This window comes from Vulpes vulpes, chromosome 8, assembly GCF_048418805.1.
Source record: "Vulpes vulpes isolate BD-2025 chromosome 8, VulVul3, whole genome shotgun sequence".
Taxonomy (NCBI): Eukaryota; Metazoa; Chordata; class Mammalia; order Carnivora; family Canidae; genus Vulpes; species Vulpes vulpes.
Window position 1 is genome coordinate 89,075,834 of NC_132787.1, and position 288,358 is coordinate 89,364,191.

The 288,358-nt window shown below is 46.1% G+C and overlaps 2 protein-coding genes and 2 long non-coding RNA genes across 10 annotated transcripts in view; 2 read left to right on the forward strand and 2 right to left on the reverse strand.

Moving 5' to 3' along the window:
* Positions 1 to 93,442: 93,442 nt before the first annotated feature.
* PLB1 (phospholipase B1) lies at positions 93,443 to 230,582 on the reverse strand. Of its 6 annotated transcripts, none has more exons than XM_072767412.1 (59): positions 229,817 to 230,582; positions 209,684 to 209,890; positions 193,486 to 193,547; positions 192,129 to 192,201; positions 190,953 to 191,011; positions 187,316 to 187,356; positions 186,715 to 186,758; positions 183,680 to 183,770; positions 183,289 to 183,340; positions 181,472 to 181,558; positions 178,607 to 178,669; positions 177,770 to 177,849; positions 177,399 to 177,474; positions 176,371 to 176,466; positions 175,215 to 175,271; positions 170,861 to 170,932; positions 169,995 to 170,069; positions 167,933 to 167,996; positions 160,638 to 160,696; positions 158,788 to 158,861; positions 157,237 to 157,280; positions 150,859 to 150,967; positions 148,107 to 148,158; positions 147,707 to 147,787; positions 144,787 to 144,852; positions 144,370 to 144,470; positions 142,283 to 142,364; positions 139,761 to 139,865; positions 139,543 to 139,638; positions 139,271 to 139,342; positions 138,306 to 138,344; positions 137,739 to 137,799; positions 136,815 to 136,873; positions 135,833 to 135,906; positions 131,649 to 131,692; positions 130,979 to 131,087; positions 129,511 to 129,562; positions 129,041 to 129,121; positions 128,434 to 128,499; positions 127,510 to 127,610; positions 126,379 to 126,460; positions 125,605 to 125,709; positions 124,444 to 124,539; positions 123,872 to 123,943; positions 117,934 to 117,999; positions 114,530 to 114,590; positions 113,934 to 113,992; positions 112,205 to 112,272; positions 111,918 to 111,961; positions 111,623 to 111,722; positions 107,827 to 107,878; positions 106,831 to 106,911; positions 105,397 to 105,462; positions 104,778 to 104,872; positions 103,419 to 103,500; positions 102,341 to 102,445; positions 101,766 to 101,861; positions 95,273 to 95,347; positions 93,443 to 93,857 (listed from the first exon to the last, which is right to left on the reverse strand). In XM_072767412.1, exons 2-59 carry the CDS (start codon positions 209,775 to 209,777, stop codon positions 93,654 to 93,656), a joined length of 4,422 nt encoding a protein of 1,473 aa, XP_072623513.1. In that variant the 5' UTR covers positions 209,778 to 209,890; positions 229,817 to 230,582; the 3' UTR covers positions 93,443 to 93,653. The 6 variants fall into 6 exon arrangements, with proteins under 6 accessions (XP_072623513.1, XP_072623515.1, XP_072623519.1 ...); XM_072767414.1 differs by lacking the exons at positions 209,684 to 209,890; positions 229,817 to 230,582 and adding exons at positions 193,637 to 193,740; positions 194,502 to 194,607; XM_072767418.1 differs by lacking the exons at positions 209,684 to 209,890; positions 229,817 to 230,582 and adding exons at positions 193,637 to 193,740; positions 194,502 to 194,605 and having other exon boundaries at positions 178,607 to 178,666.
* Positions 93,852 to 102,221, forward strand: LOC112933008 (uncharacterized). Its single transcript, XR_003237594.2, has 3 exons — positions 93,852 to 95,575; positions 96,167 to 96,348; positions 101,474 to 102,221. It is a non-coding gene; the product is annotated as an uncharacterized lncRNA (long non-coding RNA).
* LOC140600015 (uncharacterized) lies at positions 111,611 to 135,666 on the forward strand. The gene is made up of 4 exons (XR_012003196.1): positions 111,611 to 111,750; positions 121,343 to 124,672; positions 125,575 to 125,726; positions 132,395 to 135,666. It is a non-coding gene; the product is annotated as an uncharacterized lncRNA (long non-coding RNA).
* A 53,842-nt stretch (positions 230,583 to 284,424) lies between the features above and the next one.
* Positions 284,425 to 288,358, reverse strand: part of FOSL2 (FOS like 2, AP-1 transcription factor subunit) — a 24,221-nt gene continuing 20,287 nt past the window's right edge. For both annotated transcript variants that reach the window (XM_026016048.2, XM_072767419.1), the window contains one exon: positions 284,425 to 288,358. This exon is cut by the window's right edge and continues 1,445 nt beyond it. The gene's annotated coding sequence lies outside the window, so the exon portion shown is untranslated.

The following is a 288,358-nucleotide window of genomic DNA, read 5'->3' on the forward strand; positions in this document are numbered from 1 at the left end:
TCATAAATAAATAAATAAAATATTTTAAATAAATAAATAAGATACAAAAAACAGGGATCCCTGTTGGCGCAGGGTGGCGCAGCGGTTTGGCGCCTGCCTTTGGCCCAGGGCGCGATCCTGGAGACCCGGGATCGAATCCCACGTCAGGCTCCCGGTGCATGGAGCCTGCTTCTCCCTCTGCCTGTGTCTCTGCCTCTCTCTCTCTCTCTGTATAACTATCATAAATAATAAAAAAAAAAAAGAAACCATTTTTCAAAAAAAAAAAAAGATACAAAAAACATTAACCATAAAAGGAAAGATCAATTAAGCTGCACTTTATCAAAATTAAAAAGTTTTGTGAAAGAGTAAGTCATAGACTCAGAAGATATATATATTATATTATATTATATTATATTATATTATATTATATTATATTATATATTATATATAATATAATATATAAGCATATGCAATATATAAATTATATATGTGTCCAACAAAGAACTAGAATTCTACAAACCAATAAGAAAAAGACAAACAACCCAACTTAAAAATGGGCAAAAGACTTGAACAGGCATTTCATGGAGGAGGATGTCCCATAACATCTGAAAAAGCACTCAACATCATTAAACATCAGAGAAATGTAAATAAAATCCACAATAAGATATCAACGCATACTCTTTAGAATTAAAATTAAAAAGACTAAGAATATCAGGTGTTGGGGAGAATAAATATTAGAACTCTCCCACATTGGTGATAGGGACTGTAAAATGGTACAACCAGTTTGGAAAACTGGCACATCTACGAAAGCCAGATCTGAATACCTTATGACTTAGCAATTCCACTCCTAGGTGTATTCCCAACAGAAGTGAGTGCACATGATCACTAAAAAGATGGAGAAAATGTTCATGGCAGTTTTATTTTTAATAGTAAAAATTTAGAAACAAGCTAAATATCTTTCAACAGGAGAACGGATTAATAAATTGCAGAATATTAACATATTGGAATTTTAGACAGCAAAAATGAACAAAAAGCCAACCCAGTGCTACATGTAACAATATGGATGAACATCACAGACATCCTAATGAATGAAAAAAGGAAGACGTGAAAAGTACTTACTGTATTATTCCATTTATATGAAATTCAAAAACAGATAAAACTAATCAAGAGTAATACAAGTCAATATGGAATTTATTTGTGGGGTACAGGGATACTGACTGGGAAGTGGCAAGTAAGAATTTTCTGGAGGGTTCTTTATGATGTCTAGATGGTGGTTAAACAAGATTATACTTAAATAAAAGTGTATCAATATGTATATATAAGATTAGTACACCTCATTCTCTCTTTCTCTGTATATTACACTTCAATGAAGAGTATTACAGGACATTTTCACTTTTTTCTTTTTGCTATGTGTTCTAAATGTTCTCACCTTTTCCTCAGCTATATTTTCCAAAAAATCTAAAATGAAGACATGATAAATTTTAACAAGTGAAAAATAGAAGTTATTTTTAAAAGCTAGAAGTGAATCTCGGCTACCTATCCAGATTTAGTGCCTCAAGCCCTGGACCCAGCTAAAAATAGCTCAGGGCCTCGCCAGCCTGTGACCCGCTAGCTAGCCAATGTTTAGCAGTCGCAGCACGCCAGTGAAAGGGAGTGGGGCCAGGCGGAGCCTCCTGGGTCTGCAAGCGTGGCTCTCAGCAGGCTGTTTAGGTCATACCTTCCATCATTTAACTACAGCTGCTTCTTCTACTGAAGACCAACAGCGTAGGCTCCCAGTTTACTGCAAAGCGGAGAGGAGAGGGAGGAACAAGAATCCATGCTAATTAGAAGGGGAAAAAGGTCCAGCGCTGTAAGCAGATTGGACATAAAGGAAGTCAGGGTAGCTAACCCAAGATATACCGGCCTTGGCTCTTCCCCAGGTTAGACTTTTAACTTTTGTTTTTGCAAACATGTGTTCATTTTTCTATGACTTGGTTTTAAATGTTATGCTTGAGTTTGAGGAAATTAATTGCAGAACTATTTAGATTGCTATGATGAGAGAAGCTCATCAGTGGTTTTGCTGCTGAATCAGCTTAACCTGAAGAATTGATTCCATTTAACCCCTTCCTTCACTGTGCCCATTTCAAATGCAGGAACAACTAGTAATTATCTGTTTCACAGGGATATTTTGAGGATTAATTAGTGTTTATAACCCGCTTTCAAGTATTCAGATGAAGAGAGAGTTGATAGGAATGGTGCTGTTCTAAGTTCCATTTACAAACTCTGACAAGTTGCAAAAGTGGTGTATGATACTGTGCTTCCAAGTGTGCCAGTGTGGTGTCTCCAAGATCCCACCTTGTGTAATGAGAATCCCTATCACTCGGCCCATATGATTCCGGAGGACTTTATTTCTTTAATTCATAACAAGTGACAACATTTAGGGAAATGACTTTAAACAAGTTGGTATGTTGCTGTTGTCAGTAGACAGAAATTTAAGCCCCAAAGTAAAATGCAATCGAACTTTCAAGACAGGGCTAGGATGTACCAAACTCTGAGATCACATAGAAGTTTTAAGTCAAACACTGTAGATACCATTAGAAGCCTTCCCCCAAATAAATCCATCCTGCTGCATGATTTGAAATGACTTAAGGTGCTATCTTTTTCATTCTTAAAAAGCAGAAACCCTGATCCTGGGATTGAGCCCCATGTTCGGTTCCCTGCTCAGTGGAGAATCTGCTTCTCCCTCTCCCTGCTGCTCTGCCTGTTTGTGCTCTCTCTCTCTCTTCAAATAAATAAATAAACTCTTTAAAATTTTTTTTAAAAAGAAGCAGAAACCCTGAAATCTCATCAATGAAAAACCGTTTTGGAGAGGCTAATAAGAGTCTGTCAAGAGCACACTGTTCCTTATGACAGTAGTCAGTAAACTTGGCTTTGCTTGATAAAAAAAAAAAAAAAAAAATTAGGGGATCCCTGGGTGGCGCAGCGGTTTAGCGCCTGCCTTTGGCCCAGGGCGCAATCCTGGAGACCGGGGATCGAATCCCACGTCGGGCTCCCAGTGCATGGAGCCTGCTTCTCCCTCTGCCTGTGTCTCTGCCTCTCTCTGTGTGTGACTATCATAAATAAATAAAAATTAAAGAAAAAAATTTAAATTTGTGATCAACCAGGAATGTAGTGGGCTGAATAAAGACAGTGAAGATGGGAACAATAATGTTGGTGGTAATAATAACAGCAAATATGTGTTGAGGGCTTACCAGGTGCCAGACACTGTTCTAAAACCTTTGCGTGTCTAAACTCACTTGATCCTGGCAATAATGCTAGAAGATAAGACCTATTATCATCCCTGTTTTACAGACAAACTGAGGCTTGGAGAAGTTAAGTAACTAATTTAACCTGAATTGTATAGCTGAATTATATAGCAAAAAGCAGTGTTTTTAAATTATCAGTGTGCTTATGGTTTCCCAGAAAACTAGTTAAAATTAATGTTCCTAGCCCAAAACCAGAGACCAGAGATTTTGATTCAGAAGTGTGGGATGGGACCTAGAAAAATGCATTTCTTTTTTTAAAAAAGATTTTATTTATTTATTCATGAGGGACATAGAGAAAGAGGTAGAGACATAGGCAAAGGAAGAGGCAGGCTCCCCGAGTGGAGCCCCGTGTGGGACTCGATCCTGGGACTCCAGGATGAAGCCCTGAGCTGAAGGCAGAAGCTCAACTGCTGAGCCACCCAGGTGTCTAATGAACACCCAAGGCAAATTTACTGAAGGTGGCCTTTTGACTAACCTTTGAGAAACAGTGGCCCAGACTTAGAGAAATGAGACACTGGGAGTCAAACTTTGCCAGTGCTGGAGAAACACTGTCCAGCTGAATAGTAGATCATTTGCCCAGCTGGGACTGTGTGTCCTCATAGTGAAAAAAGGCTATGTTAGGCTGCCATTCAAAACATCCAACTTGATTTGTTCAGCTTCCATATTTAACATTTAACCTTCTGACTTTAATTTGATTTCTTAATAGATTTTCCTACTGGGAAGAGTATGTACCAACCAACAGACATGAATTTCAGCTGATGGTTCTAGCTCTTACAGGTAATGAATAAATGGCATTGTGCTTTATTAATCAATCTATTATAACTGGTTAATGTGAATCAATTCCTGAATGAGCCAAGAACAATGAGTTTATGAACCTGCAAACCTCAGAGCCAACATACATTTTGAGGCCTGATTTATCCTTTCCTTAGCACACACACACATCACTAAGCTGGAAGGTACATTTTGAGACTGAGAATGTTGATACCAACATCTCCCCAAAAGGGTAAGTTTATCAAGTTGAATAAAACAATTCATAAAAACTCATTCCCATGGTTTTTGTTTTGCAATTCATCAAAAATCATTCACATATCCTTCTATACTTGGCTTTTAAACATCTGACCACTGAGATATTGAAGGCACGTGATGATGAATGTTCTACATCCTTGCCCTTTTGCTCTTCTCAAATGTCATTTGTCTGATTTGTAACAAGTATCACCTGGTAAATCTGGAAAAGACACACAAATGAGAATCAACCTGTATCACACCCACTTTTCCTTCTGATATATTTTAAAAATAGAGCAAAAACATGAGGCAGTGTAAAGCAGTTATAGTTTCCATGGTCGCTCTCCATGAGGAAATTATCAAGGTATTTGCCACACATTCCACATCCTATACTCTGGATAAGATGGTATTCCACTCTCCTCCTTGCTGGCCACGCTCCAGCTGCACTACCCTTTCCTTCCCGCACTCACCAAACCTGCTCCACCCCTTTGTCCCAGGCCTCTTTAACCTGTAATGTTCTTTACCCATATCTTGCTGTGATTGGCTCCTCAGTCTCTGAGGTCTCAGCTTAAACGTTACCCTTCAGAGAGGCCTTCAGTGATGCCCCATCTAAAGTAGTCACTATTACATTATTCAGTCTTATTCTCTGTATAGCACTTAGTGGTTGCTAATATTTTTCATTTATTTATTTTATTTATTTTTATAGTCTGTCTCCAACTAAAATGTAAGCCTCATTGGGTCAAGGATCTTCTGTAGGGGCACTGGGGTGGCTCAGTCCATTAAACATCCAACTCTTGATTTCAGCTCAGGTCAGGGTCATGAGATGAAGCCCTGGGTCAGGCTCTGAGCTCAGTGCAGAGTCTGCTTCTCCTCTTGTTCTCTTTCTCTCCTTCTGCTTCTCCTCTTGTTCTCTTTCTGCTTCTGCTTCTCCTCTTGTTCTCTTTCTCTCTCTTAAATAAATGAATACAATCTTAAAAAAAAAAAAAGAATCTTCTATTAGATATTTTCACTCTTACATCTACAGTGCCCCAAACCATGCCTAACACGGGAAAAATATTTGGGGAGGAAAAAAAGGAAGATGGTGGGGAAAGTCATTTCTGATCTGAGGCTGATTCTGATTGTCAGAGACATCCAATTGGCTCTTTCTTTGTAAAATATTTTTATCCACCTCCTTTGGAAACAAATTAGAGATCTTAAAAATGTATTGACTTCATTGTGTAAGACTGTTTAACAAAAGTTTAAAAACCATGAGTTATGTTGAGAATCTTTGCTAGATATTTGTCATCATTAGCTCCATCTCAATAGTTATTAAAATATGAAATAAGGCAAAACTGTTTAGGTGCTTGAATTCAGGTAGTTAAGAGTCAAGACATAATAAAAACCGTTATAAGGCTTTCTATAAGGCTTTCTTTCCAAAGAGCTCAAAGATACCTTGTTGGCAATCAATGGGATAATAGTAAAGTATCTTCCCCTAGAAATAGGAAATGAGAGTGCATCTAAGAGTTAAATCAGTAAGACACACACACACACTCACATACACTCACACAGATTATGAGTCTGAAGGAGTAAACTGATAGGCAACCTGTGTATAACTGAAGACTTTGGAAACACCTATAACTTCAGCCAAGGTGACCTGAGGTTAATTTTAGGATGGCAAGTACCAGAATGTGACTAATTTAATTTAAAAAGTGTGAAATTAATCAATTGTTTGGAGAAAGCCCGGATGAATAGATGTGGTGGGCCAAGGTGCTGTCAGCCTAACATGGAAAACCTAAGCCTGAGAAGCCAGAAGCTGAGAGCACCTTCCCAAATACTATTTAGGGGAGAGGGGACCTTGGCCCAAGGACTTGAGCTCTCAGGTCTCTGTGGCAAATAATAAGCCATCCATCTACCTCTCCTCACTCAGATTTCATGCTCTAAGTACAGAATTTAAATCATTTTGTTCCCTGTCTATAGGGAGAAAATGCTCCCCTCCATCCCAGTCTGCTGATATGAGGATCCATCTTTTTTTTTTTTTTTTTTTAAGATTTTATTGAGACACCTGGGTGGTTCCATGGTTGAGTGTCTGCCTTCGGCTCAGGGTACGACCATGGGGTTTGGGATTGGATCCCGCATCTGGCTCTTTGCGGGGAGCCTGCTTTTGCCTATGTTTCTGCCTCTTTCTCTCTTTCTGTCTCTCATGAATAAATAAACAAAATCTTAAAAAAAAAAGAAAGATTGATTCTCTCTCTCTCTCTCCCTCTCTCTTCCCTTCCCCGCTTCACACACATGCTCTCTGTCTAAAAAAAAGTAAATAAACACAATTAAAAATATTTTATTTATTTATTCATGAGAGACAGAGAGAGAGAGAGAGGCAGAGACACAGGCAGAGGGAGAAGCAGGCTCCCTGCAGGGAGCCCAATGCAGGACTCGATCCCAGGACCCTGGGATCATGACTTGAGCCAAAGGCAGATGCTCAACCACTGAGCCACCCAGGCACCCCCTATGAGGATCCATCTGCTAGCTAGTTGCATTTATCATTAAAATGGAATACATTTTTATTTATTTATTATTATTTTTTAAGTAAGCACTAGGCCCAATGCAGAACTAGAACTCACAACCTTGAGATCAAGGGTCCTATGCTCTACCAACTAAGCTGGCCAGGCACCCCCAAAATGGAAATTTCTTTGGCTATACAGAATTTTCTGTGAGCTTGGGTTAGTGTGAAGTTACTCCTGAGATAGGGTTTGAGAGCAAAGTGACTTGTGTTGGCTCCATGCTGCATGGCAGAGAGTGAACCAGAATTTATATTGCCTGTGACAGGCTGGCTCTGAGGAGACGAGGGCTGACCTAAGCTCAGTTCCTTCTCTCAAATTCACCAATCCTATACTTCACATGACTTCCTGAAGAGACACTGAGTGAGGGAAAGATGAGAGGCCAGGAGTATATTCCAGCTGGAGCATCCTCAAGAACTGCAAGTTCTCAATGGAGGAGCTACAAGTACTTTAGTCTATTGGGTCACAAACTTTTTCTGAAAAGGACCAGATAATGGACACATTGGGCTTTCCTCCTTGAGGAGACAGATGAGTCCAGAAAGGAAATACAGACTGGAGGGGCTGGACAAGAGGTATTGCCTAGAGTATTCAGGAGAACTGGGGTTATCAGAACTAAAGTTGGGGGTTGGGCAGGGCAAGACTAGGCTTTCTAGAGAATGCTGAAGAGAGAATACCCTTGGCCAGAATGAGATGAGCTCAGGAAGTTAATTGGTGGAAAGTATCAAATCCAAGGGATCTTTGAGACTTCTCATAGAGATCTCCAAAGCTACCCACTCACCCTGCTATGGGTCTGTAACTGATTGGTTCTGCTGGGTTGTCAGGTCTCTACCATTTATCTGGGGAAAGGGATCTTCCCCCAAAGCTTGGATAACACACCTAAAATGCACCCCAATGAATAGATGGACCTCATTTTGAAACAGGAGCCTCCAGCTACAAATGACTATCTGTTTCCTTGAGGGGGGAGCCAAGACTTAATTAACCAGCTTTGCTGTTTGGGTAAGTATAGAGACAGCCTAAATATATTTTTTTCCATGATAGCTTTTTCATTATATATTTTATTCTTTGGAATTTAAAGCATTTTTTTGAAAAAAGTTCTCTATGCTGTACTTTCTATCCCTGTGACTTATTCATTCCATAACTGGAAGCCTGAACCTCCCACTCCCCTTCACCCATTTTGCCCACTTCCCTACCCACCTCCCCTCTGGAATCTATAAATAAATTCTGCATTTAGAGCATGAAATCTGAGTAAGAAGAGGTAGGTAGATGATTTATCAAATTCAAAATATGCAGCTGAACGTATAAGCATAATTGACCAGAGGGGAAACTGGGATCATAGAGCAATTGGGGAGTTGATGGCAGAAATGTAAATGGAGCCTGGGTTCCAGCTTCTAATCTTCTCTTGTCACTCTGCTACAGTGATTCTCAGATACTGCAGTGGACAAGGATGGGTGGAAGCAGTTTTTCAAGCTGTGTAGTTTGAAAAAGCTCTTATGCCTCTTTACCCACAGTTGACATTCACTGATCTACAATTCATCTTATGTTGCTTTGGATCTTCTTGAAACCTCTTCAAATAAAATTTAAAAAGCCAAACCAAAACAAAACAAACATGAGTTTTATAACTTGAGCTGGAGAATGGTTCTCCTTATTTAGAAGCAGCCAACAGAAGAGCTATAAAGAACAAAATGATTCCTGAATCAGCAAACCCCACAAGTTTGGATGATGCAAAACCAAGAGACTGTGGCTGGGATCAGTCTCATTCACTGGCAAGAAGCCACTCAATAGATCACAAGATAGAACCATTTTAAGGCCTCTCTATTCTAAAATAGAAGAGGGGAGTGTGTCAGACTTGTATTTATTCCGAAAGGAATAAAGACAAGTAAATTCTTTTAGAATTTCAATCTGTGGCAAGTAAGTCACTCGAGTAAGATGACGAAACCATTCTTCACCAGGTGAGGATAAACTGAAGGTGTACCGCACCTGCAAAACACACCCATATCAACACCCCTCCCGCCAAGTGTCAGAGGTAACTGTGGGGCTTTAGGTACGGTAGTAACATCAGCAAAACGTTAAGAGGAGCCTGGAGTAGACTAAGACTGATCCTGGCATCAGCAGTATATAAATATTGTGGCTGCATTGGTGTAGCTATCAAACACCTTATCTGAAATAATAGGAAACCTAGAGTGGTCAAGTAGAATCCTGTACATTTTGAGTTTGAATGGACCCTAGAGAAGTTGTCCAGATGGAGAAACTGAGTCCTTCCTCTAAACTCAAAGTATTCCCATTGAGTAGCCCCATTGTTTGAATCCTCTAGACAGGGCTCCTAGACCACAGGGACTATATTTTTTAGTCTTTGAATTCCTAATGCCTAGCACAGTGTCTAGCACTTCCTAAGTGTCCAATTAATGTTTGTTAAACCGATCAGAAGAAGCAAAAGTGTAAATTCTCAGGCAACAGGAAACAAAAATATAGAGGAAAATTGCTTCTCTGATCTCCTAGAGCAGAATCACCCAAAAAAGCAAAAAATAAGCTTGACCTCAATGTATCTTTTTTTAGGTGAACACCTCAAGTCACACGAGCATTTGCTAGACCACCCAGAGCTATCACTTCTATCATTGCTACTAACAACATGGCTTACTTGTCTTATTTGAGTATCAAAATGAGTTCATTCACAATGAGGTGCCCTGCTTTTATTATGTCAGAAATAAAAATTGGGCAGACAGGTGATTTCCATTCAAGGATCCCAGAAATGTTTCACTTTTGGAACTGAAATATTAAGGGAACATCAAAACAGCATTGTTTGAAGTTAAAAGTACAGGTTACCTCCTCATGGAAACAAGATTAAGTGTAATTCTATCTGCCTTATGATTATAATCATTCATCAGATTTAGTAACTGTTGGGAAACAATCATATCTTTTCTGTATCTAAATTATTTGGTTCTTTTCTCTGAAAAGACTGAAAACACTATGAACCCTTAATTTCACTAGCACAAAGAATTGCATATTTGTAAGTCAGCCACAGAACAAAGGGAAGCCATAAAGAATTAAACATTACATACTCTTTAAGAAATACTTTTTTCAGTATTATATAAATATCTTTGCACTTTCCCATTTTCTCTTTGAAACCAAGTAACCCTTTGACATTTCAAACTGAAATAACTACACATGCAATTTTTATATAGAAGCTAGGATGACTTTTTTTAGAACCAAGTGTAATTAACCACACACAGCATATTATTCATTGTCCTATGACCTTTGTTATTTAATTTCATATTCTGAAAATGTTTGTTTCTAAATTTAGTCAGGAAGATGAGGGACTGTCATGGTTGCTTTGTCGGCTGTACATTACAGTGGATTATACATAGAATTTTCAAATGTGGATGTTTAGAAAATACGTATCGTTTGCCTGCTTTGTCATGTGAAAGGTTTAATAAAACCTGGTAATTTGGATTTACAAGGGGACTCCTCATCCAAGGTCCAAAACAATTCTAAGTAACTGTAAAGGACAGTGCCTGGTAAGGTCAAGGAGAGGAGGAGCAAGTCTGTTGCCATAGGGGCCAAGAGCCAGTGGCTCTTAATGTCCTTGAAAAGCACCATGGCAGCCCTCATGGTTTCTCTTCTCCCATTGCCTCCAGAGATCATGATGTGGCTGGTCCAGATCTAGAGTTCAAAAAAAAATTTTTTTTAAAGTTGTACAATCCCTTCTTCTTCTTCTTCTTCTTCTTCTTCTTCTTCTTCTTCTTCTTCTTCTTCTTCTTCTTCTTAAGATTTTATTTATTTATTCATGAGAAGCACAGAGAGAGAGAAAGGCAGAGACAGAGGCAGAGGGAGAAGCAGTCTCCATGCAGGGAGCCCAACGTGGGACTTGATCCCAGGTTTCCAGGATCACGCCCTGGGCTGAAGGCAGCGCTAAATCGCTGGGCCACTGGGGCTGCCCAGTGTACAATCCCTTCTTTCAAACAAAAACAAAGCTAAGAACACAATCTACACTCCACAACAGGTGATGGGGAGCTACTGTGGCTAACCTGTGGTTTTGGGGTGGGAGTCAGACACACTTCAGTGGAACCCAAGGGTGCACGGATTGGAATTTTGGGATCACTGCTCCAGTGTGCCGCCACCAGAAGTCAGGTCACCTTTCCTGCTCTAGGGTGGGGGCCTCTGTCCAGGCCAGAGCCGTATGAATGGTGGGACAAGTTGTGCCCTGTGCTTGGTGCCAGGACAAGGGGGCTGCTGACGGCTATGATCTAGCCCTGGCTCCTCTTGCCACATCCAGTTCCCTGGCTCAGAGCTGCTTTGACAGGCAGGAAAGGGTACCTTTCCTGTTTCATTTGCCTGAAGGGAATTATGGTTTTCTTCCTAGCACAAGAGTCTTAGGAGTTAGCAAGGCCTTAGCCCATGGCTGAGATTTTTCTTGTGAGACCTTCTGACCTATTCCTGTCCTGATCTTTCTGGCCTGGCTGTCCTTGGGGCTGTAGTTCTCCCATTAGGGTGAGGAGCTCCCAGATCAGCACCAAAGAGCAGTATCTCCTTGGCTGTCAAGCCCTGAGCAGGAGATTGTCTCTCAGCTCAGCAGCTTGGCCTCTGGGGCCCTGGGAAGTGGGATGGGAGGCTCTAAATTGGCCTTGCCACCAGCATTGGGAAGTGTGAGTGCCTGGGGTGCTTTCCTGCTTTGGGTTTTTTCCTGCTTCTCCTCTCCCTCCTTTTGGATTTCGTCTGCTTAAATCCAGCAGATTTAAGCTGCTTCTTCATTCTAAAGGAATGCTTTAGAATTCTTCTCTGCTCTCCTCTTTGCTCTTCATTCTAAAGGAAAAGACTCCCTTTCCCATCTCTAAGGGTGTGGGGCATGGTTCATTTTTCCTTTTAGGTGAATTTTAAGTGTGCTCAGAGAATTACAACCATGCAGAGGAATTCCTGAAATTTTTATTTTTGGAGAGAAAGGCATAGATTTGGGCCATTCCTCAAATTCCCCAGCTCATCCCTTATATTTGCTTGGATAACCCACTCAGGAGACAGGCCCAGCAAGGGCACAGACTAAGACCCACATACCCTATATCCACACATTGAAAAGTTGTACAGAAACCTAAAAGATGTGGGCAGCCCGGGTGGCTCAGCGGTTTAGCGCCACCTTCGGCCCAGGGCATGATCCTGGAGACCCGGGGTCGAATCCCACATCGGGCTCCCTGCGTGGAACCTGCTTCTCCCTCTGCCTGTGTCTCTGCTTCTCTCTCTGTGTCTCTCATGAATAAATAAATAAAATCTTTAAAAAAAAAAAAGAAAGCTAAACGATGTTAATTAAAATGTGTCATATCTTTCTGTCTTGACAAATCAATGACGAAATCCACAAACATTTACAAAGCTATGGTCTTTATATGCTGAAAGTTGGCAATATGAGTTGTACCAAAGATGAGTACATTTAGTTATTTTGCATATGTCTGAATGAGCTAGCAATGTATTGTATGAGTAACAAAAGACAATTCACAATCATTCACTTATTGTACAACATCTATTTTATTTTCTTCACTTCAGCAAAACGGCTAAATGTGTTGTTACATAAAGATTTTCATGTAATTAGTATTCAAATGATAGCGATAACAGATTACAAGTAAAGTGTAATTGTTTAGAAAACATTTAAAAATTGAGTATATTTTTATTAAAATGTAAACTCAGGTCAATGGCATTTTCAAAATTATAGTTACTTTGTATATTTTCAAAAGTTACTATTTAAAAATATTTATATTATCTATTACAATTAAAAGACAAACTAAAAAAAGAATACATGAATGCACCAACATTTTTTTTTGCACCAACATTTTAAGTAAAAATTATTTAAATATGGCTGAACTTTTAAATCGAACTCTGAATATTGGGTGAAATCTTATTTATATACAAATTAAATTATCTCCATCCTAGTGTTTAACATCCATCTAGTTGTCAATATAAAGAATCAGCCTTATGGTTCATGTGGGCTACAGGTACATTTATGTATTTATATTTGAAGAGTAATATGAATTGTTTGCTATTGCAAAATATCCTCAGTCACTGCGTACAACTGTTGTGAATATCATCTCATTCTCTAGTACCTGCAGGACTCTGAGATGGAATACAAAGAGAAGCAAGAACAGGGTGCTCAGCACTCTCAGATAATGATACTTCACTATGCAAGGGTATATTGCATTCATACTCTTTGAGACAAAGGATTTGATAACTTAATTAATTTGTCTTTTCTTACCTAGGAGCTTCCACCACTCAAATTTTTCTAAAGCGGTTTTTATTTCTAATATCATCAGCAACACAGCCCATGAACCTTCTTTCATTTTGAAGACATAGGGCAAGAGAGGTCAGCAGTGTTTCTGAGTCCTGGACGGTGTTATCTCAAGAAGACACGTTTAGGGTCATGAAGTGCACTGGGTCAGTGCAGGGCAAGAGTCTCTGTGGTCTGCATATCGGAGTGGTACTATTGAGAGGTTTAGGAGAAATCATCTTAAAAACCCCTCCAGGGTCAAAATTCAGAAGCAGATATACTTACATGGTACAAATCCTGCCATCACAAGCAAAATATAGGGGTCCCTGGGTGGCTCAGTCGGTTAAGCGTCTGACTCTTGGTTTCTGCTCAGGTCATAATGCCAGGGTTGTGAGTTCCAGCCCCACTGTGGGCTCCACACTGGGCATGCAGCCTGTTTAAGATTCTCTCTCTCCTCTTTCTCTGCCCCTTCCCTCCCCTCACTTTGCTTGTGTGCTCTCTCTCTCTCAAAAAAAAAAAAAAAAAAACAAATTAAAGATAACAGTTATACTACAATTTTACTTCCCATTTTGCTGTGACAGTAGTTCTTTTCTTCTTTTTATTTTCCTTTCCTTTTCTTTTTTAATCTTCTCTTCCCTTCTGTTCTTTCTTTCCTTCTCTATCTTCCCTCGATACATGGCTTCCTGTGAGCATGTATTGCCAGCACAAATCTAAACTCCTCTGGGATCTATCAATCAATTTGCATTCTGACCTTGGTACCAGATTCCTTCCTTCCTTCCTTCTTTCCTTCCTTCCTTCCTTCCTTCCTTCCTTCCTTCCTTCCTTCCTTCCTTCCTTTTTTCTTTTTGGTTAATAGTCTTATTGAGATATAATTCACATATTATACACTTTATACATCTCAAATATACACATCAGTTTTTTTGTATGTTCACTGAATTGTGCAACCATCATCACAATCAACTTTAGAACATTTTCATCATCCCAAAAGAATGATAGTCATAGCAATTACTAGACATTCTCTCTTTCCCCTTGAATGCCTCCCTGCTCTTTCCCCTCCCCTCCTTGATCCCAGGTAATCACTAAGCTACTTTTGTTTTTATATATTTGGCTATTATGGACATTTCATATCATTGGCATCCTCCAATATGTGGTCTTTTGTGACTGGCTTCTTTCACTTATAATGTTTCCAAAGTTTACCCATGTTACAGCAGGTGTCAGGACTCAATTCCTTTTTGTTGCTGAATAATAATCCACTGTGTGGATAGACCACATTTTACTTATCCATTTATTCATCAGTTGATGGATATCTGAATTGTATCTACTTTTGGGCTCTTATGATTAATGCTGCTATGAACACTCATGTGTAAGTTTTGGTGTAGACATACATTTTTATTTTTCTTGGGTGAATACCTAGAAGTAGAATTGCTAGGTAATATGATAACTCTGTGTTGAAATCTTGAGGAATTGCCAGACTGTTTTCCAGAGAGGCTGTGCCATTTTACATCCTTACCGGCAATGTATGAAGGTTCTAATTTCTCTGTATCCTTGTAAACACTTGTTATTGTCTGTCTTTTTTATTTTAGCCATCCTTGTTGGTGGAAAGTGTATCTTACTGTGAGTTTGATTTATATTTCTCTAAAGGCTAATGACATTGATAGTTCTTTTTAAGTGGCTATTCCTGATGAGAAAGAATAAAAGTCTTTGTGAATGCCCTCACTCGGTGCCTTGCTTGTGGTGTTTAGAAATAAATCACCTCATAGGACAAACGTATTGGAGGGGACCTGGGACCCAGGGCAGGTTCCTGCTTTATAACCCAGCTCACTTGCAGTGCTGGGTGTTTGCTACTTCCATTGTCAGAAAGTCCAGATCTTTCGTGAGAACTGCTTTTTTTTTTTTTTTTTTTTTTTTTTAAATCTGAAACTTTAAGTCACTGGGTCTCTAGCTTTGTTCTCTCAAGCAATACAAACTTTCTCTTCACCCTAGCACCCTTCTCCTTCACTTGACTAAATCCATCTACATATTTGTAAAGACAAGTGTTGGCAGTTCACTAAGTTGTTAACTTTTTCCTTTCCCTTTTGAGTTAATAAATGCAGCCGAGGGTGGTATGCAAATGTGACCACACTGCTAGGCTATAGCCACTCCATAGGGGTTCTCAAGGAAAGTCTTGCAAGACAGAGGGTCGAGACCAAATGGGAGGAAGGAGTGAGTAGAAGTCACTTGAAGAAACATCCTGAAATCACCTTGCTGTGTTTTTAGTTACTATATTGATTTTGAAATTCCAAATAACTTTACAAGAGGGCATGTGGATTTTGTGTTTACTGAAAGGGAACAAATGTGAAGAAGGTGCTAGAATGACCAAATGGGAGGAAGGAGTGAGTAGAAGTCACTTGAAGAAACATCCTGAAATCACCTTGCTGTGTTTTTAGTTACTATATTGATTTTGAAATTCCAAATAACTTTACAAGGGGGCATGTGGATTTTGTGTTTACTGAAAGGGAACAAATGTGAAGAAGGTGCTAGAATGCAGTCTATAAAAACAGGCTTGGCCATCCTGTTTCCTGGATTAAAAAGGACATGGTTAGCTCATTTCCCTCAACCTGGCACACTTTGAAAAGGCAGCCACTGTGGCTGTGCTAGTGCCTGTGTATGTGAGTGAGGGCCAGCCCACCCATCTCTTCCACTCCTCCATAAACCTGATGCTCGTGCTCTACGTCCTGTCCAGTTCTTCCTTCTCTCTCCTCAGACATCTCACAAGGATTCTCTCTCCTGTTTCTCCTCAAACTCTGGAACTCTGTGGGCAAAATACCCTAATTTCTCCTGTTTCAGATTTCCAAACCCCTGTACTTCCTCACCTAAACTAATGATGTTCACTTAAGGACACTGTGTCCCATTCCCCTTTCTTAGAGAGACCCCATCCTGGAATCACAGGCCCTCCCTCCCCACAGAATTAGGGGTACTTCTTTTTTTTTTAAGTTTTAATTTATTTATTCATGAGAGATGAGGCAGAGACATGGGCAGTTCCCTCCCTGCAGGGAACCTGATATAGGACTCCAACACAGGACCTGGGATCAGGCCCTGAGCCAAAGGCAGACACTCAACCACTGAGCCACCCAGGTGTCCCTTGCAGGTACTACTTGTTTTGGTTCTAGCCCAGCGACCTAGCAACTTCAAGTGGCCTTCAATGTGTAAGTGACTAGATCCTAGCAAAGGCTCACAAAATTCCTTTCTTTTCCTGGAATGCACAAAGCTAATGCTCCTCTGATAGCCTTTGCACTGGGCTGTTCCCTCTGGCTGGAACACCCTTCCAGGTGTTTTCCCCTGGGCTCACTCCTTCCATTACTCAGATTTCGGCTCAGGAAACAATTCCTCTGGACTTCTTCCCTGACGGCCCTCAAGTGTAACTCAGCGACAGAGGGATTTCTGTCTGCTTTGTTCACGGCCGTACTCCTAGCACCTACAACAGTGCTGGCACATGGGAGGCACTTGATAAATACCTACTGAGTTATTAGAACAAAGCAGCTTCTACAGAAAGTATTGGGTTGCGTAAGTTCTGCCATTCTGTGGGCAAGACAAGGACTGAGGAATGAACAGAGAAGGGAGGAGCAAAGAAGAGAAGAGAGGGTAGGAGCTCTTGCAGTGCAGAGGACAAACATGGATAGCTGGAGACAAAACAGGGCACTGGTTTTGAGACGCAGTCTCCACTTTCTCTGATGTGGAAAATAACCCCTGTTGTGATTAAATCCAAGTCCAGGTTTCGCTTGCAGACAAGGACATTTCTGAAGATATCTGAAAAGGAGACAATCTCTCCTCCCATCCCTCCAGCCTCTCCTCCTCAGTTACCAGGTTTTATCACCAAAATAAAAAAAAGGGGGGGGGCAGATGAGTGTCGATTCCCACTGCATCTTAGGTGAATCCCTAGCTAAAAATGTTAGTAAAAATGGGATCTGCATTCAAAGTATGCACATTGTCTAAATGGTCTGAAATTTTAAAAAGCAGCTCCTTCTAAAGTGCATATTATTTTGTAAGACTCTTTAGCCACCCGCTAAAAAACATCACAGTGTTTTTTTGATCACACCTGAGCAAGTTACCTGTCATGGTAGAAACTGACAGTAAATAAAGGACGCTCCCAACCCAGAACCCTATTGTGCAATTATGCTTGATCTTTTTTTGTCAAACTGGATCTTCTGCTTCCTTTGCCAGCTGAAATCAAATGGATGCATTAGGTCATGGCATTAATATGAACATTTTCACACTTGTTTTTCTTTCTCCTTTCTTATCCACTTTTTATTACGTGGCACAAGTCACATTGTAATTATGAAAGTGAGGAACTCCAGCAGCTTGCTAGCACACAGAGACTGAGCAATGTGGCCCATCTTGTTTCCACCTCTCTTGGTGAGAGCCTAAGGGTGTTAGTCATGTGGCTGTTTAGGATGTGCAACCAACCAAGCCTCAAATGACATCACCAGAATGAATTACTCTGGGATTTTGCAAATCTACAATGCAGGATTTGCCAGAGAAAATGAAACCATCAGCTCTTTTTACTCCTCCCATCCCAATCCCCCAAATCCCCAAGCATGTATGTAGCTTTCTTTTTCTAGTGGCTTTGCTTTTATGCCAAAGAGGAACTGGGTCCGTTTTTTCTTTCTGGTACATGAGAAGTCTTATAGAAACTAAGGCTTCATAGATGTGCCATCATTGCCACTTCAAATGCTTTACTTTTGTTTCTCAATGTATTTATCCAGTGCTTTAGACATCTGTATGTGTGATGTATTCCTATGTCTCTGGATTTGGGTGTGTGATGCTTCCTCTGTCTGTCATGACCTTCTCCCTGGCTTTCATTTCAAATGACTCTTGCTACATGAATTTTGTTTATTTATTTATTTGGTTTTATTTTTAAGTATTCTCTACACCCAACATTGGGCTTGAACTCACAACCCTGAGATCAAGAGTTCCACACTCTTGGCTGACTGGGCCAGCCAGGTGCCCCTCCTCCTATGTGACTTTAAATACATATATTTAGAGTTGTCACATTATCTCTGATGAATTAAAACCCTCATCAAATTAAAAAAAAAACCCTCATCAAAATGTAATGACTCACTTTATCTCTAACAGTGCTTTTTTGTCTTAAACTCATTTGTCTGATATTAATAGTAACCACATTAGCTTTTCTTTTCTTTTTTTTTTTTTTTTTGATGTTTGCCAGCTCTGTCTTTTTACATTACTTCTGTTTTCTGCCTTTTGCATCCTTAGAGTTCAGTAAATCTCTTATAAAAAAGGACACCTGGATTTGTAATGTTTTTTAATTTAATATTTTCTGTATTTTTAATAGACCAGTTTTTCCCATTTACATTTATTGTAATTACCGATAATTGATTATTTGGACTTATTGCTATAATCTCTTATTTGTACTGCTTTTTCTCTGTTTCCTTCTCTCCCACTTTTTCTAATGTAATAAATTTCAAATTGTGATTTTTTTCATTTTTGTAAACAAGTTGGATGTGCTACTCATATGGGATGATTGAACTGGCAGGTTTGTCTTCTTGTTTCTTAGAATTTCTCCTTTGAACTAGGAAAATAAGAAAATTCTAGAAGATATTTATGACTACTCATTGTATTATCAGGAAAGAAGAATAGCTAAGACCTGGAGAAAAACTTTATCTCTTAACAATTCTCACTGGGGACTAAAGCAGTTTAACAGCCAGGTTGCTGGTTCTCAAAATGAGGAGTCAACATGGTATGTAATGCTGTATATAGAAAGATGGAATCCATGTAATGTGTCTGCTTCCAATGTGAGGATGGTACCTAGGGGCAATCCTTGAGAGTTTGGCATGCCTGTACTATCTGCTGTGTGACTGCATGAAGAAACAATTCTCCCATAATTTGTCTCTGTTGAATCTACTGCAAAACCCTCATTTATTCAGTATGCCATAATGGTATTTGGTCTTCTCTTGGCTAGAAATGCATCATAAACAAACAGAAAAGGGAGCCATTAAATTGTGACAGGAGCCATTAAATTGTGTTATAACTGAATTGCTTAATGATCCGCGATATGCTTACATCGCTTTTTAAGATTATCATTTAAATATGAGTACATATTTTTAACATACTTATGGCAAACTTTGCTTTATGGTTTTTTTTTTCTGGAAAAACAAATATATCATAGCAATTTAGTAGCCTGGAGCCTAGGGTTGGTTTTTCTTTTTTTCTTTTTTTAAAAATATTTTATTTAAATTCAATTTGCCTGGAGTCTGGGGTTTTATCCTGATTCTTCCACAGACTAGCTATATGATCTAAGGCAAGTTACTTGACCATGCTAAACCTCATTGTTCTTATATTCCCTGTGAAGTTAATAATGAAGCTACACATAGGATTGTTATGAGAATTTGATAAATTAAAACATAATAAATTATGAGGCCTTTGGCATAAAGTTAGTACTATAAATAGTAGCCATTATGATTTTTTTAAATAAATAAGGAACTTCTTGGAATCACTTCTTCTTCAAACCCCTGTCCCTCAGCATGAAATAATATATTTTGGGTTGAAGCTGGAACTGGGAGATGATTGATCTCTTTCCTTCAGGGATTTACTAGGCCGAGTATGGTGGAAATCTCTTTGAAGTTTAAGATGCTCTGAAGGAGGTCAATAGTGTGACTTATACCCTCATGTGTGCTATCCTGAGCCAACAAATATCAGGGGTGTTGGTAAACTCTATTTCAGCAGATGTGTTCTCTTTGATAAGGCTGGCATGACCTTATGCCCTCAATTCTTGATTTCCTCTCCAAGTCCACTTAGAAAGCTATAAGGTACCACATTGCCACCAACCTTCTCATTCTCAGGAATCCCTATTTCAAGGGCTAGAGGGAGTCCTGTCCTAGAATACTGACGTAGAATTAGGAATTCATTTTCCCATTGCATGTGATTATTTGCAGGTGATGTGTGCTATCAGACTCAGTACTATTAATAATGCGTAGAAAAAGACCTTTAGGACCTACCTGACATTCTAACCTCCTTAAATAACATGTTTCCCGATAGCAAATGTGTTTTCAGTTCCAAATAACAGATTTACAAATAAAATATTGAAACATAGCCATTAGGAAAATGGGGCCACAATCCTGTACATCTTTTTTTTAAAGATTTTATTTATTTATTTATTTATTTATTTATTCATGAGATAGCATGCATGAGTGGGGGAGGGGCAGGGGGAGAAAGAGAAGCAGAGTCCTTTACTGAGTAGGGAACCTGATGTAGGGCTTGATCCCAAGACCCTGGGATCATGACCTGAGCCAAAGGTAGGTGCTCAAATGACTGAGTCCCCCAGGTGCCCCAGTGCTACACATCTTTAGTGCAGGAAAAGGAAGGAAAATTCTGCCAATAATATGAAGTATAGGAGCACTGTGCATTTTTCTAAACTATAATTTAGACAGGATAGCAGATGAGAAGTTTGTTGCAAAGAGCAACACTGGCTCCCTGGTGACTACCAATGATGAGGACATTGAATTAGGTTTCGTCCCATAGCCAATCCTGTTGTGCCCCTGGTATATCTGAATGCCTTATTATTCCTTGGAGAATCTTCCTTGGAGGAGAGAAGGCCTCTCTCCTTCCCAAGGTTTTCTGGAAGTTTGAATATTGTCTATAGGGAGCCTCTGTGTTTATACTCCTTTACCCAAAATTGCCCTAGCTCTAAGCAGCTCCCTAAACTGTTTTTGCAAGATCATTCTGTATCTTTCTGTCACTCTTATCTCTGGTGTTTGACTGCCCTGGGCATGGATCTCTCACCAGTCAGTTAGCAGGTAGATGCCAAGAGTCCCCTAGTGCTCAGGATTCCTCTAGGCTCTGTGAAAGTACAGAAAGAAAGACAAGATCTCTGCTCTTAAGGAACTCATGAACTAATTCAGAAAGTAGAATATCCTAAATCTTAAAACACAGGCTTCAAATCAGGCAGCCCTGATCTGAGTCCCAGGTCTACCATTTCTTAGCTGTGCACTTAGGGTCTCAATTTTTTTTTCACCTGTACAATGAGGATGGTAAAAGTAGCTCTCCCACAGTATTGTCATGAGGACTGTGCTGCAAGATAAAGCACTTAGGGATGCCTGCGTAAAGGAAGAACTCAATGAACAATGTCATCATCATTGTTATTATCATTTAGAAAGTCTGAGATGGGGCATAGACTAGTCTGAGCTATGTAGAAACTTAATAACATTTTCCTTAGTGCCCTCCTTAGTCTTCCCACACCTGGGGGAGGAAATACTGCTTTGTGGCTTACAGAAATGGACAGAGATGGATTGGTGGGAGAGGGGCCTTGGGGACACAGTGAGGACTGCTGTTGACTTCCTGGCAAAGGTGATCTGCCTGTCTTGGCTCAGTTCTGCTCTGGGCATCTTGTTGGGCTTGGAAACTAAACAGGTGGAACTTCTTCTGCCTTTGAAGAATTTGCCAGCCAGGTGGGGATTCAAGATGTACATGCAAGATGCATATTTAGCATAATAATGAAGCAGCACCTTAATTAACAAGATATAATAGTTTTGATAAATGTTTAAGGCAAGAAGGCTTATTGGTGAGTCTAAATTCTGGACATCTGGGTAAAATTTTCTGAACATGCTAATACCACCCATAGCTCTGTGGCAAGCACAGCAGAGATACCCTTTTCTTCCTGTCCCCTCCCTCCAGAACCTTGCCTCTTTGTCCCCTGTGTTTGTGTTTCTCTCCCCAAACTATGATCTGGACCAGCTGTGAAACACAATTCTGAATCTTGCCCCCAGCTTTTGGTGTTTTTGGATGAAAGGCTGGCATGATATGATAGGGCCCACCCTCATGTCTGCTTTCATTTTGACAGCAGGGACTGGAAGAGTAATGAACAATTAAAGCTCTCCCTTTCAAGGAGTATCGTTGACTTTAGATGACTGCTAACTCTAGCCTTTGCAGAGGATAATGTTTGCTCTGCAGACTTAAGGACAGGGCTGGCTTTCTGGGAGTGATACAATGAAGAGATTCAGACAGAGGCCTCTGTGGACCTCCTCCCTAGCAAAGCGGCTCCAGCCGGCACAGTGAGGGTAGTTCCACTGAGTTTAGGGTTTGGGTGTGAGACAGAGCCCTTTCTGAAGGTTTTTAGCCAAATGTCTGTGTGGTTTCGCTTTCTGGAGAGATGAGTGTGTTCAGAAGGAACCGTATCTCCTGGACTCATTCTCTTAGTGTTTATGAGATGGTGAGAAGAAAACAAAAATAAAATGAAAAACACAATTGTGATTCTCTAGTGATTAACAATATCCTTTTGAAATTTGAAGGCACCACAGAAATCATCTGCAGACAGGAAGAACTGAAGCCCAGAGAAGGGAAGTGTCTTCTTCAAAGTCACACAGCGAATGGATCAAGAGCAAACCCTGAAACCCAGGTTTTTGGCCCCTGATTCTGTTCTCTTTTTATTATTCTACTTCTGTTGACAACCATGGAGAGTTTGTTCTTCCTTTTGTTGGACTCTTCCTTCCCAAACCCCAAAAAGAGCCAAGATGGTCCAGGAAATCCTAACTCACTTCCAAAGGCACTTTACTGTCTGTTGGCCATGCTGTATGGCTTGCTGTTTCAATTAAGGTTTTCGACATTTCATAGGAAAGTATGCAAATTACCACTGACTCTAAATAAATCAGGGTTTATTCAGGGTTTATAAATACGGACAATCTCGCTTTCCTCTCATTCTCTCCTTTTCCTTGGCTTTATTCCCTCAACTCGCCTCCGTTAAGATACTTTCCTTTTTTAAGGTTTTTTAGTTGGGATACATATTTGGTGTAATCCTTAACTTTTCCCTTCCAACCCATCTTTATACAACCATCATTAATAATGACCAATGTTATAATAATACATATTTTGCAGAATGTTTTAGTGCAACTGTTTGCAGTGTAACTCTCAACTTTTCTAATGAGGAGGAGGGTGTAGATAGGACTAGGTAGAGAGACTTTTGAAAATGTGGGCAGGGTGTTTGTGAATGTCTGGGCAGTGGAATATTTTTGTGGCATGGTGGGTGTTTTGAACTCTCTGGAAACTAACAAGCAAGCTCCACACATACACTTGATGGAAATCCTCCAGGCTTTGGATAACACGGGAGCCTTTCAGAAGTCTGAATTGAGTCCAAGTCAAATTACAGCCCAGTGTGCTTGTGAAAATGGGAGGCAGAGTCGATCAGAGGAAATGACACTGGTCCAGGACCCCCAGGAGCCCGGTGCTGGTTCTACCACCAACTCTAGTTTCCCTGTCTATAAAAAAGGATAATAATAGCTCTTAACCTCATGGAGTTCCTTTGACAATAAAAATATAATAATGTATATAAAGTGCTGAGCACAATGCCTGGCATGTAATAAGCATTTGTTACTTGTATGAGGTGCCAATGGGCTTCTGGGGAACTGACAGTCATCTAGAGAAGGCCCCCATTTAGGTGGGAGGCGCCAGGGCTGCGGCCAAAGGCTTTGAAGTTCCACAGCTGGGTTTAGATCTCAGCTCCAGCATTTTCCAGCTGTGCCATTCAGGACAAGTTACCTAACTTCTTTGGGCCTCACTACCCATCTCATTGTATTATTGGATGGATTAGTGACACAGGCCACATGAAGCTCTTGGCTTAGCGCCTTGCACGTAGTAGATGCCGAATAAATGGTGGTTATTGTTCCAGGTCCTTAGAGAAAGGGGCCAAGAGAAACTGAAGGCATGAGGCAAATAAGACAGTTGTCAAACTGGGAAGGGGGCAGTGTTAAAAGGAACCAGGAGAGCAAGATCAACTTCTTGGGGCCTCTATTAATCTTCCTGGCTGCCGCAACAGATTGCCACAAACTTGGTGGCTTGAAACAATAGAAGTGGATTCCCTCCCAGTTCTGAAGACCAGAAGTCCGAAATCCATGTCCCTGGGCTGAAACCAAGGTGTTGGCTCCAGAGGCTCTAGGGGAGAATCCTTCCTTGCGTCTTCCAGCTTCTGGTGACTGTTGACATTGCTCGGTCTGTGGCTACATTGCTCCAGCCTTTGCCTCTGGCTTCACACGGCTGTCTCTCCCTCTCTCTGTGTGAAATCTCTCTCTGATTCTCCTCACAGGGACCCTACAGTAGCATTTAGGGCCCACTTGGAGAATCTGGGATAACCTCTCCACTTCTAGATCATTAATTTAATCACACCTGCAAAGACTCCCCCCCTTTTTTTCTTAGAAAGTAACATTAAGTTCTAGGGACGAGGACCTGATATCTGTGGGGAGCCATTATTCTGCCTCCACAGAGCCCAAAGCACCAGTGGCTAGGCAAGGATTCCAGCTTGCCTTTCCCTGGAGTGATGTAGCAGGGACTGGAGTGTGATGGGGAGGGGAGGAGAACTGTCACCAGGGCAGAGGCAAGATGAAACAGGGCAGAACAGAGACATGGGAGAGGCTGGTGGGGATCACATGGCCACAGGCAGGCTGACATCAGCCAAGCCATGGGGCAGAGTGGAGCTCAGCACCAGCATCTGTGCAGGGGCATGTTAATAGCCTCCAGGAAAAGGCATGAGTCACTTGGACACCCGGCCAAGGGAAGGAGGAGGCCAAGGCCTGCCTGATTGCACGGGTGAGCTCAGGGCCATGGTGGACTGCACTGGAAGTCGGGGGTCCTTGCCCAACCTCCCTCAACTGGACCCAGCTGGACCACATTGACCAAGACACAGTCCCTGTCTTTGACAAGCTCGCATCCTAGTGGGGGAGGCAGGCATATCTCCATTTTCATAGGGCTCTACAGGCCTTCCCTTTGTGTTTTCTCTCCCTTCTTCCATGTGAATCTCTTTTATGGACATTTCTTGGATTTAGAGCCCACTCAAATAATCCAGGATGATCTCATCTCTGGATCCTTGACTTGATTACATTTGCAGAGACTCTTTTTTCCAAATAAGTTATATTCATAGGTTCCGGATGTTGGCATATCTTTTAGAGGTCATCATTTGATCCACTACACTTACCCCGTCAAAATTTACCTGCCCTCTGCTTCATTCCTTCAGGTTCCAGGGAAATGTTAAATATTTTGAGCAACAATGTTAATGACTTCATTTGTTACCTCTTTGCCTTATCAGAGAACTCGTGGAGACTTAATGCCTTTGTCAGGAGAATGGCTTTCTAGGAGCTGGAATATCAGGTTCCATTTGAGCCTCTGAAAAAGATGGCTCTGGGAAAAGCCTCATGTATCACCTACCTTCCCTGGGACAACTCACTGGATTTGCCCCTCTGCCCCAATCACAAGAAATCATGGGAGAGTGGGAAGCATGGTATCACCATCCCCTCTCCAACTGGCTTTTCTTTCTTTCTTTTCTTTCTTTCTTTCTTTCTTTCTTTCTTTCTTTCTTTCTTTCTTTCTTTCTTTCTTTCTTTCCTTTTTTTCTTTCTTTCTTTTTCTTTCTTCTTTCTTTCTTTCTTTCTTTCTTTCTTTCTTTCTTTCTTTCTTTCTTTCTTTCTTTTTTTCTTTTTCCAACTGGTTTTCTAAAAACATTTGCTTCTTTCTGTTCCTAATCCTTCCCATCAGCCCAGTTAATAGTAGCCCTGCACTGTCCTGCATAATTTGCAAGTATCTTTTTTGGGTTCTCTTATTTATTTATTTGAGAGAGAGAGAGTAAATGTGCACGCACAAGCCAGGGTGTGGGGTAAGTAGGGTGGGAGCAGAGGGAGAGAGAGTATCTTAAGCAGGCTCCACATTCAGTGTGAAGCCCAATGCAGGGCTCAATCTCACAACCCTGTGTGACCTGAGCCGAAATCAAGAATCAGACGCTTAACCAACTGAGCCACCCTGATGCCCTCAATTTATAAGTATCTTATTTATTCCTTACAACATTCCTGTGAGTGTCCCTATGAGTATCAGTATTGCACTTTGCGGAAGAAGACACTGAGGCTTTGAGGTTTAATGGATGAGCCAAGACTTAAACCCAGGCTCTAAATTCCATGCTCTTAGCTTCTCCCCTGAGGAAGTTCCTGCAGCTCTTTTAATGGTGCTGCTTTTGAAATTGGGCTGTCAGAAGCATGATGGCATGGTCAAGGGAACTATGGTAGAGGGTAATGGCCCTGCCTCCAAGAAGTCAGGGTGCCAGACTGTGATAGTTGATGCTTGAGGTGTTAATACCACCATGACTGAGAGACCCCCTGCTTTTTAGGAGGGAGCAGTCCCAAATCAGCAAAATCGAGAGGGACAAATGTGTGAAAGGACCACGCAGGATCCTCCCTAGTGGTTTCCTGTGAGCATGGATGAAGGCAAGAATGGGGAAGAAAATACAACTGAGAAAACAAGTCTGAGTTCATGGTAAGGTAGGATGCCTTCAATGCCCATCAAGATATTCAGTAACCCCACTGTCCCAGCCCAAGCAGGAAGAGCATTTGCCCCAGTAATGGTCTACTGGGCTTAACTACTTTACCTCTCAGGAGGGAAGGAAACTACATTTATTTGATTTTCAGACTATTTCTCTTGCATTATTTCACTTAATCCTGAAATGATCCCCTGAGGAAGATGTTACTGCCCTCATCTTATAGGTAGTGCAACAGGCCTCAGAGGTTATTTGTGGTTTGCCCAAGTCACTTGATGAGTCAATGGCAAAACCACAATTTGAGCTTATGTCTTCTCACTCTAATTCCAGAATTCTGTTTTATATTTCGGCTTCACAGTGATTATAAAACCTTGGCAATGCTTGATTGCCTGTTTAGATGTGAGGAAGGAACCACTTGTTTATAGGAAGGTGAAATCAGAAAACACACAAAGTCATGATTGGCTTCCCCCGCTGCCATGTGCTTCTTATCTCCCCACTGGACTTTGTCCACCTCTGCCTAGGAGACTCCTTCTGGAACTTTCAGTCTCATCTCTTTGAAACTTTCTAAATTTACCACTCTTTGGCCCCAAGTAGAATAACTGTTCTTTTTATATGCATTCTCTCAGACCCATATAGATATGTGTGCATTACTAATAGGCACTTTTTATATGCCTGCCTCCCCCACTAGGATGCGAGCTTATCAAAGACAGGGACTGTGTCTTGGTCAACATAGTCCAGCTGGGTCCAGTTGAGGGAGGTTGGGCAAGGGCCCCCGACTCCCAGTGCAGTCCACCATGGCCCTGAGCTCACCCGTGCAATCAGGCAGGCCTTGGCCTCCTCCTTCCCTTGGCCGGGTGTCCAAGTGACTCATGCCTTTTCCTGGAGGCTATTAACATGCCCCCGCCCAGATGCTGGTGCTGAGCTCCACTCTGCCCCATGGCTTGGCTGATGTCAGCCTGCCTGTGGCCATGTGATCCCCACCAGCCTCTCCCATGTCTCTGTTCTGCCCTGTTTCATCTTGCCTCTGCCCTGGTGACAGCTCTCCTCCCCTCCCCATCACACTCCAGTCCCTGCTACATCACTCCAGGGAAAGGCAAGCTGGAATCCTTGCCTAGCCACTGGTGCTTTGGACTCTGTGGAGGCAGAATAATGGCTCCCCACAGATATCAGGTCCTCATCCCTAGAACTTAATGTTGCTTTCTAAGAAAAAAAGGGGGTGGGGAGTCTTTGCAGGTGTGAGTAAATTAATGATCCCAGATTCTCCAAGTGGGCCCTAAATGCTACTGTAGGGTCCCTGTGAGGAGAATCAGAGAGAGATTTCACACAGAGAGAGGGAGAGACAGCCGTGTGAAGCCAGAGGCAAAGGCTGGAGCAATGTAGCCACAGACCGAGCAATGTCAACAGTCACCAGAAGCTGGAAGACGCAAGGAAGGATTCTCCCCTAGAGCCTCTGGAGCCAACACCTTGGTTTCAGCCCAGGGACATGGTTTTTGGACTTCTGGTCTCCAGAACTGGGAGAGAATAAATTTCAACTGTTATAAGCTTCCAAATATGTCATAATTCCTTATGGCGACTGCAGGAAACTAGGCCAGGACAAGGCTTAGGGAAAACACAGGGAGGCACAGAGGGAAGGTCTGAGGCATATCCAGCTACAGGTTTTGAGCACCAGCTCCTGGAGATGGAGACAGGTGCCCCTGGAGAAAGGCCCTCTTTCAGATGCTGTAGCCTCAATTTATTCCATCTCTGGGTGTTCTCACCTGGTTCATTCATGAGCTTCTGCTAATTTTGGCAATGGCAAGGACAAGTAGTATTTATGTAGTTCTTACTGGGGCCTTGCCAAAGGCTCTGAGCTCAAGGCCATGAACCAGGCAGGCGGGACCCCTGCTCTCACAGCATTCCCAGTCTGGTAGAAGTGCACCAGCGCCGGGCACGAGTCTTGGACTCTGTTCTTGCTGTGGCTCACACTTGGATTTGGCACTGGGGTTGCAGACATCGAGTTCTGACCTTAACCTGTTACTCTACTTGTTTTCAGCTTCTGCTATTTCCTGGTCCCTGCTCCTCCTCCACCGGCTCCTTTTCCTTTCCAGGATTGGCACTGGGCTCCTGCAGTATGCCTGGCCTAGCCTGGCACTTCCAGATCAGATGGCACTGACCGCTCCAGCCAGCCAGCACCCTATCCTGGACCCATCCACAGTTTGTGATTCTGTTTTCTGGCCTCATCTCCTAACTTCTTACTTCGCCTTCTGAATTTAACTTCATAGTCAGTCTTTGGATTAAGTCACCACTCTTGCTCTACTGATTCTGACCCTGAATTAAAAGGGTGTTAGTCATTTGTAGTTATTGACCTGCCTCACCTCCCCAGATCTAGGATGGTGGGGCACCCACCACAGTTAAAAGAAGGTCAAAACGAACTGAACAAGATTTTTATGTTATTGTGATTGTCACAGTTAAATTGTCAGGGTGCTTCCCAAGGAAGGAACACTCGACTATTTCTTCCTTGTGCATCACAGCTTAGCTCAGGTTAATAGCTTCACTTTGTAGATAATGATCTCCTTGTTCAAGGCAATCTGTTTATTTTGGTGCGTCTAACACAATGACCAGCACATATAGCTCTTTCCAACTTTCTCTTCAGTTCATGCTTTACTCTTTCTTCTCTCTGTTTTTTTAATTTACTTTTATTATTTATTTATTTATTTATTCATGAGAGACACACACAGAGAGAGAGAGAGAGGCAGAGACACAGGCAGAAGGAGAAGCAGGCTGCCTGTGGGGAACCCGATGCAGGACTCAGTAACAGGGCCCCGGGATCATGACTTGAGCCAAAGACAGATGCACAACCACTGAGCCATTCAGGCATCCCCCTCTTTCTCCTTTTTAAAGATTTATCTATTTGAAAGAGAGAGAGAGAGAATATCTCAAACAGACTCTCTCATGACCCTGAGATCACGACTCTGAGATCACAACTCAGATCATGACCTGAGCCGCAACCGAGAATCAGGAGCCCCTCTTTCTTCTTTTTCTTAGCAAAGGGCAAGAAAGGGTGAAGGTGAACTTGTGAAGTCTTAAACAAAGCAATGTGGGTCTGGGGTTTTTAATAATCAAACTCTACCTCTTTTTAGAACACATGGATCTGAATGTGTCCTTCTGTTTATTTTTCTGCAGCCTCTGTGGCAAAGGATTGGGAATGTGGGGAGGGACAGAGTGGGGAACTGACTCTTACTAGCACCTGTAAGTACCAGGCGCCTAGGTAGTTACTTTCTAGATATTATCTGACTGAAGGCTCACAATAATCTCCAGAGATAGGCACTATCATCTCATTTTATAGAGAAGGAAATTGAGGCAGAAAGCTCCCAAGACTTGCTGAAAAGGTCATGAGCTGGGATTGGGAGCTGGAACTTTAACTCATACACTGATGCAGTTGCCTTAACACAACAAGAGTCATGATAGCAAAATGATTTTGAGTAATCAGCTGGGAACATAACTAAAACTGTAGTCCAAAACACTCGGGACATGATACCTCTTTGCTGTAAGGAGGGCTGACATGGGTTTCAGAAACCTTGAATTCTTTCTTAATGGAGGCTTTTAAGTATAAAAGGAACTGCAGTTGTAGCTGGAGGTTGCCGCCTGCAAGTCTGCTTTTTTAGACTGTGTCTTGCATTAATTAACATTCCCAGAGCTCTTTGAGATATACAGATAAGAGACATCATAGACATGACAAGCATGACTACAATACTGCCCTCAAAGCGAGGAAACATTCCAGAGACATTGCCAGGGCCTGGCCTATGTGTAGGTGGGTCCCACTGGCTTGCACAAATGGGGGAAGGCCCGTGCTTGGAATCAAACATCTTCTCTTTGGAGGTGCACGAAAGGAAAATTCTGCAGGGAGAATTTCAGTGCTTTGGCAGTGGCTTCTGACCCTCGTTAAAATATAAATGCTCTTTGTCAGGTATTAGTGCTTATCTGTTACTTTCATTTGAGTGGGAAGGAATTTCGGATTCTGTCCAGACATCAGGTTAGGTGAGAAGGAGAGAAAAGCCAAGGACTTCATGCTGGGGCTGGGCAGAGGAAGGCTCTAGCAGGCTGAAAAGACACAACACAACGAAGTGGAAGACTAGCTGTACCCAATCCTGTATTTTGCTCTGGGTTGGTCCTTGGAGGGAGGCAGTTGAGGGCCTGCATGCAGGCACAGATTGACGCACTAACTGCAAATAAAGGTTAGAAACTCAGAAGTAGTTGGAAACTTCCAGAGAAGGAAAATAGAAGCAGAGAGAATGAGTGAAGGGCAGAAAGGTATTTCAGAAGTTGTGGTTGGAATGATTTCCCTGGGGGCGCAGGAGGTCAAGACAGGGGGTCAAAGCAATGAAAGACCCACATGTGGTGGGAAGAAGGTTTAGAAACATCTAACATTTCTTGTCTATGACAAGACACAGAAAATGCTCCTTATTGGTGCGTTCACCATGGTAGCTTTACCCTCCTGACAACACCCCTCAGGGACAGTACTGTTATCCATTTCACCTGGGGAAACTGAGATCCAGAGAGGGAAAGCAACATGTCCCAGGTCACCCAGGTAGCGCGTAGGACCCTGGATCCAGGTGTTCTGTCTCCCTAGCTGTGCCCTTCCCACCAGGCTGCTTCTCAGCCCCACTTCCCACATAGGTCATTAACAAAGTTGGGAGGAACCAAGAGACATGAATGGACACAGTGGAAAGAACCTGAGCTGTGCAGCCAGCACACCTGAGTCTGTACCTTGACTCTAACGCTCATTTGTTGCATGGCCTTAGCAAGCATTTGACCTCTGCCTTCTTTTCCCTAGTTGCTGAATGGGCCAGGAGCTCCTGCCTCCTCCATTTTTGGTGCCCTGTTCCTCTCACGCTGAAAATACAAAGCAGATGATGATAAAAAGCATAGTAGTTCACATGCATTGAGTAGTTACCATGTGCCAGCCACTGTAGTAAGCACGATCCATATAGTAACTGTTTTAACTCTTCCCATAACTCTGTGTGATCGAGATTACCTTTGTCCCCATTTTGCAGGTGAGGAAACTGACGCACGCTGAAGTTACTTTGCAGAACGCCCCATTGGAGTAAGTGCAAACAGATAAACCTCTGAGACCAGGCATAGAGGGATCTGTGAGGACCAGGGAAGTGATGGCCTTGTGCCACTGGGGCCCCTCCAGCCTTTGCTCAAGTGGGAGCTCAGCGGGTCATGCCATCAGTGATCCATTTCTTCTGCCAGATGCTCCCTGCCCTCATCATTTCCTCCAGCCTATTTCTACTCCATGCCGTTTGTCATCTGCAGACCTCGTGACTCAGTTTACCTCTCCTGTTAGGCTTTCTTTCCTCAACTGAGTCTTGACTCCATCATCCCTCAACAATCCCCACCCCCACAAGACTCCCAGTTTCCTGTCTTTTGCTCCTGTGGTGTCTCTAGTTCCATGCACTCCATCACTTCCCTACCCTGGCTGCTTAGAGTCTGATCCTGGGAGGCAGCTTACACTGGCTTCTGCTCCCTGAACTTTGACCTCCAGGAGAACCACCTCCCTTTCCCCTCCTTCCCCCCAGTAGAGGCTCTAGGGACATCTGTATGCTAGAGTAGAAGAGGGAGGTTGGATGTGATTGACCTTGACCTTTCAGAGAATTCTGCCAACAGGCAACTATTATTACCAAGGAACCCAGAGTTGGCATGTGCTGTTCCTGGCACAAGGAAGCAGAGTCCAAGGGATGAGTCCCTGGAGCTCCTGGTCACACGCAGCCCCCAGACCCAATAAGCTATGTGGCTTCAAGGTTGAATTCCAGGGGCAAAGCCGTCAATCTAAGGCCATACAAGGTAAACAGCCCTTATTGTTGGCTGTCTTGTTCCAATGCAGCTCTCTCCACTCCACACCAAGCCCCATCTCAGAATTGGTTTAAGAAGCTGCAGGTGGTGGGCACCTGGGTGGCTCAGTGGTTGAGCGTCTGCCTTCGGCTCAGGGCATGATCCTGGGGTCCTGGGATGAAGTCCCACACTGGGCTTCCCGTAGGGAGCCTGCTTCTCCCTCTGCCTAGGTCTCTGCCCCTCTCTGTCTCATCAATCAAAAAATAAAATCTTTAAAAAAAGAAAAAAGAAGCTACAGGTGGTGGAAGTCAAGTCATTGGATGAAGTTAACAAAAAAAGCCATTTCAGTTACGCGGGACAAACCTAGAAAAGCAGAGATCCAGAAAGGCCACATGCCAGGGCCTTAGGACAAGATGAAAGAGTGACAGGAGCTCGGGGCACTGCCAATGTAGCGCGGCGCTTCCAGGCCCGGGAGCGCGGTCCCAGGCGCCAGCGCGCAGCCACCGTGAGTGAGGACAGGTGCACGGCCAGCTCCCCCTCGGAAGGGGCCCAGGCCCTGAAGCCTCCCCTCCCTGCTGTGCTGCAGCCCTCGGACCCCCGGGGGCTTCCTGGAGGCGGAGGAGCGCTCCTCCCGGAGCCGCGGGGCAGGGCGGCCGAGGCTCGGTGCTCTGGGCGGGAGGGGGTAGCGACCTGCCTGGTCACGCCCACCTCCCCCAAAGCTCCTTTTAGCGCGGGCTGTTCCACTTTCCCTGTAGCTTAGCAACCTGAGCCTCTGACAGCTGATTTACTGGCAAACAGCTTGACTTTCTCGGAGCAGGCTCCCTTCCCTTCCCTTCCCTTCCCTTCCCTTCCCTTCCCTTCCCTTCCCTTCCCTTCCCTTCCCTTCCCTTCCCTTCCCTTCCCTTCCCTTCCCTTCCCTCCCCTCCCCTCCCCTCCCGTCCCCTCCGGTCCCCTCCCTCTTCTTTCCTTCCTTGGTTCTTTTTTACGATAATCAAAACCTTGATTATAACAAGGTCCTTGTGAATTCCTCCCAGTGATGCTGACTTCGTTTACTTACTTACTTACTTACTTACTTACTTACTTACTTACTTACTTACTTACAGGCGTGGATTCCTGCATGGACACCAGCTTTCTCCCTGGCCTTCCAACCTCAAGTCCCACTGGAGTCCCTTCTCCACACTGCAGCCAGATTGATCTTTCTCCAGCTCAGTTCTGACAGGCTTCCTCTTTTACTTAAAAGCTTTCGATAGCTCCCAGGAGAGACATTCTTGTGTGGCCCTCCAGCAGCCAGCCCTGTCTATCTATTTGATGCAACCCGATCATCTCACTGTCATACCCTCCGCCCCACCAGATTATAATTCTCTTTCTTGCCTCCATGTCTTTGCATATGCTGTTCCCTCTTACTGGAAAGCCCTATGTGGGCTTACTTAGCTGTGAGATGTTCTTTAAGATTCATCTTGAACATGGGCTCCTCTGTGAGCCTTTCCTGACCACCCCCCACGGCAGCATGACCATCCCTTCCTCCACTTTAGTGGGTTACATATGGACCTGCACTACAATTGTCTTTCTCTCTCTCTCTCTTTTTATGGAATTGTCACTAGACTATTAGCTCCTGGATGTTAGGGAGTAATTCTCATTGTCCAATATGTCCCCAGTGCCCAGCACAGGGCCTGACATATAGCCAGTTATTCATACATGATCAGATGAGTGAGTGAGGAAGGAAGGAGAGAAGGACGAAAAGAAGGAAAGAAGGAAGGATGGAGGAAGGACTGTATGGTAGAAACAAATGGCTGAGAATCCAGAAACACCGTCCAAGGGGTTGGAAGAATGAAGCCCGGAATGGCATCTGGCCACTAGAATGAAGAAGCTGCTAGGTGGCTTCTCTTTGATTCCCAGGCCCCAGCCTTGTGGATCAAAGGCAAAGCAAAGTGGGCTTCTGGGGGCCTGGCTCAGGTAAATGGTAGGAGAAAATGAAAGGCCAAACCAGCCCGTTTGCTCCCAGATCTGTTCCTTGCCTGTCTCTTGCTCTGAATCACAGGGAGCCTGACCACAGGAGGCTGCATGTCAGTGGCTTCTGGCTCTGCCTGACCACTGGACAGGTCGTTGGGTAACTAAAGGGTGAGAGGGGGGGAAGTGAGGGGATTCTGATACTCTTTCAGCCTCGTAGCATTTCTTGCAGCAACTTTTTGAGTCTCTGGTTCCTTCCTCTTTTTGTCCTTTGGGTCCTCAGGGATGGGAGTCACTTCCAGCTGCTAGGGGATGCTTCATCATCCTTTGGCAGATCCTCAGCTCCTCTGTCATTCAGGTAACTAAGTCCTCTCATTAAACACTCTTGAAAATATTCAGTGGTTTCTCTTGTTTGGACCCTAATATACCAGTTTTGTTTAGTGACCACTGTAGGGAGTTAGGTCACTGATATTACCTTGGAGGAGGTGGTATATTTACTTTTGTCTTTTTCTAGTCGATTATGAAATAAGGTTGTATGGTGTATATTTGGTTGTTGTTTTTTTTTTAAGATTTTATTTATCTATTCATGAGAGACACACACACACAGAGGCAGAAACATAGGCCGAGGGAGAAGCAGGAACTTGATCCCAGGACCCCAGGACCCCAGGATCATGCCCTGAGCCAAAGGCAGACGCTCAATCACTGAGCCACCCAGGTGCCCCTATGGTATATATGTTTAAAGCAGATGAGGGGAGCTCAGTACATTTATTTGGTCTGCCAGACCACATGCTGCTCAGTTTGAGGCTGAGAGGGCCCCTGAAGAAGTTCTGTATAGGTAACGGGCCCTTGGGCTTCAGTGACTCTGCGAGGGCCCTGCCCCCAGTCCCCTGCCCCTGGGGAGAAGATGGGTGTGGGGCCTCAGCTCCTGAGTTCCCTTTGGAATGGATCATAAATAGGATGTCAGGGAAGCAAGGAGCTGGTGAAAAAATGAGAGATTAGGAGAGGGAGGAAAGGAAAGGAAAAGATGGGGAAGAGAGAGTAGAACAGGTGGATTTGTGTTTAGCATATGTCTGTACATAGCAGGACTCAAATGATGTTTGTTGAACGAAGGAAAGAATATAGAAGTGGAAGAACAAGTGGAGAGTGTGGGTAGTATTGGCAAAGATCTTTGGACCTTTATCTCCATTCCCACTGTCCCCTTGCTTCAGGGCTTCCAAATAGCTCCCCTATGACAACAGCCTCCCAACTGGTTTCCTGGCCTCCAGTCTTCCTGACCACTGCTTCAGGGGACTTTTCCAAAATCACAATCATCGTTGCCTGAGCCAAAATGCATTAGTGGCGTTTTAGTCAGGTAGTGATGAAATTCTGTTGAATATTTCCAAGCCTCACCTTCTAGTACCTGCTTTCAGCCCGGACTCTTCACACATTCCCTACCCCTAGAACATGTGGGAGCCCATTTACTTATAAGGGATGATCCTTATCCTCAGTCCTATTCCTTAAACCTGCTTCCTCAGTTTCTGTTTTTGTTCCCCACCCCCTTTTTAAAAAATATTTTACTTACTTATTCATGAGAGAGAGAGAGAGAGAGAGAAAGAGAGAGAGAGAGAGAGAGAGAGAGAGAGGCAGAGGGAGAAGCAGGCTCCATGCAGGGAGCCCGACGGGGGACTTGATCCTGGGTCTCCAGGATCAGGCCCTGGGTCAAAGGTGGCACTAAACCACTGAGCCACCCAGGCTACCCGCCCCCCCCCCCCCCCACTTTTTTTTTTAAAAATATTTATTTATTCATTTGAGAGAGAGAGAGAGAGAGAGAGAGAAGCCCCATGCGAGGTCATTCTCAGGACTCATAAGACCATAACCTGAGCCAAAACCAAGAGTCAGATGTTCAACCAACTGAGCCACCCAGGTGTCCCACTATCTTTGTCCTTTTAAGGCCTGGGATCTAACTATGATTTGAGAAAGGGTTGGAGAAAATTGGAGAAAGGCAAGTTGGGTAACTGGGCTCAGATCTGGCCCTTGACTCTACTTCCTGCTCTTCCTCCTTCTGTAAATTCTTTTTGGCTCTTGAAAAGTCTGGAATGGTAGACCCAAGCCATCAGCCTGGAGGTCACTCACAGTGGTTCCTACTCTCTGGGCTCCTGAGGGAGAGTGTTTGGGGAGCTTGCTTCTTAGTGCACAAAAGGGCCAAACATCCTACACCTCTAACCAGCCCCCTCCCACCCCAGCAGGCTTTGTTCATGCTCAGAGTGGTTTCAGGATGCCTACTGCCAAGCTGGGTGTGTCAGAGCAGATGTGATGTCTGGCTCTGGGCAAGTGAAGAGAAGACAAATGAGCTCCACGTGCTTCCCTGCTACCAGGTGGGGTAGCTTGTGACTGTGCGGGAGGCCACGTTGGGACTTGAAGATCCTTTTGCTGACTTTGCTGGGAGAGCTAGAAGATACCTAACTCAGCCATACCACTCAAATTCAATCCAGTTAAGATTTTCCAGTGCGTGTAGTGTGGCATGGGGGTTTTCCTACACACAGGCCTGGGAGTGAATCTCTGTTCTCCTACTGACCAGCTATGCAGACAAATTATTGAATCCCTCATTTTCTTCATTTGTGAAATAGAATGATAAATACCCACCTTACAGAGTTCTGAGTATTTTGCATCTGCTAGGGCTTCAATAAAAGGACACTACTACTATATGTGCTATTTATTAGTTTATTAATTATATAGGACCTTTTGGGGCTGGACTCTGGGCTTGGCCTCAGGGCTTCAAGTGTAGGCTCAGAGGTAAATAAAATCTTGTCAGTACTTTAGGAAGCTGACAGTATGGAGCAGGGATGGGCATACTATGGCCTGTGGGTCAATTCTATTCTCATGTCTGTTTTTGTAAATAGTTTTATTAGAACACAGCCATGCCCATTCATTTGCATATTGTCTATGACTGCTTTCATGCTACGAGAGCAGAATCAAGTAGTTGCAATAGAGACCATATGACCCACAAAGTCTAAAGTAGTTATTTAAAACATTTTTTTATTTGAGGGACGTCTGGGTGTCTCAGTGATTGTCTGCCTTTGGCTCGGGGCATGATCCCATGGTCCTGGGATTGAGTCCCACATTGGGCTTTTTAAATAGAGCCTGCTTCTCTCCCTCTGCCTATGTCTCTGCCTCTCTCTGTGTCTCTTGTGAATAAATAAATAAAATCTTAAAAAAAAAGTATATAAAATTTTTTTTATTTGAGAGAGTGTAAAAAAAAAAATAAAAATAAAAATAAAAAAAAAGAGAGAGTGTGCATGTGCATGAGTAGGGGGAGGGGCAGAGGGAGAGGGAGAGAATCCCAAGCTGACTCAGCTCTAAGCACAGAGCCCAAGGCAGGACTCAATCTCATGACACTGAGATCATGAGCCAAAACCAAGAGTTGGCTGCTCAACTGACTGAGCCACCCAGGCACCCCCAAAATCATTATTATCTGGACCTTTTATAGAAAAAGTTTGCTGACCTTTGGTCTGGAGGAGAAGACAGATATATAATCAGAAAGAAGCCAGTTGCAGGTAAGGCGTGAATCATCTAAACTGAAGGCCCAAAAAAAGAAAGCATTCATTCTACTTGTGTAGGCATCAGGATTCTTAAGCCAGGCTCAGAGCCTTGGAGTGGGGAGGGGTGGGAAAGTATGTCAAGTTGGACCACGGAAATTTTACGGGAAGAGCATGCATATGACAATGGAAGAGACTAGAAATTAAATGACTAGTCCAAAGTCATACAACTTTGAAGTCAGGGCCTGAACCCAGTTCAGGGCCTTGGAGAGTTTATATTACCTTATATTTAGATAGAATTTCTTAAAATACAAAATGCATTTACTCATATTGTCTTATTAATTCTCACACACCCCATTAAGAGTAGGTATTACTAGTTGGGTTTTTCAGATGAAGGATGCTTAAAGGGATTAAGAATCACTCAGCCAGGGATCTCTGGGTGGCGCAGCGGTTTGGCGCCTGCCTTTGGCCCAGGGCGCGATCCTGGAGACCCGGGATTGAATCCCACGTCGGGCTCCCAGTGCATGGAGCCTGCTTCTCCCTCTGCCTGTGTCTCTGCCTTTCTCTCTCTCTGTGTGTGACTATCATAAATAAATACAAGTTTAAAAAAAAAAAAAAAAGAATCACTCAGCCAAGAAGTGGCATTGCTTGGCCTTTGTTTTGTTTTTTAAAGATTTTATTTATTTATGAGAAATGCAGAGAGAGAGGCAGAGACATAGACAGAGGGAGAAGCAGGCTCCCTGAGGCGAGCCTGATGTGGGACTCGACCCTAGGACTCTGGGATCACAACCTGAGCCAAAGGTAGCTCAACCACTGAGCTAGCCAGGTGCCCCTGCTTGGCCTACGGGGTCTATGACTGTAGCAAGGGTACAAAGCTCACGCAGGCTGGAACTCTGTCACAGGAATGTATCCTGGTTCGGTGTATGCTATAAAGATTGACCTAAAAATACAGAGAAGGTAACCTTAGCCCCTGCACACCCTGTAGGTTATTAAAAATTCAGTGTCTTTATTAAAGATCTCTTATGTTTATGTAGAGAACTAGATGCTGAGAGAGAAACCCAGAGATGTAGGATACAAGACCATACTGGCCTCCAGGAGTTGTGGGTTTAGTTGAGGACACAACTCTCAAAATCCTGCAATATCATGAGGCTGCATATGCCAGGTGACCAATGTGTGGTGCAAATAAGGGCACTGAAGTTAGAGGGTATATCAGGAAGGCTCCATAAAGGGTGTGGGGCTGAAGTGGAGCCAAAGGATGTTTGACTGATCCTATGCCATGGGTCTACTCAGGTAGCCATCTTCTCACATCACAGAATCCTCATAAAACCACAGAGCTTCAGAGCTGGAAGGGACCCCAGTTCTATCAATTTACAGATGGAAAAACTGAGTCCCCAAGAAAGGATTGAGTTGCCTGAATCAGTACTGAGATGGAATTCAAATTCAGATTTCCCTTGGAAGTTCAGGGCTCTTTCTCAGCATTGTTTTGCCTTTTGCTTCTCCATCAACCCCATAGACTTGGGTTTTCCCTTTCAAATTTAAACTATAGGATGCTTGTAGAGGAACACTCCAACTTCCTGTGGGTCCATGACACCCTTCTTTCTCTCCACTTCCTGCCCGCCCATTTTTAATATCTCCATGCTTCGTCAGGATAAAGACCTAGTCTTATCATCCCAAGAGGCTATTGAAGATAACAGATAAGAGTGAGATCTCTGGCCTCAAATGCTTTGGGTTTGAACTCCTGCTCTACCTCTTAATCACTATGTGACCCTGGCAAGTAATATGACCATTCTGTGCCTTTGTTTCCTCATCTGTATAATGGGTATCATCACAGAAATTACCTCAGAAGGTAGTAAGGAATAAATGAGATAATTTGGGAACAAAACAGATTAGTATCTAGTAGTTACTCAATAAAAGTTAGCTAAATTATTGTTATCAGCCTGTATTTATCCGCCTCTGCAGTTGGACTCCAGCCCATTTCTCTGTCCTGGCTTCCCCAAACAGGTCTACTTACTGTCTTTTATTAGCCTTGTGCCGTTTTGCCTCCTCAACTGTCCTCTCTGTTCCCCTTCTCTTCTCTGCATTAACCTCATACTCTTTCTACCTACTGTTTTATTGGATGCCTTTGAAGCCCCAGTCTCTGGTCATCTCTTCTCTCTTAGAAGTCCTACAGCCCTCAGTCTGAAGCTCTCCCTTGGTGTCCTGCTGCTGTTACCCATCTTGTAGGTCCATATTCAGCCATTTTAAGAGGACAGATGTTCTGGGTTCACCTGGTACTTCACTTCTGACTTAGCACACGGCTGGTGGGCAGGCAGCCATTTAGTATGTCTTCATTAACTGAGCACTTATCGTATGAAAAGACATTGCAGAACACTCGGGACACAAGACTGATGAGTCCCATCTCCAGCCTCACAGTGTGGAGGGAGATACAGACTCAAGGTTAAGTGCTCAGTGCTGGAATGGAAGTGGGAGCACAGCTCAGGGGAGCCTGTGGAGGGAGGAAATAATCATGGGATGGATGTTTGAGGCTGATAATGAACAAGGGTGCTACAACTGAAGAGGGAGATGCCAGAGTCATTGTACCAGAAGAGAGATTGGGTTGGACCCTGAGGGGCAGGGAGGGGTTACAGCTGGTACAGGGCTTTCCAGTTAGGAACACTGATGGTGTCAGTCTGAGATGTACCCGAGCCTGGCCAGGGGTGCTGTGAGTGGTGAGCAGTGTGAGGACCTAGGACCCGGCTGAAGGGCAGTCTGTTACTCCATTGTCAGCCTACAGACATATTTGGAAAAGGAGGGAACCCATGCCTTGCTGGGACACAGGAAGAAGTTGGACAGGCAGGGAAGGGGTGCATCTGTGCATGGTGCTGGGGAAGGTGGCCCGAAGAAGAGGGAGGAGTGGCAGCAGCCAGGCCAGAGGGGAAACAGGCACAGTCAGGTGAAAGGGTGGCTCAGGAGTGGATTTGGAGAGTGCTCACTTCTGAGAGCACTCTGAGCACTTGAGGACAGGGGTGGGGTTTCCAGGGCCCACTCACACTGGAAAACAAGAAAATATAGGAGGAGGAGGAGAAAGAGTTCAGTTTGGATTGGGGTATTTGGGGCAACAGCATGCTGAGTCTGCGATGCTATCTGCATGTACCAGCACCAATGCCGGAAGGCTGTTGGGAGATAGGAACTTGAGTTTTGGAGGTTTTGAGGACCACAACCTGGAAGAGATGGCCAACGCTGAAGGAATGGGTCCATCCTCGGAGGGAGAACTGTCAGGAAGGGAAGAGGGCTGAGGATCAAGGGGACTTGAAGGCTGGAGGGAGAGGGCCCTGGAGAGAAGTCGGAGTGGTAGGATGAGAACCAGAGGAGTTGTCTGGGAAGGAAAGCTGGGGTAAGACACAGCTTCCTTGGTTCAGGAGTGGGCCGAAGTCCTGTGGAAGTTCTGAGCCAGAAGTCAACACGGGAGGAATGCCTGGCCAGTCCCTAATCAATTCACCTTATACCAAATGATAAACCAAGCTATTCAAGGTGAGGAGAGGTAGGAGGGGCCCATTAGGACTTGATAGCATTTTCATTCTATGCAAAGGTCAAAGTTGACCCACAGCAACATCACCAATAAAGAATCTCCCCAGTCTTTCAGTGGCCTTGACCCCTTGCTTTGTGAGAGGGAACAGGTGTGGATGGTGGCAGGGACATGGATAGCAAGAAACTCGGCAATAAAAGCACCTTTACTGCCTGCGGATCTGGGCCACAGAGAGAGAGAACTGGCCTCAGGGAGCTTCCAAAGAGTGGAGTAAGTAAGGGAGGCCCCATACCAGGTGGAGTGGGACAAGTGACACCAGACAGGTATAAAATATCAGGTCATTTCAGGAGGTGGGGGAAGGGGGCGAGAGGGGGGGAGGGGTGGGCCAGGGAAGCCCCTTGGGGCATTTGAGACTGGCTCTGGGAGTGAGGGTAGGATTTCAACAGGTGCAGCCAGGGGAGGATGTTATAGGCAGGGGACCAGCCTGAGTGAGGGGTGAAGCTGGAAAGGTAAACTTCAGTCACATGGTAAAAGGCACTAGATGTAGGGCTGAGGAGTTCAAATAGGAGCTTGGCAATGGGAAGCAGCCACTAAAGGTTCAGAGCAGGGGACACACTGACAATGACATGATTCAAATTGGCTTTTAGAATTCAGAATGGAAGTCCTATCTACTGTGGATTGAGGTAGGGAATGCCTGGCACCACGGAGGCCTTCTAGAAGGCTGTTGCTACAGCCTAGTGATAGCCTGAACTTTAACATTTTCCTGAAAAGGACCTGGAGCCAGCTTGCTACCCTCCTTGCTGTGCTGACCCTCACTTGCTGTGCCAGACAGGGCTCCTGATAAGGTGGCCGGGTTATACAGGTGGGTCGGCAGCCACAGTGATGGGGAGGATGTGGCATAGATAAGCAGGATCCTTTCTCGTGCCCTGACCTTATCCAGTCACTTTGGGGGGGGGGGGGGAGCATCAAATAGCCACACTTGGCTTGTCCCTTTCCAGTTAGCCCTCTGCTTCAAAACTCAGGCTTTTTATGAGTGCCTGATGAAAAGGGGGTCACCTTCCTTTCACATTACTTGTTCCTTTTTCCTAAAGCCCATGATGTTCACGAAGTGACTTGTTCCTTTTTATTCACCAGGATTTGTTTACTTTCTTGTATTAGGAATTCTTGAAGTCAAGAATTTCATCTTTTCCAACCTTGTATACCTCACACCATGCTTTGTACATAGCAGGCATGCAACACTAAACCCAGTTAAACTCTCTTTTACTCCCCTCCCACCCCCCAGATTATTCAGTCCTGTCCCTAAGTACTCAGACAGATCCTCGCTTTGGGTAGCTCACACTACAGGATCTCATCAAGAGGAGATGGAATGATAATCAAATAAAAAATGTTCTCTTGGCATCAGCACTTTTTGAGGATAGTGGAGAAATTGTTCTCCCTTTGTGGGGTTTTGTAAAGGTATGTAAAGAGTTAATGGAATCTCTCCCCTGGGACCTGGCCATATAAAGGCATTCCACCCAGAAGGAATGTGGGAGTCATGCTGGGAAGCAGGTTTCTCTCCAGGCTCTGGGGCCTGGAGTACTTGAGCCAAGGTTAATGTCTGGGGCCCTGGGCTGCAGACAGGGAGACTTCAGGCCCCTGGGGGCCACTGAGAGTGAGGTGGTGTGCCTGGCTTCCTCTGCCTGGCCTCTGCCTACAGCAGGGGTGTCCCTGTGACCCCAAACTGTGATGTGGCTCCTGAGTAGGGAAGATTCAAAATCGGAATAATCATTATAGCAGCTGCTGTCTGCGGAGCACTCACTGTGAGCTGGCACGCTGCCAGGAGATTTTCGTCTGTGACCCCATGGCTACCCATCACTCTGGGGGCTAGTGGCTTTGAGGACATATGGCCATGACATCCACCTGGAATGCTGGCCCTGTTGGCCTGTCACCAGTCCTGGGCCTGCTCCACATCTTCTTTCTTTTCTTTTCTTTTTTTTTTTTAGATTTTATTTATTTATTCATGAGAGACACAGAGAGAGAGGCAGAGACACAGGCAGAGGGAGAAGCAGGCTCCATGCAGGGAGCCCAACGTGGGACTGGATCCTAGGACCCTGGGATCACACCCTGAGCCAAAGGCAGATGCTCAGCCACTGAGCCACCCAGGTGCCCCTGCTGCACATCTTCTGTGTTATGTCATTCTCAACTGCATCCCCAGGACCAGGCCCATAGCAGGTACTTGTGAATGACAAATGTTCGGAGTCTTGTCTTGGCTCTGATTTGAGCATATAGGATAAAATCCCTTCAATTTCTCTGGCTCTGTGAGGACTGGTACACCTTGGCTTGCCAGGGAGAAATATTTGTCTTTCTTCTCCTCTCTGTTGATGGATGCTTAGTTGCTATACTACTGCCCTTAAAAACATTTATTCTGTGAAGCATTCCGAAGTTCACTCTCTCAGATCTCCCTCACTATGTTTTTTTTTTTTTTTTTTGTATCACTCAAAGTTTTCTGTTTTTGTTTTTCTGCTCTCCAATCATTTCCATCTCCTGCTATAACCCCCACACCACCCCCAAGCAGCCTGGCCTTTCTGAACCTCTCACCCCAGGGAGGGATGTACATGGCAGGGCAAAAGAAGACAAAGGCATCTTCTTGTTTTGGGACAGGATAAACTTTAGGATACCAGGGGGGACTCTGGGCACAGCCAGAAGGTCAGGAGGAAACATCTATGTGAGTACAAGAGAACTGAGACGGGGTGGTAGAGAGGGCTGCTGAGAGCAGCAGGCCCAGAGAAAAGGAACCCCAGGCAGGTGGCAAGGCCCCCTAGGGGACAATTTTGTGGTAAATCATTCAAGGCCTCACAGAACTTCCTTGGGCCTGCATGGCACAGAATAGGGAAATGAGTCCCCTGCCCCAAGCACGGAACACTCTGAAGGGGGACAGGAGCAGAGACCAGCTGGGGCACTTGCATGAGACACGTGGATTGTGGTCTAGATGTGTCAGTGAACCCCAGACCAACCCGAGCATGAGATGCCCCTTGGCGCTTTGCAAGCCCCCCAGACCTTCTAGACACCTCAGAGAAAGGCAAGAGGAATCACAAATTGACAGAACTTAGGTTTCTGCTCCTCAAGGAGGGGGACTCGGTGGAGAAATTAAGTCCTTATGGGGGAAGAGAAGGGTGGTTAAGTACTGAGCCTCTGGAGCCAGACCGTGTGGGTTCAAATCCCGGCTGGCTGTGTGACCTCGGGCAAGCCATTCCACTTCATTTCTCTGCCCGTTGTTTTTATTTTTTAATCTCTAAAATGGCCAGCTCTAAAATGGTGGTTCATATAATTGGTAAGACAGACATGGGTTCACATCCTGACTCAGCCACTAACTAGCTGTGGGACTCGGGGGTAGTCACTTAACTACTCTGTGACCACTCTTTCCCTACCATGATCCCTACTGAACTCATAGGCTTGTCATGAAGATCACATGAGAGGTATGATATTCCTTTGCCGGTGCCCTGTTGGGGAGTTAATGTCTAAACTCTAATATATTTTATAAATAAACGCTGATTATGATGATGATTCGTGTGACTTGTAAGTAGATTATAAATAACTCGAGGGCCAGACTGATTTTCAGCTGTGCTAAGAAATGGATGTGCCACTCCTGTGTCCCATCCTGCCCCAGTCTACCTCAGGGCCCCATCACAGGGCGGTTCAGTAAATGCCTATTATTAATGGGGATTCTTAATAAATAGATGTCATTTCATTTACAAAGAAGCTGAACACCAGGTTTGGTTCTGAGGGTCAGAAGAGGGGATCTGGTCAGGGATTGCTTGGTGCGGGCCAATAGAACTTAACAGTTTTGACTTTGCTCTGTGCTGTGGCTAGTTTTCTAAGTGGGCCCGACCCTAGGGATTTCTCCCCTCTCTCAGTTCCCATATCCTGAGTGGTGTTTGCAGAAGCACATGGATTTTAGATGCAGATCTAAATCTCAACTCCACCCTGGAAAAATGTGATCTTGGTTGAGCTGCCTACTTAATCCCCTTCTATCTCAGTGCCTTCATCTATAAACTGTAGCCAGGACCACCTACTTTATAGGGTTCCTGTGGGAAATTGAATCTGATCGTGCATGCCTGGCCCTTTGTCAGGTGCTGGGCACAGAGGAGGTGCTTCCAACATTACTTTTCATCTCCTCATCCCTTCCTGGGGAGCTGGGTTAGCCGAAAAACCTAAAAGCAGCAGTGGAGCTTTCATCCTGCCCTGAAAGGGATGGCACACATGATGTTTGCCGCTGATGATTTACTAGATTGGCAGCCACTTAAGGGATTTAAAAAGCTCTCACCCTCCTCTGGGGTCAGAGAAGGTCAGGCTTCTGTTTGAGAAGCAGCGTATTGTGTTCAGAAGACCTGATACACTGCGTCAATATTTGATGAAGCCTCAGGATGTGCTGTGTGCTTGGCTGGCTGATGGCTGTGTGACTACAAGCTGTCCTGTGCCTGACATGACATGCCCAAGACCTATGTCCTACAGGAAGGGGTGGCCCATTTGTCCTCTAGGGAAGACAGCAAGGATGATTGGTCTCCATAGAGGCTGCCTCTCATTTTCTTGCTCCCATTTGAGAGGAAAATAATAGTAATACCTACCAATTACTGACCACTTCTGTGTCAGGCACTAACAGGTCTTCTCTAGTCATCAGAAAGCTCATTTTACAGTTGAGAAAACTGAGGGCTGAACAAGTAAGAAACTTGCTCAAGGTCAAATAGCCATGATCCGAGGAGGGCAAGCTAACCAAGGAGAAATGGAGTATGGGTCAACTTGCCCTCAAGAACAGAGGCCTTCCGGGGCACCTGGGTGGCTCAGTCAGTTAAGCATCTGACTTCGGTTCAGGTCATGATTCTGGGGTCTTGGGCTTCAGTCCTGCATCAGGCTCCCTGCTCCTTGGGAAGCCTGTTTCTCCCTCTGTCTGCCACTCACCTTGTGCTCTCTCTCTCTCTTTGTCAAATAAATAAGTAAAATCTTAAAAAAAAAAAAAAAAAAAAAAAAAGAACAGGGGCCTTTCAAAGAGATGTTTTCACGTGCTTGTGGCTGTGAGGAGCTAGAGAAGCTGCAAAAAACAGAAAAAGGGTGGAGAAGCCTTGTTCCAAACACATGTAGGCCTGCCTCAGTCTTCCCACAAGGATCATGGGATTGACCTTTATGCCTCCTTCAGTTTTAGCTTCCTTTTCCCCACTACTACTCTTGGCCTGGCCCAGATCTTTACCTTCGGGAGCTAATATGACACAGGAATTTTTGATTGTTTTTGGTGAGCTTGGAATTGTGTCTGAACTGCAGCCCTGAGCAGCTGCTCCCCACCTGTAGCCTGGCCTGGAGGCACTCACTGTCCCCTGGGGCTCTTAGGAAGTGTTTGCCTCTCTGCCCTGCCCCTTGGGACTGCTGCAGGTGGACTGTATGTCTGCTCGCATTGTGGATGTTCCCTGGTGAGGCCCATACACTTAGCGTGGCATCGTGTTTAGTCTGGCCATCTGTGGGATCTCTAGTCTGGGCAGAGCACTGGCCTGGCTGGGAAGGGAGCTATGGAGTGATGGAATCATGTATGAAACAGGATCACGGGTGCAGGAGCACTCACCAGTGCCTGGCCTATGGCAGGTCCTCCATCCACGTTATTGGAACTCACTTTAGAATGGAAGCATAGGATTTTGGTTCTGTAAAGGAACTTAAAACTTCTTGACTTGAAACCCACATTTTACAGATGAAGAAATTGGGCCCCAGAGGGTTGAGGCAGCATGCCCAAAGTCAGGGGGTGACTGGGTGAGCACCCTGGGTTCCCTAGATTAAGAAGGCTTTACATAACAATAATGTCCTCCTTTTTAATTTGAGGTATAATCAACATACATTATATTCATTTCAGGTGTATAACATAATGATGAGATATTTGCATGTAGTCCTAATGATTACCACAATAACTCTAGTTACATCATCTGTCACCATCCATAATTATAGAATCTTTTTTTCTTATGAGAACTTTTAAGATTTATTCTCTTAGTGACTTTCAGATATGCAATGCGGTGTTACTTAGAATAGTCACTGTGCCGTACGTTACATCCCCATGACTTATTTATTTCATGACTGGAAGTTTGCAGCCTTCTGACTCCCTTGTCCCATTTCACCCACCTCAATCCCCACCATCAATCTGTTCTCTGTGTTGCTGTCTTTTTTCAGATTCCACATAGACATGAGATCATAGGGTATTAGACTTTCTCTGACTTATCTCACTTAGCATAACGCCCTCAAAGACCATCCAAGTTGTCGCAAATGGCAAGATTTCCTTCTGTATTATTGCTGAGTAATATCCCATTGTGTATACATATGTGTGTGTGATACCTTTATCCATTCATCTGTTGATAGACACTAAAGTTATTTCCATGTCTTAGCCATTGTAAATAATGATGTAATGAACAAGGGGGTATAGATATCTTTTTGAGCTAATAATTTCACTTTCTTCAGATAAATACCCAGAAATAGAAGGATTGCTGGATCATATGGTAGTTCTATTTTTATATTCTTGAAGAACCTCCATATTGTTTCCTGCAGTGGCTACACCAATTTACATTCCTACTAACAGTGCACAAGGGTTCTCTTTCCTCCACATTCTCACCAATACTTATTATTTCTTGTCTTTTGGTGAATAGCCATTCTGACAGGTGTGGGGTGATATCTCATTGTGGTTTTGATTTGCATCTTTCTGATGATTAGTGATATTTTCATGTTCCTGGTGGGCATTTGTATGCCTTCTCTGGTAAAAGATCTATTTAGATCCTCTGCCCATTTTTAAATTGGATTTTTTTTTTTTGCTATTGCTTGTATGAGTTTACATAGTTTGATTATTAACCTCTTATATACCAGAATCTTATTAGTTTGATATAACCCCACCTGTTGATTTTTGCTTTTGTTACCTTTGCTTTTGATGTCAAATCTAAAAAATCATCACCACGACCTGTGTCAAGGAGCTTACTGCCTATGTTTTCTTCTAGGAGTTTCATGGTTTCAGGTCTTGTGCTCAAGTCTTTAATCCATTATGAGTTAATTCTTATATATGGTGTAAGAAAGTGGTCCAGCTTCATTCTTTTGCATGTAGCTGCCTGGTTTTCCCAACACCATTTATTGAAGAGACTATCGTTTCCCCAATGTGTATTCTTGGCTCCTTTGTCATAAGATAATTGACCATATATGTATGGGTTTACTTCAGGGCTCTCTATTCTGTTCCATTTATCTATGTGTCTGTTTTTATGCCCATACCATACTGTTTCGTTTTGTTTTTAGAAAGAAAGAGAGAGCATGAGTGGGGTGGGGGTGGGGAGAACAGCACTGAGAGAGGGAAGGAGAGAATCTTAATACTGGGCTCAATATCACACCCTGAGATCATGACCTGAGCTGAAAACAAGAGTCAGATTCTTAACCAACTGAACCACCGAGGTGCCCCAACACTATTCTATTTTAATTACTATAGCTTTGTAATACAATTTGAAATCAGGGAACATAGTGCCTACTGCTTTGTTCTTCTTTCTCAAGATTGCTTTGGCTCTTTGGTGTTGTTTTGTTTTGTTGGTGGTTTCTTACTAATTTAAAATCAATTTTCCTATTTCTGTGAAAAATGCCATTGGAATTTTTATAGGGATTGCATGGAATCTGTAGATTGCTTTTGGTAGTATGGGCATTTTAACAATGCAGTAATGCCCTTAGATTCCCCTCTCCTACCCTTGGCTCTAGAATTTAGAGGACTCCCACTACAACCCTCCTTCAACCATGCTTCTCTTTATGAGTAAGGAGTTCACAGGGCCAAGAAAATATGACTAACTAGAGTCCATGCCCCTCTTTGAGAACATTCTCTAGATTCCTAGGGAATCTTTAGGGAACCTAGAATTCCCTGCCCAAATGGCCTCAAACCCACTTCCAGTCTTTTTCAGGCTTCTTTTCCATGTCTATTGCACTGAAGGCAGAGATCAAAGCCAGTATGACTAGTCTATGCACCCCTAGGGTCAAAGAGTGGCAAACTGGATGGCTATTAGTGGAGTGTGTTGATGGAGCTTGGACATGTGGTTTGGGACATGGGCAAGGGGAGTCGGGATAAGAAAAGGAGTTCATGAGCCCAGGGCTGAGCATTTGGGGACAGGCTCTCTCTGTATAGTAGGATTCCAAGAAGAAGAAGAGTTCTACATTTGAACTCTAAGTCATTGTGAATATGTATTTGTCAGGATAGGATGGTATAATGTATTTTGTTTGTTAGCTTGATCTATAAGTTTTAAATATTAGACCTATGTGTATGGGCCTCCATTTGCACTCTTGTCCTGGGCCCCATAAATATTAGAGAGTGGCCTGCATCATGGATGTGTTTTGAGAGCCTCAAGGGGAACCCTGATTAAAAAGTCAGAGAATCACTAAATGAGATGACTGGGAGAACACGGCTCAGTGTTTCTTTTTCCTAATACCCTGTGGATGTTCAAACTTATCAAAAAGCACAGATACTAGTATGAGAAATGTGAACAGACTGTTAGTAGGACTAGAAGAATCATCTGTACTGTTGTGTTAACATAATATCTGTTCTTAAAAAGATCTGGTCTTCAGATCAATTTTGCTTTAAATTTTTTAAATTTCTTTTTTAAATTTGAGATTGAAAGAGAGAGAGCCCACAGTTCGGGGGAGAGACAGAGAGTGGGGAGAGAATCCCACACAGGCTTCACACTCCCACGCAGAGACTGATGAGGGGCACAATCTCATGACCATGAGATCATGACCTGAGCTAAAATCAAGAGTCAGATGCTTAACTGACTGAGCTACCCAGGCTCCCCAAGGTAAATTTTGCTCTAAGATTGAGGGAACCTTTGAAAATGCTGTAAAGGTTTCACTTCCAGGCCTTCATCCAGACCAACAAGGCCTCTTATAATAAATAGCCCTTTATTCCCCATTCCTCAAAACCAGGGGTTCAGGGAGGATGTGCAGGTTGCTCTATGCATGTCTTCTTCCTTAGCCTTCTCTCCATGGATAAGTTTATCAGACTCTAAAGGTGAGGGGATGGACACACAGGGCAGGGTGAGGTTAGAGCCTTCATTCAACTAAATGAAAGCCCTTTCCTTGTCCTGTCAGCTTGTCTAGAAAGTGGAGAAGCTGCCTGGCCAAAGATCTGCCCTCTTGCTATGAGGTGAGTGTGCCCTTGGCTGCGAGGCTGTACTGCCAAGGTTTATAGGAAGCTACGTCCTGGGCTATTGTGCTGCCATCACTGAAGGAAAGCCTCCTTCCCTCCCCTGGTGGTGTGTTCACTGTCTCTGTTTATTGCCCAGAGTCCAGTTCCCAGAACTCCCTGGAGGATTCACAAGCCTCAGACAATGAGGTGTCTCATCTGGAGAGAAAGGAGGGGCACGGAAGTCACCGGAGTCCACGTGGACACTCTGACCTTGGAGTGGCTGTAGCTCCTTATTCTTGTTCACTGAAGCTCCCTAGTGCTCAGGGTCTGACCCTGTTACCAAAAAAACAGTGCAGGAAGTGCTTAAGAAGTACTTTGGGGGAAGGCTAAGGGCTCATCTCAGAGGTCAGCTCCTTATCAAACACTGTAGATTTTCCCCCATAGCCTGAGCCAGAAGGACTGAACTTCAGCAAGAGTATGAGGTCAGGCAAGATGGTGGTGGTCATGCTATCCTTTACTGCTTCCTCCCTGCAGAACACAGATGAGGACCTTGCTACTCTGGTCTGTCGTCCAGCATTTGCCCATGACTTTCAGCAACCAGGGCTAATGTTGGGCTTCCTGCCTGGGTCCCATTGTACTACTCTCTCTTGGATTGTATGGTTTCAATTCCTTGAGAGCTAAGGTTTGTACGTGATGCAGACAAGATTCCCTGGTCAAAATTTTCTCTTCCCAAAGCTCTAGTTACTAATGGGAGGCAGGGGAAGAGCTACCCTCCCATTCCGGGGAACAGTTGCTCATTTAAACCCTGTTCTCTTGTTCCCTAACTTCCAGGTAACATATATGCTGGTCCATATGGCAGGCTGTCTGTGACAGTTCGATAATATTCCAGGTAGGAACAGGCTCTGCTGGTTGGAGTTGAGATGGGATTCCAGCCCTTCCTTGGCCCTTGCCTGGACACCATTGTGCTCTGGGCTGTCTCTTAACTGAATGCAACCCACAGGAGTAATTCTAATGGGAAGGATTCAGACCCGGGAGGAGAGGAAAGTTTTAGGCACAGATAAAGCCTTAGAATTGTCCACAGATCTTATGAAGGCATCTATTTCACCTCCTCTGGTGCTGAAGGCTGGATGTGTCTCACTGGCTCAGCCCCTGTTAAGTACCCAACATTTGCAGAAGCGCGGATGCCCAGTATATGCGCACCTTTACAGTGGGCCACATTTTTAGGAACATAACCTTATTTGAGCAGTGACAACTTTGGGAAGTAGTAAGGGCAAGGATATTATACCTATATTTTTTAAAGATTCTATTTATTTATTCATGAGAGACACAGAGAGAGGCAGAGACATAGGCAGAGGAAGAAGCAGGCTCCCCGTGGGGAGCTCAATGTGGGACTCGATCTGGGACCCCAGGATCACACCCCGAGCCAAAGGCAGATGCCCAACTACGAGTCACCCAGGCGTCTCTTATACCTATTTTATAGATGAGAAAACTGAGACTCAAGGGAGGTGAAGTGATATATACAGAGTCACTTGGCTGGTAAATGGCAGAGCTGGAATTACAATCCTCCAAATTTTACTGGTTCAACAACCATGGCGTGTTTCTTACCAGACAGACTCAGAAAGACCAGCTTTCTTCTTAATTTTCTAGAATGTACAAATATTTCAGAAGTCCTCCATGTGTCTCTAGACTATGGCCCATTTGTCCCCACATTTTCTCATGTCCTATCAGACATTTTGACTGGATTGTCCTAACGATATTACACACCTGTCTAGCACTTAATGTTTGGAGAGGCCTTTTCCCAACGGTCTTGTGAGGTGGGCAGGGCAGGTTTTCTGTGCGTTACAGATGAGCAACTGGAGATGCCAAGCTCACACACCCAGTTTGGCACCAACATCCAGGTCTTATCATTTTCAAGCCCTGTGAGCTTTCGGCTTCTTCATGCTGCGTCTTTTCCAGAGGGCCAAGGAAGCATAAGCAACTGCCTACAGGAAATATGCTTCCCTTCCTCCACAGACACAGCGTTCCAGGAGAACCAAACTCCATGGAAACAGAACAGAGAGGGTGTGTATGTGGCATTTCTTCTAGGCCCACTCCATGTCTTCTTAGAAGCTGGTGAGCCACTGCCTATTTTCCTGATGGGTCAGTCCTCATTTGTATCCTTCTTCAAAACAGACCAGAATAATTGAATCACAGAATATCAGAAAAGAAAGAGAACCACCGAGTCTTTTTTCTGGTCTAAAGCCTTCCTTCTATAGATAAGGAAATAGTTTTTTAGTTTAGTTTTGTTTTTCAGCTTTACTGGCAATATAAAAATTATAAGGTATCTAAAGTTAAAATGTGATGATTTGATATACAGATACACTGTGAAAGGCTTTTCCCCATCGAGTTAATTAACATATTCTTCATTTTACATGTTTATTTATTTTTGTAAGAACATTTAAATTCTACTTTCTCAGCAAATTTCAGTCATACAGTGATGTTATCAACTACAGTCACCATGTTATATATTAGATCCTCAGACCTTATTCATCTTATAGCTGAAAATTCTTTTTTTTTTTTTTTTATAGCTGAAAATTCTTACCCTTTTACCAACCTCTCCTTATCTCTCCCACCTCCAGATCCCTGCCAACTCCTTTTCCACTCTCCCTTTCTAGGAGTTCAACCTTTAGAAAAAAAAAATTAGGTCCCACATATAAGTGATACCATTTGTCTATCTGTTGTCTGCTTTATTTCACTTAGCATAATTCCCTCTAGTTTCATCCATGTTCTTGCAAATGACAGAGTTTCCTTTTTCTAAGGCTGAGTAATATCCTACTATAGATATAAACCACATTTCTTGATCCATTTATCCACTGACACACACTTAAGTTTTTTCCATAACTTGGTTATTGTGAATAATGCTATTGTGAACATGGGAGTGCAGACATCTCTTTGAGTTTCATTTCCTTTAGATATACACGTAGAAGTGGGGCTCATTTAGTAGTTTTATTTTTAATTTCTTGAGGAACCTCCATACTATTTTCCATAGTGGCAGCACCAGTTTACATTCCCACCAACAGTGAACAAGGGTTCCCTTTTCTCCACACCCCTGTAGCATTTGTTATCTGTTTGTTTTTGATACTAGCCATTCTGACTGGTGTGAGATGTTATCTCACTGTGGTTTTGATTTATTTGCATTTCCTTGATGATGAATGATGTCAAACACCGTTTCATTCACCAGTTGTTCATTTCTATGTCTTCTGAAAATTGTCTACTCAGATCCTTCTCTCATTTTTAAATTGGGTTGGTTTTTTGGTATTGAGTTGTGTGAGTTCCTTGTATACTTTGGACATGAACCCCTTATTGGAGATATGGTTTGCAAATATTTTCTCCTATGCTACAGATTGCCTTTTCATTTTGTTGATGGTTTTCTTTAGATATTCTGTGTTCATGGACAGAAAGAATTAATACTGTTAAAATGTCCATTTGACCCAAAGCAATCTACAGAGTCAATGCAATCTTTATCAAAATTCTGATGGCATTTTTCACAGAAATAGAAAAAGAAATCCAAAAATCTGTATGGAACAACATAAGCCCCCAAATACCCAAAGCCATCTTGAGGAAGAAGAACAAAGTTGGAGGCATACTTTCTGATTTCAAACTACATTTCAAATCCATAGTAATTAAAACCATACGGTACTGGTATAAAAAAAAGACATATAGACCAGTAGAATAGAGCAGAGCTCAGAAATAAACCCATGCATATTTGGTCAATTAATTTTTTTTTTTATTAGAGACCGAGAGAGAGAGAGAGATACAGGCAGAGGGAGAAGCAGGCTCCATGCAGGGAGCCCGACATGGACTCCATCCCGGGTCCCCAGGATCATGCTCTGGGCTGAAGGCAGCGTTAAACCGCTAAGCCACCAGGGCTGCCTGGTCAATTAATTTTCAACAAAGGAGCCAAGAATATACTAGAGGGAAAGGACAGTTTCTTCAATAAATGGTGTTGAGAAAACTGGACAGCCACATGCAAAAGAATGAGACTGGGTCCATATCTTATGCTATACACAAAGACCAACTCAAATTGGATGAAAACTTAAATGTAAGACTGTTGATAATCCTGGAAGAAAACATCGGGGATAAGTTCCTTGACATGGTTGTGGCAATGACTTTTTGGGTTCGACACCAAAAGCAAAGGCAACAAAGGCAAAAATCAAGAGGGACTACATCAAACTAAAAAGCTTCTGCCCAGTACAGAAGAGGAAACAATATGAGATATAAGAAGGACAGGTTAAGTGACTTGCTCGAGGCCACCCACCTAGCTATGGGTGGAGGAAATATTTCACAGTCTCTTGTTGAAGCTGCTAGCTTGAGTTCTGCCTACACGTATCCACAATCTGGAGATTAGGCCCTGGGAAAGGTGCATGGGGCTTGTCATCTAAAGAAGACCCAGGAGGGATAGGCTGAGGAATGTGGAATAGAAGGTTGGCATCTTATTGCTTGCTTGCAATCTGAAGTCCAGGCTCAGTTGGCTTGCCCTGATTCTCTTTTACCTGGAAGAAAAATATTTCTACTTTTGTATGGATCCATGCCTTTTTGGTCCTAGACTTGTGCCCTACCCCTGCAGATTCCCACTTTTTTTCTGGGAAAAGTGCTTTCCTCAACACACATTTACAGAGCACTTATTTTATATAAGACCTTGTGCTAGACCAGAGGATACCCAATAAGCAAGACAAACCTGGATCCAGTCCTCAGTCTAGTAGAAGCAGAAAGGCTGCTTAAAATGATTAATCCTAGAATTACTTTAATTCTTTAATTAATTCTAGGAAGGAAAATTTATTTTTTAAAAGATTTTATTTATTTGAGAGAGAATAAGAGAGAGAGAGAGCGTGCGCAAGTATGAGTGTGTGAGCAATGGCAGAGGCAGAGGGAGAGGGAGAAGTAGACTCTCTGCTGAGCACAGAGCCCCATGGGGGGCAGCCTGATCCCAGGACCCTGGGATCATGACCTGAGCCAAAGGCAGACACCCAACCGACTGAGCCACCCAGGTGCCCCTAGAATTATTTAATTCTATAATTAATCCTGAGAATACCCTGGAACCAGCATTCAAAACTTGATCGGGATTGTTAGGTGGCTCCACCCACCTGTTCTGGATCATGAGCTGCTTTTCCCAGCCTCTGGATCTGTTCCCTGCTAGTTTCCTGATGCCCATCTTGGACTCCAGATCATGATTTATGGGTATCTACATGAATAACCCACACCATTGTGTTCTGCTTGGCCTGAGCACCTGAATTTATCCCTGTGCTAGTTGTTGGGAATAGGATGGTAACAAGTCACACATGGCTCCTGTTGTTAGGAATGCCGGCCTCTACTCTTTGGCCAGAGGTATTTTTTAAAAAATATTTTATTTATTTATTCATGAGAGATACAGAGAGAGGCAGAGAAATAGGCAGAGGGAGAAGCAGGCTCCCTGTGGGGACCCTGGTGTAGGACTTGATCCCAGAACCCTGGGATCACACTCTGAACCAAAGGCAGACACTTAACCACTGAGCCACCCAGGCACCTCTGGCCAGAGGTATTAACGTTTTCCCTGTTCACTTGGAGCTGCTGAGCATTAGCCTTGACTCTACTACACAGAATCTAACTTATGTGTGTCTTCCCTTTGATCTCATGTCAATTTCTGCCCTTAAATGTTTGGGTTCACGGTAACTGTACATCGCCCTTCCTAATGAACTGACCTCCAGCTGTAATCTCACACACAATAACTTCCTGCCGCCATGGCTACCAGCTTGGCCTTCTTTCTAGTTCTGTCCCTACTTGGGCCACATCATCTGAGGCAACCCTGGAGCTGACCCATCCTAACAGACCCTTGATATATATTTATGAATTAAATCAACTCCAGGGTGGTTCAGACATTTCAGGAGCCTCTAAAAGAATCCAGAAGAGTTAGCAGTAGTCTAATAGAACGTTCCAAGTTGAGAACACCTCTTTTATTCCTGTGTTTCTCTGTGCTCCAGAAATTTAAAAGAAAGCAAAGAGAGTCTCACGGTGGGTGTGAGTCAGGGGGAGATAAGAAACTCTTCACACAGAACTTGTGTCTCTAGGGAAAGCTGGCCAGCTCCAGACAGTGGAGGTGTGGGACACAGGTGCTGCTTGTTACGAGCCGATCTGGGGAGTATTTTCTTCCCTCCATGCTTCCTCAGAACAGGTCTGCCCACACAGAAAGCAGAAACAAAGCTGACCTGTGAGCTGCTTTGTTTTCTTTGAATGCCTTTTTAGATTTTTGCATGGGCTGTTCCTCTGGATTAGAAACCTTTGTTGGCATTCATGAAATTTCTTCATACGCACAGAAAGTAGATGCGGACAACTCACATGGGCACTGAAGCTAAAACCTTATGGAACAGATGACCGGACCTGCTGAGGGGCAGCCGTTGGCAATTATTTCTGCCATCTGGCTCAGTTCAGCCCCTGGTCACTAACTGGAGCCTATTCTAGTCCCTGCTTAAAGTGAGCTTGAAACTTTTCCCAAATTCTTCTTGTCTTTTATTGATTTCACCCCCAAGGTGGGAGAAAGATTTTCCCTTCTTTCTGAAGAAAGACATTCTGATCAGCAGCCTCCAAGATGGCCTCCAATGATCACCAGCTCCCAGGATCCATACTCTTATGTAATCCCCTCCCTTTGAATGCAGGTTGGAATTATTGACCTATTCAAAGAATCAGATTCTCCCCTCTCCATCTCTTCTCTCTTGTTTCCCCCTCCGTCTCTTGGATCAATTGATTGGGGGAAGCAAACTGCCATGTTGTGAGCAACCCTCTGGAAAAGCCCACGTGGTGTGGCAAAGACCTGAGACCCTCAGCCCAGCAGCCTGTGAAGATGAAGCCTGCTAACACCCCATAAATGAGCTCAGAAGTGGGTCCTTCAGCCCCAGCTGAGTCTTGAAATGAATGCAGCTCCAGCTGACGGCTTTACTGCAGCATTATGAGGGACCCTGAGCCAAAATCACTCAGCTAAACTGCTCCTGGATTCCTGATTCACAGGACTATGAGCTAAGAAATCTTTGTGTGTTTTAAGTTGCTAAGTTTTGAAGTGATTTGTTATGCAGCAATTGATAAATAATATACACCCCTATATAGGAGCTCCAAATACATGGCTTTCATTCCTTAATTAGCAATGCATTCATAACCTTCTTGCCATCTGCCTCTGTCCCCACCAACGCTGCTGCCAGCCCATCAGCCAGCTTTATCCCAGCTAAAAAGAGGGATGCATTCCTAAAGACACTTTTCTCCCTTTGGCTGGAAAATTGTCATGAATGTCCACTCTGTGATGCCTAGGAAGGGAGCGGTGCCCTGCAGACGGGCTGCCTATGTGCAGCGCACCGTCTGCATCATTATCTGTAGTGACCCTGGACCTACTCCTGTGGAAAATCCTCCTTCCAATGTCATCAGTGACTTGCTGTTTTGCAATTTTGATGACCTTTCCCAAATTCTCTTTTTCTTTGATCTTTAAGTTTTGTGTGAACCACTTCCTCATCCTCGGTAACTTGTTATGAAGGAGACAGGACCAGAGAGAATAAGGATACAAGCGGTTTATTGCCCAAAAGATTGGCTATTACAACAAATCCAAGTCCCACCACAGCTGTTCCTGGAGCCCTGTGTCCTCTATGGTAATTCACCCCAGATGTTGCCTGGGGTCTTCCTGCTGTCATCCTCATGGGCACTTCTGGTTCCAACTTCCTGTCTCCAGTGAGTTCTTGTTCTCTGCTCCGGCTTTGGGCCTCTCCCAAAAGGGCACACTACCTAGGTGTGCTAACATGGAAATCATCCTCTGTTCCTCACTTTTCTTTTTAAGATTTTATTTATTTATTCATGAGAGACCCAGAGAGAGGCAGAGACACAGGCAGAGGGAGAAGTAGGCTCTCTGGAGGGGGCCTGATGTGGGACTCGATCCCAGACCCTGGGATCATGCTCTGAGCCAAAGGTAGATGCTCAACCACTGGGCCACCCAGGGGCCCCAAATCTCCCTTCTTTAATAAAGTTTGAGGAGCCAGAGGAGTGTTTTCCCTACAGAGTTACAAACAATGGACTGGAAGAAACCTTTATTCTTATAGGTTCTTTGGTGATTCTGCAGTGCTGCTGGCCCCCCAGCTCTGTCGTCTCCCCGGGCACCAGCACAGTTCCACTTCACTTTCTCTCTTGTTCACTGTCTCCTGCTAACATGCGCCTCCAGTCACACCTGCCACCTAAAATTTTATAAATGTACTTTCCTATAGAAAATGAACCCCCCTCCCACCTCGGCTCCATGGGGAATTCTGTTCCCAGACATAAAGCTAAGGGGTTTTTGTTTGTTTCGTTTTTCTTCATATGCCTTAGGTAAGTTGTTAAAGGGACCACAGATGAACCGAATGTTAAAGGTCACCTCCCCAGACTGACTCAAAGTCAAGGGAGCAGTTTGGAGACAGTGAAGATACTTTTCTAGAATTCTCTCCTCCCTGGGACCATTTAACCCCACTTTTCCTCGGCATCCCCTACCCCCCAGCATGCTGCGGACTTTTTTTACTCTGCATCTCTGAGTTTGTATAATAGCCCAGGAACTGCCTTCTGATTTGATGCATTCTCCAGTGTACTTCATGCACGCAGCCTTTTACTTGGAAAATGATTACAATGGAAGGGGGCCTGGGTGGTTCTTCACACAGGCTGGGTCTTGCTGGACATGACATTTGCTTTGATCAGCTTTGAAATACCCAATTTAGATGGTTACCACCCGCAGTTTCAGGCTCATGCTCTGTGCTAACTCAGAGACTCCTTTGTTATCAAAACAATTGGGCTAGACTTTGTTGAACAATCTCTCTCTCGTTGCCACTAACCAAAAGTCCTGATCATGTTGCAAATTCTCTCCCTGTTTCTCTTTTGTGACATCAAGTCTTTCCTTCTCTTCCCACCTCTCAAGCCAACTGTCTTTCTTTAGACCAGCTTCCTTCTTCTGTTCCTCAAAGGTAAGCCCTTTTGGCTCACTTTTTCCTCTTTCTCAGAAAACCTCACTTCCTCTTGGGGTTTCAGCTATTCTCTTAAAAGTTACTAGATATTTCCTTCCTTCCTGTATTTATGTATTTATTTCTTACCATCCTAACCATCTGTACGTGAAGAGCTCAGTGGTATTGAGTACATTCTCACTGTTGTGCAATCATCACCACCATGCATCTCTAGAACTCTTTTTTTCAATTTTTAATTTTTAAAAAAGATTTTACTTATTTATTCATGAGAGACACACAGAGAGGCAGAGACACAGGCAGAGGGAGAAGCAGGCTTCCTATGGGGAGCCTGACGTGGGACTTGATCCCGGGAACCTGGGATCATGTCCTGAGCCGAAGACAGATGCTCAATCACTGAGCCACACAGGCATCCCTCTTTTCCTCTTTTTAAAACTGAAACTTTGCCCCTGCTAAGTCCTGACTCCCCATCCTCCCCTCCCTCAGCCCTGGCAGCCACTAGTTTCCTTCCAGTTTCTATGAAGCTCACTACTAGGTCCCTCATCTATGTGGAATCGTACAGTTTTTGTCTTTTTGTGCCTGGCTTATCTCACTCAGCATAAGTTCCTTGTTGGGGAATGTTATCAAGAAGATGAGGCTGCTGATTGATCTGCGAACTGGACCCGGGCTCCAGGGTCCTCGCTCCTTCCCTTGTTCTGGGAATGTGAGTTCCCCTTGCCTTTCTTTTTTAAAGATTTTATTTATTTATTCATGAGAGAGAGAGAGAGAGAGAGAGAGAGAGAGAGAGGCAGAGACCCAGGCAGAGGGAGAAGCAGGCTCCATGCAGGGAGCCCGATGAGGGACTCCATCCTGGGTCTACAGGATCATGCCCTGAGCCGAAGGTGGCGCTAAACCACTGAGCCACCCTGCTGCCCTCCCCTTGCCTTTCCTTTTTCCGGAGGTATGCTCCAAGGACGCAGCCTTGACATGGTGATGCCATGTTGAAAACACCTTCCTGGTATACGTGACTGAACCAGGTTAGAGCCTCTTTGTAAACTTAAAATGTGGAGGATGGATGCGGGGCTCTGCTGGTCTTGCTGCTGCCCAAGACAAGCCTCGTGCATAAACTCCCCTTGCTGTTACTAAAATTGCCACCTACCCACCTGGAGCCTCATTCTTTGATCTCTCCCTGCCCTCCCTAATGGGGGTCAGTTTCATATTACCTGGGGGGAAGTTCCTGAGAGGTTTCTGAACCTACAGTCCTCAAGCTTCGCCCATGTGGCGGCATGGCAGCTATTACTTTTACACTAGTGATTTCAAATCTGTAGCTCCAGGCCTTACCTCTCCCCCAAGATTCACTTCTCCATCTCCAGTTCCTTTTGGATTTTTAAATCACCTTAGTCACCTCAAAGTCCATATATCTAAAACCATGCTCCTCTGCCTTCTCTTCAAATCAGGATTCCTCATTTCTAACTATAGATATAAGTCTCAATGATCTCCTTCCCTCTTGGGTCATATCTCTTGCTTCTTCCTCTGTTTCTCCACATCAGGTTACTTCACAGCAAACTGTTTATAGCTCCTTATTGCCTATATAATGAAGTCCAAAGTCCTCAGGCCACTCATGATCTGGCTTTGAATTAGTTGGGATTAGGTTCAGTTGTGTCAGAAAACCCAAAATAATAATGGCTTAAAAATAAGATAGGAAGTTTACTTTCTCTCATGTGAATGAATTCTGGAGATGAGTAGCCCAGGACCAGTATACAAAGTGGTCAGAGACCCAGACCCCTTACAGTGCCCTGCCCTGTCATCCTAAGAACATTCCCATCCTCATGGTTTAAGATGAAGCTGGGGCTCCAGCCATCACATCTGCATTCCAGGCAGCAGGATGGAGGCAGGGGTAAGGGAAAAGGGCGCATGCCGATTGCTGTTTTAGGAGGTTTCCTAGAAGTATCCTCCCACCATTCCCAATTACATCTCATTGGCTAGAACTTAATCACAGGGTCACATCCAGCTGCCTGGGAGGATGAAAAATATACATAGTGTTATTCTGTGTGGCCCTACATCAAACTAAAAATTGGGAGTTTTGTTACTAAGGAAAAGGAAAGACTATTGGGTAGGAGCTGCCACAGGCAACTATCTCTGCTTCAGAATGCCCTCTGCACACTCTTGTAACAACACATCCTGCTGGGATGGAATTATTTGACATTTGCTATCACTCCCACTAGGCTGAGAGCTCTTAAAGGTGGAGGATCTTGTGTGCTTCATTTTTGCAGTATGGTATTTAGGGCAGCGTTTGGCAAGGAGAAGAGGCTCAATAAGTGTTTGATGAATAGAGGTGCCAGTGGAGAAAAAAGTATAGGAGAAAGGAAGGGCTCCGAGAGTATCCTCGAGGAAGGGGGGAAGCTGCTTGTGGGTAAATAATCCTGTCCTAGAAAAAATAACAGTAAATGCTAATGAGTCATGTCATAAGATGAATAATGTCATAATACATCATCATGCCATTTGTTATAACCTTATGAATCAGGACAGGTTTGTGTGTGTGTGTTCACCCTCTTAACAGGAGAAGCAGCAGATCTGGTGATGTGGAGACACGGCTGAGGTCACACAGGCAGTGAGTGACTTGTATTCTTTCACTCCTGGTCCAGCATTCTCTTCTGGAGCATGTGGGAGGTCAGGGTAGGTGGCACAATCAGGCTACCAGCTGCGCATGAAGCTCCGTGGTTTTTTGGCTTTGGTAGTGAATGAAATACTGGAGGCTCATTGCAGGCAGAACAGCATCTCAGGAGGAGGCCTGAAGAAGAACTTCAGAGAATGCCTTCCTCAGGTGGGGCTGCCCCCCATCAGGTGGCCTGGCCCCCTGTCAATCGCAAGCCTTGTAAATACATGGGAGGTAGGCTAAGAACCTGGAATTTTCGGCCGCCGGGATTTCACCAAGAAGTGTGTCTTGCATCCATGATTTATAGTTTTCTGAGTACAGGACTTTCACCTCTTAGATTAGGTCTGTTTCTACGTTATCTTATTCTTTTTGGTGCAATGGTAAATGGGATTGTTTTCTTAATTTCTCTTCCTATTGCTTCATTTTTAGTGTATAGAAACGTCACAGATTTCTTTTTTTTTTTTTATTGATTTATGACAGTCACACGCAGAGAGAGAGAGAGAGGCATAGACACAGGCAGAGGGAGAAGCAGGCTCCATGCACCGGGAGCCTGATGTGGGATTCGATCCCGGGTCTCCAGGATCGCGCCCTGGGCCAAAGGCAGGCGCCAAACCGCTGCGCCACCCAGGGATCCCACGTCACAGATTTCTACACATTGATTTTGTATCCTGCAACCTTACTGAATTCATTGGTCAGTTCTAGCCGTTTTCTGGTACAGTCTTTAGGATTTTCTGTATGTAGTATCATGTCATCTGCAAACAGTGAAAGTTTTACTTCTTCCTTACCAATTGGATGCCTTTTATTTATTTTTGTTGTCTGATGATGGTGGCTAGGACCTCCGGTACTATGTTAATTAAAAGTGGTGAGAGTGGACATCCTCGTCCTTTTCCTCATCTTAGGGGAAAAGCTTGTTTTTCTCCATTGAGTATGATGTTCTCTGTGGGTTTTGCATGTATGAGATCTTGCCATTCACAACAACATGGGTGGAGTTAGAGAGTAGAATGCTAAGTGAAATAAGTGAGTCAGAGGAATACAAATACTATGTGACTTCACTCATATGTGAAATTTAAAAACAAACAAAAACAAGCAAAGGAATAAACAGAGAGAGAGAGAAACCAAGAATCAGACTCTTAACTATAGAGAACATGCTGATAGTCACCACCAGGGAGGTGGGGGAGGGGGGTGGGGCGGGATGGGATGTGTGAAACAGGTGGTAGGGATTAAGGAGTGCACTTGTGATGAGCACCAGGTGATGTCTGGATTGTTGAATCACTGTGTTGTACACCTGAAAACTAATATAACACCGTTAACTATAGTGGAATTTAAAATAAATAAAATCAAAAAAAAAAAAATAAAATAAATAAAATCGATTCAAATACAAAAAAAGAAGTTTGTCTTGGGGCACATCCCAGGTGGTATGTTCTTAAAGTGCCATAAGTTCTCATCTAATTGTTGATTGTCCCAAGACAGGACCTCAAGGACAATATTAGAGCCAGATCTTTGCTTGGAATGAACAATGTCTTGTATTGGACAAGAGGGGAGAGCTGTTTGTGTGTTTTCCTATCTAGTTCCATCTTGGGTGCAGGACTGGCAGGTTTTGTAGGGTGGTGAATACTGCTGTGCCAAACACTCAGGCATTCACTGGCATAGTGGTTCTCCAGAGGTGGTCTTGGGGCCAGCAGCATCAGCATCACCTGGGAGCTTGTTAGAAAGGCAAATTCTTAGACTCCACCCAGGCTCACTAATTAAAGTGGATCCCAGCAATCCGTGCCTTAACAAGCTCTCCAAGTGATCCTGTGAAGCCCTGCTCTGGTAGGTGCCCAGGTAAGAGCGGAAAAGGGCAATAAGCACAAGCTGGCCATCTCTCTGGGTCGTGGTGAGTGTTGTGGGAGGGCTGGTGAGGTGTGTCCTGGCCTGTCTGCAGTGTGGGCTGTTTTTCTGCGGCATACTGATTCCTGGGAGAAGGCCCATCCCAAGGGAAGAAGCTGGGCTAGCCAGGGGCAACAGGTCAGGAAGCCGGTGGGCCCCCCATGAGGAGGAGGGCAGAGCAGCCAGTTGGAACTGCTAGTCAGGCACGCCAAGGCCTGTGTGCAGGCTGGGCCAGAGCAGATGCTGGTCCCTCGGCCAGCTTGCACTTGTGCTCCTGAGTACAGGCCAGAGATTCTAGGCTGCCTGGCCATCAGTGTTCCTGTTTCCTTCCCTGTTCCTTGGTCGTGTACTTTAGAGCTGCCTTGCCTGAGCAGACACTGCCAATGAGCAATGCAAGATCTCCAGATTTGACAGTATGCCTGACACCTTTTATACTTCTCATTACCCGTCTATGGTGAAGCAGGCCATCACCTCCCTTGGGGGGATGCAGTTGGATGTTAGGTCACAGGCACTGTCTGCTTGATTGGGCTTTTGGGCATTCATTTCACACCTTTACCACCCAGGGCTTTGTCATTCTGGTGATGAGAAGATGAGTAGGCTATCACCATGACATGTGGTCAGGGAGTAGCATGCCTGTGTTAGATGCAGCATGCTAAAATCAATAAATCATTTCATGACAAGGTATTGGTGAAAAACCATTAATTGTCCCAGTGTGTGATTAATTCCCATAACTATGTTTACTGTCGGGCAGTGAAAGCTCTGTCCTGTGTGTTTTACACGTCGATGCTAAATAACGTCTCTGTTCTTGTGGCCAAGTCACCATGGGTGTCTGCTGCATGGTGAATGGTTCTGGCTCATGCGCTGGACTGGGTGGGATGCCAGGATCTCAGCAGTGGAAGTGGGTGCTGGGGAGGGGAGGGTGACCCACTTGTGGAGTTGGATTCTGGGGGAGGTGGCCCAAACTTGCTGTGTCCACATTAGTGACTGCATTTGACAAATGATGAGGGTGTGTTAGGGCCCAAGTGTGGGCCACACAAAGGGAAATCTCTGTGTTGATGAGAAGCCACCTAGAAGTCCCTCAGGTTTGGAGCTGTGTGCAGCAAGGGCAGGGCTTTGCATCTCGGATGGCCAAAAGGACAGGGGCTCCAGGCCTGAAATGGGAGCTGCATAAGAAATCGGGTGGGAACTGTCTGACGTGGGTGTCCGTGGCAGATGTGTAGTTTGCAAGGCACGCTGAGGCTGGTGGAGGAGAGGCTGCACACCTGCCACGATCGGCCTCTGCCGATGAGCGGTGTCAGGGCCTGCAGGAGGCAGGATTGCCAGCGCCTGAACCCCAATTCCAGTGCCTGGCAACGTGAGGTAGGTTATCAGTTAGGTTCCCAAGGACGTCATGGATTTTCCAAGCTTCAATTACAAGCCTACCTTCCACCTGTATGGCTTCACCTCTGCCCTCCCCGGGGGAGGCTTCTGGAGTTTTGTTGGCTTTCTGAACACAGCAGGTTGTAGAGGGAAGCACCTTGGAGTCAGGTCAAGCAGGCCCTGGATCTTGGTTTTGCTGTATGAATCTGGGTGCTTCAAGGGAACTGCTCTTCATCTTACTGAGCGTTGAGCATGGCTGTCCCCTTCTCTCAAATGGGATCCGTCATGCCTTTCTCATAAATATCCTTGCAGTCAGGAGGAGGTGGAGCATCCTCCTCCTCATGGAGCTTCTGAATCCACGCTCGCTCCCTCTCGTTCTCTGCCCTGTTCCTCGTTCCCAGCCTGCATGCATCCCACAGTTCTCAAGCTCCTCTGTATTTTAAAAACGCAAATGACTTGGGTAAACACGCACGAGTTCATTTACGTCAGCTTTGTTGTAAACAGGGACTTGGGGAAAAGGAGTTTGTCTATATTTCCTTTACTTGGAAAGCCAGAGGCAATTTTCTTTTCCTTTTAGTGAGACAGAATTTATGCCAGATATCCTACCCTAGAGATCAGGTTCAGTCCTCTGGGGATGGAGTCACATAACATCCATCACAATCACAGGGAGGGTGGGGACCTGGGCCTCATCCACAGCCTTGATCTTGGACAAGGAGCCTAGCTCCGATTGCGTAGGGCGAGGGGGGGGGGGGGATCAGGGGGCCATGGGCTCAAGCACTTGGACCGGCCATCTATTCGGTGCCACCACTTTGGAACAACCCAACACCTTCCTCTCTTTTGTAGGAATGAATTTTTAAAATTCCTGCCTCCTAGCCTGGATGTACATTTGGATTATACTGCTGCTTGATCGGCTTTCCCTCTGTGCTTTCCCCCACACCCCAGAGCTTGAGCTGCGTTTGCTGCTGTTAGCAGAAAGGGGGAGGTCCCTTGGACCTTCAAAATCTCCTCCAGCTGCAGGGCTGCCTGGCATGTCAGAGCTTTACAGCTGCATTTAATCTTTGGGGAGCGGGGCTGCTGGAGGCGTCCCAGCGTCCTGGCGCCTGTGGGCGAGTGGTTGGCTTGCCCCAACTATGCATTTGAGCTGAAGAGTCTTCAAAAGGAAGAATCACGTTACAAAGCTATGCGTGTTTCTAAGTGCCCTTGTGTCAGAGGTATATGATATGATGTGTGTGGTTTGTCATCCCGGCTTACAACAAACTCTTGAGAGCTGTTGGATCCCCAGTTTTAGATGCACAGCCTGGAAAATGTAGGTGGAGATTTTTGGAAGACCTAGGGGGAAAGTATGGTAGGAAAGGATAAAGGAGGCCTCTTTAGGGCAGGACAATTCTAGAGGAAGAAGGGAGGAGAGGAAGAGCTAAAGGAGAGAATGGGAGGGCAGTTAGCCAGAGCTGAGCAATTCAGTTCTGTGTACACATAGTATGTCCCTACTGTATGCACAGTACCAATTCTAGCACCTGCAGTCATAAATGCTCCGTGTGCTCTGCTGTTAACAGTAAAGGATGGATATCTACAGGGAAAGGTAGCTCTGGGCATCTCCCTGAATACAGCCAGGGAAGCACGTGCCCCAGCAGACTGGCTATGACCATGGCCTTGACTTCCATTTCTTTGGAACACCCACCACCAGCTCTTCAGGACCTAGACTGTACCACTGTTTTCTGCCCTGTCTCTGAGGTCTAGCATAATGCCTGCCATGAGTTAGGTCCATACTGAATATCTACTGAATGAGCAGGAGTGAATATTTAATATTGTGGAAAAGCATACCAGGGACTAAAGGGTTCTAAGTCAAGACATAGCTCACTGTATTCATGTTCTTCAATTTTTTTTTTTCTATTTTGAATGTTCTGCCATCTTTGAAGATAGAGCAAGGAGTCTAGAGCTCAGGAATTTAGGTTGCCTTACAAATCAGAAAAATAAGTGGGAAATATCAGAAAGGGAGACAGAACATGGAAGACTCCTAACTCTGGGAAACAAACTAGGGGTGGTGGAAGGGGAGGAGGGCGGGGGGTGGGGGTGACTGGGTGGCGGGCACTGAGGTGGGCACTTGACAGAATGAGCACTGGGTGTTATTCTGTATGTTGGCAAATTGAACACCAATAAAAAAAATAAATTTATTAAAATCAGAAAAGGCAAAGAAAGAGATTTCCCTGCTGGAGCCTCCAGAAGGAATGCACCAGCCCTGCTGACACCCTCAAATATGTTATTCAAATGCTGACTCTGATTTAGTAGGTCTGGGGTGGGGCCCGAGACTCTGCATTTCTAACCAGCTCCCAGGTGATGGTCCTTGGGCCATACTTGGAGCAGCAGAGCTCTACATGTTTCCTAAGAGCTGGCCAGTCCTCCTCTGCCAATCTGACCTGGCCCTCCTCTGAGGTCAGAAGTAATGCCTCCCACAGGGCCTCACTGGATGGATGTTAATAAAGGCTGAAGCCTGCTCCACCAGAAAGTAGAAGATTATAGGTTGGGACTCAAATAGAATTTTATTCCCGACCTCATCTGCAGTCTGCTGAGCTCTGTGGTCCAGTAACCCCGGGACCACACAGAAGGAGAAAGCAGGCATTTCTGCCCTTCCCCCTGCGGGTGCCCTGGGTCATCTCTGCAGCTGAGGGGTTTGTTTGTACCCTACTGTCCCCACTGAGTACCCTTTGTGACCAAAGCCTTCCTAGACTCCAGAAAGGTGGTCACTAAGATTCCTATGGGCATGCGTGGCCAAGGGCCATTTCATTAGGGGTCTTTGGTGTGGTCCGGATCCTTTGACATTCAAGATTCTCTTTCTGGCTTGGCTATTGCTTCTGATGATTTCGGACAGACCCAATTATTCTCTTCTGGAATTCAGTTCAGCTATAAACAGCTACCATCATGTCCATCTCCACCAACATTTTACTACCACCATTGTCCCTGCCACTTCTGCAGTGGCCCCCTCCCCTAGCAACACTATGGCACCACCTCTGCCTTGTACTCCCAGTGCCCTGGGTGCTTTTACACTGCCTCTCCATCAACCTATGGGGCGGGCACCCTTCTTTCCAGCTAGAAGTATAAGGGCCAGAGAAACTAAGTCTTAGGTCTGAGGTCTCCTAGTCAGGAGCAAGGCTGGGACTCCATGTTCTTTGATTCCAGAGCAATTGGTGTCACCTCCCATTACTCTGTCTCCTCCAAGGGGTCCCCACATCCCTCTTCCACTTCAGTTTATCAATAGGCCTGTGGCTTATGCCTTGGCAAGGGATGAAGGGAAGAGACTCTTCCCTAGGGAGAAGGGAAGAGTCCTCCTACCCTGGGCACAGTGCTTATCCAGTCGGAGAGGCAGCTCCAATCTTCCTGGGTCCAGTGGCCATTCCCTTGGGTTTATGGCTAGACTTCTGTGCCAAAGTGGCAGACTGAATGGGTCCCTTCACTTAAACTCTTAGTGGGGTGGCTGGGGGACATGGTCAGCAAGGTCACTGTCCCTTTATAACTTCAGTTTATAAAGTCAATCTTTGAAAGAACTTTGTATCTTAAAACCCTTACCCCACCCCTGTCCTGCGCCTGTAATGTGAGTAGAAAGGCACTGAGTCATAAAGTACTGGTGACAAATGCGTTATGTTGTTATGGCAATGAAAACTTTCAAAGAGCCTGGAGTACTTTATTTCCTCTCTGTCCTTGTCATACCTCTTTTTAAGGTAGGCAGGACGGGTATTGTTCCCATTTTATAGATGGGAAAACTGAAGTTCAAAGAGGTTAAGGACTGACTTAAGGTCACAGATGTAGGTTCCGAACGCAAACTGCTCCCAATTCTGGGGCTCTTTTGGTCATATGCTGGTGCTGTAGTGGTCTCTTGACTTGGTTGGATACAGTGTCATCAGCCAGCAGAGACTTCAGACCCGCTGCTCTGTCCACGCCCTAGCAGATTTATTATCAGCAACTGTCATTCCTTATTTTATTACCAAAAAAGACAACCCTTTGGAAAAACAACTGCAAATTAACCAACAAAGTACTCTGATCGCTGAGTCCGCATTTAAGTGAGAACAGGACACGGAACACCCAGGGGAGGGGCAGGAATGCTTCTAGATGAAAGGGCTCAGGTACTGGGAGCCAGAAGGATCGAGGTCACACCCAGAGATAGCTGATTAGGGGAGCAACAGGCAAGCGTATGCTGCTTGGCAGGCTGGGCCCAGGTCTGGAAGCACCAGGGGCAGGAGGCCGGTCAGGCCTGATGTCTGGGTTTTAAGAACCCAGGCCCAGAATTCTGGAGGAAGAATGTCAAGGACACATGTCTGGCAACAGAGTCTGGATGAAAAAAAAAAAAAAAAGGTGCCTAGGCAAGAGACCAAGAATACCAAGAATAGAGCCTGATACTTACTAGGGTTGCATAAAGCAGAAGCTGTTTTTAGACTTCCTGTTCAAGGTGGAACTAGGTTTACGTGTTTAGGTTGGTCTGATTCCACGTGGGAAAGGCAAGCAGGCTGATGGACTGTACTGCGAGAACCAGGAGGTGAACAGCAAAGAAGTTCCAGCAGACAGTTTTCGTAGAGCTGTATTTTCCAAGCCAACCTTCTCCAGAATGCTGTTCCATAGGATGCTTTTGAGTGCGTCAAGAAGAAAGAGCCTGCACCTAATAAAGAAGGGACATACTCGATCAAATGAAGTTAAACAGGTTCCTCTTATTACAGGAGTTCTCAGTGCCTTTAATATGCAAATATGCAATGGGAATCCTGAAGTGAGAGCTGTTGAAAACAGTTTTCCAGATTTTTTTTTTAAAGATTTTATTTATTTATTCATGAGAGACAGAGAGAGAGAGAGAGAGAGAGGCAAAGACACAGGCAGAGGGAGAAGCAGGCTCCATGCAGGGAGCCCGACGTGGGACTCGATCCTGGGTCCCCAGGATCAGGCCCTGGGCTGAAGGCAGCGCTAAATCGCTGAGCCACTGGGGCTGCCCCCAGATATTTTTGAACACTCTCTCCCCACCCCCTCTTCTTTTTGACCTTGCCACACCTGTTACATTTCCTGGAACACAGTTTGGGGAAACTCTGTCCTGTCCTCCTTCAGCTGGGCCAGTGGCCACACCTGCAACACTTTCTGCTTCCCACACGGGGACCCTAGCCCTTTTGCTCCTCTTGAGTGCGCTGGAAGGAGTGGTTAGGATTAGGAACTTGGGCAAAATACCATTGTGATTTAAGATTAGCCCGCGCCTTGGTCTCTAACTTGGCATGTTTTCTTCCGGTGCTTTTTTTCCTCCTATGCCTTTTTAAAGCTTGGTTATCACAGTCTGATACGTTTTAGACTAGTATTTAGTGTCTAAATACTAAAATACTAATACTAAATGTCTAAGTATTTAGTTATACTGGGGTTGGCAGTTCTGACCAATGTATTTAACTCCACTGAAATTCAGAATAAAACTTCAACAAAGCCCAAGGACCTCACTCTGTTTCTGACCACCAGCATATAAGCTGCCTACCTTATTCACCCAAATGAGCAGGAACCAGAGGCCAAGAGTGAAGTAGGGGGACAGCCAGATCCTGTTGTCCCTTTGGCTCAGCCTTTGTCTTATGTGTGACCACAGCCATTTGGCCTGGACCCAGTAGTACTCCCTGATTTTGTTTCTGGAAGCTGTTCCCTTCCTGTTTCTCCCACTCTGGCCTCAGCCCTTCTGTACTGGGAAGGTCTTTAGTGGTCACTAGCTTGCTATATTAGTTCTTCAGCTTGAACACATATCAGAATTAACTGGAAGGCTTTTAAGAACACAAATTGCTGGGTCCCACCCCCAGGGTTTCTGATTGAATAGGTTTGAGATGGAGCCTGAGAACTGTTATTTTATTAAGTTCACACATCGATGCTGAGGTTGTTGATCAGAGGGCCACACTTTGAGAATCTATTGATCTATAGTTCCCACATCTGTGTATCAGAGTCAGCTGGGAGGCCTGCTTACATGGAGATGCCTGGAGCTCACATCAGCCCTACTGAATTGGAATTGCCAGGGGTCAGGGTCTTGTCTGCCTCTCCCTGGCTTGGCCTCTGATGTCCTGCTTTCCTCTCTTCTGTGCCAAATAGGGATACTGGGATGTTGGACCCTTCTGCAGTGAACTTTCTCAACTGCCTATTGCCACAGAAGCCCATCACCTCCAATGTGGCTAGGAAAGGTGAGAAGAAGGACTTGTATTTGCCATTTGATCAGTTTTCAGAAGGCCCTTATCTGGGTGTACTTTCTCTCTCTCTCTCTCTCTCTCTCTCTCTCTCTTTGTCTGTCTCTTTCTCTTGGAAGTGAAATTATCCTTGCATGGCATTTTGTCAGATGTTAATCTTCAATAATCCTGTCGAGTAAATATCATTTTACATGTAAAAAGACTGGCTCAGAAGTTTTAAGAAATTGGCTACTTACTTAAAGTCCCATAATTTCCCCATCATCCAGTGCTAGAGAGAAAGCTCTAGGTGAGTATAGACACTAGGATTTGGGGATTAAGTGCCTCCCCTCCCTACCTGGGAATAGGTGTGCGGGCAGAACGAATCTGGGGGTACCACTGTGGTGTGCCCACGGGCATCAGGTTGCATCTAATTTCAGGTAATTTTTATACAAAGGCATCTTAATAGGGCTCTTAAATTAGAACTTCCAATAAATTGGTCTTCAGAATTGAGACTGAGTAAATGCAAAGTGGATATAATTAGGTGTACTAAATAATTGAACACTTTGTTTTCTTCCCACTTGTCACATAAAACTCCATTGGATAAATAGTCTCTTTTCTAAAGTGGGGAAACTGGACTCAGTAAGGTCAAATGATTTATCCAAGGGTTATGGAATTAACAAGCAGCAGAATTAGAATTTGAAGTCTGTCTGACTTTGAAACCTGTGCTCTTCAAATTGAGACTAACAAGTGTTGGTGAGGATGTGGAAAAAAAAAAATGGAACCCTCATTACATGGCTGATGCACAAACAAAATGGTACCACCACTTTGGAAAGAAGCTTGGTAGTTCTTCCTAAAGGTAAATGTACCCTTATTATATGAACTAGCAATCTCATTCCTAGGTATTAACCAATAAAAGGGAAACCTATTCGCAAAGACTTATGCACAGCGTTGATAGCCATTTTCTTCCCAATGGTCCCAAACTGGAGACTACTGAAATGTCCAATGGGTGAATGGGATAAATTATGATATATCCATATAATGAAATTCTACTTAGTAGTGAAAAAGAACATAATGAAAAAGAATCACAACATGGATGGATCTCCCCCCAAAACAAAAAACTAAAGAAGTCAGACATCAAAGAGCACCTACTCTGACTCCATTTATGTGAAATTCTGGGAAAGGCAAAACAAATCTAAAGTGGTACATGTGCAAGAGTTAGGGTATAAGACTTTTTTAATCTCCATTTTAGAGCTGAGAAAATGAGGCCTGAGAAGGTAAAAGGATTAAACAGGATGGTTCAGGATTACACAGCCAGTGAGCTACTCTTCTCTTTTCCATCCAGGCTGTCCTGCTTGCCCTTACTTGGGTTGCTGACTCCCTCTTCTCTCTGGGAGAGCGTCCACACTCAAAATGTAAGCCTGGGCTTACTGCATCCCTCTGCAAGTAACCCCATACCCTGTAAGTTGGCATCACCTGGACTTTTCTGCCCCTGGTCTTACATCTTTCTTCTCACTTTATTTTCTTTCTTTCCCCAACTTCCTAATGCTCTTGCTTGCTCTCCTCAAACCCTCTCTCTAGTGCTTATATTTTCAAAATGCCTGTACCAACCTCTCACTACTTGGGTGGGAGCTTTCTGTCTTGTTTTCTTTAGTGAGAAAGCTTAATTATTTGTCCCTCCCAATGTTGATAGGATGGCAGGATGCCCAGTTGAATCTGAATTTCAGATAAGCAGTGGTTTTTTTTTTTTTTAGTATAAGTATGTCCCAAATATTGTATAGGACATACTTATTCTATGACATTATTTATTGCTTATCTGAAATTCAAATATAACTGAGCGTCTCGTAGATTATCTGCTAACCCTAGCTCCTCCTGACATGTTACCAATTTTTTAGGGAGGGACCTTTTGAGAGAACCTCTAAGAAGACTGTCTTCCTGGGAAGCAAAATAAAACTGGCCCTTCAGGGTTTCTCCACCCACGTTTTTACCACTGGTGTTCTTTTTGCTTGAGCTTCTATCCAAAGTGTCTCCTTCTGGTTTCCCTTGCTTTGCTCTGTCCTTCATCTCCTAGCTCTGGTCACCTTGCCTGTCTCCAGTTTAACCACTCACTGTAGTTCTTGTCATGTTGCTTGATGCAGCTTTTCCAGCCTTACCCCTGTGTCTCTGCTCAGCCCCAGCTTGTCTTTGCGTATGTTCCCTGGTATGTCCCCCCAACATGGCCAGGTCTGGGCCTCTACATGTCAGGGTAAAAGCCACAGTGCATTCAAGATTCAGTGCATTCCAGAGCCTACTTGAGTCACAGCAGAAACAATGACTTGGAATCTTCACTCCTCTATCCATCTCTACCCCGTACGTGTGAATTAAACAGAGTAGATTCAAATTCATTGCCAGGGTTGAAAAAGGGCAGATGTCTGATCTGCTGCACTTTTTGTAAGTCACTGCTGGATAAAAGGACTGAGAAACATAGCCTCAGTTGACAAAGGGCAAAAAGGGCAAAAAACTTCATTTAGTTTATGTCAGTAAGATTTTGGCAATTGTTCCAGGAAAGAAAAAAGGAAATCTTATGTTAAGCTCCCTAGTGAGATATTTCACAATTCTCCCTTTTGAGATTTTGCAGGCAGGAAACACACGCAAACCACTTGGTCTAGAGAAAACTAAATGAGAAGCTGTGAGAACGGTTGGTTTATAGTCACAGCATTTTTTCCCTAGATTTATTGAAGTATAACTGATAAATTGTAAAATATTTAAAGCCTTGATATATATTGTGAAAGGACCCCTCCCCATCAACTTAATTAATACATTCATCACCTTACATCTTATTATATTTGGTGAGAACATTTAAGTTCTAATCCCTTAGCAAACTTCAATTACATAATACAGTGTTATCAGTTATACTTTGTTAGACCTTAAATCCTCAGACCTTATTCATCTTTTGGATGAAAATTTTTACCCTTTTACCAACTTCTCTGTTTCTCTCACCTCCAGCCACAGGGAATCACTTTTCTACTTTCTATAAATTTGACCTTGAAAAAACTTAAGATTCTACATATAAGTGATGCCATGTGGTATTTGTTTTTCTTTGGCTTATTTCACTTAGCATAATGCCATCTAGATTCAACCATATTGTTGCAAATGACAAGGTTTCCTTCCTTTTTAGGGCTGAATAATATTTGAGTATGTGAGTGCATGTATCTCATTTTCTTTTTTTGTTTTTCTTTTTCTTTTTTAAAAGATTTTATTGACTCATGAGAGACAGAGAGAGAGAGAGAGAGAGAGAGAGAGAGAGGCAGGCAGAGACATAGGCATAGGGGGAAACAGGCTCCATGCAGGGAGCCCGATGTGGGACTCGATCTTGGGACTCCGGAATCACGCCCTGAGCCAAAGGCAGATGCTCAACCACTGAGCCATCCAGGCCTCCCTGTATCTCATTTTCTTGATCTGTTAATTGTCAATAAACACTTAGATTATTTCTATACATTGGCTATTGTGAATACTGCACCGGATATGGGAGTATACATTTCTGTTTGAGGTAATGGTTTTGTTTCATTTTGAAATACACTTAGAAGTGGGATTACTGAGTCATGTGGTAATTCTATTTTTAATTTTTTTAAAAGATTTATTTATTTATTCATGAGAGAGAGAGAGAGAGAGGCAGAGACACAGGCAGAGGGAGAAACAGGCTCCATGCAGGGAGCCCGATGCGGAACTTGATCCCGGGACTCCAGGATCGCGCCCTGGGTCAAAGGCAGGCGCCAAACTGCTGAGTCACCCAGGGATCCCTATTTTTAATTTCTTGAGGAACTTGCAAATTGTTGTTCATGGTGGCTGTACCAGTTTATGTTCCCACCATCAATGTACAAGGAATCTCTTTTCTCCATATCGTCACCAGCATTTGTTAGCTGTTGTCTTTTTGGTCATGGTCATTCTAACAGGTATGAAGTGATTGCTCATTGTGATTTGATTTGCATTTCTTTGATGACTAGTGATGCTGAGTACCTTTTCCCATTCCTGTTGGCCACTTGTACATCTTTGGAAAAATGGCCATTTGGGTCCTTTTCCTACTTTTAAATTGGGTTATTTGTTTTGTTTTGCTCTAAGTTGGAGTACCTTGTACATCTTGGATATGAACCCTTTATTGGATATGTGGATATGTGGTTTGTAAACATTTTCTCCCATTCCGTAGGTTGTCTTTTGTTGATGGGCATCTCTGTGGGCAGTTTTCTAACTTGATGTCGTCCCACCTGTTTGTTTTTGCTTTGTTGCCTTTGTTTTTGGTGTCAAATCCAAAAAAATCATTGCCAAGGCCAATGTCAAGAAATTTACCTGCTCTGTTTTCTCCTACAAGTTTTATGGTTTCAGGTTTTCAAGTCTGTAATCCATTTTGAGTTCATTTGTATGTATGGTGTAAGGTGAGGGTCTAGTTTCATTTTTTTTTTTTTTTTGCATGTGACTGCCCCATTTTCCCAGCACTAGTTTTTTTTTTTTTAAAGAAGCTATCCTTTCCACTTTGCATATTCTCAGTTCTTATAAACCATATATACATGGGTTTATTTTTGAGCTCTCTATTCTGTTCCATTTCTCTAGGTGTCTGTTTTTATGGCAATACCATACTGTTTTGATTGCCATAGCTTTGTAGTATAGTTTGAAGTCAGTTGTAATATATTTGAAGCATGATGTCTCCAGCTTTGTTTTTTTCTCAAGATTGCTTTAGCTATTCACGATCTCTTATGGTTCCATGAAAACTTTAGAATTGTTTTTCCTGTTCCTGTGAAGAATGCAATTGGAATTTTGATAAGATTGCATTGAATTGAATCTGCAGATCATTTTGTATAATATGAACATTTTAACAATATTAATTTTTCCAATCTATGAGCATGGAACATCTTTCCATTTATTTGTGTCTTTAATTTCTTTCATCAATGTTACATAGTTTTTGGTGTACAGACTTTTCACTTCCTTGGTTAAATTTATTCCTAAGTATTTAATTTTTTTGATGCTATTATAAAGAGGATTGTTTTCTTAATTTCTCTTTCTGATAGTTTGTTGGCATGTTGAAACACAACCGATTTTTGTATACTGATTTTTTTAAATCTTGAAACTCAACTGTATTTGTTTTTTTTTGTGTAGTCTTTAGACTTTTCTATGTCTGATATATCATCTACAAATAGAGACAATTATACTTCTGTCTTTCCAATTTGGATGCCTTTTACTTCTTGCCTAATTGCTCTGTATAGGACTTCAGTATTATGTCAAATAAAAGTGGTGAGAATGAACATCCTTGTCTTGTTCCTGATCTTGGAGGAAAAGATTTTAACTTTTTTTTTAAGTCAGCATTTTTGAATTATTATGGTTTTATTTATTTATTTGAGAGAGAGGGAATGTGAGCATGAGAGAGCACACAGATGGAGTGGGGGGGGGGGTGGTCAGTAAAAGGAGCAGCAGATTCCCTGCTGAGCAGGGAGCTGGATGTGGGACTTAATTTCAGGACCTTGGGATCATGACCTGAGCTGAAGGAAGATGCTTAACCCACTGAGCCACCCAGGTACTCAAGATTTTAACTTTTCATGGTTGAATATATTATCAGTGGGCTTGTCATGTATGGCCCTTAATTTTATTTTTAAAAATAATTTGAGAGAGAATGCAAGCTGAGGGAGGGATAGAGGGAAAGAAAATTTCAAGCACACTCTTTCCTGAGCATGGAGCCCAACACAGGGTTTAGTCTCATGATCCTGAGGTCGTGACATGGGCAAAATCAAGAGTTAGACACTTACCTGACTAGGCCACCCAGGTATCCCATGGCTCTTAATTTTGAAGTATGTTTATACCCAGTTTGAGAGTGTTTACTATGAAAGGATGATGAATTTTGTTAAATTCTTTTTCTGTATCCATTGAGATGATCATAGGATTTTTATCTTACATTTTGTTAATGTAACAATTGATTGCAGGTGTTGAACCATCCTTGCATTCCTGAAATGAATCCCACTTGATCATGGTGTGTGATCCATTTAATGTATTGATGAATTCAGGTTGCTAGCATTTGGTTAAGGATTTTTGCATCTACATTAATCAGAGATATATGCCTGTATTTCTTCCTTTCTCTTTTTTCTCTCATATTATCCTTGTCTGGCTTTGGTATCAGGGTGATGCTGGCCTTATAAAATGACTTTGGAGGTGGCCCCTCTTCTTCTATTTTTTGAAAGAGTTTGAAAAGGATTTGATATTAATTCTTTAGATGTTTGGTAGAATTTACCAGAGGAAGCCATCTGGTCCTGGACTTTCCTTTGTTGAGAGTTTTTTGAATACTGATTCAATCCCCTTACTAGTAATTGGTCTCTTCAGATTTTCTATTTCTTCATGATTTACTCTTGGTAGGTTGTATGTTTCTAGGAATTTATCCTTTTTTTTTTCTAAGTTGTCTAATTTGTTGGCATACACAGGTGTCCCTCAACTCCCCACCCTCCCAGCCTCTTTTTGAAAGTTTGAATTAAGACATTTTTGTTTTTATGAGAGGCCTACATTAGTAACTTTTTTGCTAACCAACAGAAATCTGAAGAGGATTTTCACTTTTACCAAAAAAAGGCAAAAAAGCAAAAATAGCATTCAGTGTTTGTTTTGTAGCAAGCCATTATAGAGACTGCAAGTACCCCAGCAGTCAGAGTAGCACTGCCAAGCTCCTTCCCTGGGAACTACACTCAGCATCACAGCATTAAGCTGCCATAGCTTCGAACTGTGTTTGTGAGTATCTGTGCTTCATCTCAATTTATTTTGTGCATCCATTAGCAAGATGTGTTCAACAGTCTTAGAAAAGCCTAAGAGATGTTATTTTTTTGGGTCTGGGAATGCTCAGATTTTTTTTTCAAATAAATTAATGGCAAGTGATTTTTTTTTCCGTATAAATGATTGATAATTCTTTGCTTTATACCATTTTTGGCTTATGAAAGTTTTCATAGGAACACTGTTTTTAGATGGCAGAGGAAACCTGTAATTGTTCATAGCAGTTTTTCATGATCCTTTGTATTTCTGTGGTATGGCTATAGCATTTTAGAGCCGACAAACATGAATATTTGAGGCATTTTTCCAGAGGTAAAGGTGGAATCAATCAGTCCATCATTTATAATATCATTGCCTTCTAAATATAGCAGTAAAAAAAACCCTATCCTCTTAGAGACATTAGGGAAGAAAAACACAAAGCATTAGTGATGAGGATAATATCATGTGCAGTAAAATTAAGCTGCTCATTGGAAGTTAAGGAAATAAGTAAATTCAGAGACTGGAAAGGGAGCAGTGTTCCTGTCAGGGAGAAGCTGGAAAAGTCAAGAAGGTACTACCTGAAGTAGCCTCTGGATGGCTAAAAAAGTGTTTTATTTCAGAGAATGGAGGATATACCCTCCTCCTGCCTTCCAGAGGCCCCTTCCAGGCTGGGAGATACTCAGAAGGAGGCTAGCATAGGCAACAGCATTGTTACTGTTTTTGGTTTGGGGTCCCACTGAAAGATTTCTTGGCTGGAGGTTGGGGAGGGGGAACATAGTGGCAGAGTAATAAGCACATCTCTCTGAGGGGGCTGCCCTGCTAGCCTGGTGTGAAGAAGTTTCCAGGCAACTCTGCCTTTCAGTTCCTTGGCACAGATAACAAGGAACACAAAGCTCCTGATGGGTGGGGCCTCAGGCTAAACTACACTTAAAGCTCAATAAAGGAAAAAAAATAAAGCTCAATAAAGGAATAAACTTGGGCATGACCAAGTTTTCTTTTGGTGTAAGATTATAGGGGCAGCTGTGCTGTGCAGCCTCCTGGGTCTCCACTGTAGAAGCCACGACACATTAGACTATTCCCTTAGCCCGAGGGTGAAGTACGTGATTCAGGCTAGAGTGAGAAAAAGAGAGGCAGTGTGGTCTAGGGGAAGAGCACAAGTTTGTTTTTTTTTTAATTTACTCCATTGAGGTGCTACAATGAACCCATTTTCAAACATACAGTTTAATAATGAGTTTTATCATCACCCCACCATAATTGAGATATAAAACCATCCCATCACCCATAGTTCTCTACCTCATGCTCTTTTCTACTCCATACCCTGCCCCCAGCCCAGGGAACCTGCTGTCACTGTAGATGTGTCTGACCCTTAATTGAATTTTATACAATGGAACCACAGAGTATGTATTCTTTGGTATCTGGCTTCTTTAATGTTTTTGAAATCCATCCATATTGTTGTGAAGCTCAGTAGTTCATTCTGTCTCGTTGTGGAATAGTATTCCATTGTATGGATCTACTGTAACGTTTGTCTCATTCATCCATCGGGCTGTTTGGTAGTTTCCAATATTGGGCTATTATGAATAAAACTGTGATCAGAATTACCGCACCACTCCCTGTGTAGATGTAGGTTTAATTGGGGGAGGGGGAAGTACAGGAATATATTACTGGGTCATACAACAAGGGTACATTTAACCCGAGGAGAAACTCACACTGCTGCCTAAAATCATTGTGCTATTTGCCTGCCCATCAACAATGTATGGGAATTTTGGATCTTCCATATCCTTGCCAACACTTGTGGTTGTTAGTCTTTTTAATGTCAAGGGCACAGGTTTTAAAGTCAGACAGATTTCAAATCCTAATTCTGCTACTTACTAACCCCATAACCTTGGATAAACCTTCTGCTCTACAGTCCAGCTTCAGTATCACTTAAAAAAATGAGACTAATAAAATCTTCATGATGATGATGTTGTGCAGATCAAAATGTTAGAAGGTAAAGCACTGGGCTTTGGCCACATGATGTATATAAAACATCAGAACAAGGTAAAGGAGAGGGATGGAAGTTTGGAAGAGGACGAACTAGACTGTTTCAACAATAATAGGTTTAAAGTTGGAAGAGGAGTGAACACAGAATTTCAAGTTTAAACCTAGAGTTTAGGTAACTATCAGGAATGCTAAGTTAGAAATGTAATAACTTGCTGATATATCCTGTCTCAAGCCAATCAGTTATTTCATAAAAACAATAATGTACTTATTCTTAATTTTTAATATGTGCCTGAATTATTTGGGGTGAGAAAGAGGCGGTGGGATGATGATACAGGGCAAAAAAATTGGCTGGAGAGTCTGTTGAAATGCAAATTGCTAGAAATTCTGATTCTGAAGAAGGAGGGTGGGGTGCAGTAATTTGCTTTTTTTTTTTTTTTTCAAGCTTTCTAGGTGATTCTGTTGTTCTGGAACTCGGACTATATTTGAGCATATCCTCAAGAATTCTGTGAAAGGTATCTAATCCTGTCTCACCTCTATTTAAAAACAATCTGTCCCTACCACCTATAAGATACTGTCAAATGCATGTTGGACAAAGTTCAACTCCTTAGCATGGCTTCCAAGTTTCTTCACAATTTCCAGACTCAAGTGCTAAGGAGGATAACACTAAGAGACACTGTTTCTTACCAAGGAAATCATAAAAAAACTCCCATTTTCTTTCAAGAAAACACTGTACAATGTTAATGTAGGAGAGTACATTCTAGGTCCCTAAGAGAAACCTACTTCATCTTCTGTTCCTTTTCTTTTCTTTTTTTCCTTTTTAAAGTAGGCTGGGGAGCCCTATGTTTGTATATACAAACATCTTAAGACCCTGAGATCAATACCTGAGCTGAGATCTAGAGTTTGATGCTTAACCAACTGAGCCACCCAGGTGCCCCAACTTTTGTTCCTTCTGATCGGTTCTGGATATCTTCATGTCCCCTAAATACTTCACCATCTATCCTGCAATTCTCCCATTGCTGTCTTCCTCTCACTGAAATTACACCCCTCCAAAAAGGCTTGCTCAAAGGTCCCATAGCCTCTAGTCTTCTTGAATTTCTCCTTATTTGATCTCATGTGGGTCTTTATGTGCCCTTTTCTTATAGCATTCACTACATTTATTTGTCTGCTTCTCCTTCTGGCTCAGGAGTTCTTATGGTTCATGCCCACTACCCATGACAGACAACCCTGACCCCAGGGGCACTCCATGGTCACGTCCCATTAAGCAGAAGTAGAGACCAGCTTTAACTTCAGACTATTCTTTCTCATTTAGGAAAGCACATCGCATTGCAAGAATATTTGAGAAATGGATTGTAGTGATAACTGTGGTATTCTGTTAAATCGCTCCTTGGGACATAATACATTTCATTTGAGAACTGTCCCCAAAGTGAAATATGTGAGATGAACCATTAGGATGTGGGGAAGAAAAATTAATTGCTACTTCCATGCCTTTTAACATAAGATATTAGCTTTCTTAATACTTTGAGGATTAACCTCAGTGTTAAATGTCACACATCACATACCATATGAGTGGTGGCAGGTGGTGGCAGGGTGGATCCAGTGTAGAGGGATTGAAAGTGCTGTGATAGACATGATACCGTACATAGAAAACCCAAACGACTCCACCCCACGATTGCTAGAACTCCTACAGCAATTTGGCAGTGTGGCAGGATACAAAATCAATGCCCAGAAATCAGTGGCATTTCTATATACTAACAATTAAACTGAAGAAAGAGAAATTAAGGAGTCAATCCCATTTACAATTGCACCCAAAAGCATAAAATACCTAGGAATAAACCTAACCAAAGAGGTAAAGGATCTATACTCTAAAAACTACAGAACACTTCTGAAAGAAATTGAGGAAGACACAAAGAGATGGAAAAATATTCCATGCTCATGGATGGGAAGAATTAATATTGTGAAAATGTCAATGCTACCCAGGGCAATGTACACATTTAATGCAATCCCTATCAAAATACCATGGACTTTCTTCAGAGATTTGGAACAAATAATCTTAAGATTTGTGTGGAGTCAGAAAAGACCCCGAATAGCCAGGGAAATATTGAAAAAGAAAACCAGAGCTGGGGGCATCACAATGCCAGATTTCAGGTTGTACTACAAAGCTGTGATCATCACGACAGTGTGGTACTGGCACAAAAACAGACACATAGATCAATGGAACAGAATAGAGAATCCAGAAATGGGCCCTCAACTCTATGGTCAACTAATATTTGACAAAGCAGGAAAGACTATCCTTTGGAAAAAGGACGGTCTCTTCAATAAATGGTGCTGGGAAGATTGGCAGCCACGTGCAGAAGAATGAAACTAGACCACTCTCTTGCACCATACACAAAGATAAATTCAAAATGGATGAAAGATCTAAATGTGAGACGAGTCCATCAAAATCCTAGAGGAGAACATGGGCAACACCCTTTTTGAACTTGGCCACAGCAATTTCTTGCAAGATACATCTATGAAGGCAAGGGAAACAAAAGCAAAAATGAACTATTGGGACTTTACCAAGATAAAAAGCTTCTGCACAGCAAAAGAAACAGTCAACAAAAGACAACCTATAGAATGGGAGAAGATATTTGCAAATGACCTATCAGAGAAAGGGCTAGTATCCAAGACCTATAAAGAACTTATTAAAGTCAACAGCAAAGAAACAAACAATCCAATCATGAAATGGGCAAAAGACACGAACAGAAATTTCACCAAAGAAGACATAGACATGGCCAACAAGCACATGAGAAAATGCTCCGCATCACTTGCCATCAGGGAAATACAAATCAAAACCACAACAAGATACCACCTCACACCAGTGAGAATGGGGAAAATCAACAAACAGGAAACAACAAATGTTGGAGAGGATGTGGAGAAAGGGGAACCCTCCTGCACTGTTGGTGGGAATGTGAACTGGTGCAGCCACTCTGGGAACCTGTGTGGAGGTACCTCAACGAGTTAAAAATAGAACTACCCTATGACCCAGCAATTGCACTACTGGGGATTTACCCCAAAGATACAGATGCAGTGAAACAGCAGGACACCTGCACCCCAATGTGTATAGCAGCAATGTCCACAATAGCCAGACTGTGGAAGGAGCCTCGGTGTCCATCGAGAGATGAATGGATAAAGAAGATGTGGTCTATGTATACAATGGAATATTAGCCATTAGAAACAACAAATACCCACCATTTGCTTCAACGTGAATGGAACTGGAGGGTATTATGCTGAGTGAAGTAAGTCAATTGGAGAAGGACAAACATTATATGGTCTCACTCATTTGGGGAATATAAAAAATAAGGAAAAGGACTAAAAGGGAAAGGAGAGAAAATGGGAAATATCAGAGAGGGAGACAGAACATGAGAGACTCCTAACTCTGGGAAATGAACAAGGGTGGGCAGGGGGTTGGGGTGATTGGATGATGGGCACTGAGGGGGACACCTGACGGGATGAGCACTGGTGTTATGCTATATGTTGGCAAATCGAACTCCGATAAAAAATATACAAAAAAAAAAAAAGTGCTGTGATGATTGTCCTCCGAGGTCAGAAAGTTAGCAAGTATTAGAATGAGCATTGAAGTCTGACAACAAGGTGTCAGATGAGTTAAAACAACAAGAAAAATATCAGGACCAATAGCCCCTGACAGAAAGGGCTCTTCATAGCACGTTATGAAATACAAATGATGATCTCATCAGATCCGACGAGAAAACAAAACATTGAAATTATCAAAAAGTCTGTATTGAATATGGATTTTTATATACATCCCTCCCTAATGATGACAAACCCATCCCTAAGTGTGTACAGTACATTCAGATATAGGCTGATGATGTGAGCCATATGGATTAGCAAGATATTTAGAAACTAGGCATTTGGTACATGTCAACAAACCACTATACTTTTAAAAGCGATGTTTGAAATCCTAGGTTCTGAATTCAACACCTCACAAAATTCACTAAATGCAATGAAAGACATTTAGAGGTATTTTTTTCCCTTTAGTTTTCTCTCTAGCAGAGGCAAAGAGCCACATGCCATAAGGACTAAAATAAAACCAGGGAAACCACACAGCACAAAAGGAATAGGTACTTGTCTGCATACACTGTTGGAAGAGGCAGAGAAAACATTGCCAAGTGTTAGAACAAATTATGAAGTGTTGGGCATCTGGATAAAATAGGGATTTAAAAAAAAAAACCCAACATATCTTAGCCTATGGTATTTGTTGGATTATTTGAGCTTTACATACAGTTGCTGTGTGTGTGTGTGTGTGTGTGTGTGCGCGCGTGTGCGCGCACGCGCGTGCTCATGTACCATTAAAAATGTATCAGTGAAGATATATTCTCAATAGAAAACTACTTTAATAAAATAATGCTTTGGAAAAACCATGGAAGTGTCCTCACACAAGCAGTTATTTCTTTGACTAGAATAAACATTCCTGGGTGAGAAGAATACAAATACAGCACCACTGGTGAAATTCTTTCACCCTATCATTCATTGGTGAGCTAGTGCAGCAAAACCAGGAGTGCCCAAAATGAGATAGCCTATCATCAGTGTGATAATTGTTACAAAAACAAGATTTTAAAGTATAAGAGAATCTTTATAATGTTTTGTAATGAGCTGGGAAATCACCATGAAAGTACTTTGGCAACATGCTTTTAAGAGCCATCAAACTTGAAGATGAATTATGCATTTTTTTTATTAATAGGCAACTGTTTCAAACTTGCTGACCTTTTGCATGATGACAATTGGTTGTCAGTCAGTAGGTCACCTAGCAAATATTTTAGGAAAAAAAACCCCTCACTTTATGGAAAAGGGGAGAAAGTGATTGCTTTTCAAAAGTAACTTGTGGAATGTGGTATGCTAAGGTGCTTTTAAAAAACCTAGGTAGAGGTGGGAGTTGATTTGAAAACAGATGTTTGGTGGGGCACGTGGGTGGCTCCATGGTTGAACATCTGCCTTGGCTCAGGTCATGATTCCAAGGTCCTGGGATCGAGTTCTGCACCAGGTTCCCCTTAGGGAGCCTGCTTTTCCCTCTGCCTATGTCCCTGCTTCTCTCTGTGAATAAATAAATCTTTTAAAAAAGAAAAAGAAAACAGATGCTTGGAAATGTGACTGTTATGTTGCTCTGTAGCTGACCATAATGAGCATCTAAAAACTTTGTAAGTTAAACAAAAACTAAGAAGTAAACTTTATAAATCCATTTCTGAAATCTCAAAATGAAGAATATCCATGTGGTTTGAACCCATTTGTGAAAAATAGGACACCTTAGAAGTTGCTAGATAAAAAGATGGACATCAGGTAGAAGGATCTTTTATTAGTGACATTTCAACAAAAATCTTTGTATAACTGAATGAGAATCATGATTTAGTACAACTAACAAGGTCTGTCTTCCGTTTGGAGCTACCCATCTTTGCCAGATATTTTTTTTTAGCTAGGACAACCTTTGAAAGCAAGTTCAGCAATAAAATTTATTCCAGACCTATGAATAGTTACATTACAAAGCTTTAAATCAAGATTTTTAAAAAGCAGTGAAATTATTCAATCAAAACACTACCCCCCCGAAATACTAGTATTTGCCCAAGAGCAAAATAGGTATTTCATTTTTATCTTTAAAATTTTCTATTTTTGTGACTGTCTTAAGATAGATATAGTTAAATCTATAACTTACAAATAAGGGTGTCTACACTGGGGTCTATGTGCTAACATTTGTAGGTATGTAGTATAAAGGCACTACAGCAGCCTGTAAAACCTTTGAAAGTGACCTGTGTCGTCCTCGTGGGGGTTTCCCAATGCCCTGCCCAGGACATGTGAGAATGGGGCTCAGTTCCATAGGCTGACAGGCTGGCTGACTGATTTAAGTGAATGAAGACACTTATTGGTGACAGTGTTTGTGTCCTAGAAATAACCTAAACATCCACTGGGGTGGGGTGGGGGTGAGGTGGGGATGGAAAGCCGGAATAAATAAATAACCATTTGGCAGAGCAACGAGAGCAAATGAAATAAAAAACAGAGGAGCTTCATATGAATAATAGTAGTTAAATTTGTTGAGTGTTCATTTGGTGCCAGGTGATGCTCTGGGCTTGGCACCTCCCTGAACTCCCATAGCACTCAGGGGGGGATCCAGAGCCAGCCTGGGGCTGGCGTCACAGGTGCCAGTGAGGCCTTCTGGAAGGAGGACTGCCCTGGGGACAATTCGGGAAACTGCTTATGTTCTTGTGTCTCCCCCAGGGGATTTGAGGCCCAAAGAGATCTTGAGCATGTCCCCTACTGTGTAAAATGAGTTACAAAAATAGAACCGGAAAAAAGGTCGAAATTGAGCCTCCATCTATAATGACGTTATCATTGATTTGCTGGTCACAGGAGATATGCTCTGAGCTATTTTTCTAGCAAGTGGAAAAAACCAAGCTGCCCTGTAGGCCTCCTTTGTGTGGGGCCTGCTCTGCTGGGCCATGGGACCCTGGGCACCTAGCTCTCTGGGTGGTTGACACCCCATGGCTGCCTCCTTTCTCCTCCCCTTGGACAGGGGCCAGGGGTGCAGTGATGGTTTGTCACTCTGGCTTTTGAGAGCACAAGGCACTAAATGCTCTAGGGGCGGGGACCGCTTTGTGGGCATGTGACCTGTGAGTCACACAGGACCCCATTCCCAGAAGGGCCCTATGCTGCTCTTAATGCTCTGCTATCACCATCTTAAAATTGTTAAATTGTCAACGAGGGGCCTCATATTTTAATTTTGGACTTGACACTGAACTATGTAGCCAGCAATGCCGCTAGGCCAGGGTGGGCTGGTCCTGGGGAGAGATGGCTTGGAAGCTTGTTCCAGCGGCTATGGCTCTAAACCCCAGGCCCACTTTGACCTTTGAAGTAGAGGTTAGAAATGGACTTCACCTAAGCTTGGGCTTTGCCAGGGGACTCTAATATGCCAGAGTGGGCCGAGGAGGCAGCTGCTGCTCACGTGATTTGGGAACAGGTAGTGAGAGCCTGTTCCCCTCATATCCTGGATCCTGGGATGTTCCCCAAGTGCAGGGCCAACCCAAGATGATAGCATTTGAGAGGAGACCATACCATCAGCCTTCTGGAATATCAGTAAAGACAAGTTAAGGTTGAATTTAATGATGCTCTGAAAGGAAGAGCCGGAGGCCTGCCCTGGGGCTGCCTTGCTCACTTCTGAGGGTGGGACCCAGGGCTACAGCCTCCCCTTTGGTGCCAGCTCCAGACTGAGCCTCTGCCAGAAGGCCAATCCTTTTATTCCAGGCTTAGGTTGAGAATGTATGGAGAACTGGGGTAGGCGATGCGCTGCCGAGGGCCGGGATAGTAGGACTCATGGACAGACATCCAGCGCAGGTCGTACACAGGGGAGGAGCATCATGCAGCTCCTGTTCGTCAAGCAGCTCCTCTGCCAGAACCTTGTCTCATAATGTTTTTTCACTTAATCCATAAACAGCCTTTTAAAGTAGACATTATCACTATTTGATTACAGTTGAAGAAATAGGGTTATTTCTAATAATCCAGGGTCAGAACCCTGTTTGCTCCTGTCTGAACTCCTGCTCTCCTACCTGTTGCTTGTGGTGGATTCTTCAGTCACAAAGCCTGGCGGTGCTTGAGGCTTTAGTTGGTCATGAAGAATGAAATTCAAATGAGGGAAGCATTGTCCGTGAGGAACATAATAATTAGGAAAGTGTCTGTTCTCTCCCTACCTGTCTTTGTCCTGCCTTTCTTTCCCATACCTGCCCTGCCACCCCCCCTCCCGCCGCCAACACACACACACCATGTGAGAGCACCCTGATGGCAGCACACTTGTCTGCCTGTCATGGGGTGGCATGGCCAGGGCCCCACAGAGGTGGACTTGGGGCCCCTTCAGGAGGGTACACATTCCCTTGTCCCTTGGTCTGTCACAGTGCCAGCTGCCCTAGTTGTGGAACTAGCTCATAGTGACAAGTCTTCTGGACATTGCACAGAGATACAGGACGTGTGCACTTGAGTGGCCTCCTCCTGCTGAAGCCTGGTGAGCTCTTGCTGCCATGCACGAGTGCCTTGTTGCTGGGGTGCTGGCCCCAAACCGGCCTGCTTCTGGGAGGCTGGGTCCATGGCCAGCTGAATCTGAGGCCTGCCCTGATGCAGGGTCCTTTTTTCCAAGGTCAACTTTGACTTATGTTTCCTTTGCTGTGGCGACTTTTTTTTTTTTTTTTTTCCTGTGGCAACTTTGTGATGAATGCTCATTTAAGTTCTCTATATGACCCTTGGGAACAGCCTTTCCACCTTGGCTGGGAAAGTGGAAGTTTTTCTGGGTATGTCTTTAGGCTTGAAAGCCTAAAATGGCTCCCTCCAACTGGTCAATGAATAAATAGGCAACTTAATTTAGCTCAGTTCTTGTATAAAACGTCTTCCTTAGTTTTTTAAACTCAAACATATGATGAAATATATATACAGAAAAAGTTGGAAATGCACATAAATTCAATTTAAAGAACAGTTATCAAGCAAGTTCACATTAAGAAGTCACAATTCTAGTGTCCCTGAAGTCCTCCATGAATCTGTCCTCACCACTATCCCCTCTTTTCAAAGGTAACTTTACTGATTTTTAGGATATTGTTACACTGATTTCCTTGACCATGTTCACTACCTGTCTCCATATTTAAGTAGAATCATGTTACATGTATTCTTTGTAAAACTTTCAACATTGTATGTAAGATTCACCCGCGTTGATGAATGCAACCGTCATGATTCATTTTTCACTGATGCATAAATGCTCTAGTGGGTTAGTATACCGTAAATTATTTTCCCAATCCGCTGTTGATGGACACCGATCTGTTTCCAGTTTCATTGTTCTTATGAAACACTGCGGTGAATATTCCCTCCCGAGAGAGATGTGTTTGCAAATGTTTTCTTTGGGAACTGTTACCTAGAGATGGACTTACTGGCACGTCCATTCCCACTTGTTCAACTTTACTAGGTTTTAATGATACTTTAGGTTTCATACATTTTCTTGTAATTTTTAAAAAATTTGTTTTCTCATTAGTTATTTTAAAAGCCATTCCTTTTTAATTTTTAAAAAATTAAAAATGCTATTTTCATGCAACAATAGGATGAATACGTGTCAAAGACTTTCAGTAATTAATGAGCGAATCATTGAGATGGCTAAGCCTGGATCAAGGGAGAATTTGAGGACTGGAGATTTACATTGTTAGTTGGTCACAGAAATGCTGAAATGATATTGCTAACAGATACAAAACTGGTTAATGTCCAACAGGGTGATAAAACTGTAGCCTTGAGGTAATCTTTTTATCATCAGTCAGAAATCCACAGTCAACAGAAATTTCGTAGTATGTGGGCTCTAATCAAATAGTAAACAGCAAAGTCAAATGCAGGTATATTCTAGATAACTAAATATTTCTTAGATGAGTTTGTTAATAACCTCGACATGTCACTCTTCTGCCGTCTTTCCAAGTTTGGGCTATTTTTTCTTCACAATACTGTATTTTGCTTCCAAGTCTTTGTAAGGATCAAAGGAGACTGTATAAAAGTGCTTTGTAAATTGTAAGGTGCCAAATTTGTTTTTATTATCATGGTTGTTTCATAAAGCCCCTTGAATAAGCTATTAGAATTAATGCTATTATGGGAAGGGAGTTAATTACTGAATACCTGTTTTTTTAACTATTGGAGTTTTTTTCGTTTTTTGTTTTAAAGATCTTTTTATTTTATTAAAAAAAATATTTATTTATTCATGAGAAACAGAGAGAGGCAGAGACACAGGCAGAGGGAGAAGCAGGCTCCATACAGGGAGCCTGATGCGCGGACTCGATCCTGGGTCTCCAGGATCACACCCTGGGCTGAAGGCGGTGCTAAACCGCTGAGCCACCCGGGCTGCCCAAGATTTTTAATTTATTTTAGTATTTTAGAGGGAGCTAGAGTGGTGTGGGGGGAGGGCAGAGGGAGAAGCATATTCCTCGCTGACCAGGCTCTATCCCAGGATCCCCTCCTCCCACCCCCCCATCATGACCTGAACCAAAGGCAGACACTTAACCAACTGGCCCACCCAGGCACCCCTTAATCTCATTTCATTCTTACAAAAAGACTGAAAAGACACAAATCTGTTTTAGTCATCTCTGTAAGGCTAATAGTCGTGCCTACCTCATAGGGCTATTGTCAGAATTAATGAGTAATAAAGACCGGCTGCTAAAAACAGTACCTGGTATACAGAAAATACACAAGAAATGTTGATTCACTGAGCATTTGATCTGTTATTTGAATACTTCTACTGAAGTTTATTTGTCTTTAATACCAATATACTTGAGTCCTAGAAATTCTGTTGGTTCTCAGTTTCTGCCTTTAGAAAAAAATGCCTTATTCTGGTTTCATGTTTTCAATTCCTTTGCCTTTAATCTTTCTAAACATGCTTACGGGCTGTCTTCAACACTACTGTTTCTTTATTTAAAAAAAAATTTTTTTTAACACTACTGTTACGTGAATGTCCAGTTGTTGCGTCTAGAGCTTCTCACGGCCTTGTTTCTTCAATTTTTTTTCCTAATTAAAAGATTTGCTTGCTGCTCTAACCCCACACATCCTCTAGGAAAATAAATCTTTGTCCTTACAGTTTAATTTTTTAAATCCTAGATTATTAACTGGAAATGGCAGGCTTCTTCAGACCAGTTGGAAGTAGAGAAACTCCTGGTGTCATCCCAGCCTTGGGAGGATAATATCCCCTGGGCTAGGTTTTTATTTTACAACACACTTATTTACAATTTGGCTTACTTCCCTTCTAGAATCACCTGTCTTGTATTTCCAGGTTCTTCCCCCAACCTGGACACCAGTATTCATTTGGATGGATGTTCATTTTGTAATGCAAGTATAACTCTAGGCCAGTTCCCACTTCTTTGAATCTGGGTTTTTTTTTCTCTTTAGTTATTTTAAAGAGGAAAAGAGGAAGATAATAGGGATGTGAGGCTTAATAACCCTGTGCCATGGTGTCTTTCGTAGTGTCAGCACTCTGTCAGCTTTTACTGATACTGGTATTATTTTTCTTTGTACTACTCTTTCGTATAAATCCAATGCAGTCGGACAGTACAACCATTGCAAGAATTGAGTCGCTGTGAACTCCTTTCCATGATGTCCCCTAATCTGGCTGTGTCTGGATCCACCAGCCTTGCTTTTCCGGCTTGTTATCCCCTGTGCACACCACACTCATTGGCTTCTCCATGTAGATGGAGTTTGTCTAGTCTAAACCCCATTCTTGGCTGCCTCTGACCAAGTCCTCTCCCATCCTTCAGAGTTCAAGTTTCCAGGTCCTTCATGGAGAAGACTTTTGACGAAGTTTAATCCACACTGATCTCTTTTGAACTTAAAACTCTCTGTGGAGAGCACCATGGAGCAGGATTTGGTGGCTTCATTCATGGTATGGCCATGGGTGTTATCCCCACTAGATGGATCATTTTCCCAAAGGGGAGGAACGTGGCATGCATTCAATGTATATAGATTACTTCCAGGTACAAGTAGTGACTCACATATTTTAAATTTCTGGCTTTTTAGTATGTATTTGGGGGGAGTTTAGGGCCTGGCTCATGCTTGTATCTCTGTTCTGCCATGTGTATCCTTGGTCACCAGGCTAGGATCTTTTTTTTTTTTTTTTTTTTTTTGGTTAGTTTTTTAGACTAGGGGCTCCTGGATTACTCAGGTATCATAAATTCCAACCCAAGTGAGGACAGACTTGTGGTTATGAATTCCATGATTCTTGAGGTAGGAGCTATTGGAGGAATGAAAACTAGAGGAATAGGAAAAAAGGGCATGGTGGTGCTGGACTTTTGGAATTCATGGGTCATCTTTGCTGTTAATCATGGCAAGCCAGGGGCACAAGTTGGGATGTGGCAGGTCACATATAGGACATGTATGATTCAGTCATTGTGTTTTTTGGTCCATAGAAGAAATGGGACAGGTATGCTGTTCCCAGAGACAGAAATAGAAATTGAAGCCCAAATGAACACTGGTCCTGGATCTAGGTTTTTTGGGGACTCTGTTCTGCTTGCCAAAGAGATAAGATGATGGAGGTAAGGCAGGCAGTCTTCATTAATACATTCCTGCCCAATTCCCAAACCCATCTCTGTACCTCTCTACTCCCCTGACAATCTGGATCCTATCCCAACTCTTCACAAAGGAGAAAACAACCCCCTTTTATGTGTGCAGTATTCTAGAGTTGCAGAGCATTTCCAGCAGTGCTATGAGGCAAGCAGAATGACTACTCTGATTCCAGTCTTACAGATGAGCTATGAGAAACTGGCTGGTGATGGGGTTTGCTCTGAAGGCTACACATTCAAATGGTATGTCTGGGTTTGTTTGTTTCTTTCCTTCTTTCCTTCCTTCCCTTTTTTCTTTCTTTCAAGATTTTATGTATTTATTCACGAGAGACACAGAGGGAGAGCAGGCTCCTTGCAGGGAACCTGATGTGATACTCGATCCCCAGACCCAGGATCACACCCTGATCTGAAGGCAGATGCTCAATTGCTGAGCCACCCAGGCATCCCTATGTCTGGGCTTTCTAATGTTTTTTGTTTGTTTGTTTGTTTTTGTTTGTTTTTTTGTCATCCCAAGCTTTGGGATCAGAGAGGTACTTAGAATGCAGATGATAGTGAATTCTCTTTTGTGTTCTTTGAGGTGAAATACACAGGACTTACAATTTGCCATTTTAGAGTGAACAATTTGGTGGCATTTAGTGCATTCACAATATAGTGCAACTAGCACCTCCATTTTTCCTCACTCCTTCCCTGGGATTTTGTGCAGCATAGAGAGAATCTGTGTAAGACATCTAGCTCAGGGCCTTGTGCCCTACCAGGGGCTCGATGAATGTAGCCTGTATTACTGGACTCTCTCTAGAGTTTTCCCCAAATTCTGGTAGTGTAACAAGAGCAATTCTTTCCTAAGGTTAGCACTTGAGAAAATCAGTTAAATGAGATAAATTAAGTTTCATGTCCAATCCTTTTTTTTTTTTTTTAAGACATTTCAGTTTTTCTCTTCCAGATAACTTTCCTCAAGGAACTCCTCCTATGCTCAGAGCGATCAGACCTATTTACCTACCAGTGTACCAGAACAGCATTGCACTATGCAACATGGAGTTTCTTGCTTTTTTTTTGAAGGAGTTTGTCTTCTTAGCCAGGTACCACAGCCTTGGAGGTACCACAGCGTTCCACATTATCTTGTGTCCCAAACGAGTATATAAAAGCTTCGTGTTCGATTGTACTTGAATGATGGCCAGCCAGCTCCAATATTCTAGCCACCACCTGATGGCCAGCATTTTTTCCACCTTTTAAATAGTGGGTTCGGTGATGGAGGATCTGCTCCTGGGGTGCCAGGCCTGACAGAGGCAAGTCTGCACTCTGGTTGGCCATCTCTGGGGCAGCTCCAGCTGAGACAGGATAATGAAAGACTAGAGCTCGCACACCTGTGCCGCACAACAGATGGAAAGTGAGAGCTTCAAACAGGCTAACCCAAGAATAGAATGGCTTTGGCCTTTATTTAAATTTGGCAATTCCAGGAGTGTAGGCCCCAGGCCCCAAAGAGTCGTGACTGTCCCTTTGGCTTCCTATGTCACCAGGTGTTGAAGCTCTCTGTGGTGGCCAAGGTGGCTGAGGTAGAGGGCTGGTGAGGAGTGTGGCTGGGGAATTTAGGATGAGCACGTGCATGTGGCTGGAGGCTTAGAAACTCATAGTGCGCAGGCTCATTGGAGGATTTTCCCTCTGGTGACCTCTTAAGGCTCTCCAGGCCATCACTGTGCCAACACCAAGTACAAGGCCGCCTCCTGCCGCCACAGGCACGGCCCAGGAGAGCACGTTGGGGCCTGCTTCAGAATGGTCTTGGAGGAGCTGGCTGTTCCTCAGGGTGTGGAGGTAAGGGCTCTCCTGTGGAGAAGGAGAGGGTCGGGGTTAAGGGCCTCGGAAAGCCACCCATCTGTCCACATCAAGCTTGCTTAGTCCCTATCATGGTGATGGTGTGATAACCTTGCATGTTTTCACATTCATCCCCCAGTTTGTAAGCCTCCTGCATCTATACTGTGCCCAAACCTTCTGAATGAGGATGGGTCTGCAAAGTGGTCAATACCTAGCTAACCTCCCTCAGTTTCTCACCAGCACCTCCTCTCCTGTCAACCAGATTTTGAAAGATTGGGAACCAATAGGTGACCAAAGGAAGAGAGTCCTGGGGGCTGCAGAGCCCCCACCTCTGTTTCCTCTAGGCCACCACTGTGCCCATCCTCCCTTAGGAGTTCCCCAGGAGCAGGGACAATAGTCAGCTGCTTAGAGGACCAAGCATGAGGAAGGCCCTGAGGGGAGATGTTTGGTTCTGCCTCCCTGGATTCTCTCATTCCTCCATGAGGAACATGATACGGAGCTCTGGTTAGGAGCTGAGAGTGTGCCTAAGGGTTAAGATGTGACCACAGTCATGGCCCCATTGGCCAATAGGCCACGTTCAGAAGTAAGCACATCACAAAGGAGCCTGGGTCGTGTCTTTTGAGAGGTATAAACAGGAAAGAGACCAACACAGGTGTTTCAAAGGCAGCAGCAGTAGGGTGAGGGAAGGGAACAGTAGTCTAGTTGGGCAGCACCTGAGCCTGGAAGGCTGTGGCTGTCTCCCTTGGGCAGAGATGGGATGAGCCTCCAGGAGGAGCAGATGGTGGAGTGAGGGAACAGACCTGGGAATTGTGGGCCGTGTCTGGGAAGCTCCCCTTTTTTTCTAGGAACATAACATATCAATGGCCATAGAGGAAGCTGGGCCTCCCCTCTGGATGCTCCAGTGGGTAGCTGGGACCAGGGAAGGGTTTCAAGCAGCCTTGATAAGACTTGAGTGACCTTCTATGTAAGCCACATAGTGCCTGGCAGTGGTCACAGGATGCACAGGAAAAGGAGGGAAGAGCTGGGGAGCATATTAGGAGCTTGGTCAGAAGTCTGGGTGAGGGTAGTAAGAGAGAATGTGTGGGGAAGGGAGGAAGGAAGGGTACAGGCTCCCAGGACAGGCACAATGTCTATTTCTCTCTACACACCCCCCAACCCCCTGCTACTGCACCACTGCCCATTCATCTTCCTCTCATGAGTGCTGCATGAGACCTATTGCTCTTTCCATCCCACACCCTGAGGAGCTGTGACATCTCAGGGACAAGGATGAATGGTGAGATTTGAGAATGGTGCCAGTGAATGAAGTGCCTGATGTAAAAGCTCCCAGGGACCTCCTTTGTGCCTGGAGGTTTTGGGGACCACCCCATTCTCCCAAGCATCTGTTTCACACTGGACAGGACAGGCAGGATGTTAGGACATTTACTCACAGGAGAGGGGCACTTGAGTTTGGTTCGGCTGTGGGTGAAGTTGTTGGAGGTTGTCTTCTGGCCCACTGGTTCCAGCTGAGGAAAGGAAACCATGATTTCCTCCACTGCAGGTAGACCTTTCAGTTGGAGGAGCATCTCTACCTGACTCCCTCCCTCTGCAAGGGTGGGTTGACACCAGCAATAAGTGCAAGATTCACAGCAGATCCCAGTTGCCCTGGGCCAGAGCTGGACCTGACTTCTGGACCCTGAATATGTGCCCAGGATTGACCAAGGAGGACCCTGAGGCCCAGCAGACCGACCCTGGTAAGTCCCACCATAGTGAGTATGTAGAAAGGCTTGACCCAGAACTTCCATCTCCTGCTTCCTTTCTGGGTGGTTGTGGTTACAGACACATCACATTTGCAATTTTATGAAATGGTGGTAATCATATTTACCAACTCTAAGTGTGTGGGGTGAGTCACTTTCAGAAAAACTTTGAGAACATATTGGTTACTATTCTTGGCTTGTCAACCTTAAGAAATTGAAGTTTCTCCCTTGAGCTACTACCAGGTATGTTTTTCACATGGATATAGAGGTTTACTTGAAACATCCCTGGAGCAATTTTTGTTCAGAGAGGTTCTGCTTAATACTTTTAATCCTGAGATCCTCTGAGAGTGAGCTAGAAGCCACTGTTCACCCCTTCCCAGCATCCTTAGTCAACAGCCCGCCCCCTGACACATGGCCAGCACTGAGAATCCTGACGGTGTAGCATCTACCCTTAGAATCTGCTTCTCTGCCTGGTCCTGAGCCCCTTTGCTCCTGACCCCCAGGGACTGCCTGTGAGGAAAGTGAAAGGATGCTATGCCAGCTAATGACCACACCTTGCCCATGCCCTTGCTTTCTGTTGTCCCACAGCTGCTCTGGTCCTGAACGAGACACACAGTGACTGGCAGAACAGTGGACACACCCCTTGGGGTCCTGGCTCTGCTGCTAAGAGCTGTGAGGTGCTACGCAGGCTCCCAAGCTGCCTGACAATCCACATTTGGCTGTTGCAAGTATCAGATGAGAAGATGAAATGAAAGCATGCTGAGCAGGAGGTAGTTTACTTATGTATCATTTCTACTTTTTTCTTCTTTTTTTTTGTAAGATTTGAGAGAGAGAGAGAGAGAGAGACAGAGAGAGCATGAGTAGGGGGAAGGAGAGGGAGAAGCAGACTCTCCACTGAGCAGGGAGCCCAATGCAATGTGGGGCTCTATCCCAAAACCCTGGGATCATGACTTGAGCTGAAGGCAGATGCTTAAGACTGAGCCACCTAGATGCCCCTTTTTATTTATTTATTTATTTATTTATTTATTTATTTATTTATTTATTTATTTAATTATTTAATTTTTTTAAAAAAGATTTTGTTTATTTATTTGAGAGAGACAGATGGGCAGAGACACAGGCAGAGGGAGAAGCAGGCTCCATGCAGGGAGTCCGACTTGGGACTCGTTCCTGGGACTCCAGGATCATGCCCTGGGCCAAAGGGAGTTGCTACACCGCTGAGCCACCCAGACGTCCCACACCCAGGTGCCCTTGTTTCTACTTTCTTAGAGCTGAGGAGGCACATACTCATTGTAAAGGAAATGCTACCGAGTGACAGTATAGATGCTCAAGGTTGGGTTGGCTGATTTCCTGACATTCCACGAGCCCAGGAACTAACTGGCACAGAGGAAGATAAAGATCATGTGGGTTTGATGACTGCACTGATTTCTCTCTCCCCCTGCCCCCAAGCCTATTTCTCTCCACCACCTCACCCATCTACCCAATTTCCTTGACCCCAAATGGAGGAGTCCTCATTTGTTCCTTTTCTTTTGAATTCCAGTTAACATACAGTGTAATACTAGCGTACAACATAACGATTCAATACTTCCATACAACACCCAGTGCTCATCACAAGTACACGCCTTCATCCCCATCACCTAACCAATCCCCTTACCCACCTCCTTTTTTTTTTTTTCTCCCTTTTCTACTTCATCTAAAATCTATCTCAAATCTGACCACTTCTCTCCTTTTCCAGTGTTATCACCCTGGGCCCATCCACCTTCATCTCTCACCTGGGCTCCAGTAGCCACCTCCTGATCTAATTCTACTCTTCCTTCCCTCAAGTCTCCTGCCACATGGCAGCCAGAGGGCAAACCAGATCCTTTGGCTCCCTTTTTGGAAGCCATCCAAGGACCTGGCCCTACTCTTACTCACCCCTATGACCTTGCTCACTTCCCTCCAGTTACACTGGCCCTTATGCTGCTCAGGCACTTCAAACTCATTCCTGACTTCGGGCCCGCACAGGTCCTATTTCTTCTGCCTGGAACTCTGGCCCTAGACTTCCGCAGGCCTGGCAGATCCTTGACATTCAGTTCTTAGTTCATATGTCACTTGGTGATGCCTCCCTCTAACCCACCATTACTGTAACATTACCTGGCCTTTTTTTTTTTTTTTTAAGCTCCGAATATAGTCAGACAGTCTTACTGATGTGTTGCATTTCATCTGTCCTTTCCCCATGAGTGCAAGGATGTTCCGTTCCCCAGCACCTGGGGTAGTCCCCACTGCATAGTGATGCTCAATGGGTGAGGGAATGTGTAGATGAAATGGAGTCAGAGTCCTCAGTGGAGAAGCTCAGGCAAGAAGGCTTGGGGCTGGCCACAGGAAATGAAGTTGTTTCTCCTAGAACCCACCTTTCCTAAGCCAGATACTGCAGATACCAACCATGTGGCAAATAACTGGGGCAGGGTGTGGTGAGCTGGGTGGGCCTCTAGTTTGTTTTGGGGATTCAAGGAAGGCTTCCTGTAGGAGCTGTCACCTGATTTGTTTGTTTGTTTTGGCACCTGATTTGAATGTTCAAGTGGCTATGAATTAGTGAGGAGAAGAAGGGCAGTCCACAATAAGGGGATGAGCAAGAGCAGACCCACAGACCCATGAGATACCATGGGTGGTGCAGGAAACTTCACTCCTCACTAGACTGCCCAACTGCCAATCAGAGGGGTGTGGGAGTGACTGTTGGAGAGGTTAATTGGGGCCAAGTCTCCGAAGGCCTGGTGTGCTATGCTAAGGGGCCTGGCCTTTCCCCTTTGGGGAGGGGCAGGCCGTGGAAGTTTGGTCAGATATTTAATTAGACAGATTCCTGTGGCTGCCCTAGTGAAGAGATCTAATGCAGTGGTTTGTAAACACTGTACAATAATAATAATACAGGGGAGCTTCTGCAAGCTACTGAACCCAGGTGCTACCCCAGACTAATCCAGAATTTCTGGAGATGAGGTCCAGGCACTAAATAGTGTGGTGCTTCGGTTATCATTTTAAAGTCAATTTTTTATTGAAGCTAACTTATATATAGAAACAAGTATAAATCATAGATGAACAGCTGATAAATTATGGTAAAATGAAGGAACTCATGCAACCAGCAGCCAAATTAAGGTACAGAATATTACCAGCACTCAGAAGCTCCCCTCCCACTCTTTTCCAGTACTATCTTTCCCCCCACCCAAAGACCATATATTAATTTGCTTGTTTTTGAAATTTATAGACCTAGTTGCATTTGGCTAAAGTTTGCTTATTCTCTGTGCTGTAAGGTACTCCATTACATAAATATGCCACATTTTGATTATCCATTCTATTGGTGCACATTTGGGGAGCATCCTGCCTGGGGATTATGGATGGCGCTGCTGTGAAAATTCTTTTGTTTGAGCATGCATCTTTTGTTTGAGCCCACGTGTATGTTTCTGTTGGGGATATACACAGGGATGGGATCACGGGGTCAAAGGGAATCCAGATGTTCAGCCTTAATGGCTATGCCAAACTGACTGCCAGTATTAATAACCTCTGGATTATTCTAACCTCTAATCAGAGCTGAGCATCGCTGTTCTAATGGTGTGGTTAACCATTAGAGTCAGGGTCATCAATTAGGAGGTCACCCAGCACCTAGAGTGATGCAAATGTCAGAGGACAGCAAGATTTCTAGGGGAGAAAAGGCAGCAGTGGGAAATAGGCATCAGAGAAAAGAAGGAAAAAAGGAAAAAAAAAAAAAGAAGAAGGAAAAAGGAAGATGAAAACACTGCCTTGTGCTACTGGTGTTTCTGGATTTGGCTTTGCACGGGTCTCCGGAGGAGGCATAATCTGTTGAGCAGAGGGGCAGGAGATGAAATAGTCTAGAAGTGTGTTTGTTGCTGCAGTAGGGTAGCCTGTGAGCATTGGCCAAAGCCTGCAGACACTATGTCATCAGACTCTTGGAGTGAGACGTGAATTCACTGGTTATATATGTGCTGACCCAGTTGGGGGTGGGAAGGCTGGTGGGTGCTGTGGCCAGGACACTAGGGGATTTGACGTGGGTTCTAATCTCTGTTTGGCCGAGAACTGGCTGTGTGATCCCAGGCAAAGTGCTTCAGCTCCCTAGTTCCAGAGCATTCTGCAAGATCTTCTCAAGTTCCAATGGCCTATCTATATGTCGCTCTAGGGGTCACCAGAAGGAAGTGATCTGAAAAGTTGGCATGATGTAATAGGTTTATATCTGCGATGGTTTGGGATGAAAACACTGGACTATATAATTACTCCCCCAAATTATATAGCACAGGATAAAACACTCTTAGATGATTTCAGTTTAGTTTTGCTTTGTTTTGTAAAATTAGGGGCATGGGTAGGACAATGGTAGCTGGGAGCCCTGGACTGACCGGTTGGGTAGTGTTACCAATATGGCTCCATGGCAGCGTTCACCTTTTGTTTTCCTACCTTATCCCCTCCCACTTGCCTTTATGTATAAAAGCCTCAGGCCTGGGCCAATGGGGAGGACCACCCAGCTGCTTTGGAAGAGGAGACTAGAGCTGTGTTGTTAATTCATGCAGAAAGAAACCAAGACCAATAGGCCTGTGTTCAGGTCATTGATCTGGTCATCATGCCCCAGAAAACTCCTGGAGCACCAGGGCATTACGTGGGCTGGGAGTGCTTGCAGGTAGGAAGACCACACCTACCCTGATGGAAATGCTGAGAAGGAAAGGTGAAGGGGCTTTAGCATCTTAGGCCCTTCTTAAAATCTGTGAATCTGGGCGGCCCTGGTGGCACGCAGTGGTTTAGCGCCGCCTGCAGCCCGGGGCATGATCCTGGAGACCTGGGATCGAGCCCCACGTCGGGCTCCCTGCATGCAGCCTGCTTCTCCCTCTGCCTGTGTCTCTGCCTCTCTCTCTGTGTGTCGCTCATAAATAAAATCTTAAAAAATAAAAGAATCTGTGGATCCCCCTGAGCTCTTGGGGGGGGGGGGTACAAATCAGTGCACAGATACCCACTCGTTGGGGAGAGGGATTGAAGTCATGGGACTCCATCAGTGAAGGACAACTGGACTTCAAAACTGCTCTCAAGAATGATATTGTGCAAACTTTGGAGAACAAGATCCCCGTGGAGGTTGGGTGGGAGGGAATTCAAAGATGTTTTGACTATAGTTCCGAGTCCTGGGCTGACAGAGTGTGACGAAAGCTTTAGCAGTGGGCAGAATGTGGTGTCAACAGCAGGAAAACAAAGGGAGAGGAAGGCTGAGTCTGTGATTAACTGGGCCAAGGATGGAACCTGCTGGCATGCTGCTCTGGGGAGAGGAGGTGGTGTGGCTAAGGGGAAGGCAGCGCAGGGCCTGCCGGATGAGGCGGCAGGTGTGGGAATATTTGCACAGGGAAATCCTGGCAGAGAGGCAGCTAGCCCGAAACTGCAGTAAAAGCAAGAGTGTGGATTTGTTTAGTCACCATGGGAGAAATGGGGGAATGCAGGTTGGGGTGGGGATTGGGTTACCCGCTGAGCCAAGATCAAAAGAAGCCACTGGATTGGAAAGGCATTTCATTTGCTCTGTGCAACAGGATACAGCTATTGGGGTTACTGGTCAAGCTCTGTGCCAGCAGGGCTGATTGTAGAGAAGTGGCCAGCCCGAAGAGGCAGGGCACAAGGCCAGGTGGCCCCTCAGCTGTATGTGCATTTCCTACAGTCCCCATGATCCTCATAAGAAAAGACTGGAATAGGTGATAGCCTGGGGAAACAGGCTGGGTGGCTCTTTTCTTTTTGATGCTTAAATAATCATTGGGAACATGTTGAGACTAGGGTAATGGGGCCTGGCATTCTTTGAATGCTAAGGATTGTGTTGGGTGCTATGCACATGTTACCTCAATTTTCTGAGATCTGTGTCATTTTCACTTCTTTTTTTTTTTTTTTTAACAGATATTGATACAGAGGATCAAAGAGAGAACATTTGCCCAAAGTCAGATAGGAAGGGGTTGAAGCCGATTTCATCTTGTTTATCTGACTACAAGATTGTCTACCACCACCACCCCTGTACCCCCCGCCCCAGTACTGGGAATTGCTAAAAAGTTGAATCTGTCAGGACAAATAAGTTGTGCCACCATTTCGAGCTTTGGGGAGAAAGGAGCCAGCAGGTTTTCTGTTTTGGGGAATGGTCAACACCCCTGGGTTGCCCTCTTGGACACAGCGTATGGGGCGCTCAGGCACTCACCATGTTGTTCCAGAGCGCAATGGCCATCTCGGCATGGCCCCGTTCTGAGAAGTGGAAACAGTCCTCTGAGAAGAAGGTGAGGTCAGCGCCCCCTCTCTGTGACCAAAAGCAAAGGGATTATGTTCCTGCGGAATAGAGGTACCACCACCCACCCCTGCACGTGTCCTGGGCATTATTCCTTTCAATTCTGCTGCCACTTGGCTGAGATATTGATGGGAAAATCTCCTCAATTTTGGAACTTTGAAAAAGACCTGAATTGCATCTACCCACAGTCCATCCCTTTTCCTTTTACATCCCTGCCCTAATACATGAGAAAAAAACTTTAGGAAGCTTTCCATTCTATCCAAATTGAGCAAATAGCAGGACCATGCCTGGGGAGCTGGGTCACTGTTAATTTTCTCCTTTTCTTTCCAACTACAAGTTCCAATCATATTAAAAAAAAAGAAAACAGAAAAAGCAACCCCTTGGGAACCCTCTTGGAACCATATGGTCAGAAAAAGCTCAGCTATAGAAGGAAGTACATCACCTAAGAAGAGCCTCTACACACGCGCCTCCCAGAAATGCCCACAGCTTACACTGTTCAGGGGGACAAGAGTGTTTTGGAAGAAAGGCTGCACAACCACTGCGAAGTCCTCACGCTGCAGGTACTGGGGCCAGTAGGACAACCTGGAGATGCCACTCTGTGGATGGGGAAGAGGTTCCTCAGCCCCTGGCAGGACTGGGCAGACGAGCTCTAGTCCTGCTGCCTGGGGTTGGTGGTGATGGGGGGACCCACCCTAGCCAGAGGTGACTTCAAGGGATCCTCTAGCGCACATGCATGTGCTCATTTCGTCTGCACCCAGGCATGAGCACCACCCATTCTGTTTCAAAGTCTCTGAGGCTCGGTCTGAGTCTGAGAGGACTGCTTGGGCCAAAGGTGAATGGATTATTTATCCCCTATTCTTGCTGCATGAAGAGCTGAGTTAGAACATGGGGTTCAGATCCAGCTCAGATGGGTAGCATTTCAACACCAGCTCCCCAAAATGCCTGTGAACTTGGGGGATGAGCGGCTGTGTCAAAAGGATAGAGGTGCTTCTCCTCGAGAAGCTTAACAGTCAATCTGGAAAAATGAGACGGACTGCAAAAAATATGAGAACCCTCTAGGGCTTCAGGGTCAGTGAAGGTAGACTGAAGCTGATATGGGGAGACACCTGAGGGCAAAGTTTAGTCAGGGGAAGCAGAAGAGACGGGAAGACATGCCCTGCACATGAGGTGGAGAGGTCACAGCAGGGCTCGGGGGGAGAAGAGGGGGCGCTGTCAAGAGGGGACAGCATGAGCAGAAGTGGACACAGAATTGGGGATGGAGGTAAGCAGGGCTGGGCTAAGCCTTATGATCTGAGGAAGGGAGGGAAGGAGCCCAACAGGACAGTGGGCACTTCCCCTCCTTCCTCTGGGTGAGGGATGGTGCCCAGCCTGTGGAATCTACTCCAGTCCCCAGGGCTGGGAGGCAGGGCTTCTTGCAGCTTCCCCTTGGAGATTGTTCTCTTCACCTTGAGAAATGTTTCAGGGGCTGTGATCTACCTTTAGGGAGCAGCCTTCCTCTCAGCAAACCCCTGCTCCCAGGGAATAGAGGGAGCCCCCAGCTGGGACAGGAAGCGGGGGTTACAGCTTCACCTGGAAGTTCCAGTTCATTTGCTTCAGTTCTTGCAGCTCCAGAGAATTCTCCTGGGAACGTCTGAGGCAGGTGCAATTGCTCCTGTGGACAGGTACCCAGTTGGCTGACTGCTGCTAGCACCCCACGTCCCCAGGAAGGAGGCCTGGACCCTGTGCTCTTTGCTTGGGAGGATACACAGGTGCAAATACACAGGTGCCCCCACAACAGAGCCTTGGGTGATTCCCAGAACCAGGTCACAGTCTAATTCAGGGGCACTGGGGGTAGCAGGTGCATGTTTAAAGAGAAGGTGAGAGAGCTGGCACCTGATATCTTGGTCCCCTTGCCACCTGGCTGCTCCTGCCCCAGCCTGGGCTTCCTCCAGGGAAGGGCTGGAGGTTTGGAAAGACAGCCATGAAAGCCTTATCTTCTTCCCATTCCTCAGACCTCCCAGCTCTACCTCCAGCAGCTTAGGACTTGCCCTTGGGGCTCCAGAGTGGGGAGTCTCTTGGGAGGGTCAACTAGTTTGAGACACACTGACCAGGGAGAATGGAAGATCTGAAGGTTCTGGAGGGGCCATTCACCCCTCCCAGCTATTGGCTGTACCACCTGGTGCCCAACAAGAATGGGAACAGGCTGGTCACCTCTCCAGCAAATCCATTTGACCCCAGGTAGGACTCCTCAGCTCCCTTCAGAATCTCCTCTCCCCTAGCAACAGCCACAGGACTTCTGGGTGACCCTGTCACCTCGGAAGATGGCAGCTTCCCTCCAGGATCACAGCCGAGCTTTAATAAATGCCAGCCCTCGCCAGAAATTTGTCTCTTGTACAACATACCTTAGATCCAAGCCTGGCTTTCGAGGCTGTTCTAAAAGTTACTATTTACTGAAAGGCTGCCCCATGGGGACCAAACACATCACATGCATTTCTTTCAATCCTCCCTACTCTGCAATATTTGACAGATGATGAGCAAGAAGCCCAGAGAAGTTATGTAGCTTGTGCGCAATCCCGTAGCTCCTCAGTGGCAGAGCCAGATACAGACTTCGGCTGTTTCCGAAGCTCATTGGCCCGAGGCTGTCTCTCAAACACGGAGCAATCACTGGAGTTTGGAATCAGAGACCATGATTGGGGCCTAAAGGATCATTGTTCTGTGCCTCTCGCTTTACAGCAAAGCGAACTGGGGTCCAGAGAAATAAAGTGACTTGCATACAGTAGGCATTCGATAGTGTAGAGGTATTTCCAAATGATTTGCCAGGCCCCTGGCCAATTGCCAAGGTCTGTCCTTTGGACAGGATCACCTGGCTAAGCCCGCAATGGTTGCCTATGGTGGCATCTGTGAGCCCTGCTGTCCCCAGGCGCCCTCGCCCTGGGACTGTGTACTTACTGAGCTGCCAGGGGCAGGTCACATTTCCCACCTTGGTTCTGGTGTAGGCCAGCCAACTCCATGACCTCTACCACGTTGATAAAAGCCCTTGGAAGCTGTGGGGAGCAGAGGGACGAGCTCTGTTAGTCCCCAGGCCATTGTGGGGGCTATCAGTTACTACTGGAAGGAACCTAGGGCCTCAGCTACAATCAAACTTCCTCCTCCCCAGTTGTTTTGCCAATAAAGAAACTGAGCCACAAGGAGGGGATGTGACTTGTATTTGCTGTCTTCTTTAATGGCTCACTTTATAGCGTGGGAAGCTGAGACACAAGCTGGTTGGCCCAAGTCGCATTGCTAGGAAGCCACCGTACCTGGCTCCAGACTCAGCCAGTTGGCTCCAGAGGCAAACTCTTCGCCACCCAACAATACAGTCTAATTCAGTCAGAATCTCTCTTGCAGAGGAGTTTCGCATCTGTCCCGCCCCCTGCTCCCTTATCTCCCCTCCAGGTGTCTGCTCACAGGGGGGCTCTGCTCAGCATGTGTCTCACTGAACACAGCTTTCCTAGATGTACCCAGTGAGGGAGGAGGTTGGATGCTGGAAGAAAATGGGACCCAGACACCAGCTCTTGCTCTTCCCTACCTCCTCATAGAGGATGTCCAGGGCCTGTTTGATATGCCAAACATACTCCTCAGCTGAGCGGGCCTCCTGTGAAGAGAGCAGGGGGCTCTTGTCAGCCCCGGGATAGTGGTCTGATGACAAGTACAAGAGGGCTTGGGGTGATGGCACAGTGGGGCTAGGATGGTACCAGACAGGCTGAGAAGTCCAGCCCTTGTTCTGGGGGATACTGGTCTTCCTTTGACCCCCTACTAGCCACCGTGAATAATCCCCACCCCACCTCTATCCACAGTATCTCAAATGCAGAGGCAGACTCTGACCATGCTGGGCCCTGCCTCTTCTCTGGTCCCATCTGTCACCAGCCTCAGGCCTCTGAACCATGTCTGTGCCCTGAGGAGTGCACACTCATTCTTTTGGGCTAATGGCCCATGCTGGCCCCATTACCTCCCCCTAACTTCTATCCTTTTGACTTGGTTCAAGAGTCTCCTCCTCTGACCCATTTCTCAACTGGAGGCTGATTTAGCCCCTTCCTAAAACATGGCCTGAGTTAATCCTGGTGGTGGTCTCCAGGTCTTTTCCACAAAAAGATGCTTTCAGGAGTATAAATCTGACTTTGCAGGAGGGGCAGGTATTCTGGGGATAGTAGAGGCATTTTCCTGTTACCAAGTGTCCACAGGCAGCTCTGGGGTCTCTTCTGGCCTCCTGGACCCTCTTGAGTCCAGGACACAATGGCATTTAATCCCTTGGGGTTGGGTCATTTCTGCCTCTAGAGGCTTGGCAGTAATGGAGAGGCTAGAGGGGAAAAGGCTACGGAGTGGGGGAGGGTAATTCTCATCCAGACTTCAGTAGATGGTCTGAGCCATGAGCAGTGATATGTGCTTTATTCCCCTGCCTGTGACTCCAAACATTCTACTGAGGTGTCTGAGTTATGGCAGCTGCTCTTTTTTGGCCAAATAAAATACAGGACATCCCCAACTTAGAACAAGATGTATTCCAAAAGTTACAGCTCCCCAAAGACTTTAAGTCTGGACATATTTCCCCATAGAAACAACATCAGGAATAGGTTTGTAGGCCGGCTGGCTGAGGCCGGTTTGCTCACGATGTTCTTGGGGCAGCAAGCCATCCTACTGGGACTGGTTTAATTTTATCCAGCCTTGTTGATGACATCGTTTCAGCCTCTCCTTGCACATATGTGCACATGCACACACCATAAAAACATCAAAAAATGGGTAGGGATTCCAGCACATGTGGGGTGAGGCTTGCTAGTTACTCACTGGATACCAAAGAACAGTATTTGTGTACATAAGAGCAGTGCCTGAAGACTGGGTGCATCTAGACACTTCTGGAGTTGGGTAACCAATGCAGCCACTGTCCTAGGGGCCACTCAGCAGTGGGAAAGTCTGGGGTGCCTGGGGCAGCAGGCCAGGGTGACTTCCATGGCGTTGGGCAGGGGCCTACCGGATTCTCGCAGTAATGACACATGTCGTTGCTCCCAATGAAGAGTGTGATCAGCTTCCAGTCACTCTCTAGGTCGAGTTCCTGAAGGGACAGAAGGCGCTGAGTCCAAACTTTAGTAGTAGGGGAGGAGGGGGAGCACATGTAGGTGATGGTCACCAGGCTAGACAGCACTGCTCCCCACTTCACCCTCTTGTGCCCCAGTGGAGAAAAGATACCAAGTAGAGGGTCTCTGACTTTCACCTCGGTGCCTGGCAAGGAGCTCCAGGGAGCGGGCTTCGTGTGTGCATGTGTGTGTGCCTGCTTACACAGGGGAGAATGACTATTTTTCCTTTGAAATCCTAAGAAAGCTGCAGTACATCATGGAACGTATTAACATACCCATGAAATGTGATCTAAATGCCTTCAAAGGAGCAGGAGGCAAAAGATGGAACTAGAAACTCAAGCCCCGAACTGCCTCTTGGTAGAGCTCTTCTGGTCTGAGTCCAGGGAGAGGGGACTGGTAGAGACAGGAGGAAGAACCTGGCCTGTAGGAAGGGGTGGGGGGGGAACGGGGAGGCCCTCAAGGAGCCTGCCTTCGGCTCAGCCACCACCATAACAGGAGTCATGCCAGGCGCTGAATTCTGAATTCCAAGGCCTAAACACAAAGCATTTTAAAAAGTGCCAGTGAGAAATCTTCGAGGGGCTGGGTGAGCGGGAAGGAGGAAGGATTGGAATGAGCAGCCTATTTTTAGAATTCAGAGTTTACATAATAGGGCTCCGCAAAGCCAATTCTTGGGTAAGGTGGGAAACTGCCAAAGGCCAAGGCCAGCTCCGCTCCCTCCTGTGATGGCCTGGGTCAGGAAGGGGCAGCAGACAGGGTGCATCGGTGGTAAGGCCTGCTTCCCCGGGCTCATTTGACACCTCTTCAAGACCAGCAGGGGCCTTTTGGGGCCAATGCAACCCACTCCAGATAGCTGGAAACAGCCCTTTCAGAGTGGCCCAGGGTCCTGTACTCACGGGGTGGTTTTTCATTCGCTCCACCAGGTCCCGGGCCTGGGCCGGCATGTCCCTAGATGAGGAAGAGAAAGGAACTTCAGAGCTGGTTGCAAAGCAAGAGCTCAGGCTGTAGGATTTGGGCCTGGTGACACAGGTCTTCAAGGAGAGAAATTCATATAAAGCTTATTCCTTCAGAATGCATCCTAAGGCTTTTCGAGTCTCAAGAAATCTCAACCTAGTAAAAATCGAAGATTGGCCAGGGACCTCGAAGCCACACAGATGCAGACCCTGCCAAGGGCTAGTGTGCATCCAGCCACCTCCTTCTGCAGGCCTGGTCCTCCCCCCACAGCCACTGGGGTTGGGATCTGGTCAGCTTTCCCGGAGGGATGATCCCTTACATTCCACTCAGCTCTTTCACTGCAAGCTGAGCCTGTTCAGATCTTATTCGGCTGCCTGTTTTAAAAATAACCTTTTGTATATTTGAAAAAAGTCACAGCCTTAAATTATCCCTCTGCCTTTTTCTTTTCAGACGTCATGACTCCTTAACCTTCACTTCTAAATCCCACTCTCTGTTCCTTTAATCCTTTTTTCTACTCTGTACTTACTTTGGACTTCTACACCATTCCCCATCTTCTAGATCTTTCTCCCTGCCAGCACAAGAAGCTGGGGGGAGGGGGCCGGGGAGACAAATCCGGACAGGATTAGCTTTCCCTTCATCTTCCAGATGTCTGCCACGAATATGGAAAATGAACACTCTGGGTAAGAGCTAAGCATGTTGATGGAACAGTACTCAGCAGTAAAGACGAATGAAGTGCTGATACACACAACATGAGTACGTCTCAAAATGACTTGCCAGGTGACTGAAGTTAGGAGTACCTAGTGGAGGATTCCATTCACATAACATTCTAGAAGATGAAACTGATCTCTAGAGACAGAAAGCAGGTCAGTGGCTACCTGGAGCCCAGGGAGTGGGGTAGAGATGGGAGCAGCAGGAGGGAGAGATGGATTACAAAGGGCACAGGGGGAAAAACAAACAAAAACAAACAAAGAAAGGGCACAGGGAAACTTTTGGATGTGATAGGTGTTATCTGGATTCCAGTGATGGTTTAACAGCTATGTACATATGCCAGGCTTATCAAATTGTATACATTAAATATGTGCAGTGAAGTGCAGAGAAGTTACACTTCAATAAACCTGGTTTTTAAAAACAGGTAAGTATTTGAAAAGCTATGTCCGAAAAGGGGCACAGCCATTGGAGGTTCCTGTGGAAGGGGTCATAAAAGCAGTAACTGGTAGAAGATGGGAATTTTAAATCTTCGCCTGTCCATGATGAGCTGGGCACATGGCTGAGCACACATGGTACCTCCCCTGCCCCTATTTCTCATTTATATATCCAGAATCACAGCCCACGGCTATTGCTATTGATGCAATACATTGGGAAGCTAGAAATCAAGCCTGTCCTGGGTAAAAGGGACTCCAGAAGTGTCTATTACCTTCCAGTAGGCTCAAGATGTGAGAAGGGGAAGTCATGGGTGATAAGCCCTCATGAGTGTGAGGGGAAGTTAGGAGTGCCCACTTCCTCCCCTCTTCCCAGCTGTGTTCTTCACACCCTACAGGCTCAGAGCAAATCCAACCTCCCTGGTGAACCTTCTCTCTGAGCACCTTTATCCACCTCTTCTATTTCCTTTTCCAGTCCTGGAGTGAAGAGCACTGCTCTGGAAGTTTTGGGTTCTCCTCTAACTTAGTGACTAACTTGCTGTGTGAGCTCACCCAGGTTACCGAACCCTGCTAGGGTCGAATTTCTTCATCTTTCAAATGAGGAAGTTGGACGACAGGAGTCCTGGGGTCCCCTCTGGGTCTGCACCTGTATTTGGGCTGCCCAGCTCACACGTCACACTGTTCTCTTTCCTACTACTCGGAAATACAAAGTCACTGCAATCTGCACTGTTGCCATATGCAACACTTTTTTTCTAAAAGTTACTTCCTGTTTAGTCTCCTTAAACTAGACAGCAAACTCTTTGAATAGGCAAGGAATTCACCTTTTGATGCTTTTATATCTTTTAGTAACTACCTTGGGGCTCAGTCCTTTGCAGACTTCTGTGACTTTTTGCTTACTGAGTGATGGAAGTTAGATGTTGAAAAAAACTTTGAAACTAGGGATGCCCGGATGGCTCAGTGGTTGGACGTCTGCCTTCGACTCAGAGCATGATCCAGGTCTGGGGATTGAGTCCCACATCAGGCTCCCCACAGGGAGCTTTTCCCTCTGTGTCTCTGCCTCTCTTTGTGTCTCTTATGAATAAATAAATCTAATCTTAAAAAAAAAACCTTTGAAACTAAAATATTCCTAATAATGACAAATATTTTTGGGGAGTACATGTATTAGATAATATACTCTGTATTTTCTGTAGGTCATTAATCTCATTTAATTCTTATGACAACGCTGAGAAATAGTACTATTATTATCCCAAATTTATGGATGAGGAAACTAAGACTGAGACGATAAGTGGCTTGCCCAAGGTCACAGAGCTAGCAAGTCTGTGGAGCCAGGATCTGAACACAGACGGTCTGACCCCAGGTCTCATTATCCCAGTTGCCCTTCTGTGGTATTTATCTTTCTCTTGAGGGGCACTCATCCTTATCTGGCACCATACTAAATGACACTGCAGAGAGAGGAGGGTTACAGAACAACTTTCAAACCTTGCTTACTTAAGTCAATGGCTTACTCCCCTTTCCCTTATCACTGGACATCAGAGATGCTAGCAAGGAGCTGCGAGTCTCAGCTACCTCCCATCCCTGGCTCCTGGTGGAGGCACTGAGCAGCACTCAAAGGAGCAGGTGGTAAGAGAAGTAAAGCAAGAAAGGGGGCCGAATGTCAGCAGGCTGAGGAATCAGCCCCTGATTAATAGAGCCGGGCTGTGTAATTAATAGTAGAATGATGATGGAGGTGGTGACAATGACAGCAACAACAGTGATGAGATGTTGATTTTATGGCCCTGTGAAGCCCAGCTCTTTTGCAGAAAAATAAGTTCTTCCTGCTTCTGACGTTGAGGAACTGCCCCGGCTTCCTGTGGCTCAGAGACTCACTCGGAGCGTGGGGCCCTCCTTACCACGTCGGAAAGGAACGCTCCGTGTAAACAGAATGAGTCAAGCCAGTGTCGTTTCCCTGGTGATCTGAGCGCAGCAACCCTTCTACAAAGCAAATACCCAGCACACTCTGTGCAGAAAAATCAATGAACTCTGTCAGGCATTCCAGCGTTAATTATCTGGGTTGTTGTCAACAACAGAAATCGGAGTGAAAACAAACAGCCCCCATGCTGTTCTGGGGGCCTTAACATCTAACCCCCCAGTGTCAAAACACAGCTCTCTCCGAGTCAAGGACTCTAGGTTCCGAGGTGAGGGTGGAGAGAGGGAGGGTGGCTGTCCATGGGGCCGGGCTGTGAGTTCTCAGCAGGCTGCACACTGGTTCCCAGCCTCCCTGGGGCCAGGAGGTTGGCTGGAGTCAGCAGGTGCTCCTGCTGCCCTGACGGGTTGACAGCCCAGAGGGCCTGGCCTGACCCTGGCTCCTCTGACAGCCTTGGGCCATTTGGGAAACCTTCTAAGTCTCAGTGTCTTCCTGCTGGTACCCCCCTCAAAGGTGTGAGGATTCCGGGAGGTAACCCACATGAGGGGTCGGGCACGCAGCAGGGCTCTGTGCACAGCCACTTTCATGGCCCATCTGGGGCCAGGCTCCCAGACAGCACCCTTCTCTCCTCCTCCCATTCCCCACCCTGATCTCTCAGGCTCTCCTCTGCCCCCTCCTGTACCCACAGCTACTTACCTAGCTCTGGCTCCTTCCACGGCTACATTCAGCCCTGCTGTCTCCTCTAGGGTACCGGTGGAGAACCCGAGGATGTGAGGGTTGAACTTCTTCAAAATGTCTTTAAAAGAGTGAAGCAGACAGCAAAGGTGAGAGGGGATGGGGGCCTTGGGGCTCAGGGGTGGGGTAGGCGGATTCTGGGTCTTTTTAGGGCTGGCTGACTTCCCTCGCTGCAGATCACTTCTTAGCCCTTGCTCGGGGTTGGGTAGAGGCCCTGGCCCAGCTGTAGCAATGGCACTTCTATGTTGCTACTTACTGGGCAGTGTGGTGTGGGTGTCCAAGATGCCATCCCCTCCAATGCTGAGAAAGAGAAAGCACATGAGTTAGGATGACCCTGGCCTGCCACTCCATCAGCCATCACATTTCCAAGTCAGAACATTTCTGAGTCTGCCCCCGGCATGTGGTTCCCACCATGCTCAGGACTGACAGGAGCATCAGGGAGCCTCCTTGCCTCTAGGGCCAGAGCCTGGGAACACAGGCTCATCTCTGGAGGGATGCCCAGGGGAACATCATCAATTGAAAATGAGTGGATAACATCCTCACCTCCAAGAGAGTCCCCTCCAGGATGTGGGTAGGTCGCTGGAGTTGCTTGATCGGGCTCCGAATGCTGTCTATGAAAGGCAGAGAGAAGCCTCCAGAACTGTGCTGGGCCCAGGCCCAGGCCAAAGGTGCTGAGAAGGGCCCCCAAGATCCTGGCAGAGCAGCTGGGACCTGGATTTATCTTTTCTGAGGATGGTACCAGAGTTTCTCCAGACCATGTGATCTCTGCATTGTCTGGACTCCCCTCTCCTCTACACACAACTAGTACCTAAGGCCTGGAAGGACCAAGATTCTTCCCTCCCAACCTCTCGAGCTTTCACCCTTTCTTTTTGTCCTCTGTGCTACATTCCTAGGTGAGGCTTTCACCTCCTTGCCATGGACAGCACTCTGGCCTCCCACCTGACCCCACAGTCTCCATCTTCCCTTCCCACTGGAGTGCCCACCAGCTCGTCTGAGCCCACCTCTTTCTTCACATCCCCAACCCCTGCCAGGTTTTGCCTTTCAGTGGGTCTCTCTTACCCATGGGTCCAAGCCAAACCCTTTCACTAACATTCTTAATTCACCATAGTCTGGTTCCCATTTCCTTTCCATAGTTCAGTCTCTGCTTTCTGGTCCACACAAACCCTCAGGTGTAAGCAAATCGATCTGAAGCAGGAGGGCCTTGGACCAGCCCTACTCAGTTGCCACCCATTCTATCCCTTTTGTGAATGCTGAGCTCCCTCCTTTCCAGCCCTTAAATCTCTTCCTTCTCCCATCCCTTCTCAGCTTCTATCTCCTGTATGTAGCTTTCTCTAAATGCCTTAACTTAAAAAAAGAGAAATTCCTCTTTGAAACTTACAAAAAACATACTCACCGTAGCTAGTGAAATGATCCAAAGATTCCTTTAAACATTAATAATCTACCCCTACCTTATTCATCTCACCTTCTGCCACAGGTTCTAGATCCTTTCCTTGCCCCTTACCCACATGTACACATCACCAGAGCTAATTAATGCTTAGGACCCTGGGCTATATCCTCCCAGAGCTTTGTCCACGTTTATATCAAAATTAACCATGTTCACACACACATGGGGAAGTTGTTTTTCTACAAACAAGAACCCGATCTGAAAAGCCTATGTGTCACCTACATGATTACGTATCTCCTTCTGCATAAATTGCTTATTTTCCCAGCTTGACAAGTTTCTGAAGGGTTATGACTACATCTCAGAATTATTAGCAGAATGTCTTGTGTAGAGCAATAGCTACATAGTTGGCTAATACAATTCATGTAGAGAAACTACACCATATGTAGGAATTGGGCTCCTTCTACTCCAAAGAACACATCTTGAAATGGGGTGAGGAGGCGCTGGGCAGTGTGTGGGTAATCTCCCACCCCCTACTCTGTGAGCCTGAGTAGTTGGAGATGATTTTCCTGATAAAGGCGGGCATACTCAGATAAATCTGCCATAACACGCAGATGAAATGCTTGGAAACAGCGGGGAAGCGGGGATGGAGGGGCACAGTGTCATGGAAGAGTTGATATTTGAACAGGTCTGTCAAAGGGCAGAGAACATTCTAGATTGCCCAGTGAGGTTTTGTTGCTGCCTGGTGGTATTTCAGTGCCTGACACAGGTAGGTTCTCAATCTTGTTAGCTAAATGCTGAACGCAGAGCCAGTGTGGAGAAAGAACGCATTCAGTGCAGGGCCTGGCTGGGTTCCGGGGTGCCCAGGGCCCGTCCCAGCTCAGTACTCACAGTCAGCGCGTCACCCATGGCAGCCACCACTTTGATGTCTCCTGGCCGGAGCACGTGGACTAGGGGAGATGGGCAAAATGACAGATGGTCACGGGGAGTCTTCCTTTTAAAGTATACGCTTGCCTAGGAGTCAGATTCTGCTCTAGTCCCATAGGCTTCTTTCTAACCTAAGGTTTAGCCAATTTGCCTCTTTCATCCATTTGGAGCAACCAAGGCCCTGAAGATAATGGGCCTGATGCCTACGGTTCACTGTGAGAGGAGCCACATTCATGCTGGGGTGGTCCAGGGAAGTGCTAGCTGCGGGAGTTGTGAGCATAGGCAGATGGGACACCATCCCTGACTGTACCTTCCCTGCTCGGGGAGGAGGCCTAGGGCCTGCCACGGGGACTAAACAAATGGAGACGAGAAGTGTGAGCTGTGGAGAGCCCAGGTGGTCACAGGCTAGCTTCTCGTGGGCTGCCCACGATCTGGGCTGCATTGCATGGGAATCTGTAAGTTCGCCTCAGGGCCCTGAGTTGTGTCTGTCAGGTGTCCCACCAACTCGACACTTAGCCAAGTCCTTAACTGCAGGGGGTAATGATGATGTTTTCACTCACCTGAAGTGGGGACACTGTTGGAAGGAGTCCACTCTGTACACAGGAAGTCGCTGCCCCAGTTCTAAATTAACAGGAGGAAAGATACAATGCCCAGCACTCATTGCGCAGGGGGGATAGCTTGAGAACAAGGAGAAGTAACTAAGGAGTTTTTGGTGGAGGCTAGAACTATGCCCCCCTAGGGATCATGTATGGGCAAAAACTGTTCATTGTAGATGGTCTGAGAGGGAAATTAGGAGAAACTGGGCATCTGCCCGCCCCTATGCACAAAACACATTATATGTGGGGCACACGTATGCTGCTCATACAGCTTTTCCCATCTCAACTTACATGGAGCTGGCAGCCAGAGCAAAGGGGTGGGGGAAGGTGAAGTGCTACATGGGTGATCTCCCAAAGGAATGTAGACTTGGATGCCTCATAGAAGATCACACATAGGTTTTGGTGTTGCTGTTTAACAATGAAGCTAATGGACACTGATTATAATGCTGGGCTGCAACAAAAATTGGAATATTTTTAGGAAAATACCATGAAATTTTTATAATTATAAAACTCCTGGCTTTTGCACATCTTCTATATACATGCATCTACGTTTTTGTGAGTTTAACTTAATAGCCAACCCGTTCCTTATGTGTATATAAGTTAGTGCCTATGTAGCCTGGATGCCTTTAGTCAAATTCCCTTGTCTCTTGGATGCAGAGCACATTTTCCAGGTACTGGAGGAAGGGATGAGGTAGGAAGCAGAGGCACAGAAATGACCGGTGTTAGTAAGTTGGAGGAGAAATAGAGTCTCTTCCCTAGAGTCCCAAATACTTGCATGTCCCCAGGAGGGGCTGAAGGACAAGCCCAGTGCTGAATGCACAGTAAGGCTTTGCAAGCAGGTGATAACTATGCGACTGATTCTCTGGGGATGTGATTGCCAGAGGCTTTGAGAACTCATCTCTTCTGTTTAGTCAGAAGATGTTAAAGACAAGCCTTATCAAAAAGTCTCCTCTCCCCTCCCCCCCACAAAAGTCTCCTCTCCCAAGGGAGCAAATAATGAAATGCCCTTCAAGTATTATTTGCTTGGAAAAATAAACAAATAAATATTATTTGCTTGGGATGCCTGGGTGGCTCAGCAGTTGAGCGCCTGCCTTAGGCCCAGGGCGTGATCCTGGAGTCCCGGGATCGAGTCCCACATCAGGCTCCCTGCATGGAGCCTGCTTCTCCCTCTGCCTCTCTCTCTCTCTCTCTCTCTCTCTCACATGAATAAATAAAATCTTAAAAAAAATTATTTGCTTAATCTGATATACTTTAGTTTATTCCAAGAGATTGTTCAATTCATCAAGCTGATGTGGAAATTCTTTTGAAATCAAGAACACACTTGTGTGCAGGTGACAAATATTCAGGCAAAAGTAGTTGAAAAGAAAAAGTTCCATAGCCATGAGCATGAGAAGTATCTCAGATATCTGGTGAGCCAGAGACATGCACATCCCATGCAGATTAAGACACAGGTTGGACTTTGAGCGTGCTCCTCTGTCGTAAGGGGAGAAGCCCACCCTGTACTCTATAGCAGTGCACCCAAATCCCCTGGGAGGGGGTCTTGATGTTAAATGCAGATGCTGACTCCATAGTCCCGGAGGCGAGGCGGTGCTCAGGACTCTTCATTTTTAACAAGTTCCAGGTAATGTTGATGTTGCCTGTCGGGGGGCTACTTTAAATGGCAAGATGTTAAGCGACAACACCTTCTCTGCCTGGGTTTTAACTCTTAGCAGCAGAAGTAAAGGTCTGCGAGTCTGTAAGATCTAAGAGGGTGGGCAGACACCCACTCTGCTCACCTTGGGTACCTAGCACTTGGCACAGTGCCTACCCCACGTAGGAACCCAATAAACCAATAAGAGGGTAAAGAAAGAAGTGCTGGATTGACAAGATGCAGCTAGCATTTCAGTTCTAGTGGATTTGGTCCATGGGTTGCCTGGGACAAGCCCTCCACTGGGCTGAGAGAGGATCCAGGAAAGCCGGACATTGGTTTTACCTCAGCCATGTAGCTCTCATGGCTCATTCCCCAGAGTTCAGCATCTAACAGTCCTCCAATGATTGCATATAAGTTAGTCTCATAGTACTTCAGCTGGCTTATAAAGCTCTGTCCTCAATCATTCCTGCTGCTCTCAATCCATTTTCCACACTGGTCAGGGAGATGTTTTAATAAGGTGTACCAGGTAGTGTCCCCCTCTCCTGGGACCTCCAGTGGTTTCCCACATCTTTCCACCTGAAGCCCCACCTTCTTCCTCAGAGACTGAGATTCCGTGTGACCTGGGCCTTGACAACCCCTCTGATCTCCTCTCCCCACTCTCCACCTTATTTACATACCCACAAGCCACTCTGACCTTCTTTCTCTTCCTCTAATACCCCAGCTGAGTCTCACTTCTCAACCTTTGCACTCGTACATCTGCGTGGGACTCCACCTCTGCTCTCCAGATGGACAGAGTCTTCTCATTGTGCACATCCCAGCTCACATCTCCTCTCCTCAGAGAGACCTGGCCTGCATAGCTCGTGGGAACTTGCCGTCCCTCCTTTGGCCCATCATGCTTTCTCCCACCACCTTCCTCACAGCTGTCCCCACAGCTGAAATGGTCATGTTGAGCTATTTATTGGATGCCTCTTCCAGCAGACTGTAAGCTCCTTGAGGGGTAGGACTCATCATCTGGTCTCCTGCTCTATCTCCCTGGAACACTGCCAGTATGATGACAGAGAAGATGCTCAGTATGGAAAGACCTCTAACTTCCCAAGAATTCCCACCAGCCCCTAGCACGAGACTGTAAATACCATAGGTACTTGGCTGAAACTGGTGATTGAGCCCCTGTCCTGGTGGCTGACAGCTCTGGTCTGGAATGGGCCTGCACTGTAAGGCCTGTTGTGGATCTCTCAGGCCATCTTTGGAATAGCAGTCACTAAAGCCATGGGCTTTGCATCTTTTGGGGTTCCTCAGAGCTAGAACGGTTGACTTGAACCAGACAAGCCCTGAGACCCACCTGGGGATGTGTCAGCTTCCTACTGGGCCAAGAATGAAGATTCTTCCCATTAGTTTCCACCTTGCCAGAAGTTACGGTGCATCATACCCACTGCCTCCCCCTCACCCCTTCTTGAAAAGCTGAGCTGCCTAATCAGGAATGAGTTCTGTGCAAAGGTTGAAGAAAACCAATCCACAGGCACTTCCTCTAGTTGGTTGCTGATCTCAGGAAGCACTTGAGAACATGTTAGGACAATCCTGGGATTTCATGGTTCAGGAACTTTTTTTTTTTTTTTTTTACATTCCAATTTCTAGTACGTAAGAAAGGTACATTTCTGCTTAAGCTCTGTACCACACCCCTGAGTCACAGGCAGGTAGAAATACTTTGTTCCTGAGAGAGGCAGATGTGTGTCAGGTTTACCTCAGTGGCCGGCTTGGTAGGGTAGGTATAGTTGCTGTTCCTGGGAGTTCTCAGGAAGGGATCATTCTACAAGAGAACAGAAACCACAGGGAGAGGTTATCTGACAGCATCGAAGATTACTTAGGAAAGGGGACTAAGAATCCTGTCATCCAGATTTATTTAACATTTCTTTCTTCCTGCATATAAATAGTAAGAATCATATAAACATAATTTAATTCATTCTCTAGAGGGTTCTACATAACAGCTCTGGCAAGGGGGGCACAATAAATGGCCTCAGAAGTGTTCCATGTGTGTTCTACTCAGGGCTCTAGGGTTTGCCTTTTATCCTAGCAATGGAACATCCACCTAATCCTCAAAATGAGCTGTTTTCTTCCCTTCACAGTCTTTCTGGCAAGAGATTCACATCATGGCATTTTTGTCTTTTCTGGAAAATATTATCTATATAATTTTTTTTTTTTTTTGCCTCCTCAGAACTCTGTCTTACTCTCTTTCAGGTTAGATTCATATGGTTGGGTTCATAGATTTAGGCCATGTTTTTATTGTGAAACATCTTCTTCGTTCCCTACCCACCTACTTCATGATCGGTTTGCTCCTAAGCCCAGTCAAGATCAAGTCTATTCAGTTGCAGGGGAGGGTTAGTTGTAGTAGGAAGAAGGAAATGCAGGCAAAGGAGAAACCGGGGAAAAGCAAGGTAATGAGAAAATGTGAAAATGAGATGAAGCAAGAAAGCATTAATAAGACCGAGACCAGGAATCAGCAAGTGACCCTGGGCTGTCAGCACTTTGACAAGATGTGCTCAGTGTCTAACATTTGGGAATAAAACGGGAATGAGAAAGAAGAACTAAAATGTTGGAGCAGAGGGCACTGGGGATCAGATACAGGACCTGAAAACTGATTGCCTGTGGGCTCAACCTAGGCAGGAGACATTTTGCTTTGTTCTGCTTTATTTGGGCCTGGTGTTAAAAAAAAGAAGGATGTGGTGGAGAGGAGAGAAGAGTGTGAATGCTTCAAGAAGTCTTCAGTTCTGGCCCTACCCCTTCCTCTGGTCCCATACACGGTGCTGCTCACCCAATCATGTTCCTGCCTGGCATGGCATCTGAGCTTGCAACCTGCCTCTCCTGAGAGCCCTCATTTTATAGACGGGGAGCAATTGAAGCCCTGGCTGGGGGAGGGGCCAGGTCCAGGAGAGAGCAAGTAGTAAGGGCCTGTCAAGTCAGACCTTTCTGGTTCTACTCCTCACACTGGAGTCAGGCCAGTGAAGATGCTTGTTGGGTAGGCAGAGAGGAAGAGGAAGAGAGGGGCTCAGCCATGGCCTTGGCACTCCCAGCCCCTGGCACAGGCCCTGGCTCTCTGAGACACCATCCGTCTCTCCTTTCCTCTGAGTCCTTGGCCTTCAGAGCTGAACCTCAGGCCAGGGGAGTACTGAGGGCCAAGGGCGGGAAGTGTACAAGGCCAAGGAGCACTCACAATGGCATGTCACCGTCGCTAACTGAGCAGCCCCCGTGAGCATTCCCATGTGAGGAGGGCAATGTGGGAGCATTCTACAAAAAACTGACCCATGTGTGTAAGCCCCCATGTGTTCAGGGCCCTGCCCCAGGTGCTAGAATGGAGGATAAAAAGAGGCTTACAAGCCAGTCGGGCAGCAAACATGAGATGCTAGGAGGCCGTGAAACCTTGGGGACCAGCATGTCCAGTAAGTGCAGAGGAACAGCTACAAGATCTGGGGACATACAGATCTCAAATAGGAGACACGGCGCATGGAGTGTCACTCATGATTGTTCTCCCCCCTTGTCAAGGGAGCTCTGCCTGGGAACAGAGGGCTAGTCACAGAGTGGCCAGCACTGGAAGAACCAGAGGGCCAAGACTCCCCCTGCCCTTCCAGAAGCGCTGAAAGCCAAGCTGGGGAGTCTATCTGGTCATATGACCCAAGGGTTGGGGGAGGGGCCCTCAGAGAGAGGAGGCCAAGTTGAAGGGGTCAGAGGTTAGGGAGACACTGGAATGCTATGGGGAGTGAAACCAGAGCAGGAACAATGAGAACAGGTCAAGGGCAGTGGCAGATAAGTAATCTGGGGTGCTGGGGGTTTGTTTCATTGACCATGGTTGACTCCACGGTGCATGTGTGAGTCAGAGTGGTTTAGAAGGGCCTAGAGCAGTTAAAGTAGAGAAGAGATTCCAGTTAGTGTGAGTCTCCTAGGCTAGACCTGTAACCACCAGTAGCTAGAAAGTGAAGCCAATTGAGTGCCAGCACAAGGCAGTGTTTTCTACAAAGACGGTGTGGCCGGCCTGGGTGGTGACGGGTGGTGGGGGCAGTGCCAGGACAGCCACCTGACGTGAGTCAGCAGTGTGAGTCAGTGGCCTGTAACAGGGAAGGTCGTGTTCATCTTGGCTGTGTTACTAGGTGTGCAGTTCTGTGGTGAAGGAGTGGCGTTTTTCTTCTGTTCTCTGCTGCTCAGACCACACTGGGAAGGTACAGTCAAGCCCAGGCACCAATCCCAAGGGAGCCTCCATTCCAAGGGGACATAGGTACTACACGAGACAGGGCTTGGAAGGCTTGTCTGGGATAGATGGTTGAGGGCCCTGATAGGAAGGCTCAGGGGAAGGGCGGTGGTGGTCATGGGAAGCAGGCTGTAACAGCATGGAATGCCCTCTGACACTTCTACTCAATCCCATCCCACTCAAGCATGCTGGCTCATGATCTCTTGGGCTGATCTTACAACCTGTTAATGGGCAGCCCCTTGGCATTTTGAAAAACGCTGCTTTGAGAATATGGAAGTTCAAGTTTAAGACTGTGGTGAGGCCTCAGGAGGGATGTAGTGGAGTAACTCAGCTATTGCAGGACACACGACTCCAAGGCCCTCCCTGCTGGGATTCCTCAGGTCATAGAATTCTCTGTCCTTAGGATGGGAAGGGCTACGTGACCCTGACCCTGACCGTCAGCACACAACGTGACGAGGCTGTGGCCTGGGGTGGTGGCAGTAGGAAAGGGGCAGGGAAGGGTGGGAGTGCTAGGGGGAGTCCTGTCAGGGCACCTGACGTCCCATACCCATGGAACTGTGGAAACCACCACCTTATGAACAGAAATAGGGAAGTCCTAAGGATCAGAGAATTTGTGGAGAGAAATGCTTCACTCCTGTTTTGACACTTCTTGTTCAAAAATTACTTTTTGAATGGCTGTTTGTTGAGTTTGGGGTGATGGTGGGGTGAGGCAGGATAGGAAAAATTTAGAAGTCCAAAGCATTCAAAAGGCAATAGTGTCCCCCCCATATGGAATGCAAAATACAAACCTTGCTACACAGTAAAGTCAGTACAAGGGAGCCCAACAGACCCCTGCTTTTTCTCAAGATGAAAGACTGGGTGAAGCGGCACTTAAAGTTATCTCAGTTTCTCTCTTTCTCTGTGCCCCGCTCAGGACGTCTCTGTCTGGCTCCCTGCCGTGGCCGATACTCTGATAATACATTGAAGCTGCCTCCTGGGCAAACCTTGCACCATCCAGGGCATCTCAGGGGAAACCTCTCTTGAAGGTTCGAAGAACAGAGCTGGCGTCTGAGAGAGGAGAGGTGAAGGCGCAGGTTGTCCGATGCATGGACATTCCCCAGGCCGCCGGGGAACCGGGCCCATCTCAGCGTGAGGGGACGCGGAGAGAGAGACGGGAACAGAGGTGGGACAGGACGGGGGGAGCACGTCCCCATTGTCGAGACCAAGAGGGACAGCGACTAGGAGAGGAGCTCCATCAGAGCGGCACGGCCTCTGTGACCAGCAGGGACGCATCTCCGGGAGGAGGGGTCCCCACCGACAAAGGCTCCCCAGGAGTAAGAGCAGAGAGAGAAGGCGTGGGCCTTCAGCTGGCTTCCTCTAAGCCCCAGGAGGAGCCGCAGCCGGCTGCCCGGGTTAGGGAAGGCGTGGGCAGAGAGGCAGTGAGGGCAGGAGGAGGACAACAGTCACAGCGCACAGGGAGGCTCGTCAAAAGCTGGCTGGACGGTCATCGGTCCGACCTGAAAGTCTCACAGAGACCCAGGGAGCACTGTGAAGGGCCCGGCCTGGCCTGGGCCTAGGGCAGGGGAGGAGCAGGGAGGAGGCTGAGACAGCTCTCCGGTGCTCCCATCCGTCCGGGCCCCCCTCCTCCCCGCTGGGTCCTGCCTGGAGCCTCTATGTTTAGACACAGCGAGGACTAAAATATGTGCTGCCTGGCCCCTGTCAGCTCACACTGAGATGCTGGTGGACTTTTATAGAGCTCTAAGGCGCACGGGGGGAGCAGATGGGACGGGGGGAACGCAGAGTGCTGCTCTGCCTGGTGTGGTGAAGCTGGGCTGGCCAACAGATGGAGCCTTTTGGAATGGGGTTGCCTGGCAACCGCTTCTCCCAGGCTGGGCTTCTATGGTTTCGGTTTTGAGAGGTTGGCTTTTCTCTCCTCTGCTTACCAGTGGCTCAGTCGGGCTCCCTCCAAAAGGAGGAGCAGAGCCCGCTGTGGCCTGAGATGCTGGTTGGAGTGGCACCTTTTTGGGGGCTCCTTGCCTGATCTGGGGCGGAGAGTGACCCGGTCACCTGGAGGCCCACGGTGATAGACCTCTCCCTGACCCAGTGCCTAGGCTCCAACCAGGTACTTAATAAATGTTTATGGGGAGGAAGAGCATGGGACGGCCCCCTGGAGTGGGTTGTTAATACTTTTACTGTTTAATGGAAGGAGAATTGACAGATTGGCGAGGATTTTCCACGGCTTATGTTCACTCTGGCCATACGGGTTGTTAAAACACCCGAATACTTACCTCCAGTATGGTTTACAGCCACTGCTCTGAGTCCCCGAATGCCCCCCGCTACCCTGGTCACCTGGCCCCTCCCCTAGAAACTCTTAGACATGCTCAGGATCTAGTAATTAAACAGTCCACACCTGGCACAGTAGGGCCCCCTGGGATGCTGTCCCGGCCCTCTGGCCACATCTGACCACTGGACTGGAGGCACCTATGTCACATCATTTGACTATTCTTTTGTTGCAAGCCCTAGACCCAGCAACTGAGCCCTTTGCTACCACGGCCTTGACTTCTCCCTCCCTTCTTCCCATGGGCCCTGCTCTCCTGAAGGTGCAGGAGGCTGGGCCGGGGGAGGCAGCGGATAGGAAGCATGGGTGTGGGCAGGGGTGCCCACTCTTTCTGGAGCCCTGGCAGACACAGGGGGGAGCTGCAGGTCCATTTCCCTGCTCAGCCAGGAGGGCGGGAGAGGCTGAGGCAGGCTGACCCAGGAGGGAAATCCAGCCTCCCAGACGGGGTCAGGTCCTTCTGCTTTTTACTGCTGCTGAGGGCCCTCTGGCTTCGGCCTTATTTGGTTAAAAAGCCATTAAGACAGGGCCTAGGAAAGGGAGCTGAAAGCAGTGGGAACATGAACCTGCCCCCACCCTAGGCCTGAAATCAAGTTTAACAACCACTTACATTTTCTCCTTAAAAGGAGCCCTGAGCTGAGTCCTCGCCCCCATGGCAAGGCTGGTCCTCCACACAGCTCCCTGGTGCCCTGTGCCGCTCTCCTCTTTGACCCTGTCCCCACGGGGAACTCGCCCTCCAGGCTCTAAGACCACTAACCACAACTTCAGAGCTAGCTGGCTTCTCACGGAGGCCTCTGACCTGCAGTCAGACGTGCCCACCGGCCCCAAGCACTGCTGCCCAAATGAGCCTTCTTGCCACAGTTAAGGCTTCTTGGCGCCCCCCCCCCCGCCAGCTCTCTGCCTAATCCACTGCCTCTGCCTGGGCTCAGGCTTCCCTTCCACCTGCTTCTCCCATCCTCAGAGAAGTGCTTCTTCTGCACCCTCTCCTCTCCTCAGTCCCTGTGGCCTTCCTCCCACCCTCTGAGGTTCTCCTGTGCCCAGCGGGGGAGCTGCAGTGCAGGACCAGGGCAGGGCCAGGTCTGAGCTCTGGTCTCTGGAAGGGGCGCAGAGCAGGTGCTCCCCCATTACCTGGGTGGGGCAGGAGAGGGCTATATTTGCTGTCAGGTCCAGGGTTTCCGTTTTCCTTCCCAGCGGTTCAAGCTACAGAGGAAGAAAAGACAGACCAGCTGAAGTGAGCATTCCCTGGCAGCACCTTGGGGTGGAGACAGCTCACAGCCTGATGGCAGGGGCTTTGGCCTCCTCTCCTGCTGTGCTGGGGGACACTGGGCAAGCCCTCTCTGCTTCTCCAGGACTGCATCCTCAGAAACCCCTAGGACTCGGCGGGCAGGGCTGGCAAGAGCCTTAGATAACATGGTTTACGTGGCCTCGCCCAGCTGCTGGCACACAGAAGATGTTGAACAAGCATGAGGAGGTCTGCTGGCATTCCTCAGGGAGTCCCTCCTCCCAGCTCAAAGCACAAGGAGATCCTGGAATCCTAAGGACTCCATATTTTCGGTTCTATAGACTTCTACAGGGGTGCCAGCCACTGCTCCTTTATACCTTACTTGCAAAAAGAATCCAAGAACAAGCATCATTTCATAGGGGATGGTGCTCTGCTAGACTAGAGCCCCCCAAACCCAAGGATATCCCACTTATGTTACCATATTGACCCAAAGGGCTCTGGAGAGCTGGGTGTGGAATTTCTGACTTGGGTGGAGACAGTCTGGAGCGAAGAAGGATGTATCCAGGCGTCCATCCTGAAAGAGAGAAATGGATTTCTTCACAATCCTGTTGGTACAGTGGGCAGAGAGAGGGGCCACAGGTGGTCAGCCTGACCCCTGGGATTGGCCACACAGTGCCCCCCTGGAAAAAACTCTAAGTCACTGGAAGGTAAGAACAATCCCACAGACTAATAGCCATGGGTGACTGCAACCCCCCACCCTCCTTTCAGGTCCTATAATTCTCCTTTTTAAATGTTTTTAAAAAGCATCATATTTATTTTTAGGCACAGTTGTGCAATGCCCTAGCCATGCCACTGTCCAGGGGATGAGATCCTAGTCCCTGAGGAAGTCTCAGCCAACCAGCAAGGAAAAGCTACTTCCCAGCCCTTGGCCAGCTGGTTCCAGTGGTCTCAGCGGGGACAATGGGGCAGAGCTCTGAGGACAGGCTCGGGCAAAGCTGACACCAGGGCAGCTGCCACCTTCATCTCTCTGGAGGTGATTGGGGTGCCCGAGGCTGCTTCTAGCTTCCATTCAACTAGGTGAGGCCCATAGAATAGAGGCCCAGGTGGAGAGAACCAAGTCCCCATCCCAGCGTGCTCACAGAGCTCTTCTGCTCAATGTTGTCAGGGGGAGAACATGGGCAGGGGCTGCAGGGCCCCATTACCCTCTAGCACTTCAGTGGCATGTGGGTGGCAGAAAATGAATACATCTGAAGTTGGATATGTTCAAATCATGCCTCTCTGTCCCTTATTCCCTATATTTTTGAGGAAGGATATTTCACACCTCTGAACCTCTGTTACATGGGGCTGAAGAAGGTCATTGTGAAGACTTTGCTTAGGGCAAACACAGGGCTTGGGACGTGGTAGGTGCTCAACCAAGTGGAGGCTGCTCTCAGTGGTCATGGGAACGTCCCACGTCAGGCTGCCTCTAGGAGCACAGCTCAGGAGTTCAAGGGGGGCTGTGCCACCAGACCAGCATCTAGACAGCTGCCAGTGTCTTTCCCCATCGTAGTCACAGGCTCATGAAAACCCTCGGCATCTCTGCCTTGAATTTCTTCTTCCTCCTTCCCAGGAGCCCCAGTGGGGAGGGCAGCAAGCATACCGCCAGGATGGGGAGCTGGATGTTGCGGAAGAAGGGCTGCAGAACCACGGAGAAGTCCTCCCGGGTGTCGTAACGGCCTGACTCCACCAGGTCCCGCATGCTGTTCTGGGGACACACACAGGGTATGTCAGCACTGGCCCTGGGTAGCCTGAAAGCCCAGGGTTAGAGAGCCAGGGAGCAGTGGCTAGCACCCCTGCCCCCATCTTCCTACACAAGGGGGTGACTCAGGCCTTCCCCTGAGAATACAAACACATGCAAACCTCTTTCTGGAGAATTGCAAACAGGTTGGTTCACCTTTTGGATTTGCTTTTAAGTGAACTACAAGCTCTGAAAGGTGAGGCAGGAAGTCCCACAAAGGAGAAGAACCTGGAAAGAGTCTTCAGAGAGGCCCTGGGGATTCAGGACCTGCAACCTCCCTTATTTGCATCCTGCCTGTTGAGACAGGGAGGCTGGGGGAGGAGTAGAGGCAGTCGGGGGGCCTCTGGGGTGCAGGGAAGAAAAAGGCCAGCCCTGGGGGTACCCAGAGCTACTGATCTCTTTAGGCCAAGCACAGGATGAAGCCACCAAGGGCACACAGGCCACAAAGGCTTTTCTACCTGGATTCCTTTGGGATCACTCTAACTGAGGCTCTTGAGACACTTCAGCCAGGTGGGGCAGAGGAAGGGCTCAGATGGTGACATCCCTCAAACCCTGACTAGCTCTTCCCTTCCCTGAGTGTGGGTGTGGTGATTGGGTAGGGGAGAGGCCCCCAAAAGGTGCCCTTCTTGGTCTCACCTGGTAGGCTTGGGTGATGGCCTCCAACCTGGCCAGCTCTTGGGAGCTCTCTCGAGGGGTCAGAACGCAGTTACATAAAACGCTGCACAGAGATAGGGGGGTGGGAAGGAGGACCCAGGGCTGAAGCTCTGGTCAGAGCTGGAGCTCTGGTCAAAACTGGTTCTGCTGCGTGGAGTGACTTGCTTGAGCCCTGGCCTGAGAGCAACTGTGCGCTGAGGCCCCGGTGCACAGTCTCAAGGGGCAGGTCCCAGCGGTGTGTGAGTGAGCTCCCCCTCCTACTGAGAGAGTGCAAATGCTGGACGGCAGGCTCTGGGCCTGCAGGAAATTATGCTGAACAAATGAACTTAGGTGATGAAAGGTCAATGTTTAATTTCTCAGGATAAAATTAAAATGTATCCTGTGGTATTGGAGCTTGTATTTGGGGGTCTCCAATGCTCATGGCCTCAAATGCCTGCTTAGTTCACATTAGTGTCCCACCTTCATTAGGAATTGTCCATTCCTAATGAATCTGAATGAGTTTCATCAGGAATTATTTCAGGCTCATGAAATATATCTAACGTTCAAACAGATATTACCTCTAGAGCCCTGAGAGTAGTGCTGGGCACACGGTAGTTTCTGTAAAACTATGTGTTAGAGAAATAAATGTACATATAAGGTATGAAGGTTAATAAAACACATACCTGTGCGCTTCTCACCCCACTTAACAAAACACCCTCTTTCTGAAGTCCCCAGTATGCTCCTTTCCCATAAAGCCAACTGAATGATGTGGATAGTTTCTCTACTTTCTGTTTCAATTTGACCATATACATATACAACCCTATGTGTTTCCCCTTTTCAAGAGCTGGGCCACATGGGGTCTCAGACACTGGCCTTTGTCCCCGTCCTGACCCTCTCCCATGTGGCTCCCATGTCACACAAAGCTCCATCTCAGAGCTTCCTCCTGGCATCCTGAGGTTGGGTAGGTTGGGGCCCACCTCCAACTCCTCAGAAGGGTGTGGTCCTGACATATGCCCCCCTTTGCAGACTTGGACACATGGATACACCAAGTCTCAAAGACCCCGAGGAGTCACTATGGGAGCTAGACCAGGAGATGGGAGTTTCTCTGGTTGGGGACAGCCAGCCCCTGCCTACCTGGCCTGCTGCACAGGACACTTGTCTGGATTGCTCAGGAACACCTGTCTCAAGACGCTGGGGCTCATGAAGTCCACGAGGTTGACCAGGGCTCTGGGCACCTAAGGGCAAGGCTGCAGGTGAGAGAGGGGGCTCTGGGGGCTCCTTCCTCAAGCTGCCTTAGGATCCTGAGAAGTAGGAACTAGCTCTAGGGTCCCTATGGAACTCCAGCTCAGTTGTCCCTGAGTGGAGTTTTGGGAAGGCATCTACAACAGGATCACTGCCTACACAGGATCACTGCCTAGGGCCCATGCAGGCTATGCCACCCACACTAGCTGCAGCAAGAATGACACCTCCTGGCATAGGACAATATGGCAGATGTGAGTCTAAATGCTGACAGTTCAGCTCCATTCAGCCATCAGTTAGTGAGCTTCAAATGTGCTGAGCTAGGTGCCCGATTTGCCATTTCCCTCTAGCCAAACGTGGACCATCTCTGCTGAGTAGGCCTGGAGACTCAGCCACCCAGAGAAGCGTGTGGGAGTTGGAGGGCTCTCCCTGGGCAGCTGGAACAGTTTGCCTATGTCAGGAGTTGAAAAAGAATAAGCTCTTGGGAACAGGACCAGAGAGGGGTTGCTCTAGATACAGTCCATGGTATAGTGTGGGGGGCCCAGCCTGGGAGCCACCCTGCTGCTGCCACCAGGGAATGTGTCAGGTCATGGAGGGGACAATTAGCATACCAGCTGCCTTCTTTTCATCAAGCCTGAGATCCTTCTGTGCTGATTCCAAACTGAATAGGCTTCCTTGGGGGTAGACCCCAATCTTTGGAAAGGGAAGGAGTCCATACCCTTGGCTGTCTCCTTCAGGGGAGGGCATCTCTCACCTTCTTTCCCCAACCACCTTTACCCTCTACATGCATGTGTCCAGCTTGTCAGAGCCTCTACCCACCTCTCTATGCAGGACATCCAAGGCGTTGCGGAGGTGATAAAAAAAGTTGGCTGCAGAATACAGATTCTGGAAGGGCAAGGGAGGGAGAGGAGGAGCTGGTTCAGAAGAGGGAGGAGTGGGGCCTTCAACTTCAACCCCTCTGGTTCCATCCCAAGGACTTCTCCTCCCTCTGGCTTCTGGCTGTGACCAGCTCATCATGTTAGAACCTGAACAGTTGATTACTGGCTATTAACAAAGATGGGCCAACTAGAAGACTGGAACCTTCAGCCAGAGCTTTAGTTTAAGAGTTGAATGTGTGGGTCCTCCATCCTACTGCTGGGGTTTACATCTCCCCACTTCCTGAATTCTCAGGAATTGTAAGAGTGGAGCAGAAGCACCATATTTGCCACCTGCTACCTCATACCACTTGGGACATGGAATTAGAACCAAAAACCTGAGGGTCATGGGGTAAGAGGAGGCACACACACACACACACACACACACACACACACACACAGAGGCTTTGGACAGTCCCAGGGTTGGTTCTAGAGACTGTTCTCAGAGAGCACATCTAAGGTCTTTTGGTCAATATCAGGAGCAATGAGTAGGCCTGGCTGTCCCCCCTTACCGAGTCTGTGCAGTAGTCACATAAATCACTGCCTCCAATCAGCACTGTGATAATCTTCCAGTCCTCTTGGAAATTCACTCTCTATATAGAAGGAGGAAAATGCTTGATGATTTCCAACAAACAAACAATGCCACAGCTCTAGGAAATCCATTCAACCCTCTAGGACTTCCTTGCCCACTCAAAAGAATAGAATCTGAAACTCAGAGCTGAAAGAATTTTAGAAGCTTATTTATGGACCACAGAACCTTAGCATCAGGAGGGACTTTCAAGATCACTGTGATCAGTGACAACCTAACCACCCACACTCCATCACTATGGACATAATCTCCTCCAGACACGGGCTGTCCTACCACAGCTTAAATGCCTCTTATATTGACAGTGGCTCACTGTTTTCATGGCAGAGCATTCCATTTGGGGACTTCAGTGGGTTAGAAAATTAGTGTTTAAAAATAACTATAAATCCGACTCACATGGTCATCTTTCATCCTCTGCACCAGAGTCTGGACTTGGCTCATAAGTTCCCTGAGAAGGAGAGGAAATTGGTCCTATTAAGGAATAGTGTCTGGATTTTTTCTCCTAAAGGCTCTGGACTGGAGGTTTCCATGGCATTGTCTCCATTGTGTGAACTACCAGAGACCCCAACAAAGAACTATTTGTCTGGTCCAGAGAGTTATTACAACAAACAACTCTTTGCAAAGCTAATTGTCTGTCCTGAAGCTGCAGTCGAGGGTACTGTCAATTGTACTTGTTACTCATGGTCTCCTTTCAAGGACTTCACATGCAACCTGTCTTTTAGGATTCCATGCTAGGAAACCATTCATCTCCTTTGAAGGACTGGTATAGATTATGAAAGTAGAGTCATGACAGTTTTAGCATGCTTCCTCTTTTTCCCCTGGCTGCCAGGAAGCTGACAGTTTGATGTTCAGGTATAATAATCACAAAAATGCTCATCTTGACCCACTCCCCACCACCACTGGCTATGATTTTTCTCAGTTACAGTTACTTCCATTATTTTTTTCATTAACTTAGCCAGATGCTTCTTTTAGAAAGAGGTGGGGAATAAATATATGCTTACACGTGCCTGCGTTTATAATTCATGGGAAGGTTAGGTCTCAAGCATCCTGAGCTCCCCACTAGTTCAAGCCCTCGTTATAGGTCTGGGTGAGATGGAGCCCTGGCACGGTGATTTCCTGGGACCTGTGGGTGGGTCCATCTGTCCTCAGGTGTTTCTGCTGCCAAGAAGGGTCTTCCCAGGTTGGAGGAGCAGGTTGGAAAAGCTGTGCCCATCAGCTAGAAGAGTGTGGGCCTGGGCTGGAAGGTGCCAGCGTGTTGGAGGCCCAGATGGCTGGGAAGCTCAGGCTGCTGGGGCTGCTAGGAGCAGGGTGAGGGACCTCCTGAGATCACCATGGGGAATTAAGTAGTCCTGCTTCAGCTGCTTCTGGGTTCTCAGTCGCATTTCCTACTAGCTCCATAACAGGGCTAGGGTCAGGCTATAACGTGTTGCCCCAGAAGCCTCCAGGGATGGAGATTCCCACTTGTTCATTCACTTTTTGGCACTCCCTGATCTTTTCAGGGAACTGCCACTTGTGAGGCTTTGGAGAGCAAATCTCTCTAGCACCATTATGCCATGGTGAGTATTACAAGTTGGATAAGGTTAGTAAGTTAGTTGAATGATTAGAACATGCTGCCCATGAAGCAAGGTCAGGAGTTCAGCCTCTAGGGACATGCCTCCTGTCCCAGCTCCAGCCTCTCTGGCTGCTCTGCTACAGCCTTAGTCACAGGGGCAGCCAGGGAAGAGAGTGGCTCAAGACCTCTCAAATCATTGCTGCAAAGGGAGAAATGCCCCCTTTGCATATGGAGGTCAGTATTACAATCTTAAAGGGGACTACATGCCTCCCACTCTGTCCCCCACAGGCCCCCCTCCCCCAGATGCCTTACTCAGCCTTTGCTCTAGGAACAGCCTGATTAAGGAATGCATTTGTGTCATTGGCATCACCGGTGCCCACCGCGTAGCCTGTGAGATTTCCATTAAACTTCCGAAGGATATCTGGAAGAGAAGGGGAGGAACAGGACACAGGGAATTTAAGAGGGAAGGGCAGGTTCCTCAGAGTAGACTTTATTACTAAGGACATGCAGCCAAGGGAGGTGGGGAGGGAGAGGGTGTGTCTGGCAGGAATTGGGGCTCTCTGAGAGGAAGTGACCTGATGACATGGTGGGCCAAGGCTGCAAGCCCCTCTCAGCTTCCCTCCTCTCCCCTCCTCCCTTTCTTCCTCCCTTCCTTCACAGTACAGGGAATGTTCACCATCTCATCTGATGGTCTCTGCACCCTCTGGGCCAGTTGAAAAAAACCCAAGGCTCAGAGTATTTGGTGACTTGCTCTAGGTCACTTGGCAAGCACAGAGAAGAACCAGGGCTTGAACTCAGGCCTCAGGGCTCCAAAGAGAGTGTTTATGATACCCCCTTCAGCCACCTGTCAGTGAGCCTCTCCTCCAACTCAATGGCAGTATGCAAAGATTATTTCCTCCTTTCTTAGCTGAGAGATACTCTTAGAAAGGGGGAGGGTCAGGTGGAACCAGTGAACAGACTCAAGCTCCTGGTGGGTACTTACTCGGTAGGGTGGTCACGTTCTCCAGGGAGCCGTCCCCTCCTGAACTGTAAGGAGTGAGCAAACCAGTGAGAGAGAGTTTATGAAAGAGCACCCCACCTTTCTTAGTGCCTATGCCATCCGGTGCCTATAAGATGTACCAGACCCTCTGAACTCTTCGTATTGGAGAAACTCTAAGTATGAATTCCCTAGACGGCTAGTTCCGCCCAAGTCCAGAATTTGAAGGCAAAAAAGAGCTGCTTCTTTTTCCCACCGAGTCAGGAAGGAAAGCACTTAGCTGAGGATATACTAGGTGCCCAGCATGTACTAGATTCTCTACATTAGTTACCTAACCTCCTGACAAAACAAGCTTCTGATACAGATGCAACTATCCCCATTTGACAGAGGAAGAAGCTGAGGTACATTGGGGTTAATTAACTTTTGAAAGGTAACTGAAAACCAGCTTGAGCTGCAAACCTTTGGAAAATGGATTAGCTCTCCTCTGCCCAGTGGGGAGCTAAATTCCACTGGGAGGTTCAGGGGATGGCCTCTCTTGCCTTCCAATGCCCAACCTGATTTTATGTACTTGAATCTAATTTCATGGTTCTCAGGCTAACCTTAAGACACACTCAAAATTACATTTCCTTTCATGCATTTAAATTGAATACATGTGGGAGGCCAGGAGAGAAGTATTTCTATTTTAACAAAGTCCAATGTTCAAATGTATTTACTGTTTTTCCTTTTTCCTGCACTTCCCTCCTCAATGCCAGCATATTATTCCAGGTCAACAGATTTTGAGAACACAGCGTTAGCATCCAGCCCACCAGTATAGACTTCCAGAGGACAGGGCCATGAATTGAAGTCATGGCTGTTCTTCATTCAAGGAATTGCTTGGAATGAAGACTGGTTTCTACGAGGATGGTCAAGTCAGAGGTTCTGCAGCCCCAGGCGGGAGAGAGAAATAAGCCCGGTGAGCCCTGCCCTTATACCTCACTCAGGTGTCTCTCTCCCGTCTCCCATCCCATGTCTGAACCTAACTTGGCCAGTGGTTGGACCTTTGTTCGAGCTTCTGATTCTACTCCAACTGTGCATGAAGCTTGCTGCGTTAGCTGCTTCCTAATCCTTCTTTCTTTTGACTAAGTGCATTTAATCAGAACACTTTACACTTCAAAGGGAATTAGAAATCCATGTATCTTCTCCAATCACTGTGTTCTAACTCAGCCTCCTTTTCTTCTTCAATAAGCATATATACACAAGCATGGGGATATACCGAAACACACACATCAAGTACTTTGTAGTGTCATTTGTCTAAAAGCATCTTTGTTTTAGATGCTGTAGCTGACCAAGTCCAACAGGCTACAGAAATCTCTGAGTGAACATTTCTAGGAGAAAGAGAATTACACAAATAAATATGGACACAAAAATATTTAAGCCCTCATTTTGATCAGAACTATATGACATGTGAAAGAAAACAGACCCATATCAAACAGCTAGTTAGTATGTGATCCTTCTGATTAATTTATATTAAACCATGAGCTCAAAGCCTGGGTTTTGTTAATCTATTGTCATCTGTCGTGCACAGAGAATTACAGAGTAGATACTCAAGACATTTGTGGAAGGAATTTCAGTGAGATTGAACACGTAATTAATTTTTAAACATTTTTTTTTGGTAGGCAAATTTTATTTTGGTCTTTGATACCAAAAAGGCACACTTATTTATAACAACTGAAGAAAAAGCAATGCTCTAAATGACCATGACCTCTGGGCATGCCACACAGTTAAACTAGCCAAAGCTGGCACCTGTCCCTGCTGTATGGTTCTCTCAGGTCAAGGGGCCTTGGAAATAGTCACGGCCAAGCCTCTTCCTACAGGTCCTGCTCCTGGCAACCCAACTCCAAAGAATTCTGGGTCATCTTCCCTGTCTGACTCTATGCAGTCCCCACCTCTCCACTTTGTCTCCTTGGAGGAAGAGACTCAAATTATATTCTTAATTTACCTGGAATCATTCATTGCCTATTGTTTCCAAATAAGAAACTTTAATGGCTTCAGAAAATTGCTTTTCTCAGGTCAGCCTACTAAATGGACATTGCCCAGGGGATGCTAATAGGTTTTGTGAACAAAGAAAGGATTAAGAGAAACATTGGATTAAACAGGTAACAATTTAAGCAGATTTCTTCAGGGAAGGCTCCTCAGAGCGTTAAATATGCTAACATACATGTGAGTTCTCCACAAGAAGGATATAGTGAGTAATGTTCCCTCCCCAATACGAAGAATCTTGCCCTGCTCAGGAACCTGTGGGGGGCTGGTGTTCCATGGAATACTCTTTGGGAAACACTAGTCTATTTCACCCAAGTGTCAAACTGTATCTCAGGCTCTGACCCAGTTTCCATCATTAGCGTGAGTGGATCTTGGGGCAGGTATCTGAAACATTTAGGAAAAAAAAGGGGTATAAAGGCACAGCAGCCACTGAGTGGGCAAGGCTATTCAGTAAGACTTAGAACCAGAGGACTGAAACATCAGGCCACACCTGGCCTCCCCTAGAGGGGGAAATAGAGCAAGGCTGAATGTTTCCATTGCCAGCAGAAGACTGCCTGTTTGTATCTGAATCCTAGGAATCTGTCCCATTGGGCGGTAGGGTGGAGCATGTCACCTCCCTTCCCCGTACCACACCACCAGGTGTGATTTCCCACACCATGACCTGAAGCCACCCTCTTCTCTAGGCAAAACCCAGAACAGCTGGCACCAGCTCATGCTGTTTCTGGATTGTATGTCATAGCTCTGCTTTCTTTCCTCCCCTCTGGCTTCTTTTGTGCTCGCAGCCTCAGTAACGTTTGAGGCAAGGTTCAGTTCTGTTCCAGCCCATTAGAAGCCCTCAATCCAGCTGTGGGGATGGGGAAAGGTGGGGGCTGGGGAGCTGGGAGGACCACAGAGACTGGTCCTCCTGCTACCCATGCCCCGGGTCCTCTCTCCCACACCCCCACCTGGGAAGACCTTCCCCTCTGGGGCTGGCCTCAGGGTTGGCCAGAGAACAGCCATAGACTCAACCATCCCCACACTGTTCCTTCTCACTTTTCTGGAAGAAATGTTCCATTTGAATTCACTTAGCAGGAAAGGGAGGAGGCAAGCATGTTCTCTGGCTGCAAAACTTCTCAGCACTCTGCCCTCTCCTGGCTGGCCTTGTTCTAGTTGTTTGGAATTCTGGGCTAATTGCCAATTACCGTGAAACCTCCATAAACACGAACTTCTTTGGGAAAGAAAGAAACTGAAGAACACCCGCCCACAGCCAACCACTCACCTGGCTTGTCCTGAGCATTTTTGCCTCCCACCTGGAACGCCCCTTTTCTCATCTATCTAATTGGTAATCTGTCAATTCCTACCTTCTCCGGAGCTTTCCTACTCCCTCTGCTCTATTCCTGTAGCCCTCAGGCATCTTTTATTTTTTCAAGATTTTATTTATTTGAGAGAGAGAGAGCGTGCACAAGAATGGGGAGAAGCAGAGGGATAGGGAGAAGCAGACTCTCTGCTGAGCAGGGAGCCTGTTACAGGACTCGATCTCAGGACCCTGAGATCATGACCTGAGCCGAAGGCAGATGCTCAACTGTCTGAGCCACCCAGGCTCAGCACTTGCCAGTTGAGCATGAGCATCTGCCTGTTTCCTGGAACTCGCCTCGCACACCTGCCTCAGTGTCTAGTCTGGTGCAGGCACCCGGGAAGGGCTCAGGGCTGGTGAGTCTGTCTCCGTCCTTTCCTCCTGAAGTGGTGTGTTGTATTTCAGGGTTTTCCAGACAGATGTGTACATATAGGTAAAGGCAGAGGCGTGAGTACAGAATGACACAGATAAATACATATAGACAGCAAACAGACGGAGATCTTCACATGTGCATATACATGCAAACAGGCAGGTGAAGATTCAGAGGTTTGGTGCTTTTCGGGTGCATTTCATGTTAGATCTGTGGACCCAGGAGTCCGGCAATAACCCTGGTTTTCTTTTTCTGCACAATTAAAGAAAAAAAGTTATCCACAATAAAATATATCCTCTCCACTCACCATGTGGCCGCATTTTGCAGAAATACATAGGTTTTCCTTTTGAAAGCCCCTTCCAGATCTGGTCATTGCTCTTTAATATTTATGCATTTACAAGAGACAACCCCTTCACCCAATTTTTGGGACCAAGCACTGGATGGGGGGAAGTGGAGGGTTAACATTACCTATATGACAGCCCCCGATACTGAGTGGTGACATCAGAAAGGTCATCTGGTTTGGAGCCAATTCCATTGCCAGCCTTTGAAAACACATCAAAATCCATAGGAAATTGAGCAAGTCAGAGGAAAGGGACGCAGGCAGTGCCCAACACACTCACTGTGCGGTGTGAGCAGACCCTGGGCTGGAAGTCAGAGACCAGGCTTGCATTTCACCACACTCCCTTCCAGCTATCTGCCTTCCCTAAGTCTCAGCTGCCTCCTTACTGGGGACATGACCTGTTGATCTCATGGGATGGTACTGATGACCAAATTGGATCATAGATGTAAAAGCAGCTTTGAAAACTCCAAAGTGCTTTGCACATGCGAGACACTGCCATATTATTACTACCAGCGTTATGCTCCTAAAGTTGCCCTATAAGCATGAAGAAGGAGCCTCTAGATTAGAGTGGACGGGAGTGGACAGACTTCTCAAACTTCACATTTCTCTTCTGTCCCTCGGGGGCATTCTGTGAAGCAATCTTATAGCCTTAGAAGTGCTGCCAGAAAGTGGTCATCTGGGATGATCAGAGAGTCCCGTTTTTTGGAACTGAGGAGCAGAGCTTTAGCCACAATTGTGGAGACTGCTGCTTCTCATGTAGGTGCAAAGCGGGAATATACGTGAGGCTCTGAGCTATTCTTAAAGCACAATCCAAAGGGAAGAGGGCACCCACACAGGTAGGTTTAGAAGATTTTTTTGAGTTGAAATGACATGTTTTTGCAATTGTGAAAAAAGTCTTGTTAGGTGTTCAAAACCCCCACTGTCTGAGACAATTCAGTTCACTCATGAAAAAGATTTTCCCCTTGTACAGCTGATTGAGAAAGTGGCTGCAAAATCAAACCACTGGATGGACAGACAGGATAGAGGGGCAGGGTAACGTGGAAGTCAGGGGTGCAGGCCCTGGAACTGGTACAGCCACCCCCACCCCAGCTGGGGCCCAAGAGTCCTTACCGTCAGAGAATCCCCCAGAGCAGCCACTACTTGGATATCTGCTGGTCTCAGGGTGTGTACTGGAAAGACAGGGAGACACACCTGAGTTGGTGGGAAGCAACCTGTAGTCAGAGTCTAGAGCTTCCTACTTAAATAAGACCAGAGATGCAGCCCACAAGTGTGTTTGGGCCACAGAAGCAGATGTCATATGACGAGTTTTCCCGTAAGAGACCCAACAGAGAGATCCTGGACCTATGGGAAGAGAGGTCCTGAGGGAGAGGCAGGAGAGGGGGTGGGTGGATGGATGGACAGTAGGTAGGGCAGAGTGGAAACTACCACTTCAGTGGCAATGGCAGTGTGGGAGGCTGCTGTGACCCAAGTGCAGGACCCTGTGAGCGCTGGACCATTTGAGATGTGGTACGGGGTCTGATGCTCAGCCCATTTAGAACTGCATTCTGGATTTCCACCAAGAATCTGAGAAATAATCATGTCAGGACTTTCCCTGTCCCAAATCTCTTTTGAAGACTCCAAGGAACTTTCTGGTCCTACTGCAGGCAGCAGTGATTGTAGAGTCTGAGGCCACAGGACACCCCGCAGAGCTGGCTTGCTCTTGGGATTCCCTGGGCACCCCACCTCCAGCTCTGGGCCTCAGTGAGGTCACATTACTGGGCTGGGCCAATAAGGGCGAGTATATGGGAGCCCCCGACTAATAGGCTGAATTGAGAGGGCAGCAAACAGTTCCTGGCCTGGTCACCTTGGGTCCTGTGGGGTAAAGATGTCACTGCAGGGCAGAGGGCGACAAGCCAGGCAACCACTCAGATAGGAGGCAAGCACCAGCCCTAACGGTGTCATTTAGTCACATATGCCAAGTCTTGTCAGAGCACTCACTGGTCTCTGAGTCCTTGCGGAGGGGCCGTGGGTGCTGGTGTATCATAAGGGGCTTACCTGAGGTGGGAATCGAGGCAGAAGGGGCTCTGTCCCTGCATGGCAGCTTGCTCCCATAACCCTGAAGGCACAAAATGAATCATAGAATCTCAGGGTTGAAAGGGTCCAGAAAGTCTGGTTGAGCATCACACTCACTCGGAGAGCTTTACCAAACAGATCGATTCCTGGGTCCCACCCTGGAAGGACACTTGTAGAAGGCTCCCTAGGTGATCCCACATGGGGATCAGCTGACCTAGTTCAGGCTGTCCCCCATCATCCAGCGCAAGAATCAGAGCATCAACACAACGACCCCACCCCAGCCCCTGCCCCCTCTGCTTCTGCAGCAGCTTTATGAGGAGGAAACTACCTTCCCCTATGTCTTTGAAGAGGTCTGACTGGCTGGTCTCCACCTGGGCTGTTACCAATATGGCTCATTCTGTCCACTGCCCGGTCAGAAGAGCATTAATCCCCCCAGCCGCCCATCAGGACCCTTGCCTACAATGCCACCCCACTTTGTTGGGCCAGTCCCAGCTCAGGGGCTGCCCACTGTGCTGGGTGGAGAGCCAAAAGGAAGAAACAAGCCCGTACCTGCACTCTGTTCCTGTAGGTGCTCAGAAACGGCCAGAACTGTGAGAAGAGGGCGGTGAGCAACTCCAGCAAATTCCGCTTGCTTCCTGCACAACCCTTTGGGCCTCCCCAGCCCACATTCCCAAGCCCCTCCCTGCCAGGCTGACTGCCGTGGGCTCCTTCCCAGGATGCACTGGGCCTTCTCAGAGGAACAAGTAGAATAAATCCTGCAATGGCTCCCAGGTGAGCCAGTCTGCTTTCCGCCTCCCACCCAGCTGCCTGGGGTCCCCGCATCTCCTCCCTCTCCTCCTTGCCCCTGCCTCTCCCAGCAGAGCACCGCTTTCTGCTTCTGTGTGTGTCCCCTTCTCCCTAGACCCCTTGCCACCCCCTGCCACTCCTACCCTGCCAGGCAAGAAAGTCAGGTGCCTTGATGTCCTGTCCCATGTAAGCCCCAGCTCAGAGGTTCCCAGTCTGATTCTGCTTTGCTTTCCCAGTTCATGTTGGCTTTCCTAGCTCTAGCTTCCATTTGACCAGCCCACACACTGCCCACCACCCCCATCGCCCTAGCAGATATTATTCCAGGTCTCAGTTTCTTGCTTTTCTATCCTGCCATGGAGGCAGTGGCTACATGGAGACAGGGTGTCCTTCTGCTCCATCCCAGCCTTGATGTTCTCCATTACCCCTAGTCTCCAAAATGAGAGCTGAATGGTGCTTCCATTTTCCTGTGCCCTGCCAAGTGCAGCCCAGACTCATGCTCGGGCTCCCGGGGACATGGAGAGGCAATGGGACACTAGGAACCACCAGCCACCAGGGGCTGTCACCCCTTACGGTCCAACCAGAGGGGTCTCTGTAGATGATTACCTGGAGTCTGGGGTGGGGGTGGGAACTGGGCGTGAAATGAGCTGAGAAACCCAAGTGACTTTAAAATCCTGGAAAAGATGCCTCAGGCCAACAGACCTATTGCAAGGACGCACTTGTCACACTACCTGGTTCGGACATGTGATATTGATCTTGTATTCAAAGTTATACTGTGTTGTCTTCTGGCCAACAGGTTCCAGCTAAAACAAGAAGTGGAAAAAGGGGGCAAGAATGGAAAGGTCAAGGCTGGGGCAGTGCAGAGGGACACAAGGACTGGGGTTTGTCATCACTACGGTGCGGGGAATCACACGGCCTGAGTGTTGGGCCTCTGCCAGAGTCTTTCTTGAAACTCCAGAGGGAGAATCCTTCTCACCCTCCACCCCCACCCCAGTCATCTTACCACACTGTTCCAGAGGGCACTGGCCGCATGGGCATGAGCTTTGCTGCTGAAGTGGAAACAGTCAGGAGCAAAGAAAGAGTTGTCAGGCAACCCCTCCTGGACACAGGGCAGAAAGGAGGGGCCACGTTATAGGGACATCCAATACACATGATAGTGACACTCAGAGCTGACTGGGTACCATGTGGCTCCCCTTTACCCACGGCGCTTGCTTTCTTTACCGAGTTCTTTGGCATGTTTATTTTCTCAAAGAATGGCTGCACAACCACCGTAAAATCCTCCCTTGTGTCATATCGTCCACTCTCAACCAGCTGGTGAGTCCCTTCCTGTGGGAGGCAAAGGAGGGTGAGGGTCAGGGCGCTCCCCGCATCTGCTCGGGCTTCGTGCAATCTCTTTCTCTGCCAAATAATTAAACAGAATCTGCCCCTTGAGATCAATCTGTAGCAAAATCTCAGCTGATCAGGAACCATCTAGCTACTTTTTAGATCAGCCTTTATCTTAACACCTTGCCCAACTCCTACTGCAATGGCATGTATTTGACCTAGGCTTGGCGGGGGGGGGGGGGGGGGGGGTGGTGGAGAAAGATAAGGAAAAACCTAAGACCTTCAGCTTGATCTCCTTTTAGAGCTTCTGATTAAAGACTGGGGCAGGGGCGGGGCACAGGGTATGAATTTGATTAAATGTCTTTTTGGGATAATCCTTACATTCAATTTATTCTGTCCTACATTTGTTCAGAAAATCAAAGATGAATCAGCAATGACATTTAACACCCATTTATAACACGTGTGCATTGTGTGCGTGTGTGAGCATGCATGCTCCTGTGTCTACACACTTCTTTGAGACTCTCAGACCTGTCCAGGAGGGTAACAGAGCTGTTGCTCTCATAGTTCCCACTTGGACTCGGTTCCAGGAGGACCAGTTATCCCATTTCTGGCTCCAGGTTCTGTTAGCCTCTGCCATTTCACAGCTTACCAGATTTCTACCATTTGGGGTTAAGACTGGCTGGAGAAGGAAGTCAGGAGCATTAGTGGGGTCATTTCAGAAGGCACCATGTACTTTTCCCAGGGTCTGCCAGAAAGAAAGCACAAAGCCACTAAGTAGCTGTGTGACTTTCGGCAAGATACTTTCCCTTTCTGGACCTCTATTTCCTCATCTGTAAATGAAGAATGTTTGGCAAGGCCTCGATGAGCCCTTACATCCCTTCCAATGTTACTGCTTACTCTGTGGATCAGCCACAATGGCTCACAGTGGAACCATGCACCTTCTGAGAAAAGAAATAGTGCCTAGAATGCCTGGCATATGGTGGTTATTAATAGCAATGATCACCTCCACGGCGTGTGATGGGAGCCATAGGTTTTGCAGAAAGTAGGGAGAGGATTTTGAGAGCAGGCATGATGGCCTCCTGTTGCTGACCATGAACTTTTCCTAGATCTCAGTAGTAATCAAGATTAGATCTGGGAACAGCATTTGAATCCACTTCCTATGTTTGGAAAAACTCCACTATATAAGAGCAGCCTGCCCCCCACTGTACAGGGTGAGAAAGACAAATGCTGGCTTTCCTGATGACCCTCACACTAGGGCTTAGGTACATGGCCAGGGGCCCTCCAGAACTAGTGCTAGGAAGATGGACAGCACAGAATCCTCTCTGCTGAGGGTGGCAGCTACATTTTGTTCCTAGAAGCAGCAGTGACAGTGGGGTGTCTCCACTGAACTAGTTCTTTGTCCTGATTTTGATCCTCATGGCTTGGCCTCTAGAATTTCATGATGTGGTGATTTCTGGTGGCACAGTCTCAGATCTAAGCTTTTTAACTCTTCCAGACAGTTTGCTTAAATAATACAACTGCTTCAATTCACCAGCATTGCATAGGTTTTTGTTGTTTGCACCCAAGAACTTGTTCCACCTGGAATAGGTTTGCTCTCATGGCCATCACCTTGGCTGCCTTCCTTTTCCTGGTGTGGATCATGGACTTCCTCACCAGAGGCAGAGAGGTGCCTGCCCATAGCAGAAGGAAGTGCAGCTGGGGAGTCACCCAGAGTATTCGTTCCCCTGAGTCCTGACATCCCTGATGGGTGCATTTGCCTCAAAGCAGGGAAGTGGTTCTGCTCCAAGGAATCCATGCATTTGAAGGATGGATCCACCCTGGTAGCTGTTTGTAGCTTACTCTAGAAGAGCTAGAAGGCTACCATTGCCCTCTTGAGTGACTGGATGATTATTTTCGGGGAAACTCAAGATAATCAAGGGAGCCAGCTGCTCTGGTCAAAGTGCACGGAAAAAGGCCTAAAATGAACAAACCACAGGATGTCTGGAGATCATCTGCTGACTCTCTTTCTCTCTGTGTACCTCAAAAACACCTGTTTCCGTGGGAGAAGAGGGCAGAGGAAATGCATGTTATCTCACCGAATCCTCTAGACTGTCTTAGGTGGAAAGGGTTTCTCAGCCAGGAGTCAGAAACACACACACATTCTCCATGGACAAATGTTTTGTGTGTGTGTAAGGCCAGAAACTGAGATTTGGTGAAGTGTGTTCAATGACTTGGCTCTACAGCTTGATGTGAATAAACTGAATCACAGTCCCTGTGACTTTTCAGGGTGTCTTTAAATCTGCAAACTGGTCAGTGGTAACCTCACACCTCACACTGGATGGTTGGGGTCAAGTTAACATAAGCATGACCTCATTTTCTAACCAGTGCAATCAAACCACCCAGCAGTTCCTGTTCAGTGTTAGGACACTTTCCCAGCTTACCTGATATTTCTTATTCACTTCAATGAGGGAGGCCAGTTCTGTCGAGTTATCATCAAACTTCAGGACACAGGGGCACAGATTCCTGCAGATCAAACCAAAGAGAGGCCTTATGCTACCAAGATCCCCATCTGAATGCATGACACAGACTTGAGATTGAGAATATATTTGACTTGGAGGTATCAGGAGTCTGTGCTAGTGGAGGTCCCGGCTGGCTAACCTGCCAACAGTGCCAGGTGAAGCTGGAGAAAGTTCTCCTGAACTGCATTTTCTCATGAAAATGAAACAGTTACTTCTGACATCTGCAGGAGTGACTTACAGAGCTGAGTTGCAGAATGAATGAGGACAGACCATGCAGCACAGATAAAGCATACCTATCTTTAAATACTAACAGTGACACCCACAATCAACACAGGGGCTCACACATCCTAATGCTTACCGTGCCAAGAGCTTTATAGGATTAGCCCCTTTAATCCTCTTAGCTATCCAAGAAGTTGTATTATCAACCCCATTCTATAGGTGAGAAAACTAAGGCTCAGTATTTAAGTACTTGCTCAGAGTCACATGGATACTATGTGTGGGAGCCAGGACTTGAACTCAAGCCTGTCTGGTCTGAACCTGAGCTCTTAATCCCTGGTTAAACTGCTTCTGTCCAGTCTGTACCTCTCCTCTGGTTGGCATCTTGCATATCTGGGCTTTGGGTCCAGGGGGTGGGGGAAGCGGGAGAGGGGATGACAGTGTGGATGGCTCAGAGTAGACTCGCGTCTCCAAGGAAAGCACAACCATTGAGACAGAACAGCAGAGAGGCAGCAGGACAAGGTGACCCTGAGGCTGCCTAACCTGACAGTCAGTGACTTGGCCATTTCAGAGCTGAGAACAGACCTGGCCAATCCGTTAGCTTTCTGAACCATTAGCTTTAATTGCCTGAAAACCCTGCAGTGACTGGTCGTAAGAAATTTTGGGGTAAGCTGCTCTGAAATGAATACACTGAACCCCCTGTGTGGCCCAGTGACTGGAGAAAGTGGGAGCCAGAGGATGAGTCAGCAGCTAAAAATATAGCACGCCTGACACCAGCTGTGTTAATAGGCATGTGTCATCCCACAGCCATCCTCCTGCTCATGGTGTCCTCAGGCCTTCCCTGGGGGGCGGGGGGCTATGCAGTCTGGGCCCCCAGGTGAGGTTTGACATGCATCTTCAGGGTAGCAGCCAAGGTACCCCTTAATTTCCAAGAGCAAATCTCTTCCTTGTGAATCATTCATTCAGTCAGCAAACAGCCATGGAGCCCCTGTGCTGTGCTGGCATGACTCAGACAGAGGTCAGGGCTGTAGGGGAGAGGCACATGAATAATCACCACGTGGTGTCTCGGGGCTGCCGTGGGGGCCCGTAGAGGGCTACAGAGCTGGGGTGGGGCACAGCCATCGGGACCTAGGCTAACAGTCCACAGAAGGCCTTACAGGAAGAATGCTGATATGTTCGTGCTTGGGTTAGAAGGCTGTCTTGATCCTGAAGGTCATGGAGATGTGTAATATTAGAGAGGGAGCCACCTTTGTTTGGCTCTGGAGACTGGGGATGAAGAAGGCCTTTCAAAGGCCTTCCCAGGATCAGGGCTCTCTGTCCTCAGGGAAGATTGTTCCCGGATTCCCATTTGACCACCCTCTCCTCTAACAAGTGACAATAGTCCTACAGTTGTGAGTGCCTAGAACATCCACACCAGAGAGGCTCCTTCTGTCCTGGAGATGGGCCTCTAGGGAGAGGGAAGCTCTGGACACACCTTGTGGTGGCCAGGGAGCCTGGCCCACACCGGCCTACTCCATTCCTCACACTTTACTCTTCCCTCCTGGGAGGATTGGACGGTGTCCTGAGCTGCCAGGACAATAGGAGTGCGATTGGGTTGTAAGCACGTACTCTGAGGGTAGCTGAAGCCCTCACCAGGGTCACGAAAACCCATTAGGCTTTGTCAGGTTAGAATGTGGGGTGGTCTTCTCACATCTCTTCTCACATCTGCCATTGGGCTTTCTAACAATCAAAGTTACTTTCTGCTAAGGGTCCCATGGCACTTTAGGCACCAGAGGGTAAAGCTTCCTTCTCACCTGAGGATCAGCCTTGGACAGTTGACTTTCTTCTCAAGGTACAGCTCCCTCAGGTTGATGATCTCCAGAACCTTTACCAGATTCACAAATGCCCGAGGAACCTGAGCAAAGGCAAGACCAGTCCCCAGGAAGATTGAGACTGGCAGCTCCAGTCTCTCATCTGGGCCCGGGGTCAGCCCTCCTGCTGGATACCAGGTCTGCGGTCTTTCATGTGGTCCACTTCCTTCATCTCTCCTGCCTTGCCTCCCCCAGTTGACATCTATGTGTTCAGGCTTCCAGGACCAGGACAACAGCATGGTCAGTGCTGGCCTCCACAGAAAGGGAGGCAGGAAGCCAGAGCTACCTCTGGGCCAGGCCTGAGACCCAAGAAGGACTGTGCTTGAGCTGCTCAGAGGCCACACAGCCCAGCCTACACACCTCAGCATGAAGGATGTCCAGAGCCTTCCTGATGTTGTCCGTGAAGTTCTGGGGAGAATAGCGGACCTGCAGGAAGAGGAAAGGTCCAAAACCATTTACCACCCAATCTCTCTGTGGACCAGGGCCACTTCATGTCTTGGGTCCCGTCCTTCTTGATTTTCAGCCAGAATGGGTAACACTGAAACACAAGGTTTGCCTTTGGGGCCGCTAGCCTCCATACCAATCCCACTGTTCTTGTGCTGGTCATGATTGTGATCCCCAGGGAAACCTTTTTTTTTTTTTTCCTGCATAGTTATGGAAAGCTCTGAATCCACTTCACATTAACCAGATGTAGGGACTTAGCTAAAGCATATCACATCTCTGGGGACCTCTAGAATGGGCTGTTAGAGCACAGGACCTCTAAGATCTCCTGCAACTTGAATGTTCTCTGGTCCTATGGCCTGAGCTCTTCTGCTTAGAGCCTCAAAAGCCTGGGGATCTACTGCCCAATTGAATCACTTAAGGAGATAATGGTAGGAGAAGAGGATCCTGTGAACCCCCTTTCCAAAGCATAAACACATTTTAATCTTATTTCTTTGTATCTCCATACTTAGTGGCTTTTATTTAAGTAGAACCCTTTCTCTGGCTGAAATCTAACCAAAAGCCCTGCCTACCAAGTGAATCAAAATTGTAGCATTCAAGAAGTGAGGTCCTACCTGCTTCGGTGACAGTCCCAAGCCCATGGTGAGCCAGTCACATCACAGTCTGAAAACCCCAGATTCTGGTGACTTTGATGCCAGGAGAGCAGGCTGTGAGGGGTCTGGGGGGGCAGGATTGCCCCTTAGGGCAGAAGTTCTCAAGGCTCAGGCAAGACTCTACTTCCTAAATTTTGCTCTGCTGGTCCTCTTTCTGCTTATGTCCTCATTTTCTAGCTCTAGTTGGAAGTTCTCCTGCTCCGTATACACCCCTGACTCTCCTCCCTACAAAACACCAATTCCCATGGCAATTCTTACTTCAGGGTTCTCTTCCATGTGTATCACTACAACCACACCACAACATTGTCCTCATCATGTTATGGTGAATTGTCTGTGCCTCCCTAACTGTGAGTTCCTTGAGGACAGAGCCTTGAGGCTTAGCTCCCAGTACAGTGCCTGGCATATTATACACACCCAGCAAATGCTACTAGGCATTAAAAACATTCTGTTTATCAGAAAACACTATAAACACAACTAAATGGAAAACAAGAATTAGGCAACATAGTTGAGAAAGTGTTAGTTTACTTAATACAAGGGGTTTTTAGAAATCAGTAAGAGAATAATAAATACCTTAACAGAAGATGTCATATAGAATTTATCAGGAGAAATTCAAATGAGCATTAAACAAGTGAAATAAAGGTTTGTTCCTCCTTAATCAAATAAATGCAGATCTTGAAAACAAGATACAGGTTTTTCATTTATTAGATTAGCAGCTATTAAAACAAATAACATACATTGACAGATGGAGCATGAGGAAGTAGATATAACTGATACCAACATTCTGGAAGCAATTTGGCAATCCGTATCCAAAGCACTGAAAATGTGCAAAGTCCGCCCAGAATAAGATGGATGGATAAATATATGTTAAGTTAATGCAGCAAAATGTTAACAACTATAAAATCTAGGCAGTGGGTATGTGGGCCTTTACTGCACAATGCTTTCCATTTCTCAGTATGTTTGGAAATTTTCAAGATAAAACATTAGGGGAAATGTACATATTGTCTTGCTTCAAAGTCTTACTAAGAATATATATCAGGAAACAATCGTGGATGCATCTAAAGATGGATGTTTCTCCTGCTGTTACTTATAACAGGCATAATTAGAAGCAATATAAGCTAAGTATGTAATAATTGGGGACAGTTAAGCATGGCCAGTATTGGTTATGGGCTCCAGTCATTAGGAATTATTTTATGGAAAATTGACTACTGACATAGGAGTATCTTCCCAATGGATTGCTACTGAAAAAAAGCAGACCACCAAACAATATTTCCAAAATGACGCTATTTTTAGCAAACAATAAAGCAAGTTCTCCATTTTCACAGACATTTAACAAAATGTTAGCAATGATATTTCTGGATGCTGTAATTATGGAAAATATTTTTTTTTCTCTGTGCTTTGATGTGTTTCTAGTGTGCATTGCTTATAAAATAAAAAAAAATTTTTTAAACCTATTATTTTTAAAGTTAGCTGAATTGAATGGAGAAGAGGTGCAGCCATGCCCAGCATAGACAGAAAAGGCAGAAGTTATAAGAAGGCCCATCTGGGCTTAACAAAGAAACACTACAAAAAAAAATTGGTACCTGCTTATAATACTAATTAGGGCAAATTAAAAAGCTGCCCATCGCTGGGAATATTAAACAGCTAGAGTCTAGGAAAGGCATTTTCCTGCCACAGGTGGGAGAGTGGTCAATAGGGTTAGGATTTGTGGGGTTTCTTCCAGCCCAGAGATTCCAGGGTTCCAGGAAGAAGCACCACACCCACAGGGCAGCAGCCTCGCTCTTGAAGTTCCCATCAGCTTGGAATGAGTTGGCTCTGAACCTTGTCTAAATGCTTGCATTAGCAAATCAACTTTTCCATTCAAAATAGAGACAGTAAGGCAGGTCAGTGCTGGAAAAAGGAGCTGACTTACAATGATCTCTATGAAGATACACCTGATTTTCCTAGATCCTTGGAATGTTATCTTGGTTTCTAGAATGATATGATCAGATTCCCTGTAATGAAACCTAATCAAAATCAATTTTCATAACCAGCTCTGTTGAATCTTTCCCTGGAGGTGAATGCACTCTTGGTCTCGGGGTTAATCCCAGGCCATAAGCCCCAAGTCCCAACCCTGCCACACTGCTCTAGCCACCTGGTGTGGAAATCTCTCCCTCAGGGAATCTTGAGATAAGGGCCTGGAGACTCACCGGGTCACTGCAGAAATCACAGAGATCGTTGCCTCCTATGAACAGTGTTATTATCTTCCAATCTTCCTGAAAATTTATCTTCTGAAATGAATAGGAAACAAGTTAGTGACCTGCTCCAAAGTCAAGAAGACTACGAAGTGCTGAACACTGGCAGGGATGGGTGTTTACATACCAGAGGGTTTAATGGACATTAATATTTTCTATTCTTTGGCTTTGGGGTCCTGAGGTCATAGGTCACAGGTGCCAGATCCCTTGTTTCTAAAGGTGGATTCTCTGGATATCCACGTGGCCTCATCCTTTACCCCAGGGCTGACCCTGTCTCACGGATTTCTCTTGCTCACTCCCTCTTCCGGGGAATGCTACCTCAAGCAGCCCCAGGTGGCACTTCCCCCAGAATTACCGTGTCATTCTTCATCAGGTCCACCAGCCTCCTGGCCTGAACAGGTAAATCCCTGTGGGCACACATGCAAAAACACCATGTGAGGAGCAGGGACCATGAAGCAGGGTCAAGGAGGGGACTTCAGAGAGACAGCAGGAACGAATATGTAGCAGGACAGCTGGACTGAAGGCCATGCTCCTGTCCCTCTGGTGGTGGAGGGCTGGGTGGGGGAATTGTGACTGTGATTTGGGAAGGGCTAAACATTCCGCCTATGAGGGGGTGATTTGGTGGATGTTTCCTCATTGGCCTACTGTCTCCTCTAAGCCAGGCTCATTCGGGGCAAACAGAAGGCTGCATGTGCATGCTATGCATGACACGAAATGGCTGGGTATGGGACTGATTCTATAGGTGCCACGAGCTTCACCTCAAGGGTACCTTCACCCTCAAGGTGACATGGTCGAGTCAGACACACCCGGGTCTGACATTTGGTGGCTTCCTGCTAACTGTAGGAAAGTAACTTAAGTTCCCCATTCCAAAAGACTGCAAACATGGAGATAAACCTCTCTATCTTAAAGGGCCGTGAGGAGCAGCAAATGAGAAGAGCAGAACAGCTGCATGGAGTAAGAGCCATGGTTGGTGTCAGGCAGCATGGGGCTGACTCCTGCTCCAGCAGTGAGACCTTCACCAAGTAGTTAACTTTACAAACCCTTGCTTTGGTCCTGTGGCAGATGGGGAGGGTAAGCATCCCTTCTTCACAGAGTTGTTGGGTGGATTTAATAAAGAACCTAGAGCAGCATGTGGTGAGCATCCATATCAGAAATGGTCCATTGAATTACTTCTATCACCACCACCACTGTCACCACCACCATCCCTAGTCTCCAGCACCATCCCAGCAGGTAACAGTCATTGTCATATCTTAACTATTAGCCCAGCCGGCCTGGTCTTAGTCACAAGGGACTAGGTATCGGACACCCCAGGTGGGGATTTTGGGTAAGCCACTTAACCAACGGGAGTCTTGGTTTCCTTATCTGTATGTCTAAAGCCATCAGGGCACATGCCCTGGGGACCAGAGTCTGATGATTACTTGACCTCTCTGAGCCTCAATATCAGCATTAAGAATAACTGCGTGTCTGACCTGCTAACAGTGACTGCGCAGAACACAGGGCTAGTAAATATGAAGGTGCCTGGTATGTTGGACCCTGCTCTTATGTACAAGGGCTTATCACGGGACCTGGGGGGAGGCCTGCTGGGCACGAGGACAATCGGCCATGTGGTCAAGATGATGCATTTGTTCAGGCCACTTCGCCTCTTTGTTCTAGTTTCTTCACCTGTAACATGGGAGTAATAATGTCTAACTCCTCCCTATGGTCCAAGATGTGCTTGGACAAATGGATTATTTGCACAAAAGGGCCCTATGGCCTTGAGGAAAGCAGCAGAAATCCAGGGCCACACGAATCATGAATTTTATGTTCTCCACCAAGGTTTTCTAATTGGATGCCTCCCTGACCTAATCATGCTTAGAAATGCCCCTCTGGATACCACTAGCTGATGTATGCTTGGAAAAAAAGCAAAATTATGGTAACATTAAAGCCAAAAATTTTAGGCAGTCAATTGGTAGCTTTTTACCTTTCCCCCGCCAAAAGGAAAACTTCAAAGCCACAGAATTCCTTATAAAACTGATTAGGCTTTGTAAAATCTCCAATTTGGATTATTCCAGTCATGAGTAAGTGAGAGTTACTCAGATAGCTTGTAGATTCAGGATGGTGTTGAGAGCTGGCCAGATGATGTCAGAAAATCTGGGAACCAGACACAGAATTCCTAGGGACTATATGATAAGGAGGTTTGTGATTATTTTGGAAGAAAAATAGTATTAAGAAACAGAGAAGATCTTCTTATATTTTTTCTAGATTTAGTGTGATATTCACTTTTCTCTGACCAGGTAGCGAATCTAGGAGCATCTCACATTTGGGGACCATGGAGAGAAATGGAGGCATAGGGCCCAGGAAAGCCTATCCTGCTCTTGGGAACCTGCCATCCAGTGTGCATGGACCACAACACGATGGTTCCATTGCTCATCAACAGTTTACCTGGGTAAGTCCTGCAACCCTGCTACATCGCTGCTGGAACCACCATCCTGACCCAATAGGTGTATGTGACTTACAGGCCCCCAGAACTTTCACATTCAACATGACATTGAGCCTCATAACCACCCTGTGGGAGAGGTTCACAGCCAGCCTCATCTTGGAGGTTAGGGCTTAGGGAGGCAGGGGTGGGGGTGGAGTAGGACATGTACACCAGGGCTCAGACTCAGGGCTTCCCTCCCAGGAGTGCTCTTTCAATAGCCCAGGAAGGATGCAAAGTGTAGAGCTTGAAAAGACTGCCTGGAAAGTATGTCTGAGGAAGGGATGGAGAAGGGGACATAAAAGATGAAGCATTAATGGAGTAATAAAAACTGGAACTCCAAATGAGCCCTTAATACCACGGTCTTCTGTGGACATGAGATTCAGAGATGAGGCAAAGTAATTTGCTCAAAGTATATATCTGGCATCAGAGCAAACTGTGACTAGTTCCTGGGGTGGGGTTGGGCTAGTAGGTTTCTGTGTCCCACAGGGAGGGACACCCCAGGAGAGCCCACCCAGTGTTGTCTCTGACCCCCAGACCTTTCCCTTGGACCAAGCCCTCCAGCCTTCAGCCATATGCCCCAGGCCAGGCCAAACCCCTGGAGGATCGCCAGAGGATCTGTGTGGTCACCCCCCAAGGCTCCCCTGCTCACTCGGCTCGGTCTCCTGCTACTGCCTGATTTAGGAAGGCTCCAGGACTGTTTTCTTTCCCAGTGCCAACAGAGAAGCCTCTCAGGGAAGGGTTGAATTCCCGGAGAATATCTGGAAATATAAAGAAGAGATATGCTTAGTAACTACCCCCAAACAATCTTCAAATTCTTTTGATAAGTACCAGTGCATGTTACAGACAAGGAACCCCCACCCTTAAAACTTTTAACTTAACTCTTCTCTCAACATGGAAAGAAAGTGTCCAGCAGGCTGATGCTTAACCACATGGGCAACACACACAGGTGCTTAATGAATTATTGTTGAATAAACGTGAGCCTGGATTTGGTGTTTCTATCATGCATTTTTCTCGTTTTCTTTTCAAAGATTTTATTTATTTGAGGCCAGACAGAGAGACAGAGACAGAGAGAGAGAGTACAAGCAGGGGGAGAGCAGCAGAGGGAGAGGGAGAAACAGGCTCGTCACTAGGCAGGAAGCCCAACTTGTGGCTCAATCCCAGAACTCTGGGATCATGACCTAAGCTGAAGGCAGATGCTCAACCGACTAAGCCACCAAGATGCCCCTTTTTCTGTTTCCTAAATACATAATAGTTTTTTGAGATATAATTCACATACCATAATATTCATGAAGTACAGTTCAATAGCTCAGAGTTGTGCAACCATCACCATAATCAACTTTACAACATTTTCATCACCCCAAAAAGAAACTGTACTCAGTACCAGTCCCTCCCTATTCCCTCCAACCGTGTGGTGACCATCAATCTACCTTCTCTCATATAGCCTTGCTTATTCTAGACACTTCATATAAATGAAATCATACAGCATGTCTTTTGTGACTGGCTTCTTTGGCTTAACATAATGTTTTCAGTGTTTATCCATGTTATAGCCTAGATCTGCACTTCATGGCTTTCGTTGCCAAATAAATCCCTCAAATGGATATATCACATTTACCCATTCATCAGTTGAAGGATTTGGATAGTTCCTACTTTCCTGGCTATTATGAATAGTGATACTGTGAATGTTTTTGTACTAGTTTTTGTGTGAATCTCTCTTGGATATATATCTAGAAGTGGAAATGATGGATCATATGATAGCTTGATAGTTTTGTTTAATCTTTTGAAATATTGACAGATCATTTCCCAAAGGATCTGTGCCAATTTACCTTCCCATCAGAAGCATATGAGGGTTTTAATGTCTGCACAGCCTCACCAACCTTCATCTTTTTAAAAATAACCATTCTGGTGGATGTGAGATGGTATCTCATAATGGTGTGGTGTGCATTGATGGTTTCTAATGTTGAGTATGTTTTCATGTGCTTATTGGTCATTTGTATACCTTGTTTGGAGAAATGTCTACTCAGATTCTTTGCCCATTTTAATTGGCCCAAATTGAATTATCTTATTTTTGAGTTATAAGAGTTCTTTTCTAGATATGTTTCTTATTAGGTATGATTTCCAACATTTTCTTTCACTCTTCAGGTTTTCTTTTTACTTTTTTTCTAAAAAGATTTATTAATTTATTCATGAGACAGAGAGAGAGAGAGAGGCAGAGACATAGGCAGAGGGAGAAGCAGGCTCCCTGCAGGGACCCTGATGTGAGACTGGATCCTGGGACTCCGGGATCATGCCCTGAGCTAAAGGCAGATGCTCAACCACTGAGCCACCCAGGTGTCCCTCCTTTTACTTTCTTTTTTTTTTTTTAAAAAAGATTTTATTTATTTATTCATGAGAGACAGAGAGAGAGAGAGAAGCAGGCCCCATGCAGGGAGCCCCATGTGGGACTCGATCCCAGGTGTCCTGGATCACGCCCTGGACCGAAGGTGGCTCTAAACCACTGAGCCCCCGGGCTGCCCTCCTTTTACTTTCTTGATGGTATCCTTTGAAACTCAAAAGTGTTTAATTTTGTCCGATCTATTTTTTCTTTTGTCATTTGTGCTTTTGTTGTTATATCTAAGAAGGTTTTTTTTTTAGCCCAAGGTCATGAAGATTTGTTTCCATATTTTCTTCTAACAGTGAATTTTAGCTCTTACATATAAGCCTATGACCCATTTTGCATTAATTTTTATATATGATATGAGATAGGAGTCCAACTTCATCCTTTTGCATATGGTTATATAATTATCCTAGCACCATTTATTGAAAAGACTATTCTTTCCCTATTAGTCTTGGTACTCATGTTGAAAATGAGTACCATGGTACTCATGTTAGTCATAGTATGAGGGTTTATTTATGGACTATTAATTCTATTCCATTGATTTATATGGCTATCCTTATGCCAGCATCATGTTGTCTTAATTATTGCAGCTTTATAAATTTTGAAATTAGGGAGTGTGAGTCCACTGAATTTGTTCTTTTAAAAGTTTATCTTGACTATTCTGGGTCCCTTAAATTTCCCTATGAATTTTAGAATCAGCTTACCAATTTCTGCTAAGAAACCAGCTGGAATTTTGATAGAAATGATACTGAATCTATAGATTAATTTTGGGGATATTGTCATCTTAACAATATTAACATGGGATGTCTTTCCATTTATTTAGTTCTGATTAAATTTCTTTCAGCAATGTTTAGCAATCTTAAGAGTATAAAGGATACACTTAGTTTGTTAAACTTATTCCTAAGTATATTTTGATGCTATTGTAGGTAGAATTTTTTTTTAATTTCATTTTTAGGTTAATTGCCAATGTAGAGAAATACAATTAATTTCTGCATATTGGACAGCCCGGGTGGCTCAGCGGTTTAGTGCTGCCTTCAGCCCAGGGCGTGATCTTGGAGACCTGGGATCAGTCTTGCGTCGGGTTCCCTGCATGGAGCCTGCTTCTCAACCTCTGCCTCTCTCTCTCTCTCTCATTAATAAATAAAATCTTTTAAAAAAATAATTTCTGCATATTGACATTGTACCCTGAAATCTTGCTGAATGCATTTATTCTAATAATTTTTAGTGGATTCCTTAGGATCCTATATTTAAGATCATGTCATCTGCAACTACAAACAGCTTTATTCTATTTCTAATCTTGATGCCTTTTATTTTCTTGCTTAACTGTCTTTACTAGAACCTCCAGCATAATGTTGAATAAAAGTGGCAAGAGTATACATCTTGATCTCAGAAGGAAAACATCCTGCCTTTCCCCATTAAGCATGATGTTAACTGCAGGCTTTTGCAGATGTCCTTTATCAGATTGAGGAAATGTCCTTCCATTCTCAGTGTGTAGAGTGTTTTTACCATGAGAGGATATTAGTTTTTGTAAAATACTTTTTCTCAATTGTAATGATTGTGTAGTTTTTTGTCTTTTATGCTTTTTTTTGAAAAAAAAATAATATTATTTGAGAGAAAGAAAGTATGAACATTGGGGAGGGGCAGAGGGGCAATCAGACTTCCCTCTGAGCAAGGAGCCTGACGCAGGGCTCAATTCTAGGACCCTGAGATCATGACCTGAGCTGAATGCAGATGCTTAACTGAGTCACCCAGGCACCCCTGTCCTTTATGCTTTTATACAGTGTCTTATATTATTATTTTTTTATTTGAAACTAACCTTGTATTCCTAGGGATAAATCTCATTTGGTCATGGGCTATAATCCTTTATGTACGCTGCTCTACTTTGCTTGCTAGTGTTTTGTTGAGGATTTCTGCACATATATTCAAAAGAGATACTGGTCTGTAGTTTTCTTTCCTTGTGATATCTTTGCCTTATTTGTTATTAAGAGAATACCAGTCTCCTAAAATGAATTGGGTAGCAGTCCCTCTTACTCCATTTTTGGGAGGAGTTTGTTAAGAATTGATGTAAATTCTTCTTTCAGTGTTTGATAGAGTTCACTACTGAAGCCAGAAAAGCCTGGACTTTCTTTGGTGTGAAGTTTTAAAATTCATTCTCTTTGTTATAAATCTATTCAGATTTTCTATTTTGTCTTAAACCAGTTTCAGTAATTTGTGTCTTTCGAGGAATTTTACCATTTCCTCTAAGTTATCTCATTTATTGGCATACAATTGTTCAAAATCATCTCATAATCCTTTTTATTTCTGTAGTAATGTTTCCTTTTCTGTTCCTGATTTTGAGGTATCTTCTTCACACCCCTCTTGATCAGTCTGGTTAAAGCCCTGTCATTTGGTTGATCTTTTCAATCTCATGCACTCTCATACCTTTATCACACTGGATCTACACTTGACTTTTCACTTTTCCATCTCCCCATCTTGGTTGAAAACTCCTGAGAGCAGGGTCTGTATATACCTCATACTCTCACATATACTCAACAAGTGCTCATGGACTGAATGAAAGATGACCCAAAGTTGAGGAAGTCTGGGAGGTTAGCTGAAAGTCACAGAATTCCAAGCCAGAACTCTGCTCTCTCAGCCCCAATACAGGGCACTTTCCCCTGCCTCACAATCTGCGAGGACATGGGAAAGGCATGTGCTAGGTTCCAGTCAGTATTCTCAGGCATCACGCCATCCAACAGAGTGCTTTTTAGAACCAAGTCCTGCAACAGGACCTACACAACACATAGGCATTGAACTCCTTCCAGCTTTGGGGACATTATATCCAATGGACAGAAGTTACTCTGATTTCTACTCAATAGAAAGGAGAGCTGTGAAATCACTAGAGCAATCTGGAAATAATGGATTGTCCTAGGTTTCCCATTGCGGGAGGAATCCATCACAGGCCAGCTAGCTACTTACCTGGAATATCATAGAAAGGCACCACACGTTATTTAGAGTGAGAACTTGCTGGTATGTGCCATTATCTCTGCCAGAAATGTCCCATCCCCTTTCCTGACCTCATGAATTCTAGTTCTTAAAACCCCTTTTTCAGAAGGCAGGGTTAACCACCTTCTTACTCATTTTCCCTTAAACGTTGTACATAGCTATAATTGTGGGTACATGAGTCTGTCTTTAGGGAGACAGGCCCCCAAAGAGACTGTGATGATGGCAGAAGGGCAGGGACCTTGCTTCATGCTCCTCTTTCCCAAGCATCCAGAACTGGAGTCTTTGCAGGATTAAATTGAAGCAGGAGTCAAACTGAGCTTCTGTTCTAACCCTATGTTCTCGTATGTTTCCAAACACATTTTCATGTAGTTATTTCCCTGGGGAATGTCCAGCCCCCTATGATCAAACTGTCTTTCACAACTCTAGTAAGGAAGCGTATGAACAGGCAATGATCCATCGCTGGGCTAAGTGTGTCAAGGGAGTTCACCTGAGGGGTGACACCGTCTCAGTCCTTTGTGAATCACTGTAGTGAAGGTCTTGAGCCATTTCCAATTGTCTTATCCACAATAACAGCAGGGGACTCAGCCCAGCAAGCTGTTGTGTATGCTGGGCCAGCTTGCAGAACCAATCACACTCACAGAAGCAACCCAAACCACCTCCCCTTGGCAATAAATACAGGGAGGACTTTTGCCATGGGACTGTACCCTACTTGCATTCAACAGGATTTGCAAATAGCAAAAACAGATAACCATTCATGAAGCCCCATCGGTCCCGCCGACGTGGAGATGAAGCCGTCTCTATCATCAAAGTCTTGGAGCCTTAAACCTCAAATAACTTCTTAGCTTTTAAAGATATATTACAAAGGGATAATGACAAGAAAAGCAAATGAGAACGGGACCAGTTAAGTTTCTTAGGCAAAATTATTAGCTAGAAGATTTGAAGAGGAAATAATGTAATGATAACATTACGAGCATGTGTGCTTTCAGAACAAGCGCTGTGATGTGCATGCACTAAGGAGAATAAGAAGATGTTGAAAACCATTCAGAGGATGTATCTCAGGCTTCAAAAAAAAAAAAAAAAATTCCCAGCAGGTGGCGGGTGAAGTAAAATATCTGACCCCAAACCCCACTGTGTGCACGGCCTGCGCAAGGTAATTCCAGCTCTTACTGCGGCAATAGCGGCCTTTCCTAAAGTGACACACAGGAACTCAACATCTTTGTATGCAGTGGTGCTTAATGCAGCCCCAGCCCAGATCAGCACCTCCCAGGACGGTGCTCTGCTCAGAATGACAGGCAAAGCGGAGATGGGTTCCCTTTCCTTCTTTCTGGAGTCATGTCCTATAATTAATTACGTTCCACTAAGAATTAGCCTGAACTCTCTTCTCCTCTTTTAGTCTCTTCCTTCCTTGGACAAATACAATTTCTCTTAAAAAAAAAAAAAAAAAAAAAAACAGATCATCCCTCCGAGCTTTCGGGATGCTCACGGGGCGGAGCGGGGACCGCCTGGGGATGCAGCGCCTCCTGGCGAAGGCGGCAGAGCGGCACCGCCACGCTCCCTGCCGAGCCCGCGGCCGCCGCCAGGAGGCGCCGCAGAGCCGCGCGGGGCCGCTGCCGCTGCCGCCCGCCCGCCCGCCCGCCCGCAGGAGCCCGGGGAGCGGGAGCGCGGACTCACTTGCGAGGGTGATGACGCTGCTGAGGTTGTGATCGCCTCCTCCACTGCGGTGCAGAACGGAAGAAAACGGAGGTTGAGAATGGCAGCGGCGCCGGAACCGCTCAGCCCAGCCGCTACGGGGACAGTCCTTGCTCCTCCTGAGACACACCCCCGGGGCCTGGAACTCGTGGTTCCCTCGTTATCTCAGTAGAAAAGCAAACCAGAGGACAGCCCCTCCTCTCCCTCGTCCCGCTGCAAATCCAGCCAAGAAACGGATTTAAACAGCTCAGCAGACTTTGTTGATTTTTTAACTTTGAGCATTGACGCTGGGGGCAGGGGAATGCAGTGGGCCCCCTTCACCCCTCTTTTAAGGGGAAAGTGACCCTTCCCTGGATGCCCAGCCCAATCGAGCCCCGCTAGCCACTGCAGCTGGTCATGGGTGTTATCACTGAAAACAGAGTGCAAAGGTTTGCCCTCATCGCTCTCTTCCAGTTTGGCTTAAACGGTTTGGCTTCTAGAATGCAACCCGTCTTCCAAGCTACTTCTAAAATTCCAAGGAAATCAGAGTTGGATGGGTTTCTAGGCATGAAAATATGCAACATTCCAGAGTTTATTGGATTCCCTGCTTTTCCATATCCACCCCCCACCCCAACCCCGTTCTCTGCCAAGTATGTCTGGGAACGTTTTAAAGGGTCTCAGAATGTTTGGGGTTTAATTCTGTGCAGCGTCACCAGGGAGGATGCCAGGGATTCAACACTCAGGTTCAGTCTGGGGCCAGAGATGCCAGATTCCCGGCTGAGAAAATAGCAAACCTGCCCTCTCCTGCTTGGCAGGAGCGGGGTGTTCAAAGCACGAGTCCTGCTCACTGCAGCTTGTGGCAGTCTGGATTTGATTACAGCCAGAGCAGGAGCAAGCCTGCATGAAGCAGTCACGATGGGGGGAAATGTGCCAGATTAGGGGTCAGGAACCATCTGCTCTACTTTTTGCTCTTTTGCCATCTGGCTGTTTGATCTTAGGTGACTTGTCCTCTCTGCGCCTCACTTTTTCATCTGTAAAATGAAGGCCTTTCAATAATGATGCCAGCTACCATTTAGATCTGCTTTGTGTCAGGCACGGTGCTGGATGCCTAAACTCTAATCCTCATGAGGGTGCTCAGGCAGTATTGTTATCTCCGCATCGAAGATAAGGAGACGAGCTCACAGAGGTTAAGTAACTTGCTCACGGTTGCGCAGAGTCCAGAAAGCAGCTAGGCTCTGGTTTCAAAGGCCACTGCCTCCTTTTGAGCTTATGCCCCAGAGGGAGAAATGAAAGCTTGGGAAGATTTTCAACCCAACATAAATGTTTCTCCCCCAAAGTCCCCCTGCTTAGCTCTCAGTTCCTGTCCTGGGGAATATAGTGGTTTGGGGAAGATTTACGTTCCTTCCTTAAAGTGAAACAGAAGTGTCTCACTGAAAAACACTGGCTAGGTGGTTCATCTGTCTGCTAGAGGAATTGTTTTTCTGTGATGCTTAGGGGTCCCCCCCTGCCCTGCAGCAAAGGGGTCATTCAGGGTCTTACCACATCTTCACTCACCTCCAGGACAGGCCTCGGTACTGAGTCAAGACATCCAAGATATCCCCAGGCTTGGATCCGGCCCCATTACCTGCCTGAGCAGGAATATTGAGGGGTGAGTCTCCCTGCTCGCTGGTCAGAAAGTTCTGGTTCTGGCTGGGAAGGCCTGGACTCTCTCTAGAATCTAGACATTCCCCTATCTCGATGTGCATCCTGCCTTGACAGAGATGAGTGAGAGCTCTTGCAAGGAATCTTGGTGCTGTCCACACCTTGGGCTCACCGTAAGAAACCCTGCCCAGACCCAGATCAGGTGACACTAGGCTTGCAAAATTGCTCTGAAAATTAGACAGCTGTGTCCGTTTTTCCAAAGGATATATTTCAAGGTCCCATTTGCCTCATTTTTAAAAGTTGTGAAACACATCATAAAAGGAAGCATATCACAATCCTTTTATATCACTATATCTCACATATATACAATTTAAAAAATAGTAAGAAAATAAAATGCGATGTCCCTGCCCTCAATTGAAGAGAGAACATGTGCTTTAAAACCTCAATCTGACATATCCTGCAGTTTCCTGTCCCTTGTCTAAGCCTGTTATTTCTAAGCAGGGCCATTGCAACAGTCAAGCTGAAGACCGGCCTCCCAGGCAGCTGGGGGGTGATGGGGAGGCTGGCCTCCATGAGAGATACCCCACCCCTGCGCCTGGAGTGTGACCCTTGCTCTCTGGTGCCCAATTCCTCTGCCACCTGCCATGTATGTCACACTCCAAATGCTGCCTCCCAGCAAGTCCTGAGGAGCTGTGCTGATTCTCGATGACTCCTTATCCCGAGAGCACTTCAAGGAGACCAGGGGATGGGGGGAACCCCATCCAGCAGGAAGTGGTTGGGATAAGCAGTGCTAAGGACCATCCCGCTTATCCTTCTGGAAAGTTACAAGCAGTAGGGTGGTTGGGGTGAAGAGTCGCTGAGGGGTCACGGAGGACACAGCTACAGTACAGGGAGAGGATTCTGGACTTGGGAGTCAGGACTGGGAGTGCTGGTGCTGGTTCAGCACCTGTGAGCTATGTGTTGCAGGCACTCAGTTCACCTGCACAGCTTTATCTCCTTTATGGGTTAATTTGAAGGAGAGTCATATTTCATAGGATTGCATTGATGCCGCCAAATGAGATAGATCAAATGCTAACAGGCCACAGATGTGAAAGGTATCTGCTGCTGGTCTTTGGGCAAGATTCCACTGGAGGCCCTGAATTCTACTGACCCAGAGAACAGCAGCTGGGTCCGTCTGTAATGAGCGGCTAATGAACAGAAGCTCGTGTCTGGGAGCCTCTAGGAACCTCCACCCAGTCTCCCTAGAGCCTGATCCTGCTTTTCATGGATAGCACTTTGCAGGCCTGAGGGGTCACCACAAAGTGGCTGCAGAGGTGGGCTGGGATCATTTGGAGTACCTCCCTCTCTTCCCCTCATCCCTCCCCCTACCCCATTAGCATCTGCTCCTGTCTCATCCTCTCTTCACCCTCCTTTAATTTCCTCCCTGAGGAGTGCCAGGTCTTGGAAGGAGCCCCACACTGTGGGGGAGACCTAGTCCAATCCGCCCACCACTGCCAGGCTGGGAGATCTGGGCTGAGTCACTTCTATCACAGCTGCTCCCTCTGAGGTCCCCCCAGTTTCTGCTCACTCCCTCATTCCATAGCTGGGAGAGGAATACAGGGTTAGGACAGGCGTGGGGAAAGGTGATGGGTCACAAATGCTGGTCCAGGGGAGGCGGGCCAGACCAGAGAGGGGCCAGAGCTGAGAGTTCTTCTCTCCAGGCTCCCATAGGGGTCAAGATCTCCTCCCCAGTGCCCCATCCTTCCACAGTCGGGGTAACTTACCGTCAGAGAGTCGCCCAGGGCTCCAATTACCTTGATGTCAGCCGGTTTCAACCTGTGAACTGAGATTACACTTGCGAGTTAATGGCAGACAAGGGTTCTTATCTCCTCTGAAAATGAATGAAGACCTTCCAGGAAAACTGAGAGAAAGTCTATTTGTAATGGCAGTTCAGCTTGGACAGAGATATTAACAGCCCATCCTTGTCATAAGACTCAACAGTATCAGCCATGGAGCAGCCTCTCTCTCTCTCTCCTTTGGTGCCTCGGGAACAAGAAGGCAAGAAGTCCGACCCTCTTTCAGAGGGGAGTCTGGGGCCTTCAGTGAAACCTGATGCCTGAAACAGCCCCTGGAATGTGGTCTTGAGAGTAAGGCAGGAATTGTGGTAAAGATGTAACCAACACAACCTATTCTAGGATCTGCTGATAATTGGGAGAAAATCTAGTATCACCCTATTAAAAAAAATTAGCTCGGTTTTTCTTTTTCTTTTTTAAGATTTATTTATTTATTTATTCATGATAGACAGAGAGAGAGAGAGGCAGAGACACAGGCAGAGGGAGAAGCAGGCTCCATGCTGTGAGCCCGATGCAGGAATCTATCCCCAATCCTGGGACTCCAGGATCAGGCCCTGGGCCAAAGACAGACGCCAAACTGCTGAGCCACCCAGGGATTCCCCCAGTTTTTTTTTTTTTTTTTCCCCCAGTTTTTCTAAAGTGAAAAGGAACATGCTTTTCTACCAGTGACTCATTTTTTAAAATCAAGGTGAAGTTCATATAACATAAAATTAACCATTTTAAAATCAACAATTCAGGGGCATTTAGCACATTTGCAATGGTTAGATGACTGTGACCTCTATCTGGTTCCAAAACATTTTCATTTTACCCCCAAAGGAGACCTGCGCTTATAAAGCACTGACTTTGTGCTCCCCTGAGCTCCTGACAACCATGAATTTGCACTCTATGGATTTACCTATTCTGGCTATTTCATATATAATTCCATTTATATATGAAATTCCATTTGGTCCTTTTGTGTCTGGCTTCTTCCCCTTTGTATAATGATTTTGAGGTTCATCCATGTTATGCCAATATTTTGTTCCTTTTTATGGCTAAATAATAACCTATTGTATGGATATAACCACATCTTGCTTACCAATTAATCTGCTGTGGGACATTTGAGTGTTTCCATCTTGTGGCTGTTGTAGTGGTGCTATGAACATTCATGTGTAAGCACTATTTAAATGACTGTTTTCAATTATTTGGTGTATATACCGAGGAGTGGAATTGGTAACCATAAGATAATCCTATGCTTAGCTTTTTGAGAAATCACTATACTATTTTTGACAGTCTGACTATTTTTTTCATCTTTTGAGTTTGCACATGTACTATAATGTAGCCAAACAGCTATTTACTCATGACAAACATACCACCAAGCAGTGGCTGGGTGCTCTGGAGACTACGAAGTGATCAGAAACAGAGCTCTAAAGAAACTCGGAAGCTAAGGAAGAAATGAGAAACATCCCAGTTATAATTATTTATAAGCTGATAAACTCTGAGAGATATAAAGTGATAAGAAGTTCTGAAGTTGCAGGATGATTTACCCCTGCGGGGTGTGTGGTTCAGAGCAGGCTTTACAGAGAAGGTAGTATTTGAATGTGCAATATGAGATGAGGATGAGGGAAGAGTGAGGTGGGGGATGGAGGGAAAAGCATAAAGAATGCATGTGGTATGGTAAAGTGTGTGATGTCTGTAAAGAACGGATAGTTGTACACTCTGGCTTCAGTGAAGGGTCTGTAAAGGAGACTAGCACAAAATTACATTGCAAAGGTGAGTTAGGGCCATGGGCCTTTTATGCCTGGCTAACAAGCTAGGAGAGCCACATGAATACTGCTATATGGAGAATTACTTGCATATATACACCTGTACAGTAGCTCTCTACCCCTCTACCTTATACCCGTGTGAACATGAATCCACGTGCACTTGGAGGACCACAGCTCTGTGGTCCTATGCTGTATGAAGCTCTGCCCCCTCAAATCACAACTTACTCCCCACTCCCCCAGAGTACTTTAGTCCTGTAGTCACCCTAACTTTGCCTGGCTCCATCTTTCCTCTCAGATGTACTTTCCATTGTCTCTGGTGGTTGCAATACTTCACTAAACTGTCAGTTAAGTTTCGTGCCTTGGGAGGATCTAATACAACATCCGTACCAGGGAGTGGCCCATGACTCCAGAGTGGGGGTGGGGGAAACCTGTTATCTCAGGGGTCTGTTGCTTAAGATGGAAAAAGGAAACTTGTCTGCATGGAGGCCTTCTTGACAGCCCTTCCTTGTCAAATCATTTGGTAACACATCCAGCGAAACAGAACCAGATGCTTTTGACCCACTGGGCTATCTATCACTTCACCCATCAACATCCAAATCATGGTTTTAGAATTATACCTGCACAAGAAGCTGTATTAACACTCAGCGGAAACAATGTTCGAAGAGATCTCCAAGCCTTATCTCCTTCCGTGGAGACATCTTTTCTACCTGACTTCCATGCTGTCTGCAGATGGAGAGCGGTCACTCCCACTGAGGATATGCTCTCACTGGAAAAGTAAAAGTCCCTGCTTCTTCCTATGACAGCATGTAAACTAACACATACATAATTGTGAATGTGTGTATGCAAAATATATAGATTAGTGGTCCTCAAATTTGAGCATGCATCAGAATCATCTGGAGAGCTTGTTAAAACACAGATGGTCGGTTCCTACCCTCAGAGTTCTGCTTTACTAGGTCTTGGGAGGGGGTGGGCTAAGGATATGTGGTTAGAAGAACAATATCAAATCACAAAGCCAGCTGCACACATTAGCACACATCCATGGGGTTGAGCCTGAGAACTTTAAAATGACCTCTTCTCAAAGAAATTGGGCTATGGGTAAAAAAGGCAACAAAACAGAAAATAAGACCTCCTTCCCTCAACTCTGGAGCACTTAAATTAGTTCCTGGTGATGACAGTCAATCACTGTATTCTTGTTGCCATAATGTATGATATACACAGTGAATACTGTGAATACTTGCTAGCGGGCAAAGGTTAGGGGAAATCTTTGAAGCTGGTAAAATGTGGAAGAGATGGACAGATTTTCTCCAAAAGCACATTACAGTTTGCTAAAGAGGCAGCTGAAACTGGTCATCCTATCACCTAAATTTTTAGCTAAGGAAACATACACACATACATATGCGCATGCATGTCCACATTCATGGGTGTGTATGTATGTGTGGACAGATTGATGGGGGGGGGGTTCTCCTGTTGTTCTGAAGGATTTCCTTTGAGAGATAACAAACCAAATGATCCAAGCATAAGTGGGAGGAGTCTGGCTTATCTGGGATTTTATTAAGATAGAGCCCGACATGTTTCATTTGTTTAATATTCTGTAGACCTTGATTTGAGCTTTGTTAACATCATCATGTATGACAAAGACACAGCCTGGAAACACAGCAAAGCACTTCAGCAATTGCTCTCCTTGGAGAAAGAACTGTTTAGAGATAAGATTAAATTTATGCGGGCTGATTAGCTAAACATTATCTGGTACAAACTGTCCACTACCCTGAAAGGAGTTGATAAATACATCAATAACTCATCAAGATTTCTACAGAGGGGGGCCTCTTATTAGAAGGCCATTCAAACTATGACGAAATGTCATGAATAGCAAGGACATAGTAGACTATAGAATAGGGAAAAGACTTGACACTTTGGAGTTTTGTCTGGTACAACCCAACAGCTTGAACCACCTGGAGCCATTATCTGAAAAACCAGCTTTCTCCTCATTGTTAGCTAGGACTGCCCAACCCATGTGCTCTCTCATTTTAAGGACTTAGGTTAAGCCTTCTGCAATGGTAGTAAATTGCTGGCACAATGTTAGAGCCTTGTTTCTGCCTTGGAAGTGCTTTAGTGTGGGTTTATATGAAAAAATACACACCTTGGATGTAGGAGCTCAAGACATGTGCTAAGTTGAATAATAGGCTAAATTAGAGGCTCTCTGTCAGAGCCTTTACTCAAAGCTTTAAATGATGGAGACTTCAGGGAAAGGAAATACTTATTCATCCAAGGGTCTTCGGGTGATTTTGAACTTGCTCAGTAGACTGGTCCCACCGAGGGACAAGCAGGCTATTAATCCCTGTGGGGCATCATTACTTCCTAGTCCCAGGTTAGGTTACATACCAAGACCCATGAGCAGGTGGTGAAGATAGACTCTGCAGAGTCTACACTGGATGTTCAACTGCCAGCTCACAACAAAAGGAAACCCTTAGCGAGCACCCTGGTGCTGTAACTTGGCATTTTTCAAATCAACTTTTGAATAGCTCATTTTAGTCAAATGGGTAAAATAAATGACATCAAGGACTTAGAAAGGAATCAAGGTCTTCACTGAATGTAAATGAACTTCTGAATATATACTATTGATGACTGTGGCATCTCTATTTATGAATCTCTATTTTCAAATACTATGAATTTTTCCCTCTGCATGGAATCAGCAGCTTAGCTTCAAGATAGCCAACTTCCACAGATAACCAAGAACCATTGTCCTGGGTCCAGATTGCTACTCTTTTGTTTGCAAAATGCTACTCTTTTTCTCACTGAGAAAGCTTTAGGTCAGTTGCCAGGTCCAACATATTTTTCTTAGTCATCCCAACTATGTTAGGGGCAGGCCATGGAGTAATAGAAAATGATGCAAGTATGTACAAAATTATAAAGCCCACAGGAGATAGCACTCAACAAAGTGCACGTATGCACTGACCGGGAGGAAAATTTGGTGGTTTTTATTTTTATCTGGCTACCAAATACCAATTAGGTATAAAAAAATCACATTAACTCTATATATCTCATTCCAAAGCCTCATAGATTAGTGGAAGAGGAGGTTCATCACCTGTGGGCTCCAGATGGAATGAGTAAGGCACCCAGGTTGCTGGGGGCTGTGTCCTGTTGATGAAGGCAATACCTTAAGCTGAAACACCACTTTTGGTTAGCTCAGTGTATCTGTAGGCTGTTGGAGAGAAACTAGGGAAGATGATGACAAGAGAGGTTTTTGAAAAGAACTATGAAGGCAAAACAGTTATTTTATACAGAGTCTTAGTGAAAAGTTGTTTTAATGGAAGCCACTTTGATCTAGTAGGTTTGAAGATCTTTTTCAACTCAGAACTGCTGATTAGCTGAATTAAAAATACTTATTAAGATTAATTCAGTGATCATTTACTGGGCTCATACTATGTGCTGAGTCATTGGAGGTATAAAGATAAGATGGCCTGCTCTTGTAGGTATGCATCAGATGCCATCACCTCAATTAGAAATCACAAACATGATCTCCAGAGGAGTGAATGACCTCACCAGATAAGTGACAACTATCAAGGAAAACCAATAAGGTGGCCCCATGCTACGTCTTTTTAACTACTCCAACAATCACAGGGATGGTTAAAATGTCCAATCACAGATCACGCACTGTAACGTGTTTTTCATTATTGTCCAGTTAGTTATGGCCATTTTCCTAAATGACACCTTTTAGGCAGGACTTAGAAGGGTAGGCCCTCCTGCTCTCATTCAGGAGGGCTGCTGCCCAGCTGGAGTGAGTCAGCATTTTGGTTCCATGTGCACTCGGTTAGATCAAGGAGACCTAAATCTATCCATTTGCTTACTCAGACAATCCCTATCACTAGAGTATCTTCCAATCTCAAGGTCTTAAGATTTCTCGTGCTTGTATCTGTACATGCCAATAAACACAATAATCCTCAGGGGCAGGGAATAAAGAGGAGGTTCACATTTTATTTGGTTTTAGATGTTGACATATGTTCTAATGGATTGGTTGGTTATCACTGACATGACAGGAGCATAATTTGGACAGATTGCAAAATGCTTTATAGCTCATCCTCTCAGAGTGATAAGATTACAAAGGAGATGGAGACCATTTCTCTGTAAAGAGTATGGTGATTAAATCATTCAAATTCTCCCTTTCTGTCTACCATACGTGCACACATATGTACAGACATATATATGAATATATAAATACATATATACGCATATATGTATATATATATGCATATATATACACATACATGTTTGGGGGTTTTGCTAGAAGAAGGCCTATGTATGAAACTAATCATTTGTTTCTGCTGCTAAAGTTCTACTAGTAAACTAACAAACAGGAATGAGTTGTTGCCAAATATGAAGGAGGGAAAAATCTAAAGACTAAATATGTGTGCACATAAGAGCCTTATCACCTATTCCATTGTTTTGCAACTTAGAACAAGAGCTGGTTATATACTGAAGCTCTGGTACAAGCATTTTTAACATACTTGCCAGTCATACAGCTTAATTTGAGTGTGGAGAGCTAAGAATGCATGAAAGGGCAGGCTGACAGTTAGTTGTTCTACTAACACTCAACAAAAGGAAGTCTGACTAGAAAGATTTGCATCCCTGAAAGAATCCTGCTAGGCACTGTGACATCTCCAAACCTAATTTTCCATCTTGGAAGACACCTAGGAAGCATTCAGCAATCATCTAATAAATGAATGAACAGACGAATAAATCCATGAACAGACCAGTAACCGTCTAGGACCAAGCAGGGGAACCTATCGCACTGTTGCAGGAATGTTCCTGGGCTAATGTTTTGAGTCCTGCAGATCAACATACAGCACCCCTGACCCCCATGACTGCCCATAGTCATGCACATACAATCATCACTCTGAGGTTGGCTCACCTGGAGGAAAAGACTTAGTCCTGAGACAACCCCCCTTTTGGGGAGGGTGTCTGCCTGGAACATTCCATGAGTTTCATTTTCATAGCCCAGCAACAGTCATTTTGGAAATACTGAGAAGCAGTGAGAACAGCATGTTTATAAGATGGCATGCTTTCCTGTTCTGCGCAGTGTTTGAGTGCATCCTGTATAAAGCTCTGACATGCAGTATGGACTGGTTATTTCTGCTTCCTGTTTAAAGATACTTTTGCTTTTTGGAAAACAAATTCACTTCATCAAAGCTTAAAGGCTGGGACAATGACAGCAGCTCACACAACTCACACTGGGCTCTTTACAGAATAAGACCTGGCACACAGTTAATGTTAATAAATGCTTTCTGATAATGGTGTTATCCTATTCTAGTTAAAAAATAATCAAACACAAGAATGCACTTACAAATATACACCCAGAGCTCTCTCTGCCCTTGGAGAAAACCTCTCAGGTGTATCTCAGACTGTGTGGAAAGACTGTTAAAGTTGCCGTTAGGCTGATGATTTCAGGCATCAAATGAGGTTAAAAATCGCTTGATTTGAACCACATACCTGAGGTGGGAATCGTGTCGGAGGGGTCCTTGTCAGGGCACCTGATTTCCATTCCATCTCTCACCTGCAATGGGATGCACAGAGAAATAGGATCTTGGAATGTAGGAAACTAGGTGAGAAGCAGAGCCTCTATTTGGAAAACACTAGTCAACATAGAATCCTAGGTATCCCTTAAGATCCTCCCTCTCCTTCAACGCTCCTATCCAAGCGTCCATGACGTCCTTTCCTAAATGCTCCCCCCATCCTGTCCCCTCTCCTATGCCCAGGCCTGTGTTAGTTTTGCCTAAAATACTGCAGCATCTACAGCCTTCAGAGCCCATAAAGATGACATTCTCTCTCCCCCAGCATTAATACAACTGTGCCAGCCACCCCACCCTCCCATCCAAATTCTCAGTGAAAGCAGGGATTTTTGTCTGTTTCGTGTACTCTATCCTTATAGCCCAGAATGGTGCATAGTGGATGCTCAATAAAAATTTGTTGGTTGAAAAAAAAAAACACATTTCTTCTGCCTTGACATCAGCATGAAGTCCATTTTCCTTAGCACATCCCAAGAGGACCCTGACATTCTAAACCATCAGCTCTTGACCCTGTTCTCATGCTCTGTGTCTGCCCAAGTTTATCTCCATTCTCCCTTTCCTTTCCCTCCCTCCATGTTTCCATACTCCCATCCACCTGGTCACCTTTAGTCATCCTTCAAGGCTGCGGTCATTTGTACTCTTTGGGAAGCCTTGTCAACTCTCTCTGGTTGGTTGCTTCCTCTGTATTTCCAGAATACCCATGGATTCTTTATAGGACTCACTACACTATGTTACAATTGCTGGTTGGTTCCACTGGCCTGAATTCCTTGGAACAAGCAATGTATTTTATTTGTGGTTTTATCCCTTAAGCCTGGTACTCCTCCATACACCTACCCATTTAGTCATTCAACAAATAGTGACAAGGCACCTGCTCTGAGCCCCTGTATTCTAGTGGTACAGAGAAGGTATTCTGTAAATGTACCCCAAGAGAATGTGTTGCTCCCTCTTATCAGAGGACAATAATAGCAACCCTTTTATAGAACTCAAGGCAGAACAGATACTAGTAGATGTGCTTCATACTTATGAACGTATTATAATTTAATAACAACTCTGAGATAGGGCTGTGACTATCATTTCACAGATTTAAAAACACCAAGGAACAAAGATGCTAAGTGCCTTGCCCAAGGACATAGAGCTAGTAAGTGGAAGAGTCTGAATTTGAACCCAGAGCCAGTACTCTCACTTTATGGTGCTATGTTGCCTCCCAAATGTATCCTCATTGCTGAGATATTAGTTAGAGAGTATGGGACATGTTGATAAGTCAACAATCTTTCACATTATATCTCTCAGGCTTTGTGGTGGGAACCCAGGCTGTCAGCTTTGCCTTTGCCACCTGGAGTAAATCTCACCCTCTTTTATACGACAGGCAGGCAGGGATGGCTCTAGTACAAAATTTGTCTCAACTTGCATTGGTCTCCAGTCCTCTGAGAATGCGGACATAGCCTTCAAGTGTTTCCTGGCTCCTCAGAGGAGTGCAGGGTGCCCTATCTAATCTTGACAGGAAATATCAGAGAAAGACTCATGAGATAAGCACCAAGTGAGGCGTTAAGTGGGAGGTGGCCCCCAGAAGGTATGCACCAACTTTTGGTCTCCATGCTGAGTGGTTTCAGACTTTATCACATTTCTCTGCTTTTTCTTAACTTTCTCCTCAGATTTAGGGTTCAGATGAGTTTAAAAGGACCTGTCAGAGATTTGGGAAAGACCTGAGGATTCTTGTTTTACATCAGCATAGACAGGAAGCAGGCAGGGCTGAGCACCCCAATAGGCCTCTGAAGCCTCAGGATGCTGGTGGCTGAGGTGGAGCTGTGAGGCAGACCTGCCTCAAGCACCCAGGGGGCAGCCACAGACTTGACCCTTTACCCTCTCCAGCCTGCTCATGGGGTTCCAGAACCTAGAGAACCACGTGGAAGATTCCAAAGACTCAGCAAGGGGTACCACCCCTGGTTCATTTGCACGTTTGCCAGTCACAGAAAACATCACCGTACCTCAATCTTTTCATGAGATTTTGGCAGCCTGGGCCTGTAGTTGCTGTTCTTGTAGGTGAACAGATAGGGATTCTCCTGCAGAAGAAGGTAATACATTGTAACCATGACCTAGAAATCCATATCATTCAATCATCTTTATCATCCATTAATGGCTTTGGCCAGTTTGGAACTTTTATACCATCCTTGAAATGATGAGAAAACCATTCTCTGGCTTTTCTTCTCTGCACTGCTCATTAGTTCTCTGAAGAAGCTCATTTAATGCTTTGAAATTGCCCATTTGCAACAGTCGACCTCTCTTGCTACCTGAGCTTCATGCTACCAGGCAAAGTATACATATTTCCATAAAAAGAGAACTTAATTTTAGGCTTCCTGGCAGCCAAGGCAAAGAGGGAAATGGGTGAATTATATAGTTCTTACAGCCCAGTAACAAGACTTACCAATTCAGCAAGAAAGCCAAAAATTTAACTAGCATTAAATGTAAAGGAATTCTCCTATGTTCAGTTTGTCTTTTCTCATCATTTATTCAGTAACATTAATTTAATACCTACTATATATTAGGCACATTATTTAAGACACCCATCCTCACATTTGGGACCAGGTAAGCTATGGCTTTGGGCCCATGCCCTCTACAGGTGTAGAAGGGGCCTCAGTTCTGCTAATATGGCTCTCCTGACCCACAGGTGTAAACCTTAGGTGTGTCAAGTACGTAAAGCTGTGCCTAGACCAGAAGAGCCAAGCCAAGACTCTAATGGGGATAATGTCTTAGCCAGGGAAGACCCATGTCACAGCAAAGCCCACTCCTTCATGACCTCATCTCTCTCCCCAACTCAGCAAGAGACACCCTCCCCTCCCCAGTTCTGGCCTACCTGAGAAGGACATTTCACCGGCCTTCTTTCTCTTGCACTGAATGGCTCACCTTTCTGTCCTGCTGGCTCCATCTGGAAAAGGAAGTGATTCTTAGAGAAGTCTTGCAGAGGTGGCCACATCCTGGGGTACCACTGAGAGAGGCTCATTCACCCAGCACTTCTCCGAGTGTGACCCTCGGCCAGCAGGCAGCAGACTCCCTTACCGAGCAGGGAGTCTGACGTGGGGCTTGAGCTCAGAACCCTGAGATCATGACCTGAGCTGAAGCCAAGAGTCAGTCACTTAACTGACCGAGCCACCCAGACACCCCTAAAGTTCCTTTTGTTACCTCTAAATAGTCATTATACACATGTGAGCACTTAAAGGATAAGGTGGCTTTGAGAGAAGATGGTTCCTTTTGCACCTGCTATTCCACCACTTGGGAAACTCCTGATTCCTGTCAGCCCTATTGCCCACAGGTACTAGGCTCTTGTGCACCTTTGTTCCTCACCTCTCTTCCAATGACTTGACAAAGGACACAAAAGGCAGGAGGCTACCAGATGGAGAGCCCTGTCTGGCTCAGCCATGGGCCTTGCCATCCTCCATGAGGATTTTAGATCCTTCAGCAATATCTTATCCTAGCGTCTGTGCCCCATAAACAAGAAGCGAGGAGAGACCTTTACCCTTCTTGGGATTAGCTCCTCACCCAAATGGACAAAGTCAGATAAGAGAGTGTAATTAACTTAACCTTTTGGAAAAGGAGTGGCAACCCTTTAGCTCAAAGGCTGGAGGAGGAACTGGGGTTCCCACTTTCGTTCAGTTTTATTCTGAAAGTAGATACTCCTAGAAATGGGAGGTCCTACCCAGAATGTTCAAGGCTGCCCTCTGCAAGGGGGCGGGGGGGGTTCCAGTGGCCTGCTGCCTTCTCTCCTCCAATCTTTCAATAATCTAATCAATAAGAGAGTCTGGAAAGAAAGTTTGGGAGAGTCAGATTTTACTAATTCTGGTGGAATGGACATAGCAGAGTCTGTTTTTTAAGCATCTTAACGACGGGAAGTTCATAGGCCTGAATTGACACTTTCCTTTAAGAGGATTTCCCCAACTGTCTCTTTATGAGTCTCCTACTTCCTTCCCACTCGGACTCTCTGCCGTTCTCCGTGCTCAGAGAGCATGCAGAAAGATGTGGCCAGTGCAGACGTCCCCTCCCACTGTCCTTCCTCCCACCCCTCTGTGCTCCAGGGCACCTAGGCTCTGAGGATGGTGGGCACTGGCCCCCGTGCTCTCGAGAGCTCCACCTGTCAGCCCCGGAATCACCCACATTTCCCCACAGCCTCCCCCCCACACTGGAGTTAACTGGAACGTGGGAGGGATGACCTTAGACATTGTCTCCCAGGAGAATTGCCACTCAGCTGAGCAGTTCCTGAGGGTTCTCAGCTAGCCCTGCCCCACCCCGCCCCCGCTCCAACACTTGGCAGGGGGCTTGGGGTGCAGCGGGGTGGGGTGGAGGGGGGGTCTGTGGCCACAAGGATCTGGAAATGGAGTTCCCCAAAGGCGGGTCTCTTCAGAACTAGCATTGCATAAGGATAATCAGAAATTATTGAGGAGGCAGTAGCGGTGGCAGAAGGGGCCAAGGGAATGAGTGATGTCTCCAACACAAAATCATCCAGCTTTGTGCCAGAAGCTCAGCCTCAGTCTGGGGGTATGCTGTGCTGGGGCGATTCCAGGGGTGTTTCAGAAGCAGGGCTGCTCACCCCGGCTCTTGCAGGTGTGTTGCCGGCCCTCAGAGCTTACTTGTACCCTGAAGCTTGGCTGGGGAGAGCAGATGCTGGATGCCAGTGCAAGCCTACACAGCACCCCCCTCCCTCCAAAGTGTCTTGGGGCATGGTAGGGGAGGGGAGCAGCAGAACTGGAGGCCCTGTGGTCACAGAGATTGTGTCGGCCTTTCTGTGCTCCGCATGGAGGTGGGTGGCCCTCTGAGTCAGTGAACCTGGCCTTGGATGGACATACCTCGCTTTCATCTCTGTGGTCTCAATGAAACCCGACACAGCAGAGACCGAAGGAGGTCGAGGCAGAAGACTCCTGCCCACCTCATGCCCCTGAGCAGACACAGGAGTGAACCCAAGGGTGAAGCCCTCATGTACTTTGGCCCAGCCCCCTGAGGTTGGCTGAGGGTCACCACGCCCCTTTGGCAAGTGGAGAAAATGGAGGCCTGAAAGACCACATGATTCACCTCAAGAAACAACCAAAAACACAGCTGGAACCAGAGCTCAGGTTTTCTGGCTCTTTACCCAGGCTGCTTTGGCTGGACCTGCTACAGTCCTAATTTCTTAAGGATTAATCCTTGCCTGCGGGAGCTGCCCACGCACTCTAGCTGCAGTACTCACTTTGGGAGTCAAGGACAATCTGCATTTCACCCCTGAGGGAGCCAGGGGCAGACACAGCTAGGGGAGCTGCCGCATCTCTGCTGGCCTGGCTGCAGGGACCTCGAGAGCTCTCACTGGGAAATGACTGGATGTTGGTTGCACAGGTCTGGAGGTGGTGGGGGTACCTGCGCACCCAGGAAAGCTGCCTGCCTCTCCTCTGAGCCCTCATGACACCTAGCATGTCCTAGTCCTCTGGCTTTGAGTGTGAAACCTTCTGTTCCCATCTGTGCCTGCTCAGGCTCATCCTTGTCCTCACCCTCAAGTGCGTCATGGGGCACTGTGGTTCCATGTGCCTGTGTGAATGTGCAGGACAGCTCTCGGGTTCAGTCAGGGCTGTTCATTATCACTGCTGCCATGGCCACCAATGACAACAGCAAGATGAAGGTGTAATGGGGGGCGGTGGAGAGAGGTGCGGTGAGGAGAGAGGAATAGAGAGGAGGGAGAGGGGCCTTTTCTCTGGATCTGCTTTCTCTCTCTCTGGCCTTCGAGGTGCTTTGTACATTCTCAGGGACCCCTGATCTCCATGCTTCCTCTCTTAGCAGACCACCCTCATACTTAGCCTCTTGCTAATGCATTGACTCCTTCTTTTCTCCATGCCCTTTGCTCACAAAAGTCCTCTTGCCTGGGAATGTCCACCCTGACCTCCTCTGACACATCCTACCAAGCCCATCGGAATCCCATCTCCATGGGGCTTTCCTGATCTCTGGCCCACATCATTTTCGGGCACGCGGTCTAGCACATCACCGTTGGCTGAGTTCAAGTTTACTCTTGTTCTTCTGGGCTGCCTGACCCAGCCACAGCCTAGGTTCAGCAAGGGCAGAGGCCATCTGACATGTCTTTTGTTATCTTTATCGGACCCAGCATAGGGTGGGGCATGTTGTAGGTGCCTTTCTGTTGCTTGGGAGCGAGTTGTCATAGGAGGAGGAGGAGAGAGGTTTGGCTGAGCTGGAGTCAGCCCTTCTCCCCTGGAGAGAGAATGGAGGGAGGGCAGTGCGTGCAGGAAGGGTCACATTCCTTTTTTCTGCCCATCCCAGCAGCAGACTGGTTTTCTGGGGAAATATCTCACCCAAGGGTCAGGCCCACTAAAGGGTCCTTATGCAAAGAAATCAAAAAGGAAATCGATATCTCCTCTAAGGGATGGTGTGAACCCACTGCTATGGGCCATCTGGGGACCCTGTCTGCTCTCCTTGCTCCTGGCTGATGTGTGCTGAATGGCACCTGCCCATGGTTCTTAGCTCAGCGCATCAACTGAGAAGGGGGAGAAATTTTTCAAACCAAGGAGGAAGAAAACCAACTCTCTATCACTGGAATTCTAAAAATAGGGCAACTTTGATGGCAAAATCAGGTTTCTGTCCAGTGCCCCGGAAATTTTCAGTTTTGGTGTTATATCCCACCCTCTGACTGACCCCAGCTGGCCCTAGGGGACTTTCATAGTCTGGGGAAAGCCTGTCACAGATATAGCGTTGGGTCAGGGGTTATGATCAGGGGATTGTAGAAGGGATGCTGAGGCTCTACATTCACACAGCTTATGAGGGGGTGGAATTAGGCCTTGAACCCAGGTCTTCATCATTCAAAGTCCATGCTTGTTATGGGCAACACCCTGGGGCCTTTGAGCCACAAGGTGGTGGAACTGCTATGTGAACCCGATCCGCAGTGCCCCACTCCAAGTGAAGTCACCTGCATAGACTCAGAGGAGCCACCCCTGCCTCTGGAAAGAGCCAGCCTTCAGTGGCCCAGCCCTGGGATGAGAAGGTAAAAACCTCAGGAGGTCAGAGCTGGGCTTCAGTATGAGAAGGGTCCTTGGTGGCCCACAATCATCGTCTTGGGGTCCTGCAGGCACCCTGCAGCCCCTTCATCAGAGCAGTGGACACAGTTGGTATGGCAGTGGAGGTCTCTTGCTGTGTGTCAAACCCCCAGCTGGCACAGTGGCCCCCTGGGACCCCCAGCCACTCACCATGCTGTTCCAGAGATTCAAGGCGAGTGTACTGGGATCATGAAGTGGTTGCTCCTCCTGAAAGAGAATCAAATAAGAATGCCTGTGCGCCTCTAAGAATGGGGTGACCTGATGTGCACTTTGAAGCTGTCTCTGGCAGAGACGAGGTGGCCCTGACTCATCCAGACTCTCTCTCAGCCCCATCCTCACCAACATTGGTAGGCACTTATAAGACCCTGTCTGGGGTCAGGGCTCAGAGGTGAGGGAGGGCCTGCAGAGGCAGGTCAGATGCCTGGCTGCTCTTTGTGATTGTGAAGCTGTACATATTGAACCAAACAGCAGAAGGGGGAGGTGCCAGGGAAGTGAATTGTGTGTGGTCTCAATGAGTGCGGGGAAGATGGGAACTAATATTCCTCCTCCTTTTAAACCACTATCGGAGCATCACTGAGGTCCTAGAGGGGACACAATGACTCCAACTGGCAAGATCCAGAAGCTTGGAGGGAAGGACTGTCCCAGATGCATGGTGCTAAAGCCTCAGAGAAAACTTGAGGAGCATGTGTGAAACCACCATATAATGCTCATGGTCCAGGCAGCCCCAGTGGGGCAAGAGGTACTTGCCCAGTGACCTGGGGAGTGGGGCAACTCCAAGTACCCTCCGTCCCAGGGATGGATGTAGAGTGTGCAGAGGGAAGAACATGGTGTGCTGCCCAAGAGATTCTATCCTGAATAGTCACAATATCTAGGAGGGACTAAGGGCTTCCCAAGAACCAGTATTGCTCTGAGTTCCATATACGTATTTAATCCTATAATCCTGATAATCGCCCTAGAGGGAGAGAATATTAGCAACAGCCCTGATTTTACAGATGAAGAGCCAAGGCACAGAGAGTGCAAACAACTTGCCCAAGGTCACACAGCTGGCCCTGGTTCCAGAGCCAGGACCTACCTGGCTCGAGTCCATGCCCTACCTTTGGGCTGCCCTGCCTCTAAGAACCTGCCTCATGGGGCTACCCAAGCTCCGTGTGGAAATTGTCAAGAAGGTGTAAGAGGGTACCACAGCACTTCTCCCCCAGCACTGCATATGCTAGGCCTGGGGAAGCCCAGCCCGGCTGGGGCTTCTGTGGAGGTGAGGGTGGGAGGGGGAGCTTGGTCTAGGCTCTTCATGGCAACTCTCACTCACCAAAGGTAGGGTCTCATAGAAGAAAGGCTGGAAAACCACCACGAAGGACTCCTGCTCGTTGTACTTGCTGGAGGCCAGGAGATGGTTCCAGCTTTCCTGAGGAAGGGAGCAGGGGTGTGTATCCAGAGCACCAGCAAGCCCCAGCCTGCCCCATTCTCTGACCAGGGAGTTCTGAGTGGCCCCGAGGTCAGAATCACTCATCTGTGCTGTTCTGAATTAGACACTATTCAGAAGCTCCCCCTTTTCTCACACTTCTGCACCCTTTGATGAACTAAATCAGCTTTTCATTTTCCTCTGAAGCCCCGGCATCAGGTAATAGCAAAGATGGACCTGAAATATATTCTCTGGGAGCTCAAGAAATACATGCCAGGCCAGCACACACTAGGGCTCCCATGCTCTTCTCAAGGGCTAGGTTCCGTAGAGGAGGTGCTATTAACCACCCCAAAAATATCATTTCCAAAGTGAGAAGAGCCATTTACAGCTTCATATAGGACTTCCTTCTTAAATAAAAATAATCATGGTAACACATGTCAGGAGGAACTTGTGCTTTGAGTTGTTTGTGGACAGGGATGAGGGTGTCACTGAGCCATCCACACTCCCTTGGCTCCCTTGCTCTAAACTGGAATGGCTCATCTTCTAGAATCTTGACTTTCCCAGGGGCTGTGGCCTGGGGAGCAAGCCCAGCCTGGGCAAAACCAACTCGCCAGCTACGGATACAAGTTACAGGTGCTGATGACGACCAAAAGCATTTCAGAATGAATCTGCAAAGTTCTTGATCTTTGACTTTAGGTGCCACCACTGCTCCCCACCCACACACTGTTTAGTCCCCACTTTACACAAGGGAATATCAAAGCATCGCCGGGAAATGAATGAAGAGGGGCTCTCTTTGTTCCCTGACTCAGTCCTGAATTCAGTGGAAGAAGTCCGACATTAAGAAGCCTGCTCCCTCCTTGTTCCCACCATCTGTGTTCTCCTCCCGGACCACCCACCCCTGTGGGCCAACAGCCAGTCTTACAGGGTGGGCTTACCTGATAGGACCACTGGGCCACCACTTTGGAAAGCTTCGAGGTCTCCCCTGAGTACCTGCAGAGCTCTGCCATGGGGCTGCCAGTTAAAGCAAACCAGAAATGAGAGCATGGGTGCAGTGTCTGTCATTCAGGCTGCCCATGGGGGAAGAAAGGAGCTGGGGGCAGGGGGGGGGGGACCCTGGGAGTTGCTTAAGGAGAGTAGAAGGAGAAGTTGGAAATCTTACGAGGTTCCAGAGAAGGAAGGAGGCACACGTTGGGGAGAATAAAGGGTAGGGTCGCCCTCATAGGATCGATGCACGGAAAGTGCCCCCTACTGTGCCTGACACATAGTCAATGAACAAATGCTGGTTTCATTTTACTTCCTTTTTTACCTGAGCTGAGTCCCTTGGTCCCATTGAGAGACCACCAGAGTCTCAGAGAGATCCACCAGGTTCACAAATGCATTGGGGACCTAGGAGGATATAAGAGAAAAGATGAGCATTTGCAAGGTCATCATTGCTTCCCCAAGAGCTTCTCTGGAACCCTGGGTTTGAACCCTTTTGGTGTCTGGTTGAACACAGTTTGGACCTCTCCTTGGAAGGTGTTTGGCTGGAGTCTGTCCAAAGCTGCCAACATAGCCAGCATGGTCAGCCTGGTCATTCAAAAGGGTGTCATTCACCATCCATCTGTCATGGTGGCAGGGCATCTCCCCACCACAGCATCAATAGGGAAGCAATATCTTGGCGGCAGTGGGACTGAGAGAAAAGCTGCCTCCCCAGGGAGTAGAGGGTGGGGGTGAGAGCTCCCCTGGATTCTCAGGACTGCAGTGCTCATCAAGGTCCCTTTAGAAAGGGAAGGCCCTTGGACTGTAGGGGCCTCAGGAAAGGGACAGGTCTCTGACACCCCAGGGAGGGACTGTGTCTATCCCTTCTTCCTCCCCAGAAGTCTCGCTCAGAAATATTCTTGGATTATGAAGAGTTCTACACCTGACCCCTGGCCCACGTTTTCCTTAAAAGGTGAGAAGACAGGCTCCTTCATACCCTTTGTCTTTCCCTTGGGTGTTGAGCTCCCTCCCAAGTCCATTTTTCCATCTGCCTGTAGGCCATTGGAGAGTAAACTGGAAGCTGCCCCATCAACCCTTGAAAGGGCAGCTTCCTCCTGGCTGCCCAAGGTGTCTGTGTTGAAGGGCAGCTCTGGGCCTATGGTCCCTGGGCCCTGGGGAGTCTCACCTCCTGATGCAGGTAGTCCAGCACCCCCGCTAGCATGTCCAGGCCTCCTGCCGCGTGCCTCTGCTGGGAGAGGAGAAATGTGCTGAGTGCAGGTGGACAGGAGTACGTGGGGCCCAGGATATACAGGCTCCTGCCAGCCTGACCCTCTCCCCTCTTTCCTCCAGCTGAGTCCTTAAATCCAAGAGTAACTGGGTTCCCCTTTGGGACCAGATTTTCCTCAGATAAAAGTGATTCCATTAGCCTTTGGGAATAAGTCTGATCCCAGATTTTTGTCCACTCTGTCCCCGACCCATCACTCACCAGGAAAAAAAGACTCCCCCAAATGGCAGTTCCTTGTCAGGAAAGGGCAAACCAAGGTCAGGGCCATTCTAAAGCTCACCAGGAGGGAGGGAAGACCCAACTACTCTGGATTTAAGAATTTAAGGATTTAAGGACACAGATGGGTTTCAAAACTTCTGCATGGCACCCTTTTATCAGACCTTCCCCTGCCACACGGGTCACCAGGGAGAGAAGGGTTCAGGGAAAGAATCTGAGAATCTGAGCCAGCTTCTGTTACTGGGTATTTAAAGACAACTCCTACCCCACCCAATTATTTGTTGGTAATGAAAATAAACAAAGGAGAGGATCACAAAAATCACCCTGAGAATTTACCTTCTCAGGGTAAAAAACAAAACAAACAAAACAAAACAAAAAAACAAAAACCCCTAATAATGAATTTTACAACAAGACAAACTCCTAAGCAGCCTGCAAACCAGCTGTCCCCTGAGGCAACTTGGCTCCGACAGGAAGACATGGGAGACCGAGTTGAGTTGCCAGTCTGTTCTGTCTCCCAGGGGGACAGGGGCAGGGACTGTGGAGACAGCTGTCAATCACTCAGGCTGAAACAGCCACAAAGGGCAGCTCCCAACCCCGCCTCTTTGATTGCAACGGTGTCCTCTCAAGGCCACTCCAGCCTGCTTCATTGCCATAGCCAGCGATAAAGTCTTTTGTCCGTTTCCTGCAGCCTAAGCATGACATTCAGTATCACACTGTCCCTTCACAAGAGTCTTAGGAACTCTGCCTAGAAAGGTCCTTGCTGCCCATCGTCCCCAGGAAACCCTGGGGATCCCTGTGTGGTTTGACCCCAATGGCAAGCCCTGCTTTAGAAACTCCTTAGGTAGTGGTAAATGGGTATTTGAGCTTTGACTTTTAATGTTTTCGTTTTTTTTTTTTTGTTTTTTTTTAATGATAGTCACACAGAGAGAGAGAGGCAGAGACATAGGCAGAGGGAGAAGCAGGCTCCATGCACCGGGAGCCCTACGTGGGACTCGATCCCGGGTCTCCAGGATCGCGCCCTGGGCCAAAGGCAGGCGCTAAACCGCTGCACCACCCAGGGATCCCAATGTTTTCGTTTTTAAGGCAAAAGCATTTGTTCATTGTCCAACTAAAAATAAAAGTGAATAGTGCATAATGGGTACATGCACACAGAAATGCGTCATGTAGACAAGAATGCTTAAAGTCACATATACATGAAAGGACACAAGAATCCACATAGGAATGCTTGAATACAAGTAATGTGTATTTATCTTTAAGGAATCATGAATAAGTATAAGCATCAATGAATGCATTCAAACATTTGAAAAAACAAATGCTGGTGTAAACAAACTCCTTAAAATACAAGAGCACATGCCTGCATGTAAGAAGAGAGGATGGATTTATGCGTGAGTAGAAAACTGATGGATGGGTGAGTAGATATGCAGAGGGATGAAGCAATGCCTAGATGCTTGTTTGAGCACTTCAATGCCCGGATGCGTAAATTCATGAATAAATGTTGGTGTGTATAGTGACCAGAGCAGAGAATAAACAGGGCGTATAAATTTCACTTGGTGCTGGAGAAAACAAGGAGTAAAGTAGGGAAATAAGGCTTCAAGGTCTATATGCTACAAACCCAGGAGATCTGCAGGAATATTGTTCCATGAAAGCTGGTCAGGGAACGTGGGCCTCCATCAGCATTCTCCCAGGACCCAACATCAGTAATGGAAGCGGGCAGATGATGGTAGGCTAGGAGTCCATGGGAACATGGGGCATTTGGGGGAAGGCAAGAGTTTATGTTGTGGGAGAGGGGCACAGGAAAGAGGACAGCACCTCCAGAAACCACCCAAGCCTGTGCCACGGCCTGGTGGCTGCCCTGGGTGGTGGCTGAATGCACAGGGGCAGTTAATTGGTCTGCCACAAGTGGCTTATGCACCTAAAGCTTCAGGTTCTTGAAGAAGGGTCTGTGTGCCATTTATGTGCCACCATAACCTGGGTATCTAAGCCCCCCTTTATACTTTCAACTAATTCTAACTGGGACTTATCTCCAAGAAAGACTTAAGTCGTAGATAGTCACCTACATAAATAAAAAGCACAGCCACACATTTCATGTCCTGTTCCCAGGAATGCCCAAGGGCCTGGAAGTTACAGTCTACCTACAAAAACACTAGCTTCCCCTTATCACTGGAGGCCATTGGCCAACAGGTGACAAGAGCACACATATCCTGCTTTATTTCCCAAATTCAGCGCTTAGATACAATCAGGGTCATAAGAGGCAAAGGAGTTTTAACTAGGAAGCTGATTTTCCTTATCACAGAATGATCATTGACTCAGCCTCTCTATACCTCAATTTCCTTTTCCTGGTATGGAGGATGGTATGTTAAAAACACTCTTCCTGTGTCTGGCTCCTTGAGCCTTTAGATATGGACACCTATTTATTCATCTGTAGTTCAAGTTCTGAAATAGCTACCACCAGGCCCAGCCACACAGGTTGTAGACCAGGCAGGCTTAGGGTCACTCCTACTGCCCCCACCCCTGCACCTGCAACCCTCTGCCTCCCGGCTTGCGGTTTACCTGTTGGGCAGAGGGACAGAGGTGACCCTGGCTTGAGTTCTTGAAAAACACAGTGATGAGCTTCCAGTCATTTTGAAAATCAAGTTGCTGAAAAAAAGGGGCAAGAGCATAAAAAGAGGATGGTGAGAACTGGCATCAAAAGAAAATTTTCAAGTCGTTCAATTTCATGACCCACACCCATTGAACTGTATTTATGATTTTCTTTTCAAAAGAATAAGTAACACAGTAGGAGTCCAAAGTTGTATAACTGACCAAGAAGGCAATTTGGCAAAATGTATCAACAATTATTTTTCAAGGGCATACCCCTTGATCTAATAATTCCGTTTCCTAACATATATTTTAAGGAAATGAGGATACATGAAAGATTTAGTTGCAGTGATGAAGCCTTATTTATAAGCATGAAAAATTGGAAACAACATAAATGTCCAAAATAGGGGACTGCTGTGTAGATTGTGGAAGACTCATAAGATGTAGCTGTTAAAATGATGCTGGAAAATGTAATTATTGTCATGGGATATATTACATTGAGAAAAGCAGGTTATAAAAAGTATCCACATCTAGTAACATGCCTGTTTAATAAAACATACACAGATATATATGTTTAGAAAAAATATGGAAGGAAACATGCACCAAGTTGTTAACAGTAATTATCTCTGGGTATAAGGTTGAAGGATGGTCTTAATATTCCTTCTGTTTATCTGTGTTTTCTGATTTTTTCCTCTAATGACCATGTATTAATTTCAGGACAAAAAATAAACTTTCATTTTGTCTCTTAAGAGGCAACATGCTGCACTCGAGGATACTTGGACTATGGCTCGGCACTTTAGATTTTAGCTCTAAGTAGCTGCGTGGACTTGGGCAGGTCCCATGACTTCTGGGGACTTCAGTTTCCTCATCTGTAAATTATGGGATTGTGTTCAGGATCTTGTAGTCATTCCCAGAAAGTTGTGACTATTCCAGAAATTCTGGGATCCTCTCAGTAGAGAGAACAGGTCTTGTACTCGTCACTGTTCCTGGAGAACCTGGAATCACCTAGCTTTAACCTCTGAACTTTGTGATGAATGCACGGCTGGCTCATACAGCATCTGCTCTTGGTTCCAGAGGTCTAGGCTCAGGGCCTGCATACAGCTGGCTGGGCAGCAAGGCTTGCCTTCATTTAGTACTTGCCCATAAGGAGGGCACAGATGATCAGAGGATGCTTATTACAAACTTATACGATTTACCCAGTAAAGAGTGTCTGAACTGCTAGGAGAGCAGGTAACAAGGCCGCAGCCTGGAAGTTACAGGACTTCCACCTAAGAACTAAAACAAGTGTGGTAATAACAGCAATCATCACCCCAATGAGAGTGACAACCACAGGCTTTCACTGAGCAATGCTTTTGTACCAGGCACATCTGACAGCCCATTTTATCCTAAGTCTGTACGGCAGGCTTTTTTATTGCATCCGTTTCATAAATGGGGAAACTGAGGCCTGGCGAAGTTAAGAGTCTTATCCAACATCACAGTTAATAGGCCAAGAATTCAGGATTCACACTCAAACTGTCTCCCCCTGGAACCTCAGCTCTCGCCTATCTCCCTAAGTGAGAAGTCACGTTTATCTGCTGACTTCGGCAGCCTGACACTGGGAACATTAGGGGTAGTTCTGAGTTCTAATGGGCTCCAGAGAATCGCCATGGGAAGGACATCTTTGGAGAGCCAGGCCACACTGGCTCCTGGTTCAGGGTACAGTGGCAGCAGGGCCACGGCAGCAGTGGATCGGGCTTGATCGCCTCGCAGCAGCCACGGGCAGCCCCACGCCCTGTGAGATGGGTCCTCACCTGGTTCTCCTTCATGCCCCTCACCAGTTCTTCTGCCTGCACCTGCAAGTCTCTGCGAAGAGGGAGGGAGCAGAGAGAGAAATCAGTTGGACGGAACTTTGTTGAGGGCTGGAAGCTTGCCCCTGGCCCTAGTACAGGTGCCAGTCTCAGAGCCTGGGGCCACAGTGTACCACCCCTGGCTCCTGCAGGGCAGACACTGGCCTATTTTTAAAATTAGGCCCATCAGACAGATTGAAATCCGTGCACGAGACGCATTTTGACTTTGATTTAATTCAGACATTTATTTCTAAGCCTCTTTAACTCTGCCAACACTCGCCACCCCGCGATCTGCCCAGATGCCGAAGACAGGCAGGAGTACATGACCCCAGAGAAAGCCAGAAGTGGGACTTACTCAACACCAGTGTGGGGTGCCACTCTCTTCCCAGGTGTGCACACAGGCGTCAGAACAGAGGGGTTGAAATATCTGATGATGTCTGAAAGGACTAGAGAGAGAGCGGCTTTGAGGCTGTGGCCCTGCTAGCTGGAGGAGACCTGTAAAGGCCGATCCCCGTGGGGTGAGGTGCCAGGGAGGCCACCGCTTTTGCAGAGCACGCCCTTCACGACCACCATCAGCTGTGAAGTCAGCCTCGGAGGGAGTGGGGCCCTGCGAGCAAATGGAGCTAAAACCTAGCATCTATCAAGGGCTAGGCCAAGCCGGCGCCTTATGCGTGAGTGCCTTGTGTGAAAGGGAAACTGAGGCTGGGAGAAGCTAAGCAAACCACTCAAGGTCTCATGGTAAGTTGAAGTTGCTGGGGCTTGAACCAGAGCTTTCAAACACCAAGCTTTTCACTGTCGTGCGCCATCAACTCGTTAGGGAAAGTGTGCTGGGACGGGGCCCCGGGGAGGCTGTCTCCCAGCCCCCCTTTCTCCTCCTGAGAGTGACAGCAGGGCGGGAAAGCTCCAGGGAACACACGTCCCAGAGCTGACAGCCAGAGGACCGCTAAAAATAGTGCTGTCAGGAGCAGTTAAGTTGCATCTTGCTCCCAAGAGAGGAGAGGGCAGAGCAGGGAGTGTCATGGGAAGGAGAGGCCTCCCCGCACCCCTTTCCAGTGGCCCCCATCCAGAAGCGCCTGGGGCTTTGGGGGAGCAGAAGGCAGCCGGCCCTGTGCAGCAGCAGACATGGTGGTTTTGGCAAAGCCAGTCAGGACGTCAGGAGACCAGTCTCTCAGCTTTGCCAGCCTGGGCGGCCACCTAAGCCATATGGGACTCGGGCTTTGTCCTCAACCCAAACTAATGAGCTTCCTTCCTAAGTCCTGACAACCTGAAGGAGGAGCCCCTTCACACAGGTGGTGAGAAAACAAGAAGTTCAGAGGCCAGGGGCAGACGACAGGGACAGTGTGTGCACACGCACGTGAATGTGCGCACAAGTAGGTGCCTGGAGAGAATCTGTGAGAGCAAATGACACATATCTCAGGAAAGTCATGAGAGCAAAGGGCTAAACAGGATTCCTGGTGCTAGGTCTTTGGAGGAGAATTGCTTTCCAAAGTAGAAGTGTTTGTACGGTATTACTCCTCTGGGATCAGAGGTGACCGTGGAGCTTTCCGCCTAAGTGTTCCTGGCATTTTGTTTTAGGTCCTGCCGAGTGCCTCGTCTGTCCTTGTTGCCTCTCTCTTAGTTTCCAGTGGGGCCACAACAAAAGGCAGAGGCAGTGGGGCCAGACCACCTGGGTTCAATAGGACTGTGCCATGGACTCCTCCTATATCCTTGGGAAAGTCTGTGCACCTCCCCGAGACTCAGTTTTTCCATCTGTAAAATGGCCATGGTGGGAGAGGATGTGGCTAGATCTGAAGAAGGACAGACGGGCTGAGCCAGATGAAGTGTGGGCCCACCCCAGTATACCACTGCACTGGCCTGGATATCGCTGGAGCCCCTTCTCCTGGGCAGACCAGGGGCTCCTCTTGCCGGCTCAGCTGCCCAGCTGAGCTCCCGGTCCGGCTCTCCACTCCTTCCCACTTTCCCTGAGCATTAGGTGGGCTGGAGGCACCAGCAGCTACAGGGGAGTCCTGCCTTTGTGGACATGCAGGTGCAAAATCTGCCCTCACCATCCTGCCTTCGGCGGCAGCTCTGGCCAGGGGACTCCTGGTCACTCCTCGCTGAATGAGGGGCAGTCAGGACTCGTTACCATGTGGACGAGGGGCCCAACAGTGGGGACAAGTTGACAAGTCAGGCAAAGCAGCAGTGGTATTTGTGCTTCAGAGTCTAAACTACATCCCATCTTCCCAACCCCCCCAACCTCCCCACTACATTTCTTTTTTCCTACCATTGATAGGTAAATAGGGCCAAACCGAGGCAGAGCTGTGACAGTCACTAAGTCATTAAAGGCCTCTTTTGGGACGCTTTGAGCTTCTGCAAGAGGAACCTCTTGCCACTTTGGCCACCAATATCCCCTTCACCTGTCAATCAGATCCTGGAGGGCTAGATACCTGGCCTCAGCCTTCCCTGCTGGATGGTGAGGGCTGAGAGGAGGGACAGTGTCTTATTCATCCCTGTCCTTTGCAGAGAACCTAATAATTCCTGGGCCCTTGGAGAAATTCGAGGGCGGGATTGACAAGGCACTATCTACCTCACTTGTCATTGTGCTCACTGGAGTGTCAGCTCCAGAGGCTTTTTGCTCTAATTATGAAGTGAAAGGTGATTTCCCTGTTCTTGACTCGTGAGTACCAGGCATAGGTGACTAACATCCCACTAGGCTAATTCAGCTGGCATTAGGGGCTTGGGGGTTTCTGAAAGACTTAATAAAGTCGTGAGGGACCTCTGATGGTAAATGAAAACAACCAGGCCACAGATTGCATATTCATAAGCCCATGTACGTGTAAAAAGGCCAACATGTTAACAATGCTCATCTCTGGGTGGTGGGATTACAGTTAATTTTTATTTTCTTCTTTTCATTTTCCTGAACCCAACTGACATATTTATTTTATAAGTAAGGGACTTATCTTGAAATGAAATAGACTGGAAATGAGACCTGGGTCTTCTCGGTGCAGGGACAGGGGTGGGAGAATGGTGGATGGTTTCCCTAGAGGAAGTGCTAGAAGTCTAGCCCTGTGGTCCTGGGGAGAAGGAGTCTCAGGACGCTGACACCCCTGATGTCTCCCCCAGGCCCCTTAATCTAATGTCTCCTGGTTTCTCTTTGCTCAGAGATTCTCCAACACATTTCTCACACATCTTGGCACCACCCTGCCCCTCCCCACACCCTGCCCACCTTTTAGGGTATGTGACGTTTTTTACTCAGACTCTTTCTCTGTCCTTTCAAAATGCCTCCCTACTTCTCCTCAGGCTCCATGATGAGGTGGGCAATAGGGTACAGTCTCTTCACTAAGCAAAATGCTGCTGTGTTGAGAGGGATCGGGACAATCTGGAATCTGGCCCTGAAGACACAGGACTCACCTGTCACCACCTCCATGCACACCTGCTGTGGCCTTGGGTCAGTCCTGCAAGTAAAAGCAAACATGCAAGCATCAGACTGCATTCAGCAACCTTCTCCCTCAACTAGTGGGGTCTAGTTCGTAACAAGCTGTGGCTCAGCATTGCTCCAGTTCTGGATTTACCCTTCCCGGAGTTAGAGACACACTGCAGATGGCTATAAAGCCATCAAAGTGGAGTGAACAGCTTTAGTGGAGTTTTCTCTAGTCTGGCCCAGTGCTGGAAGGGGATGCAGCCCCTGGTGTGGGATGAGACAGATCCAGGTCCCCCAGAGCAGAGCCAGGAGACAGGTGGTAGGAAGCAAGAGCTCTGTGTTTGGTCCTTCCCATTTTTCCTTCCCAGTCACCCAGAGGACCCAGGGGGCTTTGTGGGCACAGGCGCGTTGGACTGGGAGGCAGGAGGCTAGATTCTAGTCCCTGTTCTGCCACCTGTTCCCAAGGATGCCTGGAGCAAACCATCTCCTCCCCAGCCCTTGGGTTTCCCCATCAACAAGGCCAAGAAATGAGAACAGATCCTATGTGAGGCCCTTCTCAGCTCTACGGCTCTGCGCTTCCATGACAGTTACCAATTTTGCTTCTCCAGGTTGATGATCCCGGAGTCTGGAGGCTGGAAGAGATAAGAAGCATGAACCACCCAGCCAGAGAAGGCAGCAGAGCCTGTCCTTGTGAGACACCAGTCGCCTGTCAGACCCTCCCTCCTACCCATAAAAGGGAAACCATGGATCCAGAGAAAGCCTAAATCTGCTGACAAATATCAAGTTTCCTCCACAACATGTTGGCCAGAACTTAGAGTGACCGGAGGTGTGTTTTCTTCAGAACAGAAGACAGGCACAGGAGAGCTTAGAGTTAAATGCAGCTACGTAGACGGTTAACCTCTACATACATGTACAATGGATTGTTTTATTGCATGACCATCCTAATCTGAAATTTTATTTATTGCCTAGTTCCCCTGACTCAAACTTAAGTGCCACGAGGGCAGGAATTTTGTCTTGTTTGTCCTGGACTATATTCCTTGGACCTAGAACAGTGCCTGATACATCACAAGTACTCAATAAATATTTGTTTGCTAAATATATTTTGAACCAACAAAGTAAGCTTCTGGTTTCCTCTTGATAAAATGCTGGACAGCACAGGACACCATCTGCTAAAGAGGGTCCCTGGCTGTAGGACTGAGGGGAGACAGACCCTGCTAACCCACCTGGGGATTATGTCCTCTACAGGGTCCTAGGGAACTTCGGAATCATGCCCAGTATATAGAAAGTATTCAGCATGTATTAGCTATTGCCAGTATTTTCACAGGTTCTGACGTAAATTTTCTTTCTTGAAATTCCTAGAAGACAGTATCTCCAGGTGCGATGGTGACAGGTGACAATTGTACCCACACTGCCTACACCCATGTCTGCTGCCGCTTCTGTTTAAAGAGCCTGTCTGGCCTTAATGACCCAGCTCAAATGACAACCAGCCTATAAAACTGGGTCACAACTCTGGAGCCTTCTTGGGAGGGCAGGCTGACCACAACCTTCCTCTAAGTGGGATGTCGTATTTTACTCAATAAGCAGTTTGAAAGGCAAAATTTCCAGGGAAAGGCAGAAAGTTGAACAAAAATCGCACTACAGTGCTAGTCAGGAATCATAAGCCGAGATGCCAGGCAGGTGAGGTCAGGAGGGAGGACGGCTCCTGGGCTGAGGCAAAGTGGGACGGCCTGTGCCCAAGCAAAGGGGATCTGACTGATAGCAGAGCTCCTGCCCAGAACAAGCCTGTTGGGGCTGATGAGAGGAAGAAAAGGGTAGACCAAGAGGAACAAGGTGGGGAGATGGGGGAAGGGCTCAGTGAGAAGTCACAGAAAAGGAAGGCTGGGACAAACCCAGCAGACTCCTACGTCTCCATCTTGCCCGCGGCAGCCATACTCTTCCTTGGATGAGCATGCTACGGTACTAGAGATGCAAACCTAATTAAGACACAAACTCTATCTTCGAGAAAGTTGACAGAGTGGATTGTAACCTCCTTGGCAGGGAAAATGTCTAGAGCTCTTAGTTGAGCAAACAAAGCAAAACAAAAAACAAGTCACAGATAGTATATTGCAGTTTAATCTTATTTCTCTCTCTCTCATCCTATATATTGGGGTGTGTGTGTGTGTGTGTACTGAGGCAGATTAGGTGATCAAACGAGATCTTCAATTTGTTATTTTACATGTGTGTGTATGTTTCTTTCTTATACTGAACATAGATCACATATGTTAGTTTGCAAATAATTTTACAAGCATTTGCAAGTCTGATCTTTAAAGTTCTGTGAGGAAAACGTTGTCCAGAGCAATTAAACAAACATGTGCTACAGGCATAAGTAGGTAAGATTGTACCTCGGTTACAGAAAGCTCCAGGACCTTGGGACGGGCATACATACACACATACATAAGCACCAGCATTATGAATTCTTTTTTTTCCCCTAAGTTCATCAATTTCCATGACTTTCCCCCTGCCTGATACTTTCTATAAACCAGGCTAAGTTCACAGCTGTGGTCTTTGGGCACATAGGAAGGCAGCCTCCTAGGAACCGTGCTCTCAGGTCTCACCCTGGAGACTGAGATGCCGGTTGTGTGATGCTAACAATCTGGGATAGGGAGGCCATCGTGGAGTGGGGCTGTGTTCGAGGCCAGGCCAGCTCACAGGAGGAGACAGGGGAGCTGAGGGACAGGCAGAAGCCCTGGGGTCTGTGTCATTCATGAGCAAGAGAGCTCCTGTTGAGCTGTGACCAAAGAAGGGAAGTCACCAACTGTAGATGGCTACAACTATAGAAACCTGATGTGGTGGGCATCTCAGGGAATTCCCTACCCAGATGGCAGAGTGCTCCAGTCCTCCAGCTGGTGTCACCTACATTTTGGGCACATGGGGACACATGGGCTCAACAAACTCCATGTGTTGTGACATGAAGTCTCTTTTCTCCTTTACTTCCCCTTCCACATCTCTCCTGCCTGTAGACCTCCACCTTCACCCTCATCAACACAGACTTACAGTCATGCTTAGCACCCATAGGGCAGATGAGGGTGGGAAGCCCTGCTGCCAGGTTCCACTGGGCCACTGGTCTGTTTTCTAATGGCAAGTCTGGTTCTTTCTGGAGGGCTGGCACTGTGCTTGGGGAGGGGGATAGGGCTTGCAGGGAGGGGGCAGGTGGGACCCAGGAGAAGGGGCGTGGGGTTGGACAGAGAAGACAGCCTGCAGCAGGGATGGAGAGGGCCACTGGGAAGAAGCCTGAGTAAGTGGAGGAGGGAGGAAGACCCTGGAGAGGATTGGCGGGGTGGAGGGATGTTCTAGGTGCAGGGGTGAAGTGGGGCTCTGAGGAGGAGCAGAGAACACTCGACTGATCAGTGTTGTGGTCAACGGGAGTGCTGGCACTGGGGCAGCAGGGCTGTGGGCCCGTCCTGAAAGAGGCCAGGCGGGGCTGTGAGAAGCCAGCACTGACTTGGGAATCACATTGGCATTCCCCTCTGCTCTCCAACCCCCTTCTCGCCAGACCCTCTCTTTCTGCTTATCCCTTTCTCCTCTTTTTTTTTTTTTTTTAAAGATTTTATTTACTTATTCATGAGAGACAGAGAGAGAGAGGCAGAGACATAGGCAGAGGGAGAAGCAGCCTTCCTGTGGGGAGCCCAATGTGGGACTGGATCCCAGGGCCCCAGGATCAGACATTTAACCACTGAACCACCCAGGCGTCCCCTCTCTCCTCATTCTTTCCACCTCTCTCGTTGCTTTCTTTCTCCTTTACCCGATCATATAAAATACACCACTTAAAATTTATTAGCAAAGATTTATTTACCAAGCAGGTAAGGATATTTTTTCTTTATCTCATAAATGAAGCTTAAGAAATGATTTTTAAAATTCTGTGTGCAATAAATAAATAAATAAATAAATAAATAAAATAAAATAAAATAAAATAAAATAAAATAAAATAAAATTCTGTGTGCTCTTTGACTTAATTTATCAGTTGGTTTAATGTATTAATGAGAAACCCTGAAAGTTTCCTCATCCTAATGTAAAGGGAGGCATTCATTTGATTAAAAAAAAAGGACACAGACTCTAGATTTTAGAATGCCCCCAACTCAGAATATTTTTCTCTCTCAAAATGAAACACCCTGCCTGGCAACCAGGAGTTCATTCTAAGGCTCCCAGTCCCAAAAACTGACTCCCACCTTCATCTCCTTGAAATACTTACTGTGTCCACATTGCCCATGGCTGCCACAAATTTAATATCAGAAGGTCTCACAGAGTGGACTGCAAAAACAAAAAAACATTTATGAAGGTCAGATCTACATGAGCCAAAGATGCCAAATGGGAGGGCCAGACCCACATCCCCCAGCCTGAGGACAGATGCTGAAGGTTTGTCAGCCAGGGCAATGGAAAGCTGAAGACCAGGAGGCCACTGGGAGCCATAGGAACCTGCTGGAAAGAGGCTCACTCTTCTGCAAGCCACAGGTGTCCCATGGAAGGTCTCTCATGGCCCTTCTTTCCCTCCTGCCTGGCCTTCCTTCTTCCTCTGGTTTCCCTCCATCCCTTGGCTCTGCATTTCTGGGCCTCCATTAATGAGGTTAGTAAGTTAAAACAAAAACCACCTGGGTACAAAAGGGAGCATGTTAACTGAAGAGTGCCAGAGAACACCACTGAAAGTCTGTGAACACATATAAACATCAGATGCAAGCTATATGCAAATTGGTCCTCCAGGAAGCCTCCGTGACCCACCCAGGCCACCAGCAGTTTTAGAATTAAGTCTCCCTAGAAACCACTGACCTCCTGATCATGTTACAGGGCCATTAAAAGTAAACCGCCTAAAGAAACCATTTCCTAAGAGGTATACTGATTTCTTTTTCTAGCTACACTCCTTATATAACGGAGGAGTAAGAGTAGCACGCTTAACTGGAAACTCTGATAAGTTAGTGCAACGCAAACATAAGCAAAGCCATTAAATGCGGTCTGTGATGCAGCCATTTCATAGGATAGAGCCAGAGAAGACAGCCAGCTCAAGAGCAACATTCATACTATCCAGGTGTTAGACAAATCCAGCCCATTAGAGAAAATGTCTATGGCATCCACTGCAGCTTAAATCCAGGAGGGCAGGTGAATGACCAAGCCCCAACCCACAGCTCCCATGGCAGCATCTGCATCCCTGGAGGTGAGCTCTGGGAGATTGCCCTCACCTGTGGAGCCGTGTTGGTTTGCTCGCTGGTGTCCCTCTACAGAAACGGCTGAGGGGAGAGGGGGAAGAGTGAAGGGTGGGGGCTGGCAAAGAGGCCGGAATAGCCAAAAGATGCAAGAGGAGTAGAGTCGGAACTTCTGCTGGCCACACCAGAGAGAAGATGCCAGCCTTCCAAGCTCATGGCTCAGGGCCACGTACCTGACTTTGGAGGCACACTAGATTCTGACTTCTTCGGGTTGCATGGAAATAGAAAGTTCTTCAGGCTCTGTAACTGAAACCAAATAGTAAAAACATCAACTGCCTTGTAGAGAAATATTGCAGGTCCTGAAAGCTCGGTGTACTTTGACCACGTACTTGTTCTCTCTGGGCTCAAAATCCAGAAGCAATCATGATTGCCCATAGTCATGTTCATCTAACTCCATACTCTATTCACCTAGTAAAAGGGGACGGGTGTCTATTGACAATGACCTTAGCAAGTGGCAGGTAAGGATGCCTCAGAGCAGTTGGGGTGAGGTGGGGGGCAGGGAGAACACAAAAAAGGATAAAAATCAATTCTTGAGATGATGGAAAAGATCTGGACACAGAGAGTGGTGATGGTTGCCCAGCAATGTTATGGTCTTAATGCCATTGAATTGTACACCCAGAAATGGTAAAAAATGGTAAAAAATGGTAAATTTTATGTTATGTATATTTTGTCACAATAAAAGAATAATTAAGAGACCCAGGATATAATAGACTAAAAAAGTTAAAAAATCTATTCTTTGCTATCATATTTTTTTATATTATCTACTTTCCCTCTTTTGATTATCTACACAAAAGCAGGTATAGGAGGCATTATGCTTATATGCTGCTGGAAACAGTGAACTGGAAAATGGTAACTCTTGAGCTCCCATCAGATTAGGCTGCTGAGAGCAGAGGAGGGACTGGGTGACCAGTACTCAGGTCCTCAAGACCATTCGGGCCTCCTCAGATATTCATGCAAGTCCAGAGCAGCCTCTGTTTCTGTGAATCTCACAGAAAGCCTTAGGAAGGGAGATCATGTTTTCTCCCCAGAATCAAGAGAAGGAGGAGAAATATTCCAACAGAGGAAAATATGCAGTAAATAAAGTACTTGACCACATTTCACCGTCACAAGACACAAGTTAATTTCTCTTGAATTACTAATTTCTGTAAGAGATAAAGAATTTATTCTCAACTCTTATCTTATGGATGTTCTGGGAAGACCTCACCCAGATGCCTTCAGATAATTCATAGCATCTGCTTCAAAGTTCATAGAGATAACAAGCCCATTTATAACTCTCTGGACATTTCTCGGAACCACCAGCTCAGTCTGCGGAGTGATGAACCTCAAATTCCAGGAGATATAGTTGTGCCACCTCTGCTGTGCCAGGCAGCCCGACTATCCCTGGGGGTGGGGAGGGAAGGTTAGCAATTCATCCAGCCCACCCCCTCCAGGCTTCAGGGCAGGTCCTGCCAATTTGTATCAAGAATTGGAATTACCCACTAGAAAGGAACCACACTCCCCTCACTTCTTTCACCAGGACAAAGCCCTCACCTCTGGCAATAGCTGCTCTTCCAATGCGTTCTCTCTAGGAGAGGTACGAGCATGGGTAGGTCCTAAAAGAAAGCAAATATGGTTCAGATTATGTAGTTGAAATTAACACCCACCCAGATTTACAGTTTCCTGTCCTTCCTCCCAGCCCTACCTATATGCCCAGGTCAATAATGTCCCTTGTGTTAGGAAAGTCCAGATTCATTCGTCCCAACTATCACTTCCATTGTCCAGGACACATGCTTCCATTAATGCAGCCTATGGAGACAGAATGCCCAGCTTGAAAAGCAAAAGTGTTATCTGGGAGAGGTCAGTAATAACCCTGTATCACCTTATTATCTAGCACATTATCATAGATCATTTTATTGGTTCCTTAACAAAAGGCAGAACTTTTGAGGAAGGTAATGTTGGACATACCTGCTGTTGTTTGGGGGACTCTGGGACAAAACAGGGAAGGCAAAGGATGGTGTGGAAATTGCCTGAAGTGTTACATGAATTTAAGAGCTAACGGTGGGATTCCCAGTGGCCATGGCTGTACATCTATGGCTGAACAGGAGCTGTCCTGAGGGGTCGTGCTGAGTGTGAAGTGGAAGGGAAGAAAAGGCAGGTAGAGAGAAACTACAAAGACACTATCCTCATCCCAGCTTACTTTGGGCCAGTCTTTTAAGATATTTACATTGTCTTTACCCTTTAAAAATATAATTTACATATAATAAAAGACTCATCTTAAGTGTATAAGCCAATAAGTTTTCATAAAATAGGGCAGCCTGGGTGGTTCAGTGGTTTAGCGTCTGCCTTTGGCCCAGGGAGTGATCCTGGAGACCCGGGATCGAGTCCCACATCAGGCTCCCTGCATGGAGCCTGCTTCTCCCTCTACCTGTGTCTCTGCCTCTCTCTGTGTATCTCTCATGAATAAATAAAATCTTTAAAAAAAAGTTTTCATAAAACATTTTAAATACACAAATAACAGTGTAGTACAATGAACAGCACTCTAAGTAAAGGAACAAAAATTCACCCACCGTGCCGCTACCCCAATAACCAAAAGTGATTTGTTCACACGCCTGGGTATATCATCAGGCTCCAGAACAGGCACACTTTCCACTTCGTTGTAATCCATGTGGATGCAATCTTACTCCTGCCAGCTCCCTTTAATATTGTATTGTGAGCATTTTTCATGTTGCTATGTCATCTTCATGTTTACTTTATCAGTTTCAGGAGATATTTTATGATGCTGATATGTAATCAGACATCCTTGATGTCCTTGATGTCATCTGACTGCTCCCTGCCCAGTTCTCTGCCCAGGGTGCACGCTCCTTGTCAGGGTTTACCATGAGAGAAATCCTGAACTGCATGAGATAGTGCCAAAGAGGCCCCTGTCTTGGGGGAGAGGGCTTGATTTTTTTTTTCTACCTCCACCCTCTTCTGCAGCTTTCCTTTTTGACCCTGAAAAGAATTTATCTAAAGTTTCACAAGCAGCAAGAGTGTATTTCACTTCCTGCCCTCTGTAAGATTAGGCACTGATTTCCTTGTTGGAGCTTGTAGCAGGAATGATGGCTAGGACTTGCCCCCAGACCTCAGTAGCAAGTTTTACATTCCCAGAAGAAAGCTTTCTGGGCAGAAAGAGCCATATGATGGGAAGGCACAGAGCTGCAGATAAGCATGGTATGCTAGAAAAGGCTGGAGCAGGTTTGTAACTGGAGGGAAGGGGAATGGAGAGCAGATAGAGGAGGGTAGAGGAGGACAGCTGGGCTGTGGAGCTGTCTATGAGCAACAGGGAGCCACTCTGATATTCAGAAAGATGAGTGTTAATTTGTTAATGCATATTTTAAGATGATCATCACTCTGGGAATAGTGGGGTTGATGGATTAGCAGGGCAGAGATGTGAGACTATTTTGATAATATTTTTTAAGCCAGGATAAAAATGTGTATGGCAGCTAACACTTACACGCAGCTTCTATAGGCCAGGCATTCTAAGCCCTTACATGAAATAATTCATTTAATCCCTACAACTCTATGAGATAAATGCTATTATCTCCACTTCGTAGATAAAACAGGTTTGGCAAGGTTAAATGACATTTTTAAAGATGACATAGTTAGCAATGGTGATAGCAGGATTTGAAAATGGGCAGCCTGACTCTGCAGGCTGTGTTCATAGCCAACAAGCTAGGTATAAGTCATAGCCAAAGATACAAATCAGCAGTTGGCAAACATTTTCTGTAAAGGATCAAATAGTCAATATTTTAGGTTTTACAGGCCATACTATCTGTCACTACTCAGAGACAGCTCTGGAGTAGTGCAAAAATAGTCACACACAATATGTAAACAAATTAACTTTATGGAGAATGAAGTTTGAATTTCATATCATTTTCATGTGTCATAAGATACTCTTCTAATTCTCCCAACCATTTAAATTTTTAAAAAACCTTTGTAGATATCAATGAACTGATTTTTTAAAGTTTATATGAAAAGGCAAAATAGCCAACAGAATATCAAAGAAGAAAAAGTCAGACAAATGACATGATCCAACTTCAAGACCAACCATAAAGCTACAACGCACTATTGGCAAAAGAATAGACAAATAAATCCATGGGACAGAATAGAGAGCCCAGAAATAGACACATGTAAATAAAGTCAACTGATCTTTGACAAAGAAGCAAAGGCAGTACGATGGAGAAAAGACAGTGTCTTCAACAAACGGTGCTGGAATAAGTGACCATTCACATGAAAAAAAATCTAAAAATCTAAAATCCATTCTTGGCTCACAGGTCATACAAAAACGGTCATAAGGCTGGATCTGGCCCATCAGCCATTATTTGCCAACCAATCCCTGATCTGTACTGCCTCTGTGAAAAGATCATCAAGGTTAAACAGAAAAATGGCGTCTTGAGATAGACATCCTTCAAATAGAAGTTTGCTTTGAATCATTTTTATTCCCACTTAGATTAAGGTGATCTGCCCCCTACCTGTCTGCCTTCATGAAGGAAGAGAGAGCACCATCTACAACATGACATTATATTTCTAATGCTTGGCTTTAAATTTTAAAAAATTACCTGGAAACAATACCAAATAAACAGAAACCAAGAGAGATTAAAAAACAACAACAACAACAACAGACAATAGATAGTGAAAAGTGGTAGACTAATAAATATGTAACATCCACAACTCTATTAGCTTGGTGCTTTGTTTCTAGTTAGGGTGAGAGGTGAGCCAATCAGATATTTAATGGGGCAATCCAGGAAATGAGAAAGGTCAAAATATGCTCTTCACTTACTCCTGGTTAGCTAGAAATGTACATATGTTCTAGAAGGACCTGAAAGAACCCTAAGTGAAGAGAAATTTGAGAATTGATTGAATCTTTGTGTTCCTTCCCCAACCTACACACAGACCAATAAATAGAGCCTTACAAACCCAAGGTGTTTGAGCATGACCTGTCCATGTCACTGACTGATCACTCAACTGTACAGATCCAGGGCTGGCTCCTAGGATGCCAGGTTAAAGAGATAAAAATAAGAAATTAAGACCTGATCAAAGACGTCAGTGGCTACACACCATGAAGGAGGTCTATTCCAAAGTTTAAGTCTTGGCAAGTTATTAAAAAACCAACAAACCTCAGAAAACTCCAACTAATCCAGAATTGCAACATTTTATTGAACATTTGCAACCGAAAAGTAATAGACACGCTATCAAACTGAAAAGTGAGTCTTGTACTCAGGGATGGGAGGGGGGAGAAAGCAGTCATTGGAAAGCAGTTCTGAGTGGGCCCAGATGTTGGATTTTTGCAAAGTTTTCAAAGCAGCTATTATATGTTCAAGGAATTAAAGAAAAAAAAATAAAGATTAAAGACTCAACACACAGAAGTTATTAAAACAAATGAAATCCAGAGCTGAAAAATACAATACCGAAAGATTTAGTCGATTGGCTCAGCCAGACTTGAAATGGTAGGAAAAAAGAATTTGTAAGCTTCAAGATAGATGGAAAGATCAATAGAAGTTACATTTCTGAAAAATACAGAAGAAAAAAAGATTGAAGAAAAATAAACAGAGCCTCAGAGATCTGTAGCTACTGCCAAACACAAAAACATAAAGGTAAGGAGTCCCAGAAGAAGCAGAGAAAGAGGCAGAAAGGGATTTGAAGAGATTACAGCTGAAAACTTCCCACATTTGAAGAAAAATATTGAGCCACACATCAAAGAAACTGGAAAAAAAGAAAAAGCTTCAGGTAGGAAAAACACAAAGACAATTTTACCTAGATACTTTAACTGTAATAATGGATGTGTCTAGGTGTAATTCTAAAGCCAAGGAAACCATTTCAAGAATAGCAGAAGAAAATCACGCACAGGAGACCAACATTATGATTAACAGCAATTTATCAGAAGCAATGGAGGCCAGAGGACGACAGAATGACACATTCCAAATGTTACGAGGAAAATGACCTCGGATAGAAGCATGACGATGTAAGAAGGAATGAAGTACAGAGAGAGTGAATATGTAGATAAATCCAAAATAATATTGACTGTATAAAACAGAAGCCAGCAAACTATGACCCATAGGTCAAATCTGCCCACAGCCTATTTTTGTATGGCTCTCTAGAGAAGAATGGTTTTTGTTTTTAAAGGTTAAAGAAAAAGAAAAGAAAAAGAAGAATATGTGATACAGACCATGTATGAGCCACAAAACCTAAAATATTTGCCATTTGGTCACTTAAAGAAAAAAATCTGCCACCCCCAATACAAACTATAAGAATAATGTAGTGTGGACTATAAAACATATGTAACATCTTGCCGTGTGGGCAGATTCAGATGGAGTAAATGGAGTTGCATGAATCAGGTTTTTCCTTTATCTGGGAAATGATGAAAGTACTCATTTAATTAAATTTTAATAAGTCAAGGATGCATGTTGTGATTGTAAATGCCACAAGAACAACAAAAACACATATAATCAGCAAGTTCATGTTGGGCAGGGTAGGGTGGTGGAAGTGAAACCGTAAAAATATGTAGTCCAAAGGAGGCAAGAAAGAAGGAGAAAAGATCACAAAACACATAGGACACATCGAAACATAAATAGTTAGATAGTCTATTTAAACACACTTGGGAAGACCAGAGAAGAAAAGCTGAAGGGAGGTGTATAAGACCTTCCTTTAGCATCTAAAGAGGGGCTAGCTTTATTCCATGTGACCCCCAAACCAGGAGTGGATCAGGGGAGATGGGTTGTCTCTTGGAGAATCACCAGAGCTACTGGAACAAGAATGGGCCCCTTGGGGCACTGGTCCAAGCAGAGGTGAGGGATCAGGGCAAGCAGATGACACACATACCAGGCGGATGTTAGGAGCTCGGTCACCCCCTGGTCTGGTCAGTCTGTCCATGCCTCTATTTCCTCACCTAAAGATGAGGTTTGATAACACTGGCCTTGTGGAACTGCTTGAAGGATTAAATGCATGGAAGCGTAAAACACAGTATCTGACACTGGTAAAACTACAGTAAGCAGAAGCTGTGATTATTATAATTTCAGTATCAGAGAGATAGTCTGAAAAACGGTCTATACTAACTTCAATATTCTGGGATTTCCTCATATAACTACAGAGTTCAGGGTTGGTTTTTTTATTTTTTAAGATTTTATTTATTTATTCATGAGACACACACACACACACACAGAGGCAGAGACACAGGCAGAGGGAGAAGCAGGCTCCATGCCAGGAGCCCGACGTGGGACTCAATCCCGGGACTCCAGGATCAGACCCTGGGCTGAAGGTGGCACTAAACTGCTGAGTCACCCAGGCTGTCCAGAGTTCAGGTTTTTAACTTGGTGATCTGAACTGTTCATGGTTACTGCCAGGGGCCATGGTGCCCGAACTCTAAATATTAAATGTTCAGACCAGAAGACTCAGCTGGAAACTCAGGACCCCTGGGTGCTATCCCCACTGACCCTGGGGTGACTTGACCCTCTGCTTCCCACCAGCAAATGGGGAGAAAAATTCTTGCCTATTCCCATAACACCCCAAGATATTGTGGAAGAAATTATCAAAGCACTTGTGGCATGATTGAACCCCATGGATTTTTCTCGTTTGGAAGGTTGTTTTAGCCTCAAGCTCATGGATCTATAAAGGGCTTTGAGCTCCCTGAATAACTCTCATCTCAAAAGGTCAGTAAGGGAAAAAAACATGTATTTTTCCACCCTGATGGGAATGAAAGAGAAAGACATCTGTGCACATGAGAAGAAACAGGTTCAGCTGTGATCAGTCAGCCACGTAGGAAGAGCCGTGACCAGTGGGGTCCTGGAACTAACAAAGAGCCATTAGAGCAGCAGGCCCCACTAGATAAAGTCACACACAAGTCTCCTGAGGGAAGCACCTTCTGAAGCAGAGGTTCTCAATCCATCACCTGCTGCCTAGCCCCTACCTCCCAAGACACACACTCAGGTTTGATATGCCTGGGGTGGGGCCTGGGTATACTGGGCACCAGCAGTGTTTAAGGTCCTTTGAGCGACGTGCCTTTGAAGTTGAGAGCCCCAATTCTTTGGGGAAACCCAAAGTGTGTTAGCCCAACAGCTGGCCAAGGGTTAAGTAGGGTGATTTCAAAAGCAAAATTGAAACAGCTCATGCTCTCTTAATTTATAGATTTCCTTCAGGTTTTTCCACTTATACTGTGTCTGGGGCACAATTTTCCACCCCCATCCCTGCCTTGAGGAAAGACAGCCATCTTGTGACCTTGATCAAGAATTAATCTCTCTGAACTTGGACTTCCTCACCTATAAAATGTGGATACGACTGGTTTCCTGGCCTTCTTCTTGAGCTTGTTTTAAGGATCAAAGAACAGAAACTCCTGTGTGAGTAGGAGAGGGCTGAACTCATGCTACGGGTGACTTGTCTCCCTGGATGAAAGGAAGGCGCTTGCCCTGGGCAGTTGGGGAGCACTTTCATGGCCAACACATGGGGAATTAAGGTCACTCTTTAGTGTATATTAAATTCTCAGGCTCTTTGAAAAGTGTAACATCCTCACAGCAACCCTAGAGCATAAATCGTGGCAGGGTTTATAACCCTGTCAACCTTTTTACAGGCTCAGAGAAGCTAGGTGACTGTACCAGCTCACATGGACCACACCAGCAAGGGCAGGGGCTTGGCCCCAGGCCCGCACTGCTATCCGCAGAGCAGGCAGTGGTCCTCGTGACTGGGCCAAAGTCAGCCAGGATTTGTCCCCTGTACTGTTTGGACTGTAAGCAGATCTTCTGGGCTTTATCGGTCACCGCATGCAGCACTTCATTCCCATTCACACCCAAGGGCCTGCGGAATGCTGCTGTCACCTGTGAGCAAGCGCCACACATGACTACATGGGGGTGCTGGGTCAAAAATCAGGAGTCATGCTTGGTTGCTGCTCCAACCCCAGAATTCCCCAGGCTCTAAGGGTCACGGGATATCCTTGTCCTTCCCTCACTGTGCTGCTTTGGTGGTCACATGCCATAATCGGTGGAAGGTGACATTGAGAACCAGAGAATCTTTCTTCAGTAGCTAGACTAACCTCTGGATACTTACCTTAGAATGGTTGAGGTGGGCAGGTCTCTGATATCATCACATTGAATGTCTCAGGAAACTAAGACCCAGAAAGCAAAGATCACTCAGCAAGTTCCTACTACAGCCAAGGCATGGCATTCAATTTTCCTTCACCTGGTCTGATATGCTTTCCTCAGGACGGAAGCCTTTTTGAAAGAAGGTTCTTAAAAAGGCTTATTGTGTTCTGCAGCCCGAGTTCTCAGTAGATGGAAATTTATTCTTTCGTTATGTCTATGAGACCAGTTTTGTGAGCTGCCCTCACTCATCAGTCAAACTCAATTTATCATGTGGATACCAAAGAATGATAGAGAATTAACACTGTCATAACCTCTGGGCAGACACATCCCTCTTGTCTGATGACTGTACAAAACACATTAGAGATGATTTGGGAAGTCCCAAACCAACATTCTCTAAACACTCCCTGTTATGAGCTGGTGACCACAGGGAGACACCACCACCCAGGACAGATTCCATCCCAGGGAGAGGCCAGGGGCCCCTCCCTGTCTCCACTTCCTGATGCCCACTGAGACCCAACATCATACACCCTGTGCCCCAGGAGAGGGGAGAAGGCTCAAGGGAGCAGTTCTATGAGGAGAGCCTATTCACAGTGGACTCGAGGTTTTGCCCCTGGCTCACTACAGGACTTCAGAGGAAGAATGCTTTGCTTGTAGGTTGTGTTTTCCTCAGCTTCCTCATGGGAGCAATTGAGGTGGACCCAGAGCCAGGAAGAAGCACCTGAAGAAGAGGGCCCCATGGTGAAGGTGAACAAGTGATACCTCAGTGGCTGTGGGCCAGAGCCCTGACTCCTCCCTCTCTCATACTGCTCTCCTCCATGGTCACTCCCAGCCCCAGCCAGAGCTTTCAGGGGAAACAGAGACCCTCAGAGGTAGATGTGGGGATATAGCAGCAATTCGTGGGCTCCAATAGGAGGGGAATCTCGAGGAGCCATGTGGGGCCTCAGCGGTCCCTGCCCCTGCCCTGCCCCCCATCAGGAAGGTCTTCTCCCAGAGACAACTGGGAGGTTCTGCTATGAAAAAGAGAGTGGCCCTGAGAACCACTGTCCTCATGGAGACGCAAGAACACAGGAAAGATGGCTGCCTGAGGCAGGAGAAAGGCACTTGGCCTTCCCAGAGCCAAGCAAACTCCCTGCTGGGCCTCTTTCTTGGAGCCAGTCACACGAATTCTTCAGTACGCTGCCTCTTTCCATGCATGACCTTTTATGTCTGAAGCTGGCAGACTCATCTTGCCCAAAATACCACTTGCATCAGGCCACTCCCCTGCTGAAGAACCTTTAATAGCTCCCCACTTCCCAGGATAGCAAATCCAAATTCTAGGCTTGCTGGGCGACCTTGGGCAGGTCACTTAACCTGCCCTGCCCAAGGGTTCAGTTTTTGTTAATATTAAAAAAGGGAGAGGGGGTGGGGGAGAGGGGGGAGGGGAAGAGGGGGAGAGGGGGAGGGGGGAGGGCGAGAGGGGGAGAGAGAGAGAGAGAGAGAGAGAGAGAGAGAGAGAGATTGGAAACAATCCTCTTAGAAGTCTGTTTAAGCCAAAAGACACTAGGATAATCTCTATCATTCTGGTCTTAGAATTTCAAGATCCTTCCCCCACACCAACCCTGCGTGATGAGCCCTGACTTTGCCTCTGAGGATGCTGCTCCCCCACTTGCATGCCTGGGTTTATCTTGATCCCACACAGCCCTTGGAGCTGCACCCCCCACCCCCACCACCACATGAAACTTCTCCAGCCCACATTCACCTCTCCATTTTCCAAAGCCTGTTGCTTTTATTACAGCTGCTTCATCTATTTTGGTACTTAATTCTTCTCCAGTGATTTTATGCAAATCCGTGCTCTCTCTCCAGAGGGTTCCTTCCTTTGGTTTATTATCTACCAGCCAGACTCAGCTCAACTCTGGTACTTAGAGGGTGCTCAGACAGTTAACTGACAGTAGCAAAAATGCAACCTGATGAAAAGGATGATTGACAATAAAGTCCTTAAAATCTATAAGGTACAGATGACATCCCAGGAAAGGAGGACTCCTGAGGCCTCCCCTCGCTCCATGCCGAGAAAACCCCTTACCTGGGCATGCTGCTCAGAGCAGGAATTTGGAGGCAAGTGAGTGGGTTGGAGTGGGGGTAGGGGTGGAGACTGAGGCATCTGATGTAAAAGAGAATCTGACAAGGGAGTTCCAAGGATGGCTCAGCCACCAACTAGATAAGGGACTCTAGCAAGTTCCTGCCCCTCTCTCATCAATAACTGGAAGAATCTGGGCTACCAGAAGTTCTCCAGTGTTGCTTTCTACCCTTATTTAGAAAGAGTATTTCTAGAAGCCTGAAAGTCCTCCAGGAAGGACTCTAGGCCCCTGGAAAACAAATGTCAACTAGCTTTACTTGTTCTTTTTCTCTTTCTTTCTTTCTTTTTTTTTTTTTTTAAGATTTTATTTATTTATTAGAGAAAGAGAGGGAAAGAGAGAGAGTGAGCAGGATGGAGGGAGTGCAGAGGAAGAGGGAGAAGTAGACTCCCCACTGAGCAGGGAGCCTGATGTGCGGCTCAAATCCAGGATCCTAAGATCATGACCTGAGCCCAAGGCAGATGCTTAACTGACGGAGCCACCCAGGTGCCCCTTTACTTGTTCTAATAAGGGAAGAGGTATTCCTTTCCTCACATGATGTGTCTACCCAGCTCCCACCTTTGGCTTAACAGTGACAGGCCTGGAGTGGGTACATACCAAGGGAAGGACAGTCTCCTGGGGAACCACTGACCAGTTTAGGAAAATGAAATTCTAGCAAAATATTATACTTTACTAAATACAGTGATCTCTTGCCAAAACTGTAGTTTTGAGATAATGCTTTCAGTTTTATACACCCAAACTTTCAGAAAAGGAACCTATTCCTATGTGTATTGTTTGTTGAGCCCATTTCCAAGCTTCAATGAAAGCCGGATTATGACCTGTAATTCAGGGTGGTGGGGAAAAGCGCTGGCTTGGGATTCAGTCTCAGGACTGAATTCTGGCTCCTGTACTTATAGCTAGATGACTTTGAGGGAAGTTATTTAATTTCTGAGTCTCAGTTGTCTTATCTGTAAAATGAGGATAAGAGTGTATCTTTCTTAGAGGGAAGCTGTTGTATATGTACAGTGGTTAGTGTGGGGCTTGGTTGGCTCTTCTAGAGAACCTCACCCTGTGACTTTCATTTGAAGGGATCCTCAAATGTCATTGTCCCCAGTGCCCAATGGAATGACATTTACATAGTTTCAGAAGACAGGCATATTCATCCTAGGTCCCAAAGAGTCTCACAGATAGTGTTTTGGAGGAGTCTAAGCAGCACACAATAAAAAAAGAAGTAAATGGAGAAAGAAACAAAGCATCCGCGAGCAAGAAGTAGCAGGAAAAAAAATAGAGCTGAAACAGATCCAAGACTTTGGATACTGAAATTATCAGACCAAAATTATAAAACTACTATGTTTTTAAAAAAGAAAAGAAAATTTGATATTTATGGGAACACAAAATTACTTTAAAAACTAACATGGTAAATTTGGTACAGAACTAAATGTAAATTAAATTTGAAAAATAAAACCAATTTTCAAAATCTTCAAGGATCAGGTTTAACAGCAACAGAGAGAATGAATAAATTAGGGCATGTGTCACAATAAATTACTTAGAATGCAGTACAGAAAGACAGAAAAGATGGTACAGTTGGAAGAGAGGCTAAGAGACGTGGTATATAAAGAAAACCAAACAAACATTTAACTGGCACTACAGAAGGAAAAGACAGAAATAATGGAGTAGAAGCAGTATTTCAAGAGCTACTGGCTGAGAATTTTAAAAATTTCTAAAAGATATCAAGCCACAGATTCAAGATATACTCTAAATGCCATGGAAGATCAATTCACAGAAATTAATGAAATAGGAAACAAACATACAATTTCAACTGTGGTATGTTTTTCCAAAGATGGCTCTGACATTTTCTCCCAGCCTATATACCCCTTTGCAATGTGACTTTTGCTACTCCTCCACCCAAGCAGTGAAGTCTATTTCCTTCCTCTTATATCCAGGCTGGCCCTGAAACCTGCACTGACCAATAGAAGTGACAGAAATGACTTTTGAGCATTAAGAGGCCCTGTGGCTTCTATTTTTGCTCATCTGGAGCCCTGAGTCACCAGGTACAGAAGCCCAGGCTCCCCTTACAGGAAGGTCACATAGAGGAGCTCGAAAGACACACCAGGAACAAGTCCCCAGAACACGTCATTATAGATCCTCCATGTCAGGCCCACACATGTAGAACAGGGAGAAAATGTCTCAGCTGAGGTCTTCCCAAACTGAAGATCCACTGAATTTTGAGCAAATAAAATGGTTGCCATTTGTCAAAACTTTCCAAAGCATATTAACAAGAAACAAAAGATATGAATTCTATAGCCATTAAAAAAATTGAATCAGTAGTCAAAAATCTAGCAAAAAAAAAGAATATTCCAGGCCCAGATGGCTTTATTTGTGAGTTCTACTAAGAAAACTATGTATATTTACCCTTTGGCCCAAAAATCTCAGTCTGGGAACTTATCCTAAGCTATACCTCCAACAACATGAAAAAGACATATGCACATGATTATTCATGACAACACTACTTATAATAGTAAAATATTGGAAATAACCTAATGCCCACTTAGGAGACTCATTGAATATATGGTAATAGTGGAATATTCTACAGTTGGAAAAAAATGAAAAAGGTTTGAATGGATGCAACATAATTTCAGGATATATTAAGTGAAGAAAATTTAGATACAAAAATTATAGATTATTTTGTCTTACTTCTTGCACAAATGATAAAGTATGCTTGCAAAAAGAAACACAGAAAGAATATGAAAATAATGAAATTGGTTACTTAAAAGAATAGGTGGAAATGGGATGCAAGGAAAGGTGAGAGAATGGGATGGGACTTCTCTGAGTATATTTTTTCACCTTAATATAGTTCAAAAGTCAGAACTATGTTTTATATATTCAAAAAATAAAGTAAAATCAAAATGGGAGAAATTCTATAACAATATAAAAAGAAACAAACCATATGTCAAATAGATGATACAACCATACAAAGAAAACAAAAGAAAAGAATTAATTCAAGTGATTTTGAAGAAACTATTTTGATCATACACCCTGAGTGGGATATACTCTAAGGGCAAAACAATGGCAAAGAAATTGTGGTGGTGCTGTTGTTAGAGCTTCTTCTTCCTCTACTTCTTTTTTTTTTTTTTTAAAGTAGGCTCCATGTGAGACTTGGAATGTGAGACTTGAAATTATGATCCTGACATTAAGACCTAGGCTGAAATCAAGTTCATCACCTAACTCATTGAGCAACTCAGATGCCCAACTGACTGAGCCACCCGGGTGCCCCTATTGTTAGAGTGATTCTAATGTTATATTGTATATATCATAGGACTCAGTAAATGAATAGATTTATTGATGTTTTTGTAACCTTGGTTTGCACTGTGAGGGAAGGACAAAAACCAGTCTGAAATGAGGGAAGGAGATGAAAGTCCAATTCTAACTAAAGTTAGAGATAAACTGTATACATTTTTTTTTACATTTGTTTTTTAAAAAGAAAACTGTATTTCCTAGATCTGTCCACTGAGTGAGCTTGGACATAATGACACTCCAGCAGCAATGAACATCCCTACCACCTAGATACCTGGTTTCTAAATACAATTTTCCAACAATCGAAACCTTGAAGAAATGGCTAATTGCATGGCTAAGATAGGAAAAATACAAGATTCATTGGAATAGGTTGTTTCATATAGCTAAAAGCTTAAAAATGGATGGGACATAGGAGACAGTGTGAAGAGGCTTCGCTGGCCAAATCTGTAATTACATCAAAATAATGAATAATGATTTGAATGGATTATAATGCCCTGGTTAATAAAAGAATCCATAAATCCATTTTGTATTAAAAAGAATATAAAAAGAGTGTGATAGAGAATATTTTTTAAATAGGGAATGCAAACTATCAATATTAGAAGGAATGAGAGGTATTTTTAAATCACCATTTTACAGTCACTCTGGTAATAATCGATTAAGGCAAGAATCATCAGTGGACAGAAAAACCACTGAGTATAAGAAGAGTCTCATAGTATCACAGTATCTCCTTACAAATAATTTATAAATCACCTGGGGGAAGTTTCCTTAACAAGGGAGAAATCTGGCAGATGCACTTTAGTCAAGTTACCAATTTAATGCCACCAGTTAGGGCATTTACCAACATCACCTATATCCCCAATGTACTACATCAAGGACACAACATGATCTATTCTGTATTTCTGCCCAAAGAGTTTAATCTGATTCCAGCAAGGAATAAATACTTTGGACAAATCCAAATTAAAGTGCACACACACACACACACACACACACACAAAATAGCCTAAAGTTTTCAGTGACACAAAACAACAAACAAACCAAAAGACTAAAGAACTGTTCTAGATTAAAAGAGGTAGAAAAGGCAGGGCAAGCAAATACAATGTATGGTCTTCAGTAAATCTAGTAAGTAATGACTGAAAAAAATGAATAATAAGTCAATTTATCACATTAACAAATTTAAAGGAGTCAATCACATAATCATCTCAATAAGTGCAGAAAAAGTATTAGGTAAAATTCAACATTCACTCATCATTTTCTAGAAACCTCTTAAACTAGTAATAAAATAGATATTCTTAGTTTCATAAAGAGTATCTGCAGAAAAGCCTATAGCAAACACCATACATACTGACAAAATGTTAAACATTTTCTTTTTTTTTAAAGATTTTTTTATTTTTTATTTATTCATGATAGACAGAGAGAGAGAGAGAGAGAGAGAGAGGCAGAGACACAGGCAGAGGGAGAAGCAGGCTCCATGCTGGAGCCTGACGTGGGACTCAATCCGAGGACTCCAGGATCGCGCCCCCCGGCCAAAGGCAGGCGCCAAACCGCTGAGCCACCCAGGGATCCCCTGTTAAACATTTTCTCTTTGAACTTGGGAATAAGGATCACTTCCATGAAAAACTGTAGTGGAGCCAGTACAAGGAGGCAAAAGAAAGAAAAAGTACATAGATTGAATAGAGCAGCAAAACTGTCATTATTGGCAGGACGGAGTATAGAGAAAATCCAAAAGAATATACAGATAACTTATTTAAACTTATAAGAATGCAATTGGGCTCAAAATCAACACATAAAAATCAATTCTATATACCAATAAACATTTCAAAATAAAAATTTTAAAATCCACCTATCATACAATAAAATATCATATGCCTAAGAATAAATAAAACAAAATGTATGCAAGATCTCACCAAAGAAACTACAAAACCTTGAGAAGCATTAAAGAAAATAGATCTAAACATGCTCTTGGTTTGGAAGGCTCAGTATCATAAAGATGTTTGCTTTCCCCAACTTGATATACAGAATTCAAATCAGTTTTGATCAAAATCCCAATTGTCTTTTTAGGGATAGAAAGTGACAGTAAAATTTATATGGAAGTTCAAAGTCAAGTTATTTCTAAGAAGAAAAAAAAAAATAGAAAGACCTCTTTTCCCAAATAATAAAACTTACTATAAAGCTTAATTAAGAATTAAGACAATGTGCCATTGGCACAGGGGTAGACAAATGAATAAGCCAAGTTTTGAAACAATTGCAAGCACATCCAAGCCCTTTGTATAGGAACAGAGGGTGCTCTTCACAGCAGTAGGGAAACAATGGACTTCTCCATAAATGGTGCTGGGATAACCTTTATTTTCATGAAAAAAAAAAAAAGTAAAATTGGGTTCCCCTCTTACACTAGTCACAAAAAATCAATCCCAGATGTATTAAAGACCCAAATGAGAAAAGCAAATTTATGAAGTTTTAGAAGGAAATACAGGCTAATGTCATGATGTCAATATAGGAGAGGTGTTCTTAAGACATAAAGGACACACAGAAGGGAAAGACTAAAAACTCTTAATAAAAGGTGAAAGATTGATATGATCTGAAGAGAAACCAGAGCATAAGATTGAAAACTTTAGAAATAAAGAAATTGAATATCAAACAGACGTTGGCCAGACCACTGATGAATGTGAACTCTGACCTGCACATCAGCAGCTGGTCAAGGAAGCTCAACCACCACCCCCACAGCTATTAGCCCAAAATAGTGAGGATGCTGTGATTCCAGCTTCCCTACTTTTTGTCTCTGCTTTCAACTCAGGACCAAAGAAAGCCAAATATGTTCCCAAAAACAAATTGTGTAAGATGTCTAGCTGGAGTCAGGCTAATGAGCCTGCCTTCCTCTGTCCTTCTAGCAAAAACAAAGCAAAGCGCATAAAATAGTAGTATTCCCATTTTAAGGATGAGATGAAATCAAGGTCCAGGGAGATAGAACTCACCCAAGGCCACACAACACAGAGAACTAGAACCCCGATCTTAATTGTTCCTTGCACCTATGGCTTTTTTTTTTTTGCACCACTTGGCTACTGCCCATCAGCACTCCTCACTTAGCTCCAGACCTGCCTCTTGCCCCACAGCCATGGGCACTTGAACCCTAGCATTCCAGCCTGCTTGCATCTAACCTGTGCATGAGAAAGATATGTTCCTCTCTCAAGCTCTGTGCCTAAGCAACATGGGACACCAGCAGGTTGACCCACTGGTTGCCCTCTGAGCAAAAGGCAGACTTACCTTGCCCCAGAAGCAATAGTAGCCCCAGGAGGAAAACGCGTGGCTGCAGCCCCATTCCAGAATCCGTCAGGTGTCCCAGCCTTGGATGAATCATTTGCACAGATGGAGAGTGCCACTCTTTCTTGTGCTTTTATGCTTCTCTGTTGTCTGATAGCACGCCTGTCATAAATTTTACTATGTTCACCTTTGAAAGGGGGCAGTGGCCAGCTGTAAATGATAAATATTAACATTTAGGCAGAAGATTTCTCAAAGTAGATAGGTCAAAGATGGGTAGCATGTTCTAGACAAAGGCATCAAAGGGCTGGGACCACATAGCCTCTTCAGTATGGCCTCCCAAGGTCATGAACATCCAAAGATCACCAGTGTCGGGGCTCTGGCCTGCTTGGAGGAGCTTAGGACTGGAAGTATAGGACTGGAATCCCAGATTGACAATAGCTGTGAGATCTTGGGTGAGTCCCTTAACGTGGCTTTGTTTCCTTCTCAGCTGTAATCTATGGAGATAAAAGCCATAGGTAGAGTGAAAGTACTTTGTAACAACTGTAAACCCTAAAGTCCCCTCCTAAATGTGACATCTTATTGTGAAATGTGTTCCCACAGTGTCTGAGGAGTGCAGCTGGGCTCCCTGGTCTGTATGATTCAGAGAGGTTTGTTTCTGTCCTTACCTCCAAAGCCACAGGTGGCCAGGAGTGTTGGACTGATGTGTATGCCACACATCAATTGTCTGCATGTTGAATTGAGAGATACAAGCCAGAGGTGAGCCATTGGAACTCATTTGACAGAATTAGCATTTTGCTTTGGGCAATCAAAGTTGAAATGCTGGGAAGGGTCTAAACTGGGCAGAAAGAGTTGGAATTTAAAGCCTGGGTGCCAAAATACCTGAGGGGTGAAATTCAAATATTTTCCATAAATTTCAAGTAACATTTGCCTTTGGGTAATACGGACTAATATATTTAAATTATCCTTGCATTTTGGCCATTGTTAGGGCAGCAAGGCCAAGAGTCAGACTTCTGAGCTCCAGCTAGGAGTCTGGAGCTGGCTTCTATTGTTCAACCTCAGATCTTGATCTGCTGACATTTTTTCAGTATGTTTCAAATCATAGTTATATGTTGGTTGTCTTGAGTATAAAGTAAAATCTAAGTGGCAGCCTTTTGTTCCTGGCTCTCAGACATTAAGATGTTGTCTTCCTTTCTCATCTGTTCAATATAATGTGACTTGTGGGTAACCACTGATTTAGCCATGCCAAAGCCTCAGCCTTAGAGCTGCACAGAGGGCTCAGGTCACACCAGGCATGTGTGGGCACTGCTACAATGGGCCCAGCTGGCCATGGGATGGTTCCAGAGCCCAGAAGAGAGGAATACATGCAGAGAAGGAAGAAAAAAATGACCCAAAGGGCCATTTGGGCACAGATGCTCCTGAACACTGGACACTAGTTATCTTCACTAATTGCCCACAAGCCCAACAAGAGACCCAAAGCTACAGACTCACTATTAAGGATTGTAGGAGTCCTTCCCAGTTCTATGCCACCAGCAGCTTTAAGGAGCATGCCTGAACCTACTTGGACTGAATGAAAGGTCACTGGCCCCCACTTAGCTTGGGCCAGTTGAAGGTGGGATGGGACACATCATGGGAAATGGGCAGAAATAGCTTGGCTTTACAATGCATGTATTTGTTTCCATCGCTTAATGCTTCTCTGTACAACCACCATGGCCCAACTGGGTTGGCAAGCACATCAATCTCTAACCTCTTTTACATTTAGAAACATTGAGAAGTGACTTAAAAATACTTTTAACCTTTGCAAGGCATTTTGTTATAGGACAGACTGAATTCTCTTAAATATAAGAAATCTTCGAGTCCTGTCAACACATCAAAGAATCCTTATCAGCTGTGAGGCAGTGAGAGACTAACACCTCTTGGGCACCCTTACTAGGCACTGTGGGTGCTCTTCACATGCATGAGGAGCTTATTTAGAGCAGATGCATCTATGTGTTCTATTAGCAGCTGTGAAAACACAGGGGCCAGTACTTGTCAAAAGCCAGAAATAAGCTCCATCACTTTTTAACAAACATTTCTTCTCTGAGTTTTGCTACTAAGATGTCCTAAGAAGACATATCCCAGAGGAGGGAAGATGCTTCATTTCAAATGTTAGCAACAATCAGCAGATGTTCCTTTTGGGAAAGGCACAGGCACACGGATATCTTGGTGACTGAACAAGCCGGGTGCTTACTGTTGTCCAGAAATCCACAAGGGGGTGCTAGACCAAGCCTTGGCCTCAGGGCCCATGTGGATTAAAGCAGCAGTGGCTTCTGAAGAGTGTTTTCCAAACTGGGGTTACAACCTATTATTATCCCATGAATTTAATTTGGTGGACTCATCAGTAATTTAAAAAAATTAAATAGAATATAAAATACCTGAAGGCATTGCATATAGTAAGGGTAAGTGATGTTTTGGGAAACTCCTTTCAGTCACAGGCAGTGATGCAAAATGTATTTCTTAATATGGGCCATTAAAAAAGAAATTGAAGACCACTCCCTCAGACAGCAGTAGATCAGTTCCATAAAGAAATCCCTATGCTCCAAGAAAAAACAGGTTTGTTCTTCTCTCTGGTTAAAGATGCAGCTCCACCAAATTCCCTATGCTAGCAGCTAAGACAATGCCTATGATTGGCTCTGAGCCTTGGGAAGAAAGTACAAACTTTTTAGCAGTTGTGAGAAGAGAGTAAGTAAAATTGTCCTTTTTTTTTTTTTTTTTTTTTTAACAAGGAAAACCTAGACCCTGTCTCCTGAGTGAGCTCTGCCAATGTGATGGAAAGTATATGTTGGTGGCCTATCATCTAGGACAGGATGGGTTCTCATTGGTGCCTATTTACAGAAGACCCACAGCTTGAAGGGGAAGGTACACACCAGAACTGTAGGAGGGGTGAAACTCTCTACCTCAGAATAATCTGCACTGGTGCCAGTAATACACTGAGAATTGTCTTCTCCAAATGATGGCTTTTCTGAAGTGCCTACTTGCCCTCACCATGACAGCCTTGTATCGCTCACTACTTCTGTGTGGAGATAGTCCTATATCCTTGGTGGGCTTCCTGAGGGAGAGGCTGGGCCTTTTGCTTATTGCCATTTGGGCATCTCCAGAACCTCTCCCTACAAGAACACCTAGCTCAATGTCCTATGCATAAGAGACCCTCACCTAATCTTTATTCGTTGGTTGAGTATTCTTCAGAGAGAAGACAACTAGTTTAATCAAGGCTGTGTTCTCCAAGAGCCTTCCCAGGCACAGAAGTACAAGGAGGCTTGGCTTAGGAATCTCCAAACACAAATAACATCCAGATGCCAGTGTTCCTCTGTTGATACAACACAAGACCTGTGTATACACACACATGCAAAACATTGTCCAACACGACTAACTGAGCTTATTTAATTTCCTTTGGGCGGAGGCTTTGCTTATAATCAAACAAGAAGTTTAAGGAGTAAAAATAAGAGACAAAATTAAGAAGGGACCAGTAACATGTATCTTAAAAAATTTTTTTTCCAAGTATCCCAGCCTTATTAATAAAATGAGAAAGAGGGGATCCCTGGGTGGCTCAGAGGTTTTGCACCTGCCTTCAGCCCAGGGCATGATCCTGAAGTCCCGGGATTGAGTCCAACATCAGGCTCCCTGCGTGGAGCCTGCTTCTCCCTCTGCCTGTGTCTCTGCCTCTCTCTCTCTGTGTGCCTGTCATGAATAAATAAATAAAATATTTTTAAAAAATAAAAATAAAAAGAGAAAGAAAAACAGGGCAAATCCCAGCAGAACATGCATTCCATCAGACCTGGCCTTCTTGTTCTTTGCTATTCCCAGCAGCTAGTAGGTTGCCTGTGGTAGCAGGCATTCATTACATGTTGGATGCATAAATAAGTGAAAAGCAGAATAAAAGGAAGACACCAAGACTACTATAAAAAAGATCAGCTCAATGGGACAGAATAGAAAAGATGAAAGGGGTAAAATTATGTTTGGGGATAGAAAACTGAGGAAAAAGGGAAGCACATGGACCCCATACCATGAAGCATGATGGAAAAAAACAACAGAGAAGTAACATGGAGGCTCACACTTGTGGCTCTTCCTCCAAGGTCACACTGTTATTCTCCTACACAATGGTTCTCAATCCTGGCTGCAGTTTGGAATCGCCTGGGAAGATTTAAGACTTCACCTACAGACATTCTGTAGGTGTCATTTTTAAAATTCACTGATGGATTCCGATGTGTGGCCAGGACTGAGGGATCCTGCTCCAGTGAAGCCAGGGCTGCCTGAAGCCCAGCACTGAAGGATGGAGAGGGCTCCATCTCCGCTGCTGCAGACAAGCCAGAGGTCCACGGGGCATGGCCTGATGCCTGAACAGGCTACCACAGCTGACACAATTGGACTGACCAGGCGGCCTCTCCTGAGAAGAACTCCATAGGAACGCAGGGAGAGGGGGAGCACTGGGACTTATCTCTCAGAGGTCAGGGAGTAGATTGGGAAAGAGCCAGATTCTGGTGCCTGGAGAGGCCCAGTCACTGAGCACCAGGGCTAAAGTCCTGGATCAACCATATCACCCATTATCATCTGCAGCCATATCCTCTTCCGCATGTGTTAGTTTCCTGATCTGTGAGTTTGACACATACATTCCATTCACTGATGTACAGTGTGAAGAATGGGACCATGGCAGGTGGGGAAAGGGTAAGATGAGCTGCCTACTCAAGCATACAAGGTACTCTCCCTCTTGCAACAGTCATTACTGCAAAAATGGTACTGCCCTTGACTGACCCCCATTCACAGATGGGGAGCTCACAGCCCGAGCTGTGACATCCTCTAAGTCACACAGCTACACTGCCCATTGCTCCCCTCTCTCACCTCTCCCACGATCTCCAGATTCAGCCCACCACAGCTTCCCAACCTTTATGTCTCCCCACACATGGATGGTGGTGATATTTGCACAGCACATAGGGTGAGCAGACAGGACAATGTGTGCCCTGAGATAATTAGCTGGGGGTCTGGGACAGCCCCAGGCCCTGCTCCTGGTGGGCCCCTAGGGGGATCAATTTCTTTGCCCATCTGTACCCCTTAGTACATTTACCTCTAGGTGAAGACTAAATAGCATTTGGTGAGAACCTACTAGGTGCCAGGAATCTGGCTAATTGAACTCATAAATGTCATCTTATTTAATACTAGCTATATTCCCTCAGGGGGTTAAAAGTCTCAGTTAGGGTCACTCAACTGGTAGGTTGTAAAAAGGAGTTTCTGATCCAAGTCTTCTCCCTCTATATCTATTAGTTTCTCTCTGCATGACAGAGATGCTCCTGGTGAAATGGTCTTAAGAGTCTCTTCTGGAAAGAAGCCCAGGTAAGGCTCTTCATTCTGCATTGGTGGAGAACAGCCTATGATTCATACACCGAGTCTGGCAGGGGAGTCTGGCAGTGTGACTGTTCCCTCCTAGGTGAGGAGTCTGAGTGGACCACCCCGCCTGACCACCACCCAGCCATGGCCCTCATCAACCTGTGGAGGAAATGTGGCTCCTCTTGGTGGAAGCACCAGAGGCATCCTCCTTGGTACCACCTCAAGAGGACCAGAGAACCAAACAGGGATGCTCTGCTCCATCCCAGCTGCTGGGTCCCAGCCCAGCTGTGACCTCCTTTCCCCTCCTGAGGAGAATCCCACCCAGGGGCTGGAAAGAAATAGGGATGAGGTCAGAACCGGTCAGAGGGCACCTGTACCTTAACAGCCACCCAGTCAGTCCCCTCCACCCCTGTTGCCGAGAGGAGGAAACTGAGGCAAAGAAAGAGACAGGGCCTGAACTAGGTTTTGGATTTCCTAATTCAATTCTGGAGCTCTTTCCCACTCATCATGTAGCGCTGAATCACCCTGACCACTTGCAGCAATGAATTTTCAGTCCAGTTTTACATGTAAGAGACTAAAAACCCAGAGAAGATTAGTGACTTGCCCAAGGCTGCTTAACTACTGAGGGTAGCTTGCCCTTTCCATCACAGCCCAGCAGTGGTCAAGTTCAAGCTAGAGGGATTCCACACAGACCTCACTCTAGCAGAAACCACGTAAAGCACAGACATCTTCATTCTGGGAAGGAAGATTCCATGACGATAGGCTGGCTGGCACGGCCAGTGGACACTAGCACACAGGAAAAGCTCTCCCCTGGGTCTTCTTAAGCTGAGACCCCATGTAGCAGAGCTGGTGGAGTCCTCTGCCAACCAGGGGGATCCCAGGGAACTTCTGCTATGTGGCTAATCTTTCTCTTACTCAAATCCCTTTATATCCTGTCAGTGAGAGTTGTGATCTATTCTTCAAATCCAAAGGGAACAACCAAAGTCTCCTCGGAATCTCTCATGTTTCAGACCATGCTGGAAGGCTCCTGGATCCTGCAGCTCCAACCATCATGCATTGACCCCACATGCCTCCCTGACCTGGGTTCAGAGCAGAGTATCTGCTTGGGAAGGCTTCTCCTAGACTAGGGATCCAGAGAAGGAAGACAGCTTCTCCACCACCTGCTAGGGCAGATTATGAGCTGGGGATGTCCCTCCAACCACACTGCCACTCCAGAATGGGGCCTCCGGGCCTTTGGCTGTGGGCAGGGGATTGCTGTGGCATGGTGTCACCTGCTTGCTACCACACTGGGCTTTCAGCCCCACACCCACGCTGCACGTGGTGTTAATAGTTTGATAATGATGATGATGCACAAGTGTACTTGTTTTGCCAGGTCTCTGGGCAGGCCCAGTGTTTACCTTTGATTGCACCACTTGGGGAGAGGACTAAGGCAGGGAAGAGAGTAAGGCTGGCCTTCTGTCTCAGGACCCTCATGCGGATGAGCGGGCTGGGCTGGGGCCATGGTGGACTCTGTGCTGAGCTCTGGCCATCAGGACAGCCAGGCTGGTCCAGTAGACACCTCAGCTTGTTTAGCCACCCCTCCTGAAGGAATGAATACCTTTGTGTCTCTGTCTCTGGGCACTGCTGGCTGAGGCAAGCCAGCTTGTTGTTCCTTTCTTCTTGGGTTCAGGAACAGCCTTGTTCATAACTGGAGGATTAGCATCCAAAAGAGAAAATGTGAAGAAAACAAATTTTCATATTCCATATGTCTTATAACCCACAGAAATGTTTAGAAACTTGCCCCAGATCACACAGAGCAGGTGGTGAAGAGAGATTTTTAATACCAGTTTTTTTGCTCCAAAGGTCAGTTCCTTTAACCTGAGATGCTTCTTCATTTTTGTGTGGGTTGTTGTTTTTGTTGTTTTTTTGTTTTGTTTTGTTTTCAGTTCTTCCATCGAACCTGGAAGGCTTCCTAGGAGCATGTGTGACCAGGAACATGTGGGAATGTGGGACTTGATTGCAGGCTCTCTCAAGGGCAGCTGGAATCTTGGTGTGGTCTCTGTAGGAATCCTGGATGAATCCTTCCACTTCCCACTCACTTTCATCTTTGCTTCTGGGAGCCATTTGAGCCAAGTTTCCAAGTGTTCCTCTCTATTGACATTGAGATCCATGTTTCCTGAACCAGAGTGAGGCTCCATGGTCTTGAAACTTAACATCTCTTCCAGTACCAATCCCTGGTGGCTGGCCACCCCAATCTTCCACCCATCCCATCCCTGAGGTGAATTTTCAGAACATCTTCCACTATCTGGTCTCAACTCCTCACTTTGGTGTGGCTTCTCCTCCCACTGCTTTGCCAGAAATGTTCTATGGCCAACAAGTTGTTCAACTCCATGGATAGCAAGGTCCTCAGATTTAATCTTACTTGACATTTCAGGAACATTTGACAGCCGACCTCTCCTCCTATTCTCAGAAAACTGTCCTTGGTCTCTATGTGTCTAGTTTTCTGGTTTCTTCTTCACAGCTGTGCCTTCTCAACCTCCCTTGCCAGCCCCTCCTCTGCTGGTGGAGCTCCTCAAAAATCTGGCCTGCATCCTTCTCTGTCTGCCTCTCGAGGCAATCTCATACATACACCCCATTTAAAATCATTTAAATTAAAATTCATTTAAAATCTATGTGCCCCATGATGTGATGAGCACTGGGTGTTACACTGTATGTTGGCAAATTGAATAAACAAATAATAAAATAAAATAAAATAAAATAAAATAAAATAAAATAAAATAAAATAAAATAAATCTATGTGCCCATGATTTCTACACTTCAATTTCCAGCCAGGCCTCTTTGCTAACCTTCAAACCCTGCAAATTCATTCACTGATTCAACATCTTCATTTTGATGTTTCATATGCACCTCAAACTTGAGGAATTGAGAACTGAATATATGATCCTCCTCCACTCATCTGCATTCTTACAGGAAAGGGCAATGGGGTTGTAGGCAGATCCAAGAACAGTCCTGGAAAATTCCCTCTCCTCGGCCCTAACAGATATCATCAATTGCTTAGTCCTGTCAATTCAATATCCTAAATCACCTAGTGAACCTACTCACCATTCTCCATCTTCACTGCCCCTACATGGGCCCAGGCCACCATCTCTGCCCCCCTGAATGGCTGCAAGAGCTATTCCTAAGTCTACTCTTTTTTTCCTCACACAGCAGCCTGATAATCTTTTCAAAGTGTGAGCAATGTCACAGCCTTGCATAAATCCCTTCAATAACACCCCACAGCATTTTGGACAATTTCCAACTGTCTTGATATGGTTAAGAAGGCCCTGATTTCCTCCTCCTCTCCAGCTTCACAAGTCCCACTCCCGGTTTCTTCTCTGACCTCAGGCCCACTGGTCTCCTTTCACTTCCTTTTTTTTTTTTTTTTTTAAATTAATTAATTATTATTATTATTTTTTTTTCCTTTCACTTCCTTTTGCCACCCCAGAGCCTTAATACAGGCTGTTCCCCCTGCCTGGAACTCAGGCCACCCCATTCTCCTCCCCATTTCTTGGCCTCACTGACTCTCCTTTCAGGATTAGTGTAAATACTTCTTCCCAAAATGTTTTCTCAAGTCCAGTTGATGTAAGGCCCTGTCTCATGCTCCTCTGTCCCCCTGTTCTTCTCCTCCAATACTCAGAACAAGTAATTCCAAGTGCGCTAAGTCTATCCTGTCTGTCCACCCATGAGTTCCATGGGAGGGCAAGGACCAAATGGTTTCTTGCTGTGTCCCTTTAGCATAGGACCTAACATCAGCAGGTGCTCAACAATTGCTCCATGGAAGAAAATGCCCAGTCTTGCTCCAATTACTTCTCTGGGGTCCCCAATGAACAGAATCAAGTCCTACTTCACAGTAAATGAACACTCCTGCCCTCTCTGGAGCTCCATTATACAGCTTACTTCATTTTCTCTGGCATTTAAAAGCTGGCCAGTTGGAGCTGTTTCTTTTGCTAAAAAGGGTATGACCTGTGCTTCATTCTCTTTGTACCACCTGCATGGTCCCTAATATAGTGGCTTTGCACACAGTAGGAAACTGTCCCAAGAATTGCACTCTTGGGATCAAGAGCAACACATGGCTATAAAGGAAGGGGACCCTGCTTGGCCTCTGCCTGGGCCAGATAGCCTCCTATGCCCGCCAAAGTTAAGAAATCTCTTAAAATAGTCCTCCTAAAAGAACAGGAAAACCTGAAAATTTCCCAAGTCTTGTAAATTATGGATAGCAAGCCAATCAAGGACTGCCAAATCTACTTGAAGGTCAATTAGAGTCTCCCTGCTTCCAAAAATCCACGCCCCCCCCCCCCCCCCACACACATTAGTAAAATGCTTGCTTGCCAATCAGAGACTATCATATCAGTATTTCCTCTTTTTTTTCCTCTGTAGAACTTACTCTCCTTTCAGACACCTTTGAACCCCTGCTGAAATGTAAGTGATTGCAGATGGTTCCCTTGTGGCTGTGAGTTTATAAATAAACAGCCTTGGCTAATTTTGTCTCTGGTCTTGTTTGATTTTTGGCTGTAATCTTGGTGCTGCAGCTCAGATGCAGCCTGACCTGCTTGTTGCCTTGGACCTTGGCTGTTGCCCAGGTGTGGTGCCCACCAAGGTCTCTTCAGCCTCCCTCTGACCACAGAACACTGACCACATCAACAAGGAAGTCTGCACTGTGCTTCAACTCCACCCTCTTTAGGTTGAGTTCCTTTGTTGTTTTATTCACTTATCAGATGGTAGGTATTGTTATTTAATTAATGTTCCCTTTGAGGTTTGTGTCCCTAGTGATTTGCTTCTCCCTGTCCCTTTGTTTTGTCCATGTCCTTAGTGTTGTTTTGTCATGAGGAGGAGAATCACATCATGGCATACAAACATCATGCCTATAAGCTGGCTGTTTAAGGTGGGCTCATACACTGAAGAGTTGGCAGTTCTTCCCAGATCAGCACCCTCTGAGGACCAGTTTTGCTGTAGGTCACCAATAAAACCAGATGAGGTTGTCCTCTCATCCTGGCCATTTGTCCTAAGAGCTTGGTTTTGATTCAAAGAAGGCATTCTCTCTCTCTGACATATTCCACCTGCTGGGGACTCAGATGGTTGGGCTGTGTTCACGGGCAGCTGGCCCAAGACACAAGGATGTATGAACAACTTCAACTAACTTTCAACTGATAGTGACCAAGAGCTTTCATAGTCTAACCTGTGTCCTTCTCTGGGAAAAATTGCTTCTTACGGGTTCCCCTATTACCATACTTCTCTTAATAGCAGAACCCCACTAAAGATGATTTGGCCCTACAACGGACACTTTGAGGAAAACATAATTGAACTAGAACTGCTCATTTGAGAGGTGCCTTAAAGCAAAAACAGAATAAAATTCCTCAGGCCCAATGAGCAGCATTTTATGATCAGTAGGTATCCTGATGCTTCTAAAGAGAATTCTAATTCTAGAATTCCAATTCTTTAAAGAATTCTTTTTTTTTTTTTTTTAAAGATTCTATCTATTCATTCATGAGAGACACAAAGAGAGAGAGAGGCAGAGACACAGGCAGAGGGAGAAGCAGACTCCCTGCAGGGAGCCCGAGGGACTGGATCCCGGGTCTCCAGAATCATACCCTGGGCCAAAGGCAGGAGCCAAACCACTGAGCCACCCGGGGATCCCCAAGAATTCTTTTTTCAAGTCAAAACAAGGAACCTGATGACCAAGTATAAACTATCTGGGATAAAATCATCTCCCTCATTAAACCCCCACCCTCTAGTGCCCCCTACTCTTTATCATACCCTTTCTTCCACTTCCACATAGATCTAACCTCAATCCCTCTAACCACTCCACCTCTCCTTTCCCCTTGTCTAGATCCCTTGCCTTTTTTTAACAAGCCCCCTGATACTCCAAAACATCAGTTTCCTTTAAAAATATCCTGATTGAGAATCACAAATGCCTTTAACCATAGAGTTTAAACCCTGGTCTCAGCTAACTAAGAGCTATTGTCTGAGATTTCCCTAAACCCTGATTAAGATAGACACATCTTTACCCAAAGAATTCACAATCTCTCAGGGGCCTATAATCCAATCTCAGCCAACTAATTGGCATGTTAGTAGGAAAATCAAATGCTAAATTATCAATGAGAAAAGCTGAATAGACCAGTCCAGGGTTAAATTTAAGGCATCCCACATGCATGTAAAGCCAGCAAGCTTCAGGAGAGCCCGGAAAACAGGTCAGAGTTTACTCAAAGTGACTTCTTGGACTTTTCTATAAAAATTGATTGGAATCAAGAGCATTAGAAGACAAGCCACAGACAGAGAAAAATATTTGCAAAAGACATTTCTGACATAGGATATCTCTATCCAATATATACAAAGCAACTTAAAAGTCAACAGTAAAAAAAAAAAAAAAAAAAATGAACAACCTGATTTTAAAATGGGCAAAAGAGGGGCACCTGGGTGGCTCAGTCAGTTAAGCATCTGCTTTCAGCTCAGGTCATGGTCCCAGAGTCCTGCGATTGAGCCCCACATCTGGCTCCCTGCCCAGCAGAGGGCCTGCTTCTCCCTTTCCCTCTGCCTGCCGCTCTGCCTACTTGTTCTCTCTCTCTCTCTCTCTCTCAAATAAATAAATAAATAAATAAATAAATAAATAAATCTATCTATCTATCTTTAAAAAAATGGACAAAAGAACTAAGCAGATATCACACCAAAGAAAATACATAGGTGGCAAATAAGCATATGAAAAGATGCTCATCATCATCTTACTAGGGAAATGAAAATTAAAACAATAATAAGATACCCCTACACACCTATTAGAATAGCCACAATCCAGGACACTGACAACACCAAATGCTGGCAAGGATGTGAAGCAGCAGGAACTCTCATTCATTGCTGGTGGGAATCACTGCTGGTGATGCAGCCACTTTGGAAGACAGTTTCTTACACAAGTAAACATATTCCTAGCATACATACTTGCAATCATACTCCTTGGTATTTACACAAAAGAGCTGAAAACTTATGTCCACACAAAAACCTGCACATGGATGTTTATAGCAGCTTTATACATAAGCTGCTATACATATGTATATGACATACATACACATGTCAAACTGGGAAGCGATCAAGATGTCCTTCAGTAGGTGGATGGAGAAATAAACTGTGGTATATCCAGACAATGGAATATTATCCAGGACTAAAAAACAAAGAAGCTATTGAGCCATGAAAAGATAGAGGAAACTTAAATGAATATTACTAAGTGAAAGAAGCCAATCTGAAAAGGCTATGCACTGTTAACTTTATAACATTCTGGAAAAGGCAAAACTATGGACACAGTTAAAAGATCACTGGTTGCCCGGGGGAAGAAGGAGGGAGGGGTAAAGAAGCAGAGCACAGAGGGTTTTTAGGGCAGTGCTACTATAATTGTGGATACACGTCATTATACATCTGTCAAACCCCACAGAATATACACCAAGAATGAATCCTAATGAAAACTATGGACGCAGGGTGATCATGATGTGCCAGTGCAGGTTCATGAACTTTGGAACAGATGTACCTCTCTGGTGAGTGATGTTGATGGTGAGGGAGGCTGTGCATGGGGGGGTGGTCAGGGAGGGGGATGGAAACTCCCTGTATTTTCCTCTCAATTTTGCTGTAAACCTAAAATTGCTCTAAAAAATAAAGTCTATTTTAAAAATAACATAAAAATTATTGGAGCTTGATTCAGTCTTGTAAGTAGAGAAAAGATGAATCAAAAGGAGATTTTAGAGACTAGAAATGACCTTCCAATAAGGTTCAGGAGTCTGTTTCATAGCTGTTGTAACAGCAATCCTCTCATCTCATTTTGCAAACAGGTTAAACCTGAAATCAGAGACCTGGTTTGCAAGCAAAAAGCAGAATGGAAGAGAGCCCCACTGTCTAAACTAAAACATCCAGCTAAATACTTTGAAAGGACTTTGGAACAGAAACAACACAAAACACACAAAAAAAGCATGACTTTGCAGATAAAACAATTAGATGGTCCTAATTCTAATTGACACCCCCCTTCCCACTGATCAAGATGCCTATAAATGTTTTAAACAGCAGGGACACTAGGGGAAAAAAAGACTGAGCTTATCTACAGTCTTGTTAGGGGAAACCCCCTTCCTGGTATCTAACTCAGTTGCCTAGAGGTAGGTGTCCTCCCAGGTGACAGCTTCCTGCCCTAAATTCCTTGTGGTTTGGCTCAGACCCGGAATAGGTCTGGAGGCAGACTTGGAAACTGAAGCCTCCTGTTGGAAGCCCCTGGGCCAACTGTTGCCAAAATTATGGCTGAGACAGGAACACCTGCTCTGATGCTAAACCTCAGAAGCCCTGCCAGCTCACTGCTTGCTGTCTTCTGGGCTCAATACTATCAGTTGGGTCCAAATCCCTGGGCCTCCCTAGCTGCCCTACATGGCCCTGGGGCACCACACTGCTTTGCACTTGAGTTCTCAGGCACCCTCTAGGCACCATTAATTGGCCAATTAATGGCTGAGGTCAGTATGGAAATAGGGTGGTCAAAACAGACATTGAAAGAGAATGTGAAGGATTGACTGCTCAAAATATAGCCCAGCCGTACTGGAGTCATCTGAGAGCTTGTTAGAAAGGTGGAACCTCAGGCTTGCCCAGACCCTCTGAATCAGTTTTGTGGGCACATTGGAGTTTGAGAAGCCCTAGTCTAGATCAGTGGTTCTCAGCCTGTGCTGCATATCAGAAATTCCTGGGGTGCTCTAAAAAAAAAAAATGACAGATGGAAGAGCCCTGTCCCAGACCAAAAGAATCAGAAGATCTAGGACTGGGGTCTGGGCACTGTTTTTGTTGTGGTAGTTTATCTTTTGTTTGTTTTATCAAGAGTTCCCTGGGTGATTCAGATGAGCAACCAAGGTTGAGAACCTATTGGCATCCCACCCCTTTTTAGAGAAAGGGAAACAGAAACTTAGAGGAGGAAGTAGGCTTACCCTCTGAGAGCACATCTGTGGTCAAACCCAGGGTTCCTGACTGCTAACACGTAGCCTTCCCCACCATCCTGGCCTGTCTCTTCTCATTACCAAGTAAACCCCTCTTGAATCCTGAGACCTGCCAATGAAGATCTTGCTGCATTCCTGCCTTTGAAACAATGCATTCCTTGTTAAAATACTGGGAATATTTAAATAGTCCATCAGTGGGGGAATGGTTGAATGAGCTGTGGTATATCCACACTATAGAATACTATATAGTAATGGAAAGAATGGGGTGAGCCACACCTACCAACAACGCTTTTCAGGGTATAAGGTTAAGTGGAGAAATGAATAAGCCAAAAGGTACGTACAGTGAGAGACAAGTCTTCTAAAAAAGAAAACAAAACAAAAACAAAAACCCTAAAAATACTTTATTTTTCCTATGGGAACCTACATATGTGTATGTATACGAGTGTGTATATGTGTTAAATATAAATGAAAAGGCCTATATAGAGATTTTAAAAATTATACCAAGTTATCCCATTAGTACCACTGGAAGCTTGGTGGTACAAGGGGTCTTTATCATTACAGTCTTATTAAACTTTTTAATATGAATAATGTATTCCAGTAGTACTTGTGTAACTAGAAATTATCTTAAGGGGGAAAAAGAACAATTGAGACCTTCTAGGAGATAAATTGACTTAGACATCCAAATTCTGCTACTTATACCATGAGTCAGTTGCCTTCAGGAGTTTTCCCACCTCATCTGCAAAATGGGACCATCTTCCCTCAAGGTTGGTGAAAGACTTTATGAAAGGACACGAGGCAGTGGCAGTAGATTAGATTAGATTGAACATATTAGGTTAATGTCTTCTTCAAGGCTTCCATCCGAGCCTTCTCCCTCCCAACCTCTGCTTGTTCCTCTCATGCTCTGGACTCTCTGTACTTTCCTTATCTCCTGCTTCAACTTTTTTTTTTCCACATCCTTGCCTTTATGATGTGCATGAAATAGGGAGATACTGGTGACTCTTCCTTTTGTCTTGGCATTTGGGCAGAGCCCTCACTCAATAGCCAAGAACAACTCAGTAGGTGCCAAACAGGCTGCTTCCTAACTTGAAGCCCTAGACCACTTCTGCTGTTTGTGAGAGTCTGAGATCAATCAGGCCACTATTAGCCCATGCCCCACTTCTAGGTCCTCCTGAGACTGATGGGGTGGGTTGCCAGGCTTTCCCCAAAGGAAAATTATCTCTGGGTTGTGCATTGCCCCCACTTCCAAGCCCAGAGTAGAGGGTCTCAAAGAATTTGACACATGTCCCCTGGAATTTGAGGAGCACAGAAAGTGGTATGGAACCCCTGAAACCCTCAGAGTAAGCAGGAGTGACTGAGAGAAGGGAGGGCTGGCTTAAAAGGATGTGAGCTTCCAAGGTATTGGAAAACCTCACCTCTCCCTGTGTCTCCTTTACTGTCTATGCGACTATCCCACATTTCCGAAACCAGAGGTGGTGCAGGGATGTTCCCACACCAAGCAATTCCATGACACCAGTGAGGTGTCCTACAATCCAACTCCATTCTGACACTATCTACCTGGAGATAGCATCAGATTCCACAGGTTAAGGGCTCAGTCCTATGGGACAGCCTCCCCACCCATAGACAAACTCCGGATGCCAGAAAGTGCAGGTTGTCACCATGTTTCTGCCCCCACCAACTAGGGATTACAGCTTCCAGCAACTCCCTCCCTGGGCTCAATGAATTTACTAGAGTGGTTCACAGGATTCAGAGAAATATTTTTACCTACTAGATTGTCAGTTTTTATCAAAAGATATAACTTGGGGCGCCTGGGTGGCTCAGTGGCTGAGCGTCTGCCTTGGGCTCAGTGCGTGATCCTGGGATGAGTCCTGCATTGTGCTCCCCGCAGGGAGCCTGCTTCTCCCTCTGTCTGTGTCTCTGCCTCTCTCTCTGTCTCTCATGAATAAATAAATAAAATCTTTAAAAAAAAAAAAAAAAAAAGATATAACTCAGGGACAGCCAGACGGAAAAGATATAAAGGGCAAGGTTTAGGGAAAGGGCGTGGAGTTTCTACGCCTTGCCTGGACACACCACTTTCCCCAAATTTCCATGTGTTCACCAATCTGGAAGCTCTCCAAACCCCATCCTTTTGCTTTTTTTTATGAAGGCTTCATGACACAGGCACCATTGATTAAATCATTGGCAATTGGTGACTTAACTACTCAGTCTCTAGCCCAGCTCCTCTCCTCCAGGTGGGGCAGGGTGGGGAGGGCAGGCAATAATCACATAGTTCGTTCCCCTGGCAACCAGCTCCCAGCCTAGGGTGACCTAGGGGCTTTCCAAAAATCACCTCATTAACATAACATAAAATAACCCTGTATCTGCTCACATTACCTAGGAAATTCCAAGGGGTTTAGGAGCCGGGTGACAGGAACAGAGATGAACGCTAAACATGTATTTCTTATGAGTCACAGTATCACACAAAGCTTGGTGGAGAAAGGATGGGTATGGGGGGGGGGCAGTTAGGGACCCCCATAGAAGAGGACTGGGAAGGAATGAGGTCAGGATTAGTGGAGCCAGAGAGATCCTGTGTGACTGGCCAGGAGGCCTGGCCCCTATCGGGAAACCATAGATAAAAGAGCTTCAGTGACAGGAGAGGCTCCAAAGTGACCACAGACTCCCCCACAAAGGGAACCTGGCTCCGCAGGCGGCTGGACCTGCAGGCACTGATGCAACACACAACTGTGACATGCCAGGCAGGCTGTCCCCTGCTCTCCCCCTCCCCCTGCCCCCCAGGAACAGCCGCCCCTCTCCTAGAAGGGGGAAGGGGATGGAGGGTGAAGCCAGAGAACTAGACTCTTCCTCTGTGCCTGCAACTTCCTCTGCCTAACTGGAAGAGGGAGATGCTTTCAACTGAATGGAGCTTGGAGTTGTGATATCCCACTGGCAAGGTAAGGTATTCACCACAAGACAATGACCAGGAAAGCAGTGGTTGCAGCCTGAGTTTTCCTGCAGGGAAGAATAGGTCCACAGAAATGTTTGCAAGGCCTGACTGGAGAGACTGAAGGTACTTTCCACTTGGGACATGGGCGCAGCACCTTGGGCAAAGCATTCTCTGAGGGTTTTCACCTGTTTACTTGGGTTAGCAACCTACACTTCCACAAATGTGAACCGAGTCAAGCCTGGGGCCTAAACTTGGCCTCTCTAGGTTCATGATGCAGCCCAGGAGTGATCTGAACACTTTCCCTGTCCCTTGGAAGATTGTCAAACTCAGTGTCATGAATGCGCTTCACCAGCTCCCCAGATCCTCCAGGGAGCAGACCCCGGGCACTGCATACCACCTAGGAGCCCAGCCAGCCTTCTGGAACAACAGCAACTGGCAACTTTCCCTTCCCTGCCCTGGCCATGCTGAGCCTTCACTCCTGCAGCCCTTCTCTGTCTCTTCAACCAGGAAGACCCCACCTGCTGCAGTGCTCCAAGGCTCCTCATAACTGTCCCAGTAGGCAGGTGTCTTGAAAGAAGGTGAGACTGAGTCTCTAGCATATGGCAATGATTTAGAGAGAACATAAGGGCCACCCACCTTGTGATAAAGGCTTAAAGCAGGGTTCCTCTCTTCCTTTCTCATATTGCTCGGAAATAACTCTTTTCTCAGTTCAAGGCCAAGTCCCTAGGCCATCATCTTCTTTCCTTCCCTGTGACCATCACCTCCTGGGAGCCTTACTCTGCCCCTTCACTGGCCTGGATGCTGGGCCCAGGTGTTCACACCATGCCTATCCCAGGAACAATGTGCATCTGCCCTGCATAGCCTGCTGATCTGCCTGGAACCCAGGAGCATCGTCATCCCTGAGAAAGGCCTAAGGGTCAGAGCATATTTCCTGAGCTACTTCTATGTACTAGGTGAGGGCCCTGGCCTCAAGGAGCTTATATTGTAAAGGCAGGCAGGAAGAGAAATATTAGTTTCACAAATGAATGCAAAATGCCAGTATGGAAACATGTGCCCAGGCTCGCTTCAAGGCTCTTGGTTAGGGGATCTCCAGGAATTCCAGGAAGGGAAAGGCCAGGGTGGGGGCAACAGGGACTGCAATGCGCAGTGGAGGCAGGTGTAGGCAGGACAGGTAGGCCTTGGTGACGTCTGGGCCTTTATCCTAAGAGAAACCAGAAGCCAATAAAGGGTTTTAAGGGATGGGCGGGAGGTGTGTGAGAGGATCTGCTTCATGTTTTAAGAAGGTGTCTGATGCTGTGTGGAGAATGGATGGCAGAGAGAAATGGAAGGAGCTAGGGACCCCAACCCCGAGACTGCCCCCCACTACCCCCCCTGCCTGGAGCAGGAGGGGGAGGGGGCTTGAAGCAGGCTGGCAGCAGTGGAGATGTGAAGATGTGGGTAAAGAGGTGTTCAGGAAATAAAACTGATGGCTTGTGTGCAAGAAGGGAGGCAAGATGATGCTGGATTTCCAGGTGGGGCCGGGGCCTGGACGGCAGTTCGTGTTCTAAGCAGTGATTGCCACGCAGGGATAGGGTCTGGGGAAGAATGCTGAGGGAAGTCACAAATGCAGATTTGGACATACTGAGTGTGAGGTGCCAAAGAGGCAGGGACAGAGACAGATGGGACACTCAGAAGAGAACTCAAGGCCAGAGCTCTGCAGGCATCAGACGCAGTCCTTCTAGCAGTGCTAGGCTGCATCTGCCCAGGAGAGGGGAGAGAGGGGGACAGAGAAAAATCCAGTGACTGCCTCTGGAGGAACTTTGATATAAAATGGCTGGATAGAGAAGAAAACACCTGCAAAGGAGATAAGGAAAATCTGGCCAGAGAGGTAGGTTTGTGTCTTGGAGAGAGGCCTTTTCAAAATGGTGATGCTGTAGAGAGTGTAGCATCTGAGGCCTGGGAAACTGAGTGGTAGCAAAGCGGGTCATTGCTGATAACAGTGGTGTTTCTCAGAGACCCTGGGCACCTGTGCTCCACCTGAGACTGCTGTTTGCCCATCGATGATGTCACAGGGTTGGATCAGCACCATGAACCCCCCACTGAGCCTCGTTCCAGAGAACCATCAAGGTGATCCATGCTTTAGCATCTCCCATGCCCAATTCCCTGCCTGCATCTCAGCAGGCCCTCCTGGTGGGTTTGGGGATCACACTCCTAGAGCCACAGGGCCCATGTGTGGGTGGAAGGGAATTCCCATTACTCAACAAGTGTGAGGCCTTGTGTGAACCAACTTTAGGATGAGGGTGTTACATGAAAGGAGAATATAAGATGTGGTCCCTGTCCTCAAAGACCTTGTCCTTTCTTTGGGGATATGAGATGAACACAAAAAATAAAACCTAGAAACTCAAAGTGAGAGGAGAAAATATATAGATGCGCACACATAGCCAGTACGTGAGGAAGAGGTTTTCCCATGAGGGAAAGGATTAGGCCGACCTTGAACCAGGTCTGGAAAAAAATCACATTTGCCAACCAGAGGAGGGTGAGCAAAGGCCCAGAGGTCATCCAGGAGTGGACAGATAAGGGCTTGGCCTGGCAGGTCTGACTGGGGGTGGGGTGGGGATTCTCAGACATGGGGTGGTACGGGCATGGCTGCTTCCATCGGGGCCCGGGGCACTGGCCCAGTGCATCCCCAGCACGGCAGATCCAACGCCACATAGGATAAACAAAAGCAGACATCATTCCATAGGAACCTGTTCCCCCGGAGTCACTTCTGCTTTAACCAAGAAACAGAAACATAGGCTCCCAGATACATGGCAGCCTGGGCAGGACTGGGTCTGAGGGAAATACCTGAGTATCAGTGGTTTGATTCTCACCAGACTCTGTCCCTTCATCATCCCTCCAACCAAACCCACCAAGGTCATCTCTCACCTTGACCATTCACAGGCCCTTCGTCTTCTTCTCCTCCGTCTTCTTGTCCTCCGCCTCCCGTCGGGCCTCTCACTCTCTTCGTTGAGGTGGGGGGTGCTGTGGGCTCCTCCCTGAGGTCGGGCTGCTGCACCTTCAGGCCAGGACAGGCTTCTCTGGGCGGCTCTTCTCTCAGAGACTCCACTGCCCACAGGAGGGGGCAGCTCCTCCCCTTTCCTCCTGCCTCCAGCCCACATCTTCAGAGTGCTCTCCTTCTTCCAATCTTGGTTTGCTTCTTCCCTTCTCAGTCCTCACCTCCCCTCTTTGTCATCGGGCCTCTTCCCTCCACTAAGGGGTTCCTGTGGCCTCTGGAAGGGGCACAGCCCCTGGCCCAGGCCCTCCAGGCCTTCCACAGTGAGCCTAAGCCTTCCCTCGGGCCTTATCTGCAAAGACTCCCCTTGAGCCACACCACACACTTCTGGTACCACTGCCTCCGCATCTTTCCTCCTGTCTTCATCTGACAAGTTCCTTCCAACTCTCCAGATTCATCTCAGACCATCTGGCTCCGTGGCAGCCAAGCAAAACACGTAAGAAGAATATGCACTTTGGAGTAAGAGATAGTCGACCTCAGTCTCTGGCTGTTTGCCAGCTCTGTGCCCCTGGGCAAGTCGCTTCATGTCTTCTGAGCCTGTTTCCCAATCTGTAAAAGGAAGGGACGATCTGTTCCTCAGAGAGGTGAGGATAAAATGAAATCCTGTATGTGGAGTGCTCCATACAGCACCTGGCGACTGGCAGGGACTCAGAAATGCTTACTATCAGAGCTTGTTTCTGGTCCCCTCCCACCAGCTATGATCTCACTCTCCTTTGAAGCTCTAGAACATTTTGGGTCCTCTCTGTCAGCACCCAAACTGGCAGCAAACTCCTCTAAAGCAACAGCTCCTTTTTTTTTTGAGTCTTATACAAAAGAGATTTGTTGAATGGAAACTGTTGACAGACTTGTAATGACTTGTCCTAGGAAGAACAAACATTTTCCTGTGGCAGAAGATGCCCCAAAGCTAACAGAGGCCAGCACCTGACTCTCACCCCGGGACCAGCTCATCGTCTCATTCCACACCTTATCTCAGGGCATTGGACCACTTTGGCCCCTTCCTGGTTCCTCCTGTCCGTCCAGTATGATGACCTTGGGCAGGAATGGGCCTGGCTAAGCAGAGATGACCTCCAGCAATGCCCAGAGAAGAAGCTGTGCCTCGATGGATCCTACCTTATCAGCTTGGCCACTCAGTATGGCCTCATCTCTTTATATTCTGCAAACTGAATGCCACGCTCAGAGTTTCCTTCCCAAAACTCCTGATGTTCTCTCCCACCACTTGACCTCACACGGAGCCACCTCTATCCATTAGAGATGTTAACATTGCCAATCCCCCACGAGCAGGGGGCAGGCTCCCAAAGCAGCACAGGGCCACTGACAACTGTCCACCTCCTCCCAGCAACCTCAAGCTCTGCCTACAAAGGAACGTGTGCAAAGGATGGGCCCACACTGTCTGGTCACACCCTTTCTCACCCCAGGACGATAGGTGTCTACTTACCGATGTCCATACAACTCACAGCAAAGAGAATCTTCTCAGGGTGGTGAAGCAGAGTCTCTCCTCCTTCAGCCCCCTTCCTCTGAGATGAGAGACCAAAATAACCAGACTGATCAGGGGTGTCCCATCTGCTCAAAGAGACAACGGTGAGCTCTTGTCCAAGGGAACTGGATCTTAATAGAAAGTTGAATGGGGGCTGAGTTCGTCAGCAGGCCAGCAGTCTCACCAGCCTAAAGGATTCCCTAGAACCCTAAGATAAACTTCAATCTGTGCACCTGTAAAACCATCCTGCCATTCCCCCAACCCTCCTTGGTGTCCCTTCTCTAGCCAGGCACAGTGGCACCCTGTGTCTTCCCCTGTGACAGCACTGAGCTCCAGTCTTTGGCTGATCACAGATCTGTCTCAAAATGGAGGCAGAGCTCCTTGAGGGGTTTGCCTCCCAATAGCCCCTGGTGCCCACATGTACCTGCCTGTACATACCTGCAACTTTCTATTAAGATGTCTATTAAGTGTTAGAATGAATGAAGCCATGGATTAGAATGCAGATTAAGACTTAGAACTTAAAATTCTCTCATTGGTGTAAAGAGGAAGCAAGATGAAGTCTCCTTTTTCTGACATCCCAAACTCTTTAATTCTCCCTGTCTTCTAGGCTCCAAACCTCTACCACCTGACTCTTTTGTCTTCTTGTCTGTCACCTCCATGAAACCCTTCCTGACTACCCAGGTCCCAGGGACCATTCTGCTCTGTGAACCCCTAGGATCTAGCTGCCTGGTCCCTTCACCTGGTATTTGATCTGTCCCATCTTAGTTCCTAATTATTTGCTGGCATGATGTTTCTTCTCCCTATCCAGGGCTGTGAGCTCCAAAAGGGCAACAAGCCTGTGTTCTGCTTCTTTTCCTCTCCTAGAGAAGCAGCACAGGGTATGAGCCAAAGTCAGCATGTTACAAATTAGTAAAGTGACTGACTTGGTGAATGATTTAATTTTCAAGGGGCATTCCACATTATCACACAACTCCATGCATCCTTGTGGGGCACAGCATACCTCTTGTGTCTTCTCCAGAGCAAACTTGCTATGGGATACGGCACATGACACACGCAGTGTTCCAAACACGCCTCCCTGTGTACTTGGGACCCTCTGAGACTCCCGCATCCCCACACTTTTTGAGCGCCCTCTGTTCCCACTCCAAGTATATTCTTTCACAATCTAGTGTAGGAGAAGGAACTCAAGGACTAAGAGTAGAAGCCCAATATCATCTCAGCTTAGGTCTTGGCTTGCTCGGAGGTCTGGCTCAATATGCCTCACCTTCCCATGTCTGGGTCTTCTTCTCCTTTGTCACTTTTATTGTCACTATAAAACAAATGTTTCAGCCTGGCATATAGCAGATGCTCTCGAAGATTCTCTTTGCTTTCCCTCATGGTTGCAAAATGGTTGCTACATCTCTAAGCACCCCATTTTTATATAACAATGTCCAAAGGTAGAAAGAAAATGCAATTTTGTGTGTCTGTATGCATGTCTGTTTTTGTCAGAGGAAATTGCTCCCAAAGTTCTCCAGCCAACACTCTCTCATGAGGTCTCACTAGGCAGAACTGGGTCACGTTATCACCACTCCTAAACCAATCAATGGCAAGGGATTACCATGACGGGCCTAGACCAAGCATGACTCACCTCCCAGGGCTGATACCGTCTTCCTTGGGCATATTGTTGATCAATATCTAAACAAAACTGAGATTCTACTCACAAGGTAGGAAGGAGGAATGGCTATGGGGAAGGCAGCCAGCAATGTCTCCCACATCATCGAGAGCTCTCAGGCCAGAGTAGACTTTGTCCAAAGGAGAGAGCAATAAAACCTGTTCAGTGGAGTTTTAGGCCGTTCATTTTGTGTGAAAGATGCATTTAGAAAACCCGTACATTTTAAAATTCATGTAAATTGAAACCAATCCTGACGACCTATGGTAGTAGTTTCTGTTTACTAGCTAAATTTGTATCAACCATGTGACAATAGCATAAACAGTTGACAATTTCCTCGGCCTGCCAGAGGTTTCAAATTATGCAATCTGTGATGAATTTTGAAAACTTTGGGGGACTCATGTTATTTCATGCATTGCTTATGAATGGAGGTTTTATTAATATTTTCAATGATATTTTGAAATAAAATAATAATCTTAACATTTTCATTATTTTATATGAAATTTTCATTTTGCGTAAAATATGGTAATATCTCTAAAGTGAGTTGATCAGGCCAGTTGTCAGTGTGCAAGTGGGTGGATTGGGGTGAGGGGCCACCATGGTTCACTTTCTCAAGGTGCTGGGAGGATTATCTGAAATAGAGGAACCAGTGAACCAGCAGCAAGACTCCAGACAAATTACTCCCTGCTTCAGTTTACCTGATTTGACCAGATAGTTGGGTGAAACCTTCCTTCTTGTTCTAAAAGTCTGATTCTGTAGATCTCATAATGAGTCTAAATTATATAAGCAACTACATTTTCCATGCCATTGCATGTTTTACATCTGAAAACACATGAAACATTTACAAGTTCACTACTTTGCAAAGAGATAAGCAAACAGAGTCTTTGGGAAGGTGTCTATGAAGTCACCCAGGAGGCCGGAGGCCAAGAAAGGCCTAATTTCCTCCTCCCCCAACTAGTTGGTAGATACTTTACAAGCAGTAATGTTCCTGCCCCTTAGGGGGTGGGGGATTGGATTCCACTCAGAGCCTTCTTCCACATGGTATTGCAGGCTCAACTGCTCTTTCCACCTGCCCAGAAAACATTAGGTGTGAGACTCAGGCAAGCTCACTCTGCTCAGAAAACATAGCTATTTTCCTGAATTTGGCCCTGGCTGCCCCGGGTGCCTTGAGAAACATCTGAAGAACTGCACTAAAAGGTGGGTTGACCAGTCACCAGGCTCCACCTGGCCTCAGTGCCCCAGCTCTACAAGAAGAGAACAGGGGAGAACCGAAGGTCACAGTGGTTTGGCTTAGCCTGAATACCGATGCCTCACATGATATTTTGAAAAAAGTTTTGAATTAGTTGACATTTAAGAATGGGATGATTCTATATTTAAAACTTCACAATTCTGGCTTTTTTTTTTGGAAAAACTGAATGATCTCAAAACAATCAGGGGACCACATTCCTGTGTGGCAACAAGTGGCTTGAGCAGGGTAAATGCTTCCTTGCTTAGCTGGAACACGGGTCTCCCAGGCTCATCAGAGCCCCTTCACTTCCTCTCATCTCCCTGCAGCTGCTTGAGTCTGAGATAACCTGGTGCAGCCATTGGATATCCAGCTCTTCCTGGAGGGCTATCCACAATCCTGCATACCTGAGTCCTCTCGGGATGCCAGTTAATGTCCCGAGAGGGATGCGATCTGAAGGGAGGGATGCCACCCCTCCCACTCCTCCATTACTTACAGGTCTCTCTCCTTCTGCTCTGATGTGGATTGTTAATAATCTTGGGCAGCATTATTAGCCTCCAAGCATTCAGGTCACAGGAGGTGAGAGTCTCTCTTCTCTGTCCTGATGGCCTCATATGAGAAGTCTTGTATCCAATTCTGAAGGCTGGTGTTTTCAGAGAAGCATCAAACCTCTTAGAGACTTGCCTGTATCTGGAGAGGGACAGTGAGCTATGTGGGAAGGGCCTGGAAACCACACTATAACAGGAAGGACTGATGGAACTTGGGTTGTTTAGCAGATAAAGAGAAGCCCCAAGAGATGTGATTCTTTCCTTTAAACATGAAGGGCAGTCATATGAGAATGGGGTGATACTAGTTACTACTGTCAATAGCACTCATATAACCATTACTAATAACACCAGTAAGAAATCTTTCATGCTTACTATATTTCAGGCATTGTTTCAAGTATACATGTTGACTCACTAATTCTGACATAAAAACTAAGAAACGGAGGCCATAGGAAGACAAATTTTGATTGTAGTCCAAAGATGGAAGTAAGTAGTGAGCTCTCTGTCTCTGGAGGAATGTAAACAGAGACCAGAAACTGAAAGTCATCAAAGGGGCAGTTGTATTAAACAATTCTTAAGGTCTCTTTCATCCCTGACATTCTTTGATTCAAATATTTTAATTTCAAAGACCTCCCACAGGGACCAATTAGGAAAGTTGGGGTGCTGGGTATAAAAGACAGAGAACCAAGGAATGAAGTGGTGAGCTCAGCTCTGTGGCTCTCAGTGTGCAGAAAAGTGCATGTGTTTGAGGTCAGCTCCAGGACGACAAAGCATACATTTATGTAAATACACTCTGGAGTTTGTATATGCGGGTCTATAGGAACGGGTAGGTAGGCTGAGATAATCAATTGTGTATGAGCCTTCTTGGGATGCTTACACAGCTCACACCACGTGAGAACCAGACAGACCAAAGCTGACTAGCTTATACGGTTAGAGTAGTGTCTTCCAGATTACTCATTAGAACCCATTAGTGAGTTATGCAATCAATTTGATTGGTTGTAACTAGCATCAAAATGCATACACACAATAGAAAGGTATCAGTGTTCATCACAAGTAGTCAGTACAAACTGCTCCATTAAAATTTGGTTTCAATAATGTGTGAGTATAAATATCATAGGTGTGTGTGCACTGGATGATGATGCAAAATTGGTGGGAAAAAAAGTGTGAAAGCTACTTTGATAGAAACAGAATGGGAGCAACCCTGTTCTGTGGGCCAAATCCTGTCTCAGATTAGTTTTATCTGGTCAGGCTCAGAGCAAGAAGGCCACCAAGTGCAGTCCTGATTAGGGCAAGGTGACAGCTAGGTCCAGAACCAACCTCTGATGGGTTATGCTCCCAATTGAGGAGGCAGGGGCAGTATACACAGGGAAGATCCCTGACTTTCCTCAGAAAGAAGCTGCCCATATTCTTGAATGAGATCATTTCCCTGAGAATTTTGCCACTTTGTAGACATACGGCATCATGATGGCAGCCACCATCTTGACCACACTACTCACCTCACCCCGGGATTAGGCCAGAAGCTTCTATGCCCATTGTATCTATGGAATCTGCCCCATTACCACATCTGTTTCATTGACTCTCCCATTTCAGCCCCAAATGTTTTGCCTAAGATTGCCTAAATGCCTGAGTTATGCCAACGAATTAGCTCCATAATTCAAACCCCTCCCTCCAGTTTCCTGAATTACTTAACCTGTTGAATAGACTTATTTTCTATTATCTGCAGACTAAAGGAATTGACCAAACAAAGAACAATGGTGTGACCTATGGCAACGTTTGCTGAGCTGCTCTCCCTGTAGTAACTGCCTGCCCCTCAAAGACCTTTCTGGAAGATACCCCAACCATCACTATTTGTATGGCAGCAGTACCCTATTGTAACTCATCTAAGCACTGGAACAGGTTGTTTAGGTACCATTTTACAGAAACTAGAGCTAGGCCATGCCTTTTGAATTTCACTTTGGAATTTGTTCTGTCAAGAGCCCATTTCTATCTGCTCTGATTTATGGTGAGTTCCCTGAATGGGCATTAAAAAGCAGGATGCTGTATAACTCATGTAATTTGACCCTAGGATGGGTCTGTCTTATAGTGAAATGCAAATAACAAATCATCAAAAACTCTTACATTTTTTTAAATTTTTTTTATTTTTTTTAAACTCTTACATTTTTAATAATTTTTTGGAATAGGTGTTATATGGATACATTACAAAATTCAGAGAACAAAAGGATGGAGAGCTTTCTCACTGCAAGTGAAACATCAAGCCTCTCTCTCTCCCCTTTCCCACCCAACTAACTCCTTGACTATTACAACATGACTACTACTACAACCCCTTGATGAGGTACTTTTGTAAACTTCTCCCCTTTCATTCTTGGTGGGTAGAATATGAATTACTACTGTCTACAGACGAGGAAATTGAGGTTTGAATGTGTTTCTCATCCAAGGTTTCATGCCCAATAAACAGAAGAACCAAAACTAAACCTGTATTTTTCTGACCCTAGTCTAATTCTCATTTCATACTTCCAAGTGCTGCTTGAATAGTTCCTTTAGAAGAATGCAAAGTTTGGGGGGGAAATTATCAGTACAATGCCTGCTGTGGCTTTAATTTAGTTAAAGAGGCAGACTCACTGGCAGCCTGGGTGGCTCAGCGGTTTAGCGCCACCCTCAGCCCAGGGCGTGATCCTGGAGTCCCAGGATCGAGTCCCATGTTGGGCTTCCTGCATGGAGCCTGCTTCTCTCTCTGCCTCTCTCTGCCTCTCTCTCTGTGCCTCTCATGAATAAATAAATAAAATCTTTAAAAAAAAAAAAAAAAGAAGAAGAAGAAGAAGATGGAGACTCGCTAGACTCACTGTGAAAGATCAGTGAGGTGAAGCCCTTCCATGGCTCTCTTGCCTCACACACAGTTGAATGATGATCAGTAACTGCATTGAGACTCTGACATACAACCTCAAAGTAGAAAAGTTAACTTCCTCACATCAGAAATGAAGTTTACATTGATTATTTTCCTTGGCATTAGCAGTATGGTTTCTGCTGAAAATATTCTACAAGGTTGAACAGGTGCAGGTTTACTGGGAGGAATCCAAGAGATGACTTTTTACTCCAAAGGATGAGCACTGTTTTCTCTTCCATGCTCAGGCTCTAGAGTACTTTGGACTTTCTGTGGAAAACGTTTTGGTCTATATTGGATATTTGCTAGACTCTACTTCAGCTAGTTTTGTCTATATCCAACATCAAATCTACCAACAAAAAAAAACCATGATTTGTTGTCTTTGAGAGTACTCAAAACACATAACTCAGATTTTAAAAGCAATTCAAAGCAAAACAGTGTCCAAAAATATTTTGAATTGTGGAAATATTCCTCAGAACTAACTGAAAGAATGGCAAAACCCATTTGGACTCAGAATTTCTGGTCTATTAGAATGAAGTTTCATTACTTTGTAGTCATTTCTTATAATAATAGCACTCTGTTCTATAATAATTCATTTTTTTTAAACATGAAAACCCACATTTATCATTTAGGAAGATTTTGGTTCTAAGCCACACAAAATCCAGTACAAACTGGTTTAATAAACAAAGGAGAGATGCCTGGGTGGCTCAACTGGTTAAGTGTCCAACTCTAGATTTTGGCTCAGGTCATGATCTCAGAGTTGTGACATCAAGCCCGGTGTTGGGCCCTGTGCTATGCATAGAGCCTGCTTAAGATTCTTCCTCTCCCTTTCCCTCTGCTCCTCTCCTCCCTCCCTGTACACCTCCAACCCACCCCACTCACAGGCATACTCTCTCTTAAAAATGGAAATAAAGAGATTTCTTTTTGACCTGCTGCATCTTTTGAGTTCCCCTTAGGCTAGGTCCCCTGTTAGTCCCGTCGTCACCCTCATCACATCCAATATGCAACAGCATCTCTGCATGCCTCCAGTTGCTATGGATGAGCTGCTCATAATTCTATCTAAGGACTGGTCTCCTCTTGTGCACAGGATCCTGTTTCTTCTCTCTCTCTCAACACACCAGTTATTTCCTCTCAACTATGCCCTATTTTAGCATATCAACATGGTATGGTTTTTCCCAATGTCAAAAATTAAAACTTCTCTTGACTTCAAATCTTGCTCCAGCTTCAATCCCATTTTTCTTCTCTCTTTGATTGTAAAAGTCCTTGAAAGAATTCTCCATGCTCCTAGACTCTAACTCTTGATTTCAGTGAGTTCTCACTCTACCACTTGCACAAAACAACTATTCTCAGGTTTAGCAATATATTCATATTTCATATTGCTAACATATATATTTGAATATAATAATATAATGTTGAAATATTTCATATTTCATATTGCTAAATCTGGTAGTCAGTTTTCAATATTTATCTTAACCTATCAGCAGCATTTAATACAGTTGACTACTTTGCCTTTTTTAAAAAATACTTTCTTCGATTGGACTTCAAGACAACACTTATTTTATGTCCCTTACTGTCTACTCTTTCTTGATCTGCTTTGCAAATTCTTCCTCATCATGTACCTGGAATGCACCTGGGTTTGGTTGTGGGCTTGTTTCTCTTCTACTCATATCTTGATTGGTTTTATCCACTTCCATGACTGTACACCACCTGTACCCTGTCAAATGCTAAACTATTCCTTCCTGGAACTCCAGGTGCATATCAACTGGCTTTTCCACTTGGATGTCAATGGGCATCTCAAGCCTGATGTGTCCAAAACAAAAATACTGACAGATCCAGTTCCAGGATAGCTCAATAAGCTTCTAGTAGACAAATTCCTGCAGATAACAATGACAAACTCTGAACAAAAAGATAAAAAAACAGGGCCTACCTGAAGGCCCTGGAGAGTGAACAAAACATGGAGTTTCTGGAGAGGAGTCAACACTTGGAAAAATGAATGCACAGGATGACTTTTCATTTTTTATGACTTTTAACCTAAAGACAGGACACAGTAGGTTCACACAGAGCAGATATAAATGATAGAAAACCTGCAGTACTTCTGGTCTGAAGAAGCAAAGTATAGAGTTTGAGGCAACCACAGTCTTTGGAAAGTGAGGGGAGGAATGTAGGCAAAGAGAGCCAGAAAGAAAGAACCACACATTCTGTATATAAACTCTGTGCAAATCTTTGGCCAATTTCTGAACCATGTGTGCATGAGTCAGGCTTAAGTAGCCCAGATAAAAATAAAAATACTGAATTGAGATTTGAGCTATGGCCCAAGAAACAATTTACACTTTGATCCAACCAACTTGGTTGCCAGCTCAAACAAACAAATAAAAAACTGAAAGTCAGCCTTTGAGAGGAAACTATAACAGAATCCAGAGTCCCTATGACTTAACAATCACAATGTCAAGGATATACCAAACTACTCAACATATGAAGAAAATAGAATTTATGACCCATTCTTAAGAGAAATGACAATTAAGAGACTAGCCCTGAGATACCCCAGATGTTAGAATTGACAGATCATAATTTTAAAGTAGCTATTATAACTATGCTTCATGAAGAAAGGGATTACATATTTATAACAAATGAAACAATACAGAACCTCAGTAGGGAAAGCAACTTTATTTTAAAAACTAAATGAAAATTCTAGAACTGAAAAAGAACATATTTGAAAAAAAAAATTCTGTGGAAGGTTTAACAACAGAGTGAAGACACCAGAGAAAAGGGTCAAAGACCCTGAAGTCAGGTCAATAGGAAGTATCCAGTCCAAAGAACAAGGAGAAATAGATCTTGGAGAAAAAAATTAACAAAGCCTCAGAAGCCTAAGAAATGATCCCAAAATGTCTAACATATGTAATTGACTCTTCTCTGGAAGGGGAGAGTCTACCAAACGGAAAAAAAATTTTTTTGAGGAAATAATAGCTCAAATTTGGTGAAAGACATGCATTTACAGATTCAAGAAGACAAGGATATCCCAAATAGTATAAATACAAAGTAAACTTCCCTTAGGCACACTAGTCAAACTGCTGAAAACCAAAGATAAAGGGAAAATCTTGAAGGTAGGCAGAAAAAAATTACATTTCCTATGCGGGCAGGAAGAACAACTCAAAGGACCCTGACTTCTCATCAAAAAATGGAGACCAATATCTGATAAAGGAGTAGTATTCAAACTATACAAGGAACTCATACAACTCAATAGCAGAAAAACAACCCAACTGAAAAAATGGGCAAAGGACCTAAATAGACATTTTTCTGAAAAAGACAAATAGCCAAGAGGTACCTGAAAAGGTATTCTACATAGCTGATCATCAAAGAAATGCAAATCAAAACCACAATGAGATATCAAATCAACATGTTGTACACTTTAAATATCTTATAATTTTGTTAGTTATACCTCAATAAAGCTGAAAAAAAGAAAAGTAACAATTGAGGCCAGAGACTGTCGACCAATATTTCTAAAGAACTGAAAGTAAAAAGCTCCAAACCAGAATTCTAAATCCAGTGAAAAAAATTCTTCAAAAATGAAGGTAAAACAAAGGGACTTTATTTCCAGATAAAAGGAAACTAAAAAAAAAAAAAAAAAAAAAAAATCACCATTAGCAAATATTCACACAAAAGATGCTAAAGAAAGTTTTCAGGCTGAGGGCAAATAATGTAAGAGTGAAATTTGGACCATTAGAAACAAATGAAGAACATAGGAAATGGTAAACAACAAGGTAAATACAAAACCAAATTTCTCATCCCCACTCTGCCCCACCCAAGCCTGCTTTTCCAGTAGATTTGCTTATCTCAGTGATAAAAACTTGATTTTCACAGTTCCCCAGGCAAAAAAAACTCTTGGCATTAGTTCTTTCTCTCATATCCCAGCAAGTACTTTTAGCTCTACTTTCAAATCAATATATATTCAGAATCTGACCATTCTTCCTACCTCTATTTGCTTTCTTGGTCCAAACCACTGCTATCTCTCACCTGGATTACTGCAATAGCCTGCCAATCAATCCTCCCTATTTTAACCCTTGCTACCATATACAGTCAATGGCATATGATATAGCAGCTAAAGGACCCTCTACACCTATGTCAGTTCTTTCACTCTGCTGGTTAACACTCTTCCTTGGCTTCTCACCTCACCAAGAAACAAAAAAGAGTCCTCGTCATAGTCTACAAAGGCACCATGTGGTGTGGCTCTTAATACTTCTCTGCCCTTCCTCCCTCTGTCTCTTGCTCACTCTGATCTGGCCACCTTAGCTTGTCTGCTGTTCCCCAAACACATCATCATGCTCCTGCCTCAGGGACTTACCTCTCACCCCATTACTCTGATATCCACAGGGCTTATGCACTCAGTTCTCTGTCCACATGATGCCTTATCCATTAGATCTTTCCTAACCATCCTAACAACACAATACACATTCTTTTCCTTCCTCATCTTATGTTAGTTTTCTTTATAACGCCTATTGCCTTCTTATTTAAATGTTTGTTGAATGAGTGAATGAATGACACAAATACCTGTAATACAAAGCTGAAAGCTCAGATAAAGGTCTATGAGAGCTTCAAAAAGGAAACTAGTATTTCCTGAGCATCGTCCATTTCTAGCACTGTTGGCTATGCTATATCATTTAATCCTCATGACCATCCTGTTAAATAATTTGCTGCCATTAATTTACAGAGAGATGTTGAGGCTCAGAGAGGGTACTTGATTGCCAAGGTTGCATGTATAGTAAATGATGGCAGAATTCAAACCTAGGTCTTTATAATTTCATTTATATATTCGTTTCATCACACAGCTCCCCAAACCCCATCTGGTTCAGGTGAAGGAAGAGGGAAGGGAATATCTGGAAAGACTTTCTGGAGAAGGTGGCATCTTGGTTCCTATAAAATAATAAAAAATGTATGTATTAGTCTCTACCCCTGATTTCTGGGACAGAACTCCTAAAACCTCTGTAATTTCTTAAATGCATCTTTTGTTCTAACATTTGATCTTTGACCCTGGTTCCTAACACAGGGATCCTAAATCCCTTGGAATTTCCTTGGTGAGACAGCAATGTCTTTTGTTCTATTGAGGTGACCCTTGGTGGGCTCCTGGATGGGGGCTAGTCAGTAGAAAGACGAAACCATGATGAAGCAGCTTGGAATTTTCAACTCCACAGCCCCACCCCCCCCCAGCCCACCATTCTCCAGAGGGGAGAAAGGGTTTGGAAATGGAGTTAATAACTGATTACAGCCATGTAATAAAGCCTACATAAAATCCCAAAGTAGGGGGTTTGGAGAGCTTCCAGGTTGGTGAACACATGGAGGTGGAGAGTGGAGTGCTCAGAGAGGGCATCGAAGCTCCTCACCCTTTCCCATGTGTCTTGCCTTATGCACCTCTTTCATCTGGATATTCATCTGTATCCTTTATCATATTCTTTTATGATAAACCAGTAAACAGTAAGTAAACTGTTTTCCTGAGCTCAGTCTGTGGTCTGCTCGAGCAAATTAATCAAACCTGAAGAAAGGGTTGTGGAAATCTCTGAATTTATCCGATCAGTTAGAAGCATGGATGACAACCTGGACTTTCAACTGGCATCTGAAGTGAAGGGGTGGGGTAGTCTTACAGGACTGAGCCCTTAACCTAGGGGATCTGATGCTACTCTCCAGGTAGACAATGTCAGAATTGAGTTCAATTGTAGGACACGCAGCTGGTGTTGCAGAATTGCTCAGTGCCAGGAAAAACCCACACATCTGGTGTCAGAAGTATTGCAAGTTGATAGTAGCATGAGTAAAGAAGACACACAGAGTTTTTCCTAACATAGTTCCAAGGTATAAGCTATAAGAAGGAGGTAGCATCACGATTAGACTGTTCATGATTATAAGGGGTTAGATGGAGTATGAAGTTGCTAAAAGGAGGGACGCCTGGGTGGCTCAGGGTGTGACCCTGGAGCCTCAGGATCAAGTCCCACAACTGGCTCTCTGCATGGAGCCTGCTTCTCCCTCTGCCTGCGTCTCTGCCTCTGTGTGTGCTTGTGTGTGTCTCTCTCATGAATAAATAAATAAAATCTTCAAAAAAAAAAAAAAAAGGAAAGGGATATTCTAAGACATGTAAGAGGTGAGGTGATACCGAGTGCAACCTTTTCTGCTTTACAGTTCTGCCTGAACTTCCCAACAGCTAGAGCTGTCCCCAACTGGGGCCAATGACCTAGACAATAAGGATTGTGAAACGGAGTCAAGGGAATCTCATTTAAAATGGAGTGGGGCTGTCCGGGTGGCTCAGCAGTTTAGTGCCACTTTCAGTCCAGGGCGTGATCCTGGAGACCCGGGATCGAGTCCCATGTTGGGCTCCCTGCCAGAGCCTGTTTCTCCCTCTGCCTGTGTCTCTGCCCCTCTCTCTCTCTCTCTCTCTCTCTGCCTCTCATGAATAAATAAATTAAAAAACAAAAATCTTTAAAAAATAAAATAAAATAAAAAGAATAAAATAAAATTAAATTAAATTAAAAAATAAAATAAAATAAAATGGAATTGGAAGGCCAGAAAGGGGAGCTCTCAAGGTGTACTACTCACACCCCTTTGCAGACCCAAAGGAAAAGATGTACCTTAAATTCCAAACCAGAAGAAGCCAACTTTACCATACTGAAAGAGAAAGGAAGATTTTCTCCTTGTCTGGCAACAACCCAGCCAATGAGAGACTCACAACTTAGCCAATGAAAAGGCACTACACTTCAAACCCCCAGTTTACTCCAATGGACTTTTCATTTATAACAAGCCCCTCCCAATAACCCCCCTTTTACTCTATAAAGGAGGATTCCTCTCCTATGTTCTGCCCACTTACCTAGGGCTTTTGCTGTAGCTTGCTTGTTCTGAATGGCAATTCCTCCATGGTTCCTGAATAAACTTATTTTGCTGGGAAGAAAACCTGGCTGTTGTAAGGTCAACAGGATGATAACCTAGTGATCCTTTATCGGTGTGGAGGACTTAAGAGTTCACAAAGTACTTGCATATACCTGTGACCATTCTGTAACTAGGATAGGGCAAGTATTATTTCCCCTATTTATATATGAGGAAGCAAAGGCTCAGTAATTAGATACCAATACGGGTCTTTTGACTTGAGGGTCAGTGCTCTTTCAAAGTAGTGAGATCTCCAGCCTTGAAGTGTTTGGTGGAAAATATAGGACTCCATGTCAGATTGGGGTGTGTGTGTGTGTTGGGGGCTGGGGGGGGTTGTGTATGTGTGTATGAACAATGGTGAAAGAACAAGTTGAACTCTGTGGACTTTATAATCCTGATTCAATCAGTTTTACAAAAAAAGTTTTTTTTATGATAAAATATATATAGATGGTCCCAGACTTATGATAATTCAACTTATGATTTTCCTACTTCATGATGGCATGAAAGTGCTACACACTCGGTAGAAACTGTAATTCAAATGCTGAATTATTGATCTTTCCTCAGGTCAATGATGTGCAGATATCCTCTTGTGACAATGAGTACTGACAGAGAGCTATAGCTCCCTGTCAGCCACGGGATCATGAGAGTAAACAATCAACACACTCACAACCCTCTGTAAGCATACAAGTGTTCTGTTTTTTTACTTTCAGTATAGCATTCAACAAATTACATAAGATATTCAACACTTTATTATGAAATAGGCTTTGTATCCAATTATTTGCCCAACTCTAGGCTAGTGTAAGTATTCTGAGCACATTTAAGTTCAGCTACATTAAGCTATAATGTTCAGCATTTTTGATTTAGGATATTAAAATTTCTTTTCAAGATTTGTTCATTTGAGAGAGAGAGAGAGAGAGAGAGAGAGAGCAAGAATGTGCAAGTGAGGGGAGGGGCAAAGGGAGAGAATCTTAAGTAGACTCCACACTGAGCACAGTACCTGATGCGGGACTTGATCTCACAACCCTGAGATCAGGACCTGAGCCAAAACCAAGAGTCCAATGCTCAACCGACTGAGCCACCCTGGTGCCCCTTGACAGGATATTTTCAATCACAATGAGTTTATCAGGACATAATCCCCTTGTAAATGGAGGAAGATCTGTGTAACATGACATTTAACATTTTAATCATTTTTAAAGGTACAGTTTAATGGCATGAAGTGCATTCACAATGTTGGGTAACCATCACTACTATTTTCAGAACTTGTTTGTCATCCCAAACTGAAACTCTGTGCCCATTAAACAATAACTTTCCATTCCTCAGCCCCAGCGCCTGAAAACCACCATTCTACTTTCTGTCTGCTTGAATTTAACTACTCCAGAGACCTCATATGAGTGGAATCATACAATATTTTTCCTTTTGTGTCTGGCTTATTTCACTTGGCAAAATATTTCTGAAGTTCATTCATACTGTAGCATTTAACAGAATTTTACTCCTTTTTAAGGCTGAATCATTTTCATTATATATATATATACATTGTATATATATACTCATATATATATATATATACACACACACACACACACACACACACACACATAGATACACACACTCCATTTTGTGTATCTATTCATTGTGGCCGTGGTTCAATCTTGCTGACAAAAGATAGCAGCCTCCTTCATCAGAAGTATTTTTCCTTTTAGCTGCCAGTCCCAAGATCAAAACATACCAGCATCCTTTTTCCTTACCCCAGGGAGGCTGCCCCCGTGCACACAGGGCTGTCTGCACAGAGAACTACCTCCTTGGATCAGATCCCTTTGTGAGGACCAGACTTCCTAGAAGTTTCTGGTCTTCGAGAAGACAGTACTGTGTGAGTGCCAGGCACTAGAACTTTTCTTTCCTTGAAGAACAAATGGCAAAATGTTCCAGGTCCTCTTCCTTCCCCAGACTCAGAAATGTAGCTCAACTGTTCCAGTTGCCTGGGCAGGGGAGTGAGAGAGAGGTGGTCCATGGGGAGCAGCCATAGTTTCTCCCTTGTTCACTCATACCACCTCCCAAGAATCCTGTCCTGCTGTCCTGCGTAGCCATTGTCTACCAAAAAACAAAACAGGGTGCTGTGGCCACCTGTTGGGCACTGGGGGTGGTGCAGCCTTGGGGTGCGGAGAGGCCACAAGGCCCATCACTGGGGAAGGGAAGGACTTGCAGGCTAAATGTGCTTCAGGAGAAGCTAGACAAAAGCCAAAATAAAAAAAAATAAAAAGCCAAACCAAACCAAAAGCAGCCCCTACATCCGGACGATGGAATTTAATTCAGTGCTAAAAAGAAATGAGCGATCAAGCTGTGAAAAGACATGGAGGAAACTTAAATGCAAATTAGCAAGTGAAAGCAGCCAAGCTGAAGAGGCTACATACGCTAGGATTCCAAGGATAGGACATTCTGGAAAAAGATCAATTGTTGCCAGGGACGGTGGGGGCAGGCGGAGAGAGGTTGAACACGGGGTATTTTTAGGGCAGTGACACTACTCCGTATGATGCTGTAACGATGGATACATGTTGTCATACATTTGTCAGAACCCATGGAATGTACAGCACCAGGAGTGGACCTTAACGAAAACCGAAAACCACGGATGTGGGGTGATCATGATGCATCAATGAGGTTCGTGCACTGGATCAGATGCACCACTCTGATGGGCGGTGTTGCTGGTGGGGGAGGCTGTGTGTTGGGGGGGGTTGGAGGGACTATGTGGGGCCACAGGGTATACAGGAACACTCTGTACCCGCTGTTCAATTTTGCTGTGAACCTAAAACCACCCTAAAATATAAAGTCTACCAAAAACAAAACAAGACAAAACAAGAACATCGCCAGATTTGCTATCTGGCTCCTCACACCAATGACGTGTTTCCAGGCTCAGAAAGCTCTGCTCTTCCCCAGGAGACCTCACAGCCCCTTTCTCTCTTCTGATGCTTCTTTTTTTTCCCATGGGCAGAGACAACTGCCATGCCTTTGCCTTTTTAGTGAAGTAGGGAGAAGCTCTCTGGAATCCTGCAAACTTCCACTCCAGCTTAAATGTCCCCTCCTTAGGAGGTCCTCCCTGAGCACCCTAACCCCCAGCCTCCACCCCGAACCACCATCCCATCCGGCTTTCTGCCCAGCACACATCACTGCCTGAAATGAGCTACTTGCTTACCTATTTCTTTGACACATTCTACTCCAGTAGAATGTAAGCCCCGCCAAGGCAGAGACCGTCCCTGGCGTGGACAACAGTGGGTGTCACAGAGTAAGAGCTCAACAAGTGTTTGTTGATAGGCCGAATAATTATGTTCCTGACCAGCTGCGTAACCTGGGGCAAGGCAGTTAAACTTCTCAGGACCCCAGCTTCCCCATCTTAAAATGGGCAATTAGACTTAATTGCTCTCCTGTTGCCGCAGTGCTCTGAGTGGTCCGGCAAGTGGCAGGATGACCCGAGGGTTTCTGCTAGGCCACTGGGTGGTACTTAGGGGAAGAGAATTCCTAGAGAATTCCTAGCACCCTGACCTCCTAGGCTGGGTCTGTAGGCGGAGGCAAGAGGTCCAAACGGGTGCTGGGTGGACAGGGAGGCGGGGCAGCCCCTCCCCTAGAACGTAAGCTCCAAGACAGCAAGATCTTGGGGGTTTTTTGGTTGTCTATCCCACAAACTGAGAACAGGGCCTGGCACACAGTAGGGTAACCAAGGGTGCGAAGCACGCACAGCTCAAGCATTTCCCTCCTTGGGTGAGTGTTGGTTGGGTCATGTGTGGTATGAAAACAGCAATAATCATCCCTTGCATTGGTAAAGCCTTCCGCAAAGTGTTTGCACATGCATCATCTCATGTGCTCCTCATGACAACCCCGTGAGATAAGTCCCATTAAATGTCATTATCCCCAATTTGCAGATGAGCTAACTGAGGCTCCAGGCATTTGACCTGCTCGCGGCCACATAGCTGGTAGATGGCAGAGGCTGAGCTCAGAGCCAGGTTTTCTCCAGTTCCAGGCCCAGGGCCTGTGTGCGTTGCTGGTGGTGCACAGCTCTGAGCGTGAGCAGGGGGAGGAGGCCTAGTGTTTGAGCCGGGCCCTGAGGAGAGAAGAGGAGGGACAGAGAAGCGCTGCCTGTGCTGGAGGCTGCCTGGAGCCGAGCCCATGGCTGCTGGCTGAGGGTGGGGGGCCAGGCGAGCAGCGGGGGGGCGCTGACCCTCGAGGGGAGACTTTAGAGAGACGGCTCGCCTCACGTAGGCACCGCTGCCCGACAGGCCCAGACACGCACGGCTTCAGACAGGTCCTTCTCAGGACGCAGAAGCCAAGGTTGTGGGCAAACTGGTTTGAGGAACACAAAAGCCAACTGGAAGCTTCTTCCCTTTCCTGCACAAGGCACGTTCCTGCCCCTCGCCCCTCCGCCAAGGAAAACTCTCCAACATGACAGTTGCCCGGCTCCAAATCTTGCTGACTTCGCTAGAGTCACTTACATGTCATCCCGGATCGTACCTACACGCAGAGTGCTGCGCAGAGTCCTCCCTGTGGGAGCCCCAAGCAGAGGCCTGTCCTGCCCTCACCCACCTCCACCTGCGGAAACCTTTTGTCCCCATCCCTGCAGAATGTTCTCTGCTCCCTGGGCCCAAGGCGCCCTCCCTCTCCTGCACTCCAAAGCCTGCTGCAGGCCCTCTGACCCGGCTCTGACCACTGGAGCCTTCCGCCCTGACTGCTTCCCTCGCAGCTGCCAACTCCCCGAGGGTAAAACTCAAGTCCTGTACTGGGCCTGACCTGGTGCAGGGGTCACAGGAGCTGCCAGCTTGCATCAGCCCACGCCCACAGCAGGGAGCCCTGGGTGGAGGGGAAGGGGGGGGCGGGCAGCAGCCATCACACCTCCCCCAGGCCTTGCCCCCAGAAACCACGAGGCAGCGATGAGGAAATGAAGGGGGAGGCAGGGAGGTGGGGTAGAGGCCAGGACAAGTGGCGGCCCACACACTTGCCTGTGTTCGTTCCCGAGGGTGCCCAGCAGAGCAGAAGTCGTCTCGAAAGCTGGTGCAAACCCGGGCTCAAGTCCTGTGTCGGGCTCCCTGCATGGAGCCTGCTTCTCCCTCTGCCTGTATCTCTGCCTTTCTCTCTCACTGAGTCTCTCATGAATAAATAAATTCTTAAAAATAAATAAAGCTGGTGCAAGCGGGATAGGTGGGAAGAGGGAGGGCCCATCTGCAAAACCAGTGGGAAGAGGCACTGGGTCAAAATGTCCTCTTGCTGGAGGAGCAGTTTGCCTTCTGGACTCCCCAGCAAGGCCTGAAACAGCAAGGTCGTGATCAAGCACAGGCTGATGTTCTGGGCTCGCTCCATCAGTCAGCGCACGCCGAGCCCCAGCACCTGCCCTCCTGCTATGTGCCAGACTTCAGAACTTAGACTCCACCTTCCTGCTCCTTCCCAAGAAGGAGCTTGGGATGCAGCTTTTCCCATCTTCCCCCCTAAGTGGGCCCTGGAGCTCAACGAAATAGATGGTGATCACTGCCCAGTGTAGCTAATAGTTATTTATTGATCACAAGTTCGTTGATTGCCTACTCTCCCAGGCCTTGTGCTCAGGACTTCACACGTGTTCGCATTTCCTTAATGGGGTGGCTCCCAGAGATGATTCTGGTGACTACTGTGCGGTGGGGGCGATTCTGACCTGGGTGGGGTGACCAAATGCCCTGACTTGGCCCGCACAGTCCCACTACGTTTGTTGTCCTAGCAGCACCATCAACAGAGCCCCCTCTCAGTCTCAGAAGTGACCTGGTGTGGAAGATAAATGATAGGTGTGGGAATTCTCCCCAGGCAGGTGCGGGGCAGTGGTATGTGATGGACCTGCTTGCCCAGAGGCGACCGGGGCCTCGAGAGGCAGACACTAGAGGGCACCAGTCAGTTGTGTTTGGCCTCTGAGTCTCCAGGTGCCTGGCAGCCCTGGGCTAGGCCACTCTAGGGAGCAGAATCCACAGGTTAAGGGGTGAGGTGCGAGCCCTGGCTGAGGCCCTTCCTGGCCTAGACCCAGCCTGGCCCAGCTCCTCTCACGCCACCCATCCACACAGCAGAGCTCCTCAGCAGGCACAGCCCTCTCTTCCCAGGGACCTGGAAATCCTAGGTGGGAAGAGGCTTCCTGGCACTGGTCCCTTCTCCACTACAGCCTGGCCAGGCCCCTGGCACCCTTTCCCTCAGGATCTCGGGCACAGCATGGCTCACCCCTGGGTTGGAGACCTCTCAGACCACAGGGCCTGCTGTCCTGATGGGTTGGGATCGGGCTGTAGGTAGCTGTTCTGGGGAAAGAAAAAAAAAAGATAGGTCAAGTGTCAAGGAAACTCCACAGCCCTCCAAAGGGTGGGTGTGGGAATAGAGAGGGCAGGAGGCAGGGGGTGGAAGGGCTGATAAAGCATTTGGTTAGGAGCAGGGACCTGCCTTCTCCCCCTGGTCCACCCTCCCTAAGCCTTGAGAACTCAGACACAATGCTCAGACCTCAGCATCCTCTCCCTTGGAGGGGCCAGAAGGCTTGAGACCCTCAAAGAGCCCACTTCTCACCATCCTGGCCTGGCCAGTACCCCACACAGCACTCTGCCCTGCAATCAGTCAGACCCAGGATTGGCCTCCAGAGGGGCAAACTATTCCTGTTTAGACAAAACCCTGGGGCTGGGGCCATCTCCCCAGGGGGGAGATGACTCCCTCCAGCCATGGACCTGAGATCACTGACTGGGGCATCGAGGCACAGAGCAGAGGCGAGCAGGCCTGCTTCCTTTAAACAGGACGCCCTGGACCTCTGTCTTCCATCCTCTCTCCAAGAAGGCTGTGCCAAGGGCAGGGCTGGGAACTATTAAAAGTGCTTTGGTGTCCAACAGACTTGGGCATGGGTTGCAGCTCTGACATTGGTAGCTATGTGATGTTGGACACATCATCTAACTCCTCTAAGCTTCAGGTGACTCATCTGCAAAAGGTAATAAGAGTATCTATTTCGTAAGGTTGGTGTGACGATGCGAGGCAATAAAGAACAGAAAGCGCACAGCTCAGCGCCTGGCAGCCAAGCGAGCAGCATTGAGAGTGGAGGAGGCTCCGAGCAGCCCCAGCATGGCCTTCAGCCCCAGCTCTGTGGTGGGAGTCCTCGTCTGCAGGAGAAAGACCGAGACGGGCTTTAAAAGGCAATATGGTACACGTGGTACATGCAGCAGAATCTTCTACTGGACGGTGACACTAATGGATGTACGCAGCCCTAGATACCTCAGTGCCAACAGTTTCAACCTGTTAAAGAATCATTCATTCATTCATCCCAAATTACAACTGTTGTCCTGACACAATTATTCATAGCCTCCTTTCACTCTTGAAGTGTCCCAGTTTGGATGATAAATTATAGGATCACCCTACTTACTGTGCCAGATCCTATGCCAGGCACTGGGGACTGGGAGAGGGATGATGTACACAAACCCTGGCCTCCGTGGCTCCCCTCCAGGAAGACACAGGAATGCAGTGTGAGAAGGTAGGGCTGGGGGTGCCGCTGTTTGGCCAATTAGTGTCCCCCTGCCCCTTAAGAACCTACCAAGGGGAACGCCTGGGTGGCTCAGCGGTTGAATGTCTGCCTTTGGCTCAGGGCATGATCCTGGGGTCCCGGGATCAAGTCTCACATCAGGCTCCCTGCATGGAGCCTGCTTCTCCCTCTGCCTGTGTCTCTCTCTGCCTCTCTCTGTGTGTCTCTCATGAATAAATAAATAAATAAATAAATAAATAAATAAATAAATAAACTTAAAAAAAAAAAAACCTACCAAGGATTGGGGTGCCTGGGTGGCTCAGTTGGTTGAGCATCCAACTCTTGATTTCAGCTCAGGTCGTAATCTCAGGGTCATGGGATCGAGCCCCATAGTTGGGCTCTATCGTCAGTGGGGAGTCTGCTTAGAATTCTCTCTTTCTCCCTCTGCTCCTCCCCTGACTCATGCATGTGCTCTCTCTTGCTCTCAAGTAAATAAATAAATAAATAAATTTTTGAAAAAAGAATCTACAAAGAAGCATCTTTTGATTTATCTACCTTTCTTGTGTTTATTTAGTTTTACTTATTTACAAACCAACCCTTGGGGGTCACTTCTTGCCATACGTTTTCCACCGGATACATGAGGTAGGATCTTTTTTATTTGTCATAATATTATTTTTTTCTCAGTCTCAGAAGCTGCCTTCTATTCAAATATTTGTGGTATTTAAAAAAAAAAAAAAGAGTTACAAACATCCCATCTGTCCTATGATCCTCTAAACACCAACTTTCCAGAAACAGGATCTCAATTTATTTTTTTCATTCTCATGGAAAAGTACATGACAGGAAACGGTGGCAATCTAGAGGAACTCTCTGGACGACCAGCCCTCATTACTTATGCCGAAACACACATGGACAGTTCACGAGATTGGGGCAGAGGGGGTTGTATCTTAGGGAAAAGGAAAGGAGGAGCAAAAGGAGACAAAAAGAATTAAAAGAGGTGGTGAGGACGCCTGGGTGGCTCAGTAGTTGAGCATCTGCCTTTGGCTCAGGGCATGATCCCAAGGTCCTGGGATCGAGTCCCACATTGGGCTTTCTGTAGGGAACCTGCTTCTCCCTCTGCCTGTGTCTCTGCCTCTCTCTCTCTGTGTGTGTCTCTCATGAATAAATAAATAAAATCTTAAAAAAAAAAAAAAAAAGAAGGAGGTGGTGATGTCTTTGGGGTTGGCTGGGGCTCTTGACTGGAACAGTCACCTCTGACCTCCCGCCTAGTCATCTGTGTTGGGTTGGGGGAGGATTGCCCTCTCCCAAGAATGGTAGGCAGCCTGGAGTGAGAGTGTGGGCACGGGGGCGGGTACCCCCTCCACATCCATGCCAGAACCAGAGATGCCTTAGAATGGGGAGGACTTAAGAGGCCAAAACCTTCTGCTAGGTTCCACGGCTCATGTCAAACCTCCTCCTCCTTCCCCCACCTGGCTCCTCCCAGGTCCCCCCTCTGTTAGCTGAAGAGCATGAGAGGCCCACATCTACAACAGGTTCTGTGTCTCTCCAGCCCTAGGTGTCCCACAGAATTCTGTCTGTCCCACCTCTCATCTGGGGATTGATCTCCAGATTCTATCACACCATTACCCAAGAGTCATAACTGGGTGAAAACCATGACAATACACGGAGCCTGGGGGAGCATTGCCTTATTTAGATGTGCCACCCCCAGAGAAGGAAGAAAAGGAAGGAGGGGGAGGGGCCAAGAAGCAAACAGGAGCAAAAGGAGAAGAAAGAAGAAGGCATGGGTGATTCTGAGAATTGAGGGTAGCTAGTGATGTCATCATGGGGAGCGTTTCACCCGGGTCAGTGGGTGGGGGCAAAGCATGGTGAGTGGGGCCCTGTGACTCACTTATGAGCCTAGCCCCTGCATCCAGAAGTCATTCATTTAGTAAGTCATTAATTCCATCAACACATGTTTACTGAGCTGTTGTTATGTTTCAGACACTGGACCATGCAGCAGGGGGAGAGAGAGAGAGAGAGAGAGAGAGAGAGAGAGAGAGAGAGAGCGAGCGCTGACGGAGCCCTGGGTGCTTGTGGCCTGGCAGGAAAGGAAGTTCCCCTGCAGAGTGTAGGTGTGCAGGGGGCGGGGGAGGGGGCAAGCCTCTTCTCAGAGGGAGCTGCCTGGGAAGATGCCTGGTGAGGGAAGGGGAGGGTGGGGAAGGGATGTCGTCTGGGATATGTCTCCGTGGGAGGAGTAGGCAGGAGCCAGACAGAGGGAGGGGAAGGAGGGAGGGGTAGGGAGTTTCAGGCAGAGGAGATTCGTGCTCGAAGGCACGGAGGGTGGTAGAGGAGGTTTGGGGAACTGTAAGTGGTTCCTGAGAGAGTGAAGGAAGAGATGGCAAGAAAGGAGCTTGAAGAGGTAAGGGAAGCAGGTCTTAAAGGAGTTCAGGGCTATCTGCAGGTGGTGAGGCCCCCTGAAGGGGAGAGCCCAGGGGAGTGTGGTCAGATCCCCCCCTCCCCCAGGAGTGGACACTCTTCATGTGGTTAAGCAAGTGATTGGTAGACGGATGCCCAGGTTGCTCAGGAGACAAGGGTCTCAGGGAAGGAGCGCTTCAGGGGCCTGGCCTGTGCTGGAGGCGCCACCACACATCACCCACGCCACCCTCCAGCGCCCCCTCGGAGGTAGATCCAACATCCCTCGGTGGATGGGTGGAAAGGCTGAGGCGCAGGAGACAGTGGAGTTTGCCCTGGCTTCGCAGCCAAGGAGCGGCAGAGCCAGAATCAGAAGCCAGGGCTGTCAGAGCTTCCAAAGCCGGCCACCAGCAGGCCTCCTTAGGACCTCCGGCTTGACCTCACTTTCCATGTTTTACAGCTCCTCTTTGGCCACAGCCAGTTTCACAGGGCGCCTTTACAAACAGCCAGGCTTCACTGTGAAGTGCGGCCCCCTGCCCGGGCCCTCTCGGCCATGCCCTTTCTCTTCCATGGCAGGGCCAGGAGCCCGGCTCCCTGAGTCAAGGGCTGGGCAGCTGCTAGCTGTGTGCTGTCTCCCTGCCTCAAACCCCCATGTCTGGGCGAAGCTCCGGGGCTGTCTCCCGAGGGAGTTGAAGCCGGGTCCTCCTGCAGGCCGCAGCCCTCCAAGATGATGAGGGCTACCAGGAAGGACCCCCCCCCTGGAATTCTCTTTTACAAATAGGAGACCCAGGTGAGAACCATGAGGATGGGTCCTGGATACCAAGAGGTGGCTTCCCTGTGGGCCATAGCAGCATCCTTCTCGTTCAGGCCCACGGCGGTTCCTGTTCACACAGAAGGAAGGAGAGACCATTTCCACCTGGCCTGAGGTGCCAACATTGCCAGTGTTTCCCTGCTGGCAATAAATCCCTAAACATATTTTTTGCTTCTCCCTCTAACGTTTAACCTTGGGTATATTTCAAAGGAAACGCATTCCGCCGCTTCTGATTCATACCCGCTGAGCTCATCAAAACCAGAATTATTTGGTAATAGCTGTTGGGTTTACTGGATGTCCTCTGGGATCTGTAAAAATCTCTGTTCCTCAGAAACAGGAAGTTTCAACAGGAGGAAAGAGGCTGGTTACAAAAATCAAAATTTGAATTCTCTCTGCCTATTGGAGAGGCCCAGTGTTCACAGCATTTCCTTCCTTCAGTGGATCGACACACATGGATTTGGTGCCTACTGTGTGCAGCGGCTAGGAGCACAAAGGTGATTTTTAAAAGGGGCTCAGAATTCATTTGCAAGGCTTCCATAACAGACCAGATGGCTTAAACACAGATATTTATTTTCTCACAGTTCTGGAGAGAGACATCTAAGATCAAGGTGTCCATAGGGTTGGGTTTATTTTATTTTATTTTATTTTATTTTATTTTATTTTATTTTATTTTTTATTTTATTTATTCATGAGAGACACACAGAGAGAGAGGCAGAGACACAGGCAGAGGGAGAAGCAGGCTCCATGCAGGGAACCCGACATGGGACTCTATCCCGGGTCTCCAGGATCACGCCCTGGGCTGAAGGCGGCGCTAAACCGCTGAGCCACCCGGGGTGCCCAGGGTTGGGTTTTGTTTTTTTTTTTAAAGGCTCTCCCCTTGGCTTGCAGATGGCTGCCTTCTCCCTGGGTCTTCGCGTGGTCTTCCCTACATATGTGTCTGTCTCCCCATCTCCTCTTCCTGTAAGGATACCAGTCACATTGGATTGGGGCCCCTATGACCTCGTTTTAACTTAATTTCCTCTTTAAAGACTCTGTCTCCAAACTTGGTCACATTAGGACTTCACCATATGAATTGGGAGTAGGGGGACACAATTCATTTGATAAGAGGCTCTGATCTCAAGAAGTCGTTCTCCCATGACAGTGTCCCTTCAGTCTCTATCTGAGGTTAGTATCTGAGGTTAGTATCCGAGGTGAGGTGGTTTAGGATGTACTCCCCATGCTGTAGCAGACTTTCTGAGGCAGGATGATTCAGGGGGAGCAAGCGTTTAGCTGTCAGATCTGGATTCAAGTTCTGCCTCTTTCACTTACTAGTTGGATGATGTTGTCCAAGTTATACAACCTCTGAGGTCTCGGTTTCCTTGTTTGTGTAATGAGGATACTACTACCTGCATCACGGGGAATTTTTGTGAAGATCCAAGAAGATAATTCATGTAAAACAGAACACAACGTCCAGAGGCATTGTAGGTGCTCAAGAAATGGAAATTTCTTCTCCAGGTGTGCTCTCTGCAGGGTTTCTTCTTCCAGGGAATGACGGATGTATTACAACCATTCTCTGGCAGGGGGAGCGTGCCAGGGAATGTAAGAAACCCTGGGCACAGGGTGCCTTCCACTTGTCACTCCCTTGGAATACATTCCACCCCTCAGGCAGCCAAGACTCAGAGCTGGAGGAGGGAAGAATGATCTGGGATTGAACCTCCTCAGGAGCACCCACCGCTGGGACCTCTGTGAGAGCACGCTGTGAGGAAGCGGGGGGGACAATTGTTGGGGTCCAGGCCAAGCCCAGCTGCGGAAAGCTGACCTTGAGGGAAAAGCACATCCAAAGGCTGGCCAAGACCTCCGGCCAAAGGAAGCCCTCGGCGTCCAGAGGTGTAGGTTCTGGACTAGTCACGGCACCTTGGTTCTACTCCCACTCCTGGCTCTCCCAGTGGTGGGACGTTTGCACTCACCTGACCTCTCTGAGCTTCAATGCCCTCAGAGGGACAAAGGAAACAACGTGTTAGAAAATTGTGAGTTCATATATTATTAGCAAGTCCAAAAGTCACCGTACCAGCATCCCTCATCTGGACTACCCGACTTCCTCAGCTGCCAGAGGCAGAAGGGGGATGTCCCTGTTGCTCTGGTTTCCAGTTTCCTTAAACTGCCAGCATTGACACACACACAGTCCACCCATTAAAGCAGATTGAGGATGCATCCCTGTCTCAACAAGAGTAGCATTTCCAGCTTTGGAGTAAGAAGAATGAGGGCTCGTCTGGGCTGCATTGCCTCTTCGACATCTCCCACCCCCACCTGGGAGTTCTCCCCCTCCCCCCATCCTTGAATTACTCACACTCCTGGAAACATGACTGATGACTTCAGGATGAGTAAGAGGCCGAGCACGTCATGGCCCAACTGCTAGCAGGGTGAATGAGTTCAATGCTCCCTTGAGCAGGACCGCTTAGCCATGTGCCAGGAGTCTGGGGAGGGGGGCCATGGGACCCTAGAGATGAGCTAAGCTTTATTTAGGGATGAACTAGGAGTCCTTTGACCATTCCCTCTTTTCTAGCCCCTGAGTGGTGATGGCCTTCTCAGCTTGGGGGTACTGCCCCAGCACCTGTCTAGGAGGCCTGGACAGGGTGCCAGGGGCTCTCACTAAGCTCCAGGACACTGTGTTTCTCTGACCCAAACACCCCTGGCCTCACCCCAACACAGAGTGGCCCAGGGCAACTGAACTTGGCAGCCTAGCCTTGACTGCTTTGAAAGGGCCCCAATCCAGGGCCTGAACTGCAGGGTGCGTGTGTGCGGTGGGTGTGTCTGTTTATACTCTCCTGTATACCCTAATCCCTGGTGCCAGTCAAGCAAATAATTTTGGTCTGTTTTCCATTTTCCACGTGTCCCATTTCTGAGCATTTGGCAGAAATGCAATCACAGCAAAGGCATGTATTAATTCAATGGATTTTGAAATGCCTATTTTTACATTCTTGGAGTTAAGGTACAGGCTGAACATGCTAGTATAAGCATAACAACACGCAAACTAGACTGTCTTGGCACTTAATAAATAGGGCTGAAGCATCAGTTTCCCCATACCTAGTATGGGTGTGGACAGGACATGGATGGGACGGAAAGAAACGCCAGGACTCTGAAGCCTAAGGCAGCCCCACCTCAGTGTCCTCTGCAACCAGGACAAGATGGTGTCCTTGCTCTGAGCCTCAGTTCCCCAAGCAATCACTCCTGGGTGGGGACCAGGGCTCATCCCCCAAGATTTGATCCATGAGGATACTGAGGTATTGCTTGGGACCCACCGTGTTGTTCTTCAAATGGCTCAACAGAAGAGCGATGCATTAAATACAAGGACTTCATCAAGGTGTTTCAGGATGGAGGAACTAGAACTCAGAAGAACATACTGTAAGGATGACTTGTTTGATCAAATCTGACATCCTGAACACAGGAGCTGGAACACAAGAAAGGCCAGCGACCCGACTGGCCAGGGCCCCCCAATCCCTTCCAGAGAGTACTCTCCCATTAGAAAGGATGGATCCTCTACCCATCCACCCCATACTCTTTATTAACATTAGACCTAGTCATTTATTTTTTCTTAAGATTTTATTAATTTTTTTATTTTAGAGAGAGAACATGGTAGAAGGCCAGAGGGAGAGGGAGAGAGAGAATCTCAAGCAGACTACATGCTGGGTGCAGAGGTTGAGCCCTGCCTGGGGCTCCATCTCACGACCCTGAGATCATGACCTGAGCTGAAATCAAGAGTCAGATGCTTAACCGACTGAGCCACCCAGACACCCCATCATTAGGCCTAGTCATTTAAATGTAATTTGTTAGAAGATCCATGTAAAGCCAAAATAAGTCATAAGCAGTAAACTCAGTGGTGTTTAAGAGCGATTTCTTTTCCTGTAACTCAGCTAAGACACCTTTGCCCCCACAGTGTAGCAGAACATTAATCACAGTCGATTCATGACTCCTCTCCCTTTTCTTAGCATCAAGACTGATTTTTCTGGAGGTTTACAGAGAGCCAAAACAGCTGGGGTGACTTTCCTCAGGGCCACTTGTCCAAACCTCTGCTCGGATGGCCATTGTTCCAACTAACAATTTCAGGATTCAGCTCTCTCCAGGCCACAGTAAGGGCCCAACCTTCCTTCTGCTGCTCCTAGGCTATCAGAGATGGGGGTGGGGGGAGAGTTCTGCAAGGCTTCCCCATGCCTCCCTGAGGTCCCCAATGGTTCCTGAGATCCTTACCCTGGATTTAGGGGTGCATAGTTGCTCTGATTCCTTCTATACTGCCTAGGAGATTTTTCTCTCATCTTAGAAGTGCTGTTAACTGGAAGTTGAGGGCAGGAAGGGAGGGGGTGTGCTCGCTAGCATGCCATTTTCCTCAAACTTTGTCTCTGTTTCTGTAAGAACTTAGGTTTTCAAAACCAAAGCCAGAAAGGCACCCCTCTTTTTTCTGCCCTGCATCTTGGGATTGTTCTCACATCCCTTGGCAATTAGCAAATGATTGCTTGGGTGGTGAAAATGGCCAAGGATACATACTGGAGGGAATGGGTTGGTATTTCAAATACTCGCTATCCCATAGATTTCCACTACCTGATTTAGGGCTTACAGTAAAGCTACAGTAATCAAGATAGTGCAGTATTGCCATTAGAATGGACAATGGGATCAAGGGAAGAGTCCAGAAGTAGACCCACATGCATGTGGTCACCTGATTATCATCAATTGTGTGATTATCATCATTGGTGTCTACCAATGCCATTTGATGGGGGAAGGAAAGTCTTTAATTTTACATGGTACTAAAGCAACTGGATATTCAGCTACTAAAAAATGAGCATTGGCCCTTGCCCCTCATCATACTCAAAAATTATTTTGAAGTGGATTATAGACCTAAACACACAACCTAAAACTATATATAGCTTCTAAAAGGGAACAGAGAAGAAATTTTTCATGAGCTCACAGCAGGCAAAGTTTTCTTGAAAGGTCGCAAAACCACAAATGATTAAAAAATTTGATAAACTGGACTTCATCAAAATTTTTTAAAATCAAAAGACACTATTAAAAAAAAACAGACAAGCCAGTCTGCAAAGAAATATTCACTAAATAGATATCTGACAAAGTTCTGGTATCCAGGATATAGAAAGAATACTAACAAATCAATAACAAAAAGACCAAAAAACAAAACAAAACCCCAAAAACAATAAATGAAAGAGAGCAAAAGACTTGACCAGACATGTCACAGAAGATTACAAGTGGCCAATAACCGAATGAGAATTGCTCAACATCTCTGTGTTAGGAAATGTGCAGTAACATTTCACACCCACTGGAATGGCGGAACTTAAAAAGAGCAACAATCCCAAATCCTGGTGAGGACATGGAGCAACTAGATAGAACTCATACATCGTTGATGGGAGTGTAAAATGGTACAACCATTTTGGAAAACTGTCTAGCAGTTTCTTATAAAGTGAAACACACGTACCTGATGATTCACCAATTCCATTCCTATGTATTTATCCAAGAAACAAGAAAACACATATTCATAAGAAAAATCATCCAAAAATGTTCACAGCAGTTTTATTCATAATAGCAGGAAAACTAGAAATGACCCAAATATCCATCCATAGATGGGTACATAAACAAGTTATGTTATCTTCGTATAACAGAATACTACTCAGCAATGGAAACGAATACACCAATTTATTGATAGATACTACATGGCTGAGTCTCAATATTATATTATGTTAAAAGAAAGACAAGCACACAAGGGTACAAATGGGATGTTTCCATTTTTATGAAGATCTAGAACAGGCAAAATCAATCCATGATGATAGAAATCAGGACATTGGTTGCCTTGGGATGGCAGTGGGGGGATTGACAGAAAAGTTCTGGGCGTCTAATGTTCTGGGAATCATCATCACATGGTGACTATGATTATACTTAAGACTGAAAAACAAAATTTTTTAAAAGGGAAATATGACAACATCATGGGGTGATGGGAATATGCTGTATCTTGATTGGAAATGAGATTACATAGGTATATGCATCTTTCAAAAGTCACCAGATTTTACACTTAAGATCTATTCATCTCACCGTATGTAGAATGTATTTCAATTAAAAAAATAAAAAAACAGTTGCCAGGGGCTGGGGAGAGAGGGAATGGGGAGTTCTGTTTGATGGATATGGAGCTTCAGTTTTGCAAAATGAAATATTATGGAGATTGGTTGTACAATGTGAATATACTTAGCACTACTGAACTGTACAGTTAAAGATTATTAATAAGGTAAATTTGGGGGGCACCTGGGTGACTCGGTTGAGAATCTGCCTTCAGCTCAGGTCATGATCTGGGGTCCTGGGATGGAGCCCCACATCAGGCTCCCTGCTCAGTGGGGAGCCTGCTCCTCCCTCCCACTTGTGCTTTCTCTAGTTGTCTCTCAATCTCTCTCTCTTTCTCAAATAAATAAAATCTTTTTTAAAAAATAAGGTAAATTTTATGTTATTTTACAATAAAAACGAGCAAAATATGCTATCACAAACAACCTAACAAACCTTGTACTACTTGGGGGAGAGAAGTTCTAGAAGGACTTCCTAATGAATTTCATCCTAAGGAGCCTGATTTCTTGTGTCTCTGTATTGGGTCTTTTTCACCTCTGCTCTCCCCCACTCCCACCCTGCTCCAGGGGCCAGATATCACCTCACATAGTCAAGGAGTGTGGGTCAAAGTGGAAGGTTCAGGAGGCCTCTCTCATGAACTCATTTGCTGAGAACAGGGCCCTGCAAACCCAGCCGGTACCCTAGAGATCTGCTCATACCAAGAGGAGAAGGCCCTGCCTTGGGTGTGTGTCAGGTGTGGTGGGGCCCAAGGAAGGCAGGTGAGGGTGCCATGATGAGCCTCAGCAGCCTCAGCCTGAGAGCCTGGACTCCACACATAGTACCTTATGTGGCCTATGCCAAGTCGATCATCTGTTTTAAAAAAAAAGGGGGGGGGGTATAGGAACCAGGAACCAGCTCAGGACTTTCTACGCTGAGTCCCTCAGTACTGGCTGAGATGCCCCCCCTGCCTCTGCCTGTTCGGGGAACCAGACTGGGGCAGGGCTGAAGGCCCAGGGAGCCGAGGAGAGCTGATCCCCCAATCCCCCAATCCCCCGCATGCGGCTGACGTCCAGGCTCGCCGTGTGGCTGAGGAGTGATGCAGGCGGTGGCATGGGGGTGGGAGCAGCTGTGCGGCCCAGATGGGAGGAAGGCAAACAGCAAGGGCACCCTCGAGAAGCAGCAAATCATGAATCATGCTGTTCATTAACTCGGGCTAATTAGGAGGCAAACATGAGGGCCACGGTGCTGGGCAATTTGTTAACACCCGGTTTTCACAATCCCTACCACCCCTGCTGCCAGGTCCCCCACCTCCTCATGGGTCCTGAGTGCCCTGGGGCAAGTGTGTGTTTTGGGGGCACCTGGAGTGGACAGCTGCCTTGTGGGAGAGAGTAAAGAAGCTGGCATTTATGAAGCATCTCCTACATGCCAGCTCGGTGTTAAAGCTTTTGCAATGGTTATATCTCTTGGTCCTCCCAGTACCCTGGGAGGTGGACTCCATCATTCCCAGTTTGAAGATGGGGAAATTGAGGCTCAGAATGGAGAGCGGACTTGCCTAAGTTCTCGGGCTACATTAGGCATAGCCTCTGCCCCTCTCACCTCACTGAAGGCAGTCTTACAATTAAGATTGGAGATACTTCTAGATTTTCTATTCCAACCCCTCCAATTGTGGCTGTCTCCTGCCCTAACAATTAACCTCCAGGTTCTGACAACCCCCTTCCCTTGCTGGAGGTGGAAGCTCCCTCCACAGAGACAGATTTCAAGGGCTTGGCTGAAGTTTGCTCCCCAGAAGAGGGAAGATGGGACTTTTAACTTTCTAAAATAAATCTGAAAATAGAGGTAAGAGGCGCACCTGGGTGGCTCAGTGGTTGAGCATCTGCCTTCAGCTCAGGTTGTGATCCGGGGTCCTGGGATCGAGTCCCACATCAGACTCCCCTGTAGGGAACCTGCTTCTCCCTCTGCCTATGTCTCTGCCTCTCTCTCTGCCTCTCTCATGAATAAATAAAATCTTAAAAAAAAAGAAGAAAGAAAGAAAGAATAGAGGTAAGAACAGTAACTACAGTGTTGCAGAGATGGAAGTATGAGCTTAGAATGTCCTAGAGCCTGAGGGGCCATGATGTGGGGAGTACAGGGACTGAGGGAGGGGATGGTGGGGGACAGGAAAGAGGTCTACACTGTACTTCAGCAGAGGTGATGGTGTCCACCTGCTGCCTGTGGAGAAGAGGCGAGCAGTGTCAGGTGCGCAGCCCAGCAGGATCTAGGGCTCTGAAGAGAGATCTGAGCTGGAGCTAGATCGAAAGTCGTGCTGGCAACAGCTCCCCAAAGGAAGGTTTGGTCTTGGCCCCTCAGAGCCCCCACAGCGAGCTGTGAAGCTATTCGATGAAGGAGATTTGAACAGTTGTGCTCCCTGAGGCCCAGGTGCCTGTGATACTGGGAAGAGAACCCAGAGGACCAATCTCTATTCTGGACTCCACCCCTGCACCCCCCCAACCCCGTGCCACACAGAGGTCTTGGGGCTCCAGATTCTCACCCTGGGCTGTGGGACCCAGAGGCATCCACCTGAGCTTCCAGAGGCCGTTTTTACCACCTCAGCTCTTCGGGCTTGCCTGCCTTTGTCTTCCCCGCAGCCAGAGGCCCATCGAGGCCTCGGATTCCCCAACCCTGTTGCTCAACTGGAGACCCCGCAGTGAACAGCAGGACCCCGAAGGCAAGGCTGCAGAGGCAGACACAGGTGCTTCGGCCGCAGTCCTCCAGCGACCCACTCCCACACACCCACCAAACCTGTGCCCAAAGGCACTGGACAGGGGATCCCTGGGTGGCTCAGTGGTTTGGCCCCTGCCTTTGGCCCAGGGCGTGATCCTGGAGACCCGAGATCGAGTCCCACATCGGGCTCCCTGCATGGAGCCTGCTTCTCCCTCTGCCTATGTCTCTGCCTCTCTCTGTGTCTCTCATGAATAAATAAATAAAATCTTTAAAAAAAAAAAAAAAAGCACTGGACACCCGGTGTCTTGACAACAGCACCGTGTCCCCTGAAGACACTCGATGGCAAACTGCGCCTTGAGTCCACCCAGTCGTCCCTTGGAGGACCCATTTGGTCCAGACTCCAGCTGGGTGCCAGCCCCATGAGCAGACCCCGGGCAGGCCCAGGAAGCCCTCCACAGGGCAGGGGGCTGAGCTGCAGCTGACTTTTCCCACAGAGACCGGACAGAGGTGTGGGGGGTGGCCGAGGCTGAGCCCCGCCTGCCCACGACTCCCCAGTGACTGCAGAAGCCCCTTGCTTTTGAAAATCCTGGGCAAGGGGATTAGTTGAGGGAGACCAGAACCCAGGAACAGTTTTCGCGTTTTACCCTTTCTGTATTGCGCTGCAAACCCTACCGATTGCATCACCTCTCTTAATACAATAGATCTAGGGGTTAAAAAGTGTTAGCCTGATGTTCTTTTAAATATGTAGAAATATTCCCCACCCTTGCCACCAAAGATGAGTTTTTGTTTTTTAAAAATAAACACTTGGCAAAGATGCCATGCGGTGCCCCTCGCACAGGTGACTGTTGTGCAAGCCGGCCCGCCCACCGGCCGTGGGTGGGGACCTGCCCACAGCAGTCACCCCGCTCCTAACAACTCCTCGGGGCACACCCTGCTCATTAGGCCCCAGCCCTGCCCCGCCGCCCAGACTCCTGGTCGAACCAGAATGCCAGGAGCGGGCGGCTCCTTGAGCCATGAACAATGGGCTGTGAGGAGTTAATCCAGGCTCAGGCCTCGAGACCTGGGTGCTGGAGCTCAGAGGCTCCCTCTGCTATGCCTAGGATGGGCCCATGGGGCCTACACACTGGCCAGGCTCCCGTCTCCTTGGGGGCCAGGGAGCAGCAGGGGCCCCCGGAGGGAGCCAGCAGAGCTTTAGGCAATAAAAATAGACGTGTGTTCAGACGCTGCCTCTCTCAGTGGAGGGCTGAGCCTGCAGACATTATCTCACTCCTGCTCAATGTCCCTCCAGGCAGGTAAGGGATGGGACTTGTTCCTGCTTTATAGCTGGGGAGCCCAAGCGGAGAGGACGGGCAGGCAGAGAGAGGAGGCCCCGGCACAGCCTAGCCTGGGCAAAGGCCCCTGCCGGCCCATCTTCCTGCCCCCCAAGATAGGTACTGCCCCCTAGGAGTAGGGATGTACCCCCTGAAACAGGCTGACTGCTCCCCCTAGCTCCACCTCAGCTTGCAGCCCCCCAGATCACCCAGACCTGGCTCCCCTACCTCTAGCCCGCCCCTCTGCCTTGTTTGCAGTGCTGCTGGCCTCCGGGCACTGTGTGGCATGAGGAAGGCCGGGGCTGCCCAGCCCGGCCCCACCTGGGAAGTACATCTCACAGGCGCTTCTGCTAACTCAGGATAAACCGGATTGGGGTTAGGCAGGTGGCAACATGCTGTTATTTGTGGAGGCTCCTGGCCTTTATGGTCCCATGACACCGGGAGGTTGAGGGTGGCAGTCATCTCTGCCAAGTCACGGACTCGGGCTTGCTGGGGAGCCCAGATGGAGTCCAGGCCACAGGCTGGAGGCACAGCGTCTGTGCAGAGCCATGGAAGCTGCCAGGAGAGAGCCCTGGCCTGGGACACAGGAAACCCCAACACAACAAACACAGAAACCTCAACCCAGCCACTACCTGCCTAGGGCAGCCTTCCCCTCCTAGGGCCTCATCTGTCCAATGAGGGGGTTGGATTAAATGAGATGTTCTCAATTCATAATCCCTCCACTGTCATTAGGGCTGTGTTCCCTGACTCTCAGTCCCTCCACTGTTTTTCTCAATAAAACCGACTCAAGTTGGGGAATTAGAATTAATCTGTCTAAATTAAAGGCTAGGCAGGGAGCCATGGCAGAGGCTGGGCAGGTGCAGCTCTGGCCAGTCAGCCCTGAGGCCTCCTGAGAAGAGTAAAAAGCCAACAATGAGCCAAGGGACCTTGCCTTGCACCTTCTGCACAATCCCAACCCCAAACCTTGATTTTGAGAAGCTTACTCAACTTTCTCCAGGTCTCCAAAGCCAAGGCTAAGGTACTTGGGCCAGAGTCCTCCCTGGAGATGTGTGTACAGAGGCCCTGTAGGGGTCATGCAAGATGGGAGCCATGAGCCCTCAGTAGAGAGCCCCTCAAGGTGCCAAAGACCAGCCACAGGGCTTGCGGAAGAGTCAGAAGTCCTCTTAAAACCAACTCTGCCTTAGACATTCTTCCACTAGGAAGGCCCAGACCAAAGAACCTCCAGGCTCTACAAGCCCTGTTACCAACCACTTGAATTGGGTAACCATTTCAAGAGTGTGTTTTGGTTTGCAAATCATTTTCCTATTCATGATGTCATTTGATCCTCATAGCAATACAATGAGATATTTTCCAATTTTACAGAGGGCAAAACTAAAGCTCAGAGTTTAAGCAACTTGCTTAAAGGATCCCAACCAGGAAGTAGAAGAACCAGGACTGGGCACCTGGTGGTCAAGTTCTGAGAACAGCGCTCTTTCTAGGACACCGTGTCCTTCTTTCCAGCCCTAGGGACCCAGAAACACTCCACTGGGACTCAGACAATAGGCTGAGGTTCTCCCAGCTAGCAAGGCTATGCATCTGCTACGTGTCTGCTCTGTGTCTGCAGTCCAAAGGGCCTAGAGAACCACCATACTGTTGCCCTGGACCATACCCGGGTCCACAGAGAAGGACAGTAATGCAGTTTCTCTGCAGCATGTCTGAAACTGAGGGCAAACCTTCCCCGAGGCTTGTAAGGACTGGATTTTCCTCCTGCTAAACTCCATGATGTTCTTTCTCAGAGGAAGTGACCCTGAAGCTGCCTTCAAATCTCTGAAAACGAACAGGGCATGGCCATCTTCTGTGAGAACTATGGACAGAAAGAGAAAGAAATAGATGGAACACAGTGTATAGATGAATTCTCCAGCCTGGGGATGTAAATGGCTACTTGTAAGATAGGGTCCCCATCACTGGAGGAGTTCACAAAGACTAAGTAGCCATTCTGCCCTGAAAATGTTATATAGGGAACTCAACCCCTAGAAGGCTAAGTGGGAAGGATGGACTACCTGATATCGGCGCTTCTTCATACCGAGAGCATACGATGAAATGGGAATTATTTCACCTTCTATTTGCAACCCAGAATTCCCCTAATGAGTGCCATTTTGGATCAAGACAGAGTTTTTGCTGAGTGTCTCTATTGCCTGCTATGAGAGACTAGGAAGGAATGGAGGAAAAGAGTCAAGAAGTAGGGCTGGGAGTGAGTATGGTGGCCCCCAAACCCTAACAAGGTCTGCCATGGGAAGTTTCTTCTGGACCTCCACACTCTGAGGGGTGAGTGTATTAAGGCCATGATTATTTGCCCTCTCTAGAGGTAACTGGGGCATTCTCATTGATTTGGGCAGCTAGCCACAGACCTGTCTAAGCCCATGGCAGCTGTCCCCTTTGCCACAGTGACCAAAATGAGTTGTCAGGCCGGATCAAGGCAAGCCCCGCCTTGGCCATGAGTGTTGGCCAGCTACCCATATCCAGGAGATAGCTGGCTGAGTCATTGGCCATCTCTTTTTTGCAGCTGTCCTGGATCTTTCATACTGAAGAGTTCCCTTGGGACACTTGAGTACCTGGAATCTGGAATGTGGAATTGCAGGTGGAGAGATTTGGCACTAGCACCCCACAACTATCCATGGAATACCCCAAGCTACAGAAATGTCTGCCACAGTTTCTGAGGGTTAGGAGACCCAGACTATCCCCCTCCTCCAGAAAGTCTCCCAGGATTGTGCTCAGTTGATGAATAGAGGGCAGTACCTTCCACCCCCACCATCCTCCATGGCCACTCACTGTCTGCTTGGTTTTTGGTTTTTCCCTGGAGGCATGTACTGCCAACCTGGAGAGGTTGGGGGTGGGGGCACCGAAGCTTGGCCCAGCCTGACCCATGTTCTTTTAGGAGTCCTGGGAGCTGCTCCCACTCCTTCAATTGATCCATGCTTACTGAGCTGCCATGTACCTACAAACCAGAAAGAACAAACTCCTCATAGAAAAATGGGCAGAGTCTATGGACAGGCAATTCCCTGACCTGGCCTTGTCACTTATTTGCTGTGTAAATTTGGGCAAGTAACTTAACTATTCTGTGCCTGCCTTTAAAGGGGCGATTAAGGTAAAATGAGACCATTAGGGTAGGACCCTAATCTAATCTGACGGGTAGCCTTAGAAAAAGAAGAAGAGACAAAAAGATGGGCACACAGAGAGAAGATCATGTGAAGCGATAAGAAGAAGATGGCTATCTGCTAGCCAATGAGAGAGGTTTCAGAAAGAACTAACCCCGTGGGCACCCTGATCTTGGACTCCCGGCCTCCAGAACTCTGAGAAAATAAATTTCTGTTGTTTAAGCCACTCAGTCTTTGGCATTTCATTATGGCAGCCAGAGCAGACTAATACACCACCTCAAGCACCAGAACAGCATCTGACATATAGTACACTCTCAGTAAATACTAATTACTACCATAAATATTATGGTTTATCTCAGCTGCGTACAACCACATTAATTTCCTATTGCTGCTGTAACAAATTGCCACAAACTTATTGGCTTAAGATAGTACAAACTTAAGGGCACCTGGGTGGGTCAGTGGTTGAGCGTCTGCCTTCAGCTCAGGTTGTGATCCGGGGTCCTGGGATCGAGTCCCACATCAGACTCCCCTGTAGGGAACCTGCTTCTCCCTCTGCCTATGTCTCTGCCTCTCTCTCTGTGTCTCTCATGAATAAATAAAATCTTTAAAAAAATATATACAAATTTATTATCTTATAGTTCTGTAAGTCAAAAATCCCATTGGGCTAAAATCAAGGGTTCTGTAGAGCTGCATTCATTCTGGAGGCTCCAGAGAAGAATCCATTTCCTTGCCTTCTCCAGCTTCTGGAAGCAACTGGCCTTCCTTGTCTGGGTCTGTTTCCTCTAATTTAAAGCCAACAGTGTAGAATCTTCAAATCTATCTTTCTCTGACCCTCCTCCCTCCCTCTTATAAAGGCCATTATGATTACATTGGGACCGCCCAGATGATCCAGGATAACTTTCTTGTTTCAGGGTCCTTAACTTAATTACATCTGCAAAAGTCCCTTTAACCATAGAGGGTCACATATTCACAGATTTAAGGGATTTGAACATGTACATCTTTGGGAGAAGAGGCATTATTCTGCCTACCACCTGTACAGTCTATTATTAAGTGACAAAAGCAAGCCACAGAACAATGCGTATGGGTAAATCTCACATATGTAAGAAATACTAAATCGATTTATACAGAGAGAAACACGAAAAACTATTAACTATGATATTTTCTGGGGAGGGACTTGAGGCTTATGCTTTTTGTATACCTTTTTTTTTTACATTATGTGCATATTCATGAATTACTTGTGGAATTTTTAGAAATTTTAAATAATTCAAAGCAAAAAGGAAGAGATGTGTATTCATCCTTGTGTACCTGGGTCTACAGACATCAAACAAATCAATAGCATCAAATCTTCTCAGTAGGTGTTCTAAGAAGTGTGAGCCAATGGTGGCAGCTGGAGTGAGGGCCCCTCAGTGACACTGCCTGAAGTGACACCTCTGCTGAGTTCTGAAGAAAGAGAAGGTGTTTCCCAGGAAGAGAGGAGGGAGAGGAGTGTCACCCATGATGAGGGGCTTCAAGGTACACTACTCGGCTGCATGGCTGTGGCCAGACCCCTGCAGAGGTGATGGGTAAAAGGCAAGGAAGCTCACACCTGTTGAACTCCTACCTGCTGAGTCCTGTGCTGAGTGGTGTTGTGGGTACCTCCTCACTGGATGCAAGGGGACCAAGGCTATGTATGTTGAAGGGTAAGAGGATCTGGACTGGAGGAGAAAGGACATGGGAGAAGGTGGCAGGGGGCTGGGCAGGGTCTGTTCCTGGAGCAGTTGATACAGAAAAGGAGGCATGAAGGAGGGGACAAGTAGGGCCAGTGCTAGAGGCAATAACTTCCCTCACCCTACACCTTACACTTCTGGGTGCCCCATTCATATCCTCAGCCCCCAGGCAGGTGTGGGTTGTAGGTCAAGGTCTCAGGCAGCCTCTCTAGGGCTGGAGGGTGCTTCCAGGCCTGACCCCAGACCTGCTACCTCAGGGCTGATTACAGGTCTCCACGTGGTACCCGAGGCACCTGGCCACAGACCTGGCTCAGGGTAACCAGGTGACCACACTAAACCACTTCTCTTAGTTCTTTGGGGCTGCCATTAAGAAAATGTCACAGGTAGGTGGCTTATGAGCAACAGAATTTCTTTCTTACATTTCTGGAGGGGGGAAGTCTAAGATCAGGTGCCAGCATGATGGGTGAGGGCCCCTCTCTGGCCTATAGACTGTTGACTTCTTCTTGTGTCTTCACATGGTAGAAGGGGTATGAGGGGTATCTCTAGGGCTGCTTTTATAAAAGCACTAATCCCATTCATGACCTAAATCACTTCCCAAATGCCCCACTTCCCAATACCATCACCTGGGCGGGGTTAGACTTCAACATATGAATTTGGGGGGGACACGGGGATGAGGCTGGATCTGTGGGCGGGGGAAAGCAAGCCGAGGGGCTTCCATCCATGGCAGGTGCTTGTCCTGACTTGCAGAGAGAACGCAGCTGTGTCCTGAGGATGTCACTGCAGACATGACTTGAGACACCTGTCAGTGACAGAGGGGAGAGGTGACAGGGGAAGTGGGATTAGATTAGAGGGTGGCCAGTCCCAGTATTCAAGGGGCATGCTGGCCCAGATGATGGACTCAAATCTCTGCTCTGCCAGTTTCAAGCTGCGTGACCTCAAACAAGTTACTTTACCTTTCTGGGTCTCAATCTCCCCATCTTTACAGTGGGGTAAAGATAGTATCTGCCTCATAGATTACTGTTTATTAGGTGTTTGGAACAGCTGGAGCCTAGGGAGGCCTGTTGCATTAGTGCTCATGGTCATTCCTGTGGACTCTCCATGGATGTCCCAGCTGGGCCTCGCAAAGAGCCCCTGTAGGGTCTCCACACTACCATGTCTCTACCCGCAACCAGCCACTGGCTCACCCCTGCTCCTGGGGCCCATGGGGTCGCCCTGGTGGCAGCACCACTAGCACAGGAAGGGAAGGGAGCGCTGGCCCTGGGGGCAGGGAATGACAGTAGCCATGGCCCCTAGGGTGGGAAAAGAAGGAGGAGGCAGGGTTCCAGAGCAGCAGAGACCCCAGCAGGGAGGATTGCCCAGGGCAAAGGCTGTTGGTCAGTAAATGGAGGGCACTGGGGTATCAGAGAAAGTTTTACAGGAGCCAGAGCTCTGTTTCACAGTGCCGAGGTGTGTCAGGATCTCGGGGACTATTGCGAAAAATTCCCAATAGAATTATTTTCAATTCACTTTAACTGGACAGAAGATCTGTATGTCAGGTAGCACTTTTGAGAAGGTGGGGATAGGTATCAAGTCAGAGAAATGCTGAGGAGTCTGTGTCCCCTCGGGAGAGGCAGGGTGGGAGGTTGGCTGCGGGCAAGGGGCTTTGGAATATTAAAATCGCACGAGGAGAGGAGGGGTGTCTTGATCCCTTGGAGCCCAGCTGTCTTCCACAAAGTGAAGCAGGATAGAGCCTCAGTACAGAGGAGCTCAACAAAACCACCCTGGTTCGCTAAGGAGTGGCAGAGCTGGGAAACGGTAACAGCCTGTAGTTTTCTGATTCCATTGCCCAATGAGAGTGAGGGGCATTGTTCAGGTGTGAAATGCAGGGATCAATTTACCCGTGGGTTAGGGATTCTAAGAAAAGGCTTGACCAAGGCCGGGGTGGAAATGATCGTAGAGGAAGATCGTGCCCACTGCAAACTGTGCAGCCTTGAATGACTTGCTTCTACTCTCTGGGCTCCACCTCCTTGATGTCGTAATACAGAAGGATGGCTGCATAATGATACCATTCATCGTTACGCAGGGCTTACTACACCTGAGTCACCTTATGTACATTATCTCACACAATCCTTCCAACAACCCTGGGCTGTAGGTATCCGAATCCTCATTTTATGGATGAAAAATGGAAATTCAGGGAGGTTAAGTAACTTGTCCAAGGCCATTCAGCTAACTAGAGACCCGGCGTGGGAAAGCCTTGAGCACCTGCTAAGGCCACACTGGATCCCTCTGGGCCAGCTCTGTACTCCATCCTCTGCATGAAAAGTCAGGGGAAGCCACCTGGATTCTGGAGAGGCCATAGGGCCAGGCTCGGAGCCATGAGGGCAGAGAATGGGCAGGGATGGCCCAGACTACCAGAGTGAGGGGCAGAGGTGGGAGCCCTGGCACCCTCCGTAACACGCACACTCTGTTCTGTTCTCACAGGCCTAAGAAAGGTGGCTGCCTTGAGTTTACCCTGAGCTCCTCTTTCCGAGCTTACACACATCCTTTACACAGCAGCTTCTCACTCTTCCACTTAATACAATAATAACTTCTATGGAAACCTCTACAGAGGAACTTGGCAGCCAGGGCTCATGTGCTACAACCACCCTGGCAGGGGATGTCATCACCATCGTCATCATTTCCACAGTCAACTGAGGTGGAGACGTGGCCAGGAGCAGGGGCTGCAGCGTCACTTATAGCTCTGTAATGACCAATTAATTGCATGGCTTTGGACAGGTGACCAGTGTGTCAGAGCCTGAGCTTCCCCATCTATTGCTTGGGGATGGTTAGAAGAACTAAATACAGAGTGGATGGGCTGTGCTCAGCACCCTGCTCATGCAGAGTCAGCACCCAGCAGTGAGAAGTTTTTCTTTTTCAGCGCCCTTTTCTTTTTTTTTTTTTTAAGATTTTTTATTTATTTATTCACAGAGAGAGAGAGACGCAGAGACACAGGCAGAGGGAGAAGCAGGCTCCATGCAGGGAGCCTGACATAGGACTCGATCCTGGGTCTCCAGGGTCATGCCCTGGGCTTGAAGGCAGAGCTAAACCGCTGAGCCAACCAGGCTGTCAGGGCCCTTTTCTAAAACAATTTTTTTAGAGAAGTTTGAGGTTCACAGCACGACTAAGAGGAACACGCAGAGATTTCCCATATAGCCCATGGCCCCACACAGAGCAGTACAACAGACTGTCCACGAACCTGCGCTGGTCATGTCAGCCCACAAATGACACATCATTGTGTAAACCCCAGTGTTTACATTAGGGGTCACTCTTGGTGCTGCATGTTCTATGGGTTTGGACGAACATAGGAGGCCATCTCCCCGTCATTATGGTATCGCAGTGTAGCTCGGTTTCCTTGAGACTTCTGTGTTCCTCCTAGCCAGCCCTACCTCCTCTCTAACCCTTGGCAACCACTGATTTTTCTACTATCTCCTTAGTCTTGCCTTTTCCAGAAAGCCATGTAGTTGGAATCATACAGCATCGTAGTATTTTCAATTTGGCGCTTTTTTTTTTCCACATAGTAAGATGCATTTAAGATTCTTCATGGCTTTTCATGGCTTTTCATGGCTTGGTAGCTCATTTCTTTAGCACTGAATGATATTCCATTATCTGGATGGACCACAGTTTATTTTTCCATCCATCAACTGAAGGATATCTTGGTTGACAAGTATGAATAAAGCAGCTATAAACATCTGTGTGCAGTGTTTGCAACTCCTTTGGGTAAAAACGTGCTCGCTTCAACAGCACATATACTAAAATCCTTTGGGTAAAAACCCCTAGGAGCACCATGTCAGGTTCGTAAAGAATATGCTTAGCTTTGTGAGACTGTCAAACTGTTTTCCAAAGCGGCCGTGCCATTTTGCGTTCCCACCAGCAACGATTGTGGCTTTTATTTTTATTCAGAAATAAAAAGGGCCTTGCTTAAGAGTACACAGCCATTAGTTGGCAGGACAGGGACCAAAAAGTAATCCTTCTGGTTCCACACTGTGGGCGGTTTCCCTTTGACCACATTGCCCATCAGCCAGACAGGCCAATCTCCTGCCCTCACAAACACATTCACACTTACTCACCATTGCTTTTGAAACCTGATTCTTGTTGCAGATGTATCCTCTTCTGTCCCATCCAGGAAAGCCCACTGTCTGTCTGGTCCCTGTATCTGAGAGGCTTGGGATGATCTTACACGACACCCAGGTATATACAGGGGCCAGCATCCAGGTGTTCCAAGCTTACCTGTACCTGGAGGAGAACCAGGTGGCTCTGGGAAGCCCCTTCTCCTTGAAGAGCCGACTCAGCCAGCCCTAGAGTCCTAGGAGTCACCATGCCCTCATCAGGGACTGGCAGAGGAAAAGAAATCGTCCCCACACCTACCCCTCAGTCCAACTCCAAGTCTGCCTGTGCTTGCTTGCTTGCTTGCTTGCTTCCTTCCTTCCTTCCTTCCTGAGGTGAAATTCACATAACAAAATTAATCATTTTAAAAGTGTACAATTCAGTGGCATTCAGTATATTCAGAATGTTGTGTAACCAACTCTACCCAGCTTTAAAGAATTTTCATCACCCCTCCACCCAGAGAAAACCCTATACCCACTAAGCTGTCACTTTCCCTTCTTCCTTCTTCCCAACCCCTGGCAACCACCAACCATTTGCCTTTTTGGGTTTACCTATTCTGGTCATGGAATAAACAGAATCTGTGTCCAGTTCCACACACGTCTCAGACCACACTTTCTGTAACTTCCTGAGGAAGGAGGAAGAGTAGAGACCTCTCTGGCTGCCTTTGCCTCTGACCCTGCCCCACTGCCCACAGTGCCCTGTGACTTCTGCCCTTAGTGTCTGTGATCCAGTTAATCCATTCTGTGCCATTTCCTATTTCTATTAACTGTCGTGAACAAAGGACTTTGACAGTTCCTAATTCATTCAACAAATTGTTCATGAGCTAGCAGAGGAGATGGGGAAACAGTCCTTACAACCATGTGATCAGGCAATGGTATGGATTTTTCAGAGAGGCAGGGAAACTCATAGAAGAGATGCATAACCCAGCCTTGGGGTGAAGGAGGTCAGGGAAGAGAACATGGGGCCCCCAACTGTCTTCTTCACCTGTTTCCTCCGGACTTAGTACAGTCCCCAGCACATGGAACAGGCTGAATGAACAGGTCAATCAACCAATTAATGCAGCTAAGAGCTAAGAGCTGAAGGATGAATGCAAATCTGCATAGCATATCTGAAACCTCATAGGCAAAGCTTCCCTTGCTTTAGTGCACTGAAGGACATCTCCGTCTAGATAAATGTTGAAAGGAAGGGGGAGGCAGGTGAGAAGAGACGAGACCAGAGCTTTCAGGGCCTTGGAAACTACACGACGGAGCATGGCTTTCACCTGGGTGCAAAGAGGAAGGGTTTTAAGCAGATTCACATTCAAGTTACTCATCTTTCTAGTCAGGAATAGAGATTATGATGATCTGATGATGTGCCAGGAGGACAGAACAGACATCATTCTTGTCCTCTAGCTGTTTCAACGGGAAACAGAGGTACTTAAAATATCATTTAAAATAATTACCTCAGGGATCCCTGGGTGGCTCAGCAGTTTAGCGCCTGTCTTTGGCCCAGGGCGTGATCCTGGAGTCCTGGGATTGAGTCCCACATCAGGCTCCCTGCATGGAGCCTGCTTCTCCCTCCGCCTGTGTCTCTGCCTCTCTCTCTCTCTCTCTCTCTCTCTGTGTGTCTCTCATGAATAAATAAATAAAACCTTGAAAAAATAAAATAATTAATTCAATAGTCACAAGGGCATGAGGTATTCTGAGGGATGCCATAGGTCAGGGAAAGCCTCCCAAAGATGGTGACTTTTAGATTGAAACCTGAGAAATGAACAAGATTTGGTCAATTAAAGAGAGGCAAAGAGCTTTCCAGACTACACAAAAGCTTAAAAGGAGGGTCCTGAGCAAAATGTGCTAAAGGAACTAAGAAAAGTCTAGTGTGATTGCTAGACTTTTTTGCTAGACAGCCCCTCGTCACTGCTGCTCCTTATTTTTACTTGTCTTGCCTTGTCCTGTATTTATCACAGTTTCTGTTGAACAGCTTTTAAGTATTTGGGGAGTTTCTCTCGCCGTCCTCCCCTCCTGGTTCTCTGCCCCCACCTGCCCCGCTGCAGTCCCTCATACACAGTATGAGGCTAGGAGTTTGATCAAGATGGGGCTGGGAGATACGTGAGGTTCAGACCCTAAAGAACACTCTTACACATTTTGGACTTACCCTAAGTCAAATAGGAAGTCTTGAATGATGTAAGCAGGATCGTATTTTGAAAAATGGAATAACTGGCATTTCTCTTCTGTGTTTCTGTTCATGTGACCTTCCTCCTGGTCACTGCAATCATCTGCTTGCCTTGGAAGTGAAGTTAGGATTAGCAAAGAAACAAATGCAAAGGAGATAAGTAATATTTAGCTTCTGACAGCCAAAATAGATATTTTTTCAGCCAGACAGCAGTCTTGAGAGAGACATTCACTGGTTAAGAAACAGGGTATTCTGGATGTCTTTAACTTCCTCTTCAAGATATCAATTGAGAAGCAAGTCTGACAGGACTGATGGTAGAACTTTACTTCAGGAAGAAAACAGAGGAGAAAGCCCCGCTCTTAGGTCTGAAGAATATTGGGGAGGAGGTGAGAGAGGAAGCAGGTGTGGGAGGAAGTCAGGTGTGTGTCCTAATCACCCATCTTCCATTTGAAGTCCTAAGCAGACGTGTGTTAGATGGGGGTGGGAGGTGATTTCTGTACATATCTATCTAGAGGTCTTCACATCAAAGTAAGCTTCCGTGTGGTTAATCACAGGGAAGTTTTGAATTTAACCTTATCTGTTGTGGTTGTGAGTTCAAGCCCCACGCAGGGTGAATTTAGTCTTCTCAAGCCACCCTGGGTTTCCATGTTAAAATGATGGCTGCATTCAATCTTTAGCTGTGGGTTTTGTATAAAAAACTAACCAGAAGTAGATAGTTTGAAAGCCTGCACTTTCAAAAAATAAAATTCACTGAACAAGTATTGGCCATGGCCTGGCATTTAACAGCAGGTTCCTTGTGGCCTTGTCCCTGGGCCCTAGAACCTACAGCAGCAGCAGGTAGACTGTGAACTCTCTGAAGCTCCCAGTACCCATTTCGAGCATAGCTGTGGGGGATGATGGGCCAGGAAGAACCTCCCAGAAGGAAAAGCCCAGAGACAGACAATGAATGAAAGAACTCTTCCCAGAGATGAGAACAAGGGCTGCCAGAGGGACTAACCAAGCTTGTACTCCACTGCCCAGGAGGGAGGTCTTTATTCCTCCAGCCTATGAGCATTAGATGGTTTTGATGAAACAGCTCATGATGTGCTCCCTTTCCTGAGTGAGGGTCTTTACTGTAGTGAACACGTTCCCATTCCACCCGGTGTAGAGTGGGGTCTTTTAGTTTATTGTTCTCATGTGGAGCTACACCTGAAGCCCATGGAGAGGATTGCACGTCGCCTGATAATCCCAGACCTTGATCTGTATGAGTTTTGGGGGTTGTCTCACCTGGAGAAGGAAAGATACAATTCAATGCATGGGAAAAGGGGAGCACATGAATTTTCAGGTGGCCAGAGGGCTGACTATGGCCGAGACTGCTAGTTGCCTACCCTAGTATCTGTCTTCCCCTCCTTTCTTACTAACACAACGCCCAGTTTTATTACTGAGATTGTATTTAAGGTTGCCCTTCTCAGACTCTCTTGCAGCTAGCTCTGGCCTTAGGAGTAAGTTCTAGCTAATAACATAGAAACAGAAGTTCTAGCTAATAAGATACGAACATAAGGTTTCTCAGGGAAGGAGTCAAAATAAAAGTGTGGGGGGTTGCCTGGGTGGCTAAGTCAATTAAGGGAGCAGCTCTTTATTTTGGTTCAAGTTGTGATCTAAGGGTCGTGAGATCCAGCCCCATGTCAGGCTTCACGCCCCGCTGGGAGTAGAACCTGCTTGGGATTTTCTCTCTCCCTCTGCTTCTACCCGCCACCCCAGCTCGGGTTCTCTCTCAAAAAAAAAAAAAAAAAAAAAAATTGGGGAAGAGGATACTCCTCTCCCACTCCTCCATACTGCTTCTTAGAAAATGAATATAATGGCCAGAGTTTTCTGGAAATTGGGTCGTGGGAATAAAGCTCACACCTTGGGAATAGACAAGAAAGGACAGCTGGAGGACCCTGGCCCCTGACAACTTCGTGAAAGTATCAGACCAGCCCCTGACCTCTGGCTCCAGACTTTTGTAGGAGGGAATAAAACCCTGTGTGTCCAAGGGTCTGTTCATTTGGGTGCTTGGTTACAGGCAGCTGAGAGGAATCCTAACTGATACATCTCTAGGCTAGGCTTTGAGCAGCAGACTTACATAACTGGGTGGTAGGGCCCCAGATCCCGCAGCAGCAGGAAACAGACTGTGAACACACAAAATCAGTTTGGGCAAGAGCGTGCAGAGTGGAGGTGGCTGTCGTTGTCCCGGGAAGGGGATGGCAAGTGCGAGGATGGTGGAAGCAGGAGGGCTGGCTAGAACATTCAGAGTGGAAACCCGCTCGGGAGGTGAGAAGGACCGGGCCGTGGGCTGCCCCAGGCGGTCACACGTAGGGAGAGGGAGACAGAAAGACAGAACGGCAGACCCAAGAGGGAGCGGGGAGCAGGGCCAGCGGCTGTGCCACGGTCAAGGGGAGGCAGGTGGCCGTGGCTGGGATTCCGTCAGGGGGAGGCAGTGGCAGGGCCCTAGGGGTGCAGCCAACTGCGGGGGTGGCGAGGGAAGAGGGGGTGAGGAAGTGGCCCAGCGATGGAAGATATCTCCTCCAAGGCCCTCCCAGGCCGGGCAGCCGCACCAGGAGGGGGGCCCGGGAGGTTCTTGGCATTTTTAAGATGGGTAGGACTTCACCTCGTTTAATGCCAGTGGGAAAGCAAGGGGCCCTTGGGGAGGTGAAGGTTCACACAGAACAGGAAGAGGAGGACACGGGCTCCCGAGGCTCCCTGAGAGCAAGGACCGCGCGGCCCCCGCAGCCCCGGGGTGGGGGGGCCGTAAGCCTGGGGGAGCAGGGGGGAGCCTGGCTGCTAAAGCAGGGGCAGGACGGAAGGCGGCCGGGCTGATAGGGCTGCAGATTTAGCGATGACAGGCTGAGGAGATCCCCTTCTGAGGGCCTCCGTTTTCTGCGAAGTGGCCATGATGTCATCGTGGTAAGTGAGGGGGTTGGAGAAGATCTGAGAGAGGAGGCCGTCGGAGCGCCCCTTCCAAGGAAGAAGAGAATTGGCCAGCAAAGCACAAACGGTGGAGCACAGGCCGGGCTGGAAGCAGGAGCAGGGGCGGGGGTGGCAGCCGTCTGCGAGGCTGTGCGTGGCTCCTCTCCAGGACGGTCCTAGGCTGCGTCTCCGTCTCCGGCCCAGGCCCATGGTCGCTCAGCAGAACATCTGCACCTGCCAACCCCGAACGCTCCCCAAATTAACATGCCTCCCTGCCCCTACCCCACTCCTCCTCTGTGACCTCTTGCTCCTCTGGGTTTTACTCCTGGAACCAGATCTCTTAGACTCCCCAGGAGCACCTTCTTGCCATTCTGACCCCACTACAAGCTCTGGCTGGCTGCCCGAGGGCTGTGGGTGGGGCCTCCTCATGGACCCCCCACCCCCACCCAACCCCTCCCAGCCTCCTTCCTCCCCTTCACCACCCACCCCTGTTCTGTACCTCTGGTGCATTCAGCTTCCTAGAGTGAGATGTCACCTTGTCACTCCCCATGTAATACTACTCTGCAGCTCCCAACACCTCAAAATAAAAGTTCTCATTTCTGCTTATTTTGGGGATCTTGGCTTAAATGCCACTAGTTTTGGGAAGCTTCCCTAGATTAGGGAAAATTCCAGTGGTGCTTGCACTCAGGACACTTTATAAACCTTCTCAGGTTTATAGACTCAGTAATTACTTGAATCCCTCCTCATTAACAGTGGCAGTGTGTGTGTGTGGGGGGGGCATGCACCCACATACAAGCCCACACTTCCTTATCACCTCCATCTCCCCAGCATGAGGACGCTGCCTGCCTGACCAACTAATGACAAGAGCCAAAACTGTCAGGCCCTCAGGATCTCAGGTTAAATTTCCATCGTGCCCTAAAGCCGCCCATGCTTCAGATGCTAGGGACTCCATTCCAGGCCCCAGAACTTCCCCCCACTTTCCTTTTGCACCAGGAAGTGTCATTACTCTGAGGGCTCCCTCTGTGGCCGCAATTGTGCGGCACTCCCCCCCTGTACAGACATGGGCTCCCTCTTTTAGCCCAGGGCCCTTCCCCTGCCGACTCTTCTCTGAAACCTCCACCTGCCACAGCCAAACCCCAGAACCTCTGCGTCCAGAATGCCTGCCCTCTCCCCATCCCTTCACTCCCATCAGGCTAAAATCTTGAGGGAAGCTTCCAGTTTGTAGTTAATTGACATATCACATGACAATGTTTGTAGCGCAAAGAACTGCCTTCTATGACACCTGTATAGTGTCCTATACAGCTGTGTCCCCAGTGGTAACCTTCATGGGGTCCCACACTTAGTAGGGACACACATATTTTTAAATGAATAAGATATTTTCTCCCTCATATCCATAGGAATATGGTCTCTGTCTACATGTCACTTTTGAGAATTTAAATGCAGTTGTCCTGCATGCTTACAACATGAAAAAGATGTCTGTTTTCACCAGTGAACAAAGTCTGTCTTTTTAGGTTTATTCCATCTTTACTTGAGAAACAAATGCAGGCCTTATGCAGCAGATCAAGGTAGGGACTGTGTTTGTCAGTGTACCAGACACGCCACTGCGTAAGGCAAAAGGAATTTCTCCTGGAGCTGATAATTTCCAACATGTTCAGTAACATTTGTCTCTTGGGCTTCTGAAAGAGACCTTGAGTGTGGAGCCATCTGAAACCTATGAAACACTACAACAAGGAGACTATATTGCTATTCATACTTACTAGTTTATTTTCCATGCTGATGTTTCCTGATTGTTTTCTAGTTAAGAAAATAAGTCATTTTGATTCTGAAAAATCCTGCCTAACTATAAATCCATGGAGACAGAAAAGTAGATCGGTGGTTGCCAGGAACAAGGGGGCATGGAGAAATGGGGAGAAATTGCTTGATGGATCCTTTTGGGGTTCCTTTTAGGGTGAGAAAAAGTTTTGGAACTAGAGAGGAGTATGTGTTGCACAACACTGTGAAGGTAGGAGATGTCGCTGAGTTGTTCACTCTGAAAGAGCTGCTTTTAGGTTATGTGAACTTCACCTTAACAAAAAGTCACATGTGACTTTAAATACTACTGAATGCTTTTCTGAATGTCCTACAAGACAAGGCAGTGCTGTATTCCTGAACAGCCCCAGATCCAAGGCCCCACCATCCTGTACCTGGCCTTTGGATAAGGAATAGGGCCCCCCCATGTATAAGCAGGGCCATGTCCTATGAGTGTCCTCAGAGACACTCAGCTGAGCACCATACGAACAGGCCACATGCTGCAGAGTGTTTGTGTTTTCCTTTGTTTCTCCTTTGGCTGACACCAGGACTTGGTAAGGTGTGTTTAGTTTGATGAAGGACTTCTCTAGTTCCAAAAGTGGAACCTGTGGTGGATTTTATTTTTTCCTTTAAATGAGTGGAATCTTCCAGTGACAACAACTCACAAACTGTGGATAGAATCTCTGGACACTTGACCAGGCCATCTGTCTACCAGGGCCCAGTGGAGAGGAAGGAGAAGGAGCCTGGGCACAGGGCAGAGTCATGGCCTAGCAGTTTGTCTCCATTTGTGGTAGGTTCTATAAAGGCAAGGCAAAGGCTGACTGTATCAAGGGTGGGTAGACTTGTCCTAACAGCTGTGTTGTCTTGTCCAAGGTGGAACAGACTATCTACCAAGGTGCAAGAGCAGCATCGCGGATTGGGAGCGAGGCTGACTGGGAGGGGAGGCTATCTGGCCTCCTCCTTGCTGGGGCCTGGTGGGGCTGGGCTGCCTGTGCACAAATATCCCCTCCATCCTTTAAACACATGGGGACCCAAGGGAAATTGCACCCTTCCACTTCAAATGTGGCACTGGAACCCAAGAACCCAATGGCTATACCTATAATCAGGTTGCATCAATCAACTTTATAACCAAGGTCTATGGGTTTTAAGCACTTACGTTGCCTCCTGATTTCAGCACTTCGTACCTTCTCATATGCCTTCACATACATGGTGCCATTCAGGAGCCCAAGATACAAATGCTGCTGAATGTCTTGGAAAATACTGGCTCCAGGGAAAATTCCTTTCCCTTTACATAGTGGCAGTGCCATGAACAGAGAAAGCCTGGTGACAAAGTTCTGTGCACCTGGAGACCTCTAGGCCCAGGAGAGTCCCAGGAATCTGTCACCAACATATTTTTCCAGGGGAGAGGATGCTAACTAATCCTTGAAACTCCAACTTTGCTGGGCATGTCATCATGATATCAAGCTATCATGATAGCTTACTATCAACCCGAGTCACTCAATAGGGTTTGAACCAGGATAGCCTAGATTTAGCAGTGACTACAAAATTCTCCGGCAGACCCTGGTAGGTCTAGGGACCCAATGGTGGTAGCCCCATACTGTTTTTCTCAAAAAAAAAAAAAAAAGCGGGGTGGGGGCACCTGGATGGCACCATCAGTCAAGCATCCAACTCTTGGTTTTGGCTCAGGTCATGATCTCAGGGTCGTGAGATCAAGCCCTGCATTGGACTCTGTGCTCAGCACAGCGTCTGCTTGAGACTCTCCCACTCCCTCTGCACCCCTTGTTCTTTCTCTCAAATAAAGCTTTTAAAAAAATTTTTAAAAACCTGAAAAACTGTCCAAATGTTTTTAAGGCAGTTATAGCTGCCCAAAGAGGCATAGGACTCCACCTCGTAAGTGCCTGGCAATCATCGACCTCTCTAATTGCCATGTGGACAAAGAGGTGGAAATTTAAACAAGGGAGATTTTGAAGTCTTAGTGGAAGATGGAAGGTGTCATGGAAGCGCCAAGGCATGAGAGGCACGCGGAGACACGTGAGCACAGGCAGCTCCCCAGGCAGCATAGTCCCTGAAGCCGACAGAAGCCCGTGTGAACGTTCCCAGCAATCCTTGACACTTCCACAACCGGGGGACACAGCCGCTGTGCAGAAAAAGAGAGACACGTCTTTCCATGGTGTCTGCTTGGGCAGAAGAAGTTCCTAGAAGGCAGGGGCACTGAACCTTCTGAGTGCCCTGTCCCACAGGAAGGGGAAAGGAGGCACTACCTCCTTTTTACCTCCTTTTTTCAGGAAGGAAAGGAGGCGCTACCCTCATCCTCCTCTTATTGTACTTTCTTTACCCTCCCCCCTTCCAGACATGGAGACAAAGGCTCAGAGCAGTTAAATGGCTTTCTTCAGAACTCAACAGCCACTGAGTAGTGGCCACAGGCTGGGGATTTAGGGCTCATCTTATGCCCAGTCCCATGCTCTCAGGTCCTCCAGAGAATGAGGCCCACACACCAAACTCCTCCGAAGCAGATCTGCAGTGACCGGTGCAACGTCAGGGGCCAGTTCTCAGCCAGCTGCCAACCGCTACAAGCATGAACTCACGATAGCTCTGCCTCCCTATCATCTACGCTGCAAGGGAAGAGCGGCCCTGAACAGATGTGCTCCCTTTACCCTGGGCAATGGGGTCCGGGCTGACACCTCTCAGTTCCTCATCTAACAACCTGGGCCTCTTCAGGAAGAAAATCTGGAGATGGGATCATCCACTTATGTGCATGCCTCCGTTTTTTTCAGAGGCCCTTCCTGCACATGATCTCATTTGCTCACCTGGACAATCTTAGCGATACATTTAATTGGTTCTTTGAAGATTCTTGGGTTTCCAGAGCCAACCTGTTTGAACAAAATACCCCCAGGAAGGGACAGGACCTTGAACTTTTATTGGCTCATACCTTGGCAGTAGTTGGCAGCTAGCTGAGAGGCCCTGAGAAGGGGGAACAGGATTAGGAGGGGTTGAAAGAGGGTCAAGGGGACAAGCAGGAGAAAGGAGTCGGGGCAGCATTACGTGCCAACCACTGGCCCACCTCACCCTGTTGCAGAAAGAGGCTCCAGCAGAGCCATTTCCCTGCTTTGCCCATCCACCAGAGAGACCAATTCCATCCCCAAGGCCAAAAATAGAAAAGTCTAGAAGAAAAAGAGAAGTGACAGGAGAGGTGGGGGGGGTGGGGAAGGATGGAATAAACCAACCATCAGAGGCTCTTCAATCTTAATTCATTTTATTCTACAAAAACTACTCAATTGAAAGTGGAAAAGCTAACCAAAAAAAAAAAAAAGTTTTAATATGTTCTTTCTTCCATAGCAGCAAGCTTTGTCTAACAAGCTTTCTTTAGTGCAAATACTGTAGGCTTGTATTACAGTAAAATAACAAAACAAAACAACAACAGAAAACACCACCAGAAATGCTTCAGAGCAGAGCTACTCCTCAATTTTCAAAGCTATACAAAGACTTTTGAGCTTGTGGTCCTGCTTGGAGAGGCCTATTTGGAAGCCTTTCCAATGGAACCATTTCACCAATACTTAAAGAAGAAGAAGGAGAAGGAGAAGAAGAAAAGAAGAAGATGCTCAGAAAGGTAATTCAATTCCCCGTAGAGCTATAGGAATCTTGTACAACTTGTTTGCCTCCAGAATCTTATAGCAGACTTTACTCCACATCAATGACATATCTCAAATACAGATGCACAGAGCTTATGCTTTTCCACTATATACCAAAATACGATATATACATCTCTCACTGCTGAAAAGACACCCTGATACCTATTCTTTATACAAAGGCGAATATTTTCTTCCTCCACATCAAGTAACCACAAACTAAAATAAATGGAATAAACTTTTAATCATACAGAGAAAATAATTTTTGAGGAACAGGGCAGGATCTTTCCTTGTATTCTCTTACAATGTAGACTTTTTGGTGACCACTGTCCCCAGAGGAATGACAATCCATCTTTAAAAACAGAACCATTTTATACAGTTTATACAGCACATGTCACAAATCATTTTAGAAACAAAAAAAGCATCATTAGCCTAAATTTTTTTTAAAAAAATGAAGAAAGAGAGGGAGAGAGGAACCGAGTATTTTAATGCTGTTTCTCATCAGGCTTGGTACAACACAAAGATGTAAACATTTTAAATAAATAATAAAATAAATGTCAATTTCTTCTCCCCCTCCCCTTCCTATCCCCCACTCAAAATTTGACCCAGCCTTTCCTGAACACATCAGCATTGGAAAATGAAAGCCCTCTGTTGATGTATGGCCAAAACACTAGAAGCATGAAAAGATGTCAAATGAGTAGTGGGATGACTGAATTTTTAAAAGTAGCAAGAGGCACACCTGGAAACGTACACACACATACACACACACGCACGCACACATCCAACCTGTCAATAAATAGTGAGATGCTGGCTTTTAAGATGAATGCCAAGAAGACTCAACAAGCAGAAAGTAGCAAGACCCCTTAAGTTTTAAAAAGAAAGTTACACACGTCACATACCTATTGGTCCACAAATTCTATAAGGACTCAGATTACCCCTCCAACCATCTGAGGAGTGCAAAGGAGCACATCACGAGGGAGAGGGAACAGAAGTCTGGAGGCGGGAGGATATGGGGGGGGGGGGTGTCTTTGAGAACCAACCTCAGATTGAAGGCAATCTTGCCTCAGATCTTTGAAGAAAGACCTTTTCACCTCCAAGTGTTTTCATTCATCCATTACTTGGGGGCCTTAAATAGGGGATACCCTCATCCCTTAGTCTTATCCTAAAGAGGGTATATTTACAAAAAGTGCCTAACACAGTGCCTGGCACATAGTAGGTGCTTATTCCTTTCCTTCTTAAAGGGGCCATGTGATATCTGATCCAGAAGGAGACCGACCGGAAAGAGAAATGGTGAGATTGCAGAAGCACTGCTGGTCCATCAGGGTAAGGGGAGAGAAGTTCCAATGCTTATGGTTTGAGCCCTCCCTTAGACTCAGAGCCAAGTGGGAGCAGAGCAGAGACTCTACCCCAAAGCCTGAGAAAAAGGAAGCAGTAGCCTCCGATGGCTCTTGGCTGAGTTGCTTGTTTGACTGGCCATGGTGGACACACCTGGCCTTTCTCACAGGCAGAACAATGATTTCTTTCTGAAAACTCCCCCCGTGAACTCTCTGCTTACAGCTGGCTCCAGCAGTTGCCTAAGCTTCACCTGGGATCTCCTCTCTTTCCTGTGTCAGCAGCTGTCCCCAACCACTCAGCCAGGAAGAGGACTGATCCCAGAGAGGCCAGCCAGGTGGCGGAGAGGACTGTGTGGTGCATACTAGCTTGTCAAGGAGTGCCTGCCCTATGCTGTCCCAGAGCTGCCTGCAGCCCAACTGGAGTTCACACCAGCTGCCTCACGGCTGGGAACACAGGAGAAGCACAGCAGTTTCCAGCCCAAGCACAAAGGCACCCCCACTGCAGCTGTTCCTTTAGTTGGAGCCACGGAGGAGAAAGCAGCAGGCCTGGCGTCTGGTAATTCTGAACAATGGTGTGTGTGCATGAACTCAGAGAACAAGCCAGAAGAAATAAAGAAGGACGTGCTCATGAGTTAGGGGTGAATATTCAGCCTTCCCCAAATAACCTCTGGCTTTGGGGAAGCCAAACACTACCTCCTAGAACAAAGCCAGAGGGTCCTGAAGGGGACAGCTTAGAGGCTTCTGAGGCCTATGGATTGGTAGATTTTGGCCTTCTGCTGGTCCCAAAGCCAACACAGCTTGAAATCTGAACAACAGCCAAACTGTCTCAGGAATGTCCAGCCTGGCCCCGAGTCACAGACTGGGTCCTGCTTTGGGATCAGTGCTGTGCAAAGTGGGACACAAAGGGTCTTTTAGAAATAAAACACCAAAGCAGCTTCATTTAAGAAATATGTATACATATATATGCAAATATATATGTATATATATGCAGAAAAGAAGCAAATAGCTCGCAATTGGCCACAAATACCTCTTGAGATGATTAAGCCTTTCAGAGCTGAGCACACCCCGGTTTTCTTTGCCCACCTCCTGCTATTCCTGGCTGACTTCTGTGTCTTCAATTAATCTGAAGACGCCAGAAACTCAATTGCCCAATCTAATAAGGAGTGCCCCTCCCAGAACCTCTGGGAAACCTGGAGGGCAGCCTCATAGCCAAGGAATGTGGGAAATAACATTTTTAAGGGATTTTTGGACAAAATCCTTTTTTTTTTTTTTTTTTTAATCTCCACGCTCTGCATGGCCTAACCTTCCAAGCATCCCTTCAGGTCATAGCGGGCTGTAGCTCCATTCCGTGCTCCATAGCATCTGCTGCTCCATTCCGTGTTCCATTCTAGTGCATGGAGAGGGGATGGGCAGGAAGGACCAGCTCTGAGGCCTGGGCGTGTGAGCTAACGTGTCACAGCGCTCTCTGAATCTCTTTCTCTCTCCCCTCCCCCAGACGAACTTTGAAATTTAACCCCCACTGGGTTTGATTTAAATAATATCTATATAATTTTAAATTATCATACAATGATCTCTAGAGCTGAATCACAACAGCGGGGTCTCCCCCAGGGCACTAGCCCTGCAGAGGCCAATCCTAGAGGGTCAGCCAGAGCTATGCCCTCAGGAGGGAAAGGCTCAGAGGGGTGGGAAGCAGGGACCATGCTGAGCTGTGCTCTTGCAGGAGGTCGGGAGGACTCCCCACTCCCTACCCCACAGGAAGGGGGCACCTCTCCAGCAGTGGGAAGCAATACATCTTATCTGATTTCAGCAGCCCCCAGGAATGGCATGTAAGCCCCAAGCCTTAGCAACAGCTCTGGGCCAGCGGTTCACAGCTGGCTGGCCCGACCTGCAGAGCACTGTGGGGGTTGGAGTATATAAAAAAGAAAGCACTCCATCAGATTGTAGGGGACCACAGAAGGTAGAAAAGGCCTGGCATCTCACTGAGAGGCAAATCCCACTCTGCCTCCCTCCTTCCTCCCCTACCTTTCCATCCACTGCAAAAGTGCCTTTGAGGCTTCCGGAAGGGCCACCTGGCAGCAATCTGGGGAGGGGCCAGGCCCACGCTCATTAAATCTCCGTGGGTGGCGTCACCCCGAAAGCCAGGCTGGGGTAGGGCAGAGCCAGTAGGGACCTGGAGCGACATGTGGTTCCTAGGGAGGGACGCCTCCCTG

Excerpts from the sequence above, each read along its gene's own strand:
- PLB1 (XM_072767412.1), bottom strand. The coding sequence starts at position 209,777 with ATGATTCATCCAAGGCTGGGACACCTGACGGATTCTGGAATGGGGCTG. Across the intron at positions 192,202-193,485 it reads AAGAGCAGCTATTGCCAGAG|TTACAGAGCCTGAAGAACTT; the intron begins GTGAGGGCTTTG and ends ATTTGGTTTCAG. Across the intron at positions 139,866-142,282 it reads AAGTGAATAAGAAATATCAG|GAAGGGACTCACCAGCTGGT; the intron begins GTAAGCTGGGAA and ends TGCCTCCCACAG.